Consider the following 288,358-nt stretch of genomic DNA (forward strand, 5'->3'; position numbering starts at 1 on the left):
AAATTATAAATAACAAGACAAATAAGGGAGAGTCCTAAAATTTGATTGAAATAAAATGTACAGTTACTAACAGAGAACATAATATAAATAACAGACGGACCTCTGAGGCCAGATGGTAGTTAAAGGGTTACTGTGATCTGTCCTACGTGACTAATTTTCGGTCCAGTGTGATTAGAATCCGACGAGGCAAAACACGTTAACCCGCCCGCCGCCAACATTTATCGGAAGCGGCTCGTGGCCGTGACCTCGCCCGCCTACGGCCGGGCCTCCATCTTCCCGGCGTTCGCAATATTCGTTAAGGGCCGGCTCCGGCGCGATAACTCAATATCGGCCCAAAACGACGCAGCGGGGGCAGCGAGAGAGAGAGGGAAAGAGATCGCGTTCGTCGGCTTATCTGCCGTCCGCAGGTGCCTCGTCTGCTCACGGCGCCGCTCCTCTAAATTCGTAATCCGCGGCTGCACCCGCAGCCAGATCGCGCCGGATACCGCCGGCTCCGCTCCGTTAAGCGCCAGCGACCTAGAGCTGCTGAGGTTACGGCGCTACTGGCCAAGAGGCGCACCAGCTCCACCAAGGCTAAGCGCGTCTCTTCTTGTCTGAGCGACCTCTGTCACTTTAGTGGTAGCCAATTCATTGTACCGGTAACAAATCAAGCAGCTCACCTCTGAATTGCTTCGATATCTTCCTTTAATCCGACCTGGTGCGGATCACAAACACTCGAGCAATACTCAAGAATAGGTCGCACTAGAGCCCTGCGTGCGGTCTCTTTTACACTTTTTCAAAATTCTCTTAATAAATCGAAGTCGTCTATTCGCCTTCCCCATCACAATCCTCACACGCTCATTGCATGCCATATCGCTTTGCGACGTTACACCCAGATATTTAAACGACGTGACTGCGTCAAGCAGGACACTAATAATGGTGCATTAGAACATTACGGGTTTAAGTTTTCTACTCATCCTGAATAACTTATATTTTTCCACAGTTGGAGCTACCTGCCGATCATCAACCAAGTAGAAATTTTATCTAAGTCATCTTGTATTCCTCTACAGTCACTCAAGAGGAACACCTCCCCGTACACAACAGCGTCATCACAAAGAGCCGCAGACTGCTGCTCACCCTGTCCGCCAGATCTTTTATGTATACTGAAAATAATAGAGGCCCTATCACACTTACCTTGAGTATTCCTGAGCATACCCTTGTCTCGAACACTTGCCGCCGAGGACAACGTACGAGACCTTCAGTCAGGCCGAGCGGTTCTAGGCGCTACACTCTGGAACCGCGCAACCGCTACGATCGCAGGTTCGAATCGTGCCTCGGGCATGGGCGTGTGTGATGTCCTTACCTTAGTTAGGCTTAAGTAGTTCTAACAAGGGAACCTCCCCATCGCAACCCCCTCAGATTTAGTTGGCAAAGGGATAGGGCTTGAAAAACTGAACACAGATCAATCGAGAAAACAGGAAGAAGTTGTGTGGCACTATGAAAAAAATAGCAAAATATACAAACTGAGTAGCCCATGCGCAAGGTAGGCAACATGAAGGAGAATATGAGCTTACGAGCGCCGTGGTCCCGTGGTTAGCGTGAACAACTCCGGAACTAGAGGTCCTTGGTTCAAGTCTTCTCTCGAGTGAAGAGTTTAATTTTTTGTTTTCAGACAATTAACAAAGTTCAGGCACGCACACATAATCAACTTCGCTCTCCAAAATTCCAGGACATGTTCAGATTTGCTTGTACATATGCAGGATTTGACGATCTACACGCGGAAACATTTGAAAACGTAAAAAACATATGTTTTGACAGAGCACAGAGAAAACTATGCGACTGTGGAACTGTTGCATTCATTTGTTGCAGTTTATGTGACAAACTCTTATGTTTTCATCACTTTTTTGGCGTGATTATCACATCCACAAGATAACCTAAATCTGGCAAGGTAGAAGAATCTTTTTACCAATTCGCCAGGTGTGCAAGTTAGGTGGGTCGACAACATATTCCTGTCATGTGACGCACATGCCGTCACCAGTGTCGTATAGAATATATCAGACGTGCTTTCCTGCGGAGGAACCAGTTGATCTATGACCTTGCGATCAAATGTTTTCGGTTCCCATTGGAGAGGCACGTCCTTTCGTGTACTAATCGCACGGTTTTGCGGTGCGGTCGCAAAACACAGACACTAAACTTATTACAGTGAACAGAGACGTCAATGAATGAACGGACAGATCGTAACTTTGCGAAAATAGAATTTTCACTCGAGGGAAGATTCGAACCATGGACCTCTCGTTCCGCAGCTGCTCACTCTAACCACGGGACCACGGCACTTCTCAGCTCACAGTGTCCTTGATGTTGCCTATCTTGCAGATGGACTACTCAGTTTGTATATTTTACTTATTTTTTCATAGTTCCTCACAACTTCTTCCTGTTTTCTCGATTGATCTGTGTTCAGTTTTTCAAGGCCTATCCACTGTGTCAATTTATAACTAAATCTGAGGAGGGTGCGATGGGGTGGTTCCCTTGTAAGTTCTAGGGGACTGATGACCTCAGAAGTTAAGTCCCATAGTGCTCAGAGCCATTTGAACCATTTGAACCTTCAGTCAGCTTTTTGGAGATGTTCCTTAATGCTGCAGACTCGTCTTGTTTTCATATGCTGCGATGTCCACTACTTTTTTTTTTTACCAACTCTCTTTTTACTTCTGCTGCCCCATGCATGTTATGAGCAGCACCTTCTGTGCATAGTCAACACCGGAACAGTGATCATGTACACGTTTGTAATATCAGGATGTAAGGTTCGTGTCTGATCAAAAACTGTGTAAGCTGTAAATAACTTCGGTTAAATGTTGCAATCTTACACAGAAATACATGCATTTACACAGTTTACAACGTGACAGTGTTAGGACAGTTGTCAAACGAACGCATGTCGTCCTCTAAAAGTGAAATAATCCTAAACACAACAATGGTAAACTGTAACTAGAAGTTTTCTTACAAAAATATTCTAACGACTATGTCATGATGTTGGCCAGTATTACGATAAATCATCCGATTCCAGATCAAAGTTCGGTACATTTAGGATGACAATCAAATCTTTGGAGGATGGTTAGGTTTGTGACAAGTTGAGCAAAAGATTATCCAAGCTCGCTCGAGTTTAAAGTGGACGCAAACTGGTGAACCGACAAGTTTGCGCCTCTGTACATGGTATTTACCTTAGCAGCGATGAGCTGTCATCTGCCTGGAACACTGAAATTCCTACCTTGCCCGATTTAGGTTTTCTTGTGGATGTGATAATCACTCCAAAAAAGTGATGAAAACGTAAGAGTTTGTCACATAAACTGCAACAAATGAGTGCAACAGTTTCACAGTCGCACAGTTTTCCCTGTGCTCTGTCAAAACATATGTTTTTAACGTTTACAAATTTTTCCGTGCGTAGACCGTCAAATCCTGCATATGTCCAAGCAAATCTGAAATTTTGGAGTGCGAAGTTGATTGTGTGTGAGTGCCTGAATTTTGATAATTGTCTGAAAACAAAAAATTAAACTTTTCATCCGAGAGAAGACTTGAACCAAGGACCTCTCGTTCCGCAGCTGCTCACGCTAACCACGGGACCACGGCGCTCCGTAGCATACATTGTCATTGATGTTGCCTATCATCCGCACGGACTACTCAGTTTATATATTTTGCTTATTTTTTTCATAGTTCCACACAACTTCTTCCTGTTTGCTCGATTGATCTGTGTTCAGTTCTTCAAGGCCTATCCCTGTGCCAATTTATAACTAAATCTGAGGGGGGGTGCGATGGAGAGGTTCCCTTGTCAAATGTTAAGTCCCATAGTGCTTAGAGCCATTTTTGAAAACGGTGCACGTTCACGCATGGCGATAATCACTTTGCTAGCCATGTTCACTGCATGCAGGTACCACGATGAAAGGTGTTCAGTGCGTCCGTCGTTCAGTTTCATCACATATCGGACTTTTCCGCAACATTTCTTTTCCACTTCCCCGTCTTTTTTTAATTTCTGCCAACGTCAGCGACCTAGCAATTGTCGTGACAAAATCGCTTGATAAACCTGAACGCTTCAGTTTCTGTTGGGAACGCATAGCGCCGACCGCGTCACCATTTCCACTCACACGTCTCCCCACCGCAAAAACCTATCTTGTCATTTAGATTTCTGTTCATTTTCAGCAAATTTTTTTTTTTTTTTGAAGAGTGACAATGTGAAGAAAAAGCACACTACCTGCGTTAAAAATTGTTTTTTTAATGCAACTTATGTGCTATACTGGAAGGTCTCAGATAGATTATATATTGGTAAGACAGAGATGCAGGAACCAGGTTTTAAGTTGTAAAACATTTCCAAGGGCAGATGTGGACTCTGACCATAATCTATTGGTTATGAACTGTAGATTAAAACTGAAGAAACTGCAAAAAGGTGGGTATTTGAGGAGATGGGACCTGGATAAACTGACTAAACCAGACGTTGTAGAGAGCTTCAGGGAGAGCATTAGGGAACGATTAACAAGAATGGGGGAAAGCGACACAGTAGAAGAAGAATGGGTAGCTTTGAGAGATGAAATAGTGAAGGCAGCAGAGGATCAAGAAGGTAAAAAGACGAGGGCTAGTCGAAATCCTTGGGTAAGAGAAGAGATATTGAATTGATGAAAGTAGAAAATACAAAAATGCAGTAGATGAAGCAGGCAAAGTGGAATACAAACGTCTCAAAAATGAGATCGACAGGAAGTGCAAAATGGCTAAACATGGATGGCTAGAGGACAATATAAGGAAGTCGAGGCGCATATGACTAGGGGTGGAATAGATACCGTCTACAGGAAAATTAAAGAGACCTTTGGAGAAAAGAGAGCCACTTGCACTTGCATGAATATCAGGAGGTCAGATGGAAACCCAGTTCTAAGCAAAGAAGGGAAAGCCGAAAGGAGGAAGGAGTATATAGAGGGTCTCTACACGGGCGATGTACTTGAAGACAATATTATAGAAATAGAAGAGAATGTAGATGAAGATGAAATAGGAGATATGATATTGCGTGAAGAGTTTGAGAGAGCACTGAAAGACCTAAGTCGAAACAAGACCCAGGAGTAGACAACACTCCATTAGAGCTGTTGACAGCCTTGGGAGAGCCAGGCCTAACAAAACTCTACCATCTGGTGACCAAGATGCATGAGACAGGCGAAATACCCTCAGACTTCAAGAAGAATATAGTAATTCCAATCCCAAAGAAAGCAGGTGGTGACAGATGTGAAAATTACCGAACTATCAGTTTAATAAGCCACGGATGCAAAATACTAACACGAATTCTTTACAGACGAATTGAAAAACTGGTAGAAGCCGACCTCGGGGAAGATCAGTTAGGGTTCCGTAGAAATGTTGGAACACGTGAGGCAATAATGACCCTGCGACTTATATTAGAAGATAGATTAAGGAAAGGCAAACCTACGTTTCTAGATTTTGTAGACTTAGCGAAAGCTTTTGACAATGTTGACTGGAATACTCTCTTTGAAAGGGGTAAAATACAGGGAGCGAAAGGATATTTACAATTTGTACAGAAACCAGGTGGTAGTTATAGGAGTCGAGGGGCATGAAAGGGAAGCAGTGGTTGGGAAGGGAGTGAGACAGGGTTTTAGCCTCTCACCGATGTTATTCAATCTATATATTGAACAAGCAGTAAAGGAAGCAAAAGAAAAATTCGAGTAAGTATTAAAATCCGTGGAAAAAAAATAAAAACTTTGTGGTTCGCCGATGACATTGTAGTTCTGCCAGAGATAGCAAAGGACTTGGAAGAGCAGTTGAACGGAATGGACAGTGTCTTGAAAGGAGGATATAAGACGAACGTCGACAAAAGAAAAACGAGGATAATGGAATGTAGTCGAATTAAATCGGGTGATGCTGCGGGAATTAGATTAGGAAATGAGACGCTTAAATTAGTAAATGAGTTTTGCTATCTGGGGAGCAAAATAGCTGATGATGGTCGAAGTAGAGAGGAAATATAATGTAGACTGGCAATGGCAAGGAATGCGTTGCTGAAGAAGAGAAATTTGTTAACATCGAGTATAGATTTAATAGTCAGGAAGTTGTTCTGAAAGTATTTGTATGGAGTGTAGCCATGTATGGAAGTGAAACATGGACGATAACTAGTTTGGACAAGAAGAGAATAGAAGCTTTCGAAATGTGCTGCTACAGAAGAATGCTGAAGATAAGGTGGGTAGATCACGTAACTAATGAGGAGGTATTGAATAGGATTGGGGAGAAGAGAAGTTTGTGGCACAACTTGACTAGAAGAAGGGATCGGTTGGTAGGACATGTTCTGAGGCATCAAGGGATCACAAATTTAGCATTGGAGGGCAGAGCGAAGGGTAAAAATAGTAGAGGGAGACCGAGAGATGAATACACTAAGCAGATTCAGAAGGATGCAGGTTGCAGTAGGTACTGGGAGATGAAGAACCTTGCATAGGATAGAGTAGCATGGAGAGCTGCATCAAACCATTCTCTGGACTGAAGACCATAACAACAAGATGAGCATTTCTTCACATCGGGAATCTTGTTATTCCATTCTGACCGCTACCCCCCCACCCCCCCCCACCCCCCCACCCCAACCCTCCAGTGCAATCGAACTTCTTCTTTTGTGCCATATTTACTTGTTTCACACAAAGAGAAAGATTGGACTTTATGAAAGCTCCTTCGCACAGTGAAAGTAAAATTATGTTCTACAGCAGTTTAAAAAGACTAACTTCAAATATTTACAGAAAATTGTAAAAAAAAGCGTAAAATAGCAATATCGGCAGTCGATATTGCCCTCTTGATGTATATGTATATTAATATATCGGAGGAAAAAAATATCGCCGATCTCTACCGGTATTTCTTAGTAAAATACTGAGATATATAGTGCCTAGTAAGAGTCATGAGGAGCATTTTCTCTGGTGTTTCGGTAGATTTTTATATTTATGTTTTTACGTAGCCGGAATCAGCGGAAACAATTGTAGCTGCTTATCACGTCTTTCAAGCTTTACCCAGTGTCGATGGAAGGTGTCGGTTTGTTTGCCATTACGAACGTAGTTATTTTAAAATTGGAATCTTAAGTGTCTTTTCGATAGAGTGGTCCCAAATTACTCTTAATGCATATTCGTTTTGGAGGTAAGCATTAACATGAATGAAGAATAACCAGTACGTCAGGAGCGACAAGACCGTACTGGTGACGGTCGCTGCTGGGGTCCTCCTTATTCGTTGTGTTTTAGTGTCTCTGTTAATACATACCGACAGAACGAATATACACTAGTCTAATTTGAGACCGCTCTATGGACACGTAAAAGTGTGCCTCCAAAATAGTTGTACTTTTAACAGAAAGCAAACCGATGGTTTTGCAGGCTGCTGTGGCCGAGCGGTTCTAGGCCCTTCAGTCCGGAACCACGCTGCTGCTACGGTCGCAGGTTCGAATCCTGCCTGGGGCATGGATGTGTGTGATGTCCTTAGGTTTAAGCAGTTCTAAGTCTAGGGGACTGATGACCTCAGATGTTAAGCCCCATAGTGCTTAGAGCCATTTGAACCACAAAAAAAAAAAAAAAAAAAAAAAAAAAGTGATGGTTTCAATCGACACTGGTCGTCGTATGCAAGACGTGATGAACTGTATTTGCTTTGGCTCACATATCTATTCATTGCAAAAACGAAACTGGAAATATCTGCCGAAATACTAGAGAAAAATATCTGCCAAACAACTAGAGAAAATGCGCGTGATGACTCTTAGGAGGGCCAACCTAAATACATACCTGCAGGGCCACGTCATGGAACTGGTATAAACTCATTAATGTCCATTTGCATTGCCGATGGAACTCCTTTTTATAACAGATAATAGTGCAATACATCAGTACATGGTTATTAAACCAAGACAAAGATAGAATATCTACAGTTGTCTGAAGGGTTAGACCTTACTGTAGGTACATTACTACAGCTGTAAATGCATTCGTTCTGGAATCTACCAGACCTGTAAAGTGTAATGTTGGAAATGTAGAGTAGTGTAGGCTAATAATGAATTGTATGAGTGGTTATATATGTAAGTGTTATCATCACAAGGAGTCTGACGACAAACATTGTTACACGAGAGCGTTCTTTATCTACTAGTTCAACACAAATCACCATTTCCTTCATAGCGTAACGATTACTTTTTATTTAATGTCGAAATAGTTGCAAATGTGTGCTTAAAAATAATCACACATTTAAATACATTGCGACATTCCGTCAACTGCAACCAGATAATCTTTCGGAATGAAGTCTTTTACAAAGAGTACTGGAAAGTAACATAATAGTCATAATAATAATAATAATAATTATTATTATTATTATTATCATTATTATCATTATTATCATTATTATTATTATTATTATTATTATTATTTATTGTATTAATATTAGATTGATGTAAAATGTCATAGTGTTTCTGAAGAAGCAGTTAGGGACGGAATATGGCTATACAGCTTAATCTGTATCAAATCGTATGACATAAACATGCCTTTTGTAGTATGCATTCGTTCCTTGATCCGCTTTGATTTTTCTGCGCTTTTAGTTTACAGCTTTTAACTTCCAGAGCTGGTCCATCCACGTAGTGTGCACCTTCCAGTTTTTCTTAATGTCCTAATTTCTGAAACTGTAACTACTTCTTCACCAGATGTAGTACATTTTTAGCTAGATTGGAAATAAACTTGGGAATTGATGTTCACAGCGGATATAAGGAGAATTCCCTGCAAAGTACTGAAAAGAAATAATGTTTTAATGTTAATCAAACTTCATTACATAATAACGTACAATATTATATAACATTATAATGTGCTAATTTTAAAAAGCTAAAATAATCTAACATCTGTATTATGTACATATAGATCTGCTGTATATATTACAATAAATCTATCACAATGTTACAAGTATCGCCCTCTGGAACAAGTGAATTCTTTCTCTCTTTTCAAAAAATTATACTACTAAGAAACTCACTGCGAAAGGCCGACAATAGTGAATACGAAAAAGAATTAAATACTTTTTTCTAAAAACTTCCACGAGGCCTTTCGTAACTCTCGACAAAACTATATGGAAGAATTAGTTACGGCATTCTTTTACCTTTGACTAATCGGCAATTTAGTTATAGCTAACAGGAGAGCTATATTTTAAAATTGGATTTCTTCAAGTTATTTAATTAGAGTGATATTAGTGCCTTATAGGCAAATAGTTTAGTGTCTCTCTCTCTATGAACTGAACTATGAGAGAGTATACCGTTTTAATCGCAGCCTGTTCAAGCTAATGTCCTATGAATACTTATTTGTCAATAATCTCCAGTGTCTCTCGGAGTGTAATCCGAGAGCAGTACAATGTTGAAAGGCAGAACTGTGTCGGTAACAAAGGATGAAAGTGGACTGGACTTCCCGGACTACAGTACGTTTCCGTCTAGCCAGCGGCGATATTCGCGACGCTGGCGAGGAGAGAAAGTAGGAAGAGTGGCTAGTTAGCTGAGGGGGGCGCGGAGCTGACAGGTTGCCCTGAGACTGTGGCGGCTGCGGTGGCTGACTGCTGACTGCTGAGGAGTCAGCAGCCGTTGTGAAGCAGCGCGTCGGCCAGCCTCCAGACGCGCCACCAGCTGCCGCTGACAGCGCCGCCACGCGCATGCGCCCCCGGATTCCGCGCATGCGTGGAACGCCGCCACCAGCTGCGCGCCGTTTGCGCGTGCGCCTTCAGTTGCGACTGCGCGTCCAACATGTTGCTGGAGTCTGCCTGCAAGAACAACAAACAGGTCGGTGAACTATTTAGGTCTGCTCTGCTGCTCACAAGGGGACCGTACGAACTTCCCATCACGGATTTGATTCATACGGACAAGGTGCGCAGGGCGCGACTAGGACTTCAACATATGCAAACAAGATGATGTAACTCTCAACTGTTTCCGAGAAAGTCGCGTTTGAGTATTTTAGGCGTGCTTATATACTCGGTATGATGGTAACTACTATTAAAGTTAATATGAAACTTCCTGGCAGATTAAAACTGTGTGCCGGACCGAGACTCGAACTCGGGACCTCTGCTTTTCGCGTGCAAAGGTCCCGAGTTGGAGTCTCGGTCCGGCACACAGTTTTCATCTGCCAGGAAGTTTCATATCAGCGCACACTCCGCTGTAGAGTGAAAATTCATTCTACTATTAAAGTTGTCCGCAGCCGAACGAGTAAGCAGTTAGTGTCATAATCGTCAGGTCTCTGGATCGAATCTAGTTCCCAGTATTCCTTTTCTTTTTTCAGTTCCACCTAAATCCAGCAATAGATAGGCATACTACACGACGATACTAAGAGATAATGGATAACCGTTCATGAATGTAATTCAAGTTTGTTTTGCAATGGACACAATGAAAAAAAAAACATTCACATGCAAAAATTCTGTTTGCATTACATGTGCTGTCGTAATAGTTATTGTTTTCCATGTTTCTATGATCATTATCATCCTGATTCGTGCAGTGTTCCACAAATACAGATACTAGAATATAAATAAAATGACTACACTGATTTGACAAAGTTCTTGTGTATCCGATTTATATCAAATCTCCTCACGACGCATTTCTAATAACAGATTTATTATGACTGTGTAAATCATCAGTATATAATGATTCATTTATTATTTTCGTAATATTTACCTTGAAAAAAAAGGATAATTTGTTTCCGTGAGGAGATTGCATATAAATCGGATACACAAGAACTTTTAGCCGAATCAGTGTAGTCATTTTATTTATATTCTAGTATCTGTATTTGTGAAGCACTGCACGAATCAGGATGATAGTGATCATAGAAACACGCAAAACAATAACTATTACGACAGCACATGTAATGCATGCAGAATTTTTGCATGTGAATTTTTTTTTCTTCATTGTGTCTATTGCAAAACAAACTTGGTTTACATTCATGCATGGTTCTCTATTATCACATAGTTTCGTCGTCTAGCATGACTCTCTATTGCTGGAATTAGGTGGAACTGAAAAAAGAATAAGAATACCGGGAACTATATTTGATCCAGAGACCTGACGATTATGACACTATCTGCTTACTCGGACGGCTGCGGAAAACTACCGTCACACCAAGTATATAAGCACGCCTAAAATATTCAAAAGCGATTTTCTCGGAAACAGTTGAGAGTTGAATTTTCGTGTTTAATATGATGAAATATGATCGAGTTTTAGTCGTGCCCTACACACTCTATTAATATGAATAAAATCGGTGAGGGAAAGTTTGTTCGGTCCCCTTGTCAGAGGTACAGCGGCCGCACATTCAGGAGCAACTATAAGAAAGGAAATTACGGATGCACCACGGAAGAAGGAAAACAAATGCCTGCTTAAATGAGCTCTCATTTGCTGACGATTAAATTAAACCCTTTATTGACTGCCAGTGAACAGATCATCATGAGGTATCAAAAAATTTCAAGCAGTCATCTTAACATAAATAATAAGGTGTCAATATCAAAATTCAACCTGCGAGGTTCTATTATAGTCATAACCACTGACAAAAGAAGGTAGGGCGTCACAGCTGTGTTGTCACATGGAGTCAGTCACAAACTGTGAACAGTGAGACTCAATATTAACCACGTCCATCAATAAAAGATCAAAGTGACACAACAACATTAATTATGACATAAAGATGTATTCCTTCCGTGATGACATACTCTCTAGAGGTAGGAAAATATTATCAGCAAATCAGAATTACGGTAATTATAGATTCACAAACCAAGTACAGCATCGATGATAATTTTAATTCCAATTCGATAAGCGAAGGCGAGCGAGAGACACGAAATAGTGAGGATGTCCAAGTAGAGTACTTTTTGCTATTCGTAATTGTGATTCATTAAGAAATTATTATTTCTTGGTGAATAGTTAAGAAATTTATTATTTCGAGGTAAGGGAGACTTTGTGCTGCTCCCCCTCTCCCCCTCCCCCCTCACTCCCCTCCCCCCCCCTCACTCCCCCTCCCCCCCCCTCACTCCCCTCCCCCCCTCACTCCCCCTCACTCCCCTCCCCCCTCACTCCTCCCTCCCCCCCCCTCACTCCCCACCCCCTCCCCCTCCCCCTCCCCCTACCCCTCCCCCTCCCCCTCCCCCTCCCCCTCCCCTGCCCCTCTCTCTCTCTCTCTCTCTCTCTCTCTCTCTCTCTCTCACACACACACACACTTCTTCAAAACAACGTGTTGTTTACTAGGACAGGACAGTTACGACCGAGTGCACCAACTTCGTTAAGTTTTACTGTGGCTCAAGCCCGCTTTTCGCGAGATATCCACGGTTCTAACTGCAAGATTGCAGTAGTGAGATGGGGGAGATTTTCGACGTACTGAGATAGACTCAAGGCATCGTATGCCGTACCCTACACCCAAAAGAAAACAAGAAAGTTTACTAACTTATGAATCAAACTTACTAGGTGTAGGATTAAATTTTGCCTCCACACGTAACACATTGTCTGTTTTTGTCTAACGAGTGTACTACACGACACTTGTATTTTTGTATTTTTTTATATTTATGGTACGTGAAGTTTAAAACTCAAATCTACCTCTTCCAAAGTACTGTAGTTCGATGCAACCCTTGAAAATGGTCGAGAAAATCTTCTAAGTTTTCCTACCATGTTTAACATGCTAAAGTTAGCGAGACTTCTTTTCGACAACCGATGTGGCTCTTTGGTGGCGTTCTTGCTCACTACGAGGGTGGCCTGGCTTCCATTCCAGGTGAATTCGAGTTTTCAAACAAAGGTGCATGTTCTTCGAGCATTTGTGTGAAGTGTGAATTACAAAAAGGTAAATAAAATTTGATTTGTAGTATTTTAACTTTACGATCTTGTTTAACAATCTTTTATAAAAGTTGGCTAGATAAGAATTTATGTTTTCAATGAAAACTGGATTTTTGTGCCGGCCAGAGTGGCCGAGCGGTTCTATGCGCTACAGTCTGGAAGCGCGCCACCGCTACGGTCGCAGGTTCGAATCCTGCCTCGGGCATGGATGTGTGTGATGTCCTTAGGTTAGTTAGGTTTAAGTAGTTCTAAGTTCTAGGGGAGTGATGACCTCAGACGTTAAGTCCCATAGTGCTCAGAGCCATTTAAAGCATTTTTTGGATTTTTGTGTGCAGTATAGTTAGAAATGAGAAGTGCATTTTCATAAAAATAACATGTGTTAATTAGCAGATATTTGATGATTTTCTATTTAAATGACGCAGGCATTCGAATTTACAGTGAATATATCAGATCATTGTCAGGTAGCATAAAATATCATGCCGACATCTTAACATAGATAATACGACGTCAGTAATAAAGTACAAAATATAACCTTTGAGGTTCTTTTGGGTCATAGCCACTGACAAAGGAATAGAAGGCATCATGGTTGTGGTAGTCATATAAAGTTGATTAAAGCTCGGCATTGTCATCCAGTTCGGCTGTGGTTGCACAAAGAGGGCACCATAGCGTACAGACTGTTCAGGCATAGGGATTGAGAGCAAGTTCCATCATGAAAAAAGGCAATCACCAAAACAAGGCACTGTAAATTTCTTCTTTTGTACTGCAGCAGTCAGTTTTTCAAGAACTGATGCATTCGTGAAGCATATACATCTCGTACTTCGAAAAACTTTGTTTTCTTCTTTTGTCTCCCACTTCGCGAGAAACAAACGACAGGCCTAGCAGTGCGGTATAAACACACTTCTGCTCGTTGAGGAAAGGGAAAGCATGTGACAATGACGTCACTCACCAGCGACTGTATAACAATGACGTAACTCACTAGCGACTGTCTAGAAGACTTACGTGTATAGGCAACCGTACACAAATTCCTGTCACTGTTAACATTTTTGCATCTTCAGTGCGTCTTCCATTGCAATACACGGAGTTAACAGCTGTGAAATGCAAAGTTGGTCGACGAATGTTTGCTGACCGGCGTATAATGCTGGTGCACCACATGTGAAAGCATCAGCAATGGTCAACGGCATGATGATACAGAAGGCAATACAAACCATTGCATTAAAGACACCTAGCGTGTACCCGCAAAACATTTCCTGTAATTGAAAAAGTGTCGTGGTGATCTCTCCACTCGCAAAAGGTTACTGATTAGTGGCCCATTCGGATCAGCGGGAGGGGACTGCCAAGCGGGAGGTGCCGTGAGAAAAAGAGTGAATAACCAACGGAAGCATACCGAGTCGGGAAGTAGAATGTCAGAAGTCTGAACGTGGTAGGGACGCAACAAAATTTGAAAAGGGAAATGCTAAGGATCAACCTAGATATAGTGGGAGTCAGTGGAGTGAAATAGAAAGGAGACAAGGATTTCTGGTCAGATGAGTATAGGATAATATCAACATCCGCAGAATAATGTTACCTCGAGTAGGATTTGGTAAGAGTAGGAAGGTAAAGCACAGGGTGAGCTACTGTGAACAGCTCAGTAATAAAGTTCTTCTCATCAGAATCGACAGCCAACCAACACCGACAACGGTACATTAGGTATACATAGCTACGTCGCAAGCAGAAGATTAAAGAAAAATATATGATGATACTGAACAGATAATTCAGTACGTAAAGGGAAATGTAAATCTATTACTCTTGGGGGACTTGAACGTGATTGTAGAGGAAGAAGTAGAAGAAAGCGTTAAGGGAATATGGGCTTACTACCAGGAGTGAGAGAGAAGAGAGACTGAGTTCTGCAATAAATTTCAGCTAGTAATAACTAATATTCTGTTCAAGAATCACAAAAGGAGGTGGTATACCTGGAAAATTCCTGGAGATACAGGAAGATTTCAGTTAAATTACCTCATGGTCGGGTAGAGATTCCGACATCGGATACTGGGTTGTAAGGCGTACCCAGGAACAGATACAGACTCAGATCACAAATTAGTAGGCCGAGGCTTAAGAGATTAGTCAGGAAGAATCAGTACGCAAAGAAGTGGACATGGAAGTACTAAGGAACAAAAGACACGCTTGAAGTCCTCGAAGGCTATAGATACTGCGTTAAGCTATAGCTCACCTGAAGAGGAACGAACATCCCTAAAAAGGGTAATCATAGTTGTTGGAAAGATTATCATAGGTACAAAGAAGATAACTGCCAAGAAACCATACTCAGGAAAATTCAGGAATAGAGAAATACAAGTTGATTAGGAATGAAAAAACAGGAAGTGCAGGGAAGCTAAGGAGAAATGGCTGCATGAAAAATGTGAAGAAATCGAGAAAGAAATGATTGTCGGATGGACTGACTCAGTACACGGAAAAGTCAAAAGAACCTTCGGTGAAGTTAAAAGCAAGGATGCTAACATTAAGGGCGCAATGGCCATTCCACTGTTACAGAGGAGACAGCGGATAGGTGGAAAGAGTATATTGAAGGCCTATGAGAGGGGGGGGGGGGGGGGGAAGACATGTCCGATGACGTGACAAAGGAGACAGGGGATTCAGTATTAGAATCACAATTCTAGAGAGCTTTGGAAGATTTAAGAGCTAATAAGGCAGTAGGTACAGATAAATTTCATCAGAATTTCTAATATCATTAGCGGAAGAGGCAATAAAACGACTATTCACGTTGATTTGTAGAATGTATGAGTCTGGCGATGTACCATCTTCCTTTTGGAAAAACATCATACATACAATCCCCGAGATTGCAAGAGCCGACAAGTGCGAGAATTATCGCACAATCTGCTTAACAGCTTATGCAACCAAGATGCTCATATGCATATTGGATGTAAAATAAAATTAAGGATGTAATAGATGAACATTAGTTTGGCCTTAGGAAAGGTAAAGCCACGAGAGAGGCAGTTCTGACGTTGCGTCTGAGGATGGAATCAAGACTGAAATCAGTACATGTTCATAGGATTGGTCGACCTGGAAAACGCGTTTGACAGTTTCAAATTTTGCAATATATTCAACATTCTAAAGAAAATAGGAGTAAGCTATAAGGAAAGACGGGTAATGTACAACATGTTCAAGAGCCAGGAGGGCACAATAAGAGTAGAAGACCAACAACGAAGTGCTCAGATTATAGGGGTGTAAGACAGGAATGTAGTCTTTCGCTCTTGCTGTTCAATGTATGTATCGAAGAAGTAATGACGAAAATAAAAAAGTTTCAAGAACGCAATTAAAATTGAAGGTGTAAGGATACCGATGATAAGATTCGCTGACGACAGTGCTACCCTCAGTGAAACTAAAGAAGAATTACATGATCTTCTCAACGGAATGAACAGTCTGATGAGTACAGAATATGGATTGAGAGTAAAGAGAAGACAGACGAAGTAATGAGAAGTAGCAGAAATGAGAACAGTGAGACACTTAACTTCAGAATTGATGATCACGACGTAGATGAAGTTAAGAAATTCTGTTACGTAGGATGTAAAACATCTAATGACGAACGGAGTAAGGATGACATCAAAAGCAGACTAGCACTGGCAAAAATGGCATTCCTTGCCAAGAGAAGTCAACTAGTATCAAACAAGGGCCTTAATTTGAGGAAAAAATTTCTGAGAATGTACGTTTGGAGTGAAACATGGACTGTGGGAAAACAGAAGAGAATCGAAATATCTGAGCTGTGGTGCTACAGACGAATGATGAAAATTAGGTGGACTCTTAAGGTAAGGAATGAGGAGGCCGTGCGCAGAATCGGAGAAGGAAAGGAATATGTGGAAAACACTGACAAGGAGGAGGGACAGGATGATAGGACATGTGTTAAGACATCAGGGAATAACTTCCGTGGTACTAGATGGAGCTGTACAGGGTAAAAACTGCAGGGGAAGACATACACTGGAATACATCCAGCAAATAATTGAGAAAGTAGGGTGCAAGTGCTACTCTGAGATGAAGAGATTGGCTCAGGGTGGAATTCGTGGTGGCCCGCATCAAACTAGTCAGGGGACGGATGACTGAAAAAAAAAAACAGTAGTATTATACTTCTACTGTGTATCACGTAAAGTAATGGTAGCGTGAAGCACTTACAATGCATTTACAAACATGGTTTGTAGACACGCCAAATTTATTAATCATAAATCGCCGGTTCACTATCTATTCGCGCATTTTGCGACGTCCGCACGCGATCTAACAGTAACGGTCGTACTTCTTCAGAGTGGGACCAATATGCGTCGCAACTGCTATTCTGTGTCGTTTAATTTAAGTCAGAAATTACAGAAGCTGTCGCTCGTGACTCACCACGAACGACATCAATTCTCCAGAGCCGTTTCGACACCAAAAACTGTAGGTTCCAGCACCGTGACAACAGCCACGAGGATTGTAAAACTTTGGCTGTTGGTACAAGTGAAGCAGGAGGGAGTGGCAGCAGCACTTGTGGACGGCGGCGTGCTCACGAATAGCCCTCGCCTGTAGGCAAAACTGAGCCAGCCGTGGCTCGTGTTTCTGGCGCCAGTGTTTTCGCAGCTGTGCGCCGCGCCGCGCATACAGAGACGCCTGTGGTAGCCGTCGGCACTTCTGGCGCCGAAGCGCCGAAAAGAGCGCCTTTCTGCGGTTACCGGTACCTACACCAGCCGCAGGCATTCCACTGAAGGCGCGCTTCCGCGTACCGTCACGACTGCTTACTGTTCTCTGTCGTCACGCGGATGTTACTCTAGAGCCCATTCTACTGCGGGAATTCTCCTGTGGTCCCAGAACTATGCCACACCTTTCTCCCTTCGAATTTGTTCTCGTTTTTAGGAGGACGCTATACATGTTGTTACCGTGTTTATAGCATGGCAGTTAAGTAGATATACACGACGGACGAAGTTCTGGAATTCGACGTCCTTGCAAGAAAAACTACGCACGATGGGCAAAACAAGGAGGATGTAAGAAGAAGCATAGCACAGGGGAAGAGGGCCTTCCTGACAAAGAGGAAGCGTACTTGTGTCAAACACAGGCCTTAATTTGGAGTACAGCAATCTATGGAAGGCCGGCTGGAGTGGCCGAGCGGTTCTATGCGCTTCAGTCTGGAACCGCGCGACCGCTGCGGTCGCAGGTTCGATTCCTGCCTCGGGCATGGACGTGTGTGATGTCCTTAGGTTAGTTAGGTTTAAGTAGTTCTAAGTTCTAGGGGACTGATGACCTCAGATGTTAACTCACATAGTGCTCAGAGCCATTTGGACCATTTTTTTATGAATCTATGGAAGTGATTCATTGCCTGTGGGAAAGCCGAAAAACAAAATAATCGAAAGGTTTGAGATGGGGTGCTATAGAAGGATGTTGAAAATTAGGTGGAGCAATGGGATAAAAAAATGTTCAAATGTGTGTGAGATCTTGCGGGACTTAACTGCTAAGGTCATCAGTCCCTAAGCTTACACACTACTTAACCTAAATTATCCTAAGGACAAACACACATATCCATGCCCGAGGGAGGACTCGAACCTCCACCAGGACCAGCCGCACAATGGGATACGAAAGGTGGAGGTTCTCTGTAGAATCGGCAAGGGAAGGAATACCGGACAGCACAGACAATAAGAAAGGACAGAATGATAGAGCATGTGTTAAGTATCAGGGTACTGGTCCATGGTACAAGGGATCTGTTGAGTTTAAAAACTGTAGAAAGTCACAAGTTGAAATACATCCAAGAAATAGTTGAGGAGGTTGAGTGCAAGTGCAGTTCGTGGTGGGCCGCATCAAACTGCTCAGAAAACTGAAGGCCCAAGGAAACCGATGCATTATGCACATCTCTTTGATTGTTGGTTCTCTGATTAAGTACAATTTAGAACTTTAGTACTTACAACCTTTATGAACAACTTGAAATCTACAACCACAGAAACAAATGTTGTCATAATTATCTAAATGATAACAGAGAAACTATCTCTTTCAAACCTTTTGGTTCTGTTACATGAACAAGTATACCATACACTGTTCTCAAATTCATTTCGCCCTTTCTCTCACCTTCAGTATTTCTTTTTTGGGATAATCTTCATATTCTTCGCTGTATCTGCCTCATTACAGGCATCATAAGAGCACTCTCTACCTTTCTTCGCCCTGTGCCTTACTTAATATCCTGGTAACTTCGTCTACTTTTAATGTCATTCAGCATTCCAAACCTTTCTCTACTCTTCCCTCCAATCTCTCCTTCGATGATTCTTCGTTACAGGCGGTTTATTCGCCATATATGTTTCAGTGAATATGTTTACACATTCTTATCGTTTCCACCAATTTCCTTCTCACTCGTAGTTTTCGAAAACTTCTTCATTCGTTATTCTGTCAATCCATTGCACTTTACGAGTTTTACTCCACAATAAATTTCAAAACTAATTGACAGTATTTGCTCTTTCTTTTTAACGGTCCATGATTTACTCTCATGTAATATTACAGTCCAGACAAAACATCTACGGAACTTCTCTCTTATTCAAAGGATCCTTTTTGCCGCTAAGACAGTCTTTCATGTTTTCTAATGTTCTTTTACGAGCTTATATTCTACTTCTCATTTCCTCGACCTAGATTCTTTTCTCTGTCATTAAACTTCCATAGTGCATGATAATACAGTTATAGGTTGACTGGATCAGGGAGGTCATCGGTCCCATCGGATAAGGGAGGGATGGGGAAGGAAGTGGGCCGTGCCCTTTCAGAGGAACCATCCCGGCATTTGCATGAAGCGATTTTAGGGAAATCACGAGAAATCTAAATAAGGATGGCCGGACATGGGTTTGAACCGTCGTCCTCCCGAATGCGAGTCCAGTGCATCAACCACTGAGCCGCCTAGTTCGGTAATACAGTTATACTTACCATCAGCATAGGTAGGTCGAGTGTCGTGTCTACTGCCTCCACGGATCGAATCCTGCGGTTGAGTGAGGTTGGGGCCATATTTTGTTCAAAAGAACCATCCTGTGATTCACGTTAAGTGATTTAAGTAATCCACACAATAACTAAACCAGAGCGGCTAGATCACTTCTCTTCAGTGGCCTAGTGACCTAGATCAGTCAAATATAAAGTCTAAGGATCTGTACCGTCTAGATCACTTGAAATGTATTAATGTATTCCCAGACGCATAACTGTCTTGATGAGGTGGTGTTCACTATAGTGGAGGTGTCAATATGGAGTGGGCAGAATCAAGGGACGCGAGGACTTTTATTTTTATTTTATTCATTAGACTCAGCTACTTTGATGCTATCCCCTACATTACCCAAACTTTAACTAATATATCTCCGTATAACTACTAAACAACATCTTCTAAACACTTTTCTGTATAATCTAGTTTGTCTCAGACCCTATTATTTTATGCCTGTACTGCTCCTTCCAACCTCAGTTTCATTACTTCTGTGTGCTGCGCCATGTCCTATTTACTTGTCCCTTTTCCTTGTAAGGGTCTTCACAAGTACCTTCATTTCGAACTTTATCTGCCCACTTAGTCTTTAACATTCTTACATAGCTTCTTCTCTCCTTGCGCTGTGTGCGCAGTCGATAGCTCCAGAGTGAAATCACCAGAGGACGCCACTAACACTAAGCCCACACACATAATGCTAGGCGCCACTCAGTTGCGATCTGTCGCCAACCAGATGACGCTCGTAAACTGGAACCTATTTATGTTTCTGGCACGAGACCTTCAGATAGTTGGCCCCATACGCCGCTAGTCATGTTAGTTGTTACAAAGGGCGCTAAATACCTGGAACTACTTTCCTCTTCCTCAAAATGGAGCGCACACGACTATCATTCCACCGGTCGCGGATAAATGGAGACACACCGCACACAGTCTATATCTACGTCTATATAGATACTCCACGATTGGAGAGCACCATTTACCATTACTAGTCAGTTCCTTTCCTATTTACTAGTCAGTTCCTTTCCTATTCCACTAGACTGTCTATATGCCTCCGTGTGAGCCCTGATTTCTCGTATATTATCTTCGTCGTCCTCAAGCGCAATGTATGTAATTCGGTAGACAGTTTCGAATGTCGGTACTCGAAATTTTCTCAGTAGTGTTCCTCGAAAAGCACGTCTCCTTCCCTCCAGGGTTTCCCAATTGAGCTCCCCATGCATCTCCGTAAGACCTGTGTTGTTCGAACCTATCGGTAACAAATCTAGCAGCCCGCCTCTGAACTGCTTCGATGTACTCCTTCAATCCGGCCTGGTACGGATCGCAAACACTCGAATGGATCGAGAACAGGTCGCACCAGCGTTCTATATGCGATTCCCTTTACAAGTGAAACACACTTTTCTACAATTCTCCCAATAAACCGACGACTACAATTCACCTTCCCTACCACAGTCCTCACATGCTCATTCCGTGTCATATCGCTTTGTAACTTTATGCCTAGATATCTAAACAACATTACTGTGTCAAGCAGTACACTACTAATGCTACATCCCAAATTTACAGGCTTGTTATTCTTACGCTTCCGCATTAACTTATATTTTACCACATTTAGAGCTAGCTGTCATTCATCACACCAACTATAAATTGTTCTAAGTCACCTTGTATCTTCTTACATTCGCTCAACTTCGTCAAATTATCGTACATAACGGCACCATCAGCAAACACAGCGGATAGCTGCCCAACTCGTCCGCCAATCCATTTATGTTTATAGACAAGAACAGCGATCCTATCACACTTCACTGGGGCACTCCTGACGATACCCTTGTTTCTGATGAACACTCACCGTCGAGGATAACGATGCTTCATCTGCAAATAACCTAAGACGTTTGCACAGATTGTCTCCTAAATCGTTTATATAGATGAAGGAACAGCAGACGGCCTATAAAACTATCTTGGGGAACGTCAGAAATCACTTCTGTTTTACCCGATAATTTTCCGTCAATTACCACGAAGTGTGACCTCTCTGACACGGAATCACGAATCCAGTCACATAACAGACGATATTCCGTAAGCACGCAATTTCACTACAAGCCACTTGTATGGTACAGCGTCAAAAACCTTCTGGAAATCTAGAAATACGGCATCGATTTGAAATCCCTTGTCAATCGCACTGAACACTTCGTGTGTGTAAAGAGCTTGTTGTGTTTCACAAGAACGATGTTTTCTAAATCCGTGTTGACTGTGTGTCAATAGACCGTTCTCTAATTCGTAATGCTGGAACACAATATATGCTCAAAAGTCCTGCTGCCTATCTACGGTAATGATATGTGCCTGTAATTTAGTGGATTACTTCAAGTACCTTTGCCGCGCGGGATTAGTCTAGCGGTCTGAGGCGCTGCAGTCATGGCGGCTGGTCCTGGCGGAGGTTCGAGTCCTCCCTCGAGCATTGGCGTGAGTGTTTGTCCTTAGGATAATTTAGGTTACGCAGTGTGTAAGCTTAGGGAGTAGTGACCTTAGCAGTTAAGTCCCATAAGATCTCACACACATTTGAACATTTTTTTTCAAGTACCTTTCTTGAATATTGGTGTGACTTATGCAACTTTCCAATCTTTGGGTAACGATCTTTCGTCGAGCTAGCGGTTGTGTACCGTCATGTAGAAGAAGGTGTAAATAGATGAATGGCGAACACTAACATCACTTAACGAAGGTTATTCAGCACTTGCACATACAAGAGCGCGGAGCGAACTGACCCTGGCCAGAACACATACAGTATATATACAGCTACAGAACATTCCAGTACAATGATTCTTAACATTTCTGGATACTTCTAGAATGTACTCGAACCGAATATAGAATTTAAAATTGTGCAGTACAGGTGAGTGTTTAACTCATGCAACAATTTAATGTCGTAACCACTACACCACGGTGCTACCCAACTTCCACTGCGACAATATGATTGTTAAGTATTGAAGACAACCGGTTTCAGCAGCCTATGCTGTCATCTTCGGGTCTTAAAATCTTTTGATGTAAAATATGTTCATTTTACCAACTGTGACATAATCGCGTGAACAAACAGTGATCCAATACTGTAAAATGCTTTTTTATTCCAGTCTCTGATCACAAATGAATTCTTTAGACCATGACTGGTTTCAGTCTGTAATGACCATCTACAGATCTTTTTTACGCCATGTCCTAAAGTGATACAGCCATAATGTCAATGTCAAAACATATAAATATAATCAGCATAGCATCGTCACATAGATTTAAAATATGGTGTAGAATAGGCCACATGGTCCACATAGAGATTATTGCCAAATGGCTGTGTCACTTTAGGACATGGTGTAAAAACGATCTGAAGATGGTCATCGTCTAAAGAATTCATTTGTGATCAGAGACTGGAATAAAAAAGCATGTTCATTTTACGCTGACCTCAAGCACAAGACGGCAAGGGGATGAAAATAGCACATTATAAAAGGTTTTTCATCGCCAGATTTTATCTCCACCGAGTCGTTAATATGTTATGTTACTTTACCTAGCTCGTCCGTAGATTTTTTGCACAGCAGTGTAATGTGAGATGAATGCGTGGGTGGAGGGGAGGAGGAGGGGGAGGGGAGTTCCTTCCGCCTTCTTCATCCAAAGGACGCCGCCACTCCGACTTTAATGCTGTCACTCTTCGAGACGGCAAAGCCTAAAGCGGAGCCTTGTCGTGTGCTGATGATGACGGAGACGGCGAGCAGAAAGGCGCAGGCGGGATGACGTGGGGCAGAGTGCGGAGGGCCTGCATAAAACAGAAGCCCTGGGCGCCGCCTGATGGGGCCATTCGTCACGGATGGCGCGGCCACGCCCTCCGCGTAAAGCGAACTCCATTACGGCGAGTGGCTGGCCTGTCGCGGACGCTAATGATAATTTCTGCGCAGCGCTGAGCGGCGACCGGCCCGGTGCGGAATATCGGGGCTAGGCGTGCCCCTCCAGCGTGCCGCTCACCACGTCGCCAGCCGAGCCATTCTGGGACTGGTTTCCCTATTTAAACCTGGGCTTACTCTCATACTTCTAGGCCCGGAGTAATGCACAAATTTTAAGTAAAAAAAGAAAAAAAAGACCTTATTGCCAATAGAAAATATACTGTTCAAAAGAATAAGCACGCAATTTCACTACAAGTCAATTCTATGGTACAGTGTCATACTCTCAAAAGTCTAGGCGATTATTGCACAAATTTTAAGTAAAAAAAAAAAAAAAAAGGACCTTATTGCCAACAGAAAATACACCGTTCAAAAGAATAAGCACGCAATTTAACTACAAGCTACTTCTATGGTACAGTGTCGAAAACCTTCTGGAAATCTAGAAATACGGCATCAATTCGAAATCCCTTGTCAATAGCACTCAACAAAATGGTTCAAATGGCCCTGAGCACTATGGGACTTAACATCTATGGTCATCAGTCGCTTATAACTTAGAACTACTTAAACCTAACTAACCTAAGGACATCACACAACACCCAGTCATCACGAGGCAGAGAAAACCCCTGACCCCGCCGGGAATCGAACCCGGGAACCCGGGCGTGGGAAGCGAGAACGCTACCGCACGACCACGAGCTGCGGACAGCACTCAACACTTCGCTGTTCCACGGGACTGGAAGAAGGCCCAGATCATAGCAATCTATAAAAAGGGTAAAAAATCCGATGCACATAATTACGGCCAATTTCACTGACATCGATTTGTTGTAGGACCATGGAAACATATTTTGTGTTCAGACATAACCAATTTTCTAGACTCTGAGAAGCTTATCTGCAGAAACCAGCACGGTTTTTGGAAACAGCGGCCATGCGAGACACAGTTGGCCCTCTTTGTGCATGATATACAACTGGCTCTAGATGCCGGCTCCCAGGTTGATGCCATATTTCTCGACTTTCGAAAGGCGTCCGACTCAGTTCCGTACTGTCGCTTGCTCCAAAAAGTGCCCGCTTACGGCCTATCCGATGACATATGTGGTTCAAAAATGGTTCAAATGGCTCTGAGCACTATGGGACTCAACTGCTGTGGTCATAAGTCCCCTAGAACTTAGAACTACTTAAACCTAACTAAGGACATCACACACATCCATGCCCGAGGCAGGATTCGAACCTGCGACCGTAGCGGTCGTGCGGTTCCAGACTGTAGCGCCTTTAACCGCTCGGCCACTCCGGCCGGCTGACATATGTGGTTGGATAGAAAGTTTTCTAACAGACAGGGAGAAATATGTCGTCCTAAACGGGGTGACTTCAACAGAAACAAGTGTAGCTTCAGCTGTGCCCCAGGGCAGTGTAATAGGTCCGCTGCTTTTTACGATTTACGTAAACGATCTGGTTGATGGTATTGACAGCGGCCTTAGACTGTTTGCTGATGATGCTGTACTCTACAGGAAAGTAGTGTCACACAAAAGTTGTGAACAAATCAATGAGGATTTGCAGAAAATAAATGCATGGTGTAATGACTGGCAGTTATCTCTCGGTATTAGTGTAACCTACTGCGTATAACAAGGCGAAAATCCCCATTAATGTATGAGTACAAAATAAATGATCAGTCTTTGGAAGCGGTAACACCCGTCAAGTATCTGTATGTCACTATTCGAAGTGATCTCATACGGAATGATCAGGTTACACAAGTAACGGGCAAGGCTAACTCTAGATTGCGGGTTATTGGTAGAATCCTCAAGCGCTGCAGTCCTTCAACAAAGGAAATAGCTTACAATACGTTAGTTCGTCCAGTCTGAGAGTACTGTTCGTCTGTATGGGACCTTTCCCAGTTGGGTCTGATTCAAGAGAAGGTCCAAAGAAGAGCGGCAAGATTCGTGACTGGTACATTTAGCCATCGCGAGAGCGTTACAAATCCCACAGAAAGTGGGATACACTTCCAGATAGACGGCGCGCCAAGCTGAAGGGGCTGCTCACTAAATACCGAAATCCGATCTTCGCCGAGGATTTGAGCATATATTATTACCACCAACTTTCAGCTCGTGCAATGATCTCCATTCTAAGTTAAGCTCGTACTGAGGCGTTCAGACAGTCGTTTTTCCCTCACGCGATCCGCGAGTGAAACAGACAGGGGGAAATATGACTTTGGCGCGAATTGTGCCCTCCGCCAGACACCGCTTGCTGGTTGGAGGAGTATATATGTAGATTTAGAAAATCCGGTATGTTTATTTTGATACAGACGGTACCTGATCTGACTGCATGGTTTGAGATCTTCGCTTTCAGTTTAGTCAACATTAAAATCATCGGCTATTTATTGACTGCGTTATGCGTTACAAAGTCAGATGGTCCCTCAGAATGAAGTAAGTGCCGACGGCCCAGTGTTTTGCCGAGCGAGGTGGTACAATGGTTAGCAAACTGGACTCGCATTCGAGAGGACGACGGTTCAATCCCGCGTCCGGCATCCTTATTTAGGTTTTCTGTGATTTCCGTAACTCCCTTCAGGCAAATGCCGGGATGGTTCCCTTGAAAGGGCACGACCGACTTCCTTCCCCATCCTACTCTAATCCGATAAGACCGATGACGTCGCTGTTCGGCCTCCACCTAACCCAACCCAGTGTTTTCCAGTGAGGTACACCGGTGGCAGTTGTCATTTGTGGACGTTGTATACAATCGAACGCTTGCAATGCGTTGCGGCGCCGTACGGTTACCGCCAGAGCATTGTAAGAAGATCTCAGAAGAGACGCTGGAGAAGCTGTGTCGGATCAGAGTGTAATTAAGAGGTTAGAGGTTATGAAAAAGGCACTTAGGACCGAGACGTCCTGTTCAAGTACCCTATTGAGAAACGACGTCTTGCAGCTCGCCCTCAGATCTGCAGTTCTCATAACAACTGCCAACTTCATTACTGGCGAAACGTGTTATTCACAGACGAGTCCAGATATTCTCTCGAATGTGACGGCCTTGTTCTTGAGGGAACCCAGGACTAGCAGTACATGTCAAATGTTGTCCAGGAAATCGACAGATTTGGCCAAGATGTGGGGAGGCTTCAGTGTTGACAGTCACGGCCATCTTGTCGTTGTCAGTGGTCGCCTTATGGCCGGGCAGTACGTCCAACACATCCTGTTGCTCCATGTGGTAGCTGCCGCATTCGGTGCTGGCCCTGAATTCCTTCCAATGCCAGGGCCCATGTGGCGGGCGTCAGCACGAGGGTCTTGCGAAGTCTGAATATTGAAGTGATGGAATGGCCGGCGGTAAATCCCGACCTAAACCCCAGGGATAAGCTTGACAGATGTGTTCGTGGTCGTCCTGTTCCACTACAGACTCTCCAAGAACTCTCATTGAGGAAACAGGTAGACTTCCGTGGAACAATACAGAGCATGCAACTAGGTGTAAACGCTCACGGAAGGCACATATATTATTGAAGCTTTTAAAGTCGAATGGAAAACACCCACGACGACATGAATGATTTTTTCCGTCTTGTTTTCAAGGACTGTCGGACATATCAGCTTCTTTATGTAAATGATCGAGCATGACATGATCTTCTGTTGTGAACAAATGCTTAATATAATTTGGTAACATAACCTGTCCTTAATTATTGCTCCATGGAGTATGACAGACGTCCGAATTCATGTTCCCTAATTCTTCTGAGCAGTGTACGTAACTGACCATCGTCTTTCGTCTGCCTACATCAGTGATCACCAAAGCATTTCAAAAATGCCGTAACCGGTTTCGAAAAGCCAGTGGTTATAATCAGGCTTAAGGTACATGCAGCAAACAGTGACGTAACGTTCTCGTTGCGCTATTCGATAACGCAACGGGAGACATTACGTCACTGTTACGTCACCGCTTGCAGCACGTGCTTTTTGGCCTGGTGATGACCAATGAATCATCCACTCTTCCAAACCGGTTACTACATACAATAACGGATGAAGTAAAAGATTTCACCTATATAGGAAGCGAGATTACACAGGCTTACTGAAGCAAGAGTAATACCATAAGTAGATTGGCTTTGCCTTGGAAATAATTCTTCCACAGAACATTGAAGAATTTCCTGGAAGTGCAGATCTGGAGCACAGTGTTTGTGGAACAGAGGAGTGGAACATCGAAAAGCCGGAGAAGAAGAAGCTTGAAACGATTGAAACATGAGGCTGCCGAAGTCATTGGAGGAAAGATTACAGTTAATACAGACGAAGGATGCGGAAAATGGCCAGCAAATGGCTTGGTTGTGTGTTACTGTTTGTACACAACCACATATTTTATAAAAATAAGCATACTGTCAACTGGAAGTGTGTGACCTAATAATTTAACACGTCAACGATCGCTTAGATGTGTAGAAAAAGAAATTACATTACCGATTTCGGCAAGTATTTTCCATTTTTATATGTGCTTAAACCACAAAAAACTTCATGTAAATAAACAAATATAGTTAGGTACTTCGAAACTCGTAGTGATTTACAAAAAGACTGGTATAGGCATGCGTATTCAAGTTAAGACACATTTAAACAGGCGGATAACGGCACTGCGGTCGGCACGCCTATATAAGACAAGTGTCCGGCGCACTTGTTAGATCGCATACTGCTGCTACAATGGCAGGCTATCAAGATTTAAATAAGTTTCAACTTAGTGTTGTAGTCGGCGCAATACCGATGGGACATAGCATCTCCTAGGTAGCGATGAAGTGGGGATTTTCCCGTTCGACCAATTCACGATTGTGCTGTGATCAGGAATCTAGTAAAACATCAAATCTCCGACATTACTCCGGCCGGAAAAAGATCCTGCACGAACAGAACCAAAGACGACTGAAGAGAATCGTTCGACGTGACATAAGTGTATCCCTTCCCCAAATTATTGCAGGTTTCAACGCTCGGCCATCAACAAGTGTTAGCGTGCGAACCATTCAACGAAACATCATCGATATGGGCTTTCGCAGCCGAAGGCTGCACGATACAGAGCATTACGCCTCGCCTGGGCCCGACAACACAGAGATTGGACTATTGATTACGGAAAACATGTTGCCTGTACGGACGAGCCTCGATTTAGATTGTATCAAGGGGATGGACGTGTACGGGTAGGGAGACAACCTCATGGATCCATGGAACCTACATGTCAGCAGGAGACTGTTCAAGCTGGTGGAGGCTCTGTAATGGTGTGGGGCGTGTGCAGTTGGAGTGATATGGGACCCCTGATTGCCTAGATACTATTCTAACAGACGACAAGTACGTAAGCATCCTGTCTTATCACCTGCACCCATTCTAGTCAATTGTGCATTCCGACTTGGGCAATTCCAGTAGGACAATGCTACACTCCACACGTTCAGAATTGCTACATAGTGGCTCCAGGAACACCCCTCTGAATTTAAAAACTTCCTCTGGAGGGAGAGGAGGGGACCAAACAGCGAGGTTCAAAATGGTTCAAATGGCTCTAAGCACAATGGGACTTAACATCTGAGATCATTAGTCCCCTAGACTTAGAACTACTTAAACCTAACTAACCTAAGGACATCACACACATCCATGCCCGAGGCAGGATTCGAATCTAGAACCGCTCGGTCACAGTGGCCGGCAAACAGCGAGGTCATCGGTCCCATCGGGTTAGAGAAGGAAGTCGGCCGTACTCTTTCAAAGTAACCATCCTGGCGTTTACCTTCAGTGATTTAGGGAAATCAAAGAAAACATAAAGCAGGATGCCCGGACGCGGGTTTGAAATTTCGTCGCCAGATATGTGAAAAGCACACGGTAAAAGAGTCGGGCTGTATTTCACAACCAAATCGCATGAACCGTAGCCTTCTTGTGATTGGCAATGGTGGGTGGTTGGCATTATCGTGCAGCAGGATGAATCCATACGACAGCGTTCCTGGGCATTTTGACTTTAGGGCACGTCGCAGTTTCTGCAAAGTGTCTTCACAGCTCTGCGCGCTGACTGTGGTTCCGCGCTCGAGGAGTGTGTGCTTTTCATATCACTGGCGACCTGAAGGAAGACGTGTGTCGATGTCGCTTTCAGTCGAATGAGGAAGTGTAAGCGTGGGTGAGGTTGCAGACCCGTCAGAGGCGTTATAAGAAACAGGGATTGATCGTCTCGTTTCCCAGTCGGATAAATATCTTACGGCGTGTGGCGATTGCTATTGAATGAAACTAATCAATGGTCTACTTGTGGACTGTGTTCGGTTTCTTTGATTGCCCATTTTACGAAGGTGGAAACTATGGACTTCCTTGATATGGTACTGCGTGTCTTGTTTAGCTTTACATTTGACCTAATAATGAATCAATAGTCTCGAAGTGGGCGGCTAAATTTAATTGTGACAGCTGATTTTTGTTTGCACCAAAAATCATTTTCTGTTTTTATGAGACAAGGTAATGCACCACATTAACGTTAAAACAAGCCTGCATATTGCTAATTAAAATTCTCACATGATTCAACGGATAGGTATGGAGACAATGAGTGGGGCCGTTCGAACATTTTCCGTCTGTTGGCTTGCGGGCCTAATAAATATTTGTGATATACTTGGCAACAATAATAAAAACAACTGAAACAGGGAATTCTCAATCTAGCGAAACTTTAAGAGCAATCTGCTCGTATTCAGCAAGGTGGCAGGAATGAAAATACGTCGACGGCCGAGGACTCCTGCCGTCGCGTTTTGCTATCCATTCCCCGCGGGGTCAGGCCAATCTAATATTGCTCTGCCGTGTTAACTGCGGCAGTGCGACTGTTCAATAACTGGATGCGGCCGCTTTTAATTTTTTACCGTCCAATTTACAGGTCGCGCTGACGAACTAACTGCAGCGACCCCATGCTTCTCATTAACAGTTGAGTTCGTTCTACCGCAATGCCGGGCTACGTGTAAACGTTCACTCCTATCGCAGTGTTCCGAGGGCCGACTCAAAATCCAAACGCTGCCCAGCTACGGAATTGTGAACAGAAATGAGTGACACACATTAGTCGTCCTGGCAAAGTTTTAATAAACCTTTCATTCCCTATGCACGTCAACTAGAGCTCGTACCGAGGTACGAATCCATCGCCACATTTTTCATTCATTTGGCACTGGAAACATGCAAGTATAGCTTACCACGGCACAAGCAGTGACCACCCCAGACAGTTCGTGCTAGCTTACAATTCTTGTGTACAATGTGCGTGTAACATTCGGCTATTTGATGGCATTAGTCCGTGCTGTGGTATCGCGGGAAATTCGCTCTAACAGAGGAAAAATAACTGTCCATACTGATGTTACACACTCGTGACAAAACACGATTGCTCTGCACCACTCCACTCTATAGCTGCACTGGCTTCATCCCGACACCTCATGGAAAATATATGTTTGTCTCTGATCTGCAGGGCAGTGTGCTCGTGACCTGCATTGGAATAAGACGTAGCTTCAAATTTTTTGTTACTTGTTGCGTCTGAATACTGCAAGGTCGTTTCGCTGTATTATGATGAAACAACACAGAGCAAAGTTTTATCCTAGAGGAATTCGACAGAAATCTCCCTAGTCAAAAAGATCTATAATCACACAAAACGAACGAGTGCAATGCTCGTTACCCTCACAGAATAATAAGTAACTGATCGTAACTGTGCATAACGATAACACCGTCACCGTGGCGTAGAACAGTTTATATTTATTATCAATGGGACGACTAACCATGGGAAAGACGTAGGACAGTTAAAGGATCTCAAAATTTAAATAAGGTCTGAGTGTAAAAGACATTAATTTCCTGTAATTGTTGGCTGTAGTTCACAAGAAGTCAACAGAGAGCGAAGTTTTCTAAAATCTCGATTGAATTTACACAAAATGACGCTAACGCTGTGGGCAGGTACCAAACTTTATGGAAGATTGCGCGGAGAAAACGCCACGAGATATCCTCGTTTCAACAGCTAACGAATTCAATGTTACTGAGAGAAAATCACAAATTGAAAGTCAAAAGGGCAACTCAGGCCAGAATCAGACAGCGGCGAGGGGCCGAAAAGCCGCCAATCTTAGTACTCTGTCTTCCGCTCCCTACTTTCAAAAAAAATAAAAAATAAGAAACATATGTTGAGGGGACGACTCTATGCTGTAGCCAATGTGACGGATCAGAATATTTCTTCAGAATATTGCTTACTTCATGGACAAATGAAGAACGCAGCAGAAACTTCACACTCTTGTAGCGCAAAACGCACAAAAATAGAATTAGTACCAACCAGGATCAGCGCCTCTTATTGGTTGGCTTCTTCGTGTGAAGTACAGTCGCTTGGGTGACATTTAATTGTTTGAAGCAAAAGCGAACGAATTTCTCATGCTGCCTGGGTGCTGCTGTAGTATCTCATCCTTTAGTGTTCGTACAGAAAGGGCAAACATTTATAAGGATGTCGGTGGCAGCACAGTGTCCTCTGCTCTCAGTGAGGACGGGCGCTGGCTCTACCCACAAGAACACAGAGCCGGGAGAAGCCCCTGCTGCCAGTCTTCCTGGGGCCTAATGATATTCACTGGCTGCCTTCTGCCAACAAACAGGAACCTGATATCACACCGTGAGCCCTCCTTCCTTATGAGTTAAACGCAGCGCTTTCCTTCCCGGTGTATCTGCCCAGTCCTCACATAAAATAACGACTATATAGTGGCAGAAAAATGAAAGAATATTGCTTAGCGTTACGTGACAGTAAATTCACAATCAACCAGATTAGAATATGTGCGCTACACTTAGGTCTATTTTTTTTAAAGTCACTCGATTGCTGGAGTCCTTACTTCTGAAATGACAGTGACTTTCTCACAGGAGATGTTCAACATGCCTTTCGTGGACAGTGATACATACATCAATCCGCCGGCGTAGTTAATCTCAGATCCCTGGAGTATTGGGTATGGTTCCGCATCCTTTCGTAATAAGAGCACATGTTGTACTTGAGTTCCATACGCAAGAGCTTTCAGATGCCCCTGCAAATGAAAGTCCAGCCTCTTAGGTCCAGAGAACGTGGAGACTAGCCAAGTGGTCCATCTTTACCTATTCCTCACCTTATCTGTTATTTAGAAACCGACGGACATTAACACTAAAATGAGGAGGTGCTCCATCTTGGGTGAGGTACATGTGTTGTCGCTAAACTCACATCTCCTAAAAGATCACGTATAACATTCTCTACAAAATTGTCCTTTGAGCCTGGGTGGGGGAAAGTGAGGCCTACCAAACAATCACCAACTATGCCGGCCCAAACATTGACAGTGTTTGTTGATGACTTGCTTCAACAGCTGCGTCAGGATTGAGGCTGCTCACATACGCCGATTGTGAACATTTACAATCTGATCTCGTCGAAACGACGCCTCATCTGTGAACAGCACCGTTGTACTAAAATTAGGGTTAACACTCTTTTGAGTAGACCATTCGCAGGAGAGTACCCGTGCAGGAGAATCAGCCGCTGATGGCGTCTACTCGCGCTGTAAATGTTACGGATGCAGCTGGTCCTAGTGTAACACTCGCCAGACACTCATGCGGTCAACGTTCAGTGTTGTAGCTAAATGTATTGTACTGACTATGGTCGACGTCAACTGCATGAAGAATTACCGTTTCCGGTGCTGTGTCTTCATCCTTCTAGGCCGCCCAAGGGCGCGAGTATCAGTCTCACATGCCCCATGTTCCCTAAGACGACGATCGATGGCTTCAGACATTTTCCTGTCGGTCACATTCGTCCTACAAATCTCTCCCGATACAAACGTTGAGCGCGAGCACCATTGCTGTGAGCTAATCCATATATCAAATGGGCATCTGCCGTCTCTTCATTTGTGTACACTGCCGTTGCACGAGCCAAGTCTGTGACTAACTATACGTAGTAAGGCGGTGCTTCCAACCGTCGTATCGATCGCTGGAACAGTTAAAGTTACTAGTAAACAAGCAATGACGTAAGTCGCATAGCAACAGACACATGTAAAACGAAACATTAGCGGTGCACAACGTAACCAGACGCCATAAAGCGTGCATGTTTCGCATGATTCTAACGTTCGATTCTTGTGTGTTTCCTATAATTAATGAGTTGGAGAAGATGAGTATTAACATGCAAAGAGAGCGTTTCCAAACCTATGTTCATACAATATAATTTATTCGTCTACGTGTGGGGGAAGTATCCTGCATTTTTTGCCGTATACTTTTGTGACACCTATATGATGGATACGTCTCAGTTGTACTGTCATAGATGCACGGAAGAAGTGCAAAGTATGTATGTAGTGGGTGGACTATATGAGAAATGGAATGATGTCGAGAATTATAAAACTTCCGTCCCCGGTAGCTGAGTGGTCGCCGGCACGGTAGCTCAGCGTGTTCGGTTAGAGGGTTAGCTGCCCTCTGTAATAAAAAAAAAACTGAGTTAATGGATCAACGACGAACTGAAAAGGGTGTCTTATGACGTCCGCTCCGAGCAGTTGCGACGAACAAAAGCGAACAAAATGAGATTTTTTTTTAAAAAAAAAGTGGTCAGCGTGACAGAATGTCACTCTTAAAGGCCTCGGTTCGATTCCCGGCTGGGTCGGAGATTTTCTCCCCTCAGGGACTGGGTGTTGTGTTATCCTAATCATCATCATCTCATCCGCGTCGATCCGCAAATCGCCGATGTGGCGAAAAATCGACAGACTTGCACCCAGCGAACGGTCTAACCCAGGGCCGGCCAGAAATTCTGCACGCGTGCGGTGCTCCTGCACATGTGCAACTTCCGGGTCACAGCGTGCACGCCGCAGCCGTCAGCGTTCATGTAGTGCATGTTTCTACGCACAGATGTCGCTTTATCCACTTGCTGAGATACTCTGTACCGGCGAATTCTAGTGCTCTTTCCACAGCTTGCAAGCCAACCATGGGAAGGTATTTCGCGTATTAAACATTACTGTCACTGCTGATTGAGACGTCTACTTTTATGTTAACAATTTAACCCAGTAAGACAAGCAATACAGTTAACAACCGTGGGTTTTTATTAAGGCAGCTTGACTGACGGCACGTAAATACGTGTAATGTTTTTGAGCTAGTATTTAAGAAAGAGCAGCACTTCTGCACGTCTGCACACCGTGCAGCGTTTGGCCATCCCTGGTCTAACCGAAGAAGCCCTAGTCACACGGCAATTATTTTAATAATAAAAATCTTTTTTATAACCTCAGAAAATTACATTTTATCCCCCAGGGGGTAATAACCCCAGATTGGGAATCACCTACTGACAGTGACTTAAGTAAGAATCGGATCATCAAAAAAATATCTAAGTAGAGTAATGAAATTTCGGGTATACATTTGTCTAGATAATATATTTAAGTGATCAACAGTGCAAGATCACAGGTTAGTTCAGCTTGAGATAAGCCAGCACATAATTTGAAATGCTGGTGCGTTAATAACATGTGTAGCCGCTAGAATCTTGAATGAAAGCATGCAAACAAGAATGAATTGTCTTGTACAGGAGCCGGATGTCAGTTTGTGGGATGCAGTTCACTGCCTGCTGCACTTGGTTGGTCAATACACGGGTGGGTAATGCTGATGATGTCTCATATGTGATCGACTGGAGACAGTAGGTGGTGACCTACCAGGTCAAGGCAATCTGTAGAACTCTGCAGAGCATGTCGGGTTACAACAGCAGTATGTGGGAGGGCTGTATTCTGCTGCTAGGCAACCCCTGGAATGCTGTTCATAAATGGGAGCACAACAGGTCCAATCACCATACTTACGTACAAATTTGCAGTTAGGGTTCGCGGGATAACCACGCGAGTGCTCCTGCTCCCATACAAAATCACGCCCCAGACCGTAACCACAGGTGTAGGTCCAGTGTGCTAAGCACACAGACAGGATGGTTGCAGGCCCTCAGCTGGCCTCGTTCTAACCAACACATGACTATCACTGGCACCGAAGCAGAACCAGCTTCATCCAGAAAACGTAACAGACCTCCAACCTGCACTAGAATGAGCTCTCGCTTACCACCACTGTATTCGCAGATGGCGGTGGTTTGGGGTCAGTTGCATGCGCGCTACAGTTCATCTGGCTCGGAGCTCTCCTTGAAGTAACCGATATGCGCCGGCCGCTGTGACCGAGCTGTTCTAGGCGCTTTAGTCTGTAACCGCGCGACTTCTACGGTCGCAGGTTCAAATCCGGCCTCGGGCATGGATGTGTGTGACGTCCTTAGGTTAGTTAGGTTTACGTAGTTCTAAGTTCTAGGGAACTAATAACCTCAGATGTTAAGTCGCATAGTGCTCAGAGCCATTTGAACCATAACCGATCTGCAGCAGTTCGTTGAGTCACTGTGGTGCAAACTGCTGCTCAAATTGCTCCCGCAGATGCATTACGATGCAACAGATACATACGCCGAACACAATAGTCTTCCCCCTCGGCTGTGCCACGTTGCCGTCCAGAGAACGGTCTTCTTGCGACCGTACATTCCCGTGAATGTACAGTGTGTACATTCCTTCCGAGCCTTCCTGCAATATCGCAGAAGGATCATCCGACTTTTCATAATCCTATCAAGAGACTTTGTTCAAACTCTGTGAGGTGTAGATAATGGCGTCTTTGTCACCTTAAAGCCATTCTTGACTAAAATCAACTCACAACGTCCAATTGCAAAGGCATTTAGCGCTCTCGACTGTTACAGCGTATATTTAAAGCAAATCTGATTTGCATCCTCAACGTTCCCCTACTACCCCCTCTGTTATGCGACTGGCTCGAAATCTAAATATAAGTCATCTTTCAGACGTAGAAACATGTCTACCAACTTTCGTTTATGTCGCACAACTCCTTCCTCTAGTAGTGAGTTCTTTCCTTTTATATACATACTAATACCATCTCAGTATATATATATATGTATATATATATATACTGAGATACATATACTGAGATATATATATATATATATATATATATATATATATATATATATATATATATATATATATATATATATATATATATATAAGGCTCACCGGCCACTTGACCATCTTCTTCTTCTGTGCGTAAGCCGGCCGGAGTGGCCGAGCGGTTCTAGGCGCATCAGTCTGGAACCGCGCGACCGCTACGGTCGGAGGTTCGAATCCTACCTCGGGCATGGATGTGTGTGATGTCCTTAGGTTAGTTAGGTTTAAGTAGTTCTAAGTTCTAGGGGACTGATGACCTCAGATGTTAAGTCCCATAGCGCTCAGAGGCATTTGAACCATTCTTCTGTGCGTAAACAAAGCCAGAACTCTTACGGGAATCGGCAACGCGCCGCGAGTAATGAGTGTAATGGGCGGGGGCACTACGAATGTAGTGCGGGACAATACGCTGAGAATGTGAGTTTCGCGGGAGGCGTGACACCGAGAAATCCCTGCAGTCGCGTTATCCCCTGTGCGGAAGCTCAGATGGATAGAGCGTCTGCCATGTAAGCAGGAGACCCCGGGTTCGAGTCCCGGTCGGGGCACACATTTTCATCTGTCCCCGTTGACGTATGTCAACGCCTGTAAGCAGCTAAGGGTGTTCATTTCATTGTAAATTCTTTCCTTTTCTTCTGTTTTGCGTCAGTGTAGAACATCAGACGACCTATAAAGCTTCGTTGGAGAACCTCAGATGGCTGAAGCTGTGCGTTTCACACCTAATTTGCCAACTCAGTATGACGAGGCAACAGCACTTCACGCAGAAGGCAGGTTTGTGGCACGAAGCCCCCTTTTTTCCCCCTCTCAGTGCAGGGACAAGCGAGCTGTCAGTCCGTCCTCGCCGCCGGTATTCAGCTCTGGCTGGAAGCCCGCGGGCGCCCGCCGGCGTCGCCCGGGCCCGCAGGTAATTGCAGCGGGCAGTGGACAAAGCGTGTATCGGACACGCTTAGCGCCCAGCGCGGCTGTGTGGGCCGGCCGATCGATCCCCCGCTACTCCGCCGCGCCGCTGGCCGCTTCCGGCGCCGGCGACAGAAATAGCACGCCGCCGGCCCGGCCGCGTCAGCTGACCACCAGCGCCTCGGCACTGCACAAGGCGACTTCCTCCACTTCTTCTCTCACTAATTAAGACAGTTAATAGTGAAATTTTAACTATCACCACCTCAAAAATTATGCAGCAGTCGTTATATTCTATGGTGATGTTGAAAGTTGTCTGCATAGGGTGTCTAGTGGCGACCGGTTTTCAAGTGCTAACGTGGTACAGCATCTGTAAATATCGCACTAAAATTATACTGTTTCTCGCCGAATGCGAGCCGGAAATAGCACTAAAATAACGCATTTCTCTTCGAAATTGCACTAAAATACGCCATTTCTCTTCGAATGCCTGCTGGCATCCAAACAAAAGAGACGAAAATATGTTTTGTAGCACACTCTCTGTGGTAACTAGAAACAAGTTTCAGATGCTGAAATGATGATCAGCCATACTGTGAGCAACTCAGAGAAGGGACGCAGCTGTGTGTTTTCGACGGTGCATGCCCTGATGTCATCCCTCCTGTCACTAGGAGTGCTACATTGCTCGCAGCACCAGGGCCGGCCACTGTGGCCGAGCGGTTGTAGGCGCTTCAATCAGGAACCGCGGTGCTGCTGCGGTCGCAGGTTCGAATCCTGCCTCGGGCGTGGATGTGTGTGATGTCAAATGGTTCAAATGGTTCTGAGCACTATGGGACTTAACTTCTGACGTCATCAGTCCGCTAGAACTTAGAACTAATTAAACCTAACTAACCTAAAGACATCACACACATCCATGCCCGAGGCAGGATTCGAACCTGCGACCGTAGTGGTCGCACGGTTCCAGACTGTGTGATGTCCTTAGGTTAGTTAGGTTCAAGTAGTTCTAAGTCTAGGGGACTGATGGCCTCAGATGTTAAGTCCCACAGTGAAAAAAAAAAGAAAAAGAAGAAGCAGCAACAGGCCAGTATTTTTCTTTGAAATTTCGTGTAGCGTAGTGTGATCAAGTTGTGAGAAAGGACCATTCGGTCTAAGGCGCTGCAGTCATGGACCGTGGGAGTGGTCGTGGCGGACGTTCGAGTCCTCCCTCGGGCATGGGTGAGTGTGTTTGTCCTTAGGATGATTTAGGTTAAGTAGTGTGTAAGCTTATGGATTTATAACCTTAGCAGTTAGGTCACATAAGATTTCACACATATCTGAAAATTTTTTGAAGTACCCTTGCTTCCTATACAAATAGGTCAGACGTGCAAAGATAAGCATTGGGCTCAAAAAGATCTGGCTAAACAGGATGCCAAAAAGAAAAACGCACTATTCGATTCAAAGCTGGATCCACAAAAAACTTTTCCCTCCGTTTCACATCAAACTTGCAATTTTGAAAGAATACATTAATGATGTAGCGAAAGATGTGAAAGACATGAAATGTATTCGCAGTTGGACAATGAATCACCTACTGTATAATGAAATGACGACAGTGAAAATTTGTACAGGAAAGGGACTCGAACCTAGATTTCCCATTTCACGTGAGCTGTCGCCCATGACTCATGGCCTCATGCAAATCTCCATGTGTGTCTTCCGTATGTCATACCTATGCTTCTACATGCCATTAATGTTATTCCCATACGGGGCAGACATTTTATTTGTAAGTCGCAGTACCGGCACCGGCTGACAAATAAGAAATGGTAGTGCCCGTGATGTGAAGAAGTACTTGTATAATGCAACGAAACTGCAGTGCCCGTGCCGGCCGCTGTGACCGAGCGGTTCTAGGCGCTTCAGTCCGGAACCACGCTGCTGCTACGGTCGCAGGTTCGAATCCTGTCTGGAGCATGGATGTGTATGATGCCCTTAGATTAGTTAGGTTTAGGTAGTTCTAAGTCTAGGGGACCGATGATCTCAGATGTTAAGTCCGATAGTGCTCATAGGCATCTGAACAATTTTTTGCAGTGCCCGTGTCCTGAAGAAGTACTGTGCAATGTTCCTTCAGACGTGCTTGCATGTCCAGCCGATACTGGGCCTGCGGCTTATAAATAAAATGTCTCCCCTGTATGGGAATAACATTAATGGAGCATTCGAGAACAGATATGACGCATGGACGACGTCGTGGCCGTGAGTCGTGGTCAGACAGCTGAAGTGGATAAGGTGACCATTCGCGTCCGGGTTCGAGTCCCAGCCCAGCATAAACTTTCATTATCAGAATTCCGTTAGACAGTTGGAGGTGGTTCATATTCATAGCTGCGAATACATTTCATGTCTTTCATAGCAGCTGTAGTCGCCACAGTGCCTTTTCCTTCAGACATGCATGCACTGTACTTCTTCATGACACAGACACTGTTATTTCGAGTTCGTACCGCAAGATGATGATACTTTCATGTATATGTCAAGCTACCGTGGCAATCAGAAGTTAACATGAAAGAAGGGGGTTTTCACCAACTCTGACGTTCTCAAACTAAAGAAAGACGAAACGTTTTGAGACACAATGAATGAAATTTAATTATTATTTTGGATATCCTTTAACCAAGTTGTCAGGGAGGAACTGGGCGATAGGTTGCATCAGACCATTAAACAAAGGAAACGGAGGAACCAGGACCGATGAGATACCGGGATGACAGCTGACTACTGCTGGAAACTGCAGAGGGACAGTCAGTGCAAAGAAAAAAACGCAACTGAGATAAGAAGGAAGAGACATTAACGTTTAAGCCTTTGTATTAGCCCTGAGAACATAATATTTCATTACAAAGTTAGGAGTGCATTATTTCACCTTCCTTTAATAATGTTTCTTTTAATGTATGTATTTTGTATGATATTTCCGAATTTTCATCATTACTTTCTAAACAAATCTTTACATGATAGAGGGAAACCTTTAGCGCTTCTGCACGTAGCGTATCAACGAACATTAGGCCGCGTGGAGTGGCTGCGCGGTTCGAGGCGCTATCTCACGGGGACGCTCCCGCCGAAGGTTCGAGTCCTCCCTCGGGCACGGGTGTGTGTGTGTTGCTCTCAGCATAAGTTTAAGCAGTATGTAAGTCTAGGGACCGATGACCTCAGCTGTTTGGTCCCTTAGAAATGAACACACATTTTAACATTGGACAAACATTATAGTCGACTAAAATGGTTAAGAACAAAATCGTAAGTATAAATTTGTTCACCTGTGTTGTGTAAAATATATTACGGGTGGACGAATCTGGAACCGATCTAAGTGAAAATTAACGCACAGCCTAGAATAAGACCCATCAAAAACACTCACTAGGGTACTTTGTCGAAGAATGTAAGGGATTATCGAAAGTTATTAAAGTAGTTTGGTTGTTCGAGGATCAGGGCACTCTAGAAGCAACTTTAAGACAGCCGTTACCAACAGAGGGCAGATTTAGGAAAAACAAGGAAACGTTAAAGGCTTTCGTAGGTTTTTAACGAATGTCGTCACTTTACTCGCAATTGGACCTTCAAACGACGCATTTTTGTGGACATTTAGAAAAACTATTTAATTTGTAGAACACCATCATATAGGCACCTTTATTGGCATGGTTATGCAATACTATGCAAATTTGATAGTCAGACAAGAGATTTAATTTCTCAAATTATATTTTGGTTCTCTAATTGATCATTAAAAACTGGAACCGGATGCTTTTAAGAAAATACATGTTAAATATACTGAAATCACACGATCCTTTTTAATCACATGAACATTGTCTTAACTGCATACAATATAACCCGTACAATTCCACATTTAACAATAATGAAGTATCGCTCTATGACACAAATCAGTGTGTGGAAGTCAATTCACTCGTCGCCTTGGCTGTTGTTCTTTACAGGCTACTCCAAAGCTTCACAAAATGGTAGGTTTCTGCAGCAGAAAACGGAGTCTTTCCAAGTCGCTGATTGCATTAAACTTAACTGGAACCTTTACTGATGGATAAGCTAGTTTTTGCAAAGCAATTAACTTATCACGTTGGAGGCCCTGACGAAAAATGTGACTAGTCAGTCCTTTGGTCATTCTAGAAGCTTTAATACAACCCTTTCTTGTGTTATCAGAAACAGAATGTGAAAAACGCTACTCAGATCAGTCAGAGTCCTGTGTAAGAGAAGCTGTCTATTTCGGTGGACGATGTCCGCGATAGTGAGACTGTTAGGAGAAGAAACAGCCCGATAAGAAAGTACAGCTCAAAGGGTACTCTAGGGAACAAAGGAGAATGAACTGCTCTGACTACCCACTGTGTAGCTGTCCAAAAAGCCGGGCAACAGTTCAACATCCACCATCGATAAGAGCACCGTACAAAAGACGCTTTAAAAGTTTATCGTCAGATAAGGTGCCTGAAAACACCCGACACAATTACAGTTCAGGCTCAATCGTGAGGTCACATCCTAATACAAGCCGAGATATTTTAGTAATGCCTTCTGAAGGCTAGTCTGAAGCAGTGAGTGCATGGCACTGTGAAAACTGAGACTGAAATATCAGAAATAAACTGGGTGTCAACGAACACGTCACTCGTCGATGCTGCAACAAACAGGAACAATTTCCCAAAAGAGACGGTTATACACTATTCAGTCAAAGGTGGCAATATTTTCGAAATAGGGTAATTAGTAAAATGATCCTTCTGCGATATGGTCTCATGTTAACGGAGAGTGAAGAAGAATTATCACTGTAATTAATCTACATAGAAACTACGCGCCATCACATCTCGATTTCGCAATTTATGAACAATAAAAATCATGCCGCACCAGAACTCTGAAAGAAGGGAAGACTGAAACCTCACGCATTACTGGCCCGACTACGGGCAGCAATAATCCAGGTGAACAAGAATAAGGAAGGAAACAGACCGTAACGGTATGAAGGCAATCGTCCTGGTATTGCTCTGCTACGATATTGGCATCGAACGTGTGGGAGTTAGCTTCGCTTCTCTGGACTAAGGGTCTGCTGTGTTACCCACATCGCCACATCGCACAACGAATATGTACGCATGCAGAGTGAAGCAAAGAACTAGGAAGGAAGGCAGTACACAGTTTAACATTCCCTTTGTGATCGATGCGATTAGAAAGAGATACTAGCTTGGCCAAATAATGAACCTCCAGTGTCCTCAAAGATACCATCCCAGATTTCATTTAAAATGATTTAGAGCGAATATTATTGACACAATCAGAAATGCTACGCTGTTATTGGCCACAGCCCTCGTTAACACAGAGTGTTTCAAAATGAATATACGGGTTTTAAGGGTTTGTAGCACATATTAAATTCACCTAACAATTATAAATAATACACCAAATGAAAGAGAAACACAAACAGTTTTTCTTGCAATTATTCAGTGTGAACACTATCATACATCGAGTCGATAGGCGAGTTCTTCCGAAACCTTGATCATTGTGTCAGAAGTAACTGTTACAATAACTCCGTTTCTTAAGTCGGACAGATCAGCTGGTATAGGAGGCACATACACACGATCGCGTCACGTCGTGTGTGAATGCGGAGGTAATGCATAAAATGCTGTGTCAACCGGCCCCTTGCGCCCAATCCACCGGTCGGATACAACGTCGCTTAACCAGTCACGTGCTGAGTTATGCTAGTGAGGCGGCGCACCATCTTGCTCCCAAATGAAGATGTGTGTTGTTCAGCTTCTTCCCATTGAGGCACGGGCCATAGCTGTAGCACATCAAAATAAGAAACATCAGTTACAGCTGATTCAACGAAAAAGAAAGGCTCATAACCCTTCCGCGGCGATATTTCTTGGGGCAAAGCATGAAAGACTCGCACTCGTTAAACACGTTTTTCGGTCTCTCTTTGTCATCCCATACTCGTCGCACATCGCAAAAGTATACAAACAAAACTGTTTGAGTTGCTCTTTCATATGGTGTATTATTTAGAGTTGTAAGTTGAACGTAATAAATGCTACAACGCCTTAAAACCTGTATGTTCATTTTGAAACACCCGGTACAATCCTAAAGAGAGTAAGGCAAATGATTTCTCCATAAAAGAATCGACTGATTTCCTTTCCCTTCCTGCCTGCATCCTACCACGTGATTCCTTTTTAATGACGTAGTCGTCGGGGTGATAAACTCCAGTTTCCCCTGAACATGTAGCCCTATTAATTTCTTTTTTTTTTACAACAGCTATTTTATTTTTCTTGGATCAAGATCGAAATTTCGAAATGTATGCAGAATTTTATTTTCGACTGCGCATCATCCTGTCTCTCCCGGAATCAAAAATGGATGTAGATTCATCAACCGTAAATCAGCTTGAGGGATACCTTTAGCAGTCAATTTTTTTTTGCCTGCGGTAGAGATACTATGACATGCACCTTGAATTATGTTTTCGAGAACCGGCGAGCTTTAACGAAATAGTAAATAAAGTTTCGTACGGAAAGTCGTTTCTATATGTCTGTTTGTAAACAAAAGCATTATTTTTGCAGTAATGATTGTATTTACATAAATAAAAAATATCAGACCAAATCGCTTTAATGTTTTGTGTGGTAATTCGTTTTGGTCATACAGCAACCATCAATATGCAAATTGGTGTTGGATGCGACTTCGTAGAAGCAACGACTCCACGTCTTTCAAATTGTTCTGATGATGGTTATTACAAAGCCGAAACCGGTCACTACTGAAGAAATTAAATCTACGCCAAAAAAATATTGTTATTTATTTTCCCCAAACGAATTGTGCCTTTTGTGCAAAACGCTTCTTCAGTCTCGGATAATAAACGCCACTGTTGCGGCACGAATAACGTATGTTGTTATTAAAGGAAGATTTTTTCAACTACTGCGGAAAATGGCCTTTTCAACAAACTTGTTAAATTTTTAAATATTCAACATTTTTCAGTTGCGGACCAGCACCCTCCAGACATCGAGATGGAGAAAATTAGCCAATCTTCCTTCCTTTAATTACCACTCTAATACTAAAAGCTGTTAACGGCAGTGTTACAACTGGAGAAATTTTGTTGGGCTTTCTATAGCAGTAATTATTTTTGTGTTCAAAGTAATTACTAATACTTCGATTACGAATCCGATTAAGGTGCAATATGCAGTGATAACAGCTTATTGGCTACAAGTACTGCCAAAAAGTGAGACACCACACACTCTACCAGCTTATCAATATGGTCTCCGTCATTCTCTGTACTCGAGTGATCTCCTCGGCGCAGCTTCATGAACAAAATGCACGAATCAAGAACAAGAGCAGTAAGGATGTATAACCAAGGACACCCCTTTGATTCCACATCTTCTACAACTACTTTAAGTTACTGATAAATACAAGCAGGTGATAATCTACCTACTATGTTCATGAGAACGCATACGGCTAGTACACTGTAGAAACTACGTAATCGACCTCAATTCCGTCACTTCGAAATGGAGGTTACGGTAAGCTATAAAAGTCAAGGCGCTGTCGTGAGCAATAAAAGCCGCTACGACCTTCCTACATGAGGTGCGCTGTTCAGATATAGCCCATGTTAAGTAGCGGGGTCGCCCCCAGCCCCCACGATACATCCCACGTGTCGCTATTTCTGCCGTTCTGCGAACGGGAAGGAAGTCGCGGTGCTCAGCACGTCCGCTCTATGTGGGTCAGGGAGGCGCGTGGCAGCGTTGATAAGGTGCGGAGGACGCCACGCGAGGATAAATATGCAGACCTCTGTTTGAATCGACGTCTCGCAAAAGGCCGGGACCCACACACGGTAGGATGCTTTCTCATGTTCGTGTTAAACGTTTCGGTGACGTCTTATTCATTAGAGACGGAGCATCACCACAGTTAGACAATGATGAGGAGAATAAGAAGGGACCTGCCCGGATTTCGTCTGTTTTAGGAAAAACTTTGTGTTCTGCCTTACGGCAGGTCTTGTCATGGGGGAAGCCTCGTCAGAGAGGTCTACCGCATGAGCGGCTAGGGAAGTGATTCTCTAGGGAAGTGATTCCAGTAGTGGTTTCCCGTCGCCTTTCACTGGTGATGATGAAGTGATAATGACGACAACACAACACCCAGCTCCTGGGCGGAGAAAATCTCCGACCCAGCTGGGAATCGAAACCGGGCCCCTTGGCGTGACAGACCTCTGCACTGATGTTTTAGGAAACCTGTAGAAATATATACTGGCATGGTTTGTACCCAGTCCCTCTAGAATACAATGTTCCATCGACGGCAATTAAATCAGAGATCTTACAAGGATAGTAGGGAAACTGACTGTGTCTTTTTCAAAATAAATGTCCTGGGGTACATCTTAATCTATACGAGGCGCTACAGAAAGCCTAAATCAGACTGGCTGCTGTTGATTCTTCAGGGTTGCATGATCGTGGTCCAGGAAGCTTTTGCGTTCCTAACGATTTGTCCAGAGCTGCGGTAGATATCTTCAGAAGCGGTCTTGGTTCCTCTGAGTCTTTCGACTGACGCGAAGGACATCGGAGACCGACGTGAATACTGTGAAAAGGGACGTAGTCGAAGTTTACGCGTGGTCAAAAAGATAATCCCTGTCTCGTGATAGAACTTATATCGTAGTCTGTCGAAGATAAAACTAGTCTATCGATCCTGTAGTGTTACTGCCCATGTATAACAAAGTTTTATGGTTCCTACGTTTTGTAAGTAGCCACTTTATATGTTTGTATGTTGGCAGCGGTTTAGACTGCATTAATATCACTGACAGCGCTGTGCTCCCTCTGTAAGAGACTCGCAGGCTGGTCGGACTCCCAGTTAGAAGTTAATAGTTAGCAGTGATGGAGGTTAGAAGCAGTGTGCCGGCCGCGGTGGTCTAGCGGTTCTAGGCGCTCAGTCCGGAGCCGCGCGACTGCTACGGTCGCAGGTTCGAATCCTGCCTCGGGCATGGATGTGTGTGATGTCCTTAGGTTAGTTAGGTTTAAGTAGTTCTAAGTTCTAGGGGACTGATGACCATAGATGTTAAGTCCCATAGTGCTCAGAGCCATTAGAAGCAGTGTTAGCGCGAGCTGACAGTCTGGATGTGTGTCCGTCATGGAGATTTAGTGCTGGTTGGAAATGGACTGTAAAATGATAATGTAATTATTGACAATTATATAATTTTGGAATTGAATGTCACATGATTAAAGTAAAAATCTGCTAAATACATTGTTTGCTCTGCAACAAAATCTTTCCTTTGCTAACCACATGCCTATTAGTAGTTAGAGCCTACAGTAGTTAGTATCTTTTTATTTAGCTGGCTGTATACTTGCTGTATTTGCTGTAGTTCGTGTCATGAAGATTTTCAGTGAGGTAAGTGACTTACGAAATGTATGGGTTATTGTTAATATTTCCTCTAATTCAGGGCCATTCCTTTGTGTTAATTAATAGTCAGATTGCGATATCCTTGTATGTTGTGGGTCATTAATGAATAGAATAAGTTTGAGCTGTATTTGTCAGGGAAAACTTTGTAGATCAGTGTTCAAACGATAAAGACAAGCAAAATGACAGTACGTTCAGTTTCACTCAGCAGTTTCAGGCATAAATAAAGAAGTTTGATTATCTTTCAAAGTCATCCCCGTGTTTATATATTTCGATGGATTCTATACAGCCGTGAATTGTACATAACATTTTAGTTCCGGAAAATTCATGATTTCCTGACTAGAATGCGCAGTCTGCTACTGCTAATTTTTCTGTTTTCCCCAGTCGGCAAAAAGGTTTATGTTCCTTCAGCAGTGTATTCGCTCTTCTGTTGGTAGTTCCAATGTAGACATTATTATACGAACATGGAATTTTATAGATCCCGCTTGCTGACAGAGGAGAGAGTTCATCGTTTACGGATCGGAGTGTTTGCTATATTTTCTCTGCTGGTCTAAAACGATCCTGAAGTTATGTTTCTGAAATATCATTCCGAGATGACTATTGTAATAAAGGGGAGAGAAATTGTATTCTTCTATAGTTGCTTTTTATATTTGTCCCTCAGCCATCGTGGAATTCCACTTCTATTCCTGAGTAGCTAGTTTTCTGGAAACCGTGCTCGCACGTGTTCAGCGTGCAAATTGTTTTGCTCTGGAGACAAGACTTTTGGTGGCATCGCTCATTTCTTGTCGACGATGGTTGAAGTTGTTATGCAGATATCTGTTCGTATTCGTGAATAAAACATCCAAGGAGTATATATCGTTGTACTTTACCATTTCCATGGTAAACTAGATTTTTGGATTTATGTTTCGTAGAAAAAAAAACAATAATTCTTCTAAAGCTTTTTTCCCGTATGACAAAACCACAAATGTATTACCCACAAACTAATACGATCGAGATGGTTTCTTATCTGTTTATGTTGAGCTGATCACTGTAATTCTTCTACGTAAAAAAAAAAATAAAAAATAAAATAAATACTATGGACGGTGGTCGATATGGGGGGAGAGAGGGGGGGGGGGGTGTTGAAGGACCCGAGTACAAAGGCCATCGGCCGAGGTAGATATGAATGCCTCTACTCTCTAATACTAGTCTTAAATACTGGGCCATCTCTCTCGTTTTCCTGTGGTGTAGCCACGCTGGAACCACGTAGTGCAAAGACCATCACATCCACTGAGAATTATTTTCTTTACTTTCAGTCTACGATTATGAAATTTGTGATAATGTATGTTTCAAACACTGCTTTGTATGGGAGTGAATCTTGGACTGTGCATAAACCAGAAAAAAAGAAAATCTAAAAGTCTGAGAAGTGATGCTGTACATACAAGGTGTCGAAAACTATGTGGACGTAGGGGAAACGAGGAGGTTCTCTGCAGAATCGACGGGAGAGGAAATACGGAAAGCATTTACATGGAGAAGGCGCAGAATGATAGGACATGTGTTAAGACATCAAAACAATTTCCTTGCTTCTAGAGGGTTGTTATAGAGCGAGAAAAGAGGAAGAAAGAGATTCGAATATACGCACCAAATAATTGAATGAGGAGCTGCCACAGGAGAGGAATTCGTAGCGGACCACAGAAGACCAGTCAGGAGGGTGAATACCCAAATAATTCAGGCTTTTTAAGTCAGTCATCCTCAGATATGAATAGTTCAAATGAAATGGATCTGAGCACTATGGGACTCAACAACTGAGGTTATCAGTCCCCTACAACTTAGAACTACTTAAACCTAACTAACCGAAGGACATCACACACATCCATGCCCGAAGCAGACTGAAGCGCCTAGAACCGCTCGGCCACCACGGACGGCTATGAATAGTGACTAATTGTTTTTGTTCTTTTTTTACCATTCTTGAGCCAAAATAGCATTGATGTAGGTCCTTATTGAAAATTCGGTACTCTGACAACAATATTTTGCCATCGTAGATAAGGTAAATACCTCAGCCCGAAGGTGTGTTTGAATCCTACAGAACTTTACTACGCACAGTCCTATCGTGATTTTGCTTAGTCGCGCGTACATTGTGGCACGGGGTCCACGTGATAGCTGTTATTTACCTGGTAAGTCTGTGTTCCCTCGTGGCCGGTGGAGACAGGGCCTACTATCACTATCTGCAACTTCTGTGTCGGTTTTAGATGATACCTGCAAATACAATGAATGGCCAGTATACCGGTTCGATCTATCCGGCAACATGAGTAGCGGATATTACACGGGCCTACCTCCTACAGTAGCTCTCGCTCGTCTATTCATTTTAAATACCGATAGTATCCTCAGAATGGTAAAACGACCTTTCTTTTTTTTCACCTGAAGTTGCGGCTGTATACCATGAAATCGGTAATGTAGACAATTAGAACCAAGTTTTACCAGCTGTCCGCGGTGTTTTCATTCATCACGTACCCAAAATGTGCTTCTTTCTGTAAGTGCTTTTTCGATGAGAAGCCACAGGGCCAGAATCCCCTCCCAAATCCAAACTAGCTTTACTTCAGCGTATACAACACGTTCATTTCACCTCAGAATTATATTTATGATAATTCTTGATGCATGTGATATTAGGCTTGAGGTTCGGTACTGTTCACATTTTCAGCTGTCGCCTTCTTCGGTGTGGGAATTATGATGCATTTCTGGGAGGTGGTTGGTATCTCTACTGTGCTGTAGTTGGGCCTAATTAGCCATTCAGTAACCAGCGACCTGCTGTTATACGATGTCAGTATGCTGAAAAGCACGAATGTCCGTAATTTCTGAAGAATTTGACTGCGTCACAAAGACAGACTGTTAGTCGTCTCGTAGAACACGCAAGTGAAATGAAGTTCCGCGGTGAGCGGTAATCGGAGCCGCGCGTCCCACGCCACTGGCGACCCGTAATTGTGGGTTGGTCTGTCCCTCCGTGCGCCCGGTGGATGTCGGGATTGGCGGAGCACTTGACCCGGCAGGGCTGCGTCTGCCGCCATGCCAACCTGTTGACCGGCGGTTGCGGGTTCCGTCTGGTGAGGCTGCCAGGCCCCCCACAGCGAGCCGCCCGTGAGAAACAAAGGAGAGGCGCCGGCAGACGAGTGCCGAGTGCAACTACAAGTGTGCGACAGATAAGAACGTACAGACCTCAGAGAAAAGTGGCAAGCGTTTTCTATCTCCCGTATCCTCTGACGTTGTCGGGAGGGATACGATTCCATTTGGTTTCAGCGACCTCCATTTTCCAAGGTTTGGACGCCGCCTCGATATAGCGAAGAAATGACCCAGGAAATTATATTAGAACCCTTACTGTTCAAATTGCACCTTAAACCTGGAAAACTATAGTGGGTACTGTACTCCCAAATCATTTATCTTTTAAATATTTTTTGGAGAAAGTCACACTATGTTACCAGAGATTCCAGCTAATATTTGAGCAACTCCAGGTGCAAACTTGTTTGAATAGGCTGATTTTTCACTAGCAGCATTGCACCACGTATCCCAGTATAGTGTTACTGGATGTGTTTCTTTAAAGGAGGTTTTTACTGCGATGTAAAACGGTTAGGACTCTAACAATAATAATAATAATTGTATGCGTATAAATTATAAATCATATAGGACCAAGAGGTAAGTAATAAATTCCCTTCCTTTTGACGGTCAGATTTGCTGAAAGTAGTGGAAAAAATTTTCGAAAGAGGAAGTTTCTAAGGGTACTTTACTGTGAAGATAGAAGTATTACTAAGGGAGAGGCGAAAATGGACGCAATGAAATAGACGAACGGTGATAATGATTATGAAGATGACGATGATGATGATGAGGAGGAGGAGGAGCAACTGATAGGGAATGATAAGTGATATTTAGGGGAAATAAAGATAACGGTTAAGTGTGAAAAGTCTAACACATTGATATATTTGCTCCTCATATAAAGTGCTTTTATTCGAAAATTTTTATATAAACTGTAATGAAAAAATTGATTTGGCTATTCAGTAATACAAGAATTTCCACCACTGGAATAATGATTTTAATTATTTTGATAATTTGCGGTATACAGTTCTACAGTATGGTGTACACATGTAGTACTTTTTAAGTATAGTATTGCAAGGGGAAGGAAACGGCAGAATAGATTAATATCAATTAGAGATTTTTTTAACATGGTGCAGTCATATATTTTGTGATGAAACCGCTATACAGTGTAAAAAGACTTGCAAAAATCTTCAAAAGATTTCATATTGGTGCGAATATTGGAAATATTCCTTGAATCTCCATAAATGTAAAACTGTGCTATTCACAACATGTAGAAACGTAATATAGTATCAATGAGTCACAACCGGAAACAGTCAAATAATATAAATGTCTGTGTGTAACAGTTTGAGGAACGAACACATAAACTCGATTAGAACTCAGGTCCATTCTTCCGTCCATTCTTTTGACACTGCAAAAATGCAGTCATTCTACAATAGAGGGCACTTAACGAGGTTGCTTGCTCGTGGTACCGATCGAAGAATATTGCTCAACTTTATGGAAAAAAATGGTTCAAATGGCTCTGAGCACTATGGGACTCAACTTCTGAGGTCATTAGTCCCCTAGAACTTAGAACTAGTTAAACCTAACTAACCTAAGGACATCACACACATCCATGCCCGAGGCAGGATTCGAACCTGCGACCGTAGCGGTCTCGCGGTTCCAGACTGCAGCGCCTAGAACCGCACGGCCACTTCGGCCGGCAACTGTATGGAAGCCATACCTAATGCGACTGGTAGTGCATATTTAAAATATATCAGGCAGCACGTATGTTTACATATTTGTTTGACCAGCTGGAAACGGGTAAACATTAATACAAAACAAACTATAGGATAACGCCGATAGGAAACGATACCTGGCAACAGTTGAGGGTGTAGGTATCTACACAGCAAATAGCAGAAACTAAAACAAGTTGGTGGAAGAACAGAATGTGCTTCTTATGAAACACAATTCAAAGAAAACCACAATCTACTGCTCCAGTAAGCAGCCCAATTCCCACGTTGACCAGAATGTCTTTAATCTTCAGCGTCAAGAGTTCTAAGCTATCAGGTTGGTGCATGAGATCGTAGCATTTTTGTTTTTCATGTTGGTATTTCGGTGCTATGGGGTTATTTATCGATTGTCATTTTTTATTTCTAGTTCACTGGTGCTATTGTTTGAGTTTATATATTGTCATTTGAGAACTGTGGACGCTAGAAAACGAAGTGGCAAGTGGAGAAATCGGAACATTTCCAACACATTCGTCTGAGTTCAGCAGGGAGGAAGACAGAATCATTTACACCGTGTATGACGATAATGTCATTGGACAGAGCACGGCCAGAACATGGTTTTCCCGTTCTAAGGAGGATAGCTTCGGAATTAGTGACTCTCCAGTTTGGAAGACCTTAGCTGTCTGATGAAGATCATTTAAACGCATTAATCCACAAAAATCCACGGCGGTATAGTCGAGAACTGGCCAATGTGATTAACTCTGATCATACCACCATCATGCGGCAATTGCATGCAACAGGCAAGGTTCAAAAACCTGTGTATAGGTACCGCACTCCATAAGCCAAAATCACAAAAATAAGCGGACCGCTCTATGTGCTTCTCTGCTTGCTCCTCATCAAGTGGGTCGCAAACAACACCGAACATTCCAATCGTGGCCGGCCGAAGTGGCCGTGCGGTTAAAGGCGCTGCAGTCTGGAACCGCAAGACCGCTACGGTCGCAGGTTCGAATCCTGCCTCGGGCATGGATGTTTGTGATGTCCTTAGGTTAGTTGGGTTTAACTAGTTCTAAGTTCTAGGGGACTAATGACCTCAGCAGTTGAGTCCCATAGTGCTCAGAGCCATTTGAACCATTTTTTGAACCATTCCAATCGTGTACGGTTACTGGTGACGAGAAATCGTGTCTTTATGTTAATATTAGGGAAAGGAAGGAAGGTTGAGCCCACACAACATTGGCCGGCCGTGGTGACCGAGCGGTTCTAGGTGCTACAGTCTGGAACCACGCTACCACTACGGTCGCAGGTTCGAATCCTGCCTCGGGCATGGATGTGTGTGATGTCCTTAGGTTAGTTAGGTTTAAGTAGTTCTACGTTTTAGGGGACTGATGACCTTAGAAGTTAAGTCCCATAGCCCTCAGAGCCATTTTTGACCCAAACAGCATTTGTTGTCAACGACTGAGACGTCTTGCAGACACAGTCCAAGAATAACGATCAAGAAGACTGCACGAAGTGATACTTCACAACGATAAAAGCCCCCCCCTCCTCCCCCCCCCCCCTCCATTTTGAACACTATACAAGAGTTGGGTTGGAAGGCATTCCGCACCCATCTTATTGACCTGATCTTGCGCTCTCAGATTTTCACCTTTCTCCCTCTCTAGTGAACAACTGTCAAGGAACTTCTTTTCCAGAAGAAAGTGCTCTCGGAACATGCTTTGTCGAGTTCGTAGCCTCAAAACCACTTGATCTCTACAATCGCGGAAAAGAAATGTTACCCAAGCGTTGAGAGACTGTCGTAAATAGTGAAGGAGAATATGTTATTGGTGACTAAGGTCTCTGTTACGCGAGTATTAAACTTATGGAACGCTGCGAACTAATGTGCCAACCTAATATTCTGGGAGCAGCCAATGGCTGGAAATGAATGTTTTAGACATTACTATGTCTTGTAAGAACAACGCGTGTTACATGTCTTGATTAACTGTTTTTTTATAATACGCAACGAGTCTGGTGGTGTAAGCTTGACTGATAATCGCCTTGGTTTTCAACGATTATACTGTCTCGAGTCCCCTCAGTTAACATTGCATAACAGCTGGTACTAAAATTTGAGTTTAGTCATTTATGTTTCCAAAATTAATGTTGCATGGAAAAAGTACTTGTTCCTCTGAGTAACCATACGATAAATGTAAATGTCGTGTGACTAGCGCCTCCCGTCCGGTAGACCGTTCACCGGGTGCAAGCCCTTCGACTTGACGCCACTTCAGTGACTTGTGCGCTGATGGGGATGAAACGACGATGATTAGGACAACACAACACCCAGTCCCTGAGCGGAGAAAATCTCCGACGCAGCCGGGAATCGAACAGGGGCCCTTAGGATTGACATTCTGTCGCGCTGACCACTTTTTCTTTTTTTTAAATCTCATTTTGTTCGCTTTCGTTCGTTGCATCTGCTCGGGCCGGACATCGTAAGATACCCATTTAAGTTCGTCGTTGATCGGTTAACTCAGTTTTTTTTTTCAGGGCAGCTAACCCGAACGCGCTGAGCTATCGTGCCGGCCACTCAGCTACCGGGGGCGGACGCAAGCTGTCAGTTTAGCAGCAGGAGAGACATCGTTTGCTGGAGAATGGAAGTTTTGGCGCGGACTGATGTTTGACGTAGAGCGGGGCGTGTGTCAGATGGAAACGGTAAATATGGTAGTCTCCTCGGTGCTATTCGAAATGAACAAAAGTTGTATGTGGCACCGGATATCACCCTCTGTCCCTCATAATATCGCCATACAACACAAATGACACAAATATTACTGAGACACTCATTACAGTACAACACAAATGACACAAATATTACACAGACGCTCATTACAATCGACCACAATCAGCGTGTCAATATAAGACACGACTCTCATACATCGCATGCTAAGGGACGGTTATGCTTGGAGGAAAAAAAAATCTTTCCTACTAGGCGGCTGTGTAAACCACTGGTGGTCTCCGAGCAAACAATGCTGTACGACTCTTTCTTTCAACGATGTGCCGTGAAATCATTACTGCTTCTACTCGCTGCAGTTTGAATAACTTCGTTTAGCGAAGGAAAGACTGAAATGCAGCAATTTGGCCTCTGCCATTCCGGACACTATAGAAAGAAATTAACTGAATGAACGAATAAATAAACACACAAAATAAATATAAAATGGGTCTGAGCACTATGGGACTTAACTTCTGAGGTCATCGGTCCTCTAGAACTTAGAACTACTTAAACCTAACTAACCTAAAGACATCACACACACCCTTGCCCGAGGCAGGATTCGAACCTGCGACCGTAGCGGTCGCGTGGTTCCAGACTGTAGCGCCTAGAACCGATCGGGCACTCCGGCCGGCAAGACAAATTTAAGGACGGCATTTTTATAACATATAAAAGTGCCAGTACACATAAAACATTAGAGATTGCTGATATCAGTGAGCGTTACAGTGTTGCTACAAAACACATTAACGAAAGGTGCGTGACTCAGAGAGGATCACAGCATTCTTGGCCATCAGGTAAAACACGTGAAGCAGCCTCACCAAGGAACTGGGGCGGATTACATCGCGCTCGACGACGGCAGCCCTCCAAGTGTGACGATACTCCAGCTTCGCTCTCTAATACGCAGAAATGACTTCGCTGGTAGAAAATCCCACATTCTTCACATATACCGGAATCTCCCGTCTTATTAAATCTGCACGTAGTGCAAGTACTATAAGAAACCAAGGACAATTACTAAACGTATGTCTATGCTCCACAAGCCACATTTTGGTGTGCGGCAGAGGGTACTTTGCATACCACCCTTTTCCTGTTGCAGTCCCGAATGGTTCGTGAGAAGACTGGTTAATGGTACGCCTCCGTTTCAGCACGAAACTCTTTAATTTTACCTTCAAGGTCTTTTCGTGAGATATACGTACGATGAAGCAATATATCGGTTGACTAGGAACGTACGCTCTCGGTAGTTTGACAATAGGCCGGCCGGAGTGGCCGTGCGGTTCTGGGCGCTATAGTCTGGAGCCGAGCGACCGCTACGGTCGCAGGTTCGAATCCTGCCTCGGCCATGGATGTGTGTGATGTCCTTAGGTTAGTTAGGTTTAATTAGTTCTAAGTTCCAGGCGACTGATGACCTCAGAAGTTAAGTCGCATAGTGCTCAGAGCCATTTGAACTTTGACAGTAACACACAGTGGCGCAGAATGCCTCTCTTGTGTCGTTTGCCACTGGAGAGGACTGAGTACTTCCGTGACTCTTTCGCACTTGCTAAATGAACTTGTAACGAAAGGCACTGATCTTCTTTGGATCTTCTGTACAGGGCGTCTCAGAAGTAATGGTCAACATTCCGGGATATGGTAGAAACGATCATTCTTAAATGCACTTGTTCAGTGGAAGAGATTTGCTTCATCGTAGCTACAATGAATAAGTGCTCATAGCTCTTAATGTATACATAGTACGGCCCATATTTTTGTTTCGAATGATCGTTCCTGCAATATCCCTGAATACTGACCATTCCTCCTGAGACACCCTGTATACACTATGAGTAATACGTGTTACAGATCCCTTATTGACAATCAGTATTTAGGCATTGGTAGAACGGCGGCTTTGTAAGCTACCTCCTCTTTTGGGTAGACTACAAATCCCAGGATTCTTCTAATGACTCTCAGTTTGACATCTGCCTTACCCGCTATTAGTTGTCTGTGCGCGTTCCACTTTTGGAAAAGGGGTTGAAGTTCAGGAAGAAGATATACGAAGTTTAAGGTTTGCCAAAGGCATAGTTGTGCTGTCAAAATCATCAATATATTAGGAAGATAAAAGGTAGATAGTTTCTTGCAAAGACTTTATAGGTCGCTAGTAAATGAAGTAAGAGTGGCAAATGGATGTATCAGATTAGGAAATGAGATGCTGGAAACAGGTAGATGAGTACGATGTTGGAGTTCCTGTGTTATTGAGAAGGACGATGCAATGTTCCTTCGAACATGCGTGTTCTCAACAACACAGACAGCGAAATATCGTATCTATCATCCTACACCAGGCAGATACGTTCAATTAAAATGTCCTCCCCTATACGGGAATTACATAATGTGTGTACTAGTACAGGTTGTGACGCAGGAGAGACGACGTATCAAAGTTTGGGTTTTATCACTAGTCTTGTGCCGTCTGCCAAAGCGGGTAAGGCGACCTCTTGAGTAAGGCGGGAAATCAGGGCTCGAATCCCGTTCTGACAAAAATTTTCATTGCCGTCATTCCCTCATACAACTTATGGTTGTTAGTATTCGAAACTGCGAATAGATTTCACAGTTTGATCCATCATATAGTATAAGACACGTGTTTACGTGCAAGTGCTAAAGCACTTACAATGTAAAATTGAATGAAAAGTCCAACTGTCCGCAATACCTGTATTTATTGAAGTCGATTAGAGGCTCACACAACCGGCTTCGCAACTTTTAAGTTGCGTCTTCTGGTGTATATAATGCTACGTCATGTGGTATAGCCGCGCGGGATTAGCCGAGCGGTCTAAGGCGTTGCAGTCATGGACTGTGTGGCTGGTCCCGGCGGAGGTTCGAGTCCTCCCTCTGGCATGGGTGTGTGTGTTTGTCCTTAGGATAAATTAAGTTAGGTAGTGTGTAAGCTTAGGGACTGATGACCTTAGCAGTTAAGTCCCATAAAACTGTGTGTGTGTGTGTGTGTGTGTGAGTGTGTGTGGTGTGTGCGTTAGTTCAAATAAATGATTCCGCACTGTGTGTGTGTGTGTGTGTGTGTGTGTGTGTGTGTGTGTGTGGTGTGGTGTGTGCGTTAGTTCAAATAAATGATTCCGCAGATTAATTGTGGTTCTACTGGTTTTGTGCACAAAAAAGTTATCTTCGTTGTATTCGACATTCAGTTTGGTCTGTACAAGAGTCTACTCTCGCATATCATCGTGTTAAATACCCAGCATGGTATCCAGTATTATAAAGGTCCTGTCCACCTGCCCGTAGATATGTCACCCTGGAGGGCCAGTTAGCAGCTGCTGGGTTGTGGGCAACTCGCATAGCACGCTGGGGAGGAGTGGAGCGAGTGCAGCTGGGTCGATGCGTGCTGCCGCTGTGTGTCCGCTGGCGTGACATTCGCGTCCGCCCCATGTGCCGGAGCGCCTATCTGGCCCGCAACCCACACTCCACGGCAGGCGTGCTCACATTTCCGCCCGCCACCGACGTACAGTGTGTCCGATTCCACCGTCCACAGGCTACGCACAATTATCACGCCACGCTTCTCCTCAGTCTCGTCGACTTCATTTGTTCATCTCGGCACCATTAGGGGTCTTCCTTCACGCCTCAATAGTTTTACGAAAGTCAGTTACTGCAGACACAGGAAGATTTGTGATGTGACAGTTTCCATCATTTCTTTCCTAGAGTGCAGATATCTATACCCCATATCTATGTCTACATCTGCAAACATACTCCACAAGCCACGCCTGCCGCTGTGGCCGAGCGGTTCTAGGTGCTTCAGTCCGGAGCCGTGCGGCTGCTACGGTCGTAGGTTCGAATCCTGCCACGGGCATGGATGTGTGTGTTGTCCTTCGGTTAGTTAGGTTTAAGTAGTTCTAAGTCTAGGGGACAGATGACCTCAGATGTTAAGTCCCACAGTGCTTAGAGCCATTTTTTCCTCAAGCCATCTTCGCGTAACTCTCGCAAACAGAGCGATGGAGAAACTGCTGTCTTTACCCCTCCGTTCGAGAACTGATTTCTCACGTCTCCATGGTCCTTATGCGTAATGTACATTGGCAGCAGTAGGATCGTTCTGCAGTCAGCTTCAAATACGGATTCTCTAAATTTTCGCAGCAGTGTTCCAAGAAAATCCCTCCAGGGATTCCCCTTTGAATTTCCGAATGATCCCCGTACTACTTGCGTATGATCAACCCAACAGGTAACAAATCTAGCAGACCGCCTTTGAACTGATGTCTTCTTTTAATCCGACTTGGTGGGGGCCCCAGGCATTCGAGCAGTACTCAATTTGGGTTGTCTGGGGGAAGTCGGCCGTGCCTTTTCAAAGGAACCATCCCGGCATTTGCCTGGAGCGGTTTAGGGAAATCACGGAAAACCTAAATCAGGATGGCCGGACGCGGGATTGAACCGTCGTCCTGCCGAATGCGAGTCCAGTGTGCTAACCACTGCGCCACCTCGCTCGGTCGAGCGAGCAGTACTCAAGAATGGGTCGTAGTACAGGTGAACCACACTTTCCTAAATCTCTCCCATAAACCGAAGTCGACCATTAGCCTTTCCCACTACAAACCTTACATACTCGTTCCATATATTTAATGGACCTGGCTATGTCAAGTAGCACAATAGTAACGCTGTATTCGAACATCACGAGATTATTTTCCTACTCCTACTTGTTAGCTTACATTGTTCTACATTTAGAGCTAGCTGCCATTCGTCACAGTAACTAGAAATTTTTCCCCCCCCCCATGAACCATGGACCTTGCCGTTGGTGGGGAGGCTCGCGTGCCTCAGCGATACAGATAGCCGTACCGTAGGTGCAACCACAACGGAGGGGTATCTGTTGAGAGGCCAGACAAACGTGTGGTTCCTGAAGAGGGGCAGCAGCCTTTTCAGTAGTTGCAAGGGCAACAGTCTGGATGATTGACTGATCTGGCCTTGTAACAATAACCAAAACGGCCTTGCTGTGCTGGTACTGCGAACGGCTGAAAGCAAGGGGAAACTACAGCCGTAATTTTTCCCGAGGGCATGCAGCTTTACTGTATGATTACATGATGATGGCGTCCTCTTGGGTAAAATATTCCGGAGGTAAAATAGTCCCCCATTCGGATCTCCGGGCGGGGACTACTCAAGAGGATGTCGTTATCAGGAGAAAGAAAACTGGCATTCTACGGATCGGAGCGTGGAATGTCAGATCCCTTAATCGGGCAGGTAGGTTAGAAAATTTAAAAAGGGAAATGGATAGGTTGAAGTTAGATATAGTGGGAATTAGTGAAGTTCGGTGGCAGGAGGAACAAGACTTCTGGTCAGGTGACTACAGGGTTATAAACACAAAATCAAATAGGGGTAATGCAGGAGTAGGTTTAATAATGAATAGGAAAATAGGAATGCGGGTAAGCTACTACAAACAGCATAGTGAACGCATTATTGTGGCCAAGATAGATACGAAGCCCACACCTACTACAGTAGTACAAGTTTATATGCCAACTAGCTCTGCAGATGACGAAGAAATTGAAGAAATGTATGATGAAATAAAAGAAATTATTCAGATTGTGAAGGGAGGCGAAAATTTAATAGTCATGGGTGACTGGAATTCGAGTGTAGGAAAAGGGAGAGAAGGAAACATAGTAGGTGAATATGGATTGGGGGACAGAAATGAAAGAGGAAGCCGCCTGGTCGAATTTTGCACAGAGCACAACCTAATCATAACTAACACTTGGTTTAAGAATCATGAAAGAAGGTTGTATACATGGAAGAACCCTGGAGATACTAAAAGGTATCAGATAGATTATATAATGGTAAGACAGAGATTTAGGAACCAGGTTTTAAATTGTAAGACATTTCCAGGGGCAGATGTGGACTCTGACCACAATCTATTGGTTATGACCTGTAGATTAAAACTGAAGAAACTGCAAAAAGGTGGGAATTTAAGGAGATGGGACCTGGATAAACTAAAAGAACCAGAGGTTGTACAGAGATTCAGGGAGAGCATAAGGGAGTAATTGACAGGAATGGGGGAAATAAATACAGTAGAAGAAGAATGGGTAGCTTTGAGGGATGAAGTACTGAAGGCAGCAGAGGATCAAGTAGGTAAAAAGACGAGGGCTAGTAGAAATCCTTGGGTAACAGAAGAAATATTGAGTTTAATTGATGAAAGGAGAAAATATAAAAATGCAGTAAGTGAAACAGGCAAAAAGGAATACAAACGTCTCAAAAATGAGATCGACAGGAAGTGCAAAATGGCTAAGCAGGGATGGCTAGAGGACAAATGTAAAGGTGTAGAGGCCTATCTCACTAGGGGTAAGATAGATACCGCCTACAGGAAAATTAAAGAGACCTTTGGAGATAAGAGAAAGACTTGTATGAATATCAAGAGCTCAGATGGAAACCCAGTTCTAAGCAAAGAAGGGAAAGCAGAAAGGTGGAAGGAGTATATAGAGGGTCTATACAAGGGCGATGTACTTGAGGACAATATTATGGAAATGGAAGAGGATGTAGATGAAGATGAAATGGGAGATATGATACTGCGTGAAGAGTTCGACAGAGCACTGAAAGACCTGAGTCGAAACAAGGCCCCCGGAGTAGACAATATTCCATTGGAAATACTGACGGCCATGGGAGAGCCAGTCCTGACAAAACTCTACCATCTGGTGAGCAAGATGTATGAAACAGGCGAAATACCCTCAGACTTCAAGAAGAATATAATAATTCCAATCCCAAAGAAAGCAGGTGTTGACAGATGTGAAAATTACCGAACTATCAGCTTAATAAGTCACAGCTGCAAAATACTAACACGAATTCTTTACAGACGAATGGAAAAACTAGTAGAAGCCAACCTCGGGGAAGATCAGTTTGGATTCCGTAGAAACACTGGAACACGTGAGGCAATCCTGACCTTACGACTTATCTTAGAAGAAAGATTAAGGAAAGGCAAACCTACGTTTCTAGCATTTGTAGACTTAGAGAAAGCTTTTGACAATGTTGACTGGAATACTCTCTTTCAAATTCTAAAGGTGGCAAGGGTAAAATACAGGGAGCGAAAGGCTATTTACAATTTGTACAGAAACCAGATGGCAGTTATAAGAGTCGAGGGACATGAAAGGGAAGCAGTGGTTGGGAAGGGAGTAAGACAGGGTTGTAGCCTCTCCCCGATGTTGTTCAATCTGTATATTGAGCAAGCAATAAAGGAAACAAAAGAAAAATTCGGAGTAGGTATTAAAATTCATGGAGAAGAAATAAAAACTTTGAGGTTCGCCGATGACATTGTAATTCTGTCAGAGACAGCGAAGGACTTGCAAGAGCAGTTGAATGGAATGGACAGTGTCTTGAAAGGAGGATATAAGATGAACATCAACAAAAGCAAAACAAGGATAATGGAATGTAGTCTAATTAAGTCGGGTGATGCTGAGAGAATTAGATTAGGAAATGAGGCACTTAAAGTAGTAAAGGAGTTTTGCTATTTGGGGAGCAAAATAACTGATGATGGTCGAAGTAGAGAGGATATAAAATGTAGGCTGGCAATGGCAAGGAAAGCGTTTCTGAAGAAGAGAAATTTGTTAACATCCAGTATTGATTTAAGTGTCAGAAAGTCATTTCTGAAAGTATTCGTATGGAGTGTAGCCATGTATGGAAGTGAAACATGGACGATAAATAGTTTGGACAAGAAGAGAATAGAAGCTTTCGAAATGTGGTGCTACAGAAGAATGCTGAAGATTAGATGGGTAGATCACATAACTAATGAGGAAGTATTGAATAGGATTGGGGAGAAGAGAAGTTTGTGGCACAACTTGACCAGAAGAAGGGATCGGTTGGTAGGACATGTTCTGAGGCATCAAGGGATCACCAATTTAGTATTGGAGGGCAGCGTGGAGGGTAAAAATCGTAGAGGGAGACCAAGAGATGAATACGCTAAGCAGATTCAGAAGGATGTAGGTTGCAGTAGGTACTGGGAGATGAAAAAGCTTGCACAGGATAGAGTAGCATGGAGAGTTGCATCAAACCTGTCTCAGGACTGAAGACCACAACAACAACAACTAGAAATTTAGTCTACGTCAACCTGTATCCTCCTAGAGTCACTCAACGGTGACACCTTCCCGAACAAGACAGCGTACTCAGCAAACAGCATCAGACTGCTGCTCACACTGTCCGTCAGATCAGTTACGTACACAGAGCGCTCCTGTCACACTTCCCTGGGCCACTCGTCTCTGATGAACACTCACTGTTCAGGACAATGTTATGAGCCTACATCTGCGTGCGCCGTGCATTTAATAGCCCTCGCTACTCTTTCCGCAGTTCCTGCAGGCTTTCTATTTCGCTGCTATTTCTATCAACGAATATAGAAAGCGTAGGTTTACAGAATGTCTAATTACACCATATCTGCTGCTGATTTTATGTTTCATCCTGGCCTTAACGTTAAATTCTTTACTTTTCGCCTTATCATTATCAGCAGGAGCTGCAACCTTTCGATATCAACTGACTGATACAAACTCCTTCTCTGCTTTACATTCTTCAGCTATATGTACCCAAGCTATTGTTGCATATTCCCTAACGTCATCTATCTACCAGCCGTGTGGTATTGTCTTGGTCTTTTCTGTCTCCTCGAATCCAGCAAGGTCGCTATACAGGGTGTAAATTTTAAGTTGATAAATCAGAATAACTCGAAAAATAAGCTTCACACGAAAAAAAAAAATTGTGTAAAATCCAAAGTTGATTATTTTCGAGTGGTACATCTGCTACTGCTAAAATTAGCCTGCCACCCTAGCCCCCTAGCGGCAGGGTGGAAGGCAACTTTAAAATTTCAAATGGGAACCCACATTTTTTATTGCAGATTCAGATTCTACATTAAAAAACTACGTACATTTTGTCTTAAACATTTGTTTTGATTCTTGGTAGTTCGCGCTGTAATTCAAGAAAATCCGTGTTCTCATTTTTGCGTGGAAAATGATTACGGATAAATAAAAAATACGTTTTTACTTCGTAAATTTTTATTCGCTAAAGCTAAACCTCTCCCTCTCTCCCCATAGAGTGGGGTTTGAGAGAGAAGAATCAGTTTTACAAATGTTGATCTATTTGACCAATGTTATTTGGGTCAACATTTGTAAAACTCTAATTCCTCTCTCTCAGACCCCACCCTATGGAGAGACAGAGTTTTAGTTGTAGGGAATAAAAATTTATGAAATAAATAAGTATTTCTTATTTATCCGTAATCATTTTCCACGCAAAAATGAGAACATGGATTTTCTTGAATTACAACGCGAACTACCAAGAATCAAAACAAATGTTTAAGACAAAATGTACGTAGTTTTTTATGTTGAATCTGATTCTGCAATAAAAAATGTGGGTTCCCATTTGAAATTTTAAAGCTGCCTCCTACCCCACACCCAGGGGGGCTGGGGTGGCGGGCTAATTTTAGAACAGCAGATATCCCCCTCGAAAATAATCAACTTAGGATTCTACACATTTTTTCGCATGAAGTTTATTTTTCGAGTTTTTCTGGTTTGTCAACTTAAAATTTACATCCTCTCTGTCCCACTTACTTCCATCTAGTTTTAATTCCTGTCGTAATTACGAATTCTGTTCCAGTTTGTTACCTGACGGATTTGTTAGTCTCCGTCTCTCTCCTAGCAGTTTCCAAGAGGCGTATCTCGAGTCCTCGCTGGGCATCCTTCAATATCTGAATGTTTTCCGCAAATATGGCAATACTGGTGATACACATTGACTATAAAACTTCCTTTTCAAATCCATAGAAAGCTCACTTTTGAAAACTTTTGTTTACCAAACGTATTCCAGTCTGTGTTTACTCTGTTTATTTCATTCGCAATCCATCAATTTGTGATCTTTAACTGCCAAAAATGAGGTTATTTCCTAGATTTATGACTTCATTATACGTCTGTGAACAGTTTTCTTTTTGATGTGTTCCGTGCCTATTACTTCACGCTCATTGTAACTAATTTTCTCCAATAAGTTGTTTCTGTAGTTGTTGTCAATGAAATATGGCAAGGGATAAAAGCTAGCGGTACCTGAAGGAACGTCCAATCATTATAGAAACATCTCCCAGGCTGTGGCTAAGCCATGTCTCCGCAATATCCTTTCTTCCAGAAGTGCTAGTTCTGCAAGGTTCGCAGGAGAGCTTCTGTGAAGTTTGGGAAGTCGGAGACGAAGTACTGGCGGAAGTTAAGCTGTGAGTCGTGCTTGGGTAGCTCAGATGGTAGAGCACTTGCCCGCGAAAGATAAAGGTCCCGAGTTCGAGTCTCGGTCCAGCACACAGTTTTAATCTGCCAGGACGTTTCAGATCAGCGCACACTGCACTGCAGAGTGAAAATCTCAGTCTGAAAATGAATAACTGTCTTCCCGCGCTGACGTCACTTAATAGCCCAGCGAGGCGAGTAGCACAAGCCGCATCCAGAGGCGAGTTTCTCATAAAGCGCGCCAAGCTTGTGTGCTGTTCTTGCGGCGGCGGCGGCGGCGGCGGCGTTCGCCCTTGACGACATGTTCAGGGTTCGCTATTTGAGACTGACGCGACATGGATGCGTCACGTCCGGTCCCGGCCAAACACACGCAGCCAGCTGCAGACCATATACCTTTGAGGCAGTTTCCTGCCTTGGGAGATACTCCCCTACTGAGTACAGCGGAGAGAAGGCACTAAACTTATGACTTCCCATTTTAGTCACCAAGGTCAGGACAGGGTAGAGGACGTCGAATAGAGAAAAATTTTCAGGTAACGAAAGGTCGCAAATGCATTGCCAAGGAGCAGTAGGTAAACTTCTCGGTTTGACGAACCTTCCAATTACTTCTAGAATTTGCTGCAGTAGCGGCTTTCTAGGTATTTTCAACTGATTCATTATTGTCCTTTCGAAATTAGTTGCACTGCACATCATATCACACGTGAAGAACATAAAATTGCTTACGAACCCGTAGAGGAATCATCGTGTTCAGGCCGCATTTATGGCATGTTACTTTACATGACTGTGACTGCTAATAATAAGAAAACGGTATTTTAAATTAATTTCTCGTGAGACATTTCTCATAAAAACAAGCAGCTGTGTATCATAGTCTAAAATAAAAATTATCAGTTTAGTTCATGTTTTAACGATAAGAACTTAAGGTTATATTATGCACATAATACTTTGAGTAACTGTCCTCAAAAAATAAAGTGCGTTATTAATCGTTATTTCAGCGTAGCTCCTCAATCAGCCGATTTCATTCACGTAACGGTCCCGAAATCAATTTTATACAACCTTTATATACCCGATATGTACATTTACTTAATAAATGATTCTCCTCTCAGTGTTCAACAATTAGCAGAACTGCAAGAACAAAAGAATTACACTACTGGCCATTAAAATTGCTACACCACGAAGATGACGTGCTACAGACGCGAAATTTAACTGACAGGAAGAAGAGACTCAGAGAGCCATAGACATGGGTTTCCAGGTGATGCCTTGTTTCTTGCCTTCCGCAAGTAAGAGCATATGGACTATCACACCAATTGTGTGGTTGGAACGAAGAGTTCCTAGATAACAGAACGAAGCATATCATTCTCAATGGAGAGAAGTCTTCCGAAGTAAGAGTGATTTCACGTGTGCCGCAGGGGAGTGTCGTAGGACCGTTGCTATTCTCAACATATATAAATGACCATGTGGATAACATCGGAAGTTCACTGAGGCTTTTTGCGGATGATGCTGTAGTATATCGAAAGGTTGTAACAATGGAAAATTGTACTAAAATGCAGGAGGATCTGCAACGACTTGACGCATGGTACAGGGAATGACAGTTGAATATCAATGTAGACAAGTGTAATGTGCTGCGAATACATAGAAAGAAAGATCCTTTATGATTTAGCTACAATATAGCATGTCAGCAACTGTGATATGCCAATGATTAGCTTTTCAGAGCATTCACACAAGGTTGGCGTCGGTGGCGACACCTACAACGTGCTGACATCAGGAAAGTTTCCAACCGATTTCTCATACACAAACAGCAGTTGACCGGCGTTGCCTGGTGAAACGTTGTTGTGATGCCTCGTGTAAGGAGGAGAAATGCGTACCATCACGTTTCTGACTTTTATAAAGTTCGGATTGTAGCCTGTCGCGATTGCGGCTTATCGTATCGCGACATTGCTGCTCGCGTTGGTCGATATCCTATGACTGTTAGCAGAATATGGAATCGGTGGGTTCAGGAGGGTAATACAGAACGCCGTACTGGATCCCAACGGCCTCGTATCACTAGCAGTCGAAATGACAGGTATCTTATCCGCATGGCTGTAACGGATCGTGCAGCCACGACTCGATCCCTGAGTCAACAGATGGCGACGTTTGCAAGACAACCATCTGCACTAACAGTTCGACGACGTTTGCAACAGCATGGACTATCAGCTCGGAGACCATGGCTGCGGTCACTCTTGACGCTGCATCACAGACAGGAGCGCCTGCGATGGTGTACTCAACGACGAATCTGTGTGCACGAGTGGCAAAACATCATTTTTTGGGATGAATCCAGGTTCTATTTACAGCATCATGATGGTCGCATCCGTGTTTGGCGACATCGCGGTGAACACACACTGGAAGCGTGTATTCGTCATCGCCATACTGGCGTATCACCCGTCGTGATGGTGTGGGGTGCCATTGGTTACACGTCTCGGTCACCTCTTGTTCGCATTGACGGTACTTTGAACAGTGGACGTTACATTTCAGATGTGTTACGACCCATGGCTCTACCCTTCATTCGATCCCTGCGAAAAAATGCCTCTGAGTACTGTGGGACTTAACTGCTGAGGTCATCAGTCCCCAAGAAATTAGAACTACTTAAACCTAACTAACCTAAGGACATCACATACATCCATGCCCGAGGCAGGATTCGAACCTGCGACCGTAGCGGTCGCGCGGTTCCAGACTGTAGCGCCTAGAACCGATCGACCATCCCGGCCGGGGATACCTGCGAAACCCTAAATTTCAGCAGGATAATGTACGACCGCATGTTGCAGGTCCAGTACGGGGCTTTCTGGATACAAGAAATGTTCGACTGCTGCCCTGGCTAGCACATTCTGCAGATCTCTCACCAATTGAAAACGTCTGGTCAATGGTGGCCGAGCAACTGGCTCGTCGCAATACGCCAGGCACTACTCTTGATGAACTGTGGTAGCAGTTTTAATGGCCAGTAGTGTATTTCTCCGCTTACAGAAGCAGCTCGTTCTTTGATACCTTTTTGGTAATTTTTGTGCATTAAAGAAGAGATTTCCTTACCCACTGAGCTGTAATCATGGAGACAGAGACAGCAAAATCAGGAATGTAGATGGCAGTGCTTTTAACAACGTTTTCAGCAGACCTGCAAGAACAGGAGAACAATTTCTCCTCTTAGAGGAGCGTCTGGTTTCCCTGATACCTTTGATGCGATACCCACACTATCTAGAACTTCCGTAATAGTAGTGACAATGGAACCAAGTAGAGTTTTATTAGGGTAAAAGTAACATCTTCGTTTACTTTCGAAGCTTCAGGAGCTGTTTCAAAGTTTAAAAATAAAAAATCAATAACGTAACGATTGTAAAGTCCTGGCTTTTGCTGTGGACCCAGTCGATGCCATTTATTTGCAGCTATCTGTATATCGGATGATTGTGCCACATGAACAAACTACAGGTTTTCCTGGTTCGGGAAAATTATTTAATTTACAAAAGTTGAAGAAATAGGCCTCCCTTACGTGATTTATATAATTTACGCCCGTCTACGTACGCTCGTATACTGAAGCTTGTCTCGGAGATAAGCCGGTTCGACTCCTGGTGGTGGATAAAACTGTGGCTGGCAACATTTGGCCAGTAAAAGGAGGAAAGGTAACGGCGATATGCTTTTGATCACCAGTCTTCGCGCCAGTGTCCTGGATCAAAATTCCATGCCTCTCCGCAGCACCTCATGAAGTGAGGCCATGTGAAATCGATGATGTTGATCCCGATGGGAGTGGCCCTCATGGTATTAGTCGAGAGGAGTAGCCCATGTGACGCTACCGGCTTCCATGCTCTCCATTCTTTTGCCACCAAACAACAAAGACATAACTCTACGCTAGACACACATCCATTACATTCACCTGCACTCTTACAAAAACGTATAAGATACATCTCTCATACATCCGCAAACAAGGGGCCAGTGTGTGTGTGTGTGTGTGTGTGTGTGTGTGTGTGTGTGTGTGTGTGTGTGGAGGAAGAATATCCTTTCCAAAGGGCGACATCTACTAGCCGACGATGTTACGCGACATTTAATTTTAATTTGTTCATAATGCAATGAGACGTTACGTTTTCTATAAAACATTTTGGAACGTTGGTAGACGAATTACAGCAACATATGGCTCAGTTTCCTTCTACAGCTGCCTAATAGAGAGAGGATGAGCTTTATAAGGAGCAACTTAAAGACATCCCCACAAGATCTAATATACTGCCTCACAACGAATACTGTCTGCTCTAATGTGCAATTAAATAAGGTTAATATACGAGGGCGTGCTGAAAAGTAATGAATCCGATTTTTTTATGTGAAATACAGCGTTATCAAAATTCTACGTCTTCATTCTTCGTGTCTACATATTTGCTGCTCTCTCCCTCTAGAGGGCTTCGAATTGAACCGTGTAAAGTGGCTATCTGTAACTTAAGTGTACCGGCGCATGAGAAACAGGGTACTGTGATCGAGTTTCGAATTCGAAGAGTTCGTCCACACATCGAGCACCCTCTCCTCCAGCAACACAGTGCCAGATCACAGACGTGTGTAGCGACGTCTCCAACAATCCGACGTCTTGAGTTCATTGTCATCGTTCATCATCCATACAGTCCCGATTTCGCACCGTCAGATTCTCATCTGTTTCCAGAACTTAAAGAATACCTTCGAGGACTTCACTTTGACAGTGATAAAGCGCTTCAAGGAGATATGAGATCGTGGCTCTGTCAACAATCCACTGTAACGACATCAACAAATTGGTCTCCCGTTGGGAGAAATGTATTCGACGCAGGGTGACAATGTTGAGAAATAAATATGTAGGCGTGAAGAATAAATATGTAGAATGTTAATAAAGTTTTTTTATATAAAATACTTTAAGAGTTTTTACGTAAAAACTTCGAAGACATTACTTTTCAGAAAGCTCTCGTAATATTCCGTCTTAATTACTGTTTTATTTTTCTTAAACCATAAATCTTCATACGTTCCGCCTTTAGCCATCATCAAATCACACTAAAAAGTCGTCGGTACAAGGTATCTCACTAACTACCCATTTCAAACGGTTTCATGGGTTAATGACAAAATGAAACAATGATCAGATAATTTTGAAAATGGGGCAGCCACAACTAAAATTTTTTGTATACATAATTCACTGAGAGTTCATACAGTACAACAGGTCAGGTGTTTCAAAATAGGGCTGAGAACGTTTCCTAGCCACGTCAACTGTTACTCTGCGGCATTCTGTAACGCCCTACACCATATGACATAACATTTATATACACCAGAAGATGCAACTTAAAAGTAGTGAAACCGGTTGTGTTGGTCACTAATCGACTTAAATAAATACGGCTACAGCGGACTACTGGACATTTCATTCTTTTTTATATTTTAATAGTTCTGACATCTGTATTTAAACAGCTGTTGTACTCCAGAACGAAATTTTCACTCTGAAGCGGAATGTGCGCTGATACGAAACTTCCTGGCAGATTAAAACTGTGTGCCGGACCGAGACTCGAATACGGGAGCTTTGCTTTTCGCAGTTAAGTACTCTACCGGTTGCGCTACATACGTTTGGAAGGTAGGAGACGAGGTACGGGCGGAATTAAAAGCTGTGAGAGTGGGTCGTAAATCGTGCTTGGATAGATGCCGGCACGGTAGCTCAGCGTGTTTGGCCAGAGGGCTGGTTGCCCTCTATAAGAAAACTGAGTTAAGGAATGAAGTTCTAAGTTCTAGGGGACTGATGACCTCAGATGTTAAGTTCCGTAGTGCTCAGAGCGATTTGAACCATTTTTTTGTAAATCAGTTATGTAAACAATGATCACAAATACAGTGAATAAGATTGCGTCATTTTTCAGTACGTTCTAGTGTAGTGGTAGTAATTTTTTAGTGAGTTCGAAGAGAGAGACAGAGAGAGAGAGAGAGAGAGAGAGAGAGAGAGAGAGTGAGTGAGTGAGTGACAGAGAGAGAAAGAAGCGACTGTGGAGTTAGGGCTAGAGGAGGGCACAAAGAGGGGGCATGGGAGTGTAGAGTGGGGTAGGTATGGAGGGGGAGAGAGAGAGAGAGAGAGAGAGAGAGAGAGAGAGAGAGGAGAGAGAGAGAGAGAGAGAGAGAGAGAGAGAGAGAGAGAGAGAGAGAGAGAGAGAGAGGGAGCGGGGTGGAGGCTGATACAGGAGAGGATGGGGGAGGCTGCTGGGAAAGACAAATGATGAGTGGAAATGAGGGACGAATGCCTTGGGGACGTCCTTCCCTTCTGGCTCCGTACAGTGCGCTCAAACACGGTGTGACTGCGGGCCAGAGCTAATAAGTGTGCCCATTTATTAACGATTCATTAGCGGGCGCTGTGCAAACTGGAGTGTCCGCCGGCGGTGAGGCAGTGGCGAGCGTGGTGTGCAGCAGGCGGCCTGCTGGCGCGAAGTGGCGCCAATTAGAGTCTGCAAACTGGCGGCGCTGCTGGCTGCTGGCGCGGATATTGTCGTGAGAGCAGCCACTGGCGGCCGCTGGTCTCACAGCCTACTGCCAAACGCCGGCTCTCGTGGGATTCGGCAACGCTGAGAGAGCCGTGCAACGCAGGCTCTAATTTTAGGCATATACGGGTTTTCAGACTTCAGTCCTCAGTTAGGAGGTTACTGATTTTATTAAGTTTTTAATTAATTGAAGAAAGCTACATTAGAGTATATAGTATAGAGGGAAGGAACAGGAGACGGAGCTCCTGGAGAGTACAGGCTTCGTAGCAGAAACGGGAGAGGAGAAAGATTAAATGAATTTTACAATAAATTTGAGGTGGTAACAGCAAATACACATTTAAACAACCACAAGAGGAGGAGATATGGCTGGAAAAGGCCTGGAGACACGTGAAAATGCCACCTGGATTATATCACAGTGAGACAGAAATTCCAAAATTAGGTAGGTGTTTTAGGGCACATCAAAGTACAGATATAGACTCATTTCGCATTCCAGTGATGATGACAGGTAGACTGAAGTTTAAGAAAACAGTCAGAAAGAATCACTGTGCACAGGAATGGAATACTGAAGTACTGAGAAATGATTTGTCGCGTTTAAAGGTCTCTGAGACTGTAAAACTATAGCAGCGAATACAATAGGCAGATCAATTGAAGAGTAATTGACGTCCCAAAAAGGGAAGTGAAAGAAGTTGGTCAGACAAATATATGTGCAATGAAGGGAACTGCCAAGAAACCGTGGGTACCATAACATCATTGATCGGCGAAGAGGGGAAAAAAATGTGAGTGAGAAACAGGGAATATAGCAACGTAAGTCCCTTGTCAATGAATTAAATATCAAATTCAACAAGCTAAAACGAAATGGGTCCAGGAAAAATGCGAAGAAATCGAAAAGGAAATGATTGGAGGTAGAACTGATTCAACCTAAACAAAATTCAGAATAACTTTCGGAAGAACTAAATGGTAAGTCGCCAAAAAGACTGTGTAATAGCAATCCCGCTATTAAATGCGAAGCAGACCGCGTAGAGGGCGTTTTGCAAAAAGGGAGGTAAATAGTGTCGATCTGGAAGAAATAGCTGACTCAAAACCAAATTTTAATGGAGCCTTGGAAGACTCGCAAAGAAGCAAGGCAGAAGAACGCATAATTTCTAAAATAGTTTCTGGTAGTGGCAATCTAACAGCTGTTCAAGTTATTGTGTAGAATCAGTGAGACCACGGACACACTATCCAATAATCCCGATGGTAGTAAGGAGAGATAAATGTGGAATTATCGCAAAATTTGCTTAACAGTTAACGCCGGAAATAAATAGAGATGAATGAAAAAGAAATTGAGTATCTGTTAGACGGCGATGAGTTTGACTTTACGAAAGGGAAAGACCAAAGAAGCAGTTCTGGCTTTGCGCTAGACAATGTGGGCAAGACTTAAGAAATACGAAGAGACCTCCATAGAATTTATTCATCTAGAAAAGCTATTCGACAACGTAATTTGTTACGAGATGTTTGATATTCTCAGAGAAATAGGTACAAGCTGCAAGGACAAACGGGTAACTTACAATAGTACGAAAGTCAAAACGGAACATTAAGACCGAAATACAGACAGATATGCGCTCAGATTAAAAACGTCAGCGACGCAGTCTTTCTCCTTTAGCATTCAACCCATTCTTCGAAGAAGCAATAACAATAAAAGAAAGTTTCAGGACTGGGGTTAAAATTCGGGCTGAAGGAATATAAACGATAAGATTTACCAACGACATTGCTATTCTCAGTGATTCGGGAGGACGACGGTTCAATCCCGCGTCCGGCCATCCTGATTTAGGTTTGCCGTGATTTCCCTAAATCACTCCAGGCAAATGCCGGGATGGTTCCTCTGAAAGGGCACGGCCGACTTCCTTCCCCATCCTTCCCTAATCCGATGAGACAGATGACCACGCTGTCTGGTCTCCTTCCCCAAACAAACCAACCAACCTATTCTCAGTGAAAGTGAGGAAAAATTACACGACCCACTGAATGAAATGAATAATTTAACGACCACAGAATATGGATTGAGAATAAAGCAAAGAAAGATGAAACTAATGAAGAGTAAAGGAAACTAGCGATAAATTTCACATCAAAACTAGGGACCGTGTTGTTGACAAAGTGAAGGAATTAGGCTATCTTGGAAGTAAAATAACATCGAACGAACAAAGCGAAGAGGATATCCGAGTAACAAAGAGGTCATTTCTCGTTAAAAGAAGACTACCAGTAATAAACTTAGGCCTTCATTTGAGGAATAATTTTTTTGAGAATTTACGTCTGGACATGGCAATGGATCCTGGACTGTGCAAAAATCTGAAAAGAAGGCAACTGAAACGTTTGAGATGTGATATTAGAGGAAGGTACAGCAAATTAAGGGCTAACGACGTTAGAAATGAGAAAATTGTTCGGAAATCGGCGAAGAGACGATGAAAGGACATGTGTTAAGGCGTCCAGGGTACTATAGGAAGCCATAAAAGGCGAAGCCTGTAAGGGAAGAGAGAGATTCTGATATGTCCAGCAAATAATTGACGACTTTGGGAGAGGAAGTCGAGAGTTAGAAAAAAAGAACTTGATGCGAATGTTGCACAAATAACACAGTCAATATTGTATTTGATGGTTGTCTGACTTCGTGTACGAACACCGTGTTGCCTTCAGATGGCTGTTTACGCAAGGAAATTTTCCTCGGCTCTTCACTAGTCGCCCACTTAGATTTAGACATCTGGGGTAGGGCATATACTAGGTAAGGCAGGTGCTAGAATGAGATTCATTCGCAGAATCCTCAGGGAGTGTAGTCCGTCCATGAAGGTGTATATTGCTCGACAGTCTGTAACCAGGACCAGCTATGAATGATATAGGAAGTAGTGGAGATCCAAAGAAGAGGAGCACATTTCTTCACTGGTTCGATTAATAAGCGCGGATGGTTCACCGAAATGCTCATACATTTTCAAAAGCAAACGCTACAACAGAGGCATTATGCACCAAGATGAGGTTTACTGTTAAAATTCATAAACCGATACGTTGCTTCCTAGTGCTTATAGATCCCGAAGGCAGAACTACACTCGAGCCCAGATAGAAGCTTAACAACAACAAAAAATGGCTCTGAGCACTATGGGACTTAACTTCTGAGGTCATCAGTCCCATAGAACTTAGAAGTACTTAACCCTAACTAACCTAAGGACACCACACACATCCATGCCCAAGGCAGGATTCGAAACTGCGACCGTAGCGGTCGCACGGTTCCAGACTGTAGCGCCTAGAACCGCTCGACCACTCCGGCCGGCGCTTAACAACAATCAGTCTCCTCGTCGACCATACGCTACAGAAAATGGGGGAAGTGAGTGGTACACAAACTAACCTCCGCCACATACGCTAAGCTGGCTTGCGAAGTACGAATGTACAGGGTGTTCGGGATAGAGATATAGAGAAATGTTTGTTTACCTTACAGTAGCTATCAAGGTTTACAACTTCATTTGTTCAACACTGTACACAAATACGTAGTACAGTTCAGTATGGGCAACGTCGGTAGCTCGACAGTGACTGGAAACTGTACTCCACTTCTCGTCGCACGTTCATAAGCATAGACAGGTGTTTTGGCCTCTACTGTAGGGTAGATCCGTTGTCTCAGACCTAACAGATCTCTAACCCTAAACAGGCACTGAAATCCAGGGGAGTCTGATCGGGAGACCGTGGAGGTCAGGCAATGGGAGCCCTCCTTCCGACCCAATGCTCAGGAATCGTGTCAAGGAGAAATGTAGTAACATCCCATGACAGTGTGTGTGGGGGTGGCGGGGGATCGTGATTCTGGGAAAAGACGTTGGAAGGCATCTGTCAAACTGCACAGGTCGCTAACACGTGGTGCGCCTTGTCTCTGGTGTGCAAGCGCCATGCGACTCAGGGCTGTTCATGAAGTGGTGAGGATCATATTTTGAGAAGTGTCTCTATCGGTTGTGTATTTACCCCGAAACACAAAATGTCGTGTTATTTAGTTCTAGGATTTGTTTGCGTGTACATCTAGCCCCGACACCCTGTATATGGATGGCCAAAACAAAAATGGCGCGGAAAATATACCAGGCTCAAAATAGGCAACCTATTTTACGTCATCTGCCCTGGTGCGGATGACACAAGTTTGGTTGCTTATATTAAGCAGCGTGAAATATTCTCCTGGTTGTTTTATTGTGCCCATCGTGTAGACGTAGATTCCACTTCTGACGCGTTCACAGTAGACGAGACTTCAGAGACGGAGGAAATAAAAAGATTGTCATGTTGCTGTGACTGGAAGAGGAACAAGCGTGCAGCAACGGATACGCTTCAGGGCACTCAATTGTATTGGTGTGGCCGGTGTGCGGGCGACCACGCCCAGACGACTGAGAGCCATGTGGTGGGGAGTGGGGGGGGGGGGGCGGAGGGGGTGGAACCAGCACGGTAAGAGGCGACCGCCAGTGACCGCTGACTCCACTTTACGTAACGGGAGGCACTTACGCAAGGTTCCGCCGCATTCATTAGCTAATTGCGTCGCGCCAACTTTGCCTTCCGGCTGCGGGTCATTGCTCTGTCCCACAATGGTGGTGGTCGCCCGCTGCCAATGACAAGCTTCCCCCAGGCGAATTCATGAGGTTTCCGCGTCGAGCGTGCGGCAAATGGGCGCTGTATCGATTACCACGTACTCAGGCTGCAAATAGCTCGCCAGTCGACTCATTAAAGCTACCAGCACCGGCATAAAGGCAGTGTGCAATGACGTACTAGCATCAAGATGGAAGAGCTCTCATTTAACGTGCACGGCGAATGCAAAACAACCGTGAAATTACTGTTTTTGGTGCTTCCGCATGCAGATGAGAAGAAACTAAGGCCCTTACAACTAAATATACAAAATACAGCAAACATTTATGAACCACCAAATTTTCATGATAATGTATTTCTAGAACTTAACTTCATTCAATTGTTGTATAGTTGACACCGATACCCACAGAATTTTCTCTGCCATTGTAGATGTAACCGCCTACTCTTTCACATGCATTATAGTCACCTCTTGGGCTAAGTGTAGTCTGCAGTAGTCTTTAAGCGTACCTTATTCTTCTTCCTTTAAAACAAGCAAAAGTCACTTGATGCGAGATTTGGATTGAGGGCGAATCTGGTTATAATCTGATCCTATATATAAAATTTGTCAAGCTATCCGAGCAGAGGTTCATCGAGAAGCAGACGGCTGTATTTCTAGCAGTACGTTATAATAAGGCGTAGATAATTTTGTAATGACTCGCAGTAGACGTAAATTTTTGGTATTGTACTCAAAAAATCGACGTGATTCCTCCCCCCTGAAAGATGATTACACTTTCTCTCACATTAAGAACAGGTTGGTGTTTCATATACAGGGTGTCCCACAAAGGTGTTTACACTCTTTTACAGCTCATAACTGCCGACCGCGGTGGTTGAGCGGTTCTAGGCACTTCAGTCCGGAACTGCGCGACTACTACGGTCGCAGGTTCGAATCCTGCCTCAGGCATGGATGTGTGTGGTGTGCTTAGGTTAGTTAGGTTTAAGTAGTTCTAAGTTCTACGGGACTGATGACCTCAGATGTTAAGTCCCATAGTGCTCAGAGCCATTTTGAAAAGATCACAACTACAATACTTTTTCTTCCTTTGTCAGGTGTCACGGCTTCAAAACTGGCTGAAGGCAAGCTAAACCTTCAGCAAAGAAAGTTCGTTCTGAAGTGCTATTACAAGACTCAGAACGTAAGTGAGGTGCAGAGATAGTTCAGAATGAAGTTTCAACAACATGCACCAAGAAAGCTTACAATTAGTCGTCTGTGTAGTAAGACTGATGGAGAAGGAACTGTCCAGAATGTCCACAAGAAGCATTCCAGAAGACCACGATCATCTACCGGCCCCACAAGTGAAAGAGAAATCGTCGAAAAGTTTCGCCAGTCTCCTGGAAAGTTTGTGCAGCAAGTGGTTCGTGAGAAAGGAGTACCAAGAGTGAGGGTCCGTTCCATTTTGGAACTTGTCCAATGGAAAAGTTTTATTCATAGATAACTTCACTCTCGGAGTGAGGAGGATAACAACCAGAGAACTGAATTTTGCGAGTGGTATCAAGCATGCTGCTCATAGACCGTTTGTAGTGATGACACCACTTTTAAGTTGAATGCTTCAATTAATCACCACAGTTGTACCTACTGGGCAGTGAGAATCCTCACGTGACAGTGGAACACCATGTGGGCCTACCAGGAGTAGCAGTCCAGTGTGGTTTATCAGCATTTGGTTTGACTGGAGCTTTCTTTTCTTAGCATACAGTGGATCGTGAAAATTACCATTGTACGCTGATTTGAAACTTCGTGTCAAATAAAAACTGATTTCCTGGTAGGAATTCTTACTACGTGTATTTAAAAAATACCAGTATTGCATCAATCTGTAGGCATCCAGGGATACTGTCGTCTCCTGACATAGGGGGAAAAGGGGTTACTGGTCAGTCTGCGCTTCCGTGAGGTACAGAGCAGAAGCCAGAAGGGCAATTGACAGTAAAGGCATTTGACTGTTTTCTTCTATCTGAGCTAGCACTGGTTCAAATGGTTCAAAAGGCTCTGAGCACTATGGGACTTAACTTCTGAGGTCATCAGTCCCCTAGAACTTAGAACTACTTAAACCTAACTAACCCAAGGACATCACACACATCCATGCCCGAGGGAGGATTCGAACCTGCGACCGTAGCGGTCTCGTGGTTCCAGAAGTAGCGACTAGAACCGCTCGGCCACCCTGGCCGGCCGCCACCACTGCTACAGGCATTTACTAGAAATGCAGGTGGTGAGACTTCGTAGGGAACTCGTTGTGGAGACTCTTGGACAAAGAGGGTTTTGAAATAGTTGTTTATTCCAGACAGGACTAACTAATATACTGGAGGCTAGTTCTAGGGTTAGAAAAAGCATGAATAACACTGTTACAACAGAAGCCAGTGCAGAAGTCCCAGGAGTGGATGCTAACCACAGTAGCTAATACTAGGAGCATCTTAGGGCAACAACTTAGTTGCAAAACAAAACATACTGAATGTGACACTGTTCACTGAGGCACTCCAAGTGAGAGAGCAGATTTACGCGGAGCTGGACCGAAGCTGGAGTCGACGGACGAGGATTCGGCGCCCAGATCGTCTGACTGAGAACTCCGCCAAAATGCTGAATCTGGGGGTTTTAAAGAGTCGCGTGGGCGCACTGTTTTTCCCACTTAAAGCCACCTAGCCAATCCCGCAGGTCTCTTGCAAGCTCCTGCCAATCACGGTTTAGTTAGGTTCCCTCTACTGTTCCTAAAGCGGGGATGTTAGTGCAGTTGCATTAACTAAGTCCGTATTTGGTATCAACATTGTTCAGCTGAAAGCTAAACGTAACTGCTCTGCCAAATAGGGCTTGCACCATTATTGTTATACGTCATTTAGCCCCGCCCCTCGGGCTCCCCGGAGTAGAGACTGATAGGTCAACAGTTTTTTGGCGTTTTCGCTCTCTTTCTAACCCTTGTGAGCCTACTGACGTTGCTTTTCTCAGGGCTGGTATCAAGCTGGCTTTATACGCTAGTACGTGCCTGTTGGTTACAAAGTTCTATAGTGGCAACCTACTACAGGATCTAGACGACATATGAAGTTGCATGTTGATTCCTTGAAGAGTAACTAACGCCCTGGCACTACGTCTGGGGGCGTCTACATTTTCGCAAGGCTCTCCCCTTACGGTTTACTTCATGTAACAATATCTCTTCTAGTTTCGTCTGCCCTCAGCTTCGTCTCTGCTTCCGCGCCTTGGAGCGCCTGTCCTCCTTTCTCACAGCTTCAAGATAACACTACAGTAGCATGGAATAATCAAAGTATTACAATACCAGCGGAATCCCAGTGGAGCGATCTAAACAATGAGCACTGAAGAAATTTGAAGAGGAATACAACTCAGAATATTTTGAACTCTGAGTTAGTGTTTTAGATCTAGGACCCTATGCAAACTCTGAAGATAAATAAAATTATTGCGAATGTGTGTATACTTGAATTTATACATGTTCCAGTCACATTAATGTGACCACGTGTCAGAAACCAGAATAACCACTTTCTGCCGTGTGGAAGTGCATGAAGAGAGTCAGTGAGGTTCTAAAAGGTACCGACAGGGACATGGAGCCATTGCGACTCCAATGCCGTGGCCAGTTGCGCTAGGTATCTTGGTTGAGGACCTATGGCGCGAATAGCCCCATGCAGGTGACCTCAAAGATTTTCGATTGGATTTAAATCCGGGGAATGTGGTGGCCAAGGGAGTATGGTAAACTCATTCTGGTGCTCTTCGAACCATGAGCGTACGAGGCGAGCATTGAGACACTTTGCAGTGTCTTATTTGACATCGTGCCGAGGAAAAAGCAAAACCGCACGTAGGGTTGGACATGGTCCCAAGGACAGATGAACAGTTGTGTTGATCCTTTGTGCCTTCCAGAAAGACTGGAACACCCGGGGAATACCACGGAAACGTTCCCCAAACCACATCACATCCAGGTTCTTTGATTTCAAACGTTTCATGCAGCACACCCAAATAACCATCTATCACATGAAGCACAAAACCTGATTTATCTGAAAAAGTCACCTGTTGCCACTCAGTGGGCGTCCAGTTGCAGTATTGACGTGCAAATTCCAGCCTTCGTGGCTGATGAACAGCAGTCAGCATGGTTGCTTGAACCAGGCGCCTACTGCGGAATCCCATACGCATCAACGTTCGTTGAACGGTTGTTGTAGACACACTGTTGGTAGCCCCTTGCTTTATCTGAGTGGCCAATTGCTCAACAGTTGCACGTCTATTCACTCGTGCACATTTTCGCAGCCGTCGTTCAATGCTGTCACCTATGGCTCGTGGTGCACCACAGTTACCCCTACGCCGGTATTAAATAGCAAAATCTTAGCACGGACCGTAAAACCACAGCGGTATGTGAACAGTTCAAAAACTTTGCTCGGTCTCAGGCGCTTTATCACGGTTCGTACGGCTCTCCCTGTCGGAGGTTCGAGTCCTCCCTTGGGCATCAGTGGGTGTGTTGTCCTTAGCGTAAGTTAGTTTTACTTAGATTAAGTAGCGTGTAAGCCTAGGGACCGATGACCTCAGCAGTTTGGTCCCATAAAACTTACCACAAATTTCCAGCCGGCCACTGTGGCCGAGCGGTTCTAGCCGCTTCAGCCCGGGACCACGCGGCTGCTACGGTCGCAGGTTCGATTCCTGCCTCGGGCATGGATGTGTGTGCTGCCCTTAGGTTAGTTAGGTTTAAGTAGTTTTAAGTTCTAGGGGACTGATGACCTCAGATGTTAAGTCCCATAGTGCTCAGAGCCATTTGAACCAAATATTTCCAATTTTTCGGAAATGCTTCCACCCTTTGCCCGAAAGCCAAGATAAATCTATCCGTTTCTACAAAAGGACAACGACTGCACTGTTTACCGTGTCACCCGTCCACTGCTAGGGCTACCAACTGCTCTCTGTAAGTGGTTATCGAAAGTTGACGTCAAACACCCCGGGGGTGGTCACTTCAGTGTGACTGGGTCGTGCACCATCGTCAGTAGAGCAACAGTTAATTTGAAATTTTCGCCCATATTTAGTATTACCCAGACCAGCATCCTCTATTTTAAACTTGTAGGTTTGTAAAATTCTTTCCATTCCATTGTTTCAACTGCTACAGCACACAGCGTAAGATTTGGAATCGCACTGTGTACTTTCAGGTAAACATCGTACGCTATTCCATAACCACAGTAACACAATTCTAAGAAACTCAGTAGAACGTAGTAGGTATTAATTTTCTTTAGAGCCTGTTACTTTCTACAGCGTGCATTCACGGCTAAGTGTTCGAAGACGTGTCATTTACGCAGTAAACATGTGGTATCTGTTCATTGGTGACACATATGGTAAGCCATTTGCCGCAGTAGAAACGATATGTGCTACACAACTTCGTGAGGTATTACTTCAGTGTACAAGTACAGGTGAGGTGCTGAAATGACGTGAAGGAAGGAAAGTCACAATCTAAGGTCCCATCAGCACTGGGGTCGTTATTGACACAGAACTCACTTGAAGAAGCTGAGGCAACAGATCCTTCTCTTCCATGATGGAATTTCCAAGACATATTCCTGAACTGACTTACGAAAGCCACGAAAAAAAAGACAGCCGAACAGGAATTTTAACTCAGCTGTTGCCACTGCGCAACCGAGGTTGTTCTGAAGTAACAAATTCCTAGCATAGAAATTCAATCACGTTTTTTCAGATTCGAATATTGTTTCCCGTTAACAGTTACTGCCGCGTCCCTTGAGGAATAACACCTCCTGCACACGCATTTGGTGTCGTTAACACGTCGGTAACGCCGGACGTGCTGGGCGGATGACGGCAGCTTCACACCTGGGCGAATGACGCACCGCAGCACCGCCTAAAAGCATTCCACAGTTGCTGAGCGACAATGGCCCAAGTACCACACAGCAATGGTATTTCCTGTCCGTCCCACAGAAAACTTCCCGTCTTATGTAATTCCCTCCTTGGTTGTTGGACGATAAACATCTTTGACACGTTTCGCAATTTATTGCCAAGAATTTACATTTCGTTCTAGTGCAGAGTTATCAGTGTGCTGTCCTCTGAAGTCTTGCAATTACAATGGCAACTATCCTCGTTTAACGTAATCACTCTTGGCCGATTTCATGCTGTCCACCTTTTCCCATTTTGCATATACGAGCCCTCCAGTTCCTAGTTAACTGTTCGTGACCGTAGATGTCCCAGTAACCCATACATTCCTCACGTAAAGCGAGTGAGATGACCCTATGATTAAGCTACACTGAACTCGCATCTTGGAATACGGCAGTTCAGATACCCGTCCAAGCAGCCGGACTTAAGTTCCATGTGACGTCACTAACCTGCTCAAGGTGAATACCGAGATGGGTCTTTGGATGCCCACCTTTCCCTAATGTGACCTTGTTGGCGGGACGTTAAACCCTAATTTTCCTTCATACCTTCCTTCAGTTTCTTCACGTATTTTGTACAGAGTACTTAATTTTTCATTTCGTACTTCTACTGGTCAACTAATTTGTAACATTTGTCGGGAGCATCGTATTTCAAATGTTTCAAGTTTCTACAATTGCTGAGGCAGAACTCCACGATAAACTTCCATACAGTGTGGTCTCCAGACGTATACTTTCAGGAGCATCTTTAGTTCTGGATTTATTTTAGGGTTTCGTACCACAGTCTGTAAAAACTGGAACCTTGTAGGATCACTTTATTGTCTGCCGCCTGTCTATCCGACAGTTAAAAACATTTTTTCTCAAGATGGGATAGATATATTAAGTTGAAATTTGTGTCACATATTAAGGTCAAAGGTCCCTTGGCGGTAAAAAAATAAAGCTTCTAATGCTTCAATGCAATCTAAAGATACTGCCATTTACGTTACAAATACTGATTCTCGCAATGTCACTCACCAAAACCCGTTGACCAAGAATCATAATATTGGAAAGAAGCAAGGTAACTCAATACAAGTGAAGAAAAGCAAATTAAAAATTCTTAATTTGTAATTTCATCACATAATATTTCCCATTTTTTCCGTCTGTCTGTCCATCTGCAAGTACCTTTTTAGCAGTAACGGTAGACGTATCAAATTGACATTTAAGTAGCATACTAAAGTCTGTGGTCCCTTGGCGGTATAAAAAATTTAAGCTTCTAATACAATGGAATCAAAAGATACAGCTATTTGTGTCACATATTTTGATACAGTAGGACGGGTTTCACTAGACATGGCCTGCACTTCAACAGGTATGGGAAGGGGAGGTTGGCAAAACTTATAGGTGACAGCATAGGTGGGGGTGGTTGAATCACTCATGGGAAAATTCCGGTAGTTGTGGGTGTTAGAGCTGTACCTTTTTTAGATTGAAGTCAGCTGATAGGTATTCCTGCTTAAGGGAAGTCTCTCTAACAAAGAAACCACTTTCTACAAAGCTTGGGTATCCGATTAATGAGGGAATTAGTATATTTCATCAATATATACAAGGTATTAGAGATAAAGTTAGTGAACTGGTTATAGATGTTGACTCTGAAATTATTGGTATATCTGAACACTTCTTAAATAAGGAGATAATTCAGAGGCTTCCTTTACCAGGATACAGGTTGGCTGGCAGCTTTTCTAGGAGCTCTTTGCGGTGTGGGGGAGTAGCCATGTATGTGAAAAACGGTATCCCATTTGAGTCAATTGATGTTTCAAAGTACTGCACTGAAAAGGTGTTTGAATGTTGTGCAGGTGTGGTTAAATTTAGTGGAGCTAAACTTCTTACTGTTGTTATTTATAGATCCCCAGACTCCGATTTCACAACATTTTTGCTAAAGCTAGAGGAGGTTCTTGGTTCACTTTATAGGAAATACAAAAAGTTAGTTATATGTGGTGACTTCAATATTAATTGTATAAGTGATTGTGCAAGGAAAAGGATGCTGGTAGACCTCCTTAATTCATATAATCTTATGCAAACCGTATTCTTTCCAACGAGAGTGCAAGGGAACAGTAGAACAACCATAGACAATATTTTTGTTCATTCGTCAGTATTAGAAGGGCATTCTGTTAGCAAAAAGGTGAATGGCCTTTCAGATCATGATGCACAAATTTTAAGTCTAAAAGATTTTTGTGCTGCAACACATGTTAAATATAGTTACCAACTTTTTAGGAAAGCTGATCCAGTTGCTGTACAGACTTTTGTAAACCTTATCAAGGAACAAGAGTGGCAAGATGTTTATAGTGCTGATACAGTAGACGATAAATATAATGCTTTCCTCAAGACTTTTCTCGTGCTCTTTGAAAGTTGCTTTCCGTTAGAACGTTCAAAACAGTGTACTAGCATAAACAGGCAGCCTGGGTGGCTGACTAAAGGGATAAGAATATCTTGTAGAACAAAGTGGCAATTATATCAAAACGTTAGAAACAGTCAAAATCTAAATGCAGCAGCCCATTACAAACAGTATTGTAAGGTGCTTAAAAAAGTTATTAGGAAGGCAAAAAGTATGTGGTATGCAGATAGAATAGCTAAGTCTCAGGATAAAATTAAAACCATATGGTCAGTCGTAAAGGAAGTGGCTGGTCTGCAGAGACAGGTCGAGAATATAGAATCAGTGCGTAGTGGGGATGTCCGTGTTACTGATAAGTCGCATATATGTACAGTACTTAATAACCACTTTCTCAATATAGCAGGTGAACTAAATAGAAACCTAGTCCCAACAGGGAATCATATAGCGCTCTTAGAAAAAAGTGTTCCGAGACTGTTACCTGAAATGCTCCTCCATGATACTGACAAGAGGGAGATTGAGTTAATAATTAAATCTCTAAAGACCAAGAACTCTCATGGATATGACGGGGTATCTAGCAGAATACTGAAGTATTGTTCCACGTATGTTAGCTCAGTACTTAGCCATATCTGTAACTTTTCCTTTAGGAGTGGTCAGTTTCCTGACCGATTAAAGTACTCGGTAGTGAAGCCACTTTATAAAAAGGGAGACAGGGATAATGTTGACAATTATAGACCTATTTCTATGCCATCGGTGTTTGCTAAAGTTATCGAGAGGGTTGTATATACAAGGTTACTGCAGCATTTAAATTCCCATAATTTGCTGTCAAATGTACAGTTTGGTTTTAGAAATGGCTTAACAACTGAAAATGCTATAGTCTCTTTTCTCTGTGAGGTTTTGGACGGATTAAATAAAAGGTTGCGAACGTTAGGTGTTTTCTTTGATTTAACGAAGGCTTTTGACTGTGTTGACCACAAAATATTACTGCAGAAGTTGGAACATTATGGAGTAAGGGGAGTAGCTTACAATTGGTTCGCCTCCTACTTTAAGAACAGAAAGCAGAAGGTAATCCTCCGCAATATTGAGAGTGGTAATGATGTTCAGTCCCAATGGGGCACTGTTAAATGGGGCGTTCCCCAAGGGTCGGTGCTGGGGCCACTGCTGTTTCTTATTTATGTAAATGATATGCCTTCTAGTATTACAGGTGATTCAAAAATATTTCTGTTTGCTGATGACACCACCTTGGTAGTGAAGGATCTTGTGTGTAATATTGAAACATTATCAAATAATGTAGTTCATGGTATAAGTTCGTGGCTTGTGGAAAATAATTTGATGCTAAATCACGGTAAGATTCAGTTTTTACAGTTTCTAACCCACAATTCAACAAGAACTGACATTTTAATCAGACAGAATGGGCATGTTATAAGCGAGACGGAACAGTTCAAGTTCCTAGGCGTACGGATAGATAGTAAGCTGTTGTGGAAAGCCCATGTTCAGGATCTTGTTCAGAAACTAAATGCCGCTTTATTTACCATTAGAACAGTATCTGAAATAAGTGACATTTCAACACGAAAAGTAGTGTACTTCGCATATTTTCATACGCTTATGTCATATGGTATAATTTTTTGGGGTAATTCTTCTGATTCAAAAAGGGTATTTTTGGCTCAAAAACGGGCTGTTCGAGCTATGTATGGTGTAAGTTCGAAAACCTCTTGTCGACCCCTATTCAATAGTCTGGGAATTTTGACATTGCCCTCACAGTATGTATTTTCTTTAATGTCGTTTGTTGTTAGCAATATTAGCTTATTCCCAAGAGTTAGCAGCTTTCACTCAGTTAATACTAGGCAGAAATCAAATCTGCATGTGGAATGCACTTCCTTGACTCTTGTGCAGAAAGGAGTGCAGTATTCTGCTGCATCCATTTTCAATAAGCTACCACAAGAACTCAAAAATCTTAGCAGTAGCCCAAACACTTTTAAGTCTAAACTGAAGAGTTTTCTCATGGCTCACTCCTTCTATTCTGTCGAGGAGCTCCTGGAAGAGCTAAAAAATTAAGCAAATTCCAGTGTTACATTCTTGATTTTCTTTATTTAAACTAACGACTTGTCGCCTGAATATGTTTCTTATATTTCATTTTATCTATTTCTACAATCGTGTTATAATTTCATGTATTGACTCGTTCCATGACCATGGAGACTTCTCCTAAATGTGGTCCCACGGAACAATAAATAAATAAATAAATAAAATAATAAATACAAACTCACTCATCGGAACCTATAGGGTACTTCCCGTTGCCGTCTCTTGCAATCTTCAGGATTTTGTGGATGACATTTTTCCGAAAGTCAGATGGTACATCGCCAGACTCTCACATTCTACACACCAACGTGAATAATCGTTTTGTTGCCATTTCCCCAAATGATTTCCGAAATTCTCATGAAATGTTATCTACCCCTTGTGCATTATTCGATCTTAAGTCTTCCAAAGCTCTTTTAAATTCTGATTCCAATACTGGATCCCTTTTCTTTTCTGTATCGACTCCCGGCAGTGTATTTAGCCTTTGTAACGAAGATGAACTGCGCTTACTCGGGGCCGTGAAGCCGTGAATGGATCTGAGCCGTAGCTGACCACACAAAGCCCCACGCAGCTGTCAGCCTCGATGCAGTGTAACGGACAGTGTCGCCAGCAGCAGAGCGCGCTGTTTACGGACCATAGGCGGGGCGGACGCAGCCGCCGCTAATCCCCAGCAACTGGCCCGCTGGTGCGGCATTTGCTGTCGCCGCTCACGCACCCAAAACGCAATTTCAGCCCCGCTGCGGAACCGGGGAGCGAGGCTCAGCGACCTCTCTGGCAATGGCAGTGCGACCGCAACGCTTAATACCGCTTGCATCCGGAGCGCAGGGCTGCCACAGTATAGGCAAGCGTCTCTCCAACCGTCCATTAGTTTAATAGCTAACGCATCCCATCAGTGGCCAAAAGCTGCATCCAGAAAACTACAGGCCAACCAGAAGACTTGGTTAACTCTAATATGAAACCTTAGTGAAATGCGGAGGTGGCAGCGTGGAAAGAAGTCTGTGAGAAACTGTAGATAAAAAGAGGGAGCAACAAACCTTTAATAGTGGCTAAGGCCAGAGACAAGGCAGCCGAGTATTCCACCTACATTATTCAAGTAAAGAATGAAACGGCATTCACACTCGAAAATGGTACGATTAAAGAACGATGGTAAAAGTAGAATGAAAGTTTCACTCTGCAGCGGAGTGTGCGCTGATATGAAATTTCCTGGCAGATTAAAACTGTGTGTCGGACCGAGACTCGAACTCGGGGCCTTTGCCTTTCGCGGGCAAGTGCTCTACCGACTGAGCTACCAAAGCGCAACTCACAGCCCGTCCTCACAGCCTTACTTCCTCCTGTACCTCGTCTCCTACGTTCCAAACTTTACTGAAGCTCTTCTGCAAGCCTTGCAAGACTAGCGGAGACATGGATTACCCAAGGACTGGGCGACGTTTCCAGAATACGATTCTGCAATGCCTGTGTTAAGTTCCCCAGACTGTGGCTAAGCCACGTCTCCGGAATTTCCTTTCTTCCAGGAGAGCTAGTCTTGGAGGTTTCGCAGGAGAGCTTCTGTGACATTTGGAAAGAACAAGCACTAAGGCGTCTACAGCCCTTGTGAAATACATGAAATGTAAAGATTGTAGACACTTGGTTGACGATATAGGGAACAAGGTATCTTTCCATGAGTCGTTCCCAGCTAGCCAAATAGTATGGCGACCGCTTGCGATAAGCGGGAAATACGGGTTCGAGTAAAAGTCTGGCAAAAAATTTCATTGTCATTCCATTATACAGCTGATGGATCCTTATTCGCAACTGCGACTACATTTCAAGTTTTTCCAGAATGTTTCAGAAGGTTTCTTATCAGCGCACACTCCCCAGCAGAGTGAAAATTTCATTGGGCTGGCTCTAAGCACAATGAGGCTTAACATCTGAGGTCACCAGTCCCCCGTGCAACGGCCTTCCGCAGTGGATACACCGGTTGCCGTGAGATCACCGAAGTTAAGCACTGTTGGGCGTGGCCGGCACTTGGATGGGTGACCATCCAGGCCGCCATGCGCTGTTGCCATTTTTCGGGGTGCACTCAGCCTCGTGATGCCAACTGAGGAGCTACTCGACCGAATAGTTGCGGCTTCGGTCAAGAATACCATCATAACGACAGGGAGAGCGGTGTGCTAACCCCACGCCCTTCCTATCCGCATCCTCCACTGAGGATGACACGGCGGTCGAATGGTCCCGCTAGCCCACTCGTGGCCTGAAGACGGAGTGCTTTCATCAGTCCCCTAGACTTAGAACTACTTAAACCTAACTAATCTAAGGACATCACACTCATCCATGGCCGAGGCAGGATTCGAACCTGCGACCGCAGCAGCAGCGCGGTTCCGGACTGAAGCGCCTAGAACTGCTCGGCCACAGTGGCCGGCTAAATTTCATTGGGGGAACATCCCCCAGACTCTAGGTAAGCCACGTCTCCTCAATATTCTTCCAGGAGTGCTAGTTTTGGAGGTTTCGCATGAGAGCTTCTCTGAAATTTGGAAAGGAGCAGACGGAGTACTGACGACAGTAAAACTGCGAGGACAGGTCGTTAGTCGTGCATGAGTAGCTCACTTGGTAGAGCTCTTGCTCGCTAAATGCAAAGGTCCCCAGTTCGAGTATCGATCGGTCACACAGTTTTAATCAATCAGGGAACTTCATGGGAAAAAATACTTTGAGAAACTTCTGAATAAAGAAAACCCAAGAATCAACTCAGAATACGGAGACTCCAGCTAGAACATGACATTGGCTACATCACTGGAGGTAGTATCGGGACTAAGGTAACGCAAAACATGGAAGAAACTTGGTCAGATTAAATTTCCATAACCTTGGAAGTGTCTCAGCCAAGTAGGAGTTGACTTGATGAGGCAGGTCTACAAAAAAAGGTTGAGAACTCCATAGGAATGGAGAGACAGAACAGTTGTGCTAAAACCAGAGAAATATGTAAACCTTGTACAAGGTATGTACGAAAGGGTAAGAGGCAGTGTAGGCGTGGCAGAATGGATACAAGTTTGCAACAGGGATCTGCATGCAGCCCATACATCTTTTTGTGCTCATCCTGTCTGAGGAATTCAAGATGAAGCCTCTTGGAGGGTGTCGCTTCAAGACGACATTGTTTTGTGCAGCACCAGCAGAGATGGTGTGGGGTGCAATCTGGAAGAATGGAAGTGTTCAATGCTGGGCAAAGGTATTAAAAGCAACAGAAGGAAACAGAGTATTCCTGGCTGAGAAACGAGGAAGGTGACACAGTCATTATGAATGGGAGAGCCAAAGAGCCAAGGAAAGGTTGAGCGGTAATTGAGTAATCGTGTGTGTGTGTGTGTGTGTGTGTGAATTCCTGAAGGACCAAACAGCTTGAGGTCATCGGTCCCTAGATTTACTAATTGAACTAGCTTAAACTAACGTATGCTAAGGACAACACACACACACACACACACACACACACACACACACACACACACACACACACACACATGCCCGAGAGAGGACTCTAACTTTCGGCGGGAGTGGCCGCGCAATCCGTGACATGGTGCCTCTAACCCTAACCGCGCGGCCACAGCGCGCGGCAGGGTAGAGCGATTCATGTACCTCGGGTCACCTGTGGCAAGTAATGGCTGCATGTATACTGAGATAAACCACAGAGTGCAGTCTGAATGAATTGGAAAGAAGGCAGACGTAAGGCCATCATTACTATAAGCAGCAGAGATATGGGCAATAACTTATAACCAGTGTAATAGGCTATATATAGGTAAAATGATATTGTGCTGGATACGTAGAATCAACAGTATGGACCGAATTCCAAGAGAATACATCCGAGCAACCATAAAGGTTATTTAAGTGCCCAAGGAAGTGCAGGAGAGAAGACCCAGCCCAGTGATATGATCACGAGAAGAGACCAATGCCATGCTGCAAGCACGGCGATGGAGATGGCAGGGGAAGGCTTCACAGAAAGGGGAAGGCCTAAAAAGAGGTGGCATTACTGCATTCGAGAGAACCAGAGGGAAAAACAGTTGACGGAGGACGATACGTAGGACAGGGAAGAAGAAGAAGAAACTTGCCAGTTCTGCGTAAGACAGGAAAAGAAGAAGTTGAAATGTGTTTGTCCTTATCGAGTTTCATTAGTCAATGTGAGACACGACAACATGCACTTAGTGCTCTTTTATATATCTTCATGCATTTTAACTTCGTGATGAACTTCATGCTAGGATTAATTTAATTGCAGGGCAAATATATACCGTTTTCTGAATGGGGCTTGCAAGGAAAGGTCAGGGCTTCCGATCCGATTGCGACGAGGTTTGGCATATTAGGAAGGGGACACTTCCGTGAAAGAATTTAGGGCACTACGCAAAACCAAGGACCCAGTCCGCACAAGAAGGAAATCGTAACAACACGCGAAGGTAAGGAAAACTTCAATTTATGCACATGAGACGCGCAAAAAAATTGCAAGAATTACTGCTTTCAATCCGATGTACATATACCTGAGAAGGGAAACCTTTGCTAACTGGCATGATGTCTACAGCAGATAAAAGACTACATAAATTTCTCTCCTTCAGAATTCCCTATCTCAGGAAAGATCAGTTTCGTACAGCTGCACATACCTTTTGCGTCTGCTTATTATTATTACTAATAGCATCAGTAGTAGTGGTAGCAGTATGGCTAGTATTAACGTCATTACTTCTCAGTCAGAAATGTTACTCCCACTGTCATTAGATACATTCAAATATTTTTTAAATTCCATTAATACCATTTTATTATTAATTATCATACTACAGTCATTGTCATTTCCTAAACAATAATGATGTAAAAAATATAGAACGTGGAAAACCCCTATCCGATATAAGATGTGGCCCTTATTTGTTCAGGTTAAATAAAGAAATAAAACAAACGCGCGTCGCAATTAAGCGCCAAAAGAAGTATCTTCATAAATGTAAATCATGTTTGCTTTCCATCGCATATTGGCTAGGAAACATATGCGAGCAGGAAGGTGGTTTTCATATAGTGTGCTTGGCGCGGAGGATTCCTCTGCGCCCTCTGCTTCTATGATAAATACCATCTGACGCGCTGTGAAAGGTTAACACGACGGGTATAAACACAGACTCTGCAAGACGCTTTTTCATATTCATATACTCTAAGGAAGGACATACTTTTCGGAAAAATTCGGGCTCCGCTGAGTGTTAGGCATACGTCGTCCAACTTCGTAGAGACGAACACTGATCAGTTGTTTTATGTATTCCTTATTCATATTAACATTATATTTAAAATAACAATATGCAACTTTCATGACAGCTTTCATTCTCTTATAAAAAGAACGCAAGAAGTGAGATTCAAACCTATAGCGTCGAAGGTTACATGTGATCCGAATAGAGTGCCTATGTCAATTCCGGCCACCGCCAATCTATCAACGCTTTCCCTCCTTAAGTATATTTTAAAGTATCAGCATCATCAATTCTTTGATTTCTCAGAGCTGTTTCCGGTTTATATAAAGTTACTTATCCTATAGTGTTATAACGTTTACACCCGTTCGACAGATTCTGAATAATGACCTTCGACCTCAGCTGTTTCAAAAATGGAAGCCTCTCCCAGTAGTAACTTCAGAGTATCTTCCGACCAGTACGTCGAAGCTTATCGAAATCCGTTTGTCGCGTTGTCTGCCCTGTCCTTGTTAGACGCAAAGCCAACCAACATCATCAATAAATTTTACATTCAACCATACTGTGGCTGCTTATGGTGCTTCTATCGTTAAACTAGATCCTAAAGGTGTTTAAAATTACTAAAAAGCAACGTACCAATGTAAACTGGGAGGCGAAAGAGTCCGAGAGGAAGACGATCTGAAGGGGGAAGGTACAGGTCAAGTGGCGTACAGATCCTGAAAGAAAAGAATGAGAAGCAGGTTATTTACAATACTTGATCAACAGGTAACGCTGGTGTAATTTTACAGCGTCCGCCGAGCACTCTGCAGAAACAGATCTCCGGGGTGCGCGGAAACATGTGGTAAATGCAAAGTTACACAACGGTACTAAAACGAACTTTTAATATGTAGGGAGCCCTTTATTTGAAAGACTTCCAGTGCTGATAGTATCGCATACGGATGAAATGCGTTTGCTTTGAAAATCTATTAAGCTGTTCCGCTATTCAGAGAACGGCTGGGCCAAAGTGATGGAATTCTAGTCGTGTGAGCGAGCTGACTGTATCGGATCCTCCAGTGCTTCCAGTTGACTGGAGCCTTTCTTCGCTGGAACATAACGGCGCAGCGGGGGGTGCGCTGCTCGCGCACAGTCGCCAGTAGCGGAGAGTGCGGCAGGCGGAAGAGCTGTCTGTGGACCCCAGCCGCTTCGAAACTCTGAAAGGAGGAGCCCTCCCCCCTGGCGAAGGCTGCAGCAGCGCTGAGTTATTCGATTCGCGTCCCACATTCCATCGGCGAAGCTCGCCTCACATCGGCACATAAAGCTGCACGTCTTGCGGGCCACAAAACATGGAAACTGGGCCACAGCTGACTGGAGGCTTACCCAGTGTGTTACGGCCTATCGCGATTTTTCGTTTTATCAAATGATGCAAGGCGTCTAGAGCACTGACGACCCTGTGGGGCGACTGAATCATACTATGCCGAGTCTGTATTTCAGGTCATAGGTGGTCGTGACATTACTGTCATATATCGCCTTGCGACACTGGTTCTTTTTTGCTACCATTCCACGGTAATTTTATTTAGAGCATACTGGCCACATTTGCTACAAGAAAAGTTAAGAGTCTTTGTCACTGAGAAGGTGCCTTCTAGTGTGGTCCCTCGGTTCTCTTTGGTGGCAGGAGGCGGTCAGTAAATTTCGTTAGGAAGAGTGAAGATCCGTGAAGGGTTGGGCAGTTTTCACGGAAGTAAGGCTGTGGATTGCTTCAAGCTTTTGTCAACAAAGGAGCACGTTGCCTAATCCTGGGCGGAAGGCGTTGTCCTGCCACTGCCATTCCCAAAGAATAATTGAGCTTGATAGTTTAGACTATTCTGTTCGGACATCAAAGGACGAGACAGCGTGACGGCACGGGGCCACTGTAGGAAGGTCCATTGCTTTCTCTTCAAAACGTGGTGTATCCATTCGAATTGAGTCTCTTCACCATCGTGCTTGGAATGAAGAAACCGAAGCCGGCCGCTGTGGCCGAGCGGTGCTAGGCGCTTCAGTCCGGAACCGCGCGGCTGCCGCGGTCGCAATTTCGAATCCTGCCTCGGGCATGGATGTGTGTGATGTCCTTAGGTTAGTTAGATTTAAGTAGTTCCAAGTCTAGGGGATGATGACCTCAGACGTTAAGTCCCGTAATGCTTAAAGCCATTTGAACCATTTCTGAAGAAACGGATGGACCGATGGGTCACTGCTCCGGCTCAGTACCAATCTCTTATTTGTAAAAGTGCGTTTGTACACCACCACTGTTAAGTTTCTGTAGCGTTCCCCCGTTTATTGACGAAATAAGCAATATTCTCATCCGTCCCAGTGGCAACAGCAATGATTTGTCCCCTACATAAAGAGTTTTTTTGAAAGTAGAGAGTTATGGAGAGATCTATGTTTGATCGTCATTTGGTCCCCGCCCACAGTGGAGTCTCTCATCTTCCGGTCACACATCTCCTGGACACCATTTGGTGCTGATGGAAGCATCATATACCGATTTTGGAGAAACCCAAGTGTCGCAATTGTGGTAGTCTGATTATTATTCGGAGCAGCCCGTTAGTTGCCTACTTTGTCACGCAACTTGATTGCTTAATTTGGTTATAATTTGAGGCACCTTCTTGTACCGTTAACTTTGATTTTAAAAGCTGCCCAAGAAGCAGATCTTGTTGCACTTTCTCCATAGATCGTTCCACACTTTTTGCAACCTCCCCACAACGTAGGCATCATTTTGTAGTTTGAGTTGAGTTTTAATTTTAATTGTGATTTATGGTACGTCATTAGAGCAAATAAATATCTTTCAGTCCAATTCCAAGATTCTTAACATTATCATCCAACTTTCCCGTGGTTAGGCTACCCACCAATATTAAATAAAATACACTCCTGGAAATTGAAATAAGAACACCGTGAATTCATTGTCCCAGGAAGGGGAAACTTTATTGACAGATACATCACATGATCACACTGACAGAACCACAGGCACATAGACACAGGCAACAGAGCATGCACAATGTCGGCACTAGTACAGTGTATATCCACCTTTCGCAGCAATGCAGGCTGCTATTCTCCCATGGAGGCGATCGTAGAGATGCTGGATGTAGTCCTGTGGAACGGCTTGCCATGCCATTTCCACCTGGCGCCTCAGTTGGACCAGCGTTCGTGCTGGACGTGCAGACCGCGTGAGACGACGCTTCATCCAGTCCCAAACATGCTCAATGGGGGACAGATCCGGAGATCTTGCTGGCCAGGGTAGTTGACTTACACCTTCTAGAGCACGTTGGGTGGCACGGGATACATGCGAACGTGCATTGTCCTGTTGGAACAGCAAGTTCCCTTGCCGGTCTAGGAATGGTAGAACGATGGGTTCGATGACGGTTTGGATGTACCGTGCACTATTCAGTGTCCCCTCGACGATCACCAGTGGTGTACGGCCAGTGTAGGAGATCGCTCCCCACGCCATGATGCCGGGTGTTGGCCCTGTGTGCCTCGGTCGTATGCAGTCCTGATTGTGGCGCTCACCTGCACGGCGCCAAACACGCATACGACCATCATTGGCACCAAGGCAGAAGCGACTCTCATCGCTGAAGACGACACGTCTCCATTCGTCGCTCCATTCACGCCTGTCGCGACACCACTGGAGGCGGGCTGCACGATGTTGGGGCGTGAGCGGAAGACGGCCTAACGGTGTGCGGGACCGTAGCCCAGCTTCATGGAGACGGTTGCGAATGGTCCTCGCCGATACCCCAGGAGCAACAGTGTCCCTAATTTGCTGGGAAGTGGCGGTGCGGTCCCCTACGGCACTGCGTAGGATCCTACGGTCTTGGCGTGCATCCGTGCGTCGCTGCGGTCCGGTCCCAAGTCGACGGGCACGTGCACCTTCCGCCGACCACTGTCGACAACATCGATGTACTGTGGAGACCTCACGCCCCACGTGTTGAGCAATTCGGCGGTACGTCCACCCGGCCTCCCGCATGCCCACTATACGCCCTCGCTCAAAGTCCGTCAACTGCACATACGGTTCACGTCCACGCTGTCGCTACATGCTACCAGTGTTAAAGACTGCGATGGAGCTCCGTATGCCACGGCAAACTGGCTGACACTGACGGCGGCGGTGCACAAATGCTGCGCAGCTAGCGCCATTCGACGGCCAACACCGTGGTTCCTGGTGTGTCCGCTGTGCCGTGCGTGTGATCATTGCTTGTACAGCCCTCTCGCAGTGTCCGGAGCAAGTATGGTGGGTCTGACACACCGGTGTCAATGTGTTTTTTTTCCATTTCCAGGAGTGTAGATGCACACCTAAGCTTGTTCTCATGATGCACAGTGGTCAAACTCAGCGATCAGCTATATTAAGAACTGAGAGAACAGAACGAGCAGCACACTCGCCCATCTTTTCTGATTAAAGATTTCTTTTATAATGACCACTGCACTATCAGGAACCCAGATTCATGGTTCTGCGATATTTTGGAGATGTTTCCCCTACCATTCATTCAGGTTACCGTAGAGATGAACCAAGAAGTTAATTGCATTCCCACTCAGGAAGTGTTGCCTTCTGCATCTTCGTGATGAGTCTCCTGTGGACACTCCCGACTTCCAAGATGCTTAGTTTACAGGGCTATATGCACCCGCTACTGCTTAGACGAACACTCAGGCACCTCATCACATATCGACTGATTTGCTGAACGACTCATTCTCCATTTCTGGGACTATTTCGAACATCAACTGAAACAATAATCCTCATCTACGGAATTTGGTAGTTCTACAGAATCTAATGACCGATGAGTCATTTCAGATCAGTGTGCCACACCCGAAGAAACTCATACACCCCTTCAACGCCGAACTTAAGTCATTATCATGGTCACATGTGGCCTTACATCGTACTACCATCTACTGAGGGTAACAAATTTTTTGTCCAATGTGCTGCCACTGACGGCTTGTAGTGAATGTAACTAACGTCTGGGGGTTAAGTACCTCTACGAACCGCTTGAGATTCGCCTTGCTTGTAAGGAGTTTACAACCTGTGTTATATTTTCTTTGGTTTCTAGAGGTATTACTCTTTTAATATCAGCTGTGTATTTTTAATTCGTACTGCTTGTCGAGGTATTCGCTACGTCTGTAGACCATTTCTTTACGGTACAAAATGCGTATTCTTTCCGATAAATAGTTGTTATGGTATAAAAACGTTTCCGATTTACTACCATTACACACATAGTAACCGCGTATGATTGACTGACCTGGCCTTGCAACACTAACCAAAACGGCCTTGCTGTGCTGATACTGCGAACGGCTGAAAGCAAGGGGAAATTACGGCCGTAATTTTTCCCGACGGCATGCAGCTTTACTGTATGGATAAATGATGATGGCGTCCTCTTGGGTAAAATATTCCGGAGGTAAAATAGCCCCCCATTCGGATCTCCGGGCGGGGACTACTCAACAAAAAATGGTTCAAATGGCTCTGAGCACTATGGGACTTAACTGCTGTGGTCATCAGCCCCTAGAACTTAGAACTACTTAAACCTAACTAACCTAAGGACATCACACAACACCCAGTCATCACGAGACAGAGAAAATCCCTGACCCCGCCGGAATCGAACCCGGGAACCCGGGCGCGGGAAGCGAGAACGCTACCGCACAACCACGTGCTGCGGACACTACTCAACAGGACGTCGTTATCAGGAGAAAGAAAATTGGCGTTCTACGGATCCGAGTGTGGAATGTGAGATCCCTTAACCGGGTAGGTAGATTAGAAAATTTATTTGTTAAGATCGAGTATAGATTTAAGTGTCAGGAAGTCATTTCTGAAAGTATTTGTATGGATTGTAGCCATGTAAGGAAGTGAAAAATGGACGATAAATAGTTTGGACAAGAAGAGAATAGAAGCTTTCGAAATGTGGTGCTACAGAAGAATGCTAAAAATTAGATGGGTAGATCACATAACTAATGATGAAGTATTGAATAGAATTGGGGAGAAGAGGAGTATGTGGCACAGCTTGACAAAAAGAAGGGACCGTTTAGTAGGACATGTTCCGAGGCATCAAGGGATCACAAATTTTGCATTGGAGGGCAACGTGGAGGGTAAAAATCATAGAGGGAGACCAAGAGATGAATACACTAAGCAGATTCAGAAGGATGTAGGTTGCAGTAAGTAATGGGAGATGAAGAAGCTTGCACAGGATAGGGTAGCGTGGAGAGCTGCATCAAACCAGTCTCAGGACGTTTTTGTGTTCTAGCTTGAAACAAACTAGGCAGGCAACTGCTACGAACGACGTAACGTGGGGAAACCAGCGTCGACGATACGCTGTCAGCCGAAAACGTGGTAAGGGACGAAGAGCAGGACTGGAGGTAACGTGAGCTCATATCAGAACCAACGCATCCAAAATATTCTTAAACAACAGCACACACAGAGTTCCAGTTCAAAGTGTCAATCTAGAAAGTCAGACATTTTGTATTTGAGAATCAGAGGCTATTACAGTATCAGCCGATGCAGTGCCAGGTCGGGTATTTGTTTCCAGTATCGGGTCAACGGCCATCGCCTTTTGAATTGTTTGCTGCGACGTCTATAGTCACGGCCACCGCTTGCGAAACTGTTTGCAGCACATATTCTACCGCTGTTCCCTCTATCTGACACAAGGCTCCTCATTGCTTGTTATTAGAGGTATCACTGTTCTCGCATCAGTTGTTTTAACTCACAGAACTATTATGGACTTTATAACAGACTGTAGCCTACAAGTACACAATGTAACTAAATTCCCGTTGCAGACTTTAAGGGCTGTTTCCTTACACCAAAACAAGAAGAAATATTTAGTTAACGTCAGTTGTAAAATGTGTTCCTTAAGAGTTAAGAGCACTTATTGATCTTCGATACTATGAAAAAAATATCTTCTACTGCAAGTTCTTTGCTTTCCATGTTTTTGGAGGAGATAGTATGGACAAAAACAAGAAAAAAAGACGAGTAAACATGGCCTCTAAAGTGCATACTTTAAAGACCTATGACCACTTTCTCATCTTCACTACTGTGATTCACGTCTCTTCTATTGAACGAGTGTTCATAGCTCTTAAGATGTGCAGGAAATGTATTCGCTGTTGCGAATATAAACCACCATCGGCTGCATATTGGAAAGACGAAAGTGAAAACCTGTGCCAGCCGCTCGCCTTAACCGCATCGGCTATCCATGCACGAACCACAGCCAGAGCCAAACTTCTATACATCGTCGTCCATGCACGTATACTTAAGATATCGTCTTAAGAGACCAGGTTTACTGGGCTTTTTTCTGTTTTGGAGTAAGGAATCTGTCTTCAAGATCCGTAAAGAGAATTTTTTTACACCCTGTATAACTGGGCGACGTTCAAAGCTTCAGTAACACCTCACGGGCTGTTCGTCGGGCAGTAATGCCGTATTTCTGGACTTTTTCAGTTTTCGTCATTGTATAACCAAAACATTAGGTAGACATTTTATCTGTGAACAAATAAATCTGTACTTGCACTTTTCTCGCCCCCCTAGAACCGAACTTTCAAGTGTAAAACACCTCGATAATTTGCGACCTGTTTTAAGAAAATCTATTTTTTCACGCATCTTAATGTTTATGACATCATATCTCCTGAAATATGTGTACTACACTGATAAAATGCCTCAGATACACTCAGTGGTATACGTGAACACTACAAAAACAGTGAAAGTGCAGTAAGCGATAAATATTTTCTTTTTTTCTTTGCGGTGCGGGGTGGTGATAATGTAATAGTGCTAGCGACAGTTTCGAACGGCTTTGAAATTATGTGTAAAGTTTCCTGGAAGTAGCTGAGTGCTCTGATCCTCAAACACTGGATTAAGATATTCTGGACAATTTGCCCGCCGTGAGTTGTGCTGCCTTTAGACATATACAAAGTTTCTAACTTTAATACATGACTTATTGCATCAATTAACATAAGATTCCACTTGCTAATGAGTAGGTTATGACAGCATTTTGAGTTTTTAAATTCGGTCAGTTATGACATGAAATACTGTCGTACTTATGAACACCGAGCGAGGTGGCGCAGTGGTTAGCACACTGGACTCGCATTAGAGAGAACGACGGTTCAAACCCGCGTCCGCCCATCCTGATTTATGTTTTCCGTGATTTCCGTAAAGTACTTCAGGCAAATGCCGAAATGGTTCCTTTGAAACGGCACGGCCGACTTCCTTCCTTGGTCCCCTCCCACAAATCAATCAACCAATCCTTAGAAGCTGTCAGACAGGCAACCTACAACTGTGATTGGATAATCAGTGTTCGTTTAGACATTTACTAATACTTATAATCTAAAGAAAAAAACGTACGTTGAGACTTACAGTGATGCTTTTCTTAAGATCTGTTACCAGCTGTTACATTCTCTGTATGTCCTCACACTGTTTTTTTTTCTTTTTTTTTTTAATTAACAGATGCACCACCTGCGAAATGAGGTACTGGCAAATGCTGTGTAGCCAAAGGCCAGTTAAAATATCTTTGGTCGTTGGAGCAGAATGGATCGATTAGTTAAAATATATTACAAAATGTGCACGTTGAGAATTTCTTGCAACCCAGTCATCTACACTGCCTCTTTTTTTTTCTCCAAGAACATTCATCGCAGGAAACAAATTTTTTCAGTTCTCTATGTAGAATATCATTACCTGGAATTTCAGCTTGTGCAAAACAGAAACTCTAATCAGAACGCTACCTTAAAAACATCTAGAACTATGGCACTACGCGAGGAGAGGAGAGATGCAGTGTCAAATTAATGGGATGAGTGTTTCAAAAGTTGCTGAAGCCTGTAAATCTCCGAAACACAATCAGTGCATTGCGAGTGCATTGTCATAAATAAAGACCTTTCTCTATCTCAGCAACCACATCAGAGGTGAAATACTGTAGAATCCAGTGAGCATACTTAAAAAGATTGATGTGTTTCAACATGCACATCTCGCTTGGCCACCCAAAAGCATTAAGTCACACGGAAATGTCTTGAAGTCACTTCACTGTATTCTGGTCGATTGTAAGAATATTTCCAGTAGATATCCAAAATTTTGTCAAACCCGAATATTTGAATAGGTGTACACAGCACATTGTAACGCGAGAAAACGACTTCCTTGTGTGGTACGGAGCTGTGTAATACGCATCACTTCCGCGGATGTGTTGCAGGGGTTTCATTTCTGCACGTTAGCATCCAGCGGCTCCATCACTTTCACGGCCTGCCGTTTCAAGATAGCTTACTGCTTGCCTCTCCTCGGCCCACCTGAGTCTGCGGATATCGATCTGAGGACATGAGTTCGCTTTCAGACTGGAGAGCGGCTCGCTCGAATGACCGTCAACATCGCTTTATGTGGTGAATCTATTACTGGCCAAGTGTATTGATATGCCATGCTTCTCCAGAGTATGTGGTGAATCTATTGGCGATCAACTAAACTGAATAGACTTAGTAATCTGCTGAAAGCGCTGAAAACGACCTTGTACACATTTTCAGCACCGGTTCGGAAAGGGTGGCGCTCTGCTTAAAACAAGGGACAAGCGTTCGAGAGGAACGGGCATCCACCTTCCTCATTTAGTGTTTCCGGCTAGTGGCGAAGTGCTTCCTCAAATAGTATAGGGCCAATTTTCCCCATCGCCATCCTTCCTAATGAACTCAAAATCTGAGAAATGACTACCTTCGTTTCCTCCGTTTCAACGCACTTGACAACCATCCCATAATGCGGGAAACAGTTGTTTCGTACACTTCCGCCCCGCCCGTCACATACCCCTTACACAAGCATCATCATTCCCATTTTAGCACTTGAATAGCATATTTGGTGGGATAAAGGTTCGTCTCCGTAGTTCAGTGGTTAGCGTGCTTGGCTGCTATGGTCCAACGCCCATTCGACTCCCGGTGCTGCCTTGCAGGGACGGCTGGGACGGAGAGCACTCAACATCCTGATGCCAACTGAAGAGCTACTTGAGTCAGAAGTAGCTGCCCAGGTTCAAGACAAACGGTGGGGAATGTGGTGCGCTCTCCCCACGCCCCTCCACACAGCATCCAATGACGGAATCGGTTGGAGATGACACGCCGGTCGATCAGTCCCGAATAGTCAGAATGTGGAGCTTTGGTTACTGGGATCAGAGAAAATTACGACGCAGTCGTTTTTGACCAGCGACGTAGTGAACATACTATAAACAACATCGTTGACGATATTTTGTAACATAAACAACAAGGACAGTTTTGATAACGGGAAAAAATGATTCGGATTACAGTTATTAATATCACATGCAAAGAGAGAAAGAAATGGATTTGTGTACAGTTAAACCAAGTTCTACCACTCTAATGGGCGTCACAGTACACAGTATAAGAAATTATTTACAGTAAATAAATCTTGGGTACTATTCGAAAATACGTTTTAGCTGTATATCTGCGACATGCAGTTTCGAATATACGTTCTTTTCACTAATATATCGTAAGAGGGATTGTCGGAGAGAAACCGAATCGAGTTTCGTAAACACAGCTTTGCAGATTTATTGAAGACCACGATGCACAGTACGAACTACAAAACACATTTATTGTAAAGAAATCGACGCTAGTGTTGAAAAAGTACCTTTAGCTATATAGCTCAAGCGAAGAATGCCATACGCGGTTGTTGTCGTTGTTGTGGTCTTCAGTCCTGAGACTGGTTTGAGGCAGCTCTCCACGCTACCCTATCCTGTGCAAGCTTCTTCATCTCCCATTACTTACTGCAACCTACATCCTTCTGAATCTGCTTAGTGTATTCATCTCTTGGTCTCCCTCTATGATTTTTACCCTCCACGCTGCCCTCCAATGCAAAATTTGTGATCCCTTGATGCCTCGGAACATGTCCTACTAAACGGTCCCTTCTTTTTGTCAAGCTGTGCCACATACTCCTCTTCTCCCCAATTCTATTCAATACTTCATCATTAGTTATGTGCCGGCCGGTGTGGCCGTGCGGTCTCGGCGCATCAGTCTGGAACCGCGTGACCGCTCCGGTCGCAGGTTCGAATCCTGCCTTGGGCATGGATGTGTGTGATGTCCTTAGGTTAGTTAGGTTTAAGTAGTTCTAAGTTCTAGGGGACTAATGACCACAGATGTTAAGTCCCATAGTGCTCAGAGCCATAACATAACATTAGTTATGTGATCTACCCATCTAATCTTCAGCATTCTTCTGTAGCACCACATTTCGAAAGCTTCTATTCTCTTCTTGTCCAAACTATTTATCGTCCATGTTTCACTTCCTTACATGGCTACAATCCATACAAATACTTTCAGAAATGACTTCCTGACACTTAAATCTATACTCGATCTTAACAAATAAATTTTCTAATCTACCTGCCCGGTTAAGGGATCTCACATTCCACACTCGGATCCGTAGAACGCCAATTTTCTTTCTCCTGATAACGACGTCCTGTTGAGTAGTGTCCGCAGCTCGTGGTTGTGCGGTAGCGTTCTCGCTTCCCGCGCCCGGGTTCCCGGGTTCGATTCCCGGCGGGGTCAGGGATTTTCTCTGCCTCGTGATGACTGGGTGTTGTGTGATGTCCTTAGGTTAGTTAGGTTTAAGTAGTTCTAAGTTCTAGGGGACTGATGACCACAGCAGTTAAGTCCCATAGTGCTCAGAGCCATTTGAACCATTTTTTGTTGAGTAGTCCCCGCCCGGAGATCCGAATGGGGGACTATTTTACCTCCGGAATATTTTACCCAAGGGGACGCCATTATCATTTATGCATACAGTAAAGCTGCATGCCGTCGGGAAAAATTACGGCCGTAATTTCCCCTTGCTTTCAGCCGTTCGCAGTACCAGCACAGCAAGGCCGTTTTGGTTAGTGTTGCAAGGCCAGGTCAGTCAATCATACGCGGTTACTATGTGTGTAATAGTAGTAAATCGGAAACGTTTTTATACCATAACAACTATTTATCGGAAAGAATACGCATTTTGTACCGTAAAGAAATGGTCTACAGACGTAGCGGATACCTCGACACGCAGTACGAATTAAAAATACATAGCTGATATTAAAAGAGTAATACCTCTAGAAACCAAAGAAAATATAACAACAAATATGACAGTAAAAAAGTACAATTAAAAACGTGGCGCAGCGATCACTACAGATAGATTAGTGGTCAAAGCCGACGGTTAACAACGCAAATTCCTATGTACTGCTGTCATCAGTTACAAGTCTATGTTCGTTTCCTGGACGTTCATATCATTTTCACTCTTCAGGAATGAACGAAATTTTTTTTCAGATGTGCTGTCAAAGATACATCTTGTATAAGGACATAAAATTAAGCATGTTAATCGTGTATGAATCGATATGTAAATGACTATTGAATAAAGTATGAAGCTTCAAGAGGTAGTTTGCGGATATCGCTCTTGTTTGTAGATAAGGTCGCAACGCTGGAAAACTAAAGCGAAATGCAGAAAGACGCTATGTTCCAAGGATTCGCAATTGATCCACATCATAAGCAAATGTGGATTCGCAATTGACCCACATCATAAACAAATGTTACGTTTTGCGTATAAATGATTACACTAATACTGAACAGTCACCGGGAAATAGTAACAATCATGAGTACAGAGAGACAAAGTGGAGCGACGACAACAAAAGCAATCGTAAGAAAGCCATATGCTAAACTGAGAGTAATTGGGAACCGCCAGTAATCAGAGGAAGGAGCTGGTTTATAGAATGCAAGTTCGACCTATATTTATGTCTCCTCTCGGTCGCCTTTATCAGCGGTGAATGATAATAGAAGTAGAGAAGATCCACAGAGGGGGGTCGCGTTTCGCCGCGGGTTCGTTTACTAAGCGCGAAAATGTCTCGGAGGCATCCGTTTCCGGTGGCAGGCGCTACAAGAGAGGCGTTCGTTGTTCGTCGCGATATAGTTTACTGTTAACCTTTCGAGAGTGTACGTCCTTACAAGAACCAACCAAAATACTGCATCCTCCTACTTTTATCTCGCGAAAAGACCGTGAAGGTAAAAATGTATTCGATCTCACACGGAGACTTCCCACCAGTCGTCCTTACCGCGCACCATACGTAACTGGAACAGCGAAAGCATGAAGTACGTGAAGCACCCGCTGCCACACGGCGTCACGTGGCTTGTGGAGCATAATTATAGATGCAGTAACTCATCTCTGGCCATCTTAGGCAATAGTTAAAAGTGTTAACGCCAGTATTTTTTTCACGTCTCTTTTCGGAAGCAAAATCTGTGTGTAGGCGATAACTGTCGATGGAGTGCGCACCGGTCACGGGTCACTTGCGAGATGAATTTTGAGCGCTCACCAACCACATCGGAAAGTCCGTCGAGATGCATATTTGAGATGGCGTTCACGTCTGGTGTGAGGACAGCTTAGGCTGCTTGGGAGCATCACATGAGCTCACTGTGGGCTTCTGGAGGATTCCAGCGTAACCGGGCTCCCACCACAGACTGTCCTCACCGCTCTGATCGATAGCCTCCGGCCGAGACCCCCAAGGGTCCTGCGGCACCGGCCGTACCCAAATAGCCACCTCTCTGCGCTCCACGGGCCAGCCTCATCACATTTACCTCACCCTCACCTTGCTTGAGATCACGAGGGCTATCCTATTACATGCACGTCTCCAGAGACCTTGGAGGAGGACAATGCCTACGACTATAGTCGAAGTAGATATAGTTCAATGTTAATAATGGATGACATGAGACATGCAACATATTATAACTATATATATCTATCTACATATGAAAGGAGTCTACTGCAGTACACTTCCGTGTGGCACCCGAATATTGTACTGATACTACTGTAAGCTAAATGAAACTATTATAGGCCTATTATAAACAATGTATGTCTCTGATGGGCTCTATAAAGCACGACCGCAGAGCCAAAGATACTCCTAGTCTGAGACTGCAGGTTGGAGTAAAAGAGCACTTGGTGCACAGCAGTGGGTAGCTGTCTGTGAGCTAAAGAGGATGAAGTAGGCAGTTTTTGTGGTGTGCTCTAAGAAGCCACCAAGTGTAAGATTCTATTGCAGGAATTACGAGTGCGTGCATTATTGGAAACATAAATATGAAAGTAGAAGTCTTCTCGTTAGCAAGGTAAAGATGTTAAATATTTATGACTTTCGTTTTGCCAGCGCGTTAGTGTAGATGAGATAATTAGCAATTGTTGAGTAACGCCACAACGTACATTAAAAGATGTTATCTAAAGACTATTTAGACACCTTTTGTAATGGTTTTAAGATTTGGTAACACAGCTATACGTAATTTGATGGTTGTCTTTATGCTTTTTTAGTGAGCTCAGATTATACTTATTGTATGAATCTCATTGTTTGTGACTCAATTATTAAAAAAGGATGTAATTTTTCTGTGTAATGTAATTTCAATTTTCAGGTCTTTTGGAAAGTCAAACTTTGAACACAATTTCACTATTGAGAAGGTAGTGTTCGTAATTCGCCCAAATCAATACCTCCTCCTTGCCCCGGTCATATGTTTTTCAAAAGACGCTGAATTTTTCTTAAGCACTTTCATCCATCAGTCAAAAGAATTTCATACACATTTCAAAGTAATACGACCAGCACTGCACACGGTTGGTTGGTTTGTGGGGGTTGAAGGGACCAGACTAAAAAGGCCATCGGTCCCGGCACTGCACACCGCTGAGCCTGTAGCTAGTATATTTTATTCTTCTTCATGAGAGACCAGAACATATCGCGATCCACCGTTGCTGCTTTAGAGGTAAGACAGTAAGACAATGTTATTGATTTGTTATGTGCACAGGAACCAAAGTTACCATTTTTGAACAGAGCCAGAGGATTCATTGCCTAGGAGGCTGAATGTATTTTGCAGTGACTATTTCTTTATTGGTGCTGGGAGTTAAATTACGCTACACGATAACTCCAGTTTTGTGTGCCTTCAAAAGAGATGGTCAATATGACACGAATGATCATTCGAAACGAAAAAAAGCAAGTAAACATGAGTTCTAAAACGCAAACCTTAAGAAATGTTAGCAAATTTTGATCTTCGATACTGTGTAACAAACCTCCTCTAGTGCAAAATCTTTGCTTTCCATATTTTGGAAAATGGTAGTATGGACCAAAACAAGAAAAAAATGTAGGTACACATATCCTCTAAAATGCATAACTTAACAGCTATGAGCACTTGTTCCTCTTAGCTACTTTGAAATACAATTCGAAAGAACAAGTGCTCATAACTTTTAAGATACACATTTTAGAGCACACGTTTACTGGACATTTTTTCTTGTTTTTGGCCACACTACCACTTCCCATAATGTGGAAAGCAAAGACTTTGCATCAGAAGAGATTTGTTTCACAGTATCGGAGATCAAAAATTGCTCATAGCTCTTAAGGTATGCGTTTCAGATCACAAGTTTACTTGACTTTTTGTTTCGAATGATCATTCCTGTCATATCCGAGAATATTTACCATCAGTAACATATAATAACACTCTCAGTTGCAATTACTCACACCTGATTACTTGTTAATCGTCAAAAGGGATGTCCAACGTTCCTCTTGCCTGCTAGGTTGTACTGTATCGCGGCTTTAGTTGTTATATCATCAGACATACTTTGGGCATGGTCTTTCCAGTTCAGTCGGTATTTTCAGTTATATTTGTAATACTTTCAACATTTTGTTCTTGTCTAATATCAATACTTATTTTATGGTCCAACAATGAGTGTTCCGCTATAACGCGGAGAAACTTCATCTCTGATGATTCGATTCGTCATAAATGATCGTATGTTAGGGTCCAACATTCGCTACCACACAGCACAAAATGGTACGCTGTTACTTTGTAGAGTTTAATTAATGTTCCTTTCGGTACGATGTACAGTTCCACAGAAATGTCTTGCCAATTCTTGCTCTGACTTGGCAAATTTCAAATTGCACCCTAAATATTTAAACTCTCTTGCTTGTTCGATTATTTGTTCACTAATAACAATTTTTGGTCTTATGGGTTCCAGTCCTAGAAATCCATCACTTTTGTTTTATCTGTTGATATTCTCATTCCGCAGTTAGCGGCAATTTGACTCAATATGTGTACCGAAATTTGAAACTTTTCTTCAGATGCTCCCATTATAATCTGGTAGTCAGCAAACAGCTTCGTCATACAATTAAAATTATCACTTTTTGCTGTATCATTTAATAAAATCAACCATTTACGAATTATATCGTCTACGCACACATTAAAAAGTGAGGGAGGGAGGGGGGGGGGGGAGACAGTGGGCAGCCTTGTCTGAGTCCTTGATTAATATCGACAGATTCTGTCCCATTCCTCACAGTACGGATCCATAATTTATTATTATTGTACAGTGACTGAATTGTCGTAATCAGATGTGCGTCAGACGCCTTTTGGCAGCCGATAAAAAAAGTAAGTGGCAATCTAAATTACCTTCTTTTCTTAGTTACTCGTCCCAAAGTGAAAAGATAATCAGAATATGATATACTTACTCTAAACCCATGTTGAACATCTAACATACGTGCTTCGGCAGTAGCCGTACTGGTACTAATCTCTTAGTTTCAATTTTAGCATACAGTTTGTAGCAGGGATTTAGCACACTTATTCCTCGGCAATTTGCGCATTGTGATTTATTGCCTTTCTTCTAAATATGGCATAGCAAAGATTCATTCCATTCGTCAGACACAAGCGGGTTAAGGCAGCAAATATTCATAAATTTAAAAGTCTGTGCTTTACTGGATCAGATGCATATTTCATCAGCTCCATGTTTGTATTATCAGCGTCAGGTGACTTGCTTTAATGGCATTTTGTAGCTATTCCGCTGTTACCAGGTCTACAGAGTCGCTCATATTGATAACTATTTTCGATTACTTAATGACGATCCTCTGATCTAAATATGAAATAAAGTAAAACATTAATAAATAATTGAGCCGTGCCGCAGCCCCCGTTGATGCTGTTTGTAGGTTTATGCCTTCTGTTGGAGGCCAGACCATATCCTTTAGTTGGCATGCTTGCGGTTGTTTGCCTTTTTCTCGTCTTGAATGGCGCCACTCATTTTGCAAGCGTTACCTGTCCGCTAGTGGCAGCAGCGGCGGTTATGGATATGTAGTAACTGTTGCCCTATCTTTGGGGCGACATCGTTGTTTTTCCGTGTCGAGTGAGTGTGGCAGTTCGGTTGGAGACTCAGGAGGAGCCAGGTCCGCGCATTGTGAGAACACGCCGGGACCGCTGGCGGCACGCATGGACTACCGGATGGAAGGGCTGTGGTCACAAGGGTGCACGACCTGTCGTAACCCAGATCCTGCAGGCTTTAAGATGAGTGCATCTCAGTTCAAGTAGAGAAACCTCCACCACTGTGACACCTGGCGATTCTCCAGTGACTTGGGTTCGTGTTGCTGCTCGTAGTGTCGCCTAGGCGAAGAGCAGCGAGTGGAGTGCTTGGGGAAAGCGGATCTGATTAGCTTTCCTTGACTTCTTATTACTATTTACTGCGTTCAGCTCGTTACAATTTGTTAAGTTCAACCAGCGGTAATTTTTCTTGCCTGGTGGCCGCTAACACCCCAGTTACCTGCCCTGGGGATTAGTGCATGTAACGGCTGTGTACATATTCTCGCCTTGCCGCTGCTGTTTGTATTCTGGACGTTGTGCAGACCGCCGGTTCCTTGGCGTATTGTTCCGTCGTTGCATTTGGTTTATCGGACGTCAGGTAGCTTCAGCAAGATTATCATTAGTCATTCGTTAGACTGCCAATAGTCTGAGTTACCATCTTGTGAACTGAATGCAACTCTTGGCTGCCTATCTCATCGCTCGCGAAAGTGCTTGCTGCCAGACCTTCTCAGAGGTCGATTCCTGGAGCACCGTCCGTGACTGGTCCTTGTGTTTTATTATTATTTATTACCTTACCTTAAATGCCTATATTAAAGGTCTAGTTAATATTTCCGGTTGCCTTCTGGAATAAATCTAGCTGTGTAAGGGTTGTGTTACGAAGCTACCAGCATCGTATTTCACCCATTTGGTGGTCAGTTGCTTGTTTCTTTTAATTAACCTTTGCTTGTATTTGCTGTTTAACAGCAGGTTTCTAAATTTTTTATATAATTGCCGTTCCTGGCGTGTAAGACCTTCAGCCTTGATCACAGTGGCTTGTTTTTTTTAAACATTATCTGTATCTGTATTTTATGGTGTTTTGCTAAATTGTAACGCACTGAAAACACTATTATTTACACAGTTGTTTATTCCTTTATTAATAACGTGTGGCATTTTTTAAAATTATTGTTGAGTCTGTTTTAAAAATAAATGTGTGTAACTGTAAAAGGCAACCAATAGTAACTGATTACGGCCCTGTCCACAATCATAACCGAATCCTGCCTTCCCTTGACTACCCTGTCTCAGTAACATAATAGTAAACAGTATAGATTGAAATTATTTGAAAATGAAATTCTTTAAAATAGTTATTGTAATAGCCTCAGTTGCAATTTTTAAAATTTTAATTTTAGATATTTATTTTTTTATTTGGTTTTACTTCTTCATCTGAAGATGACACTGAGTGATCGAAACTCGTTAACAAGTGCAACTAACAAGTGCAACTTTTACAATAAATATTAAATAAACACTGTTCAGCGGAATTTCAGGTGATAAACGTTACAATACAATAAGCTCGAATGTACTGGATGTCAGCTGTGACGTAGCTCACTATTATGGAGAAAACAGGCTATTCTCTCAATACTTTTCTTCTACTCTTGAAAAAACCTCATTATTCGCCACTAAAGCCTGCTGATAACAATTTTTTATTGTAGAACCAGTTTCAGTCAACATACCATCATCAGATATTATAAAATATTTACGACAGCGAGAAGGTTACATACAGTTCTGCTATTGACGATGTAACTTGCATTACTATTTGACGACAGGAAGAAATCAAGTATTTTGTATTATTTGACGTCATTGATTTTATATCACCTTGTACGCTGTTGTGAATATTGCATTGTCGGCCCCCGATAGCTGAGTGGTCAGCGCGACAGACTGTCAATCCTAAGGGCCCGGGATCGATTCCCGGCTGGGTCGGAGATTTTCTCCCCTCAGGGACTGGGTGTTGTGTTGTCCTAATCATCATCATTTCATCTCCATCGACGCGCAAGTCACCGAAGTGCCGTCAAATCGAAAGACTTGCACCAGGCGAGCGGTCTACCCTACGGGAGGCCCTCGTCACACGCCATCATCATCATCAATATTGTGTTGTAGCTGATGATTGTCTGTGGACTGAAACTAGCTGTATAATAAATAAATATTTTCTCAGCAGCTCTTGGCGGTGATTCATGACGTTTTCAAATATTTACGATCTGTGGAGCACACGCTTTTAAAATATATTTCTTCCACTAGGCTGTGGGTATTTTTTTCTCTAATTTGTTAACGATTTTTGAAGCAACTACGGCTTCAGCTTCAGACCTTTAGCGCTACGACTCCGTTCCTGAGCAGGGGATTGATACGGAGCACACTAAGAAAAAAAGAGAGCTCCTATAGTAAACTGGTAAATTACCCATTTCGCCGAAACCACAACAGAAAGAAAACGTTATGTGCAGGCGTTTTATCGCCTGTGAAATGCTTAACGGCAGTCGTAAAGCAAACCCTTTCCGCAAATTACGACCTCAGCACCGCGATACTGCGTCTCGAAGCACGTCGCCGTCCGTTTTCATTTTACTCACTCCTCCAGCTACAGCAGATTTGTCGGGCATGACCCTGGTGAAGACTTGGCAAATTGTGTAAACAACCGTGATATGACACTCATTCCTCCAGATGTACTACCTGACTAAGATATTATTGCATTTGGCCTCGAGTGGCAATTAGCAGAAACAAGTAGTGACGTTACAGTAAACAAATATAGTAGTGACTAAGGAAAACGCATCACATTATGATTTCAAGACAGTTGTCTTTATACTATCAAGTGTTTCATAGTGGCCTCGTGAAATATCACGATAAAAATTCGCTATAAGCCGAGCGAAGCACCCTTACTTCCCAGTGCAATAATATTGTGGTCGCCTAACACGCTATATTATCTGAGATGTGCTACTACGTATTACACACAGTGCCCTAAACCTTAGGCGAAAGTGCACAGTCGATCGAGGATGCTTAGTTGTTCACCTTGCCATAAGGAATTAATGTTGAGTCATCAGTATTGAAGTTTTTAGTTGCAACTAAGATACCCCATTCCGGCCAAGAACTGGCCAATCGGGACCGACCAACCGCCCTGTCATCCTCAGCCAGTGGGTTCATTTAGATGCGTATGGAGGGACGTATAGTCTGCAAACCGCTCTCCCGGTCACCGCGAGCTTTGCAGACATCGGAGCTGCTATACCTCAATCAAATAGCTCTTTAGTTAGCATCACAAGCCTGGGTGAATCCGGTCCAGTCCTCTATCAAGGGAAAAAATCCGGCAATACCAGGAATTGAACCCGGGTCATCCAGATCGCATTCATCCATGCTGACCGGTCAGCTACAGAGGCGAATATCACTAACTTATACCTGTAGCAACAAATTAAGCCGATACCAACTATTCAAAGTTTAATACAGAGATTACAAGTTGCACAAGGGCAGAAATGAATTCTGGTAACAGAATTATTTGTCCCCAAGTCTTGATCATGTCAATTATGATTGCGGGGTGACAACTGCTCCAACAGTATTCTGAACAACGTATCCTTCGAAGTGCGCTGCACTTGGGTGAATGGCGTGCACTTATTGATAAATATTTGCTCACCTTATCCAATACTACCTTATCAAATTTTAATGCGTGAAGAATTTTCTACTGGGAACCATGGCCACCTATCTGTAACGATCCAGCTTCTAGTAGTTTTCTATCCACAGCGATAAATTTCTTCCAGTGATATTCCATTTTTTGTAAAACTTTCCCATGTACAGTTGTTCGTCTTCCTAGTCACTAAATCCTGATGCACCATACATGAAATGTATGGCATATATGCAGTAAAGAGAAACGCTTTACTTTTGATAGTCAGCCATCTCCATCAACGCCTGTGTAGCTGGTCATGTTTCTGTTATGAAACATAAGCAGTTTACGAACACAAGCATCATACGCATTGCTCGTAGAGCCTTAAATATTCATTCCGAATATTAGTTTTTCGTCCGAATAGAATCGGATTGGAATCCTCTCTACAATTTCCACCCTCATGGTTGGAACATTCGTAGCTGGTTATACTGAAAGTTAGCTAACAACTCGATTTCAAAAATCATATACTGTAAGAATGTTTTCATTTCACATGTATAGTCGGCTGCAATAAACTTAAACTTGGACTGTTTCTTTCTGAATGGAGGCAACCTTGCAGTGTATATATTAATGACCCTAGAAGTTTTGAGCACTGCCCATCGCGAGACTGAATATCGACAGGTGACATTGTGGCCATGTGACGCGGTAGTGAAATACATGAGCTGAACACGTGAGGTAATACTGACCCCTACGACTTACCTTAGAAAATAGATTAAGGAAAGGCAAACCTACGTTTCTAACATTTGTAGACTTGGAGAAAGTTTTGACAATGTTGACTGGAATATTCTCTTTCAAATTCTGAAGGTGGCAGGCATAAAATACAGGGAGCGTAAGGCTATTTACAATTTGTACAGAAACCAGATGGCAGTTATAAAGGTTGAGGTGCATGAAAGGGAAGCAGTGGTTGGGAAGGGAGTGAGACAGGGTTGTAGCCTATACCCAATGTTATTCAATCTGTATATTGAGCAAGCAGTAAAGGAAACAAAAGAAAAATTCGGAGTAGGAATTAAAATCCATGGAGAAGAAATAAAAACTTTGAGGTTCGCCGTTGACATTCTAATTCTGTCAGAGACAGCAAAGGACCTGGAAGAGCAGCTGAACGGATTGGACAGTGGTTCAAAATGGTACAAATGGCTCTGAGCACTATGGGACAACATCTGAGGTCATCAGTCCCTTAGAACTTTGGAGTACTTAAACCTAACTAACCTAAGGAGGCGGGATTCGAACGTGCGACCGTAGCGGTCGCGCGGTTCCAGACTGAAGCGCCTAGAACCGCTCGGCCACACCGGCCGGCGGAATGGACAGTGTCTTGAAAGGAGGATGTAAGATGAACATCAACAAAAGCAAAACGAGGATAATGGAATATAGTCGAATTAAATTGGGTGACGCTGAGGGAATTAGATTAGGAAATGAGACGCTTAAAGTAGTAAAGGAGTTTTGCTGTTTGGGGAGCAAAATAACTGATGATAGCCGAAGTAGAGAGGATATAAAACGTAGACTGGTAATGGCAAGGAAAGCGTTTCTGAAGAAGAGAAATGTGTTAACATCGAGTATAGTTTTAAGCGTCAGGAAGTCGTTTCTGAAAGTATTTGTATGGATTGTAGCCATGTAGGGAAGTGAAACGTGGACGATAAGTAGTTTAGACAAGAAGAGAATAGAAGTTTTCGGAATGTGGTGCTACATAAGAATGCTGAAGATTAGATGGGTAGATCACTTAACTAATGAGGAGGTATTGAATAAAATTGGCGAGAAAAGAAATTTGTGGCACAACTTGCCTAGAAGAAGGGATCGGTTGGTAGGACTTATTCTGAGGCATCAAGGGATCACCAATGTAGTATTGGATGGCAGTGTGGAGGGTAAAAATCATAGAGGGAGACCAAGAGATGAATACACTAAGCAGATTCAGAAGGATGTAGGCTGCAGTAGATACTGGGAGATGAAGAAGCTTGCACAGGATAGAGTAGCATGGAGAGCTGCATCAAACCAGGCTCTGGACTGAAGACCACAACAACAAGAAGCTGAGCAATGACGAATGGTGAATAATTCCAAGGTAGACAGGAGCATCAAATGTAGAAATTCACTGACAAAAATTACTTTGACAAAAAGCAGGTTGTTATGGTCCGCCACCTGGAAGAGCCATCTGGGAATGCGCGAACCTGTTTGGCAGTTCGGGTACCACTATCGTGAGCATCTACGGAAAGTGGTTGAGGGATGGTGAAAGCACGAGTAGGCGACAAACTACATCACAGAACGTGGGTGCTGGAAGCTTGCCTGCTCCTAAAGCAGGATAGGCGGCGTTCAGATGAAGTACGCCTGTTGAGGGTACTTGAACACTATTGCAGACCACCTGCTTCCCTTCATGCCTGATGCCTTCGCCGACGGTGATGGCGTCATCCAGCAGGACACTTAACAATCATAAGCAACGGCTCGCTTGACGAAACATTCATACCCAAAGACTGTAAAGTTGCAGAAGTCACACCAATATTCAAGAAAGACAATAGCAGTAATTTACTAAATTACAGGCCCATATCACTAACGTCGATATGCAGAATGATTTTGGAACATATATTTTGTTCGAACATTATGCATTACCTCGAGGAGAACGATCTATTAACACACAGTCAACACAGATTTAGAAAACACCGTTCTTGTGAAACAACTAGCTATTTTCACACACAAAGTGCTGAGTGCTATTGACAAGGGATTTCAAATTGATTCCGCATTTCTTGATTTGCAGAAAGCTTTTGACACAGTACCTCGCAAGCGGCTTTAAACACATTGCTTTCAAATTGCGTCCTTACGGAATATCGTCTCAGTTATGCGACTGGATTCGTGCTGTCCTGTCAAAGAGGTCGCACTTTGTAGTAAACTGACGGAAAATCATCAAGTAAAACAAAACTGATATCTGGCGTTCTTCATGGCAGTGTTACAGGTTCTCTGCTGTTCCTTATCTACATAAACGATTTAGGAGATAATCTAAGCAGCCTTCTTAGGTCGTTTGCAGTTTTTTTATGCTGTCGTTTATCGCCTAGTAAAGTCATCAGAAGGTCGAAATAAATTGCATGACGATTTAGAAAAGATATCTGTATGGTGAAAAAATTGGCAATTGACCCCAAATAATGAAAAGTGGGATCATCCACATGAGTGCTAAAAGGGAGTGCATCGAGAAAGGTCAAAGAAGAGTAGAACGTGTTGTATAATTCCAAAATAGGGGGTGAGAGAGTGTCACTGACATGATACAAGATCTAGGGTGGACGTTATTAAAACAAAGGCGTTTCTCGTTGCAGCGGAATTTTCTCACGAAATTTCATTCGGCAACTTTCACCTCCGAAAGCGAAAATATATTTTTTTGACGCCGACCTACATAGGGAGAAACGATCACCATAATAAAAGAAGTGAAATCAGAGCTCTCATGGAAAGATATAGTGTTCGTTTCCTCCGCACTGTTCGACTTGGAATAATAGAGAATTATTGTGAAGATGGTTTTGCCAGGCACTTAAGGGCGATTTGCAGAGTATCCATGTAGATGTAGATCTGAACCCCATGGAACAAATTTGGGACGCTAGTAGCAGCCATATCCACATCCATAAACCACTATCCCGTAATTTACAGGATTTGCGTGACCTGTAAGTAGTCATCTTCTGCTGTATACCTCCGTAAACTTACCACAGACTTAATGAAGCAGTGACACACAGAACTACGCTGCGTCGCGTTCTAGGGATCAATCAAAACGCTATTAACCATCTTCAGTTTGTTGTCGCTCAGGAAGATCGCACAAAACAATGACGAGATTGAATACAGCAAGTGCAACATTCTGTTACATGAGTGGAATGGGATTATATGACCTACTTGGCAGCGATTCAAACGTTCATAACACTGCACAAAGTACAACTGCATTTTTGTACCTGGTTTTTATATAAGGAAAGGACTTACTCCGATACGCAACATACAATAAAATAGGTGTAACAACGCATTAATGTGAAGATAAGCCTGACTGGCGTTAACCCAGTCGATCACTTCTTGCAATCAAGATGTGTCATAAAATTCTTTTATGTAAATTGGAAGTGGAGGGGATTGGGGAGAAAGGAAAGGGAAGGGACTGTTGATAACAGCTGCATCGGAACTTATGTAGAATCAGCGGCGACAAGTGGCAATGTGTGCCGCGCTGCTATTAGGTCCTGTGATCTGCTGGTTGCTAGGCAGTTGCGTTAAGCACTGGACGCAGTGTTTATTTCAACTGAGCGACTACCTCGTCACGCATCTCAGCCGAACCATATTACACCTAGCGCCACATATCCACAACCCCTGTCCACGTCCTCCGCGCTTGGTACCTTGATATTCCCGCCGGAGGCCGGACGTAGTTGTGCATCCGCACTGAAGGCGGTTGATTCACTGCAGATCGAGGCGAACCAGCTATATGAATACGTGGTGTCTGTTCTTTCGGACATGCCTGAAATACGAGGATAATCCCAAAAGTAAGGCCCCCTATTTTTTATAAGTACATAGACCTGTTTATTTCTACAGTGGCTTACATCACTTTACAGCTTGAACATTTAGCTACTTTTCGACATAATCACCATTTCTGTCGATGCATTTTTGTAGACGCTGTGGCAGTTTTTGTATGCCCATGTCATACCAGCTCGCCGCCATGTGTTCAGAAAGTTATGAATCACTTCTTTCACCTCGTCGTCGGAGCTGAACCACTTTCTGGTTAAATGTTCTCTTAACCTAGGGATCAGGTGATAGTCACTGGGCGCCAAGTCAGGACTATAGGGTGGGTGGGTGGGTGATTATGTTCAACTGAGACTGTTGCAGGAGAGCAACGGTTTGCTGAGCGATATGTGGGCAAGTGTTGTCATGGAGAATGTGTACGCCCTTGCTCAACATCCCTCTTCTCTGGTTCTGAATTGCCCGTTTGAGTTTTTTCAGAGTCTCACAGTACCTGTCAGCGTTAATTGTGGTCCCAGGGATTCAGCTCCGACGACGAGGTGAAAGAAGAGGCTCATAACTTTCTGAACAGCATGGCGCCGAGCTGGTATGACATGGGCACACAGAAACTGCCACAGCGTCTACAAAAATGCATCGACATAAACGGTGATTATGTCGAAAAATAACTAAATGTACAAGTTGTACACTGATGTAAACCATTGTAGAAATAAACAGGTCTATGTACTTATAAAAAAATAAGAGACCTTTCTTTTGGGATTACCCTCATATAAAAAATTTATTTTCTCCGTGTCTGAGTTAGTACCTCTTTGTCAGTTAGCTATTTTTCAACACATATTACCAGACTTCAAAAACTTCTATTCTCTTCCTGTCTCAACAGGTTATCGTCCACGTTTAGCATCCGTATAACGCAATAAATATAAATATCTTTCAAATTGGCGAGAAGCTTAGAAATTGATGGTAACGGTATAGACGAAGTTAAGGAATTCTGCTCTCTTGGGAACAAAATAACCCATGACAGACGAAGCGAGGAGGACATAAAAAGCAGAGCAGCAAATTCAAAGAAGGCCTTCCTGGCCAATAGACGTTTACTGGTATCAAAAATACGCCTTAATATGAGAAACAAATTTCAAAGACTGTACGTGTGGAGTAAGGAACTATTAGGTACTGCATTTCCTTGAATAGTGAGAGATTCATTCCACTAAGAACACTTTTCCTTAATAAATTAATCTTTCATTCTGCAACTAACTTAACAATGCTTCGAAACTTCCTGGACTATGAAAATTGTGTTAACAGATCAGGACTCGAAGCCCGAACCTTAGCTTTTACTGATGTGGTCTCACAGATTGGCTTGGCACAGTGTAACATTTGTAGGATTATTATGGCACGAACAATTCAAGTGCCACTGTATTTTAAGTTAGTCCTGCATTGCCAACGATTTAGTTAATGGATTCCATAGAAGTATATCTCACAACCTATCCTCATAGCTTCAATTCTGGTAGTATCTCTTTCATACTTGGCAAAATTCAAAATTCTGCCTTCACACGTTGCTGGAATAGTAGTCCTGAAGCGAAAGACACAAACGAGTAATTGCTCATCCGCAGTCTAGAGGTTGTTATCAGGATGAAATTTACACTCCACACTGCTGTATGTGCTCTTTTGAAGCTTCTTGATTGATTAAACACTTGTGGCGAACCAGGACACGAATCAGCAATGGATACTGAGTTGCGTCTCGATAGTTCAATGATTGATAGTATCATTCGCAAATTCAGGGTTTCAAGCGATCTTATGTCCAAAGTGACATTTAAGCAGTATCGATATTGCCATAACCAATGCTAATTGTGATGAATGGTACACGTACGAAATCTGGTGTGGGTGAATGGATACTGCAAGCACTGGGTGTAGCTGAATGCTAGATTATCACGTAAATCACCACGAGATAGACTAGCTCACGCACTTTAAGCAACTTGACTTTTAATGATAGAACTCCCAGAGTGACTGTTGGATTAAGTGTCAGGCAATATCTAACTACTTCCAAAATAAAGCTAGCAAAAATGATGGTGACACGTCAGTTTTAGGTATTAGAGTTCATGTGGACTCTGACAGCTGTTCCTCTGGCATATAACTCTCTAAAGGGAGAGGAAAGAGAAGACACGACAGTGATAGTAAAAGTATATTCCATCATACGCCGTAGGGCGGCTTATATACATATAGCTGTAGGTGAAATAACTTCCCATTTTGGATGGCCAGCAATTTCATCATTACACTCAAATAAATGTTCGAATCACAGTAGAATATTGAACCTTACATGTATCTTGGACATAAATAAGAGGCGTGTACTTTGGAACGGTTGTTGTTGAACTCCTTACCGCTGTAAAAGATTGGAAACGAAATACACTCCTGGAAATTGAAATAAGAACACCGTGAATTCATTGTCGCAGGAAGGGGAAACTTTATTGACACATTCCTGGGGTCAGATACATCACATGATCACACTGACAGAACCACAGGCACATAGACACAGGCAACAGAGCATGCACAATGTCGGCACTAGTACAGTGTATATCCACCTTTCGCAGCAATGCAGGCTGCTATTCTCCCATGGAGACGATCTAGAGATGCTGGACGTAGTCCTGTGGAACGGCTTGCCATGCCATTTCCACCTGGCGCCTCAGTTGGACCAGCGTTCGTGCTGGACGTGCAGACCGCGTGAGACGACGCTTCATCCAGTCCCAAACATGCTCAATGGGGGGACAGATCCGGAGATCTTGCTGGCCAGGGTAGTTGACTTACACCTTCTAGAGCACGTTGGGTGGCACGGGATACATGCGGACGTGCATTGTCCTGTTGGAACAGCAAGTTCCCTTGCCGGTCTAGGAATGGTAGAACGATGGGTTCGATGACGGTTTGGATGTACCGTGCACTATTCAGTGTCCCCTCGACGATCACCAGTGGTGTACGGCCAGTGTAGGAGATCGCTCCCCACACCATGATACCGGGTGTTGGCCCTGTGTGCCTCGGTCGTATGCAGTCCTGATTGTGGCGCTCACCTGCACGGCGCCAAACACGCATACGACCATCATTGGCACCAAGGCAGAAGCGACTCTCATCGCTGAAGACGACACGTCTCCATTCGTCCCTCCATTCACGCCTGTCGCGACACCACTGGAGGCGGGCTGCACGATGTTGGGGCGTGAGCGGAAGACGGCCTAACGGTGTGCGGGACCGTAGCCCAGCTTCATGGAGACGGTTGCGAATGGTCCTCGCCGATACCCCAGGAGCAACAGTGTCCCTAATTTGCTGGGAAGTGGCGGTGCGGTCCCCTACGGCACTGCGTAGGATCCTACGGTCTTGGCGTGCATCCGTGCGTCGCTGCGGTCCGGTCCCAGGTCGACGGGCACGTGCACCTTCCGCCGACCACTGGCGACAACATCGATGTACTGTGGAGACCTCACGCCCCACGTGTTGAGCAATTCGGCGGTACGTCCACCCGGCCTCCCGCATGCCCACTATACGCCCTCGCTCAAAGTCCGTCAACTGCACATACGGTTCACGTCCACGCTGTCGCGGCATGCTACCAGTGTTAAAGACTGCGATGGAGCTCCGTATGCCACGGCAAACTGGCTGACACTGACGGCGGCGGTGCACAAATGCTGCGCAGCTAGCGCCATTCGACGGCCAACACCGCGGTTCCTGGTGTGTCCGCTGTGCCGTGCGTGTGATCATTGCTTGTACAGCCCTCTCGCAGTGTCCGGAGCAAGTATGGTGGGTCTGACACACCGGTGTCAATGTGTTCTTTTTTCCATTTCCAGGAGTGTAGATAAAGCAGAAGTTGAAGTGAGAGGATGTTACGTTACTGTCCCATGTCGCTAAACAATGTTGGTTAATATTTTTTCCATTATTTTGTGGTTACTTAATTGTGAGTACTAGACGTATTTGCCAGTGAGGAAAGCTTTGCGTTTTTCTCACTGGAAAGGTGCACCCCAATATGGTCTCAGTTTCCTGCTTGTTGGAAGAAGGCAGTCTGTCAACCTCGTTAGGAGAGGCAAACCGAACCTGGGAGACAGGCAATTTTCGTAGATGAGGTGCAGTGGCCAGCTCCAAGTTTCTGTGGAAAGAGCTGACACCTTTGCTTGCTGAGAGCATAGAATGCCGGACCACCGCTGACCCGCAGCATTGTCTGGCCAGTTTGAGAATGTTGGCTGCTTCTGCTACAAATATTTCCGCGTGTCCAGTCGAATGTGTTGCCCTCACCACCATGGCTGCTGCCAGCCTCATGCTTGTTAACAAGCCGTTTGCACACCAAGACTGGAAAGTTTCTGATATATTTCCCTGGTATTCCGTGAGATAAGCGACACTCTTGTCCATCGCATTGGCAACAACATTGAGTCAAACTATCCGTGTAGAGTTTTTATGGAAGCAGAGAATCGAGGACGAAGAGATAAGATTTTTGGTTATTCATCTCCTTGCCACCATTTGGTGCTGATCGCTGCACGCTTAGTTGATTTTGGGGAAAAGTAAACATTGCAATCTGGGCTAGTGTGATCCGTATTCTCAGCAGCTAGCTACTTTCTTGTTCTAATACGCTGAGTTGCCGATGTGAGTTTTAATTTGTAACTTTGTCTCATTAACTTTGAATTTTCGAGCAGCCCAGATAAGGACGTGTTGTTGTGTTGTCTCCAAGCAGTCTTCCATATAATCTGGTACCTTCGCACAGTGTTAGCGTCACTTTGTATAAATTCATTCGAGATTTTATAGAAGTTTACTTTCTGCTAACATCTTATGAATTCTGTGCATTAATTACAGCAAGATAAATATAAGCGTATTTAACTTAAATTTCAAGATTCTCCAGTTGCCTTACAACTTTACCATGGTTAGGCGACCCACTAATAACAAGCGTAACCTGTTGTACACCTAAGTTTGTTGTCCTCAGTGTGACAATGTCATTGTTTAACACTGAGGCCAAATTCAGTGATCAGTTACTTATTATTCAGTGACGATAACGAGCACTGCACTCGCTTGTCTCATACAGCTATAACTTTTTCTATTGTCTAGGCAGAGTTATGTCAATATCCCCTGGTTCAAATGGCTCTGAGCACTATGGGACTTAACTACTGAGGTCATCAGTCCCCTAGAACTTAGAACTACTTAAACCTGACTAACCTAAGGACATCACACACATCCATGCCCGAGGCAGGATTCGAACCTGCGACCGTAGCGGTCACGCTGTTCCAAACTGAAGCGCTTAGGACCGCACGGCCACACCGGCCGGCCAATATCCCCTGGGATTATAGTTTTGCCGTGTGTTTTTTTATGTTAATTTAGCTAAAGACTACGCAGTGTTATGACCTAATAAGCAACATTCTTGTAGCAATGTCGTATCATAATGCTAGACAAAGTCAGGCTGCCATTTTCAACTAGAATTTTAAGAAACAGACGAACGGAAAGTTTATTTAATTTAAAACTGGGTATAAAGACTATATACTAATATGTCGAAATATCTGTCGACAAAAAAGGCTGGTCCCATACAGAATTTTCCATTCGGCATTGTAGTGCCACGAAGTAAGACCCACACAGTTTTGGTGCTACGAAAGAAGAGGCTCCTTAGAGACTTAGATAAGCTGAATCCCTCCATCCCGCAAAAATTTGCCTCAATCAAAGGCGAAATGATACGGCTTATTAACTAGTGCACCACAATACAGACATAATTCGTTGCATACCATTTACTATACTGAGAACCTCACATGATATTTCTAAATACTCGTTCCAAATTGTACGACGTAAGTTATGATTTCAACATAATTTTTTATTTAGAGATGACTATTACAGTTTCACATTTACCGTTCTATTTCCAGTCTGACATAGATGATCTGCATCTCAGTCGTTTACTACATCTGTGGTTAGCATTGTACATTGTTACACACTGACTGGTTGATTAGTCTTGCAATAATGGAGATACTGCATTACTGAAGTTCTTTCACCCACGAAATGAAACGCGGAAGTTGTAGTATGACGGCGAGTATGAACTTCGCTGTTCAAGTCATAATCTCCCAACGCGTTCTACAAGTCGTGGATGGTTCAAATGTCTCTGAGCACTATGGGACTTAACATCTGTGGTCATCAGTCCCCTAGAACTTAGAACTACTTAAACCCAACTAACCTAAGGACATCACACACATCCATGCCCGAGGCAGGATTCGAACCTGCGACCGTAGCAGTCGCGCGGGTCCAGACTGAGCGCCTAGAACCGCTGGACCACCGCGGCCGGCAGTCGTGGATGTTCACAAGGGAATGTAGACCCCCTGCCCCCTTTCACGTTATATGAAATTGTATAAGAACACATATTTTACAAATGTTAAAATAAAACTGGTTCCTCTTTTCTTAAAAATGTGGCGGCCAACCGGTAAACACTTTAGTACCTCAAGAACGTGAAGCCCCACGAGAGAAACGCGGCTACGTAATACGGCCTCCCATCGGCAAAACCCCCACGTTCTGCTTTGATTGCGTGCCGGCCATTGCGGAACCTAACTACAGAGGCTTCCGCCGTTTCAGATGATTAACAATCGATCAGTATCGGGACTCGTTTAAAAGAAGCCTCTCATAATGCACGACCGTGGCCGCTCCATTCAGGCAATAGGACAAATTGTGCGCGGAGAGGTTCAGAATCGTGGTCGCTGCACACACAGCTTGAAGTTAAGGTGTCTATTTTAAATAGTCGTGGGAATACGAAGTTGTTTCGCTATTTTCTCGGTACAATTTATTCACTGTTTATGTATTGCTTTCTAAACGAGTTGACGATTCTACAGAATGTTTCAAATGATTCATTCTATTTCACAAGACCAGCCTGTATCTTCTACATCAATGAAGATAGGAACTTGGAGTGAGTTTTAACCTGGGTATTGAAACTACTAAGTTTAGGTGGATGCCAGTTATAAGTTGCCGGTTCGTGTTGTTATAGGTAAGGGCCTGCCTGCTGCAACTATACAGATTGTTCGTTCATTATCGAGACGGGGATACCACAGCTACAAAAAGAGTTTTGTGATCTCTCTTCCAACAGGTGAAATTTGACTACAACTGTGCGGTGTGATTTCTGTCGGCAGTTCTACACTGAACCTCCTACAGCGTAAGTGGCATATGGATTTCGCATTGTACCTTTGGCCTTCGGGATTGTCTGGTTCACGGTACGTGATTTTATTTTAGAGAGTTTATAAAAGACTCCGGCTATGTGCCTCTATTCCAAAACATATATGTGAACTACCTACATTGCATAGCAACAGAAGTAGCTCGAGATGTTCAAATGGCTCTAAGCACTATGAGACTTAACATCTGAGGTCATCAGTCCCCTAGAACTTAGAACTGCTTAAACCTAACTAATCTAAGGACATCACACACATCCATGCCCGAGGCAGGATTCGAACCTTTGACCGTAGCAGCAGGGTGTTTAATAACAGGATGGGTATACTAGGCTCAAGGAATGTGTTGGTGCAAAGTGTGACGACTAACTGCGTACTGTTTATGAAATAATGTTTTTTAAAAGTCATCGTCTGATAACGATGTTATAGCGTCTTGAAAGCAATCATTCCAGAATAAATATTTAAAGAAATTGTGATTGTTTGTTGTCCCAGCCACGAACACCCTCCATTTACGACATTGCGGCACTGTTCAACAACAACCTATATTGTCAAGGTCTCTGTAAATCACAGTAATTTCTTCTACGGTGTATACTGTAATGTTGGAAACATATTAAACGTAATTTAGAAAGAAACGCACAGTTCGTAGTAATGACTGGATCGAGTAAAAAATATCTGCGAGAGCGAGGCGTCGTAACGACAGACGCATTTCCATTCACGTGTATAGTGTATTTATCGGCATGAAATATAAAGTGAGCTTCTAGTTGAAATCCATAAAATTTTAAACAGCAATTACATGTCCAGGTAACTGTGTTCATTTTCACTCTATTAAGTAGCAAGGCGGCGACAGTCTGGCTCACAGCCGTTGTGACCATCATTGTAACTGTCTACTTGATCAGGTTACGGTGCAGCAATCTCGTTCATCAAAGCGCTGTCACCAGTGCGGTTCAAATGGTTCAAATGGCTCTGAGCACTATGGGACTCAGCTGCTGAGGTCATTAGTCCCCTAGAACTTAGAACTAGTTAAACCCTAACTAACCTAAGGACATCACAAACATCCATGCCCGAGGCAGGATTCGAACCTGCGACCGTAGCGGTCTTGCGGTTCCAGACTGCAGCGCCTTTAACCGCACGGCCACTTCGGCCGGCACCAGTGCGGTGTGCCAGAAAACAAACGAAATCACTACGAGTGTAGAATTGATTTATATTCCTGAAGACCGAAACAAACGTCGCTTGGCAAGAACAAACGCGTAAAGAAGGAAACATGTGTGGCCTGGCGATAAGAGATTAGTTTTTTAAAACGTGACAAATGCAGCTGACGGAGATGTTTTGTCTTTGCTAGGGAGGGCGGTCAATTGGTGCTACTCCTAACAACATCATTTTTGCGCTGCTGGTTTTCTTTAATTATTACGCTGCTTCAATCTGTTCGTCCTATCTGCAGGATGACCCAGGAAGCATCTTATGTCTTAGGGATATGACAGGAATGACCATTTAGAGTAGAAATGTCTAGTAAAAATGGGCTCTCAAATACACGCTTTAAGAGCTATGAGCACTACTTCATATTCCACATCTCCCTACTGCAAGCTCTTTGCTTTCCACATTTTGAGAGGTGTTCATTACAAGAGATGTGTTTCGTAGTTTTAAGATGAATAAGTGCTCATGGTAATTAAGGTATGCATTTTAAAGCCTTTTCGTTTCGAATGATCATTCCTGTCGTTGTCCTGAATACTGGCCATCCCTGCTGTGACACACTGTATACTTCTTTATCGAATTAACTTGAATATCAACACAGTTTGGAAAGAGTCATCAAAATTTGCTCTTCTGTAAGAAATAAAACGTCACTCAGATCAAGACACCTCAACATCGGCATTCACTTATCTATTAGTACTGAGATTATTTATACTTTGTATAGATTGTTTTGTAGCTCTGTTTACAAAGACGTCGTTAGTCAGGATCTAGTATTCGCCCCTCTGCCTAAAGCAACTGTTCCCACAACTGTATTCTACATCTCCATCCTGGACGCGCCTTCGGTAGGGCGACGGTTCAATCCCGGATCCGGCCATCCTGTTTTAGGTTTTCCGTGATTTCCCTAAATCGTTCCAGGCTAATGCTGGGATGATTCCTTTGAAAGGGCACGGCCGACTTCCTTCCCCGTCCTTCCCTAATCCGATGAGACCGATGGCTTCCCTGTTTGGTCTCCTACCCCAACAACAACAACAACAACCGCTTCTGTATTATGCAAACCATTGTACCATGTGTGCCAGAGGGAACAAGATGTACCAGAGTCATATCCTCCCCTTACGTTTGCCAATAGACGAAAAGCTCCCTACCCGTATACGTTCGAATCGTATTTCCAAATGCGTGAGCATTGATCTAGGTGGATGTGTAAGAAATGGTAGTTTCTCCGTAGAACCGGAGAGGCAAGACACATGAGGAAATTATTAAGAAGGGGCAGGAACATAGGACTTGTCAAAACATCAAGGAATAATTTCCGTGGTACTTGAAGGAGCTCTGAGATGAAGAGGTTGTCACAAGAAAGGAATTCGTGTCAGGCTACATCAAACCACGGTCAAGGCCGATAACCCCCTCCTCTTCAACCTGCCCCCCCCCCTTCCGCCTAAAAAAAACTGAAGGACGTAGTATGCTACCTGACATGTGCTGGAACTTGGGCTTTCAGATATTTGAGCTTGAAGATCTCAGGGGTTCGTAAAGTTTTCACTGCTGTGATTAAACACAACCATGACAATACGAGCAGTATTATGTCTGAAACTTCTCTAATTCTTCCGTTAATGAAACGTGATAAGTATCACAAACGGACGTACAATACTGAAGAATTAGTCGAACGAATTAGTCCTTCGTAGGGAGTCAGAATCCCTTAGGATGAATAACTGTGTGGTATCTACTATTTTTTGTGATCACTGCACCTTAAGTTTTTCCAGACAAGAGTGCAGTAAGTGATCGCCGACAGTTTAGTCACAGTCGCTGTACGCTGACCTTTGTCAAATGTGCATGTGGTTCCATTCATATATTTTTTAGTCATATTTGCACTTCGGTGAGACATAAAAGAACAACGCACAACACAGCAATTTCTATTTTCGGAAATATTACATAGTAAGTACTGTAAGTTTCAACGCATACTTTACAAGAAAATGTTTAGGTTTTTGCAAAGTAACATCTCATTTACAAGTGTTGTGAATCTGCTGATCATGTCTCCTACATGCTATTGTGTCTTCAGTGACTTGGGCTTCTTTATTCATTAAATTTGTTAAACTTCAGTCATCGATTGTACACAAACACCGAGTTTCACCGGTAAATGACTTGTAGAAAATACATCTCCATATTTCAAAACCCTTTTTCTTCAGTTTTTGCTGTTAGTGTGCATGCACTTTTTTTTACAAGTGAGTGTATACCCATGAAAATAGTAACTGTTCTTTTTTTCTTTCTTTTAAAAAGAGAGGGAGAGGAAGCAACTTTGGCGCTATGGCACTACACCCGGGTAATCTTTATGTCCAGTGCTCTCTTACTCCCTAAATAAATGTGTTGTTTAACGCCATACCTGGACTTCTGCATTTATTGAAAACTGATATCGACATTCTACTGACTTCTATTGCTGATCGAGTCGATGAAGGTGAATAGGGAGTGTAGTATCTCCCATGCAGCGTTTGAATCGGCTGGGAACATACATGTGAGAAGGACAACACGTGTTAGCAATTATGGCGATGTTAACACTGGGAACAAACAGTCTGCACCCATAAAGCCAGCGCTGCTGCTGTCTGAATAACAAACAGACGTGACCGCCACTGCCGGCATATGCCAATTGGTTTAGCGCTGGGGTCGCCAGACACAGGCGATTAATGTTCGTACAGCTTCGATCCAGCATGACCGTAGAGAAAGCTGCAGTAGGGCAACCACCTCGTCCATCCAAAAGTAAATGAAGGTAAAATATCTTAATAACTATAAAATAAACTCTACAAGAAACAGTGTATTTGTTAATATTTCCTCTTCCTTTCCTCGCCGGCCGCTGTCGCCGAGTGGTTCTAGGCACTTCAGTCACGAACCGCGCTGCTGCTACGGTCGCAGGTTCGAATCCTGCCTCGGGCATGGATGTGTGTGATGTCCTGATGTCGTTAGGTTAGTTAAGTTTAAGCAGTTCTAAGTCTAGGGGACTGATGACCTCCGATGTTGTCCCATAGTGCTTAAAGCCATTTGAACCATCTTCCTTTCCTCGTTCGAACAACACTTGAATATTGCTCGTCAGTCTGGGTTCCATAACAGACAGTACTGACAGAGAAAATAGAGAAGATTCAAAGAAAAGCACCGCGTTTCGCTACAGATTCATCGAGTAAGCACTAAACCGTCAGAGAGATGCTCAGACGCTACCAAAGCGGCGATCTGCACCACTGAATCGTTTACTGCCAAAGTTCTGAGAGCGTGCGTCCGCAGTAGAGTCAGCCAATGTATTACTTCCTCCTATGTACATATCACGAAAAGACCATGAAGGTAAAATAGAGATAATTCGAGCCCGCACGGGGTTTTACCAGCAGTCGTTCTTCCCACGAACCATTTCCGACTGGAACAGGAAAAACACATCGTATATATGTAACACAGGAAATTTATTTCGATTGACACAAGTAGCGATGGTTTTGATCAACAACAACGTTGTATTTCATAACGCGCTGTACTTGATCTACTACCATCACAAGAGTATTCAGTGCAAGCGCCAATTACCTCTGAATTCAATTGCATTCCATTGTTAAATGTAACTATTCACATTACCATATTGGCATAGTGGTCTGGTAAATAATTTCAGAGAAAGTCTGCTATCCCTGTGAAGATAGTTTGGGTCCATCTTCCGTCAGAGAGATGCCAACGGCTTTGCTGCAGAGGTAACACCGGTTCCCGTCAGTTCACCGAAGTTAGGCGCTGTCGGTCTTGTCTAGCACTTGGATGGGTCACCGTCCGGGCCTGCCGAGTGCTTTTTTGAGGCCAATTGAGGAGCTACCTGATGGGGAATAGCGACAACACTCACAAAAACTGACAACGGGCGGGAGAGTGGTGTGCTGACCACATGCTCCACTGTATCCGCATCCGATGACGCCTGAGGTCTGACGATGCCACGGCGGCCGGTCGGTGCCCGTTGGGCCCTCAAGGCCTGCCCGGACCGTACTTCTTTTCAGTCAGCGTGTTATGTTTGGAGATATGACGAGCGGATGTTATATCCAGATGCTTCTTATCCTTATTTAATACCCTTCAGCGGCAGTTGACGGATGAAGCTTGTCCTACATTTTACAAGGATGGAACTGTTTTCGTTCAAAAATATTTATAACCAGTTCCTGCATTAGAAAGTCGAAATGGAGTGGAATCAATACTGCAGAGAGTTATGTGTTATTAGGTCTTCCCCCTAAAGAAGGGGGCCGGCCGAAGTGGCCGTGCGGTTAAAGGCGCTGCAGTCTGGAACCGCAAGACCGCTACGGTCGCAGGTTCGAATCCTGCCTCGGGCATGGATGTTTGTGATGTCCTTAGGTTAGTTAGGTTTAACTAGTTCTAAGTTCTAGGGGACTAATGACCTCAGCAGTTGAGTCCCATAGTGCTCAGAGCCATTTGAACCATTTTAGAACCTAAAGAAGGGGAGTCAAATTGGGCTCTTAGCAACTGACGACAAGTTTCCGGAAAACTGACTCGGAAGATCATGATTTTTATATATTTTCCTTAATCCTTAGGTGAATGTCTTTCTGATTCCCCGTTTCTACCTCGTAAATATTCTATATGCCCATGATCACAAGCATATTCGTACCGCGGTGACAGTTCCTGATGCTCAATATCGTGGAGATTAAAAAGCCGCTTCAGTTGTATTTAATCTTTTATTATTAGATCACAAACAGTTTCGTGGCAGTGAAAACTATATCCTCACGTGATGTATAAGTAAGTCACACGGGCTGAGTAGCGAGTGTCATGGAACCCAAAATTCGTTGTCAGATCAACCTAATAAGCCGCTAAGCGGAGGTACATCTGTGAATCAAAATTAGGTGGGCGTCGGGTTCTTTACAGCATGTGCGATCTGTCAAGTACATTCGATTTTGTATAGCAACCGCGAAAAGATAGGGCTTCTCGTCTGGATGGATCGCTGATCTGATGGTAGGAAAAAACTTTCCACGATTTGCAAGTGTTCGACATATCTCGAATGATATTCGTGTACCGTAATGGATCCATGTTTTCATACATGGAAAGTATTTTTTTTTCTGATGCCGAGGTTATGCACCTCATAAGAACAGTTTTCAATCTATTCGTCGCTATATCTTTTTGTCCCAAAACGTTTGCCCTTATGCACAGGAAAACTCTATTGCCAATTGATAAATTTCCCCTTCGATAGATAGAAACCAACCTTAGAAACTCGCTGTTTTATCCAGGAGCTCTTAATATAACTGAAGAGTGCACTGCTCTTTTTTGGAAACCCTAGAAATCCGTCTCTCACATTTGAGTACTATTGTGACTATCCTTTCGGTACGCCACCAATTGCGCTGAAATTTCAGAAGACTATATTCTGAAACTTTTTAGCACTTTTCGTACACTCGCCTGCAGTGAATGATCTTGTACGACTGGTCCGTGTAAAAATAGATATGAGAAAAGTTTTAGCTGAGAATCAGATGACGAAGCTCGCAGCTTCCATCTACCTCCCATACTTTGCAAACTCGATAACGTTCTCCTCCATACCTTGCTGATCATCACACCTGGGGTAAACGATATCGCGGAGAATTTCAGCCACAATGTGGACGTTGTTTCCCGAATGAACCTTTCACTCGCCATCTTGTTACAACTTTACCCATATCTCAAATTAATAAAAACTCTTTCGTAGTGAAGGCACCAACCAATCTCCCTCTCTTCCAGATTATTCGCAGTATTTTCCGTCCCATTTCAGCACTCCCACATTCAGTTCCGTAGACCTATACAAAGGCTCTGTTGCGCAATTTTCCCAATGTAAAAAAAAAAATGTAAAAATGTATTTGTACGACACGGTGAGAGTAACAGCTAAAAAATTGACTCACATGTTATTTCTTTTCTCATTCTGGATGGATGTACCGCACACTAACAAGGAAACATCACCAACTTCACCTTACGTCTTAAGGAGAAAAAGGCACACTTGCAAGATATCAGTTCCTGCAATCGATCCCGCGAAAATTTGAAAAATGAATTTCACACTATGCAGTTATGACCTTCCGACTGCACAGCTTTTGAACCTCGTGTGCACCAGATGTTTGTTGCTCGCTCTGCCCGACTGCAGCCGCTTAATTCACTAGAGTGAGGAACTGCACAGGGGGTTGAGTAACAGTTTTGTGTTTGTAGTGTCGGGGAACCAACAAGAGATAGTGCGGCACCTGAAGGAGTGGTACGGATTGATTTGCAAATGTGATTCTTAACTTTTATACAACTTTCACACAAGGCAATCGAATGTGTATTGGGATTTCTTTGTGCTGTTATCTATAACTTTCATTTTCGTTGCAACAATCATACATAACTTCATGACTGAAGACATGCTAGATATAGATCAAAATAGTGGACTGACGTTTGATGCTTCTTTACGCGAGAATGACGATGGCTATAATAAGGCGGCTGTTCACTAGAGCCATATTCGTCAAACAGCTTCGTTGTTTCTGCGGAATAGGGTTGTGAAAAGGAGAAGTAAGTTATGATGAAGCCCGCTGCGAAGATGTAATATCGTCGGATACCACATTTCCTCTGTCATTAACAGAGGAGTATATAAAACGAGATGTCGCCTTTTGGAAAAGTGGTAAGATGGGAAATCTCCCTTTCAGGACCGTAAAGAAGAACTTTAAATTCTTAAAATACCGAGTAGAGGAAATCACAGTTTCTGTACTGGCGATACTACAAGGTGGAACAAGATACTGTCAGTCACTGGATGTATATCGCTTCCACGTATTCAAGGGTCTGTCGCATTTTTAACAACTCGACACCATTCTTCAAAAGCAGTCTCTTCATTACAGGCAGTTATGTGCATCAGGATTCGGCCGGTCTTCCTGTACACTGTGCATAGAAGCGGCTATACTAGTTACCAGCCAGATCACTTTGAATATCCAGTGAAGTATTTACACTGATAAAGTGCTTTGTTCATATTGTCACAAAGCGAGGTTTTTAATCTGTGGCTCGCGCCAGACATCTCTTTGCTTTTAACATTTTTATGTATCGATTCACAAATGCAGGATAAATAAATGATGTGAATTTGTAATTAAAGAAGTAGCGCAGCGCTACCTAACTAATAACATTGTCGTTGTACAATATTTTCTTGGGATTGTCAAGCTCACATTGTTTAAATGAAATACATCTGCAGACGATGCGTTGTTCTTTAACATGACTCGCATGATTAAATTGCAAATACAGAATTATTAACTTCAATTCACTATAATTCTTCAATTGCTTAGGTTTATTCATTTTGAAATGTATATAACTGCTGCCTAATACCAATACAAGTATATTTTTAAAATAATATTGAACATATATGGGGTGATCCAGCTGCCCCTGACTGTGGATTTTATCCAATCCGCACTGGCTTCAAATACCGTGCAACTGGCTTCCATATTCTCTCAATTGCTACAAGCAAACTATTAGTGCTACAGAAAAAAATGAACAGGAGCTTTTGTGATAAATTTAATGTAGTTTTCCCTAGAGACAATGGTTTTCGGGTTATTTTGAATACCACGAAAACCGTGGTCTCCAGTGAAAACGTATTCCAGTACAAAATTTAACTAAATTAAATTTCCTACAGAAATGTGCTGCTCATTTTCTGTAGGGTTAAGAGTTCACGCATCGCGAGTGAGAGAATATTAAAATCTCACGTGTCATTTTTGAAAGCATTGTGGGTTGCTTAAAACTCATAGGCAGAAGCAGATGACTCAACCTGCATATGCCTGAAGTTGACATATTGCGGATTCATATTAGTTACCTCTTTTTCACTTAAAATAACGTGTTATCGGACAATATTTCAAAACACATTGGGCAGACATTATCTCCGCCCTGCCCTTCTCTTTCCTCGCCTCCAACATCCCGCAAGCAGGAGCTCCCGGGCTGCCACTCCGGCGTGCTATATAGTTCGCACAAAACGCCGAGGCCGCTATGCGCGCAGTCGGCTGGGGAAACGTGGGGAGAGCGGTCGGCTGGGGAAACGTGGGGAGAGCGGCAGTGGTGGGAGGTCGCTCGTAGGGGAAATGTCGAGCCCTGGAGGGGAAGTGCCGTTCTAAACTGAAGCCTACAAAAAATGGCTCTGAGCACTATGGGACTTAACTTCTGAGGTCACCATTCCGTAGAACTTAGAACACTTAAACCTAACTAATCTAAGGACATCACACATATCCATGCCCGAGGCAGGATTCGAACCTGCGACCGTAGCAGTCGCGCGGTTCCAAACTGTAGCACCCAGAACCGCTCGGCCACCCCAGCCGGCCTGAAGTTTACACTCACATCTTTTGTAAATATTGCGTGTGGCCCCACCACACGAACATTCAAAAAGATCTGCTGTGACCTCTGCTATAGTTAGTAGCTAAAAAGCCGAAAATGCTGCGATTTATTTTCACCTGGCTTGCTACACTTGTAACTTTCAGCGAGGCGAATTTTGAGTAAAACATACAAATTTCTATCGTTGTCATGTCAAAATTTGTTTCTACCAAAACACTGCGGAATTTACACTGTCTCACCTCATTAACATGTTGTGCAGACACAGTTGAGAGAAAATTCTGAAACAGCGGTGAAGTAAGTTTATTAAGAGAGGACATGACGAAAAGTACAGTAGCTTATGAAAGAGCACATCCTCGGTACAAAAAAAAATCCTGTAGTGTCTTCACATATGTCATCCAAAATCCCATTTCCATATCTGAAATCGTTTATTAAATATGACCAATTTTCTGGATATTTCACTCTAGCTTTATCGGTGGCGTGGCGCGTTCGCAAACGAGTGTCTACATCAGATCATTTTTCTCGAGATTGATGACAGATAAATACCTCTACCCAAGTCTAAAAAAAAGTCAATTCGTCAGCTACATTTCATACGCAACAACATACTGTGTAGCATATACCAAACGCGAACTTATAACGACTTCTACTTTTAATTGCACACTTTTCCAAATTTCGCGCAGTGTCTTACTTTCGCGTAAATGTCACAATAACTCTGACCATTAACGAAATGACGGCCCACCTGACATTTAAAGCTATAATGAAAGCAAAAACGATTTTTTCTAGCTAATAGTTTCGCTAAAATCGTTTGAGAAAGACGGGAGTGTGTGTGCCTCGATTCTGTCATCGCTTACTGGCCGAGAGGTGGAAAACACTTCCGAACAAACGAGTGAATTCGCCCAGCGCTTTGGACGAAACCTGGTCACTGCGCATCCGTTACAGCTTCCTGTGCGAGCTCGGACATTAGGCGTGGGTAGTGTGGTGGAACGAGTGACAAATAGCCGGTGCGCGCGACGTTCAAAAACTGCTCTTTCAGGAGATAATAACTGCGTACTGTCAGAATTATTTGCCCAACTTCCGCGCGGGATCGATAGCTGGGGTTGATCTCTCGTATGTGTGTCTTTTTCTCCTTAAAATATGAGGTCCAATTGGTGATGTTTCCTAGTTGTAATTGCTGTTAGTGCGTTATTACCGCTTTTCGGGACACATTGTTCTACTGCTGGCCTTAGGTTTCGCTTCACTATTAACTATAGTGCTAGTCTACATTTTACAATTTTGATGCAACTTGTGAATAACCGTGATTTCAATACAAACGATCATTTTTGAATCCACTTTTCATCAACGACATTCTTAATGAAATGAGCATTTCAGTGACTTTACTGGTCTCATACGGAAATGATTTTATGTATATCGAATGAAGCACCGACTGAAACTTGTACCGAGGCCTGGGTCTCCTGTTTAACAGGCAGGCGCGCTCGCCACGAAGCTACTTAGCACTGCAGTTCGCACAACTGCACGGATTACCATGGCATGCCTCCCTCCTCGATTCAAATTCCCCATTACACGTGAAAAGAATTGCCGCCGCGCGGAGTGGGCGTGTAGATTGAGGAGCCATGTCACGGATTGCGCGGCCCCTCCCGCCGGGGATTCGATTCCTCCCTCGGGCATGGGTGTGTGTGTGTCGTTCTTAGAGTAAGTGAGTTTAAGTAGTGTGTAAGTCAAGGGACCGATGACCTTAGCAGTTTGGTCCCTTAGGAATTCACACACATTTGAACATTTTTCAACAGAATTCAAATTGAAATGGCTCCAAGCACTATGGGACTTAACATCTTAGGTCATCAGTCCCCTAGACTTAGAACTACTTAAACCTAACTAACCTAACGACATCACACACATCCATGCTCGAGGCAAGATTCGAAACTGCGACCGTAGCAGCAGCGCGGTTTCGGACTGAAGCGCCTAGAACCGCTCGGTCACAGCGGCCGGCTGAACAGAATTACCGAGGCTCTCCATGTTCTGGAACAGCACCTCACCATCGAACGTAAAGGAGAGATCCAGCTCGAAACCTAGGAGCAAGTACTTATACAAATGAAATGACACAATTTCAGATACTTTACTGGTCTCATACAGATATGATTTTATCTGTACATAGACTGAAGTGGTGGGTGAAAAAATATACCAAGGCCAGGAATCGAACACAGGTCCCCTGCTTACTAGGCATGTACATTAGCCACTAAGCCATGTTGGCACAGCGGTTCACACAACTGCACGGATTACCCTGGCACACTTACATCCGAGATCCCAATTCTCACTGCCGCCCCAGCCTCATACAGATATGATTCTTTTAGATAGACTGATCGAGAAGGGAGGCGTTCCAGGGTAATCAGTGCAGTTGTGTGAACCGCTGTGCTGTGGCTTAGTGCCTAGCGCACCTGCCTAGTAAGCAGGGCACCCGGGTTCGCTTCCTGGTTTTGGTACAAATTTTCACTTGCCGCTTCAGTCTATACACATAAAGACATTCTGAAGGCTAGAGAAAGGACTGCTGTTTGATCGAAAATGGTTATATTTAAATAGGCAATTGGCATACAAATGTTATGCCCAATAACGATCTTCGAAACGTTAGGCTGAATTTCAAACGGAAACATTGTCTGAAAATTTCCACCACCAACACAAGTTAGGCTATTTTCCTAGCTATTAACACGATGCCGTCCGGCGACACCACAGTGGTGTCGTGTGCATAGTATCGCTCAGTGGCCGGCGACACCACAGTGGTGTCGTGAGCATATATCGCGCAGTGGCCGGTGACTGCACTTTAGTATCTTTTGCATTCTGTTGGTGTTTTGTTTAGGTAACAATAAGTTACACATGTCGAAAAGTTTTGTTTTGTTTTTATAAGTACTTGTGCCCTTTCATCATGGCAGACGGCAGAGACAATAGGATTATTTACGATGAATACGCGGACGACGTCTGACGTTCCGGACGACTTCGCTGATTGGGAAGAAGACACTGGATATCAAAAACTGAAAGTGAAGCATAATCTCGGAAGAGAGTGAAATACGTCCAAGAAGAATTCGGCGAACACTACGGTTGCCTCCTGATTCGGCTGAATCAGACCAAGAAGACAGTGCATAGTTGTCAGACTTTGATTTACCGAGGACCAATAATAAACTTGAAGGATCCCCAAGTCCAAACATATATCCCAAAGTTACACAGAGCGTCGAGGATATCGTAGAATTATGTATTGGGAACGATCTATTTGAATATATTAGCAATGGAACCAACAAGTACCACAGTCAAAATTGCTACAGAAGGAAACTGGATTTAAAAACATGCCAAATTTTTCGACGTTACGGGACCCGAACTTAGAAAATCGTTTGGGCTTGCTATCTTTATGGGAATTGTAAAAAAAAAAAGGATCGATGATTATTGGTCAAATGTTATGATTTTTACATTTTTCCGACAGTAACAACAAACCGGATAATGCCGACCGGCTTCTCAAAGTGCAATTCGTAATTGCTCATTTTTCCAAAAAGTTTAAAGAAACGTTTAATCTAAGTCAAAACATCTCAATTCATGAAGGAATCGTACCGTGGAGTGGACGATTGAATTTTGAAGTTTACAATCCGTAGAAAATTACGAAATACGGCATACTCATTCGGATGGTGTGTGATTCGAGCACGGGATACATTTCCTCATTCAAGATACATTCCGGCGCTGGACAGCCCTTAGCAGAAACAGTGATGGAACTGTTGACACCTTCTTATGGAAAGTGGCTTCACCTCTACATGGATAATTATTATAACAGTGCAGAAAAGAAAATTCGAGTTTGTGGAACGATACAGCAAAATAGAGAATTTCCAGAAAATTAAGTCAATGTGTTTGAAGCTTGTCATCAACGGAAAGGTGACAAGCGGCTGGCGACAAGCCAAGTAACCCGAACTAGCGCTGCCGGCGCCAAGCGAATAAATTTGTACGAGACGTGCGGACGGCAAAGTGTTAATAATCGATCTTAAGACTGTTGCACTCATTTAAAGTCTCATATTATTTCAGACATAACGCTTCGTCCTTTTCCTGTAGGTGAAACGTTTTGCTTTAATAAAATGTAATGTCCATTAGTGGGGGATTGGCTGCATCTGGAGGTGATGGAATGCCTATTTGAAGGCTCACATAGCTGGAGTGCTGTCTTTCCTATCGAGTGTTTTTGCGTGGCTACCGGTGAATGGCACAATGTTTCTTTACTATCTCCGTGGCTGGCGGCTGACCGTTCCCACTAAGTGCTGCTTCTGCCGTCACTGACACGGCTGGCGGAGAATGCTGTAAGTCTCGGTGAGAGGTCATCCTAAGACAAACAAGTGGTGCGAGGAAACCAGTGATTCGCGAAGTGCCTTCTCCGGAGTGCCGTGTTCACACAGGAAGCAGAGCCGCGCCGGCTGACCGCGTGTTTCTCACGGCGTCCCGCTAGTCGCCGCCGGCGGTCGTGGCCGTGTGGTCGTGACTGGCGACTCCCAACAGTCACGACCACTCTGCGACCTGCACTGGACCAATCACGAGGCGCAACAGACCGGCCAACGGCTCTTGCGCATCTACTTCACACACACACACACACACACACACACACACACACACACACACACACACACAGTTTCCACCTTTTTTCATTGTACGTCACTTACATGGTCTTTCGACTATCTCCGGAAACATATGATGCCCCATAATCTGACCTTTTTTTTAACGAGAATACTTTTTCATCAATAGGGGAACTTGACATAATACGATACTGTACACGAATGCGACGGCGTAAAGGACCTATACATCAAAAGTTGGGAAAATCGAGTTACTGATGACACTACCGCACATTCCGCTAAGCCACAATAATCACAGTACGGGTAATTACGAGGTGTTTTTTTTTCTTCAAGTAAGTACCGTTTTGAAATTAAAAAAAAGACGTGCTAAGATATTCCAATAATTTTATCTCTACATGAAAGCCTGCACCTTAATCTACGCAGTGACGCTATTACAGTCTGATTCTTCCTTTTTTACGTTGTGTACTGAGTGTTTAAGATGCCTCCGATAATCGTGCCCGCATCTCGTGGTCGTGCGGTAGCGTTCTCGCTTCCCACGCCCGGGTTCCCGGGTTCGATTCCCGGCGGGGTCAGGGATTTTCTCTGCCTCGTGATGGCTGGGTGTTGTGTGATGTCCTTAGGTTAGTTAGGTTTAAGTAGTTCTAAGTTCTAGGGGACTGATGACCATAGATGTTAAGTCCCATAGTGCTCAGAGCCATTTGAACCATAATCGTGAGTCCCGCGAACTGTGAAGTACGGGCTGTTATAAGATTTCTTAATGCTAAAGGGCTAAAAGCTATTGATATTCATCGTGAGATCTGTGCAGTTTACGGAGAAAACATTATGAGTGATGCAATGGTAAGAAAGTGGGTGAGAGCATTTAAAGATGAGCGCACAAATGTGCATGATGAACAACGGAGTGGGCGTCCTACGGACGTTAATGAAAGTTTGCTGCAGGAAGTGGACAATAAGGTGAGATAAAACAGACGCTTTACGATTTCCTCCTTGCGAGATAACTTTCCTAATGTTTCTCGTAGTGTTTTGTATGGCATTGTGACCGAGCACTTCAAGTACCGAAAATTGTGCGCACGTTGTATACCGAAAATGTTGACGGACGTGCACAAAACCAAACGTTTAGACATTGCATTGACTTTACTTGAGCGGTACCACAACGACGGTGATGATTTCTTAAGCCAAATTATTACGGGCGAGCCGGCCGGTGAGACCGAGCGGTTCTAAGCGCTTCAGCCCGGAACCGCGCTGCTGCTACGGTCGTAGGTTCGATTCCTGCCTCGGGCATGGATGTGTGTATTGTCCTTAGGTTCATTAGGTTTACGTAGTTCTAAATCGAGGGGACTGATGACCTCAGATGTTAAGTCCCGTAGTGCTTAGAGCCATTTGAACCATCTTTGTTACGGGCGATGAAACATGGGTGGCCTACATCACACCACGATCAAAGCAACAGTCCATGGAAGTTGAGCAAGGGCATCTTTTTGCTGCAAGACGATGCCCGTCCGCATGTGGCGAATCATACAAGAGATCTCATCACATCTTTTCGATGGGAAACTAACTAGATCATCCTCCGTACAGCTCCGATCTTGCGACCAGTGACTACCATCTGTTCCTGCACTTGAAGAAACACCTGGGCGGTCAGCGTCTTCAAGACGACGGCGAAGTCAAAACAGTGGTGATACAGTGGTTACTAAGTCAGGCGGCAGACTTCTATGAGGAGGGAATTCAAAAACTGGTACAACGTTATGACAACTGCCTCAATATTGATATAAATTATGTAGAAGAGTAGATTAAGGTACAGGCTTTCATGTAAAAATAAAATTATTGAGATATCTTAGCACGTCTTTTATTAATTTCAAAACGGTACTTACTTAAAAAACACGCCTCGTACATCTTGTATAACTGTCTCTATACACAGCACCAGTGAATCGATGAGCAATAGCAGTATACATTAAGGTGACAAAAGTCACGGGATAGCGACTTCCACACGTACATATGGCGATAGTGTCGCATGCACAAGTTGATTTTTGTGCTCAGGTGATTCAAGATTTCCGACGTGATTAACGCCGGACGAACGGGAATCAACAGACATTGAATGCGAAATGGTAGATGGAGCTAGACGCTAGGGATATTCCATTTCGGAAATAGATAATTCAGTATTCCGAAATCCATGGTGTCAAAGAGTGTGCCGTGAATACCAAATTTTGGACATTACCTCTCACCAAGGAAAACGTACTGGCCAATGGCCTTCACTTGATGACCGAGAGGAGCAGCGTTTGTTGTTGTCATTTCTAACAGACAAGCAACACTGCGTAAAATAAACGCAGAAATCTGTGTGGGACGTATGGTGAACGTATCCGTTAGGATAGTGCGACGAAATTTGGTGTTAATGGGTTCTGGCAGCAGACGACCGACGCGAGTTAACAGAACTATATCGCCTACGGTACCTCTCCTGGGCCCGTGGCCATCGGTTGGGCTCTAGACGAGCAGAAAACCGTGGCGTGGTCAGATGAGTCTCGATTTCAGTTGATCGGATGGTAGGCTTCGAGCGTGGTGCAGACTCCACGAAGCTATTGACCCTTGTTGTTAACAAGGTACTGTGCAAGCTGCTGGTGGCTCCATAATGATGTGGATTGTGTTCATGTGCAATGGACTGGGTCCTCTCATCCAACAGAACAGATCACTGACTGGAAATGGTTACGTTCGACTACTTGGAGACCATCTGCAGCCATTCATGCAATTTTTATGAATGACAATGCACCTTGTCATCTGGCCAGAATTGTTCACCGTTGGTTTGAAGAACATTCTGGACAATCCGAGTGAATGATTTCGCCTCTAGCGAAAAGGTATTCCAGTACAAAATTTAACTACATTTAATTTCCTAAAAAAAAGGTCCTGTTATTTTTCTGTGTAATCAATAATTTTCCCTTAGCAAGAAAGAGAATATGATAATCTGTGTGTGTTGTTTGAGGGCGCTGCCGGATGCGTAAAACACAAAGTTAGCTGCAACTGAATCATCCTGGATATTAAGCCTGATCGGTGGCCGTGTGTCCCCACTCCTTACGCCGACACTTTTAACTCTCGATGTTTACACTCTTCCCCAGACTCTAGAAGTGTCAACTGTTGAACGCGGTCTTGGCGTGTAGTTGTTACAATGCAGGGTTCCATGATAGGCTAGCTGGTAGCCCTCGTCCTTGTCATGGAGCCTTATCTCAGTTGATTCTTTATTAATGTCCTCCAGAAAGCCACTAGATAGGCATAACTTATTTTTATTCTCAACTTCGGGTGTATGTCCGGCGCTGAGGATGTGCTCCGTCACTGGCGATTTATATTTCTGTCCCAGAGAGGATTATTAAAAAACTAATTAAGATAAGGCGTCATGCCAACCTCTTTTACAGGGACGAGGTCTTCGGCACTGAAGCAGTTAACGCTTCGAGAGTCTGGTCAAGATTGAATACACCGAGAGTCCCTCAAGTGTATATATGGGAAGTCTGCGTAATCTCAATACTTCGCCAGAAGATGGGAAGAGTGACACTCGTAGAAACGTCGTGGAATTTCAACGCAGCCACCTGCATGGAAACACGAGACTATTTCGACAGTAGCACACGCCGGGGAAATTTCCCTTGAGTATAATGCCGAATGTTCTCAGAGACGCACTCAATCAGACTGGACCAATTCCCAACTGAATAAACCGAGGAAGCAAACTCTCGACACCATTTCATTCAGAAATCACAGGCAGAACTGAACAAGTGCAAGGAGGTGAAGGATATGTAACTAGTCGACATAAAAGTTTTCTGGGTATGGTACTGCGTCATACTGTATAAAACTAATTCTGGAGAAAACCAACGGCCACGTTGCAGCAGCCTCCTTCTGGGTCTACTGGTGCGTTCTAGCTATGCGGTGTCCCTTATATTTTGTTATTACTGATCACTGCGCATCTCATTACGTCATTTCATTGGTCACTTAAGGAAAAAGGAGAGGGGACTTACTTTAATAGGTTATTGCGCTGGAGGGAGAGCGTAACCTCTGTTGTCTATTGGCTCTTGCATTATGTGCCATGATTGGTGGTCACCGGCATTTAGCGCTCCCGCCTCGTGTTGACAGTGCGGTCTGTTGGGCTCTGATTGCTGGCAGCCTAGATGCAGCAAGCCTGAGTTCATCCTCTTTACTCATGTTATTAGGGTGTTTAAGTAATTTGATGGCCTCTCTGATTTTGCGTTTCGTCATAACCGGTACTTGGCCAACAAACAGGTTTCGCTGAATTTTCCGCAGTCTCGTTGATGTTCTGCCATTGCAGATTTGTTGTGTTGCCCTAGACGAATATAGCGCTCGTGTTCTCGAAAGCGCGTTGCTATTAGCCTGCCAGTCTCGCTGATGTATGCCTCTCCACATTTGCATTCCAGCTTGTACACGCCTGCAGCGTGTAATGCATCCACCTTGTCCTTATTAGAGCCTAGCGCGTCTTGGATCCTGCGACCACTGTAGAACGTAGGCTGCACCCCAACACGACGAAGGTGTTTGCCTATTCGGCCAGTAACAGATAAGCAAGAAATAGGCTAACTGCAGCCAGCAGTGCGCTTACGTGATGTGAAAAATGTTACTACAGGGGCCAATGCCGTAGAGTATTCTGTCTAAAATCGAACTAGGATTCCATCCAGACCTGGTGATTTATTTGTTTTCAAATCTTTAAGTTGCTACTTTACGCCAGGTGTACTTATTTCTATGTATTCCATACGGGGGTCTGTCCGATTGTCAAATGATCCTTATACTGGTATTAGACACGGAGTTGCTTGGTGCTAATTTGCAGTCTCACAAGCTGGAATAAGTCTACGTGTGAGACCTCGCTGTAACGCTTTGTCCTACTGCGCAATGCGTCCTTCTCGTGTGGACAACTTTATTTCACCTTACGCCTCATTGCCCCATCAACCTCACAACAATGATCTTTTTGTAACGATGAAGTGATTGTACCACTCGTTCTGCTGTTGATATACCAAATGGTTGCTGGTGTTGCTGGATACATGGTTCTTTAAAAACATCAAGGCTGAATGCGTGTCTAACAAAATTATAATTGTACCTCGTCAGTGTTTTCAACTTATGTAAGTCCTTCTAGTGTAGTCTTTAAGTTCCGCTGTTAAATCCTGGAATCCCACAACTGAATACATGCGTAGACCTATTGCGATAGAACTGTTACGCCTTTATAGTTGTATATCAACAATGACACCTTGGGGAATGGCATCACAAACCAAAGGAAACAAATTTTGGCCTTAATGAAAGAAATAACCGGTCCTGGTATCGGAGGTACTACAGCAACACCGCGGGATGATTTATGTTAACTGAGTAATAATATTTTGCCACAATTCCTTGTACCGCACGGCATTTGGCTTTTATGACACCGGTGACAATTATCCTTTGTGTTTCGTTAAACTAAACGAGATAAAAGACACTGACCAAAAAACAGAACTAGCTCAGAGAGTGGACGCTGCGGTTGACGATATTTGGGTTGAATGCAAAGTATTGTGCGCAGCGAGCCGCTCTATGAGAACGAAACTGGTGATTGACGACTACACTTTGTTGGCGATATGTCAGGCCGATGCGGGCAGATAGGATGTCCAGAAGCGGCGCTAGGTTCTCGACTGGACATTTATTACACCGCAGAGTCATATTTCTTCGTCGCGGGTGATTAAAACGTCAGATGCCCCGGATCCTCCCTCGCTTTCATCATAGCCACGTAACATCGCTCATGATTTCCAGCCAGAACACGACACATAATTTATTCTGGAACTCGTAGCTCTCCACAACGAACCTTTTGTGAACTGCACGTTATTCCGCTTGCCTGCTTCTTAAAAAAATATTAAACATGTTGCATTTTACATACGGTGAACATAGCATTAATTCATGAAGGATGGACATTTATAGGTTAATGTCTACTAGACGTTGGAATTATTAGAGGTTGATCAAAAGATCGGAAAGCTTAGGATAGGCCTTAGTTATGGAACGATCCCGAGATTTGTCGCAAGAAAATGAAATGGAACGAAATAGTGTAATGATTAGTTGAGAAGACGAAGATAGATTTTGAAAGGCGTCTGATTTGGAGCTAACGCCTTTCATACACTGTATTCGGGTGCAGTATCTCCAGTCGCCTACCTCTCTGCTAGCACGGTGTATCTCTGGTTTGAAACTGCAAGGTATAGCTCAGCGGGTCGAACGACCTTTGACAGGCTCCAGCCAGTGAGAATGCTGGGCGGGATATTTCAGTTCGGAAAGCCTCTTGCACGTAGTACAAAGGAATCTTCTGATACTGTTGTCGTTACGACTGATCATGCAGTATAGACGCTTTGCCTCCTAATCTGAAGACGGGCGCATTCAGCCGACTTTGTTCTGGATTATGGTGATATTGTCGGTGGCTTCGCACATCTGCGCTGCATTTACGTGGTTGTAAATTACTTGGCCTTTCATATCACCGAAGATTAGGTTTCTTTCTCTTCAACTTCTTTAGAACTCGAGGAGATTGGTATGCATCTCAGATTTAGTCATCCAAGATTTCAAGTTACTTACGTCAATGCTCTTCCACTCATAAGATAATGCTTCAGAAATTAATAATAGTAAGTCGTAATTTTCTTTTGTCTATCGTATCCAGTAATACCGTAAAACACATGGTCTGTTGAATTGGGTTTATCCACGAAGTATGTTATTCTGTGTAGGAACTGTGGCCGTCAGACCGCACTTGAGTACGGCTGGAATTTTGTGAATCCTTGGACTTTGTTCAATGAATCTTTCAACGTTTTTCATACCTCCACAAATATTTACTCAATAACTACATCCTCGAAACGTATCCTGTTCGTTTTAATTGTATCTGAAGCTGAGTGAGGCAGCCTGAATAAAGTAATGCGCACAGTTATATGATGTAAGAATTTTCAGCTATAGAGGTAAGTTTTCGTCGCTGTGAAACTTCGAAACTACGTGCTAGTCTGCTATCAATTAAACGGGGTCAGGAGTTTTTCAGATTATCAGGTAGTGAAGGACACAGACGTAAAAACTTTTGACTCTCACAAATTGTTTTTACAAGCTACAATCTCTTTACGTACACAATCAGTAAAAATGTGAGCTCTACAGTGAAGATTCTAATTTCAGTTTTGTATTGCTGGTTAACCCTCCTTCCGAAGCGTTTTGCGAAAGTGCTTTCCACTCGAAACGACAGTCATCACCGTGAAACTGCCTCTACTTATATGTGGGTCACATGTAATAACAAGGGGTAGCATTTCAGGATATAAAAGTGGGGTCGTAATCTCATGTGAACTCCCAGGTCAAAGCTAAGTAAAAGATGGTAGGCTTTCAATCTGTTGAGAAGATTCTGAGAACTTATTTGCAATCGTTAAAAGAAAGCGTATTTTAGATTCCTACCCCAGCGTCGTTAATCTGCATCAACTGGATGTGACAGTAGACATCGCAACGTAATGTCGTGGCAGATACAAAGTACAGCTGCCATTGTCCCGCAGGCTCAATCCAACACCGTGTGTAGGCATGGTGTTGGTAGACGTGTTATGCTCTTGCCTTGCTCCGACTTTTTAATTCACTCACACAGCCAGTTATAGGGAGAGGTGCCATTTAACGTGGACTACGAATCACAATGCAACTGGACATTTTTCGTGTTAGCAAAGAATGCCAGAGGTGGATGAAATGATAAGTGACAAGTAGAAGTCCTAGGCCAGTCCAGTGATCGAACCTCAAATTATCAGATCTGTAGTATGGCACTGTATCACTGTACCACCGACCTAAACACCAGGTAGCCGATATGAAAGAGTAGCAGACATGTTTACAGAATTTAAAAGGCAACATTTGCAGTAAATACGAGATTGTTTCCGCAAAACCCTGCTGGGCAGACTTAAAAGAAAGTGCAAAATTTCAGTTGCTTCCAACGTAGATGGTGGGTAGAGACTATGAGAACAGGATTAGTCGTGTACTGAGGTGCAAAACATTTGAGCGACGCTCGGTTGGGTGCAGGGGACAATGTTTAGCGCGACCACTGCTGTTTATTTTGAGTCATAGGCTTGTCGGCGCTACCTATGAGCAGCGGAATATAATACACTAATTTCACTCAACAGATGTTAGGGCGATGCTTCATAGCAGACGCCAGTGGCTGCTTACCGCGGGAACACGATGGCAAGTGACAGGTAAAATGGCTAGCGCTAAAATGGACCTGTGTTCGTTTCCCGAGGTAACAGCCACACTTGACGAGTTACAAGAAAACAAAGATGTTCTTAGTGATCCTGACGTCTCTGATCAGGATACTGAACACATTCCCAATGACTCAGATGACTTAGTAATATCTAACTTGTAAATATGTTGTACTCAGTACGCTTCACGTACATAATGGAAAGTGCATGTACATTACATTACGTTCCTGAACTGCATGAAATATGAGGTCATTATTGAATGACTGCTGTCGAAGGCTTAATGGTGGGTACATGCATATCTGTTCATTTACACCCCGTGATCCACAGGCAGCAACGCTAGCCATTAGACCAGGAGCTGCGGACGAGAGGAGTTCCATGGTGAGTGTCTTCAACAAGTGGCGAAACCGAGGCGAAACCATGTCCAGACGTCGTGGGGCGGGAGGCTATCCGTCATTACAGATGTCGGACGTTGTAGGTTGGGCAGACTGATAAAAAAGGACGCTTGGTGAACTGTAACTAAACTAACATCAGACTTTAGTGCTGGGCGGAGTATAAGTGTGTCTGGACACCCACAGTGCACCGAACACCACCAATTATGGGCCTCCGCAGTCGACCACCCGTGCATGAGACAAAGTTAACGCAACGACATCGGCAACTACGACTAAAATGGGCACGTGACCATATGCACTGGACGTTGGCGCAGTGGCAGGGCGTTGCATTATCTGATGAATCCCGATACCATCTTCATCATGCCGATGGGAGAACGCGAATCCGTCGTCTTCCAGGGGAACAGCTCCTCGACACCTCTACTGCGGGACGAAGGTAAGTTGGTGAGGGCTCCATTATGCACTGGAGAATATTCACGTGGGCATCCATGGGTCCAGTGGAGCTCTTGCAAGTCACCATGACGGCCAAGGAGAATCGTACACTGCTTGCACACTAGGTACACCCCTTCATGGCCATCACGTCTCCCGAGAGCAGTGGCATTTTTCAGCAAGAAAAAAAATGGTTCAAATGGCTCTGAGCACTATGGGACTTAACATCTGTGGTCATCAGTTCCCTAGAACTTAGAACTACTTAAACGTAACTAACCTAAGGACATCACACACATCCATGCCCAAGGCAGGATTCGAACCTGCGAGCGTAGCAGTCGCGCGGTTCCGGACTGAGCGCCTAGAACCGCGAGACCACCGCGGCCGGCTTTCAGCAAGATAATACGCCATGTCATAGGGTCGGAAGTGTGATGGAGTGGTTCGAGGAACACAGTGACGAGTTCCAGTTGATGGGCTGCCTCCCCCCCCCCCCCCCCCATTCGCCAGATCTGAACCAGATCGAAAACATGTGGGATGTGATTGTACGTGGTGTCAAAGCTCATCGCTCCCTTTCTCGGAAATTATGGGAATTAGATGATTTGTGTGCGCGCAGATGTGGTGCCAACTCCCTCGAGCGACCTACCAAGGCTTCACTGCTTGAACGCCACTAGGCGTCGCCCCTGTTACCCGCACCAAAGGTGGATATACCAGATATTAGGTAGGTGGTCATAATATTGTGGCTGGTCAGTGTACGTATCTCGTTCTGGAAAAATTGCAGATAAAAATGATGTAAGACCTAACTGCCATTGTGCTCTTAAATGTTTTGAGAAAGTAAACATCCAAAATATTCTCGGAAATTTGTGACTTTGATGTTCAGAACGCATCTGGCTTTCAACCTAAGGAATGTATGCATGTAGAAGATGACTTTAGAATACCCTTGGTCTTTATTCATCAAGGAGACATTATGGCTGCCATATTGCTCCATGAAACGTAGTTCGCGAAACCCACGTCTTACACTCTGATTAAAATACGTTTACCAAACTCCGTGAAATGAAGAATATTTCTATCGCTCAGTCCCTCTTAGATTTCAACCCTCCTGTTCATCATAGATTTTTCTTGTTACTAAAGCCAACACGTCTGGACACTGGACACTTCTGTGATGAGGGTCATGATTCATTAAATACTTTCAAGCAACGAGCTATACAGTTAAGTCTTCTAGTAACTCTATGAAAATGTTCTCGTATGATTATCTGTCATTGTTTTTTGTTAGTGTATGTGATCTGGGTAACATAATGGTACCACCACTGCCGTAATGTATTTATTTTTGTACATTTCATGTGTTTGTAGTCTGTTTCTTCTTCTTTCTAACGTCTGTACGGAAGAATTTAGACGTTAAAACCATCTAGAACAAAGTGAGTGTTAGAATAAAATTATTAATATTTGTCGATCAAATGCAAACTTAATTTTCGGTATCTCGAAACTCACATTTGTACACTTATCTTTTGTTCCTCTAAGCAACTCGTCAAATGTCCTCACCCCATAAACGAATGATGAAGAACAAATATTCACTAATTTTGGTACGAGATACTGTCTGAAACGCTCGGGCAGGAGTTTCCGGAGTTATATCTAGACGTAAATGATGTAAATATACATGTACACAGATGAATAAACACCCAGGATTGACAAGTGCTCATTTCGCACTGATTCTGAAATAGCTAAACTATATCCCCAACCGCACTTCAAAGATTTGTGGTTGTCAGACTTTCGGACCGCTTTTCTTTTTTTTCCAACGAACTAGGACCCATTTCTTTCTCCTGCCCTTGTTCAATCGAGTTAATGCTTCATCTGCAATGACCATGTCACCGACACCGCTTAAACACTGCAAAAAAATGTTCAGGAAAACACAAAAAAATTGGCTGTGTTGACTACAACAGTCTCAAGTCATCAGCCGCAGGCAACGCTTGAAACCCCCCCCCCCCCAAAAAAAAAGAAAGAAAGAAAATAATTTTAGACGTAATGACTACAGCAGTCAACAATGATCTGCTGTTTACAAAGTAATTACTCTGCTACTTTTGTAGTCTAGTTTCCAGTGTCACGTCATACGCCTGAACTCGGCTGATTATTCTAATTCAGTATAACAACTACACAGAACTGCAATTACCTTGTACTAGACTAATACAAACTGCAAAACGATTTAGAAAAAATATCTGAATGGTGCGAAAGGTGGCAGTTGACCCTAAATAACGAAAAGTGTGAGATCATTCACATGAAAAGGAACTCATTAAACATCGGTTACCCGATAAAACAATCTAATCTAAAAGCCGTAAATTCAACTAAATACCTAGGTATTACAATTACGAACAACCTAAATCGGAAAGAACACATAGAAAATGTTGTGGGGAAGGCTAACCAAATGCTATGTTTTATTGACAGGACACTTAGAAAATGTAACAGACCTGCTAAGGAGACTGCCTACACTACGCTTGTCCGTCCTCTTTTAGAATACTGCTGCGCCGTATTAGATCCTTACCATGTAGGACTGACGGAGTACATCGAAAAAGTTCAGAGAAAGGCAGCACGTTTTGTATTATCGCCAAATATGGGAGAGGGTGTCACAGAAACGATACAGGATTTGGGCTGGAAATCATTAAAAGAAAGGCGTTTTTCGCCGCGACGGAATCTTCTCACGAAATTCCAATCACCATCTTTCTCCTCCGAATGCGAAAATATTTTGTTGACACCGCCCTACATAGGGCTGAACGATCACCACGATAAAATAAGGGAAATGAGAGCTCGTACGGAAATATATAGGTGTTCATTCTTTCCGCGCGCTATACGAGGTTGGAATAATAGAGAACTGTGAAGGTGGTTCGATGGACCCTCTGCCAGCCCCTTAAATGTGATATACAGAGTATCCATGTAGATGTAGATGTAGATGAAAATTAGTAGAATAGCAGAGAAGAATGAAGATGACTAGAACTTCTTTTTCTCTTGAGCTTCTCACTGCTCAGTGACCTCAGTTCCTCACCCACACCACCCTAAGGTAAAGCGGCGATCACAGAGAAGCTGTCCCCACAACTAGCGGCTGAAAGATACGTTCGCGCAGGAGAAAAAAGCCTGTGCAGACGCGGCAAGCGTCCGTCCGTCCATCCATCAGGCGAGTACCGGCAGAGACTATCTTGAAGCGTAGTTTTTCGCAGCGAGCCCTTTGAGGCGGTGTGCCCGCGCAGGCGACGGGCCTGATTGATGGTGCCGCTCGCAGCTCATTAGCGCGGCCCGGGCTGGACGGAGAAAGCGGCCGCTGGCGCCTAGGCACGCAGCGAGAGGCTGCCGCGCCCCTGCGGTTATGCAACCCCACACTCGCACTCCGGCCACTCCGCAGACCAGCTGTATCCCGGTCAGCAGTATCTCCACCTGCGTGTAGAGCCTTTCCGTTAGTTTATTTTTGACCGCTTCGTTTATTCTTAAATAATCTTCCCATGTTAGTTACGTCTCGAATGGCTCATTTCCCTAATGTCACTAATCGTCCAATTATTCCAACTCTTCACTCCAAATTTTAGTAAGCAATATGCCTGCTCCGATTCAAACTCTGAGACCATCTTTTTGTCGGTCTTCCAGCTGAAACATCCCCTTAGAAAAATTATGAATTACTGCGCTGGTAAACCTCTACGTTATTTGATTTTCAAACAGCTGAGCAAAACTGAACATACTCAGACATTTCTCTCTTTACTTATTATGATCAACACTAAACTGACACACAAATTTTTTTTAGCGCAACGCAATCTGACTTTCAATAATCCCTACAAAAGAATGGCCCTGACTAACAATAACCTATACCTTACATGAATCACTTACCTCACAAAAATCTTCGTTAGTCTAACTACTGCAATACAACGAGCGCCAATACTACCAGCTAAATAAAGGATTCTAACTACTGAAGGCATTAACTACTGACAGGCATAGTTAGCAAATGAAAGATTTTGATGGAGAACAAACAATGCATTTACCTTAATAGTGTTCAAAAGTCATTATACACTCCTGGAAATGGAAAAAAGAACACATTGACACCGGTGTGTCAGACCAACCATACTTGCTCCGGACACTGCGAGAGGGCTGTACAAGCAATGATCACACGCACGGCACAGCGGACACACCAGGAACCGCGGTGTTGGCCGTCGAATGGTGCTAGCTGCGCAGCATTTGTGCACCGCCGCCGTCAGTGTCAGCCAGTTTGCCGTGGCATACGGAGCTCCATCGCAGTCTTTAACACTGGTAGCACGCCGCGACAGCGTGGACGTGAACCGTATGTGCAGTTGACGGACTTTGAGCGAGGGCGTATAGTGGGCATGCGGGAGGCCGGGTGGACGTACCGCTGAATTGCTCAACACGTGGGGCGTGAGATCTCCACAGTACATCGATGTTGTCGCCAGTGGTCGGCGGAAGGTGCACGTGCCCGTCGACCTGGGACCGGACCGCAGCGACGCACGGATGCACGCCAAGACCGTAAGATCCTACGCAGTGCCGTAGGGGACCGCACCGCCACTTCCCAGCAAATTAGGGACACTGTTGCTCCTGGGGTATCGGCGAGGACCATTCGCAACCGTCTCCATGAAGCTGGGCTACGGTCCCGCACACCGTTAGGCCGTCTTCCGCTCACGCCCCAACATCGTGCAGCCCGCCTCCAGTGGTGTCGCGACAGGCGTGAATGGAGGGACGAATGGAGACGTGTCGTCTTCAGCGATGAGAGTCGCTTCTGCCTTGGTGCCAATGATGGTCGTATGCGTGTTTGGCGCCGTGCAGGTGAGCGCCACAATCAGGACTGCATACGACCGAGGCACACAGGTCCAACACCCGGCATCATGGTGTGGGGAGCGATCTCCTACACTGGCCGTACACCACTGGTGATCGTCGAGGGGACACTGAATAGTGTACGGTACATCCAAACCGCCATCGAACCCATCGTTCTACCATTCCTAGACCGGCAAGGGAACTTGCTGTTCCAACAGGACAATGCACGTCCGCATGTATCCCATGCCACCCAACGTGCTCTAGAAGGTGTAAGTCAACTACCCTGGCCAGCAAGATCTCCGGATCTGTCCCCCATTGAGCATGTTTGGGACTGGATGAAGCGTCGTCTCACTCGGTCTGCACGTCCAGCACGAACGCTGGTCCAACTGAGGCGCGAGGTGGAAATGGCATGGCAAGCCGTTCCACAGGACTACATCCAGCATCTCTACGATCGTCTCCATGGGAGAATAGCAGCCTGCATTGCTGCGAAAGGTGGATATACACTGTACTAGTGCCGACATTGTGCATGCTCTGTTGCCTGTGTCTATGTGCCTGTGGTTCTGTCAGTGTGATCATGTGATGTATCTGACCCCAGGAATGTGTCAATGAAGTTTCCCCTTCCTGGGACAATGAATTCACGGTGTTCTTATTTCAATTTCCAGGAGTGTATATATAAAGAGCACATTTGGACTAAACTACATGGCCAGTTCCTTTTGCTGCCTTCCTTGCTGCCCGAACTTCCCTCATTCGCTCGCTGTGTTTCTGTTTCCGGTCCTCTGCCCATGCTTCTTGTCAGCTTTGTGTCTTCGGCTTCATCTTGATTGTCTTTTTGGTTGCCCATATTTCTTTCATCTTCCGGCTGTGATCTTGCTTGCGTTCTTCGGTCCATTTTAAGCCTGTTCGTTTGTCACATTGTATCTCATGTAGTTTACTTTTCTTAATGATGTTTCTGGATATTATTCTGTCGTTTATTGTGTCTGCTATTATGTTGACTTGGTTCAGGTCGTTTTTTACCTCTGCCACCCGTTTGTTGTTTCTAGTGGTTACCCAGTCAAAGATCTGTTTGGTCAACCTGTGTGATGGCATTCTGTATAGATGTCCATAGAATTGTAGTCTGCGTTTTCTAATCTTTTCTGTGATTGTCTCCGTATGTTTGTATAGTTCCTCTGTAGGTTTCTTGATCCATATTGCATTGTTGTTAGTTGCGCCAAATAATTTCCTAAGTATTTTCCGTTCTACTTTTTCTAGTTGTCTGATACGTGTATGCCCTAGGATTAGTATGGTCTCTGCTGCATGTAGTGCCTCGGGGAGCACGACCGTGTCGTTGTGGCGTAATTTGGCTTTTTGTGAGATAGACTTCTTGTTGTAATGATTCCACACTACTTTTTATGCCTTGTCCAGTTTAGTTTTTCTTTCTTGATTTGAGTGGATGTGGGGATATATATATATATATATATATATATATATATATATATATCAGTTCATGACATCCAGTCTTACTAATTTCCGTCTTCTGACGGACACACGTCCAGATCGTCCGTTCTCAAAACTCTGCCATCTCTCTCCCCATATCCATCACTGCTGGCGGCTCACCTCAAACTGCGCACCGCTATGCGGTGTTCACATCCAACTGCCCAACACTACAATAGCGAATATTCCAACAATGCCAACCAGACACAGATTGCACACAGCACAGTTAGTGATTTTCATACAGAGCGCTACGTAGCGTTACCAACATAAAAACCTAAACAGCCTACTTACACAGCTTTTCTTTCTCTTGGTAGCTTTTACTGTACAGTGACTGGAGCTCTGTCTTCATCCAAACGTTTAAGATGTTGACTCCATTCCTCCCTGTATTCTCTACAGCGTCGTTTAAGTATTTCTCTAATTTGTTTCGTATATTCTCAGTTCTTGAACAACCTTGAACAACCTTTGAAAGATGTTAGAAATCTCATTTCATCCGATTGTATGCTGCCCCCCCCCTCCCCCCCCCCCTTATGTAATAGTTTAATTTTGTCTCTTTCGTCTTCTTGTTCTTTAAGATTTTCCTTACGCTTCTACACTTGTGCCGAAATTTATTGATTGTATTCTGTACATTATCGTTATTCATATTGATAACTCAGCCTGAACTGTGTACTTGTTCCAGTGGCCCGTCTTCAGTAACAACTTTATAATAATGGCCCTGAGCACTATGGGACTTAACTTCTAAGGTCATCAGTCCCCTAGAAGTTAGAACCACTTAAACCTAACTAACCTAAGGACATCACACACATCCATGCCCGTGGCAGGATTCGAACCTGCGACCGTAGCGGTCACGCGGTTCCAGACTGTAGCGCCTAGAACCGCTCGGCCACCTCGCCCGGCAACAATTTTATATCGGACTCTGAGTTTTCCCCTGTGAGGCATAGCTTTAGCTTTACTGGCAGATATTTTCAGCAATTAAGAAATGCATGTGACAATTGGAGAGTTTAATGTCTTTATAAAATTTACCCAAAAATATTCAATGATCGCTTGAGAGCAACAGCTTTCTCCTGGAAGAAGAACAAAGTAGATTTACAAAGGGATGCTCCCCGAACGATAATATTTTCATCGTTTAAAGAATTTTAGAAAAATGCGAAGTCAAACTATACACACATTGCTTTTATTGACTTCGACAAAGCGTTCCACCCAATGATTATAGACGCAGTATGGATAATAATGGAAGGGACATCCCACGCTTCTTACGCAGACAATCAAAAATTTGTATGAAGATTCCACAATAATCGAAAACACAGGGAGCTATACATATCTGGCGAACTTCGTGGCAGGCCACATCAAACCAGGCAGAAGAATGATGACAACCAAAAAACACAAAAAAATTCCCGTTGAAGATCGCTCAGCATTTCCGTGACACTTTCATACTGATTGAACAGATCGTTAGCAGCACACTAGGCCTCTGAACCGCTACACTGACTGCTCTGAATACGAGCTCGCGGGGACCACAAACAATCGAACAATGTTCACGAACGGGTCACATGAGCGTTCGGGACCTCTTTTATGAATGCACTGCCATTTCCTCGTACTCTGTAGTCTGTCACTAGTCGTCTCTACAACCAACATTGTATGCTCTTTACATTTAATGTCGTCCCCTAACCGCTTAAAAAAATTTTTTTTATGGTAACGAGTTTTCAATTATTACGTTTTTTTTTCGTAATAGGACAATAGCGCACAAATAGAGTACAAGACACTGCCAGTGACGTATTCTCGCAGTTATTAACGCACTGGGGTCACATGAGACGGATTTATGAATAATGAAGTAGTCTGAATACATGATCTTATTTACAGTTGTTATTTTTTCTCGGCAACTTCAAGTTTATTAAAACTTGAAGTCTGTGGTCAATGCCAATGTTTGCAATTGTGCAGATGACGATTGAAACATACTGGAAAAAAATTCAAATATCATACGAATTTAAAAATTCTTAGCTGCGCCAAGAAGTGAAGTGTCCTACCAGCCTGTCGTTTCCTCTGGTAAAAGTTCATTATTTTCTCCACTTCTGATATAGAGATTCTTTTCGTTGATGCATCACTTATAAGGTGGGCATGTCATTTTTATGAGTTATATATTTTTTATAAGTTAACGATATGCACGTCAAAGAGAGAGAAAGTTACGTTACTGTTAAACAATCCTTGGTCTTGTGGCAGAGTCTTTGACTCTGCGCAATCTTATACGTTCTCAGTTGGTATGTGGAAGGTAATGGTCGTATTCAGTGGTGCTGTGTTGTCTTATGGTTGTACCCATTAGATGAACAAAGATTTATTGTAAAGGACAGCAAGGAAGAATATGATGTAAGCATTGGAAAGCGGAAAGAATACAAATTTTCAACAATGTTATTATTTTCTGAAGAGAAGGAGTTTGAGGTAAGACTGCAGCACTGCGCAGCTAATTTTTTAGAATAATTTTCTGCCATTTAACTTGCTCAGAGCTGAGAGAAAGACCATGACCATCTCTCTTCCCTGAGTCATGCATTAAGATATCAACCAATTTTATGGAAATTCTCTGTTATCATTGTACCCTTTTCAAATCATTCTTCACTTTATTAAGCATAGTATTGTCCAGACTAATGTTATGTGTGAAGATCATTCGAAATCACACTCTGTCTTTTTGAATATATACTTTATGCTGAAATCGTTGTCTTGGAGTATCATTTCACACGCACAGTTACTCTCCCCATTCCACTGTTTAAGAAAGGTTTATCACTACGCATTACCACACTGCACCGTGTGGTATGCAACAATTTGAATATCCACTTATAAATAGAAATCTAGCTTACACGCTGCCCGCTTCCTGTTTGCTGTTGCGCTTTGGAGAAACCTGTATCGATATTGTCAAGATGCGAAGTAAGTGGAAATTTTGATTACGGGCCAGATAATTGTTTTACTTCAGTTGTGCATTTATTATAGAGACAAGTTGTATTCAGACCAGTTATAGTTCAAATTTAATTAGGTTCTGTTTAGTTAAAGCATACGAGTTTAATTTGGATAACAGTTTGTGGATACATAGTTTTGGTAGTACGTAGATTTTTAGAAAGTTGATGGTTAAGTTTGGCTTAAATTTTGTACAGAGAATATAGTGGGAGAGGGGGTGGCGGGCTTATACACTGAACTTTTAACATCCCCTTACACTACTACACTGCGAATGTTCCAGTCTTTTCTCTTGTGGTTTTCCGAATGTCCGACTTCATTCCCGTGATATCTTGCGCTTCATACGTACTGAACCAGCGGCTTCTAACACTACACAGGCTGACAAGACATCAATTAAACGACTCGCACTGCCATGGAACTATTTGTAATGACATACTATTACGGAACTGTTCTTAAGCAGTGCGCAATGTTTTTTGTGACAAGTTTCATCAAAATCGACGAGCAGTTTGCTGCAGGCTTGTTTTTGTGGCCCATCGGAAAATTTTTATACACAAAGTTTGACACATATTAAATTTCTGTGCTTCCCAAATATCTTCGGTTGGTTGTCTTAGAAGTAAGACCCATTGAAACGACTTCGCTCGTTTCTTCCACTGCTCAAAACTATTATGGATGTCGTTTCCGATGAGACAGCAGAGAAAAAAGATTGACGGCCATTGCTGAAACTTGTCATGGCGTAGGGACACAGTTCAAGGTTGAAGAAACAATTGCTCACTAATATGTACCAACAAATACGTAGGTTTCTTTGTAATATTAGCAGTCTCTTATCCTTTTCTGACAGATTACGTTTGTCAGTTTCTAATAGCAGAAGAGCACTATCGTTGAAGAAAGTTTTGTTCCCTGCACCAGTTCCTTTCTGACATCTTCCTTGTTTCTGCTATCTTCAAAGTTCCCTAAATAGTAAAATTCTTTCCTTTATTTACCATCTTCCCCAATTTCAGAATTTAGCAAGTCATGTTCGACTTTCCACAATTAATTCCTTACACCTTTCATCTGGCCATCGATTCTATTACACTGCTTATCTACATGTTACTCGAGCCACAAGGATTACACCGTCCAGGAATCATAGTTTCTGTATCTCATTATTTTATTCTGTGGTACATGACAAATATTGTTGGTAATGTACCCGAGAATTCACAATTAATTTCTGAGATTGTGAATCATCCCGTATACCCCATTATCTATGATTATTTTCCTTTAAAGACAAAGATGTCACGACATGCAAAAGAAATACCTTTGCTAGTAAAAGCCAACTTTGTGCAAGTACGTCATGAACGTGCGTGTAGGAGATGGGCAGTAATTCACTTACAAAACGTTAGTTCGCATTGTGATATGAGAGAGAGAGCACGCTGGTACTAATTACACTAACTCTAATTTCAAGTTTTCGAGAGGAAAAACACAAGAGTCGTGCCTGAGCTGCCACTATACAAAACTACATTCAGCTGGCTACGCTATAAGCCATAAGCGCACAGGGGCTTACTGAGCTTAACGGACTGTTCAATATGTGCCTCACGGTTGGTTCGCCCTAAATCACACTTGACAATCAGATACGGCAATTAATCGAGCTCAGCACTTGCGGACGATCGAAAGCAGTTACATCCCGCGAAATCACGCGTTCGAAATTTATTGTGCAATTTTCCAGTCATTGTCACAAACTTTCGTTTTTATTGTATAAAACAAATATGTGTGTGTGTCAACGAGATACTAGCAATGGTTTGGCGGTTATGTATCTCTGAGCTTACGAAATACAGGTTGATCAGAACCAGTCGGAAAAGCTTGTATGGGTGTTGCAGAGTAGGATGTGCTGAGAAATAATTAAGAGAAATCCTGACACGTTGCACCGTTTCCGAGTTCATTAGCATTAAATTTAGACGATCAGCTGTTGCACATGCAAATTCAAGCGATCCGCCAGATGCTCAACCTTTGGCTTCGGTTCCGTCCTTACTACCGTCAGATAGCCAATTTTTCTATCGCGATCTTGTTGATTTTTAGGAAACCAAACTAAGAACACGTTTGGCGACACGGTCTCTGCAGGGCCGCTTGAAATTGCGCGCGCAACGTTCAGATTGGCCAACTTCATTGCCAATTAACTCAGAAACGGCGCAACGTACCGATTTTTTTTCTTAACAACAATTTCTGAGCACAATCTACCCTGTAACACCATTACAAGCTTTTCAGTATGTTTCTGACAACTCTGTACATTAGTTGAAGTACAATAAACTGACGTAAAATTGTTTAAATCATCGTATCTTCTCATCGGTTAGGTGTACGGTGCTTACACTCTATTTCTATAAAGAGAACCATCGTAGAAAAAGCTAATCACATCGTTTAATTTTGGAGGATATGATTAAAATTCGTGGTTATGGAGTATCAATGAAAATATTTCCCGACGACGATGCTGTCTCTCATAAAAATGACGAACAACAACAGAATCTGTCGAGAGGTTTGAACATGGACGAGCACAGAATATGGATTGAGGATAAATCAAAGAAAGACAAAAATAATGAGGAATTGGAGAAATGAAGTTAGCTATAAACTTAACATCAAAATATGGGATCTCGCTGTACAAGTAAAGGAACTCTGTGGCCTTGCAAGCAAAAATAACAAACGACGATCGAAGGAGCCGGTGCAAGCAGAGAGGGTAGTCCTGACTAAAGGAAATCTACGAGGGCGTGCTGACAAGTAATGCCTCAGAATTTTTACGTCAAAACTCTTAAAGCTTTTTAAATAAAACAAACGTTATTGACAGTCTACATCTTTATTCTTATGTCTGCATATTTATTTCTCAACATGGTCACCCTGGCGCAGAACACGTTTCTCCCAATGAGAGACCAGGTTGTTGATACCGACACTGTAGAACGTTTGACCAGCTAGGTAGTTTGTCACCTGCTGCGGTGTTTTAACTTCCTCCCCCATCTCCCGCCCCCCACACCCCAAAAAACAGGCTTAACAACAGTGCCATCTATACAAAAAGATATGTATGGCATACTAAGATTGACATAAGTGTCTCAAGTACCGTAGGAGAATAACTTTTGGTTGCACTCTATTTTAGCGGTAAAGCGGGCGGGCGTATGCATGGAAAAGGATCAGGCTCGGTCCATAATCTGTCTAGAGGCCCGCCTACTCCCGTAAGTGTCGAGAATGAAACTACGAAAAATTAAAGAAAAATATTTTTACAACTCGTTGCACAGAACCAATCAAGTTTTGTAATTCTCACTGAAGTGGTGCCTTGCGCGGCTCACTCTCCCCGCATTCCGTTAGATGCACTACAGTGATGTGTAGACGGAGCCACAAACTCACCTCTGCTTGCACTGCTTCGTCGCTATCGAAGGTGTTTTTAAGTTTTGGAAAGAAATGAAATCGGATGGGGTAAAGTTAAGACTCTATGGAGGATGATCGACGACAATGAACCAAGGCGTCTGATTGTTACAAATATCGCAACGCTCGTGTGTGGTCTGGCATTGTCATGCTGAAAAAGAGGGTGCACCATGTGTGGACGAACTCTTCCAATTCGTGCTTTCAGTTTCTTGAGCTGTTTCTCACCCACCGACATAGTTACGTTACACGTCACCATGTTACACGCTACAATTCGGAGCCCTCTAGCGGCAGAGGGCTGCATCTGGCGTCAGCGAAGTGGGAAAGTCGACCGAGCAATATGCGTAACATGTAATACCTCAACGGGCCGGCCCGGTTGGCCGTGTGGTCTAACACACGTCTTTCAGGGCGGGAAGGAGCGCCTGGTTCCCGGCACGAATCCGCCCGGCGGATTTGTGTCTAGGTCCGGCCAGTCTGTGGATGATTTTTAGGCGGTTTTCCATCTGCCTTGGCGAATGCGGGCTGGTTCCCCTTATTCCGCCTCAGTTACACTATGTCGACGATTGCTGCGCAAACAAGTTCTCTACGTACGCGTACACCACCATTACTCTACCACGCAAATATAGGGGCTACACTCGGTCTGGTGTGAGACGTTCCCTGGGGGGTCCAGAGGGGGGCTGAACCGCACAATAACCCTCGGTTCGGTGTGGGATGGCGGAGGGGTGGACTGCGGTAGTCGTGGTGGGATTGTGGACCACTGCGGCTGCGGCGGGGACGGAGCCTCTACGTCGTTTCTAAGTCCCCGTTTAACATACAATACAATACCTCAACAGACATTAAGAACAGAATAAAAAATTCGGAGGCATCAGTTTTCAGTATATCCTCGTATTAAAATCGAACATTGGTTTCAATATGAGGAAGACATTTTAGTGAGTACCTCTGGGGCACGGAATTGTATGGAAGTGTGTAGTGGAATGTAAAGGACTGAGGAGAAAATCGGAAAAGAAGTGAACCGAAGCGTCTGAGATGTGGTGGTAAATGGATTGCTGAAAATTAAGTAGACGCAGAAGAAATGTGATGTTTCTCCGCAGAATAGATGAGGAAAGCAATATGTGGAAAACAATGCTAGAAGAAAGACACGATGACAGTACAATTATTGCGACGTCAAGGAAAAGCTTCTATTGTACTAAGCAGTGCCGTAGAGGGCAAAAACTGTACAGGAGGACATTACAATACATCTAAAAAATAACTGAGGACACAGGGTGTAAGTGCCACTCCTCGATGAAAAAGTTGGCCCAGGACAGGAAGTAGCGTCAGGCTACACACGGAGGTCAGAAGACTGATGACCCGAGTTAAACAAAAAAGTTGACTGTTGTATGACTCGCTAATCTGATGTTAAATAAAAAAAACACTAAGCAAATTCATGATTGCTCCATTTGAGCGATTTGTAAAAGTTCCGTATCACATAGAACTGAAGTTGTTTTTCTTTTCGTTTCTTTCCAGCAGCCTTACAAAGCGCCCGACAGAGTAATCCAAGGCCGTTCTTCCCCTTATCGCAATTACCACAGAGTACTTCGCTACACAATTTATGTGATTATACGAAAATATCGCCATCGATATTTCTTATTTAGTGCGATAAGGAACTGCAAATTTTCTACCACGTCTGCCACGATTGCTAACAGGAAGACTTACAAGAGTCTCGACTTTCTCCCGCGGCAGCAGTACCTAAACACTACGGCACAGAGGGCGGCCTTGGCGACATCTTGCGAACGCGAGGCGTCGCTTGCAGGGCTTCTTCCGCAGCAGCATTCATTACTTGCAGAACACAGTTCTGAGAAACTTCGCTTCGTCGTGCACCTACATTTTTCCCATATTTTACTGAAAAAATGAACGTTAATTTCTGCAACAGAGTTACGTATGTTCCGTGGTATTGACAGAGAGCTTTAGTAAGCACATTACTTTTAACGAAAAAGTCTATTTCAGCCAAACGCTCACACAATTTTTTGACGGCTAGTCGTTAGCAGTAGACCTCTAGTAGAAGTCTCATGGAAAAGTTGAACCCTAACATGCTTGGATGGACCACCGGCCAAGACGTATCCATGGGCTATTAATAGTGAGTACTCAACGAAACCGGTACATTTATATCTACATCTGTACTCCGCAAGCCTCCATGTGGTGTGTGGCGGAGGGTATTACGTGTACCACCCTTCCCTGTTTGATCGCAAATGGTGCGCTTATGAGTTAGAACCTGCCTAATTTTATCTTGCTGATCTTTTCGCGAGATGTACGTAGGAAGAAACGATATATTGGTTGACTCTTCTGTAAACGTACACGCGGAATTTTAATATTAAATCACACCGTGCTCACAGAGCCTCTCTTGCAGATCTGCTATCGGAAATGACTGAGCATCTCTGAAACGCTATCGCGCTTACCAATTGAACCAATAACGAAATGCACTGCTCTTCTTTGCATCTTCTTCACTTCCTCAAGCAATCGTATCTCGTACTTACCGCACACCTGCTAGCAATCTTCAGATATTGGTCGCATGGTGCTTGATAATCTATTTCCTTTATAAGAATTATTCCAGTGAATCTCAGTCTGGCGTCTGCTTGACTTGCAGTTAGTTTTATGTGACCGTTCCACTTAACTAGCTCCGTGTGAACGCTTCTAGACATTTTAGGGATATGACTGCTTCCATTGACTGCTATACAGGGTGTAAATTTAAGTTGACAATCCAGCATAACTCAAAAAATAAGCTTCACACGAAAAAATGCGTAGAATCAAAAGTAGATTATTTTCGAGGGGACATTTGCTGGTGCTAAAATTAGCCCGCCACCCCAGCCCGCTCGGGGTGGGGCGGGAGAAGACTAAATTTTCAAATGGGAACCCCCATTTTTAATTGCAGAATCAGATTCTACATAAAAAATTACGTACATTTTGTCTTAAACATTTGCTTTGATTCTCGGTAGTTGGCGCTGGAATCCATGTTCTCATTTTTGCGTGGAAAACTGTTGCGGATAAATAAACACTTATTTACTTCGTAAATTTTGATTCACTAAAACTAAAACACCCCCTCTCTTCGCATGGAGAGTTTTTTCGACTTATTCTGGTTTGTCAACTCAAAATTTAGACCCTTATAGACGTGCAATCATACAGTAATGGATTTTTCTGCACTTCTATGCCCGAAACGTTACATTTGTTATTGTTCACGGTCCGCTGTCAGTGCCTGCACCAAGCGTCGATTCTCTGCAGGTCTTCCTGCATTTCGCTTTAAATTTCTAGTGTTAAGTCTTCTCTGTACGCAACCGTATTACCGGCGAAAAGCTTTGTGGAGCTTCCGATGCTATCCACGAGGTCATTTAACACTCCCTTTTGGTACGCACGAAGTATGTGTGAAAAATAATGGTCATATAACATTCTCTTGGAATACGTCTGAAGTTACATTTACACTACTGCCCATTAAAATTGCTAAACCACGAAGATGACGTGCTACAGACGCGAAATTTAACCGACAGGAAGAAGATGCTATGATATGCAAATGATTAGCTTTTCAGAGCATTCACACAAGGTTGGCGCCGGTGGTGACACGTACAACGTGCTGACATGAGGAAAGTTTCCAACCGATTTCTCATACACAAACAGCAGTTGACCGGCGTTGCCTGGTGAAACATCGTTGTGATACCTCGTGTAAGGAGGAAAAATGCGTACCATCACGTTTCCGACTTTGATAAAGGTGGGATTGTATCCTATCGCGATTGCGGTTTATCGTATCGCCACATTGCTGCTCGCGTTGTTCGAGATCCAATGAGTGAAATCGGTGGGTTCAGGAGGGTAATACGGAACGCCGTGCTGGATCCCAACGGCCTCGTATCACTAGCAGTCGAGATGACAGGCATCTTATCCGCATGGCTGTATCGGATCGTGCAGCCACGTCTCGATCCCTGAGTCAACAGATGGGGACTTTTGCAAGACGACAATTATCTGCACGAACAGTTCAACGACGTTTGCAGCAGCATGGACTATCAGCTCGGAGACCATGGCTGCGGTTACCCTTGACGCTGTATCACAGACAGGGACGCCTGCGATGGTGTACGAACATGGGTGCACGAATGGCAAAACGTCATTTTTTTCGATGAATCCAGGTTCTGTTTACAGCATCATGATGGTCGCATCCGTGTTTGGCGACATCGCGGTGAACGCACACATTGGAAGCGTGTATTCGTCATCGCCATACTGGCGTATCACCCAGCGTGATGGTATGGGGTGCCATTGGTTACACGTCTCGGTCACCTCTCGTTCGCATAGACGGCACTTTGAACAGTGGACGTTACATTTCAGATGTGTTACGACCCGTGTCTCTACCCTTCATTCGATCCCTGCAAAGTCCTACATTTCAGCAGGATAATGCACGACCGCATGTTGCGGGTCCTGTACGGGCCTTTCTGGATATAGAAAATGTTGGACTGCTGCCCTGGCCAGCACATTCTTCAGATCTCTCACCAATTGAAAACGTCTCGTCAATGGTGACCGAGCAACTGGCTCGTCACAATACGCCAGTCACTACTCTTGATGAACTGTGGTATCCTGTTGAAGCTGGGTAGCTGTACCTGTACGCGCCATCCAAGCTCTGTTTGACTCAATACCCAGGCGTATAAAGACCGTTATTACGGCCAGAGGTAGTTGTTCTGGGTACTGATTTCTCAGTATCTATGCACCCAAATTGCGTGAAAATGTAATCACATGTCAGTTGTAGTATAATATATTTGTGCAATGAATACCCGTTTATCATCTGCATTTCTTCTTAGTGTAGCAATTTTAATGGCCAGTAGTGTACTTCACTTCCTAAAATCTGGATCTCATCGTCTTCACGTCCTTTTTCTTCCACTGTTCCTGTTTACAAATGTAACCCGATTTTATAATCACAGCCCTCTCAACCAGTGAAGTTTCATTTCGTTCCTCATTCCGTTCTGGGTGCTCCATTTTTTTTTTTTTCAGGCTGTGTAGTTTCAGGGGAAATCGCGGGAACACAGCAGTGGTCTCTGACCTTTGAGGTCGGCACCTGCCAGTGTGGGCGCGGACGCAGGCGAAGTGATGGACGTAGCGGGAGCAGCCCATAAATCAGCCGCTATCAGCGCCGGCTCGCGGCCTCCCCTCTACACAACACACACCCTACCTGGTGGCCATGCGGACCGACGCCCACGTTGCGCAGCGCCGCACTTGCGTAACCGTGCTAGGACTGTGTACCGGCGTCCCATTACGCCAACACTCCGGAGCCGTGCTGTCGCGTTACAGTGCCCGCTGCTTATCGTGTTACCAAGATTTATGGCCTAGCGTCAGGACGCTGCGCGGAAATCTAGCCTTGACCCACGGAAGAGTGAGTCTGTAATCATGGTCACTGGTCAGGCTAACATCACTTACACTCTTCAATTGAAACTTCCGGACTGAAAGGCCGTGGTCGGCAGTAGCCGGACGACCTCAGAAGATGTCTCCCGCAGATGGAGGCGAGCCGTCAGGTGGAAATTTTATACATCGACCACGGCCTCTCAGCCCGGACGTTTCAACTGAAGACAACGCCGGCCGTGAAAGCCTACATTGTATGATCACCTACACTGATGGAAAAAAATTGTAACATCAGGAAGGAGTTGTGCGACTTAAACGAAAGTCGGTAGGATCCTTTCCACATCTGAAAAATGATGGCCAGTGGTATAAGAGTGACGCTAGTACAGGCGCTATTAAAATGCAAATCAGGTTTGCTGTAAAAACACGCTATGAAGGACTTGAGCGTTAGTTACCTTTGACGTTGGACTTCTCGAGTTTGTGTTAGTCAAGAATGTCTTTAGGGCGACAAAGATGCCATTATCAACACTTCACTGACTGAACTAGGTCGTGGAATAGAGCTATTAGAAGTTGGATGTTCCTTCTGCGGTATTTCAGAAAGACTTAGTACGAATGTAACCACTGTACACGACTGCTGGCAGCGGTGCTCATGAAATTGTTTGGAAGCAAGAAGACCGAGGTTCGAACGGCCATGCTTCACAACGAAAGGGAAGACTAAAGTGTTCGGCGCATGGCTCTGGCACATCGTACTGCATCCGCAGCACTAGTTTGAGCTGTAGTTGGCACCGCGGTGGCCGTAACAAGTCTGTTCCCTTAAGGACAGCTCTGAGCCAAACGCCGTGTAGCGCGAATTCCACTGCCGCCGAAACCACCCCCCCCTGTTGCGACTTCGCCGGCCGCAGTGGCCGAGCGCTTCTAGGCGCTACAGTCTGGAACCGCGCGACCGCTACGGTCGCAGGTTCGAATCGTGCCTCGGGCATGGATGTGTGTGATGTCCTTAGGTTAGTTAGGTTTAAGTAGTTGTAACTTCTAGGGGACTGATGGTCTCAGATGTTAAGTCCCATAGTGCTTAGAGCCATTTCAACCATTTTTTTTTTGTTGCGACTTCAGTGGCATCAAGCAAGAGCTGATTGCAGAGCAGAGTGGAGGTCGTTTGAGTTTTGTGATGAAAACTGGTAGTGCCTCGGTGCCTGTGGCGCTTAGGACGCCAGATGAGGGCCTGTAACCAACCTGTCTGCGTGCTAGACACACTGGACTTACACCTGGAGTTACGGTCTGGCGTGCGATATCGTATGACAGCAGGGGCACTCTCGTCGTTATCTCTCGCACTCTGACTGCAAATTTGTACGTCAATCTGATCATTCGACCTGTTGTGCTGCCATTTATAAACAGCATCTCAAGGCTGCTTTCCAACAGGATAACGCTCGCATACATACCGCTTTTGTAACCGAGCTTGCTCTACCAGAGTGTCGACAGGTCATCTTAGCCTGCTCGATTACCCTTTCTGTCTCCACTCGAGGACATATCGGACGCCATCGGAACATAGCTCCAGCGTCATCCACAACAAACATTAGTCGTCTCTGTATTGACCAACCAAGTGTACTAGGTATGGAACTCCGTACCGAAAACTATCCGGCACCCGTAAAATACAATGGGTGTACGTTTGCATGGTTTCATTCAACGTTCTGTCCGTTAAAGCGGTTATTAATGTACCAGCATTTCACAATTGCAGTGACTCATCTCGCCCTTGCATTAACCTGTGATCTTGCAATGTTAGTCCCTTAAATATGTTACCTAGACAAATTTACTCCAGAAATTTCATTACTTTACATTAATTATTTCTTGGTGTTGCGATATTTATTGCCTTCAGTATATATCAACCGCGACTATTCCCCAACTCGTTTCGTAACTATTACGTTATAATCTCTCCGTCGTTGTTGAAAATAGCACCTCCGAGGCACTCAGCCGCATATTGTTTTACTAAGCGAAAGATAAATTAAATGATAATTAATCGAAATACTCAGCCGCCAACAGGTGTTGTTGATATACATCGATGAGGACAGCTGAAAATGTGTGCCCCGACCGGGACTCGAACCCGGGATCTCCTGCTTGCGTACCAGACGCTCTATCTATCCTTTTTTTTTGTTGATCTCATTTTTGTTCTATATTCCAATGTTCAAATTTGTGTGAAATCTTATGGGACTTAACTGCTAAGGTCATTAGTCCCTAAGCTTACACACTACTTAAGCTAAATTATCCTATGGACAAATACACACACCCATGCCCGAGGGAGGACTCGAACCTCCGCCGGGACCAGCCGCACAGTCCATGACTGCAGCGCCTTAGATGTTGTTCGTTGAATTTGTTCATGACGGACGTCCGATGACACTCGTTCAGGTTGCTTGTTGATCCGTTTACTCGGTTTTTTTGATTACAGAGCGTAGTTAAACCCTCTGACCGAACACGCTGAGCTACCGTGCCGGCTATCCATCTGAGCCACCGAGTGCACAGAGGATAGCGCGACTGCAGGGAGTTATCCCTTGCACGCTTCCCGTGAGACCCACATTCCCAACTCTCCACAACCTTGACTCATTGTCTCTTCACTCATTACTCGCGCCAACTAAGGTGACGATTCCCTTAAGAGTTCGGGAAAAGTGTGAGCATGCGCACAAAATGGCTCTGAGCACTACGGGACTTAACAACTGAGATCATCAGTCCCCTAGACTTAGAACTACCTAAAATCTAACTACCTAAGGACATCACACACATCCAAGCCCGAGGCAGGATTCGGACCTGCGACCGTAACGGTCGCGCGGTTCCAGACAGAAGCGCATTCGCACAGAAGAAGGTCAATGGACGGGTAGCTTTTAACTATATGAAAATAGTAACTGTTCCGAAAGAACAGATACCAATGATGATCATGCGGCTTCTCTAGAAAGAAATTATAATTAATCGAAACCCTCAGCTGTCAACACATTTTCAGCTGTCCCCATTGAGGTATATCAACACCTATTGGCAGCTGAGGGTTTCGATTAATTATCATTTCTTTCTAGACAAGCTGCATGGTCATCATTAGTATCTGTTCTTTCGGAACAGTTACTATCTTCATTTAGATAAATTTCTTCACTTAACTCAGTCATTTATAATTTCATCCTCGCCACGCTGTGCATATGACGTTGACTTGTCTACTACACAACATGCATCCGGTGCTGACACAAGAGTGGTATAAGTCAACTCGTCTACTGCGCAACGTCCATCCAACGTTGAGTTAGACGCGGCAAAAGTGCACCCGACACAACTTCGTCTCCTAGAGTCAACTGATGACACAGTCACGTCAAAATCTGTAGATTTAAGAGACCATCACAAGTGTAGTGGAAACAAGGAAATCGTGGTCCAAGTGTCGTTGCAGTCACAGCCAGCGAAACTGCCCGCGGCGTCACACTGTTGTTTTTTCTTTCAATTAACGTACCGCACTACAGGGCACTACAGCAGTGTCACATCAGATACCAAAACTCTACTTGAACAGATACCTTCGCTGCTTAGCAACAACGCAGACATGAGTTTACATGTGGTTACCCCCATCTTCTGTGGCCCTGTGCCGGCCGCGGTGGCCGTGCGGTTCTGTCGCTGCAGTCCGGAACCGCGGGACCGCTACGGTCGCAGGTTCGAATCCTGCCTCGGGCATGGGTGTGTGTGACGTCCTTAGGTTAGTTAGTTTTAAGTTGTTCTAAGTTCTAGGGGACTTATGACCTAAGATGTTGAGTCCCATAGTGCTCAGAGCCATTTGAACCATTTTTTTGTGGCCCTGTGTAACGTTGATACGAGTCGATAAAGACAGCAGGACTCTAATTGGTAATGTTTTCTTTGATGAAGCTCAAATCATTAAAATAGCCATATACCCAGCAACGATAGCTCACTCTACTCATGATACATGACTCGGAGAAATATGATAGTGTCTTACAGTATAGATTACTACCTCAGGATGCACTTTATTGGTGTTGGTTGTGTAATTGCAGTCTTTTATATGTCTAATACGTGGTCCAGAGAACACCTTTTATTTGCAGGATATTTACATTTCGGTTGAGTGTTGTGCGTGCCGCTCTCAAGCAGGTTTTCTTGTTTTTTTTTTTTTTTTGCTAATTATTGTGTGCGCTGCGAGACGCATCGATTATTTGTGTGAGTCTTTCCATTCACAGACCCATTTATTTATTTTTTTATTACGTAGTGCAATTTCTTTTCTGACCGACTGAAACCGCTACGGCGTGAAAACCGACGCACCCGTTTTGTTCCGTGTCCGTTCCCCCGTAATGCATTCGCCTGATTGCAGAAGGCGGCTACGTCAGTCACTGCTCACTAAATGGCGTCGCCGTTATTGTCCTCATTTCCTCCAGCCGCGAAGACAATTAACCGCCCAGTAATGGCTTTGTCCCAGGGAGGACGCCAGTAAATGAAACCACCAAACTGTCAGAAAAGCACCTGTCCTCATTCGGAGACAACATTTCTCGCAAATTTAGCTAGCTATTCCTGTCGGTGATTAAACGAGGAAAAGAGACATAGCCCCTACATCGAAAGCTAACATGGTGCATAACAACGGCAAAAACGTAAAGGAAAATGAACCTTCACACGAGTGACAGAATGCTTGCACAACAACAGAAAGATAATGAGTATGATAAGAATGAAACCATACGTCACACAAAGTAAGAATTTAAGGTTGAATAATTAGCCTAAACATTGGATTTTTTCAGCCTTCTTAATTGCAGTTGGTTTTCATAAATACACTTTCGCACGCTGTGATTAATCTTTCTGTCTGTATTACATTTCTTTCCCCTCAAATTACTTCCGCCCATCTTGTAATCTAGAATCACTACTCACGTTTTAAGTAGTATATACTCAAAAATCAGGGTAGCACTAATAAATCACCCTTATCTTAGGTCGCCAAGATATTTCTTTCATTTCTCAGTCCATATGACCATTTCGCTGTCATCTTCGTCCGTGGTACACAATACAACATAAGATGGGGAACAATCTTCTGTACAATGGTGCAATGAGCTTTTACCTATTAGTAAATAAAAATCCTTCAACGAAATAAAAGGAGTTATGGAGGTGAAACTAAGTGAGTCGGTTTTCAAATTTAATTTTGTTGTGTGTCAAACATTTTATATATAACTAGCTTAGCGCCCCCTGCTTCGCTCGTATAGACTGCATGGTCCGCAGACATATTTTTCCGTGTAATTTTATGTTGTTCACATATTTCAACCTTTCCCTAAACTTTTCACGCTAATGAAGGCCACAGAAGCATTGTCTTTTCCTTTATGTACTTCTGATCAAAAAGCTATTGTGGAAGCAGAAGTCTGAAGTCTTTGTAATCCTACCTTTTGAATTCATGTGGTAATATTTCCACAAAATATTTCATCGCCTACACATACTTTTTTAGAACTCAAATTACCAAGATTTAGTTTCAAAACTACTTTCGTAATGAAACATTCCACAAAATCTTTCAGCCCCTATTTTAACCGTTAGCGGCTAAATTTCCAAAAACATTTTTTTATTTCTAATCGAGAAGTAATATACCAATTTTCATAGATTTAATTTTAAAAAATGGTTCCATAGTACTTTAATAATGATTTGTTTTCAAAATAAACTTTCACCCAGTATTTTCTTTCTTAGTGGTTGAATTCCAAACGTTCTGAAATACGTATTTTTTTTTATTTCTGGCCGAGTTTTCGTAGTTCTAGCTTAAAAATGGCCCTAATATCGACATATTAAGAAAACTTCTCAGCCCTTTTTTTACTGCCGCAGGGGTTGACTTTCGAAAAATCTACATCTACATCCATACTCCGCAAACTACCTGACGGTATGTGGCGGAGAGTACCCTGAGTACCTCTATCGGTTCTCCCTTCTATTCCAGTCTCGTATCGTTCGTGGAAAGAAGGATTGTCGGTATGCTTCTGTGTGGGGTCTAATCTCTCTGATTTTATCCTCATGGTCCCTTCGCGAGATATACGTAGGAGGGAGCAATATACTGCTTGACTCTTCGGTGAAGGTATGTTGTCGAAACTTTAACAAATCCCCGTACCGAGCTACTGAGCATCTCTCCTCCAGTCTTCCACTGGAGTTTATCTATCATCTCCGTAACGCTTTCGCGATTACTAAATGATCCTGTAACGAAGCGCGCTGCTCTCCGTTGGATCTTCTCTATCTCTTCTATCAACCCTATCTGGTACGGATCCCACACTGCTGAGCAGTATTCAAGCAGTGGGCGAACAAGCGTACTGTAACCTACTTCCTTTGTTTTCGGATTGCATTTCCTTGGGATTCTTCCAATGAATCTCAGTCTGGCATCTGCTTTACCGACCATCAACTTTATATGATCATTCCATTTTAAATCACTCCTAATGTGTACTTCCAGATAATTTATGGAATTAACTGCTTCCAGTTGCTGACCTGCTATTTTGTAGCTAAATCTCTTCTTAAACGAAGCGTACAGTATAAGATTAACAACCTCTCCAATTTTCAAGTTTCATCCTTACCGGTTTAGGGTGCGCGACGATAGTCAGTCAGTCAGTCAGAACTTTTTTTTTATATAAGACATTGGATAAGTGGTAAAAATTCGGTACGATCATTGTCCACTGCTTTTTGGTGTACAGTCAAACATAATGTGGAGTAATTTCATCTTGTATTCTAATTACGCAAATCATTGTTCCTTCTGAGCTTTAGTGGGCTATTTACTTCATGACAGAATATTATTTTGAGACAGCTGTCGAAATACCTAAGTCCTTAATCAAATGTCTACAAGATGATAGATCATGAATTCCACGTATTACACTTACAGCATGTTTTTAAGCAATGAAAATCTTAAGCTGGATACGGCATGTTTGAAGGTGCTTGTGCACATTCGTCCGCAGCGAACTGTGGCCATTTGAAGGTTACAGGCTATGTCACACAACATTAGCGTGATTTTTTCCGGCGAGAGGAGGGGCAGGAGAGGGTATCTGCTCGATGTGCCTGCACACTGAGGTGACAAACGTCATGCGATACCTCATAATATCGTGTTGGACCTCCTTTTGCCCGGCATAGTGCAGAAACTCGATGTGGCATGGATTCAACAAGTCGTTGAAAGTCCCCTGCAGAAATATTGAGCCGTGCTGCCTCCGTAGTCATGCATAATTGCGAAAGCGTTATCGGTGCAGCATACTATGCACGACCTGACCTCTCGATTACGTCCCATAAATGTTCGATGTGATTCATGTCGGGCGATCTTGATAGCCAAGTCTTTCGCTCGAACGGTCCAGAATGTTCTTCAGACTATTCCCAAACAGTTGTGGTCCGCTGACATGGCCCATTGCCATCCATAAAAATTCCATCGTTGTTTGGGATTGTGAAATCAATGAATAGCTGCAGATGGTCTCCAAGTAACCGAACATAACTATTTCCATTCAATGATCGGTTCAGTTTGATCATATGACCCAGTCCGCCGCGCGGGATTAGCCGAGCGGTCAGGGGCGCTGCAGTCGTGGCCTGTGCGGCTGGTCCCGGCGGAGGTTCGAGTCCTCCCTCGGGCATGGGTGTGTGTATTTGTCCATAGGATAATTTAGCTTAAGTAGTGTGTAAGCTTAGGGACTAATGACCTTAGCAGTTAAGTCCCATAAGATTGAACATTTGGACCCAGTCCATTCCACGTAAACATAGCCGTCTCCAATACGGAGATAGCACCAGCTTGCACAATGCCTTGTTGACGACCTGGGTCCATGGCTTCGTGGGCTCTACGCCCTACGATCAGCACTTACCAATTGACATCGGGGCTCGTCTGACCGGGGTACGCTTTTCCGGTCGTCTAGGGGTCAACCAATATGGTAACGAGAACAGGAGAGGCTCTGCAGGCAAAATCGTGATGTTAACAAAGGCACCCACGTCGGTCGTCTGCTGCCATAGTTCATTAACGCCTAACTGCGCCACACTGTCCTAACGGATACGTTAGTCGTACGTCTCACATTGACTTCTGCGGTTGTTTGTCTGTCATCACTGACAGCTCTACGCAAACTCGCTGCTCTCGGTTATTAAGTGAAGGCCGTCGGCTGCTGCGTTCTCCGTGGTGAAAGGTATTGCCTGAAATTTGGTATTCTAGTCACACTTTTGACACTGTGGGTCTTAGCATATTGAATTCCCAGACGATTTCCGAAATGGAATGTCCCATTCCTCCAGCTCCAACTGCCATTCCGTGTTCAGAGCCTGTTAATTCCAGTCGTGCGGTCTCAATCACGTCGGAAACCTTTGCATATGAATCACCTGAGTGCAAATGACAGCTCCGGCAATGCACTGCCCTTTTATACATTGTCTACTTGATACTACCGCCATCTGTATGTGTGAATATCGCTTCCCTTGACTTTTGTCACCTGAGTGTACACGCTGACTAATTTCAGTTGTAAAAGTGATCGTAGCTGACCATTCCACGCTGTCAACAACCCGGAAGATTTTAATGAAACCTAGAAGACGTCAAAAATAGAACGGTCCCACGTTAGGGAAGAGAGACCGCTAGGACTGCGCTTGTGAAATGAAGATGCTAGATAGCAGCGGGCACTCTTCGCAGAGAAGATAGCGGGCGGTGGCTGTGTGTGTCCAGCGACAGTATCTGCCGTCATCTGAGACGGAGGACGCGCCCCGACCGCCTCGAGTCCGCCGCCGAGGCTGGAGAAGCAAAAAGCGCACCGGAGCAAGGCTAATGGACCCCCATCTTGCCTTGACCGCCACCGCCCGGCGGGCCACGCACGTGCGTCACGCGTGACGTGACGTGACTCGCTGTGACGCAACACGTGCGTGGCGCGGCCGCCGGTCTGTTTCGGACCGGCCGTGGGCGCACGGCGTCTGAGGCCGCTGGACCGTTGCCCCGGGAACGGCTTCGCACCGGTACACGACGGTGCTGCTAACAGCGGTGACTACCGTAACTGCGCTCTCAACGCGTGTGGAGCCGTAGCCTACAGTATTCTGAATCTACCACAACACTAGCTAGGCTTTACATATACATACATACTCGCCTGCCACAATATTGTGCGTGGCGGAATGTATCTTGTACTAGTACTACAGTTTGAGTAACATTACGTATTGGTTGAAAGTTCGCGCGTTGAAGTTGATATCCTTGAATTGGACCGCTCAACGCCATGACCGAAAACACACACACACCACACACACACACACACACACACCCACACACACACACAGAACTATGCTAACGAAATACTCATCTGTTACACACAGTGTGAGTAGGCTGTATAGCTTTTTTATTGATAACGCCACGTAGCGCCCTGTGCTTTGTGCAGTCTGTGGCTGGGTGGCATTGTTGTTGGCTATTGTAGTGTTGGGCAGTTGGCTGTTAACAGCGCGTAGCGTTACGCAGTGGGAGGTGAGCCGCCAGCAGTGGTGGATGTGGGGAAGTGAGATGGTGGATTTTTGAGAGCGGATGATCTGGACGTGTGTCCATCAGAAACAGTACATTTGTAAGAATGGATGTCATGAACTGCTATATATATTATGACTTTTGAACACTATTAAGGTAAATACATTGTTTGTTCCCTATCAAAATCTTTCATTTGCTAACTACGCCTATCAGTAGTTAGTGCCTTCAGTAGTTTGAATCTTTTATTTAGCTGGCAGTAGTGGCGCTCGCTGTATTGCAGTAGTTCGAGTAATGGAGACTTTTGTGAGGTAAGTGATTTGTGAAACGTATAGGTTCATTTAGTCAGGGCCATTTTCTTGTAGGGATTATTAGAAGTCAGATTGCGTTGCGCTAAATATATTGTGTGTCAGTTTAAGCACAGTCATGCATAATTTTTCTAAGGGGACGTTTCAACAGCACTAACCACCAAACGCTGCTGGATCCTCTCGCAGAGTTGGACTACATAGTCGTGGAAATTAGTATAAAGACAAGAGGTTATTTGTGGAAAAATGATGTTTATTTATGTATTTGGTTTTGCACGCATTTTCCCGTATAGTTTACAGTAAAGCAAACCAAAATACGTTCCCATTTTACCATTAGCATTGGTACTTGAGAAATTTAAAGAAACAAAGGCAATCTTAGGGCTAAAAACTGATATAAAGGCACTTGAGAATTGTTGTCAAAATAATCTACGTACTGACTGGGTGTTGTGTGTTGTCCTTAGGTTAGTTAGGTTTAAGTAGTTCTAAGTTCTAGGGGACTGATGACCATAGCTGTTAAGTCCCATAGTGCTCAGAGCCATTTGAACCATTTTTAACCTACGTACACAGAAAATAGATCACAACTGTGTCCCAGTATTTAGTCAAATATGGTTCAAATGGCTCTGAGCACTATGTGATTTAACTACTGAGGTCATCAGTCCCCTAGCACTTAGAACTACTTAAACCTAACTAAGGACATCACACACATCCATGCCCGAGGCAGGATTCGAACCTGCGAACGTAGCGGTCGCGCGGTTCCAGACTGAAGCGCGTAGAACCGCAAGGCAACTCCGGCCGGCAGTATTTAGTCCATCAAAAAAATTTTCAAATGTGTGTGAAATCTTATGGGACTTAACTGCTAAGGTGATTAGTCCCTAAGTTTACAGCCGGCCGAAGTGGCCGTGCGGTTAAAGGCGCTGCAGTCTGGAACCGCAAGACCGCTACGGTCGCAGGTTCGAATCCTGCCTCGGGCATGGGTGTTTGTGATGTCCTTAGGTTAGTTAAGTTTAACTAGTTCTAAGTTCTAGGGGACTAATGACCTCAGCAGTTGAGTCCCATAGTGCTCAGAGCCATTTGAACCATTTTTGAACCTAAGCTTACACACTACTTAACCTCAATTATCCTAAGGACAAACACACACACCCATGCCCGAGAGAGGACTCCAACCTCCGCCGGGACTTAGTCGAACATCTATTGTTCTTAATAACTGCGAAAATCCTCTTACACATTTGCTGTATAGGGGCAGCGATCTCTTCTTCCAAGAGTGAGGTCCAAAGCATTCGAACTGCTCTTTTCTGTTCGGTCACACTCGCAAACTCTCGTCCATTGCGATAACCACGTCGTGCTAGGAACCCCCGTAGATTGCCGACGGGATTTAAATCAGGGCTTCTAGATGGTCATCAAAGAATTGGAATTCCTTTATCTTGAAACTACGACTTTGTCTCGGTAGATCTGCGAATCCCAGAGTTATCATGATGGAATAGGGAATTATCATCGCCAAATTCCTCATACACACGAACTCAGAATGGTTCAAATGGCTCTAAGCGCTATGGGACTTAACATCTGAGGTCATCAGTCCCCTACACCTAGAACGAATTAAACCTAACTAACCTAAGGACATCACTCACGTCCGTGCCCGAGGCAGGATTCGAACCTGCGACCGTAGCAGCAGCGTGGTTCCGGACTGAAGAGCCTAGAGCCGCTCGGCCACAGCGGCCGGCTACACACGAGCTAATTCAGTTACTAGCATCGCTGTACAATCATTGCAGCCATGCTATGATGGATGTTCCTGCAGCACAAAATGACGCATGTTGTCCTTTGTTGTAAACAGTACGGGAGAAATGTGGGCAATACCAAAGACGAAAACAAAATGCTGCCCAGAGCTTAACGCTGACACCACGAAAGTTTCTACTCATCCGAACGGACATTACGCAGGTTACACTGAAGACCATCTGGTCCACCCAATTTAAACTTCTCCTCATCACTGAAAATTACTTTGTTCCATTCTACGGTCCATGACATATTTTCTTCCGCAAACTTCAGTCGAGACCCCTTAAGCGCATTGTTTAAAGATGGCTTATGGAGCCGTTTCTTGAATGCCAGGTTCACGTCTTGAACCAGGACTCGTTTCATTCGTCTGGAAGAGACTGATAGCTGCATCTCAGCCACGATTTGAATGAAACGTAAGCTGTTAACATTTACTTTATGCATAATCAAACGCGTTCTGATACTGACAATTTTAGTGTCCTGTCACATTCTGTGCACCCACTCTGACGAAATTATCAATTACACAACAGGAAAGCCCTGATTTCTTAGGAATCTGGCGATTAGACGGGCCCATTTTTCGTACGCCGTAATACCTGCTTGTTCTTCCCCCAATAGAAGCTTTCCAAACGTCATTACCACAATAACTGCGGTCCGACATTAGCAGACCAACCTCCAAACAGTAGCTGTAGCGAACTGTTGACATTCATCACTGTGCGCGTCATCTATCGGACATGCCTTTATATCAAATTCTGCCTCTTGCTACACAAAAGACCCCCTTTTCTCAATTTTTAAGTACTCGATCTAATTCTGACGGTGGAATAAGAATGTATTTTGAAACTTCTTGGCAGATTAAAACTGTGTGCCGGACCGAGACTCGAACTCGGGATCTTTGCCTTTCGCTGGCAAGCGTCCTACCATCTGAGTTACCCAAGCACGACTCCCAAACGGGCCTCACAGCTTCATTTCCGCCAGTACCTCGTCTGCTACCTTCCAAACTTCACAGAAGCTCTCCTGCGAAACTTGCACAACTAGCACTCCTGGAAGAAAGAATACTGCAGGACATGGCTTTGTCACAGCCTGGGGGATAATTCCAGACTACATTTTGGAGAATGTATTTTGTTTTCCTTTGTTTTAAACAGTACGGAAAAAATTTGTGCAATACCAAAGACGAAAACAAACATCTTTTTCCACGAATAAGGACGTGCCTTTATACTAATTTCGAACACTGTATTACGTAAGCTTCGAACGCGAGGCTGAACTTTTTCAAGGCAGCGAATCATCTTTGCAACTGATTCTGGAAAGTCGTCAGTATAAAAATGTAACACAGAACGATGACGGACGTAATGGTGAAGGTATATTTCTAGCGTGCAGAAAGTGGGAGGTTCGAATCTCGTCACAAGCTTTTAAATTTTTTCTATCAAATTGACTTTGTTACTTTTATTCAATAAATTGGTTCAAATGCAATTTTAGGGATCCGTACATCTATCGGTAAAATCGGAACGCTTATAGGAGCAATTTGTTGTCCGTTTGTCTGTGTTTATTTATGTCACATGGAAAAATAATTCTTTTGTCATTTGTTAGCCGACTTCAGACTAAAATTAAAACATTCTTGAAAGTCTTGGAATTACCAGGATCGATAACAAGCAGCAATCATCGATTTTCTCCATTCGCGGGATGGATGAACTGTCTTCGTAAATAATTTTGTATGGAACGCTCACAGCGCGAGTCGTGCTAGCTCCTGGCCATCATTTTATTTCTAATATTTTGCCACGTTACTTTCATCATCGTACTGACTTTTTTACTTGCTCTTATTTTTTCTATTTGCCATTCTCTTTTTGTTTGGTATCTGCATGTATCTCTTATAAACTGTAATCACAACCGCTCACCGGTTGACAACGCGGCAGCTCGTGTAGCCAGTGTGAGGTTAATTCAGAGAACCAATGAAAGCGATAAATTATAGTTTGCTTATTGCACTGAAACTTTTCCGCCTTCTGTATGCTCGTAGAGGTTGGCTTTAATCGCCATCAACAAAGCGAGAGTGAGTAATAGTTCTGCCACAGATTGCTGATCGCCGATTTCTCAAATAACTAAGGGAATAATTCTACTATTTAGGCAACTCGTGAGGCCTCTCGCAGCTACTGTAAAAATGGTCTCTCGATTAGCAAAATATTTCTTGGGAGCTATTCAATCTGTTCACTTTGATTAGACTGGCTGATCTGCGGGAAATGTTTTATGAAATCCGACGTGACCAGTACTTGCGATCGGGAATCATGCTCAGCACATTGCTGTTGGCTCTGGAAAAATATTTGTTACTCTAAATCGGGGAAAGTTAATACATTTCCGACGAGAATTATATCCGCCTAATATTTTCTCTCTGCCAGATATTTGGTAATCCGCAACATAAATACCAATCACCGAAGACCATCGCTACGGAAACAGAATTAATTATTTCGTAATCGGCTTTGGCATAAAACCGTTAATAATTTATACTCGTTTACTGGCGAAAGGCTTTGTAATTTATTCCCAAATATCGGTAAATGAAAAGTTATGAGAAAAGTAGAATCGAAGTTAGTTACTGAATTCCGCCATGTCCCTTTTAAATTCAAGCGTTACATAATTTCCCCCTTTCAGTACATTATTTCTTTTCATTATCATGGGCAAATCATAGAGACGTGTCTTGTCACGAACGTGTGAAATCATACCGTTTTTAGCGCAGCTTTTGTTTAGTGGATTTACATCAAACAATATACAGGGTGTCCCAGGAAGAACGGTCAGTATTCAGGGATGTGACAGGAACCATCATTCGAAGCAAAAAGGTCAAGTAAACATGGGCTGTAAAATGCATATCTTGAAAGTTATGAGCATTTCTTCAGCCTAGAGACCGTGAAACAAGTCTCTCCTACTGCAAGTTCTTCGCTTTCCACATTTTGAGAGGTGATAGTATAGACCATACCAAGAAATAAATGTCTAGGAATCATTGCTCTAATGAGCATACCTTAGTAGTTATGACAATTGTTCATCTGTGCTATTGTGAAATACTCCTCTTCTGCTGAGAGAGTGCTCATAGGTCTTAAGAAATGCGTTTTGGAGCACATGTTTACTAGGCAATTTTATCTTGTTTCGTTCCATGTAACATCCTCCCAGGATATGAAAACCAAAGAGCTTGAAATAGAAAGTTTTGCTTTACAGTATCGAATATGAAGTGTTCATACTTCTTAAGGTATGCATTTTACAGCCCATGATCATAGTAATCATGGTATCTAAAACGTGTATCTATATAGTATTGTTTTGCTTCGAATGATCGTTCCTGTCATGTCCCTGAATACCGACCATTCCTGTATACAGGCTGATTCACCTGTCCCTAGCTATGGTTTTTATGCAAACCACAACACCTTTAAATTCCATTAGCTGGAGTTTCATATTCTCTTCTTCAGTGTGCGCAAACTATTACTCCTACAGAAAAAAAATAAACTGAACTTTGTAATACTTCTGGCTTTCAGCCATAATACCCGGCTACAAGAAGCTCTCTTTAGAGCAGTTGAGAAGACAGCAGTTAGGAGATGACGTAATGTGGTGTGAGGTAGCGATGACACATGGTTTCTTCGATACGGGTATCATGAGAAAGACCGCCTAAATTGTGGTCCTTCTCCGCGATTGGCTGCTGCGTTCGGAAGTTGCGCGCCAAAATGGTAATATTGTATTATTAAGACTAGGTTAACTGAACTGCCAATTTGCCCGACTTTCAAATTAAAGTATCTCTCAATATCGCACTACCATTGTTCCACAAGTATTAATAACCAGCAGAATAATAAACAACTGAAAACGGAAAGGCAGACGAAGCACTTCAGTGATCTTATCGCGCTTAACTTGGATGGCGGCCGAAGTGCTTCGGCTGTAGGATCAGAGCTCGTTCGGCAGTCTCTGAGGACGGATATGTTGTCCGCCACGGTATCAGTTAAGACTTAACATGCAATGCCTACTTGAGAACAGTGTGATTGTAATTATAGAAATACGCAGTTAATTATTTTGTTGAAGAATGGAAAATTTATTTGTGAGTCTATAAAGGAACGTAATTGTGCAGTTTCTCGTGTTCAGTCAAAAAAAAAAAAAAAAAAAGCGAGTGGCATCCCGTATAAACAAACTGATTGGAAATTTAATTATTTATAAGACAACAGTGTCTCGCTAAGAGTTTCTTACCGCCTCAAGATACGTGCTGTTTTCTGCGCAGGGAACAACAACTGCAGAAGACTGCAGGTTGGTGAACGTTTATTAGAACTTATGCATTCCACTCAGGGTGGTGGAGGCAAATAGGCACTTCGCATGTACTGCAGTGTTCATACAAATGAGATCAGTGACACGCCATCAGTGGTGACACAAAGGAGGTATGAAGAAGAGAAACATTTTTGAGGAAAGTGATTTATCATACGCACCTACTTATCACTTCTCTCTCCCTCTGTTTCTTTTTCAACTTTCCTTAACCTTTTAGTAGTAAATTTAACGTACCTAAATTTTGTACTGGGATACGTTTTCGTTAGAGGCCCTAGTTTTCGAATTACCCAAGAAATACCTACAAAAATGATCTTTAAATGTCTTTGTCTTGAATAACTTGGAAACGGTGGCCTCGAGCGATAACTTATCCCAGTCATAAATTTAACTATATTAAATTTCCTGCAAAAAAAGGTCATGTGCATTTCTTTCTCTTGGACTAATAGTTTGCGTGTAGTGAGCGAGAGAATATAAAATTCGTGGTTTTTGAAGACGTTACGGGTTGCATTAAATCCATAGGTAAGGGCAGCTAAATCACGCTATATGTGATCTCCACTGGTTGCAGTTGGTGTGAAGTTGAGGTATTTACACCGCCAGATCTTGGTCTCTTTTCCTTACTAGTCCATGTCTTTAAACCCAAGTAGATCTGCGTCTGACAGGAGCCATAATGACGTTGGATTTACGAACTTTTGTATTTATAAACTGAAGAAAGGCCAAGTTTTATACGATGAGTCCCATGACCGAACGTATCGCACAGATATTCCTGTATTTCCACGTCTTGAAACATGTACATTAAAATCTTTATCCTTATGAGAGCTTATTTTCAGCAGAGAGTAATGCCATTTCTATAGGTCAAGAACTATAACAATTTAAGGTTTCTGCAGATGGAGATCATAAGGCAGCGTGCCCACAGGATCTGCACGTACAGCTTAACCGCGTTTTCGGACTGTGAGCAAGGTAGAATCGTTGGAATAAGGGACAGAGGACCAAATACCGACATATCGCCTAAACAACTGGCTGTAGAGCAATGACTGCAGAACCAATGGTGATTAGATGCACTCAGGACGACAAAAGATCAAGATGAGAAGGGACGAGTCCTTCCAGAATTACAGTATGAGAAGATCGGAGGATTACTAGACTGGCTCCTATTAACACAGATGACGAGAACAATCGATATTCAGAGAGAGCTTACGGGTGCCTCCGACATCAGAGACTTGCCCGGTAAAATGCCAGGTCATCTGCAGCATTGGGCGCTATTCTTTGGTGCTCAACGTGTAGTCTCTCTTCAGACCGACTCCACCGTGTACGTAGATTACCTGGCGAAAGATCACAGCCCGCATCTCGTGGTCGTGCGGTAGCGTTCTCGCTTCCCACGCCCGGGTTCCCGGGTTCGATTACCGGCGGGGTCAGGGATTTTCTCTGCCTCGTGATGGCTGGGTGTTGTGTGCTGTCCTTAGGTTAGTTAGGTTTAAGTAGTTCTAAGTTCTAGGGGACTGATGACCATAGATGTTAAGTCCCATAGTGCTCAGAGCCATTTGAAAGATCACAGTTTGCAGCGATTCTTGAGATTCATACTTTCTTACCCCTAGAATCGTGCTGCAAAGAGCTATTTCACATGGCAACATGACTTAATTAGTAATTATTGAACGGAGGTTGAATGATCGCCGGAAGAAATGGTAATGCTCCATTAAATTTCGGGAGCGCAGCCGCATAGTTTCCGCTTCTTCTTTTAATATTCCAGTCATATATCGTTCAGCCATCTTCAGGGATACTGCAGTCGCATAATTACCGCTTCTCCTTTTAAGATTCCGGCTGTATATTGTTCAGCCATCTTCAAGAATCTCTGAAGATGGCTGAGCGATATACAGCCGACATATTAGAAGGAGAAGTGGAATTTATGCGACTGAAAACTAGAAATATAATGGAATAAAAGTTGCACAAAAAATGATAATGCTTGTTGTCACATCCTTCACGGCCAGGCTACCAAGAGGTTAATACATGTGCATGCGACAAATGTAGTTCACACCATAAACGTATTCATTCTTGAGTAGCCTGTTAGGCACCCTGTTTTGTCAACCACAGATATGATGTATACTTCCACACCGGCCTCATGACAGTAAACGCCAACTGATACAGTATATCAGGCATCACAAGAAATTTCTCGAGATGACATTCGGAGACAGTGTTATTCCTTACCACAATGAATGAAGGGTGTGTTCGTGCTCCTTTTCGACAAAAATCATACTGGGATTGGAGATGTGTATCAGTTGTAAGTGGAATGAAGGTTTAATAATTTAGTACCCATTATGTGATAAATAAGTCCAGAGATGTGGAGTTTTACAGGGCACTGTGCCCTAGGCCCCTCTGACAGTAGACATCACGTTGAGCGCCCGTGGTACGTTCTTGATAACTTGGGTATGAAGTGTACACTATATGGGCAGAAGTACCCGAAGACACGCAAGTAACGCTAAACTCAGCACTGCATCTCATGATGTCCAGTCCCGCTAGTATAAAAGGAGCCGGGAAGTATTGTGTTGTCAGTAAAGAAGTGGTAACAGTAGAATGCGTGAGTAAGGAGAGCTCGGGGCCTTGGAACGTGGACTATCCATTGGATACCACCTCAGTAAGAGATCCGTCAGGGACATTTCAGCCCTTCTAAAGCTGCCCAAGTCGACTGTTGGTGGTGTGATTATGAAGTGGAAACAGAAGGAAAACCGCAACTAAACAAAGGTCAGGCAAACCTCATGTAGTAACTGACAGGAACCGCCGAGCATTGATGAACAGGTAGCTCACTGGAACCAACGAGAAATCACTGTGCGACTAGAGTTAAAAGCAATGGGAAGAAATGGTTAAGTTGCTCATCAAAAGCCACACATACGTGTAATCAGCACTAAGCAACGCCTGAAGTCGTGTAGAAAACGGACGCCATTGGACAGTGGATGACTGAAAACGAGTGCTTTGGAGTCATGATCACGCTATATCCTGTGGAAATTCGATGGAAGGGTTTGGGTTTGGGGAATTTCTGGAAAACGTTACGTGGAACCATAATAAGTGGAAACAGTGTATTACAGAGGAGATGGTGTTACGATATAGGGGTATTTTTCCTGGATAGGTTATGGTCTCATAAACGTTAAATATGAAGGATTTCACAACACTGTATAGAGCGTACAGTAGATGAACACTTCGGAGATAATGACTACGAGCATGATAATGCACCTTGTTATACAGCAGCATGCGTGAGACAATGCTTTGGGGAGAATAACATTCCTGAAGTTGAGGGTCTGCCTTGAGTCTCGACCTGGGATGAGCTGTAACATCGAGTTTGCTCCAGTCGGTAGCTTCGAACATCATGGCTCTTGAGAAAGGATGAGCTACCGTTTCTCCACAGATATTCAGAAACCTCACTTAAAATATCACTAGGAGAGTTCAAGCATCTTAAAGGCGAAACAAGAAAATACCTGATATTAATGTCCACTAGTAGGTGTCGGAATACTTTTGATCAAATGGTGTCATTGTAGGTTGTAAATACCTTATAAAGAACTCTCATTATCTCCAGAATGAGATTTTCACTCTGCAGCGGAGTGTGCGCTGATATGAAACTTCCTGGCAGATTAAAACTGTGTGCGAGGAGACGAGATACTGGCAGAAGTAAAGCTGTGAGGACCGGGCGTGAGTCGTGCTTCGGTAGCTCAGATGGTAGAGCACTTACCCGCGAAAGGCAAAGGTCCCGAGTTCAAGTCTCGGTCGGGCACACAGTTTTAATCTGCCAGGAAGTTTCAACTCTCATTATGTCAAAACCAAATGGCTTTAGTCATTATTAACTCCCTTTATTGAACACTGTATCAATAAACAAACACAGTGTGGATCACAATTTCTTTTAACTTCAGTCTGGTCGTAGATCAACTTCAGGTCTGCTGCCGTAAAGCGCACTCGGTCACCAGCTCACAAACCTCACTTCGCAGATTGAAAAAGGTAGTCAGTAAATGAAGCCTGTGATCCAGACGGTGTTTGTTTATTCATTACAACTGAAGGATCACGGTTCCTTCGACATGGCGCGAATTGTGATGAAGTCTGCATGTTCCTAGATAAGCTGACGCTCGGAGCCGGCAGAAACAATCTTTAGAAACGCCTCGCGGAAACACGGCGCTTTCCCCTGGTGAAAGCCGGCGACTGCGTATCAATGGGTGGCGGTTCACACCGCTTGTAGGCTATCTCCCACAGCGGGGCGACTCTTACGGAAGGCATAATACAGGCAGGATACAAAGGGCTCGTGTCGCAACACTCCCTCTTCCGCGGGCTCATTCATGCCGCTTGCTGAGTGTACGCCATTTGGCACGCGCAGCCCAGCGATACATCGCACTCTGCAGGCCTGCTGGCAGAACACGGCTTAACGTCTCAGTTGAGGTAGCCATTCTGTGCTGCGCTGCGGCTAATGTCCCCTCTTCCCGGAAACATTTATTAACTAGGAATAGTGATAAAGACGTGTTGTTTGTTTTGGTGTCACTGGATCTTAAAAGGGCGAGTTCCACGAAATTCTGACGCTGCAGTAGTTTTTTGAATAACAAACAGCGTACTCGAAAAGTCTAAGTTAGCAGTATCCACAAAGGTACTGATGAATAAGTTTACATTTTCATGAGACACATCAGAATGTACTTTACAACTGTGTTCCGTACATCGACTGGAACTCGGAACCTCTGTTTTCACGGACGCTGCTTGTACTGAATGAGCTATCGATGACGGAACGAATTCCCGCGTTCACACCTTTATTTCTGGAAGTATCGCTCTCTTCTCTCTCTCTCTCTCTCTCTCTCTCTCTCTCGCACACACACACACACACACACACACACACACATTATATATATATATATATATATATATATATATATATATATATATATATATATATATATATATATATTAAAGGCAAGTCTGGCGATCCACATAGCGTAACAACTAGGTTTCTTTCAGAGTATGCTGACACAATAGCCCCATACTTGGCAATCATATACAATCGCTTGCTCGACGAAAGATCCGCGACAAAACATTGGAAAGTTTCATATGTCACAGCAGTACTCAAGGAAGGAAACAGGCGTAATCCGGTTAATCACAGATTCATATCACTAATGTCGAATTGCAGTAGGATTTTAGAACAATTATTGTGTTCAAATATTACGAATTATCTCGAAGGTAACGGTCTACTGACACACAGTCAGCACGAATTCACAAAATATCACTGTTGTGAAACACAACTAGCTCTTTATTCGGACAAAGTAATAAGTACTGCCGACAGGGGATCTCATGTACTGCCTGCTGTACGCTTGTTTGTCCTCTGCTAGAGTATTGCTGTGCCATTTGGGATCCTTACTAGGATGGAGGGCACCGAAAAAGTCCAATCAGTGCAGCTCATTTTTTTCTCTCACGAAATAGAGGACAGAGTGTCACGAATATGATAAGCGACTTGGGGTGGCAATCATTAAAATAAAGGTGTTTGTCATCGAGGCGAGATCTTTTCACCAAGTGCCAGTCACAAACTTTCTCTCTTGAATGTGAAAACATTATACTGACTCCCACCTACAGAGGGAGGAACGGCTATCGCGATAAAATAACAGAAATCGGAGCCTTCACGAAAAGTTTTAGGTGTTCATTTTTCCCAAGGACTTTTAGATATGGGAACGATAGAGGAATAGCCTGAAGCTAGTTCGAAGAACCCTGTGCCAGGCACTTACTTTTGAATTGTAGAGTAGTTATGTAGATGTAAATGTTAATTAAATACACCGCACAGAAGCTCTCCTACACGCGATGGACATCGATCAAGTTTTAATTATCACCTCTAATAAAGAAAATTACCTAATTTTGTTTCTATTTGTAGGTACATATCTGCCATCTGGTACACACTAAATCCCCGCGCCACGGAACCGTCGCACGCAAGTAGATAAGAGGAAACAAAACCAACTTGGCGTGTTGCATTATCGAGCGACAGCTCGTTTCAACATCTGAACGGGAACAGCGGTGCAATAGTCCATGCTGAACTGGTGGAAGTGTACGGAAACAAAGCAGCGTCATATGAGACAGAGTACTGATAAATGTCGAATGGTATCGTCGATTGGGAAACTTCGCGGAGTTGGTTTAGTCGCCTGTCGGAAAGGATGCTATTCCCCTGCACACAGCGTCCCATTCCTTGCAGGTAGGTGAGAGTTGTGTATTTCTCGCATACAGACGAGTGTAATGGATGCGCGTATAGCGTAATGTTACGTTTGTATTGTATGTTGTTGGTGATGATGTCGTCGACGACGACAACAACGACGACGACGACGACGAACGAAAGTAGGTGGTGAAATCTAGTGCTGTAACACACTCTACTACTTACGAATACCATGAAGGAGGTGGCCGAGCTTAACCTCCCCATCCGACGGACGGATCACTATGAACAGCCTCTCTTGCCCTCACTTCATGTGACATTGGCGCTAAGACTGGTGATCAGAAACTTCACACGCCACCACCTCTCCTCCTCTCGCCGGCCAAATACTGTCAGTGAAAACATCACCAGGATGCGAACAAGCTTACCACTGAATCGAGTAGAACCGCACAGGCGTTCGTTAGAGACCTCGGTTAGGAAGCAGGATTAAAAATGTGTAACTATCATTTCAATTCTTTTCCTTCCCTTTAATAATTTGAATAATTAAATGACTGAAATTATATTTAATTAAGATGAAATTAGTCACGAAATCCCAAAACACGACACTGAAGTGCTAAGCTGTAACTCACAGTCAATTACGACCGATATAAGTTATGGACTCACACCGTGGGCATGAGTAATTGACTCTAGTAGTTTCAGTGAATATTATACATAGTGGTCATAATCAGTCTGAAAAGCTTATGAAGTTGTTGCAGGGCAAGTTGTACTGAGAAATAACGGTAAGGAAAAAAGTCGATACATTGTGCCGTTTTCCATTTCATTACCACTGCGACGTTGCGAGCGCAAATTAAAGCAAAAAAAAATGGTTCAAATGGCTCTGAGCACTATGGGACTTAACTTCTGAGGTCATCAGTCCCCTAGAACTTAGAACTACTTAAACCTAACTAACCTAAGGACATCACACACATCCATGCCCGAGACAGGATTCGAACCTGCGACCGCAGCGGTCGTGCGGTTCCAAGCTGTGGCGCCTAGAACCGCTCGGCCACTCCGGCCGGCACAAATTTAAGCAGTTGCAAGCAGTAAAATGAGAAAATGCACAGATAGCTGTGGGCCGGTGAGCTACTATTTGTTGAATGCTCATTCCAAATTAAAATGTGCCTTTTTCTGAAGTGAGAAATTTAAGCTATGTCAGCAGAAGCTACATTTGTTCCGATTGAGGAAATCAAACTAAGAACATGTTTGGCGACACCGCCTCTGGAAAGCTGCTTGTCTAATTTCAGTGGTAATTAAATCGGAAACGGCATAAGTATCGATTTTTTTCCTAACAACTACCTATCCTGCAACACCCTCACAAGCTTTTCATACTATTTCTGATCACCCTGGATATAACTACAATAAGTTATACAGGAAATCGAACACGAGAAATGAAATTGCAGAAAATAGGTTAGACAGAAAGAAATATTTAAAAATTAACGACATATTTCATAACGCCATCCACTTTCGAACTGTTTCCTCATTTGTATGCCAATGATTAGCGCAATAGTATAGATTCTCACTAGCGTTTAGTACACGCTGTAAAGTCTGAGGTGTGCAATGCTTTGCAGTTTCATGATTAAATGTGTGATAAATACAGATAGTTGTTTACATAAAGTTCAAAATTTCGTCACCGCCGCCGATACGTGCCAAACAAGTGTTACACATGCGAGAGCAGTAGAAAGGCCAGCTGCACAGCGCTGCTGTTATGCGGATTGCATAACCGGGCAGAGCGAATTGTGTTTAGCGTGGCGCGTACCTTGCGCTACACAGAGAAGTCCCACCAGCACTTTAATCTTCAGCGTTAAGCTGAAACAATATCTAGGAGCCTACTAGATACGTCTCGATGAGTCATTCAACTCTGTACACTCTCTGTCTAATTCATCTACATACCTTTGCGCATTATCATAATCTGTCGCAGAGACTCTGCACAAATGGACCATAAGAAAACTGTAAGTATAAGTTCATCGAAATTTCGCCCCTGACTACCTGTAAAAATCGATAACTAACTAAAAATTGCGCGTTTTTTTATATATTGCAGTCAACAAAACAAAGCAGAACCTCACACATCGAAAGTATTACGAAAAAATGGCATAGTACAAAGAAAAAACATGTATGAAAATGGGAATCATTTCCCGATACGCGTCGTGTAAAATACGAACAATGAAAACTCGTGACTGGTAGCAGTAATGTTATTTATAACCAAACCACTCGTTTCACAGTCGCAGGCTTTCAGAAAACCATTTACAATGGATAAAATTTTAGATGTTGGAATGTTGCGAACTACTTACTCGGGCGCAATGACAATTTTTCTACGTGTTTCCTTTCTTGTACAACTCATTCATAAGCAAAACTGTTTTATTTTGTCAAGGCGACGCCCCGCAGGTGTTGGTGAAACATTTAGCCTACTCGCTACCAAATTCAGTGGGAAGGATCATCGTAAAATTAATATAAAATCATTGAAGCAAGCTATATAATATTTAGTGACGCCATAGCAACAGTGATGTAATATTGGCAGCTGTATCAATCTCATGTGGCCTGATGACCGTTTCGATCGAAACTCGTAGAGAAAAATGTTCACCATTACCTCTTAGTGGAACGTAAATGTGACTTAGCAGCTGTTTCATTTGTATAAGAACTAAAACTTATGTCTACAGAACAACCACTGAAAATGCTTTGCCAATAAAATCAAAACACGTCTCGTGTAATACTGTTAAATTGCAATGCGTATAAGGAAGAAAAAATAAACTACTAACTATTGTATATCCACTTACACGGAATATGGCCATACAAACAAAAATAATAACTTTCGAAATTTCTGAGCATAATAGTAAGTAAAGATACTGCTGACAAATGTTCAAAAACTTGCGCTGAACGGACAGCGACTAGAGGAAGTGGGAACGGGAAAGCATGCAGGATGGTCTGATCTTTTCCTAGGACGGGAAACTAATGTTTTGTTTTCTCTGGTAGTTTAGCGTACAGGCTCTGTTTCGATGCGCGGTTTGTGCAACGACTCGCTGCAATGTGAAAGATACCGCCAAAGAGGATCGGCACTATTAGGATTAAGATGTATTCACACAGGGCGCCAACAGAACAGAAGAGAACAGGACGATATCGTCAAATTGAGACGCAAGCCAGTACCGAACCGTGAAATTGAGGTTATGAGATACCAACGGAGACACAGAAAGTCAGAATAAGGATTAAGGAACTAGGACTGATAGAGTTCATTAATGGTGAAAGAAAATTTGAGAATGAATGTTCATGACAAAATTGTATGGAAAACACTGCTGGAAAGGGTAATAATAGCAATAATGACATCAAAACATTTCAAAACAACATTAATTCACCCAAGAAAATATGTACATACACTATCTGATCAGTAGTAGACAGACACCCCTATGTACACTGAGGTGACAAAAGTCCTGGGAAATCTCTTAATAATCGTGTCGTACCTCCTTCTTCCCGACGTACTGCAGCAACTCGACATGCCATGGACTCATGTCGTTGGAAGTACCCTGAAGAAACTGTGAAACTAAACTCCGTCCCGTCCGACCGCCGTATCATCCTCAGTCCAAGGCGTCATTAGGTGCGGGTATGGAGGGACATGTGGTCGGCGCACCAGTCTCCCGGCTGTTGCTAGTTTTCGTGACTGAAGCCGATCTCCCCGCCAAATAGATTCTCAATTGGTTTCATAAGGGCTGAGTGCACCCCGCTTGCCAACAGCGCTCGCCATACCAGACGGTCACCCATCCACGTGTTAGCCAAGCGCGACAGCGCTTAACATCGGTGATCTGACGGGAACTGATGTCACCATTGCAGCAAGGCCGTTGGCTGCTGCCTCTATATCCGCCCATAACTGCGAAAGTATTGCCGGTGCAGAATATTGTTGACGAACTGACTCCTCGGTTATGTGCCGTAAGTGTTCGATGGGATTCATGTCGGGCAATCTGGATGGTCCAATCATTTGCTTGAATTGTCCAGAATGTTCTTCAAACCAATCGAGGACAATCTTGGCCCAGTGACATAGTAAACTGTCATTCATAAAAAAGCCATCCTTGTTTGGTCTCCAGGTAGCCGAAAATAACCATTTACAGTCAATGACTGGTCCAGTTGGACCAAAGAGCCCAAGTCATTCCATTATGGAGCCACTACAAGCTTACACAGCGCCTTATTGACGATGTGGATCCGTGGTTTCGTGCGGTCTGCTCCACACTCGAACCCAATAATCAGGTCTTGCCAACTGAAACCGGGACTCATCTGACCAGGCCAAAGTTTTCCGAGCGTCTAGGTTCCAACGGGTATCGTCACGAGGCCAGGAGAGACGGTGCAGGCGATGTCGTGGTGTTAGCAAAGGCACTCGCGTCGGTCATCTGCTGCCACAGCCCATTAACGCCAACTTTCGCCTCGCTGCCTTAATAATGCATTCGTCGTACGTCCCACATTCATTTCTGCAGTTATTTCACGCAGTGTTGCTTCTCTGTTAGCACTGACAACTCTAAGCAACCACCGCTGCTCTTGGTCATTAAGTGAAAGCCGTCGGCCACTGCGTTGTCCGTGGTGAGAGGTAATGCCTGAAATCTGGTATTCTCTGCACACTGTGGATTTCTGAGTACTGAATTCCCTAACGATGACCGAAAGTGAATGCCCCAACCACCATTCAGCGTTCAAAGAATGTTATTTGCCGTCGTGCGGCCATTATCACGTCGGAATCCCATTCACATGAACCACCGGAGAACAAATGACTGCTCCAGTAATTCACTGGCCATTAGTATATGTGCTTATTGCTATCCTATGACTCCTGTCACCCCATTGTAGTACAGAATTGATCACTACCTGATACGCGTGGAAGACCGGTCATTATAACAGGCGGTCAGCATTTTATTGTGAGTAGCGGAGCACTAACAACAGAATAGGTAGATCAGGAGAGCCCAGCAGCTTCGGACGAGGACTAGTCATTGGATGTCACCTGAGTAATATCAGGGACATTTAAATCCTTCTAACGCTGTTTAAGTCAATTGTTGCTGACGTTTTGGTGAAGCTGAAACGCGGAAGAACAACCACAGCTAAATCAAGACCAGATAGACCTCGTGTACTGACGAACAGGAAGCATCGAGCATTGAAGAGGATGGCTGTAAATAGTCGCACGAAATCAGAGGAAGAAATCACTCTTGAGATTCCAAGTGCTACCAGGAGTGCAGCTAACACAATGACTGTGCATAGTTAGTTAAAAAGAATGGCGTACAGCCATACATCAGCTCCTCATAAGCCACACATATCTATAACCACTGCAAAGTGACGCTCGAGGTGGTGTAAAGTGCGCCATCGCTGGACAGTGGGTAAATGAAGACGAGTAATTTGGCCATTCCATATCCTGTGGCAAACTGATGGAAGAGTTTGGGTTTGGCGAATACCTAGAGAATATTACCCCCCATCATGTGTAGTGCGAACAGTGAAGTATGTAGGAGGCCATGTTATGGTATGGTCGGTGTTTCGTCGTTGAGGTGCGGGCCCCTTACTGTGCTTAAGAAACGCTAAATACTGATGCATCTGAACACATTTTACAACATTGCCTGCTGTGTACAGTAGATGTACAGATCGGAGACATGATCGTTTCAGCTTGGCATTGCACCCTGACATAAATCAGCATCCGTGTGGACAATAACGTTCCTGAAATTGATTGGCCTCCACAGAGCCCCGACCTGAACGCAATGGGACACCTTTAGGATAAGTTAGAACGCCGTCTTCGCTGTGGACTCCATCGTCCAACATCAATATCTTCTCTGCTTTCGGCTTTTGAGTAATAATAGATTTACATACTTCCACTGATATTCAAACATCTCATTGAAAGTGTCCCTAGCAGAGTTCAAGCCGTAATAAGGTGAAGAGTGGATACAGCCCCTATTCCTGTCCACTAATAATTGTCCGGATACTTTTGATCAGGTAAAGTACCTACAAAAAATGTTTCAAATGACTCTATGCACTATGGAACTTAACATCTGAGGTCATCAGTCCCCTAGACGTAGAACTACATAAACCTAACCTAGGGACATCACACATCCATGCCCGAGGCAGGATTCGAACCTGCAACTGTAGCAGCAGCGCGGTTCCGGACTGAAGAGCCTAGAACAACTCGGCCACAGCGGCCGGCATAGTACCTACAAACTTTTGAATTAATACTTACAAAGGAATACGCAGTGCGTTTCTTTACCTTATGCACAGTGATTTGTAAGAATCAAATGACGCATAAAACTATTTTTTCTTCTTCCGTATAACTTACTTTTTCACTGTCAAAATTTTTTTGTTGAATATCGTTCCGTGAGCTTATGTTTTTATTTATGCAGGGTGAAAGCTATTTATTTATCGACGTGTTGCAACAGCTAAATCATTTAAACTTCCTGGCAAATAAAAACTGTGTGCCGGACCGAGACTCGAACTCGGGACCTTTACCTTTCGCGGGCAAGTGCTCTACCATCTGAGCTACCCAAGCACGACTCACACCCCGTCCTCTCAGCTTTATTTCCGCCAGTACCTTGTCTCCTACTTTCCAAACTTCACAGAAGCTCTCCTGCGAGCACTTGCCCGCGAAAGGCAAAGGTCCCGAGTTCGAGTCTCTGTCCGGCACACAGTTTTAATCTGCCAGGAAGTTTCATATCAGCGCACACTCCGCTGCAGCTAAATCATTTCTCACCTCCAGATATTTATTATTTGTTAATCGTTCTGTAGTTACGTTCCGTGAGGTCTGGCGTGAGTCGACGTTTACGAAGGAACTCTGCTGCATCGTATTAAAACACGACTCTTCTGCGCACTTTAACTGTATCGTTACGCGTGACAAGCATCACTGCAGCCGACCAGCTGCAAACAGTTTCCTACCGAAGAATCCGTTCGCTGCATCGAGAGGCAAAAACAGGCGGTCGGTGCTCCTGCGCAAACTCGCGGGGAAACTGCATGCGGAAATGTTCTGCGCAGCGGGAGGAACGAATCCGGGCGAGTGTCGACTCAAACTGGTTCGGCTTCACAAGTGACCTGCACTAATTCGAACGTATCTGGTACGCACTTGAATTTCCAACCTCGTTTCCTTTAACCCCGTTCACAAGACTGCTTCGGTCTTGCAGAAGGCCCACGCGAAATATCCTCAGAGAGAAAAGACGCCTGCGAAGATGAGCACTAAATTGCTGTGTTCTCCGAAAAAAATTTAATATCACAGAAGAACGGAAGGTATGCTTTCAGGAGACGGAAGCGCGTGCAGAGAGGTACGCAGTGGAATGCTGCCTCTTTGTGTCATGGTGCCTTCACGGAGCTAATTAAGCATGTCAATCCACTACAATATTTCGTATAGATACGGGAAAAAAATTTCACAGAGAAAAAAATCTAATTTATTTACTTCAAATAACAATGTAACTGCGTCTAGTTTTCGAAGTGATAATCTCTTCAAATGTTAAAGTCATCAGACCCGTTACAACATCACGAGTATCTAATGAGTAGTATAATACATCATTCCCATATCACAAACTGGAGAGAGGATACAGACAGATCTGTATCAATCACCGTACATTCAAATATCATTGCAAGTGTTACACATAATGTCCAAGTATGGAAGCATATATTTATCATAATCCGTCAACGTTCTACTCAGAAATAGTTGAATAACAACTTAAAAGAAGCAACATCTTAATGCCTTTGGTCTTGTAAATAACAATAACTTTCTGTCGTCTGTTGTAGCTGAATTTTCGTTTCGCAGTAGCCATAGTAGTCTTGGAAAAATTTAGATAGTGAAATAAATGGACAGCTCAATAAAAAAGTCCTTCAGTAACCACACCAGAAGATGTCGAAAACTTAAGCATCTTTAGCTTCGAAATTCACAAATGACAAGCTAGCCAAGAGTAAAATCCAGAGGAGAAGACTGGAACACGATGGTCTAAATAGGGAACGGAAGGCCACAGAATGAGAATGAAAGAAATATGTGCACAAAAGAAGGCACATGCGCACTACTAAGTACTTTGCGTAGTCCTAATGGACTTATCGGCAAATAATAACTAAAAATGCTTACAGAGTGTTTTTAATAGTGTTTTTACTTCTCCAGTGTACGAGCTGAAGTCACAGCTAAAGTTGTTACGCTAGGACCTTCTACATATATTTTTTCTGTAATTATTTGGCATTCCACCACAATTTCACAAGTTTCTATTAAGAACGCAATATAGCTCCAACAGATACGGCGTTCCTTGCGCCATGGCTTTGCAGTGAAAGTCCTCGAAGAGGGCTACCGAAAAGATAGCACATAGGGTTTACTATTAAGTTTTCCACAGTTTTCCATTATCTTCTTCACTTACATAGTTCACCTAGCATTCTTCAATGCTCTATAGACAAAAATTAGTTTTATTGGCAATAAATATTTACTTTTGAGATATGTAGTGTTTCAGCTTACCTCAACAAATACAATATTTACAAGTACAGAACTATGATTTATCATTTATTTCTCCTATGCTTTAAGTTGTTTCCCTTATAGCCACTACTGGAATCAAACTTATTTGATAAGTTTCCAGTCAACAGTGATAACCTTGTAATATTCTGTTATGAAAGAAGAGAAAAGTTATCCTTATCTACAAGATAAAGAACGTTGGAGTAGCTACCGAGGAAAAATATCTGCCAATGTTAACAGTGTAATATCCTAATACTCTGTTAACCTATTCATGTCCAATAGTCCAGCGATCATTGTCGCAATTAATACTTTTGCCCTAGCCGCGCAAGTGAGAGTGTTATTAGAAACGGATCAAAAACTTCGTTCCCATAACAATAATCTGTCAAAGTAAGACTACAATCACGGAAGCAATTGCATTTGTCGGAATAACATAGAAAACAAACTAAATCAAGGATGACAAATGTGTCACCGTAGTCTTTCAAAAATTTTGGCTACAAATAATATGCCAGCGTTCAAAACATTGTAAAACATTGTCCATCGTCATTAATACTTCATAGCTGAGAAAATCTGTCTCCAGTTAAGGATTTGACATAGTTTGAATCAAGAAGATTAACTGAAAAAAAAAGAAATAATCCGTTTCCTATCGTCAATAACAAGTCCATTCGCCGCACCCCAAAGGAGACGTTTTATTACAGTGTCAATGCGTATCCACTAAATTGTTAGTTAACAAAAATAAAATCATAGTATTACACACCACATCTTCCACATTGGCTGAGCAAAATGTGTCTCTCCTAGAGAAACTATTTACATTTTTAGGAGCAGTTACAGATGTATTAATGAAGTGTGGACAAACATGTGTACGAATTATACTACCTGATTAAAAAAAAAAATTGTTGTAACAAGACACTGTAATGCTTAAGCTACAAGAATAAATGTTCGGTAAAAATGTAACACTTTCTCATTAAACAATGCCAACTGTGGTATATCTATTATAACACAAATTTATTATGCACTATCAACCATCGCTCTGTCTGGCAGAAATACGTAGGATTATTTTGTAACTTGTCTGTCCCTAAGTTGAAGGCAGCAAATAAATAAAGGAACAAATAAATAAATGCGGTAAAAGAAGACAATGAGAAGCGATTTTTTCGAAACGGTAGCAGCTTGCATTCTTCACTAGACATGTCAGAGAAAAATGTTCATTCAATCTGTGATCTGAATCAACGTTGATGCTCAAATTATGTCCCTGATGCTATGTCTATGGTGTCAAACAGTGAAAAGCCATATATTACACTATTACAGGAAAATAAGAAAATAATGTTTCACAAGACAGAAGTATGGTCATGGGTAACGCAAAACAAAACCGTTACTTGGCTCCGGTTACTATGCATACTTCATTGTGTAATTTACTAATTGAAACGATAGGCACATTGTCAGAGGTACAACAATGTTGTTTGTTACTGCTGCAGATGTATAGTGCAAGAACTGGTAAGACATACATTGGAGAGTAAGAGCAAAAAGCAAAGAGAGAGGTATTAAGAGTTGTCAGCTACGTGAGGAGCTGTTGGCTTTCGCGTACTCACCTGCGCGTGCGGAGCGAGCGCTGAGCGGCCGGGGAGCGGAGCTGCTGTGCGCCGTCAGCTGTCGGCGGCCCGCTGACAACTGCCGCGCGCCTTGCCGCAGAGCCTCCGCGGCGACCGCGGTTGCAGCGGCTGCCGTGCGCTGCCGGCAGCGCTCGCGTCGCTGACCCAGTTCGCGGTCTCTGGCGCATCGATTGCGCGGCGCGGGGTGTTGTGGAGGCGAGGTCCGTGGCCAGCGCCAGAGCCAGCTCAGCTGGCCGGCGCTATTGATCCTGACCTTTCGTTCCACACAGCCGGCTCCGGCTCTCGGGCCGTTTCCTTGGTGCAGCGCCTGGAGACGGGAAGGGAGCTGCACTCGAGGCTGCGCGCACGCGTTGGATCGGCCCCCGCACCACGCAGAGTGGCATCGCAGACACGTGGGAAGCACGTGACACGTTCACTCTCTTTTCCTGTTCTCATCCTCTGGCCTTTCTACGACTCTTTAACCCGGAAGTGACAGCAGTCTTTCACGGCCAGAGACATTAAGCAAAATTTTTAAAAACTGTGCTAACATAAGACGCTCAAACATTTCTTTCCAAAACACGTCCAAAATCATTCACCTGCTTTCCTCTGTTTGGAACTACATCTTCTTCATCTTCTATTCCTTGTCATTTTTTCCCTTGTCATCGGCGCAGGGTCGACATGTTACTAGCGGTTGTGGCAGGTTAGTGTCTCACCCTGTTACCCCCTAGTAGGATACATGTCTACCTCAACTGCCTGCGTGTAGTGTGATTCATGAGAAAGTGAGTGAAAGTTTTTCGAACTGTTCGCGTATCGTATAAATGAGGCGGAACTTGGGTACCTTCCCAGTATTAACCTAGTCGGACGTGGAAAACCGCCTAAAACACAAGTCCAGGCTGGCCAGTATACCAACCTTCGTCGTTAATCTGCCGGACGGATTCGATCCAGACTGGCGCCGTTCCCCGTCGCGGAAACGGCGTTTTAATAAGCACGACTATCCAGGTGGGTTTCTCCTTGAAAATGTACAGGATGGTAGGAAAACGTCTGGGACCTTGTAAGGGCGTTGCAGGGCAGGTTGTGCTGAGAAATAGTTCTCAAGAAAAATATTCGATTCATTGTGCCGTTTCCATGTTATCAAGTTACTTAGTATGAAAGACAATTAGAAAATTTGCGCGTATGTAACTTAATGATTGAAGTAGGTGATGTATGTTGAATCCCCTTGTGTGAAGCATCTGAAATAAAGTTTGTTTGTGAAAATGTTTGTATATGAGTAAGAAATACGTGATGACCTTTGAACGATGCTCGGGATCATGAGACGCTCATGCGTTAATGAGGTAACGGGGACACTGAGTGAAATTCCATGAGACAAATATTCTCAAGTTTTCAACACTGAAATTGAAATTCTCAGTCGATACGCCATGTGGTGTACAGGATCTCGGGCATCGTTAAAAATCCGTCAAATTTTTCTCTAAAGTATTTTATTTCTTACTTTTAGACAAATCATTTCACAAAACTTTGTCTTTTTTAATTTTTTTCCAAGTTTTGTTCAGAAAGCATGAAACATAATGTATCAACTATCAATCGGTTTTCTATTGTTATTAAGGGTACATTGATTAAAAGGTTTCTATGTTGTGATATGATATTCTTCGATACCTCATTTACATAGCTACCAACAACTATAAGTGAAATACTTCAATTTTCTCTTAATCACCCTGGTTACCTTCAAGCAATTAAACGTCTTTTTTTGCAAAACTAGCCCTCACGCTGGTCAACTTAATACCTCGTCTGTCGCACTCTTCTTTTGGCTTGAAAATTCGGTAAAAATTCTCCTCAAATCATAATTAAGCAGCGTAATTACTTTCAAGTAGTTGAATCTTTCTCCACAAAACGAGCCTTCATGCTGGTCAATTTGATACTCACTTTAGCCACGAAAATTGGGACAAATGTCAATTCTGTAATTTCTATGGAGTCTTTTTCTTTCTCTGCTCGAATATTTGACCAAAAATGGCTCAAATTTTAATCGGTTAGTTAAACACTATTACTGTAAATTGACAAAACAAACCTTCTTCTAAAGCATAACGCGCAGTGCCGTATCTTGGATGGCAGGGAGGTGGGCCAGATCTGCATTTAGTGGTCACGGTGGAGTGACGTCCGTGACTGGTGCACCGGTCAGCCTGACTTTGGTCTTTAGACTGTGTCCAACGCTCTTTGAAGCAAATTCTGGACCGATGCTGCTCAGAGAATAGTGTAATGCAACAAGGTTTACACGATTCGCAGAGATATGGAGCATCCGAGTTCCTTTCCGTAGGTTACCATCATGACTCTGTCATCCAGATCGTCATCTGAACATAAAATTAAATATTGCCAAATCCTGACAAGGCGTACCTCTGCTAGAGCAGATAAACACGGAAAAGAAGAAAAAAGGTCTGTAAATTGACTGAACAACTAGTCACTTCACTACGTTGTTCCCTACTTCTGCTTACATCAAGCGTTGCACTGGTTGCATGTTTACTTAAGTTAACAGTTATTATGTGAGTAAAAACGGTGCGAGTACAAGGGCCTTTAAGCGAAGGGATATCGTTTGGTGACAATCTGTCGCCGTGCGCACAGCCTGTCCGCTGCTTTTGCACTGTGTGGCCGCGACTTGCCAGTTTTAATATGTGCTTGCCTTCGCCTCGTGTAAAGTAACAGTGGCGGTGGCTCCTTCGGGACACCTCCGCTTGAGCTGGTAACGACAGCTAGGTGTAGGAGAACGGCGCAAAGGACAAATTTGGGTGATGTAACAAGAAAGCTACCAGCGGCTCGTCAGAAAAGCAGCAGCTCATTCTCTCTGATCGTCGCTGAGCCCATTTCGTCACTGCTATCCTTCCAGCATTGTCCATTCCCTCATTTCCAATTAGGCTCTAGCTTGCTTACTCACTCTGTGGGTGACTGACTGTTCAAGAGCAATTTTTCTTTGTTAAATAAAGAAACAAACTCCATCTCTATCTCTCCTTTTATTACAAACTACCGGTTTCAATCTGCGCTGCAGATCATCTTCAGGTATAGTTGGAACAAGAAAAAGAGGCAACAGCAATAAAAAGTACAAAAGTGTGACATTACAAACGTTACCATCAGAAGCTGCACAATTAACAGCAAAATATCATGAGAATCCTGGCGCCGCAAAATGCAGTTAGTCAATTAATGTGGAATACAATGGTCTTGGTTGGGATAAACATGTTGTATAGTCGCATGACATATGCATATGTCATAGGCCAAAAAATTTTGTACTGTCACGTACTGTCACGTGGCGTGTACATCTGTCATAGCCTAGTATACCAAAACACCGTCCAAGTGATTCCTCCATCATAAAATAAACTAAAATAAATACTGAAACCAAGGATTAAAAGACATTATCATGAAACATTTCTGTATGTATGATATGCCGCACAATAAAAGGTAAAAACATCTACAAAACAGTCTGACAGTGTAGTGTGCATTTTACATTTTCGTTCCAATTTGTAGGCTTTAAAAGTACAAAATTAGCAAACATATCTTACCGTCTCTTCTTTATGTGTCTCTTTTACAGTTTCTCTCTCTCTCTCTCTCTCTCTCTCTCTCTCTGGGGATCAGTTAATAGTAATCGTATCAAAACTGATCCCAAAGAAGTATTTCAGCGGTTCAACTTCCCGAAAAAAAAGAAGAGACTAAACAATAGCTCAACCGTACCCAAACGGGCCACAGAAGATGTAAGATCGTACATTATAGATGAGGGCTTGTGAGCAGCCAAAGTTGTGACTGTGGAGCACCTGAGCAGACTCTAGAAAAATATCATAAACGTGTCCCCTACAGGAAAATACGGTGTATCAACTGAAGACATTACAGAAGCCACACCTCACGTTATGAAGTGGACGTTGATGTTTAGCCAACAACTACACTGTCCAATTAATGCGATAACCTGTCAAAAGCCTGAATAACTACGTCTGCAGCGCGAATCACTGCCTGACGTGCAGGAAGAGAGTCAATGAGATTCTGGAAGGTACCGACAGTGATGTGGGGCCATACTGATTCCAGGCCCGAGGCCAGCTGGGCTAAGTCTCTCGGTTCGGGATCCATGGCGCTAACAATCCGATCGCAGTGGTCTCACAGATTCTCAGTTGGGCTTAAATCCGGGAAGTCTGGTGGCCGGGGTAGTACGGTAAACTCATCCTGGTACTCATCTAACCCAGCACGTATACTGGTAGAAGCCACCGTGTCGAGGAAAAACAAACTGGATTTAGGATTGAGCATCGTCCCCAAGAATAGGTGCATACTTGTGTTGATCCACTGCACCTTCCAGATGCCGAGACCAGGAAATGCCACAAAAACGTTATCCACACTCAAATATTTCCTCCTCCCGTCTGGACCCTTGCAGAATATTTACTTTCAGACATTTCACTCCAGTCGAGCATAAAACGTGAGTTATGTGAAACGGCCACCTGTCCTACTCAGTTGGCATCCACTTGCGGTATTGGCGCGCTAGTTCCATCCCTTCGTCACCGACGAATAGTAGTCAGCATGGATGCAAGAACCAGGCGCCTGTTGCGGAGGCCCATACACACCAATGACCGCTGAACGGTCGTTTAGGTGACACTGTCGGTAGCCCCTCGGTTCATCTGGGTGGTTAGTTACGCAAAAGTTGCTCGTCTGTTCGCCCGTACACATATCTGCAGCCGTCGTTCATCATTGTCATTCCGCACAGCGTAGTTTCCACGCCGTCGGTTTTGGATAGCGCCGTTTTGCCATGAATGTATACTTTACTGATGGCGCCAAGCGAACACTTTACGACGTTAGCCGTTTCGGAAATTCTTCCCCCTTGGCCCGAAAGCCAACGCTCATGTTATGCTCCATTACAACGATTGTACTGTTTATCACATCCCCCAGATACAATTTATATATCCTCCACAACTACTTCTGGCACTTTCCGTCTATGAGTGGTTATTCCGCGTCTACATCGAACGTAGACAGTGGCCACGTTAAAGTGACTGGGCCCTGTAGCTCCACACGTTATTCATATGCTACATATCTTAATTCTGGAGGCATGTTAATGTGATCCTACGTCCTTCATGTCCCCTTAAATGTGTTTCACATGAGCCTTCTTGTTTATTATTGTCTTATATCTGTGTATGTCCTGCTACCAAGTCCCAAATAGTAAAATAAAATCAGAGGGAGAGTGTATTGAAATATCCTACATATTGATCAGTATCTGGCTGAGGAAGACCTCTCAATGACTGAAATGTTCATTTCATAATTTTCATGAAGTGAGCCACTATTTTGTATGGCGTGAGGCACCGCTAATCGATAAGCTAGATTATTCTGTTGACATAATTAGTGGCAACCCACAGCTGTGAAAGAGTGTCCCTGCGGCAGACCCTGTCAAAGCACTACAACTCAGTGCATCTCGCCTCTCTGAACTGGGTATCAAACTGCTCCGAGTAACAGCTACGTAGCCGTCTGTGGCCGGCAATGTTTGCCACAATATGGAGGCAGATACTGCGGCATTTGCGAACTCCAAAGGGGAGCGCAGCCGGCACCATCGGATAATACGCAAGGAAGTGGCGCGCCTTAGCTGGAAGGCCGACTCCAAGAATCGGTGCCGCTGGAGGCACAACTTGGGATTTTGGACACGTTCCTTCACTTGTGCATAGTCCAAAGAATGGAAAGAGATCACAGAGAACGATAAAGAAAAGAGGAACTTTGTAAGAGTTTGCATCGGTACTCAAACACAAAATTGTTTGAAATACCTGTAAGGATACTCGGGACATGTGGTTATTGTGGAACACAGAAATGAAAAATTACGAGAGGTGACCATAAAGTTTTAATTTTAGCCCCAAATAAATAAACTTAAGTCATTAATACACTCCTGGAAATTCAAATAAGAACACCGTGAATTCATTGTCCCAGGAAGGGGAAACTTTATTGACACATTCCTGGGGTCAGATACATCACATGATCACACTGACAGAACCACAGGCACATAGACACAGGCAACAGAGCATGCACAATGTCGGCACTAGTACAGTGTATATCCACCTTTCGCAGCAATGCAGGCTGCTATTCTCCCATGGAGACGATCGTAGAGATGCTGGATGTAGTCCTGTGGAACGGCTTGCCATGCCATTTCCACCTGGCGCCTCAGTTGGACCAGCGTTCGTGCTGGACGTGCAGACCGCGTGAGACGACGCTTCATCCAGTCCCAAACATGCTCAATGGGGGACAGATCCGGAGATCTTGCTGGCCAGGGTAGTTGACTTACACCTTCTAGAGCACGTTGGGTGGCACGGGATACATGCGGACGTGCATTGTCCTGTTGGAACAGCAAGTTCCCTTGCCGGTCTAGGAATGGTAGAACGATGGGTTCGATGACGGTTTGGATGTACCGTGCACTATTCAGTGTCCCCTCGACGATCACCAGTGGTGTACGGCCAGTGTAGGAGATCGCTCCCCACACCATGATGCCGGGTGTTGGCCCTGTGTGCCTCGGTCGTATGCAGTCCTGATTGTGGCGCTCACCTGCACGGCGCCAAACACGCATACGACCATCATTGGCACCAAGGCAGTAGCGACTCTCATCGCTGAAGACGACACGTCTCCATTCGTCCCTCCATTCACGCCTGTCGCGACACCACTGGAGGCGGGCTGCACGATGTTGGGGCGTGAGCGGAAGACGGCCTAACGGTGTGCGGGACCGTAGCCCAGCTTCATGGAGACGGTTGCGAATGGTCCTCGCCGATACCCCAGGAGCAACAGTGTGCCTAATTTGCTGGTAAGTGGCGGTGCGGTCCCCTACGGCACTGCGTAGGATCCTACGGTCTTGGCGTGCATCCGTGCGTCGCTGCGGTCCGGTCCCAGGTCGACGGGCACGTGCACCTTCCGCCGACCACTGGCGACAACATCGATGTACTGTGGAGACCTCACGCCCCACGTGTTGAGCAATTCGGCGGTACGTCCACCCGGCCTCCCGCATGCCCACTATACGCCCTCGCTCAAAGTCCGTCAACTGCACATACGGTTCACGTCCACGCTGTCGCGGCAAGCTACCAGTGTTAAAGACTGCGATGGAGCTCCGTATGCCACGGCAAACTGGCTGACACTGACGGCGGCGGTGCACAAATGCTGCGCAGCTAGCGCCATTCGACGGCCAACACCACGGTTCCTGGTGTGTCCGCTGTGCCGTGCGTGTGATCATTGCTTGTACAGCCCTCTCGCAGTGTCCGGAGCAAGTATGGTGGGTCTGACACACCGGTGTCAATGTGTTCTTTTTTCCATTTCCAGGAGTGTATTTTGTTTCCTTGAAGGTACATGTACAGGGTGAACATAAATGAAACCGGCAACTGCAGGAACGGATTCCTGGCTGGAAACGGAGGAAAAAAGGTCTTATGAACATGTGTCCGGAAATGCACGGTGTCCGTGCAACGACAACAAATTGTCCTGGAACACAGTACAGCGCTGCATCGAATCAACCTCACAACAGGTGTTCAGGGTGACCTCCATGGGACTGTAGGAGATAGGGATGATAGTGTTTGTCATGCAGGAAACACGTAGTCATACTTTGGCTTACACCATGTTGGCGGGCCACTTTCTGGTTCAAAAATGGTTCAAATGGCTCTGAGCACTATGGGAGTTAACTTCTGAGGTCATCAGTCCCCTAGAACTTAGAACTACTTAAACCTAACGAACCTAAGGACATCACACACATCCATGCCCGAGGCAGGATTCGAACCGTAGCGGTCGCGCGGTTCCAGACTGTAGCGCCTAGAACCGCTCTGCCACCCCGGCCGGCCCACTTTCTGGATCTTGTGTCAGGGCTCGTCCGAATATCATCTAGAACCCGGTTCCCCGTATTTGGTGTACACACAGCATGCCGCCTTCCTGCACGTTCGTCTGCCTGAAACGACCCATAATCACACAAACGCCAAAAAAGGGCTTCAAATGCTGTGTGATGGTGCTGGTGTCTGTGAGGGTACCTATTTTATTACAGCCGTGCTGCCTCTCGGCCGTTTCCATCTACTTGACAATACACAAACACCATTTTGGCTTGTTCCCGACATGAATACCGAACCACTTTAGTGTTTACGGTTTGCTGCGTCACATAGCTTGCAATATACAAGGAACAAGTGGCGCGTGGGCAGATGAACTGTCTTTCGTCAGCGCCATCTACCGTGGTAACGAAGCATTTCCGGACACATCTTCATAGGACATTTTTCCTTCCATTTCCAGTCAGAAATGCGTCCCGCAGTTTGTCGTTTTTTTTTTGTGTTCACCATGTATATCTAGTCATCGTAGACAATGAAATCCCCGCACAGCAGTACCGTAGCATACTTCTGGAGGAGGCAAAACAAAATGGCGCAGCTCATTGATGAACTCCAGCACAGTTGAGCAATTTATTTTCTGCATTTGAACGGAAACGAGTTGCAACAACGAATACTGAGTGGGTGGAGATGTGTGGCAACAACGTACCATTGTGTGGCACAGAGTTTAGCTGGAGCAGACGCTTCCTGTTCAAATAATTCTGAACGAGGAACAATGTGGTGGCAGACCATCACTCTGTGAAGAACCAGAAATAGCAAGGTACTCAAAAATCTTCCCATCAAAATCGAGGCGATGGTCGAGAAAATGAACTTCAGGCAAGGAACAATTTTTAACAACTCGCGTGACATTTTGAACATGACAAAATGTCACTTCCTGTTGTGTTCCGTGACTGCTCAGACGCATTCGCAAAGACCCCGAGCGCCGGGGCAATAGCAGCGTTGCAGATGTGTTAGACCAATCCAGGTGACGTCTTTGCCCGACCAATCATCTTGGACGAGTGTTGGATGTTTCGCTATGATCCTGAGAGAAAGGAGCAAAGTAAGCTGCCGGAAAGGGCAAACACCCAACCATTTTTTTGGGCTCCCGTGGTGTGATGCCAACAGATTACGCTCGTCTGAGGAACTGGACGATTAACAGAACGTCCCGACCGCTGTTTACATAGACTTGGTGACTGCGCTGAGCAACAGTGTCATGTACCTACGTCACTTTGAAATGTAGCACAGCATTCAATAAAAGTTACTTGGCCTGTCGTAATAATACGTAACTTACTTTACGAAGTCCGCTCACAGTAATCGTTTGATGCGGATGTTGTGTTACTTTTACTGCAGCGAGATTTGTCCCTAATTTTGCATCACGAATTCATTGTTCTGTAAGTTTTCCTGTAATTCACACCACTTCGTATAGCACTGACGCTACGACCCAGATCCGAAACTTTCGTCATGTGAGTGGTATAACTCTTAGCGGAATCCTTTGAGCTACAGCTGTTGCACTTTAGACAGCAGTTTTCGCAAGTTCTTTCCAGGCTTGCCAACATCGCCAGCCCTAGCAGGATCTCCAGCGAAACGCTTCCTCCGCGCATTGCCTAAGACAGTTTCTCCTTAGACCAGAGGCGCAGAGAGAGAGAGAGAGAGAGATGCGTGAGATATCTTGATAGCACATCTATGCGTTACGTAAGAACCTTCCTTTCGCGTTTCCAGCATATGGCCAACTAGTCTTAAGAGTGTGGTGCAGTTGATGGCCGTTATAAATGCTGAAAAAATACGAAACAATACAGTCGGAAACAACAGTCTGAAAGTACGTGTAAACATGAGACATTCTACTTCAGTGCATGCTTACAACGATCACCATAGCCAAGAACTAATGACGATTATCAGTTTTGGAATACAAAAACATTTATTAAGTACTTTTTAGAGAAATTGCCCATTTTCTTTCACGAGCTAGTAATTATCAGAAGTAAGAGAAAGGGGTCCTGTAAATATACACTGACGATAAAACATTGAACTATCTGATCAGTTGCGTGAAACGCTATACGGCAGTCATTGTGTGTGGCACTGACGTGACAATTCCTGGGTTGGTTTCCAGAGGTATGTGTCAACAGATATCTTCCATAGGCCATGTGATTCCCATAAATTTTGGGTTGCTGGTCTGTAGCACGGAGCTGACGATAGACAGCGTCCCAGCTGTGTTTCATTGGGTACAGGTCAAACTAATTTGGCGGCCAAGACGTCAGCATCAATTATCATTCTCCTCAGACCAATGCAGCACGATTCATGGTCAGTTACATTGCTGAAAGGTGCCACCGCTGTCGGGAAAGAAACCAAGCACGAATAGATGCATATTATTTACAATAATATTCACGTCAGTTTGCAGTAATGTTCACGTCGTCCACAGTTGTCATCGTGCCATAGATTACCACCACTGATCCAATGGAGACCCAGGAGAATGTCTTCCATATCATAATACGAGGGGCCTTTGAAAAGTCGGTGCAAAGTCCCAGAGCTGGCAACACCGGTGTGTATCGAGGTCATGTTTAGTTAGTAGCATCTTTGGAAAGCACACACACCAAGTTTCAGCCATATTAGTTTATTTCTTTGTGTTTGGCATTCGTGTGAATCAAGGAAGTAGAGTGATCGTCAAAAAATGGGCGAAGAAGAATTTCGTGTGGTGATCAAACATTACTTTATGAAAGGCAAAACGCCTCAGGAGCCTAAAGAGAAGCCTGATAAACATTACGGTGACTCTGAACCCTCGAACAGTTTATAAATGGTTTCAAAATTTTCGGAGTGGCCATATGGGCACAAGTGATGCTGAACTTTCTGGATGCAGTGTGGACGTTACGACACCAGAAATCATCGATAAAATCCATGATATGGTGATGCATGACAGAAGAGTTAAGGTGCGTGAGATTGCTAGTGCTGTGGGCATCTCGAATGAACGGGTACATAATATTTTGCATAAACATTTGGACCTGAGAAAGCTATCCACAAGATGGATTCCGCGATTGCGCACTTGACCAAAAACGGAATCGTGGGAAGTATTGCAAGGATGGTTTGCAGCTGTTCAGGAAGAATCCGCAGGACTTTAAGCATCGTTTCGTCACTGTGGATGAAACATGGATACATTACTATATTCCTGAGACCAAACAACAATCTAAACAATCGGTTACCAAGGGAGAATCTGCACCATAAAAGGCGAAGACCAGTCCTTCTGCCGGAAAGGTTATGGCGACTATCTTTTGGGATTCGCTAGGGATAATCCTCATGGACTATCTGGAAAAGGGTAAAACTATTACAGGTGCATATTATTCATCGTTATTGGACCGTTTGAAAACCGAGCTGCAAGAACAACGCCGACGACTGGACCGCAAACAGTCCTTTTCCATCACGACAATGCACCGTCACACACTTCAGCAGTTGTGGTGGCAAAATGAATGGAAATAGGATTCCAGCTCGTTTCACATCTCCCCTATTCTCCAGACTTGGCTCCCTTGGACCACTATTTGCTCCCCAATTTGAAGAAATGACTGGCGGGACGAAGGTTTAATTCAAACGAGCAGGTGATTGCAGTAACTAATAGCTATTTTGCAGACTTGGACAATTCTTATTATTCGGAAGGGATGAACAAATTAGAACAGCGTTGGAAGAAGTGTGTAAGTCTAAAAGGAGACTATGTCGAAAAATAAAAAAGGTTTACCCCAAACACGTGAGCAGTTTTTATTTTTGCACAGACTTTTCAAACGCCCCTCGTACTGTGCCCACAGGCTTGCGTCATCGGCACAGTGCATGTTTCAAACAGCCGTTCGTTTGGATGACAGTGCATCCGGCCATGACCATCCACCTTATTGCAACAAGAAAGATGATTCATCCGACCAGGCGACACGTTTCCACTCATCCACGGTCTAGTCTCGATGATCCCGTGTGATCCCGTGTCCACTGCAATCTTAATAGAGTATGTCGTTGATTCGGCATGGGAACACGTAGTGGTCGTCTGCTGCGCAGCCCCATGTTAAAAAATCTGTACTGAATGGTGTGCTCTGCAACACTTGTGCCTGCACTGACACCTTACTATGTCGTCAGGTCACCGACTGTTCTGCTTTACATTGTGGGCAAGTCTCAGGCCTCTACGTTCTGTGATCGACGTCCAGCACTTTGTCACCTGCGCCTGGTTCCACTCTCCTTCAATCAATTTTCATATATGCTCACGACAGTAGCATGTGAACAGCCGACCAGCTACACCGTCTCCGAAATGATCCTTCCCAGGAGCCATAACAACCTGCCCCCTGTGAAAGTCGCTTGTGCTGCTGTGGCTTGCAGTTCGAAGACTGGTCGGATGCTGCTCTCCACGCTACCCAAACCTGTGCAGGTTTCTTCGTCTCTGAATAACTGTCCGCAGCTCGTGGTCCAGTCGCTAGCGTGTGCTGCCTCTACATCACGGGGCCCGCGTTCGTTTCCCAACCGGATCGAGGATTTTCTCCGCCAGGGGACTGAGTGTTTGTGTTGTCCTAATCGTTTCATCATCATTCTGTTAAGTGGCGAGACTGGACTGTGTAAAGATTAGGAATTTGTTCGGGCGCTGATAACCGCTCTGTTAAGCGCCGCACAATCCAAATATCATCATCATCTGAATAACTACTGCGACTCACATCCATTTAACCCTAGTTACTGGAAGTCACTTACGTCAGAAGATTTCCCCATTTCCCGTCCTTGTCTTCGCCAGAGTGATTGCCCCATTAGTCCCTGCTCTGTTTACATGTTGTTCTCACCGCGTCAAGTGTGCGCAATGCCACCAAGCAGCATTCATCCTCGTGGCGAGCAGCGATCGTATTGTTGTGGCTTATCAGTAGACAGGTTGTTTCACAATTCTTATTTCAGATTCTTAGCGGTTGCAGAGAGGACTTAATAGATAAAGTTTTGACAAGAAGCCAATGCCGAGAAATGTTACGCTTGGAAGTAAGGCAAATTTGAAGATCGGATGAGTTTCAAATCTTCCGTTTCACGGCACGGTACCCAGTGGCAGAAGTACAAGGTGCATTCAAGTTCTAAGGCCTCCGATTTTTTTTCTCCGGACTGGAGAGAGATAGAAACATGCGCATTGTTTTAAAATGAGGCCGCGTTCATTGTCAATACGTCCCAGAGATGGCAGCACCGTACGGCAGATGGAATTTTACCGCCAGCGGCGAGAATGAGAACTGTTTTAAATACTTAAAATGGCGACGTTTTCCTTACTTGAACAGCGTGCAATCATTCGTTTTCTGAATTTGCGTGGTGTGAAACCAATTGAAATTCATCGACAGTTGAAGGAGACATGTGGTGATGGAGTTATGGATGTGTCGAAAGTGCGTTCGTGGGTGCGACAGTTTAATGAAGGCAGAACATAGTGTGACAACAAACCGAAACAACCTCGGGCTCGCACAAGCCGGTCTGACGACATGATCGAGAAAGTGGAGAGAACTGTTTTGGGGGATCGCCGAATGACTGTTGAACAGATTGCCTCCAGAGTTGGCATTTCTGTGGGTTCTGTGCACACAATCCTGCATGACGACTTGAAAATGCGAAAAGTGTCATCCAGGTGGGTGCCACAAATGCTGATGGACAACCACATGGCTGCCTGTGTGGCATGTTGCCAAGCAATGTTGACGCACAACGACAGCATGAATGGGACTTTCTTTTCGTCGGTTGTGACAATGGAGGAGACGTGGATGCCATTTTTCAATCCAGAAACAAAGCGCAAGTCAGCTCAATGGAAGCACACAGATTCACAGCCACCAAAAAATTTTCGTGTAACCGCCAGTGCTGAAAAAATGATGGTGTCCATGTTCTGGGACAGCGAGGGCGTAATCCTTACCCATTGCGTTCCAAAGGGCACTACAGTAACAGGTGCATCCTACGAAAATGTTTTGAAGAACAAATTCCTTCCTGCACTGCAACAAAAACGTCCGGGAAGCGCTGCACGTGTGCTGTTTCACCAAGACAACGCATCGAGCTAACGTTACGCAACAGTTTCTTCGTGATAACAACTTTGAAGTGATTCCTCATGCTCCCTTCTCACCTGACCTGGCTCCTAGTGACTTTTGGCTTTTTCCGACAATGAAAGACACTCTCCATGGCCGCACATTCACCAGTCGTGCTGCTACTGCCTCAGAGATTTTCCAGTGGTCAAAACAGACTCCTAAAGAAGCCTTCGCCGCTGCCATGGAATCATGGCGTCAGCGTTGTGAAAAATGTGTACGTCTGCAGGGCGATTACGTCGAGAAGTAACGCCAGTTTCATCGATTTCGGGTGAGTAGATAATTAGAAAAAAAATTGGAGGCCTTAGAACTTGAATGCACCTCGTACACAGAATATCTATCGAGATCGTTTTCGGCATCCTCAGTCCATGACATACCATTTTCATCCGGATACAACAACGACTGCGAGCAACGACTAGAGCTGACTTTGGTGCTTCACCGAGGCGCTGCACTCTCGACTTTGAAGAGGACGTCCTTAGTCACGTAGGAGAGAATCTCAAAACATTGTCCATGCCTCGGGCGTGCCCTTCGCCAGCGGTTGACGAGTATGATCACCAGCTGCACCCTTACCACCAACAGGTGTTACATACTCTACATACTCACGGGGTTTCTTCATCACTGTGTCGATACGTCGGGATTTCCGCGTCGCATTCTTCTCGTGAATCAAGCTAACTTCAGCAAATAGTTTGTTTTGAACTGTCTTAACTGCCACTCTTGGAATGACGATAATCTTCACTCTACAGATTCAACAATGCTTCGTTATCAGTGTATGGACTCATATCATTGATGGTCATCTTCTTGGGTGAAATGTAAGAACCCGGGTGTTAAGGCAGGGCTCAGAGCTGTAACAAGGGAGTAGCCACCGCCGTTGACGCAGTCAATGACCTGTTATCAACACCCTTCACATCCGCGCGTCCTCCTACTGCTGCGTGCCCCCACCCCCCCACTTCGAGACAGTCCGTGATCATTGGGGCTGGCTGGACCATACTATGACGCTCAGCGTGTGCTAGTCGTCGCTTTACTCACAATGAGCTGACATGGAGTAACTATTTGCACATAGACAAATGACAGCAATATCGTGTACACAAAGTGTAAAAGGGCAGTGCAATGGCGAAGCTGTCACTTGCACTCAGGTGATCCAGGTGAAAAAGGTTTCTGGCGTGATTATGACCGCAAGACGGGCACTAACAGACTTTGTACGCGAAATAGTAGTTGTAGCTAAACGCATGGGACATTCCATTCCCTAAATCCTTAGGGAATTCAGTATTCCGAGATCCACAGTGTCAAGAATGTGCTATGACTACCAAATTTCACGTATTGTCTATCACCACCGGTCTAAGGCGCTGCAGTCATGGACTGTGCGGCTGGTCCCGGCGGAGGTTCGAGTCCTCCCTCGGGCATGGATGTGTGTGTTTGTCCTTAGGATAATTTAGGTTAAGTTGTATGTAAGCTTAGGGACTGATGACCTTAGCAGTTCAGTCCCATAAGATTTCACACACATTTAAACATTTTTTTCTATCACCACAGACAACGCAGTGACCGTCGGCCTTCACTTAACGACTGAGAGCACCGGAATTTGCGTAGATTGTCAGCGCTGCCAGACAAGCAACACTACGTAAAATAACAGCAGAAATCAGTGGTGGACGTACGAAGAAAGTATCCGTTAGCACATTGCGGCGAAATTTGTTGTTGATGGGCTATGACAGCAGGCGAGTGACACGAGTGCCTCTGATATCAGCATGACATCGCCTTTATCGCCTCTCGTGAGCTCATGATCATATCGGTTGGATCCTAGATGACTAAAAAATTGTCGCCTGGTCAGATGAGCTACGATTTCAGTTTACAAGAGCTGATTGTAGGATTCAAGAGTGGCTCAAACCCCACGAAGCCATGGACCCAAGTTGTGACTTGTTGAGGCCGTGCTGCGTCGATTTGCTGCACTACGCCCGACAAAGGAGATCCAACACGTTATCTGGAGGTATTACTTTACTTTCGTCACCTCAGTGCATGAATCAGACACTACCGTCCTCACTGGGCCGCGAACTACTGACCACAGCGTGACCATCCATTCCCCTGGCAGACGGCACTGGCACTGCCTCAAGGTCCGCGACACGAAGAGAGATCCAGCCATGGGCGTCTGACGCCGCCTTCCGCCGCCCTGAGCGCAGAGTGGCGGCGCGGTTAGAGGCGCTATGTCACGAATTGCGCTGCCCCTCCCGCCGGAGGTTCGAGTCCACCCTCGGGCATGGGTGTGTGTGTTGTCCTTAGCGTAGGTTAGTTTGAGTTAGTTTCCATAGTGCGTAGGTCTAGGGACCGATGACCTCAGCAGTTTGGTCACACACATTTGAACATTCTTTTTCCACCGCCCTCCTGGCTGTAGTTCCGTGTTCATCATTCACGCTATTCTCTCGCAGGCCTGCCTGGTCCCAGTGACTGGTCACTGTATCTGCTCCACTGGCCAGGCAGCAGCTATTCGTCGCTGTGCAGAGTTACAAAGCAGTATGGCACTGTTCCCTCTCTCAGAGACCGGTTGGTTCGCCATGTCCGTGCCAGCATACTCGGGTCCGAGAGTCAACGCCGGCGCCAGCCGTATGCCGCTACGGACATATTGCGTTCCATTGACTTATATTTGGAAATAAAGAGTTTTAGCAACACATAAGCTGCCCACATCGTTTGCATTTCGACCCAACATCGAGAGAGAGCCAGTCACCCACAGCTTACTATCGATAACTGCTATAGTTCTTTTGTATCATCTGACTGGTCCTAGAAGCTTGACACTCTTGCAAGAAGTGCTGGCTTCGTTATTGGAAGATGTGTCATTGTCACTCCGTCATAAAATGCGACTTAAACTGAAGATGCACCCCTGCTTTATGCAACTGGCGCCCACGAACATCTCAACCAAACATACGATGAAAGGTGGATAGGACGAGGGAGACCAATTCCTTGTCTTCCGCGGCCGCCAGAATTAACTCCTCTTGACTTATTCTTATGGGGCGATATGGGCAGTCTTGTTCATGAGACTCGTGTACAGCCTGAAGAAGATCTCCTTGCACGTGTTCTGGCGGTAGCAGAAACGAAATTTGGGTATGGTATTTTTGGCTGGAAGCCCCTTTCGGAAATTTCGGCCGCCTGGTACAAGTCTTATTACCTGACCAAACTTCGACGACTTGCGCTTTCTTACCGATGAAATCATGATGAAGACAACACACACACACACACACACACACACACACACACACACACACACACACAGCTTGTTCAGAGCGGAGAAAATCCGCGACCAGGTCAGACATCCAACCCAGGACTCGGTGAACGAGAGACAGCAACACTAACTAGGAGACCAGTTGCTGCTGACGACGGTAGTTATTATTCAGCGAACACTAAGATTGGTGAACCGTGTTCATAGAAGTGTACGTGGCAGATACATCTCATGGAGCGAACAGCAGCGTCTCAAAGAGGAGAAGCTTTTGTTGAGACTCGGGTCAGAGCTCAATCTCTCCCCCATGTGTGTACCGTGAGGAGCGAAATTTGGGAGCGATTCGATATTCAAATTTATTTACATTCAAACGGTACATTTCCCTATCAAAAGTTTAATTACTAAGTCCACTCCTCGACTTCTACAACAATAGAAATGGTGTTCCACAACTTCTCGAAACAAATACTTCTTAAGGTCTGAGTCATTACACTTTTGTCGCTTTCGTGGTAGCGAAATTATTCTTTTGTCACAGGTTAAGTGAACACCAACTACCAATGCCAGTTGGGGAGAAAATAATTCTCCTGAAGAGCATCCGAGAAGAGAGGTCGAAACTTCGAGCATTGAAGGTATGTGGAGAGGAACATAAGCGGCCTGACGTTCAGACACCTCTTTGAAAGTGCCATCCGAGAGGAGAAAGGTAGACAAACACCGTATGTTAATGTCCACTAGTAGGCGTCCAACACAGACAAGAAGAAAGGACAGGATATCTATTAAGACATCAGGGAATAGCTTCTGCGGTATTAGAGGAAGCTGCAGACGGTAAAAACTGTAGAGGAATACAGAGATTGGAATACATCCAGCGGATAATTGAGGACGTACGTTGCAATTGCTACTCTGAGATGAAATGGTTCAAATGGCTCTGAGCACTACGGGACTTAACATCTGAGGTCATCAGTCCCCTAGAACTTAGAACTACTTAAACCTGACTAACCTAAGGACATCACGCACATCCATGCCCGAGGCAGGATTCGAACCTGCGACCGAAGCGGTCACGCGGTTCCAAACTGAAGCGCCTAGAACCGCACGGCCACACCGGCCGGCTGGTACGTGAGTACTGACAATCGAGGCATTGACATGGGAATTTTTGGAAGTCAAAACATATCCATTTTCAGATTTTTTTGCTGAAAAGGCAGTAATACACGTCGCCATTGGAGTAGAAGTAGCAAAACGTCAGAACTGAGAACGACTGCTTTCTTAGAAACGACGCAAAATTGCACTTGTAGTGACATCAGGCGAACTGGCATGGATATGGCAATAAGTCAACAAGCTATCGAGTTACCTGCTTTTACCCTGTGACCAAGCAGTCATTACCGTATTATTGATTCGGTAGCAACGTTACTAGTACAGTACAGGCCATTAAAATTGCTACACCAAGAAGAAATGCAGATGATAAACGGGTATTCATTCGACAAATATATTATATTAGAACTGACATGTGATTACATTTTCACCCAATTTGGGTGCATAGATACTGAGAAATCAGTACCCAGAACAACCACATCTGGCCGTAATAACGGCCTTGATACGCCTGGGCATTGAGTCAAACAGAGCTTGGATGGCGTGTACAGGTACAGCTACCCATGCAGCTTCAACATGGTACCACAGTTCATCAAGAGTAGTGACTGGCGTATTGTGACGAGCCAGTTGCTCGGCCACTACTGACCAGACGTTTTCAATTGGTGAGAGATCTGGAGAATGTGCTGGCCAGGGCAGCAGTCAAACATTTTCTGTATCCAGAAAGGCCCGTACAGGACCTGCAACATGCGTTCGTGCATTATACTGCTGAAATGTAGGGTTTCGCAGAGATCGAATGAAAGGTAGTGCCACGGGTCGTAACACATCCGAAATGAAACGTCTACTGTTCAAAGTGCCGTCAATGTGAACAAGAGGTGACCGGGACGTGTAAATGGCACCCCATACCATCATGCCGGGTGATACGCCAGTATGTCGATGACGAATACACGCTTCCAATGTGCGTTCACCGCGATGTCGCCAAACACGGATGCGACCATCATGATGCTGTAAACAGAACCTGGATTCATCCGAAAAAATGACGTTTTTACATTCGTGCAACTTTGTTCGTCGTTGAGTACACCGTCGCAGGCGCTCCTGTCTGTGATACTGCGTCAAGGGTAACCGCAGTCATGGTCTCCGAGCTGATAGTCCATGCTGCTGCAAACGTCGTCTAACTGTTCGTGCAGATCGTTGTTGTCTTGCAAACGTCCCCATCTGTTGACTCAGGGATCGAGACGTGGCTGCACGGTCCGTTACAGCCATGCGGATAACATGCCTGTCATCTCGACTGCTAGTGATGCGAGGACGTTGTGATTCCAGCACGACGTTCTGTATTACCCTCCTGGACCCACCGATTCCATGTTCTGCTAACAGTCGTTGCATCTCGACCGACGCGAGCAGCAATGTCGCGATACAATAAACCGCAATCGCGATAGGCTACAATGCGACCTTTATCAAAGTCGGAAACGTGATGGTACGCATTTCTCCTCCTTATACGAAGCATCACAATAGCGTTTCACGAGGCAACGCCGGCCAACTGCTGTTTGTGTATGAGAAATCGGTTGGAAACTTTCCTCATGTCAGCACGTTGTAGGTGTCGCCACCGGCGCCAACCTTGTGTGAATGCTCTGAGAAGCTAATCATTTGCATATCACAGCATCTTCTTCCTGTCGGTTAAATTTCGCGTCTGTAGCACGTCATCTTCGTGGTGTAGCAATTGTAATGGCCAGCAGTGTAGTTTCAACGGAGAAGTACCGTAGCCAACTGGTTGCAAATAATTGTTGATATGTTGACTAAGATTTCGACACCTCTAAGGAAGTTTTCATCAGAATGAAATTTTAACAACCGTAAAGTTACATTGTGAGTAGGCAGTACCCAAAATCATGAGCAGACATGCCCAAATCAAAAATTAAAGTAAAAAATGTTCCAGCGTATAGTACGTATGTCTTGTACTAAACCCTGCTAGTCCTGCCGCCGGCCGTCTGTGAGTGGTTGTTGACATTGACGTCGAACATAGACGGTGGTCACATTAATGTGACTGGACCGTGTAATCTGTCATTCTAGAAACATTTTGATTTCTCTGACGAGGATTTTCTTTGCTGATCACTTGTAATCTTCGACCACGCCTCCTACAGTATTTATGTCGCTCTCAGAGGTTAGAATATTGCTGTGCGGTGTGGGATCCGTACCAGGTGGGATTGACGGAGGACATCGAAAGTGTGCAAGAAAGGGCAGCTCGTTTTGTATTATAACATAATAGGGGAGAGAGTGTGGCAGATGTGATACGCGAGTTGGGATGTAAGTCATTAAAGCAAAGACGTTCTTCGTCGCGGCGAGATCTATTTACGAAATTTCAGTCACCAACTTTCTCTTGCGAATGCGAAAATATTTTGTTGAGCCCAACCTACATAGATAGCAATGGTCATCAAAATAAGAGAAATCAGAGCCCGAACAGAATGGTTTAGGTGTTCGTTTTTCCCGCGCGCTGTTCGGGAGTGGAATGGTAGGGAGATAGTATGATTGTGGTTCGATGAACCCTCTGCCAAGCACTTAAATGTGAATTGCAGAGTAATCATGTGGATGTAGATGTAGAGGTCTGACCCGTCAGTCTGCAAGCCTCAGCGGAACCAGGAGCATCTCTGAAAATGTGCAGCGCAGCTCTGGATGAAACGTTAGCAACGGAAAACTACAAGCGTGCGGCTCAGAAGATACAGCAGCAAATGTGACATCTGATCTTGCAAGCCTTCACTGTGTAATAAAAAGACGATTTTAGCACACAGCGGCACTTTTTTGCAAGTATACAGTGTGTATGTTTTAAGTTTACAGACCAGAATAAATCGAAAAATAAACTTCGCATGAAAAAATATGTATAATCCAAAGTTGATTATTTTCGAGGGGGACATCTGCTGGTGCTAAAATTATCCTGTGGGGGTCGGGTGGGAGGCAATTTTAAAATTTCAAATGGGAATCCCCATTTTTTATTGCTGAATCAGATTCAACATAAAAAACTACGTACATTTTGTCTTAAACATTTGTTTTGCTTCTTGGTATTTGGCGCTGTAATTCAAGAAAATCCATGTTCTCATTTTTGCGTGGAAAATGGTTACGGATAAATGAAAAATATTTACTTCGTAAATTTTGATTCGCTAAAATTAAAACTCTCCGTCTCTCCCCATTTTAGAAATGTTGATTCAAATATTAAGTTGTGTGGCCTCATGAGCACGAAACAAACAAAACTTATCCGAATTTGCGGAAAAATTAATATTTGGATTTACATTTGTAAAACTCTAATTCCTCTCTCTCAAACCCCACCCTATGGGGAGAGAGGGAGAGTTGTAGTTTTAGGGAATAAAGTAAGTATGTTTCATTTATCCATAACTATTTTCCACGCAAAAATGAGAACATGGATTTTCTCGAATTACAGCGCCAGAATCTGATTCAGCAATAAAACATGGGGGTTCCCATTTGAAATTTTAAAGCTGCCTCTCGCCCCACCCCCACTGCGCTGGGGTGGCGGGTTAATTTTAGCACCAGCAGATGTCTCCCTCGAAAATAATTAATTTTAGATTCTACACATTTTTTCATGTGGAGTTTATTTTTTGTGCTATTCTGGTTTGTCAACTTAAAATTTACGCCCTGTATATACTGAGGTTATAAAAAGCATAAAGTTGCTCACCTTTCAGAAGGTAGATAACACAGTGATATAGACTGATGTGGAAGTGGGTGTGCAGTGTGACAAGGACGATGGTGACGGTTTGAATGACCTGTTATAGTCACACCTTGGGCAGCTGTTGACCCAGTGTTGAGTTTGCGTCTGAAAGGCTGTTTCATAGTTTCTGATAATACAGCCTTTTCGCTGTTGCTGTCACATTCGTACCAATTACGAAAATTATTAAGAACCAGCGAGCGTTAATTTCATATTTCACATTTATTTCGTTTCATTTCAAATACTCACCACGGCAAGATAACGATTTATATCTATTTTCCTTCATTCTTCTCGAAAATTCTTTCAGTATCTTAGAATGGGCTCTTTTCACCTCGTCTGAACGTTTTCCTGCCTTTTTTAACTTCCTGAAAACCTTCAAATTTCAAGTCTTCTAGTCTGAATATGTGTCTTTTGAAGAGACTCTCTTCTTCCATTTTGATTTCTTGTAAGGCCATTTTAGTCTTGTCTTCCCAACCCATTTTCTTTGTCTGTTTTCCTGTTCTCGAAGATTGTGTAAATCTTATTCGTTAATCTGTCTTCATTCATTCTCTCTAGATATTCAAAGAATGTAACTCATCTTTTCCTGATCTCATTTCTTATTTTAGAGCAGAGTGAGTGTATTTGCTTATTTGGTCTCCAAATACAATTGCCGTTATTGTTCTGGGTTGGAGCTAATATTTTTTCGCAAAATTCTACATTCTCTTTTTCCAAGTCTTCTAACGCTATTTTGAAACTAGATAAAAGTTAAGTTTTCATCCCATAGAGGATTTTTGATTTTATGACTGTGATACAATGATTAATTTAACGTTCTTAGTAAAACATTTTTTATTTCACAGATATATTGTAAGCTAAAAGCTCTATTGTTTTCTGAAATTACTTTCCTGAACATTATTAAAAATAGCACGTGAGTTTCCAGGAACCCTTGAGTAGTATCCACGGAACCACAAGGTTTCGCGGAACACAATTTAAGAAACGCCTTCCTAGAATGAAAAGGTACGCAAAAGAAAAGGGTTTTCAGGATATAGATGAGACACGAAACACCGGACTCGTGAAACATTGCACACGAAAATACGGCATTCCAACTTACCTGATGCTTCCGAAAGCATAACAGTGTGTGGAAGAGACACCTCCCAAGTGATGTCACTCCAATCGCGAGAAGAGGAAACTCCTCTTGATATTGGCATCTATGCTTTGCAACAAGCAAATATGTGATCTAGGCTGTTGAATTTCCTTTAATATGACAAAATTGTAGAAGACGTTACGTTCTTGAATTTTTTCTGAAGAATTAATTTCAAAGATTATATACTCAAGGTGGAGATAAGGCTCTTTAAAACTGTGGTTTAGTGTAGGGCCTGTCACTATCTATTATCTGTTTGGCACGTGGAGTAGTGCACCATTGCTGCTAGAAAAAAAGAGTAGCTTGAGGAGTGTTTTCCACTACCTTTGATTCCGGATTCACAGTGTAGTGTTGGAGGGTCTTTGTACAGGCACATAGGCTGCAGAGCAGTGTCGGTGGCAGCACAACCTCACCTCAGTGCAGCCGGTTTAACGCCCACGCTCCCCACGCGATGGAGGAAGCGGCGCGGAGTAATCCGCTCAGCCAGGTTGCGGGCAAACTGAATAGCAGAGCCACGAACGCCCACGCGTTGCCGCTTCCGGTGACGCCAGAGCTGGTGGCCACGTGCTCTTCCTGCCGTCCACTTGCGTTACTATGGCAACAAAATCCGGATGCACGCTACCACGTATATGCGTACTGTGTATAATATTCACCTTATTTCTTTTCGATGAAGGCAGATGACGTCAAATATTGCGTATAAGCATTCGTGTAACTGTTTAATGTTAAAGGTCGACAGAGAATGGACGTCAGTGGAAAAGAACGGGACGGAAAGCGACGTCACCGTCAAATGGTGGTGTGTTCACATTAGAAAGAAAGTCAACATAGCGTCAGTAAAGATGAAATGGAATCTATGAGATACCATCGGTAATATAAAAACTCAGATTATAGTATCGGAATAAAGAAGCTAACAGTGAAACAGTTTACTAATCGCCAAAGCAAAACTGGTAAAGGATGATACTGACGAAGTTTGTATGGTACGCCGCGAAGAAGTGAAAGAGTAGGAAAAGTGTCGACAAAACATTTCAAAACATCGACTTTTCCTTCCTCAAGAAAATCTATGGACTGCATACAAACACGTTAAAAATGTTTAGAACGTAGTGTATTAAGCTTTTTTAACTTATCAATCGTGTGTTTCCTCCCTCAAAACATCAAAGCGAAAGCTGGAAGGTGGAAGGAGTACATAGAGAGTCTAGACAACGGAGGTGTACTTGAAGGCAATATTTTAGACATAGAAGAGGACGTAGATGAGAATGAGATGGGTGGTATGATACTGCGAGTAAAATTCCACAGAGCACAGGAAGACCAAAGTCGAAACACAGCCCTTGGTGCACACCACATTTCGTTAGAACTACTGATACCCTTGGGAGACCCAGTCAGGACAAAACGTCTCCACTTATTGAGGAGGATGTATGAGACAGGAGAAATGCCCTCAGATATCAAGAAGAATATAATAATTCCAATTCCAAAGAAAGCAGGTGCTGACACATGTAAAAATTACTGAACTATCATTTTAATAAGTCACGGTTTAAAGTACGAAAACGAATTATTTACAGAAGAATGGAAAAACAACTGGTACAGCCGACCTCGGGGCAGATTGGTTTGAACTCCGGAGAACTGTAGGAGCACGTGAGGTAATATTGACCGTACGACTTACCTTAGTGAATAAGTTAAGGAAAGGCAAACCTATGTCTATAGCATTTGTAGAAAGCTTTCGACAATGTTAACTGAGGTACTCTCTTTGAAATTCTGAAGCTATCAGGAGTGAAGTACAGTGAGCGGAAGGCTACTTACAAATTTTGGGGAAACTAGACGCAAGTTCTAAGAGCCTAGGGGTATGAGAAGGAAGCAGTGGTTAAGAAGGGAGTGAGATATGGTTGTAGCATATCCCCGATGTTATTCAATCTGTACAATGAGCAAGCAGTAAACGAAAAGAAAGAAAAATGTGAAGCAGGCATTATAGTGCAGGGAGAATGAATAAAAATTTTCAGGTTTTCCGATAGCAATGTAATTCTGTCAGAGGCAGCAAAGGACTTGGAACATCATTTTAACGGAACCCACAGTGTCTTGAAAGGAGGATATAAGATGAACACCAACAAAAGCAGAACAGAGATAATTGTATGCAATCGAATTAAATCAGTCGACGCTAAGGTAGTTAGATTAGGAAGCGACACACTTAAATCAGTAATTGAGTTTTGTTATTTAGGCAGCAAAATAACTAATGATAGTCGAAGTAGAAAGGATATAAAATGTACACTGGCGATCGCAAGCAAAGGGTTCCTGAAGAAGAGAAATTTGTCAACATCGAGTACATATTTAAGCGTCAGGAAGTCTTTTCTGAAAATACTTGTCTGAAGTGTGTCCATGTATGGAAGTGAAACAAAGATGATAAACACTTTGGACAAGAAGGGAATAGAAACTTTTGAAAAGTAATGCTACAGAATGCTGCTGTAGATTAGATGGGTAGATCACGTAACAGAAAAAAATTATGATCATAAGACTTTGATGGCCAGGAGTCCCCGCCAGAAGAAGTTCGGCTTAAGACTTTTAAGTCTTTTCAGTTGACACCAAACTGGTCGACTTACGTGTCAATGGTGGAAGGATGATGAGGATAACACAACGGCCAGTCCCCAAGTGGAGAAAATCGTCGATGCGGCCGGGAATTGAACCCGGATTTGCTGCCTGGTAGATAGACACATTGACCATTGAACTGAGGGAGAATAGAATAGAATTGGGGAGAAAATAAATTTGTGGCACAACGTCTCTAGAAGAAAGGATCTGTTTATAGGACACATTCTGAAACACCAAGGTCTCACCCATTTTCCCATTTTTTACTGGAGGAAAGTGTGTGTGTGTGTGGGGGGGGGGGGGGGGGGGAAATCATAGAAGAAGAGCAAGAGATAATACAATAACCAGATTCAGAATGATGATAGTTGCAGTAGTTATTCGGAGATGAAGAGGCCTGCATAGTTTACAGTAGCATGGAGTGCTTCATCAAACCAATATTTGGACTGAAGACAACAAGAAACAGCCGGCTGCTTCACTTTTAAGGAAGATTATTTAATGAATTTTTTCATCAATTTATGCTGATATTTACGCTGTGCCGCCTGAGTCAAGGCAGAAAGAAATGTGTTGAAAAGTAAGATACCAAGACAAGACACAAAAATACTAAATCCACAACCGTAACAGAAACGAGTATAGCAAGAGGGAAACTTACGATGTTAGCAGACAATGCTACTTCTCCTCCTATCAATATCGACGTCAGAACTTTCTTCGCCGAGAAATCTTGATGCTGATGTCTCGTTCCTTTCTGTTCCTTGACGACCCGTGTGATTATTGCCATTTGAAATGTGTCCTGGAATATTTCGACGCTTCGTTACATTCTATCAAGTGTGAATCGTCCTTAAAACGGGAAATGGCAATTGTGGAGATGTATCTGCTATAACCATTACCAGCGTTCAGTCCTATTTTCAGGAAGGCATTAAACTGAAGGTTAGCGCCAACCTTTACAGTGGGGAACAACAACCAAATTTCAATTCTACGTTGTCGCAGAATTTCGAGAGTAATGTCTAAGAGAGGAAGCAAACCGTTGTGAAATATAATGTATATTTATCACTTTCATTAGTTCTTCGATGCAGTTGTTTCTGTCTTGCCTCTTAAGTCATACATTAAACTTCCGAGATACTTTGGTTAAAATATTTTCATCTTCGTCCGCTCCACAATTTCTTCCCGTTTCCTCCTTCTCCCCAATAATAACCTAGCTCTAAACCTTACATCTCATTAACCTCTCACATGGTAAAAGTTTGCCATCTACCTTACCTCATCTATTCTTTGTAGCACCTCTTAATTTCATGCTTCATCTGCTTATTCGATTTTTATTATACTGAAACACAGCAGGCGATTTTGCATGCCTTTTTCGTTTAATTTGAGTGTAAGTCAGTATTTGGAGGGTGATACCAGAGAACAATGCAACAGCAATGCTTTTATTAACATATACCTGATCACAGTGACCGATTTCATTTCATTTAACATAGAACTCGACTGTCATATTTTCTGGATGAGATCCGCATGCTTGGAAAGGCACAGCGGGCTGGATTTCGGGCAGGTAGAGCAGGCAGTGAATGTAACGACAAAAGAGGCATTCTTGCTGTCATCCCAGGATGGACTGTCAGGTGTTCGTCTCTATGGAAACTGGGACGCGGGGCCAGCCAAGGGAAGTAGCAGACCATTGTGTGTTTGTGTGTTTTGTGACTAGGGCCTCGACAGTTGCTGAATTGAGGACGTAAGGCGACTCTAGCAGCAGGAGAACGGCGCTTTTCGCCGTGTTCTGCAGAGAGCCTTTTGAAGATGAGCCTCTTACAGTATTAGAAAAAAAGACACGATTTACCGAAAACAATGGGCTAGGCTCCTGAGTAGCTTTCTAATAATTTCAGAAGACGTATGATGCGAGGCTAATTGATGGGAACGCGAAATTGCGCCATTGGTATATTTGACAGTGACGTCACGGAAATGGAGCTCAAGCGGGAAGTTTGTTACATGTGGATGGCTGTTGTGTAATACGATTGGCATAATGTAACAACACAATGTCTTGGTGAGATTTTGTGTGCTTAAATCCCATTATTTGGTGGCCGTGTAAGTATGCTGCACTATTAGCGAGCGCACACAGTTTGGCGGAAAAAAATGGCAGGGCATAAGATTCTGTAAAAATGTTAAAGAAACGGTGCTTAAATGCGAAGCAGACTGCATTGTAGTTCATGGCCATACACGCTAGTGAACACATCTTTAGAGAGAGAGTCCGGTGACGTGGATCTGTGTGCATCTTTAGCATATCAGCCACATACATTAGATATGGACAGCTGTGCGTCTTAGGAGACGTGCGGGATCTAAAGTTGTCGCGATAAGGGCGCGGCGCTCAGCTTGTACCACATAACCATTCACTTGGTGGTGGAATTATGCGCAGCTGTCGGTGAATAATTACGGTGAGCATAGTTAGCAGCACTTGTGTGATAGGGCATTTTCTTGTCCCTCACTTGTGGAAATCAGTACGATCAACTTTCTCATATCCAGCATTTCTGTGGTGAATGTACGAGTTGTTCAGTTCCTGTCACTGTTTTTAATTTGGAGCTAGCTAGATTCAACCGTAAAATTCAGGGGGGGCGGGGGGGGAATTCTCTTGTTGGTTCACGTAATGCTGCAAATCAACATATTCATTAGTTAGAGCTTACACAAAGCATTTCACATTCCATTCATGAGCACTGTAAATAATTATGTTTTTATTGAATAACTTACTGTGTTAATTAGGAGATTGTTTCTATTAAACACCTACCATTCATATTAAAAAATTTATCTATGTGAACCTAGACTTTACGATCTACAACTAGGACCTTCAATAATTTGCATTATCCATTAGAGATGTGCACGATAATTACTAGCTTAGATCTTAAAGGTGTGTCCAGCTGTTAATTAGTTTTATGGGTCACGTCAACATTAAACGTGCAGCGAATTTCACACTATCACTGTAGCACCATATCCGAAATAGTGTTTCAAATTCAGTATCAAGTGAACAGGTATGTGTAGAATATTCATATCTCAATTAGAAACTACATAAATGGTACTTCTTTATATTACACAAAATATATATATTTCATGCCAATATTGTCGCTCGATAATGAACGTCGGTTCAGTGTCAATCATAACGTGAACGGAATGCAGTTTTAACCGGTTGAGTATTATATCTCATAGTGCTCTGGTAAAAATAAACAGTAATGCCTGTCAAAATGTGCTGTTATGCATCAGAACAATACATTGCTGAAGGCTGTTGTGGTTATTATGGACGCTAGTCACTCATATAGCAGTTTTAGCTGTTTTTCTTGATATTCTTCATTATTATCGAAGAATAATTTCCTGATTTGTAGCTGGTAAATCGTCTGATAGGAAATAGAAGTCTCACAATTACATTACTTCCACCTCATCCTTTGCGACTAGTTTCAGGCGTCAGGTCGTTCTCAAGCGTTCCTGTATTAAAGTAGTACATAAAGTGTGAGTCGTCATAGAAACACGATGTTAGATCAATCACAACAGCATTTTACTGCATTTAATTTACTTAATCCTCAAAAGAAGATTAAACGACAAAACTTAGTTTGTGTTACAATTAGCTACATAATCTTCAAGCAGACATGTAGACTTGTCATACGAATATACCAGGTGTATCGATTTCAGGGGTTATTAAACTGCCAAAAATACATAGCAATATTATAAATCTTACAGCCTAAATAAAACATAATCACTACTTGTTATTTACACAGAACTTATATCAACAACATTTATTTACTGCGACTGTAAAAATCGTAGACTTCATCTTATATCGACATACATTGAGTATAAGACGGAATGCTGTTTAAAGCGAATCGGTCCACAGATTCAAAGTTGTAACATTCTGACATATAATGCAGTATACCGTTTGATACATTATGTTAAACGTGGATATAAGATGCATTCTACTATTTTTACACTTAAGTAAAATAGATGTTCTTGAGGTAAGCTTCTTTTCTGAATAATAAATGCTGACTATATTTTTCTTTATGTTATATGGTTTATAATTAATATCACTTCTTGGCTGTTTCACTGCCTTCAAATACTTCTTACTGTTTTATTTCTGTGGTGAAGCATACTTGTCTTCCTGCAGGATATGCACATATTTATAATCTAAATTACATTTTAGACTTTGTAGGATTGATCCTCTATTGTGTACTACATAAAATAACGGCAGTTTAATGCAGTTACAGTGTACTTACCGAAATCTGTATTACTGTGCACACTTTTTAAGTATTATTTTTGAAGAAAAGCGGTGAGAATGGAGCTATGACCAAATTAGTCACGTAGATTGATATATAAACAAAATAAAATATAAATACAGAAGTGTGACTGTGAAACTACAATTCTCACTCCCAAACAAAAAGTGTTTGCTGTACCCTGTGATGTAATCGTTTTTCTGACGCAGAAAAGACCATGATTTCCTGCAGTAGTTCCTGTCAGTGCCTGCAGTGTGAATAATTCCGAGGACCATAGATTTCACAGGAATAAGTGAGCCCTTTAACGACAAATAACACGCCCAGGTTCCTTCAGTGGACTGCTGGCACTCCTGATTCTTGTCAGCGATGATCCAAACATCAGCAGCGGCCACCTAAATCATTAAACATCAATATGTGTACAGGTAGGGTGTGGGGGCGTGACAGGGGACGTGGGAGGTGGAATGCATACTGTCTGGGGCCCATAAGACACTACAATGAATGAGTCGCTGGTTCCGTATCCTGTTCGAAAATAATGAGTGCCAGTGCAGAGGGTACTAAGTACTAAAATCCCATTAGACCTAGTTGTGGGTTCAACCCATTGTTTTTTATAGTTATACTGGGGCAGAGTTACTTGAGAATCGAAATTCTCCACAAACCAAACCAAACAAACAAAACTCGAGCGCACTGACTACAGTTACCAGAAGTCTCCGTGCCACAGCTCTGTTCCCCTGGCACTGGGACCACCTCAAACTTTTTTCGGTCTCCTCGATGCCATTTTCTGTTACCTGTAAGAAAGAAATATTTGTTTTAGAACAAGTTTGAAAGTAGGGCGCAAAAATTTATCATTCCATGAAAGCAATATATATGTATAAAATAAAAGAAAGGTCGTGACAAAGACATTAGGATGCAGAACAAGAAATGAAATATTTAAATTAAGAACTAACGCAAAAGTATACCGACATATAGAGTACAGTGTGCATAGTGCACTCAGGCTGTACCTTTGCTTCATTGTGAACACTTGTAAATGGCTTAAATGCTGAAAATGGCAGTGAAGAAATTTTGGTGCAACTGATTCTGAGATCTAATGAAAATATTAAAACAGAAACGTAAGACTAAGTTTCTATGGACGTGACAAAGGAATGTCTTAGCGAAATGACCAGAAAAATTCGACAGTATCTGGAAAAATAAGATACTGGCGACAACAAGCAATAAATTTAAGATAACAAAATACATAAAAAATCAAGAAGTGGGAATATTTCCAAGCGAATCGCTTCTATGAAGGCAAGAGAAATGTGGAGAGCAAAAAAGAGGAAAGAAAAAAGAGGCAGTATTGGCAGAAGCCTCAAGCTAATTTAGCGGTCCCTAATTGGCCTGTAACGAAAGAAGAAGAGCAAGATAAAGGAAACTTAAATAATTTAAAGGAAAGAGCCTAACCTACTAAAATTATTGTTTCTACAGTTTTGTACAATCACTTGAAATATTTATAATGCCCATTATCAAAAGTGTTAATTACTTATGAAATTGACAAATCGCCTATTAGTTTCTGTCTCGGGTTCTTCGGCTGACATTACTCTGATGATTTTACTGACGTTTCGCCAGCACGAGTGGCTGGAATTGTCAAAGCTTCACCCTCCATTGCTGGTGGTGAACTGGAGCCGAGCTCGCGGCCGCAGACTGTATGTACCTTTGCGCCAATGTCCGACGGCTTCTCAGCGATCATTTCCGGTGCGGTTCTCTTCTTGGTACCTGCGACGGTCGTTCGCTGCAGCGCGGGAAGCCAGGATCTTTCTTGTTGAAGCTATTCTTGTGTTTTTGTATTTCTATAACTCTCTGAACAAGTGGGTGTGATAGTGCTTCTCTAAAGCCAGATCATCCGCGTCGGTGAAATTTACTACGTGATCGGCCTCACACAGTGCGTACTCTGCCACGGCCGATTTCTCCACCAGCCCCAACCTGCTATGTCGCTTACGTTCTTTGATTCTGGTGTTGATTGATCTTCCATCACTCCTACATACACTTTTCCGCATGTGCATTGTATGCGGTATATTGCCGACATTGCAAGTGGGCCCCATTTCTCCTTTGCTGATCTAAGACACTCTTTGATCTTTTTCGTTTTGAAAATCGTCTTTACGCCATGTTTGCGCAATATACGGCCGATTCTGCCCGTCACTCTGGGAATGTATGACAGAGATGCCGCGCTTCGCCGAGTGTTTGGCTCTGTTACACTTCTAATACTAGGTATTAAAATCCATGGAGAAGAAATGAAAACTTTGAGGTTCGCCGATGACATTGTAATTCTGTCAGAGACAGCAAAGGATTTAGAAGAGCAGCTGAACAGAATGGATAGTGTCTTGAAAGAAGGATGTAAGATGAACATCAACAAAAGCAAAACGAGGATAACGGAATGTAGTCGAATTAAATCAGGTGATGCTGAAGGAATTAGATTAGGAAATGAGACACTTAAAGTAGTAAAGGAGTTTTGCTATTTGGGGAGCAAGATAACTGATGATGGTCGAAGTAGAGAGGATATAATTGTAGACTTGCAATGGCAAGGAAAGCGTTTCTGAAGAAGAGAAATTTGTTAACATCGAGTATAGATTTAAGTGTCAGGAAGTCGTTTCTGAAAGTATTTGTATGGAGTGTAGCCATATATGGAAGTGAAACATGGACGATAAATAGTTTGGACAAGAAGAGAATAGAAGCTTTCGAAATGTGGTGCTACAGAAGAATGCTGAAGATTAGATGGGTAGATCACATAACTAATGAGGAAGTATTGAATAGGATTGGGGAGAAGAGAAGTTTGTGGCACAACCTGACTAGAAGAAGGGATCGGTTGGTAGGACATGTTCTGAGGCATCAAGGGATCACCAATTTAGTATTGGAGGGCAGCGTGGAGGGTAAAAATCGTAGAGGGAGACCAAGAGATGAATACACTAAGCAGATACAGAAGGATGTAGGTTGCAGTAGTTACTGGGAGATGAAGAAGCTTGCATAGGATAGAGTAGCATGGAGAGCTGCATCAAACCAGTCTCAGGACTTAAGACCACAACAACAACATAACTTGCGGAGTACCCATTGCTCTTGAGAACACTTTCCAGGTTTTGCTTTTCGCGTCTGAGGTGCTGCGGCACACATATTCGTTCTTCTCGCGCTACGAATATATTAATCATGCCTCGTTTCTGGCTCGGGTGGTGGTTTGATAAATTGTGCAGGTATCGGTCCGTGTGTGTCGGTTTTTGATACACGCTGTGTCCCAGGTTTTCGCTATCCCTTGTGACCAGCACATCTAGAAATGGTAGTTTCTTGCCCTTTTCTACTTCCTTGGTAAATTTTATGTTGGCATGGAGGCTGTTTAAGTGCGAACATAAAATATGAACGATTCATATTTTTTTCGTCTCGTGATGGTGAAGGCACACAGAAACAATTAACGTCCCGTCGATGACAAGGTCACAAGAGACGAAGCAAAAGTTCGCATTAAAGAAGAAAATCGCCTGCGTCCTATCTAAAAAAGCCTGGACATTTGGGTTCAGCGATTTAGGGAAAATCTGGATAGCCGAATGGGGGCTTGAACCGCCGTCAATAGATATGCGCAACCTACTGTGTGGTAAAGGCTGAGATGCGTTGGTAATGCACCAGTAAATTATAAGAGAAGGTTTAATTTTTTATTCTAACTGGTGATTTAAGACTGAAGGGCACACGCTATCTGACCGAAATATACCGACACCTATTAGTGGACATAAGTATGAATAACGTCTTTTCTCTGCTTTTATGTCGGCTTAAACTGTTGGGACGCTTTTAATGAAGTGTCTCAATGCCTGTGGAGGAGTGGCAACACATTCTCTCTCAAGGCCCGAAACCAGAGAAGGTAGTGATGATGGATGCTGGCGTCTGGAGCGAAGTCGGCGCTCTGACTCATTCCAGAGGTATTCCATTGGGTTTAGGTCGGGACTCTGTTCTGGCCAGTCCATTTCAGGATGGCTATTATCCACAAACCATTGCTTCATTGATCCTGCTTTTTGACGTGGTGAATTGTCATGCTGATACGATACTCATCGTCTCCGAATTGTTCCACTACTGGGTGCAATACACTGCTGAAAAGTGTGCACATATCCTTTCGCATTTAGCATTTTCTTAAGTGCAATAAGGGAATCACACCTTAACCACGAAAAGACCCCGGTACTACAAAACCACCTCCCTACTTCACTGTTGATACTACAAATCGATGGGAGGTGGCGATCTCCAGGCATTCGCGCATCTCAAACCAATGCGTCGATCACCACAAGATACAGCGTAAGTCATGATTACAGATCACTCGTTTCCAGTCTTCCACTGTCTAGTGGAGTCACTCTTCGCACTGACTACAGTAACATGTGTCTTAATTGGAGATATTGGATCATTTACCCCATTCATTTTCACCGCCTACGTACAGCCATGTTTGATTTTTTTTCTTTACAGAATCTCTATCTATCTCCCTCCCTCTCTCTCTCTCTCTCTCTCTCTCTCTCTCTCTCTCTCTCTCTCTCTATCTATCTATCATCTATCTATATCTGTGTGTCCGAAATGCTTGACGGTCCCTGTGAGTCAGTCATCACATGAGATCAACTTGGTCCACTTAGCTGTGCTGGTTGTCTCACGTTTCTATTGCCGGCCTAGGTGGCCGAGCGGTTCTAGGCACTACAGTCTGGAACCGCGCGACCGCTGATTACTTAGGTTTAAGTAGTTCTAAGTTCTAGGGGACTGATGACCCATAGTGCTCCCATAGTGCTCACAGCCATTTGAACCATTTTTTGAGTCACGTTTACATTTCACAATAAAATCACCAAAATTCAACTTGGGTAGCTTTAGAAGGTTGAAATATTTCTGATGGATTTGTTGGATGAATCGTCCATGTTCGAAGTCACTAAGTCCTCTTCACCGATCAATTCTCTTGTTACTGTTTCCCTACTGAGAACAGTCAGTCCCCACCTGCTTTCATTCTGGGGGGTCCGCCTCTGGTGACACCTAATGGTCAAGGTTGCATTACATAGGGGTGTTCGGATACTTTTCGTCAGATAGTAGAAAGACAAACAGGTCTCTCGGACTAGCAACTGCGTCAAAACTTAACACATTGGCTGTAATATTCATGCTAAGGGCGAGAATATGTGATATCTAAAAAAAAAAATCCTCATCTGTGAAGCGGGGTGTTACACGCCGCTGATGTTCATGGAAGGCGCCGTAACGGCTGTACGATACGTGAATGCCATCCTCCGACCAACAGTGCAACCATATCGTCTGCATATTGGCGAGGCATTAGTCTTCATGGAAGACACTTCGCGCCTCCATCGTACACATCTTGTGAATGACTTCCTTCAGGGTAACGACATCGCTCAACTAGAGCGGCCAGCATGTTCTCCAGACTTGAACACTATCGAACATGCCTGGAATAGATTGAAAATGGATGTCTATGGACGTCGTGACCCATCAGCCACTCTGAGGGAACTACGCCAAATCGCCGTTGAGGAGTGGGACAACCTGGACCAAGAGTGCCTTGATGGAAGTATGCCACGACGAATACAGGCATTTATCAATGCAAGAGGACGTGCTACAGGGTATTAGAGGTACCGGTGTACACAGCAATCTGGACCACCGCCTCTGAAGGTCTCGCTGTATGGTGGTACAACATGCAATGTGTGGATTTCATGAGCAATAGAAAGACCGGAAATGATGTTTATGTTGATCTCTATTACAATTTTCTGTAAAGGTTGCAGAACTCTCGGAACCGAGGTGATGCAAAACATTTTTTGATATGTGTATCTTTGATAACTGATGCATTTGTTAACTTCCGTGTAACACCTCGCTTCATAGATAAGGATCTCTATTTTAGATTCGGAGGAAGGCAATGGCAAACCACCTTGCCTAGTCGGCGGTGCGGGTTTCCAGCATTGTCCCCTACGCTCCTTGGAGTGTGGGACCTCATCATCACCACCACCATGGTTACACTGCCAGTCGGAGGATAGCATTCACGTATCGTATAGCCGTTACGGCGCCTTCCATGACTGTCAGCGGAGTACGTCGGCTCCACATAATGCCACCCCAAAGGAGCAGGGAACCGCCACCTTGCTGCACTCACTGGACAGTGTGTCTAAGGCGTTCAGCCCGACCGAGTTGCCTCCAAACACGTCTCCGACAATTGTCTGGTTGAAGGGACATGCGACTGTCATTGGTGAAGAGAACGTGATGCCAATTCTCAGCGGTCCATTCGGCATGTTGTTGGGCTCATCTGTACCGTGCTGCATGGTGTCGTGGTTGCAAACAGGGACCTCGCTATGGACGTCGGAAGTAAAGTTTCGCATCATGCAGCCTACTGCGCACAGTTTGAGCCGTAACCCGACGTCCTGTGGTTGCACGAAAAGCGTTATTCAACATGGTGGCGTTGCTGGCAGGGTTCCTCCGAGCCATAATCCGTAGGTAGCGGTCATCCACTGTAGTAGTAGCCCTTGAGCGGCCTGAGCGGGGCATGTCATCGACAGTTCCTGTGTCTCTCTATCTTCTCCATGTCCGAAAAATATCGCTTTGGTTCACTCCGAGATGCCTGTACCCTTCCCTTGTTGAGAGTCCTTCCTGGCACAAAGTAACAATACGAACGCTATCGAACCGCGGTACTGACCGTCTAGGCATGGTAGAATTGATCGGATGTCGGACCCCCTCCGTCTAATAGGCACTGCTCCAGCATGGTTGTTTACATCTTTGGGCGGGTTTAGAGAGATCTCTTAACAGACAAAGGGACTGTGTCTGTGATACAATATCTACAGTCAACGTCTGTCTTCAGAAGTTCTGGAAACCGGGGTGATACAAAACTTCTTTTGATGTGTGTATGATTGCGCCTTCCAACACGCGATCATGTCAGGATGCTAGAATCTAAGTTATACTCACACAGTAAGTATCAAATCAGTGCCCACAGAAGTTTAAATGGAAGATAGTACGTAATATCTGCGTTGTGTAATTAAATCTAAAACAATTGGGACAGGATAATGCACAGTCTCTTACCAATACGGAGACAGGTGGTCTACAATCCAGATTTGTTCGTAGTAAGTATACCGAATTTCAGAGTCATTGCAATACATTTAATACAGTGAATGGAACTGGAAAGTGATTAAGCTGAATGCACCACTTTTCTTATTGAAAGACTGATTTCGGATTCTGTACCACAGGTCGCAACTACAGACCTCGTAAAACAGTGAAATAATAACAGCACGCTAAACATTCCTTCGATCGTAGCAAACATGGCAGCTATGATACTTAAATCCGTTCATATCTAACCACGTAATACAAAGACCTCGAGTACGTAACCGCCTTGCTAATAAGCAATGGCTGCAGATAACCCCAATAATCTGAATCAACTTACCCAAGCCACCAGTCTGCAACGTCGGATTCAACACGCAGCCGAGGCCAAGGAACACATCCAATTCGCACAGAAACAAGACCAACATAGTGTGAAATGCTGTGATGCCGCGTGGTCGCTATAAAGTTCATTGACCAAACCGGTCGGAAACCTGTGACTGGGCTTCCACAAAACCTCGCAGGGAGGACACATCGATTGACTGTCTGTAGTCGATTCTGCTACAGAATTATGTTTTTAAAGTTTTCGGAATGGCTGGCTGGTATGCGAAATGAAGCGAAAACGGCTATTTAACAGGCAACTTTCAGAGTGTATTTTTAAATGCTCACTGTCGTCAAACTACATGGCCAGTTTCTGTTTTAATCTCAATAGCGCCAGCTAATGACCGTTTGTAAAAAACTTAAATGGCGGTCCTCCGAAATTGAGAGGAGTCACATCGAAGTTATAATAACCAAACTAAATAAATGAAAATAACCCTGACTATTACCATACAATCACCCTGTATTATTAGTTAGGGTTTCCGTGAAGACAAAATTAATTAATGAAGAGTTTTACTAGATGCAACAGTATGGTTCGTAGCAAGTAGTGGTGTAACTCAAAGTTTTTTATGGCTGCACCTCCACATATGCTCCGTTTGTTGTCCGTAGTACATGCAGGCTATACTCAATTGCTCTCCACGCATTCGCCACATCTCTTCTGTCACCACCTCTACAGTATCTCGTATTAGTGCCCTAAGAGTTTACAATCCAAGAGATGAGGAGCTGAACACTTTAACGTAACCTCACAGAGAAAGAGTCAGGAGGGTTTATGTATGGTGAACGTGGTGGCCACGGTGTTCGACCGTCTCCAAGAACTGGCCAACAGGTAAGCCTCTGTATGGAGGTGCAACATATTGTTGCAACTAGCCGTGACTGAAATTCCTGTAACTCGGGTGCAACGTAGAGATCCAGCATCGCCAAGTAAAATGTTGCCATTACGATAGGCTCGTTGAAAACGAACGGTCCAAAAATTTATGAGCTTGTCGAAATTCTAATCTTAATGCTATCACATAACTATTTCAGCTTAGATTTTACGAACAGGAAGATGACCTTGCAACGGACGTTTGCCTGTCTAGAACGTTAGCCAATATTTACGTATATGATTTAGAAACATCTCTTTTTAAAGTCAGTATGACAATAAAGGAAGAAGTTGTATATTACAAACGCTAAGTGGACGATACACTTATCCTGTTTAATGGAACAGTAGAGGAAATTTACTAATAAAGGCATAAATTTCTTGAATCTAAAAGTTAATGAATACATAAATTTAATTTGAGAAAACTCACTACAACTGATGCCACCATCAACAGCTCATCATGTCACCCCGAGCAACGTAAAACGGCATATTATAGAGTAATGCTCTACAGCATGAAAAAAAAACTGGGAACAATTTAAATAATAACCCTCTATGTCGGTTACAGCTCAATGTCCATAACAAAACATCAAAGAGTGCTTTAGAACAAATAGCTGCTCAAATTCAATTACTTATGTCAGCATACCATTCTTTGCCAAGGTCTCATATCAGATTCCAAACTTATTCCGTGATAAAAATGTCAAAACTTGTTGTTCCGCAAACAGTCAAATGAAAAACAAAATTGTTCATAACTTAAATTTACAAATATAGTGCACCGCAAGTCTGGGACTTATAAACTAAATTGTTCTGTGTGCCCCAAATTTTACATTGGCCAGACTGGTAGGAGTTTCAACGTTCAATACGGAGACTCCATGAATGCTCTCAAGTTAAACAACCGAAATAAATCAACTTTCTGTGTTCACTCGGGCCGACACGGAAACACAGAGATAAGTATCTAAGAAAACTTGGAAATATCGCATTAACCTGTGAATTTTTTATGAGAGTTAGAAATATACAACTACATTCGCAGTGAACATGACTGCATCCTGAATGACCAGCTAACTAGGAAATGAAACGTACCTCCAAAATTTCATAAAACTCCTGGAATTTGATTTTTTTTTTTGGTTTGATGTAACCCGCCACACATTCCTCTCCTGTGCCAATCTCTTCATTCAGAATAGCACATGCAACCTACGTCCTCAATTATTTGCTGGATGTATTCCAAACTCTGTCTTCCGCTACAGATTTTGCTCTCTCCAGTTTCCCTTTGTAGCTTGGAAGCTGTTCCCTGATGTCCTAACAGAAGTCCAACCATCCTGTCCGTTCTTCTTGTCAGCGTTTTTCACATATTCCTTTCCTCGTCGATTGCCCAATGAACCTCCTCATTGCTTAATTTATCAGTCGACCTAATTTTCAACATTCTTCTGTAGTACCACATCTCAAATGCATCTATTCTCTTCTGTTCCAGTTTTCCTAGAATCTATGTTTCACTACTGTACAATGCTGTGATAAAAACGCACATCTTAAGAAACTTTTTCCTTAAAGTAAGCCTATGTTTGATAGTAATAGGTTTCTGTTGGCCAGGAACGTTCGCCCTTTTTGTCGGTGCTAGTCTGCTTTTATGTCCTCCTTGCTCCGTCCGTCATTGTATATTTTGCTGCCTAGGTAGTAGAACTCTTTAACTTCATTTATTTCATAATCACCTATAAAATAAATGATAGAAATTATTGAATTAGTGGTTAATTGACAGGAGCTTTCAAAACTAAATTAATAAATGTACAGCTTTGAAATGATCTCCACTATGGAGAACTATCTTTGCAGTAGCTCCAGAAGTACGCAATATCTTTACAGATATCATGTTCTTTGGCACACCAAATCAGCAGCCGATGTAAACAAAAGTATCTGTCATCTTATATTTAGTTTAGCACACGGATCAGCATGGATCGAAAATAAAGAATCAAACCTCTCTATTACAACATGTACAGTAGACCTTTCCATACAGTAAGTATAATGTATAGAGTTTATATACAACGTAAAACCTGTTGTGACTTTATAATTACAAAACTTCTTTATAATTTATAAATCAAATGTCAAACCTTTTATAAACTATGTAATCACCAAAACTTTATTATATTTGAGGACACGAATGTAAAATTTACCAAGAAATCAGCGTTACCATCTGACGATGACCCCAGGTCCAAAATTAGTAACGGCACAATAAAATCATTTCTAAATTCACTGTGGTTGGTTGCAGTATTTCCTACATTGTAATTTGACGAAAAAATGTGGCGTTCTTCAGCCATAATAGATGCAATAACTCTGTTGTGTATTAAGCCACAAGACACAATCACTTTCGAGCTGTCCCTTATTTGCTACACCACACTATGCGGATTCTCCGACTGCTGCATCTAGACATTATGGTTGTTTCCTCTCCCCGAAATATAAAAAGTCGCTTAATCGGGAAAACAATCTTTATTAAGACAGTCATTATCTGCATCGGTTTTTGCCAGAAAGCTCAGCACTTCTGTGCCTATCGTCTGACTGCAGGCTTCGTAGGCGCTGCACTATCTACGCGTGGAAACGGAGCCGTGCGTGTGAAGTCTTCACCACAGTGCTCTGGCGTATGCCTGTTTCTCTTGGAAACACGACGCGTCGATTTCCTTGGGCTGCGCTGCAATGCTGTTCGCGCGGTATCAACAATGTATCAAAAGTGTATCAACAGCTGTATCTACCATACTTTCTTACAAATATTTTTTTTATAAAAGGGGAAAGAATTTATCCTCACTCTGTGTCTGAGACCTGGTACCAAGGAAAGCAGGATTGGGTTGAGATTGTGGACGGGGCCGTAATCAGTTACTGTTGGTTAGTTTATTGTTTCAATCACGTACTCTTTATTTGGAAACAACAACAAATAAAAGGTGACAATAAATCAATAGGTGTTCCACGGCTGAGGGACAAGAAATTCAAACTACTTCTCGGCTGAAGGTCCCAATAGTAATAATTTAAAAACTGTTTCACGGCTGAAGGCCTGAATAGCAATCTTAAGAACCAGTTAACTTCTTTATACTTGAAATTACAGTTATTAAAACACGTTTTTATAAAAACAATTATGAAATCTGACTAAACGAAGGGGGGCGGCAGGGGGGGGGGGGGCGGCACAGATGTTGCTACAAGGATCGACCTGGAAAATCCCTCAAAACTTCGCAAGCGATCAGACAGGCAACCGAGAGTTGCATTCACTTCACGAGATAGCAACTCTGGCTAGTGGCTCTTTAAACTCATGACCAATATCCATTTGCCGAATCTACCTAACATGCTATGACCAATGCAACGATGGAATTACACACCCAAGCCGGAACTGGCGGTCAGCACTACGTCTTTAGACTCTGGTGTTTAGAGCATCTGGAAAGGCAGAAAGCAACCACTACTACCAGAGTAGGAAAAAACAAAAAACACCACTCGGCTCACAAATGAAGGAATCTGTCGAACTACACGCCTTACGGGGCAGCAGCGGCCAGGCGAGGAAAGGTACACTGCTGTAACATACACAACGTTCCACGGCAGGTAACTGGGGCGTTAGCGGCCACTAGGCAGGAAAAATACCACTGGTTTAACTTCACAAATAATAACGTATAGAATGCAACAATTAATAATAAGAAGTGGAGGAATGCTAATTAGGTTCGCCTTCCCCAAACGCTCCACTCGCTGCTCTTCATCTCGGAGACACTGCGAGCAGCAACACGCAAGCAAATGGCGAGATCTCGCAATGGTGGAGGTTTCACTACTTGAATTAAGGTCATCTCAACTTAAACTTCCTGGGTCCGGTTGACAACGAGGTTGTACCCCTCGCGACTACAGCCCTTTCATCCGGCAGTGAATGCGTGCTGCCAGTGGTCCCAGTCAGCGTGTTCTCGCGCTGCGCGGACCTGGCAGCTCGACCGTCCCCAACCGAACTGCCGACTCACACGACACGGAAAAACCACAACGTCGCCCCAAAGATCGTATCACCGTTACTGGATATCGATAACGGCCGCTGCTGCCACTAGCGGACAACACTTGAGAACGGAGTGGCACCAATGAACACAAGAAGAAGACGACAACCGTAACTACGGCTACTAAACGATGCCAACATAGCACCGGCACCAACACGAGCCGCAGCACTTCAGTGTTATCTGATTTATGTGGTTTTCTTGTCTCAGGATCACAGAGAAACGATTATTTACGAGGGGCATTCAGCAAGTAATGCAACATTTTTTTGTGAAAGCAGGTTGGTTTTATTCAGGATTACAATACACTGTTATTCCCCTCTCTTTTGACTACAAAACCCTATTTTTCAACATTATCTCTGTTCAACGCGACGGTCTTACGCCACCTTTTCATGAGGACCTGTACGCCCGCGTGATACCAGTTTACTGGTCGACGTCGGAGCCGAAGTCTTGCTGTATCAGTAACGTCCCCATCATTCACGTCCTGCTTCCTGTGAAATCCATCCTTCGATGAGCCAAAGAGCTTGAAGTCGGGAAGTGCGAGATCCGGGAGAACAGTCCAGTGAAGTTTTTGAGCTCCCCTCGGGTGCACAGACTTGCGTGAAACCTTGCGGCGTCATACAGTAGGAGACGTTTGTTTGCATTTTTGTAGCGACGAACAGGCTGAAGTCGCTTCTTCAATTTTCTGAGAGAAGTACAATACACTCCCGTGTTGGTTGTTTTACCATGAGAGAGGACATCAAACTAATTCCTCCAGCTTCCCAGAACACCGTCGCCATGAATTTACCGCCTGAGGGTGCAGCTTTGTTAACTGTTTCTTCGTAGGTGAGATGGTGTGGCGCCACTCCATGGACTGCACTTTTGTTTCCGGTTAGAAACGATGAACCCACGTTCCACCGCCTGTGGCTACATTCGAGAGAAATTGTCACGATCAGCCTCGTAGCCCGTAATTCCGCACAGACGGCTCTTCGTTGCTCTTGATAGTCAGGCGGCGTGGTATACAGCGGGCACACACCTTTGAGTACCCAAACTGGTGGCCAAGTATGTCATCACTATCAACAGATACGTCCAGTTGTGCAGTGCGGTGTTTCACTGTGATCCGTCGATCACCTCGAATGAGTGTCCGCACATTCCGACGCTGCATGTTTGATGCAATGACAGAAGCTTCGGCCAACGGCTCACCGTGCTATTGTTCACTGCCAGGTCGCCGTATTTTTTTTTTTTTTTTTTTTTCCTTTATTGAATTTCAATTCCCCCCGAAGGGGGCGGGCTGGCAGCAGCTTAGGACGCCGCTCTGCAGCCTACAGGTTTTCTGACAAAGAGCAGGAGAATAAATAATAATAAAAAACAGGCGATACAATCGGGGACTCATTGAGTAACAAGGTGAAAAGAAAATGGGGAAATGAAAACAAACAACAGAGGGATGATGAAGCGAATAAAAATACATACGGAGCAGACAGGGGAAACAATAGACAATTAAAAAACACGGCGACAGTCTGGATTCTGTTCGCAAAGTATATAAAACGCACACCCAGCGACAGCATGGTTTCTGTTCGCAACACAACACTGAATAGTCACTAGAACACAGCACGAAAAAGTCGGCAAAGGTGACACCACAGTCGAGAGCAGGTGGGGGGAAACTGAACAGGAGATGGGAAAACAAAAAGGGGGGGAAAGGAGAGTAAAAGCGAAGGGGGGGGGGAACCGGGAAAGGAGCTGATGGAGGATGAGGACCCATAAGAGGGGTGGGGGGCAGACGCGACAGGGAGGGGGGTAGGCAGAGGAGGGGAAGACAAAAGGACTGGGGGGGAGAAGGGAGGTAGGGAGAGGTGTAGTGGGGAGGAAACAGCCAGGTCGCCGTAGACATTCTACAAGTGCCTATAAGCAACTTTGATGCTCTCATTTCCCGCCAAGAGAAACTCAGTGACAGCTCCCTGCTTGAAACGCACCTTCGTTACAGACGCCAGTTTGAAGCCTAAGATGGACATATACAGGGTGGTCCATTGATCGTGACCGGGCCAAATATCTCACGAAATAAGCGTCAACGAAAAATCTACAAAGAATGAAACTTGTCTAGCTTGAAGGGGAAAACCAGATGGCGCTATGGTTTGCCCGCTAGATGGCGCTGCCATAGGTCAAACGGATATCAACTGCGTTTTTTAAAAATAGGAACCCCCATTTTTAGTGCATATTCATGTAGTACGTAAAAAAAATAAATGTTTTAGTTGGACCAATTTTTTCGCTTTGTGATAGATGCCGCTGTAATAGTCACAAACGTGTAAGTACGTGGTATCACGTAACATTCTGCCAGTGTGGACGGTATTTGTTTCGTGATACATTACCCGTGTTAAAATGGACCGTCTACCAATTGCGAAACAGGTCGATATCGTGTTGGTGTATGACTATTGTGATCAAAATCCCCAACACGCGTGTGCTGTGTATGCTGCTCGGTATCCTGGACGACATCATCTAAGTGTCCGGACCGTTCGCCGTATAGTTACGTTATTTAAGGAAACAGGAAGTGTTCAGACCCTTCTGAAATGTCAACCACGACCTGCAACAAATGATGATGCCCAAGTACGTGTTTTAGCTGCTGTCACGGCTAATCCGCACATCAGTAGCAGACAAATTGCGTAAGAATCGGGAATCTCAAAAACGTCGGTGTTGAGAATGCTACATCAACATCGATTGCACCCGTACCATATTTCTATGCACCAGAAATTGCATGGCGACGACTTTGAACATCGTGTTCTGTTCTGCCACTGGGCACAAGAGAAATTACCGGACGATGACAGATTTTTTCCACGCGTTCTATTTAGCGACTAAGCGTCATTCACCAACAGCGGTAACGTAAACCGGCATAATATGCTCTACTGGGCTGCGATAAGAGGAACATCGGCGACCTTGGCGGGTTAATGGATGGTGCGGCATTATGGGAGGCAGGATAATTGGCTCCCATTTTATCGATGGCAATCTAAATGGTGCAATGTATGCTGATTTCCTACGTAATGTTCTACCGATGTTACTACAAGATGTGTGACTGCATGGCAGAATGGCGATATACTTCCAACATGATGGATGTCTGGCACAAAGCTCACGTGCGGTTGGAGCGGTATTGAATAGCACATTTCATGTCAGGTGGATTGGTCGTCAAACACCATACCATGGCTCACACATTGTAGTGGGACGCGAAATTGAAGCGCCACCCATCCACCTGTCAGCCCAATTTGCAGGTGAATATGAGTTTAATTTAGTGTTTTTGTTTATGTACACTCCTGGAAATTGAAATAAGAACACCGTGAATTCATTGTCCCAGGAAGGGGAAACTTTATTGACACATTCCTGGGGTCAGATACATCACATGATCACACTGACAGAACCACAGACACATAGACACAGGCAACAGAGCATGCACAATGTCGGCACTAGTACAGTGTATATCCACCTTTCGCAGCAATGCAGGCTGCTATTCTCCCATGGAGACGATCGTAGAGATGCTGGATGTAGTCCTGTGGAACGGCTTGCCATGCCATTTCCACCTGGCGCCTCAGTCGGACCAGCGTTCGTGCTCGACGTGCAGACCGCGTGAGACGACGCTTCATCCAGTCCCAAACATGCTCAATGGGGGACAGATCCGGAGATCTTGCTGGCCAGGGTAGTTGACTTACACCTTCTAGAGCACGTTGGGTGGCACGGGATACATGCGGACGTGCATTGTCCTGTTGGAACAGCAAGTTCCCTTGCCGGTCTAGGAATGGTAGAACGATGGGTTCGATGACGGTTTGGATGTACCGTGCACTATTCAGTGTCCCCTCGACGATCACCAGTGGTGTACGGCCAGTGTAGGAGATCGCTCCCCACACCATGATACCGGGTGTTGGCCCTGTGTACCTCGGTCGTATGCAGTCCTGATTGTGGCGCTCACCTGCACGGCGCCAAACATGCATACGACCATCATTGGCACCAAGGCAGAAGCGACTCTCATCGCTGAAGACGACACGTCTCCATTCGTCCCTCCATTCACGCCTGTCGCGACACCACTGGAGGCGGGCTGCACGATGTTGGGGCGTGAGCGGAAGACGGCCTAACGGTGTGCGGGACCGTAGCCCAGCTTCATGGCGACGGTTGCGAATGGTCCTCGCCGATACCCCAGGAGCAACAGTGTCCCTAATTTGCTGGGAAGTGGCGGTGCGGTTCCCTACGGCACTGCGTAGGATCCTACGGTCTTGGCGTGCATCCGTGCGTCGCTGCGGTCCGGTCCCAGGTCGACGGGCACGTGCACCTTCCGCCGACCACTGGCGACAACATCGATGTACTGTGGAGACCTCACGCCCCCGTGTTGAGCAATTCGGCGGTACGTCCACCCGGCCTCCCGCATGCCCACTATACGCCCTCGCTCAAAGTCCGTCAACTGCACATACGGTTCACGTCCACGCTGTCGCGGCATGCTACCAGTGTTAAAGACTGCGATGGAGCTCCGTATGCCACGGCAAACTGGGCGACACTGACGGCGGCGGTGCACAAACGCTGCGCAGCTAGCGCCATTCGACGGCCAACACCGCGGTTCCTGGTGTGTCCGCTGTGCCGTGCGTGTGATCATTGCTTGTACAGCCCTCTCGCAGTGTCCGGAGCAAGTATGGTGGGTCTGACACAACGATGTCAATGTGTTCTTTTTTCCATTTCCAGGAGTGTATTTTGTAATATTTGTAATGGTTGTTAATTGTCTAAAGTTTTGTATTTAATTTTATGTTTCATGCACGGAGAGGGCGACGCAACGAGCGGAGACAGCATCTTCACTGCCGGGACCAGAGAGAAAATTGCTGGCCACTATACGTCGCGAGTCGACACCTAAAGAGCAACAGAAGATCCTAAAACCGAGTTGTTGCGTCGTGCTTCTAAAAACTGAAAAAATAAGAATTTGTAATGTTTCTACAACAATGACGTCATAGAAAGTTTAATCATGTTGTAAATGTTCAGTCCTATCTTGTCAAGGCTCAGGTTCACGTCTATATGTAGAAAGATAATAATCTAGTGGATGCTACTAAAGTTTAAATACGTGTTCCGAGAATTTATTTATGAAGAATTATGTTAATGAATTAAATTTATTTGACAAGATTATTAATTTTGACAACGTTCATCGCGAGTTTGAGTCTTGAAAGTTTATTCAATGTGGTTCTAATATTTATTAAAGCAGATAACTTGCATTAATATAATTTCTGAGAAGAAACAAACATCTAAATTGAAAAAAGTTTGCGCAAACCAATTGGACTGAGTGATGTAATTCTGCGCGTACGACTCAAATGATGATGTTTTAATTACAGTTTCGTTCAAGAACCATTCAGAGACAATTTTAAAAACAATTTAAATAATTTTGAAGTGTGTTGTAACTGACGTAGGTGACGAAGTCTGCACATGGTCATATGTAAAAAGAAGATCGTTTATACAAAAACCTACGTCGTTACACTACACCGTGGTGACATAAACAGGACTTGTGTGCAACTAAGACACACAGGTATGAAACAAAACATCAAGTGTCCTTTGGAAGTCAACGCGAGTTTTCATGGAGCCTTCACCAGCCAGCGGCGACTTCGCGGGTGTAGGCATCTGACGGAGCGCTGCCAAGCAGTACGATCACGCAGTTATTCCACGAGAAGGCGCATCTGTTGGGCAGCAGCTGAACGCTGCAAACCCCGACAACCTTTTTCTCCCTAAACTAACAGGCCCAGTACGTCAGCTGGGGGGCGTTCCTCCGGCTGGTATTAGAGGTGTTGCTCAGGGCTTCGCCTGTCTACGATGGGGCCGGGCGTGGTTGCAGCCAGTGACGTTTCCGGTGTTCGACTCAGCGTCCTGCCGGTTGCGGAAGCGGGGCCGCAGCATCTCAGCGGCTGCATCGACGACTGTTACTTCAGCAGCCCATAGCAGCACACTGATCACCGAGAACTATAAACTACAATATTAGTGTCCGGTGAGTCTGTTTTAAGTTGGAAGTGGAGTGTTGTACACAGGGAGTGTGCTTTTAATAGGATTGTTGATTACAAGTCTGCGTGTGTAACTAGTTAATATCCTACAAAAATGTCGGGAAGTGAGATGTCAGACGAAGAGCAATCTGTGTCCGATAGGAGCATGAGATCCCTTTTTAGGGCGATCGCTAAATTAAAACAATCTAACGAAGAATCTACTGCTAGATTAAAGGAGGAATTAAAACAGTCTAACGAAGAATCTACTGCTAGATTAAAACAGGAATTAAAACAGTCTAACGAAGAATCTACTGCTAGGTTAAAAGAGGAGCTAACAAAATCTACAGACAGGTTACAGGAACATCTTAATGAAACCAGTCGAGAATTAAGTGATAAAGTAGAGGCTTCTAAAGTTGAAATGCAGGAAAACCTAGTAGGACTTAGTAATAAGATTGCTGATAATTGTAAAAGGTTAGAAGAACATATCCAGGAATCGCGTGAGGAAAAAGCTTGCATGCGAAATGATGTTACTGACTTAACCAAGAGACTAGATAATGTCAATGTCTTAGTTGTAAATGAAATAGAGAAAAATAACGATAAGTTACGAGATGAATTTTCTATGTAAACAGAAACTGTTCGTAGAGAATTATTAGAATCTATTAAAGAGGTTTCTACCAAACCTGTAGAGATTTCTTCAATAGATAATGTAGAATTAGAGACATTAACTCATCGAGTAGAAAAGGATCATACTGAAATAGAAAACATGAAATTTTTAATTACCGAAATATGCAGTAACCTTGAGACTTCCAAAGATAATAACATTGACGAAGGTACAGAGCGTTCACATCGTGAACACAGTGAAGAATCGATATTAGCTAACCGCGTATCCAATACAGAAATGCGAATACAGGAAATTACTAAACGGTTATCGGAATTAGATAATAATGAAAACATTTCAAGTAGTAGAAGTAATAACGTAATCAGAGACAACAGTCGCATCGTGTTTGCTAGCTCGGACGACAACAACACAAATAAAGAAATCGCGGCAAGCAAATCCGACGCAACTCCGTCTCTGCAATCTAAACAAAATCCAACTATGTCTCTCGCAGAATGTTGGGAGGATATAACGACAAATTCAAATGTAGCAAGTCGATTACCTGTATTCAAACCAGGAGGCGAACTCCACCCTATAATCTTTATAAAAGCTTTTGAAACTTCATTATCTCCTAAATGGAGTAATGAAAAACGGATTCTGTTTGTAATAGGACATTTAGAAGCACAAGCTGCGGAATGGGCAGTACTGCATAGAACTGAATTTAGGGACTGGGATGATTTTGTTAAGCAGTGTAAACAAAATTATTGGTCAAGTTGTTGGACCCTCCTCCATATTCTAAACGGTGGGGACGTTATAGGAATTATTTCGAATGGCATTTAAACCGTGCTAAATTAATTGAAGAACCAGTTATTGAAAGTCATCTAATACGAGTCCTAATTAGTAGGTTACCGTATTATGTAAAGGAAAGAATGATAGAAAGGGAATGGTCACAACCTTGTGAATTATTAGGATATTTAGAACAGTTAGATATACTTAATAGAGAACGGGAAGACGAGAAATATAGATTTGGTAGAAATGAAAATCCTCGAAATAATAATAATTCAGAACCACGAAAATTTAACAACAATTATAGCCGGTTTTGTTATATAAAACGTCAATCTAAAGACAAAGAGAGCCAACAAAATCGTGGTAATAACTCTAAAATGCGGAAATTACACAATAACGATGATGAGATAAACCATCCTCAAGTAATTAATGAAGGTCAAGTTGTAGGTGACGTTATCATAGAAAGTTCGAAAAACTAGTAAAGTCCTTTAGTATGGGTCAACTAAATGGAACTGTTAGTCAAAATTATACAAGACTCAATTGCAATTTATCATTAAGCTGCCAAATGGAAAGTGATTGGCAACAAGATTTACTTCAGGAAGACAATCAGATAAGGGAGAATATAACTTATAAACCCGTTATTAAAGGTTATATTAAAGATACCGAATTAAATATTATAATCGATTCGGGTAGCGAAGTAAGTATTTTATCTAAAGAATTATTTCAACTTAAAAGAAAGTATTGGAATTTCCCAACATTACCTGTAACTGGGGCGAAAATTATAGGAGTTACTGGTAAAAGAAGTCAAAATATTACTGAGGAAGTTTATTTAACTTTTGAAATTTCTAAACAATTAATTGCTCACTCTGTACTTGTCGTAGCCAACTTAAATGTGGCCATAATTTTAGGTATAGATTGGTTGTGTAAATATAAAGCTGTATTAGATTTTAAAGACTCTTCCTTAACCATCCATAAGGTGGCATGTGCTTTTAAAGTGAGGTTTTCCAATAATCAAGTACCTGAAAATTGCTACGAATCCTTACAGATTAAGTACACACAGACCATGAACCTATTAACAGATTCTAGTGATCTTGAATATGAAGTATATCAATGTGAGGCTAGTAACAGTATCGAAACCGAAGTAAAAGAAAAATGTTATTCTACGAATTGTCTATCCGAACAAGAAAAGGAAGAGTTGGAATCTTTATTGTTAGAATTTAGAGCCGTCTTCTCAGATGAACCGGGGAGAATCAAAGATTATGTTTGTAAACTTAAGATTAAAGATCAAAAACCATTCTTTAAGAAACCTTATCCTATTCCAGTACAATTCAAAGAACCGGCTAGTAGAGAAATAAGTAAGATGCTAGAACATAATATTATCGAACGATCATGTAGTGCTTTTAACAGTCCTTTGTGGGTAGTTAAGAAAGCTACTGGTGGGGTACGACTGGTTCTGGATGCTCGTGAATTAAACAAAATTATAGAGATGGAAAGAGACAGACCTATTCCTATGGAGGACGTACTTCTTAAGATTGCTGGTTCTCGTTATATGAGTACAATGGATTTAACTGCTGGCTACCATCAAGTACTATTACACCCGGATTCACGGCAATATACGGCTTTTCCTTTTGAAGGCAGATCATATCAGTTCCAAGTTTTACCTTTTGGACTTAATATATCAGTGTCAACTTTCATTAGGGCATTAGATTCTGCTTTGGGTCAGCAATTATTACAAAAGATTATTTTATATGTAGATGATATTTTGGTAGCCACTAAAACGTGGGAAGAACACGTAACGATATTACGGGAATTGTTTGACCGTTTAATTGACAGAGGAATTACTTAACAATTATCTAAGTCTTACTTCGGAAAGGAGGAAGTGAGATTTTTGGGGCATATAATGGACAGTAAAGGTATTAGGCCAGACCCAGCACGTATTGAAGCTATTGCTCGATGCCCGAGTCCTAGAAATCGGAAACAACTGAAATCATTCTTAGGAATGGTAGGATTTCTGAGATTTCTTCCAGGGCAGGATATTGTTAATCCTAAATTACTGGATTTATTAAAAGAGAAATCAGTATGGCTCTGGGGAAAAGAGGAAGAGGAAGTTTTTAATAAGATAAAAGGAGTGTTAACAGAAGCCAAAATGTTATACCATCCAGATTTCAATCAGGACTTTTGTATGTGTACGGATGCCTCTGATTATGGTGTGTCTTGCGTAATATTCCAAGGTGATCTGACCAATGAAAAGCGATTATATCAGCCTATTGGATTCGCTAGTAGAACTTTAAATAAACATGAAAGAAATTATTTTGTAACCGAGAAGGAAGCTCTCGCAGTGGTATGGGGTTTTCAAAGATTTAGAGGATTATTAATTGGAAGAAAAACAATTGTATACATCGATCATCAGGCTTTAACCTTTTCGAACAATTATCGGTTACTTCACCGTAGATTATTACGTTGGGTATTATGCGTGCAAGAATTTCAGTAGGAAATTAGGTATATAAAAGGATCTCAAAATGTAGTTTCGGATGCTTTGTCGAGACTTCCAGTAGGAATGGAGAATATTAACATGCAGAAGAACCAGTAACAAATTACCATGTTTATTTCCTTTTAACTCAGGAGAACGAACGTAAGGTTAAACGGATAGTAACTGCTATTAGATGCAATCAAAGAAATGACGATCAATATAGGGAACTTATACAAAACCTTAATAATGGGGACGAAACAGTTAACACCCGGGGTGTGTGGTTATATTTCAACGACTTGTTGTATTGGAAAGCACAGAGGGAACACCAGAGATGGAAAATCTGCATTCCGAAAATTGTTGTGTACGAATTAATTAGTTATATTCATGAAGGTTACGGGCATTTTGGAATTCATAAGTGTATTAAACATCTAATGAAGTATTATTATTTCAAAAATATGTGCCGTATTGTGAGAAGTTTTATTAGGACTTGTGAAACCTGTCAAAAGGTTAAAGTTAATAACAAATCTAGGCGTTATAAATTATATGCTGTAATTCCTCGAGGTCTGTGGGATCTACTGTCATTAGATTTTTTCGGCCCTCTGCCTCGTAGTTCAGGAGGATTTACTTATGTGTTTGTTGTAATGGAATGTTGGTCCAAACATGTGAAACTATATACTTTGAAACGAGCGAATACAGCAAGCGTTGTACGCTGTCTTACTCGAAATTACTTTGTTAGCTGGGGCATTCCTAAAGCACTTATGTCTGACAACGGTAGTGCCTTTATTAGTCAAAAGTTTCAAGATATGATAAAACAATATGGAATCAAACATATCTTAATTTCGAAATATCACCCTCAAAGTAATTTAGTAGAAAGAGTCATGAAAGAACTAGGATGATTATGTAGAACTTATTGTGCATATAAATATACTCGGTGGGCCAAACTAATGCCTGAATTCGAATAGATATTAAATGAATTGCCGCATCTAACGACGGGATTATCACCTATAGAAATTTTAGGCAAACGAATTATAGGTGAGCCTTTACTAGCTGCTCTACCTTGGCCACCAGCAAATGAGATCCAACAATGCATTCCAAACGAAAAAAGTCGCGAACAGATTGTTAAAAATCCCGAACGGAGAATTAAAAGTTATAATCAACATGCTTTGGTACCCTCATTTCAGGTAGGAGATCTTGTATTAGTACGATCTCATCCTAAAAGTTCGAAGATCAATAAGGAATGTAGAAAATTCTTCTTTATCTCTGAAGGTCCATATGTTGTTCATAAGATTGTACATCCCAAAGCGTTATTTCTTATGGAACCTTCATCAGGTGTAATTAAAGGATTATATAGTGTCGATCAAATTAAACCCTTCATTCCTAAATAAGTTAATATTTAGTATGTGTTACATATGGACGAGCGTTCATAGTTTATTGATGTGAAGTTTTTCGTGATAGTTACGTGTTATTTTAAAGAAATGACAGGAAGTTTAAACAAGTGTTCTACAATAGTATACCGGTAGTTCAAAAAGGGAAAGATAACTAAAAGGGGATTTATATGGAAGAAAGTTTGTTATTAGGTCAGAAGGAATTTTGTATATTTTATATTTACTCGGACAGTAGAAACCAAAGGGGATGGTTAATAATTTTAGGGACCATGGGCGTCCAGAGCTATATGGCTCACGAGAACATAGCAGAGTGCCTTTAATAGAGATTTGTAATAGTGTTAATATAGAACACACCAAACGGGGCTCTCTCGCTTGTTTCTCCTAAATAAATTGCCATTACCCAACAAAGTGTCCGAAGGTAAAGAAAGCCGTGCCGAGATTTTAAAGAAAGTTTTGCTTGATTTCTTCTTGACCTCAGGCATAAATAAAGCATTAGGGAAAAGAACGACGTAAAGTAAATAGTACTATTAGTTATTGTGAGAAACTTATTAGTAATATACATTTTGGAAAGAATAACTCTAGTAAATGAATAAAACTGAAACTAACCTATCACAATTTGAACGCTCTGTCCTAATCTAACAACGTTAAAGAACGTACTAAATTATTATTTACTAGCAACTATTAAAAGAAAAGGAGTAATCTCCATATATTCGGTTGTGAATTACCATAATAGCACAATTAAAAGTAAATGACAAATAGTCACAACAATATTGTCATAAAAGGATTGAATCTATCTAAGAGCAAGGACTTTAGATTACAGAAAATGTGAGGAAAATGTATAATATTAACAGTTAATTATTGTATATAGAAGAAGTTTTATTTTCGGTTAAAACCTGACAAACTGAGCTTGTGGGTGGGGTATGTAGTGGGACGCGAAATTGAAGCGCCACCCATCCACCTGTCAGCCCAGTTTGCAGGTGAATATGAGTTTAATTTAGTGTTTTTGTTTATGTATTTTGTAATATTTGTAATGGTTGTTAATTGTCTAAAGTTTTGTATTTAATTTTATGTTTCATGCACGGAGAGGGCGACGCAACGAACGGAGACAGCATCTTCACTGCCGGGACCAGAGAGAAAATTGCTGGCCACTATACGTCGCTAGTCGACAGCTAAAGAGCAACAGAAGATCCTGAAACCGAGTTGTTGCGTCGTGTTTCTAAAAGCTGAAAAAATAAGAATTTGTAATGTTTCTACAACAATGACGTCATAGAAAGTTTAATCATGTTGTAAATGTTCAGTCCTGTCTTGTCAAGGCTCAGGTTCACGTCAATATGTAGGAAGATAATAAACTAGTGGATGCTACTAAAGTTTAAATACGTGTTCCGAGAATTTATTTATGAAGAATTATGTTAATGAATTAAATTTATTTGACAAGATTATTAATTTTGACAACGTTCATCGCGAGTCTGAGTCTTGAAAGTTTATTCAATGTGGTTCTAATATTTATTAAAGCAGATAACTTGCATTAATATAATTTCTGAGAAGAAACAAACGACAACTAAATTGAAAAAAAGTTTGCGCAAACCAATTGGACTGAGTGATGTAATTCTGCGCATACGACTCAAATGATGATGTTTTAATTACAGTTTCGTTCAAGAACCATTCAGAGACAATTTGAAAAAGAATTTAAATAATTTTGAAGTGTGTTGTAACTGACGTAGGTGACGAAGTCTGCACATGGTCATATGTAAAAAGAAAATCATTTATACAAAAACTTACGTCGTTACACTACAACGTTCACCGGATCTAACGTCCCCGGATTTCTTTCTGTGGGGAAAGTTGAAGGATATTTGCTACCGTGATCCACAGACAACGCCTGACAACATGCGTCAGCGCATTGCCAATGCATGTGCGAACATTACGGAAGGCGAACTACTCGCTGTTGAGAGGAATGTCGTTACACGTATTGCCAAATGCATTGCGGTTGACGAACATCATTTTGAGCATTTATTGCATTAATGTGGTACTTACAGGTATGACGCTGTAACAGCATACGTTCTCAGAAATGATAAGTTCACAAAGGTACATGTATCACATTGGAACAACCGAAATAAAACGTTGAAACGTAGCTACGTTCTGTATTTTAATTTAAAAAACCTACCTGTTACCAACTGTTCGTCTACAATTGTGAGGCAAGCATTTTTCTTTAGAATTCAGATTTTTAATGGGCCATTGAACAGTGTGTGTTTCATAGAGTTGCTATGTAATTTCAGTTTTTTTTTCCTGGCAGTGCACAGTTTGGTTTAGGTACTAGTATCTGAGTTACAGTTTTGATTTAATTTCCTGTGCTGTGAACGCCAGTTAGTTTTGTCTTTAGGTAAATGTTTGCATTGAGACATACTGCTCGCAACAGTAATTTCAATTCAACCTTTTTACAGCAGAGGATAGTATATTCAGTTTTGAGTAAAAAGCGGGCATACATTTCAATGTTCATGAAAGAGCGAACGATTGAGTCAGAGCAAATAACTTTCAAGGCTACGTACTGCGCTGCCCGCAATCGGAACTTTATAAAACTACCATGTCCCACAACGAATTCCGCATTTTTTCAAGCGAAATTAGCGGAGAACAAATGTTTTACACTACTGCCATTAAAATTGCTACATCACGAAGATGACATGCTACAGACGCGACATTTAACCGACAGGAAGAACATGCTGTGATATGCAAATGATTATCTTTTCAGAGCATTCACACAACGTTGGCGCCGGTGCTGACACCTACAACGTGCTGACATGAGGAAAGTTTCTAACCGATTTCTCATACACAAATAGCAATTGACCGGCGTTGCCTGGTGAAACGCTGTTGTGATGCCTCGTGTAAGGAGGAGAAATGAGTACCATTACGTTTCCGACTTTGATAAAGGTGGGATTGTAGCCTATCGCGGGGTTCACGAGGGTAATACGGAACGCCGTGCTGGATCCCAACGGCCTCGTATCACTAGCAGTCGAGACGACAGACATCTTATCCGCATGGCTATAATGGATCGTGCAGCCACGTCTCGATCGATTAGTCAACAGATGGGGACGTTAGCAAGACAACAACTATCTGCACGAACAGTTCGAAGGTGTTTGCAGCAGCATGGACTATTAGCTCGGAGACGATGGCTGCCGTTAGCCTTGACGCTGCATCACAACCAACCTGGTTCCACGAATGGCAAAACATCGTTTTTTCGGATGAATCCAGGTTCTGTTTACAGCATCATGATGGTCGTATCCGTGTTTAGCAACATCGCGGTGAACGCACATTGGAAGCGTGTATTCGTCATCGCCATACTGGCGTATCACCCGACGTGATGGTATGGGGTGCCATTGGTTACACGTCTCTGTCACCTCTTGTTCGCAGAGACGGCACTTTGAACAGCAGACGTTACATTTCAGATTTGTTACGACCCGTGGCTCTACCCACCATTCGATCCCTGCGAAACCCTAGATTTCAGCAGGATGGCGGCAACCGCATGTTGCAGGTCCTGTACGGGCCTTTCTGGATACCGAAAATGTTTGACTGCTGCTTTGGCCAGCACATTCTCCAGATCTCTCACCAATTGAAAACGTCTGGTCAATGGTGGCCGAGCAACTGGCTCGTCACAATACGCCAGTCACTACTCTTGATGAACTGTGGTATCGTGTTGAAGCTGCATGGGCAGCTGTACCTGTACACGCCATCCAAGCTCTGTTTGACTCAATGCCCAGCCTTCAAATGGCTCTGAGCACTATGGGACTCAACATCTTAGGTCATAAGTCCCCTAGAACTTAGAACTACTTAAACCTAACTAACCTAAGGACATCACACACACCCATGCCCGAGGCAGGATTCGAACCTGCGACCGTAGCAGTCCCGCGGTTCCAGACTGCAGCGCCAGAACCGCACGGCCACCGCGGCCGGCCAATGCCTAAGCGTATCAAGGCCGTTATTACGGCCAGAGGTGGTTGTTCTGGGTACTGATTTCTCAGGATCTCTGAACCCAAATTGCGTGAAAATGTAATCACATGTCAGTTCTAGTATAATATATTTATCCAATGAATACCCGTTTACCATCTGCATTTGTTATTGGTGTAGCAATTTTAATGGTCAGTAGAGTACATTACTTATTCGTCGCCTCTCGCAAATTGTTGCAACTTCGGGTTGGATGTTATGGTTGGTGTAGAACTCAAGAAACTAGTGCGCCAAGAACTTTGTCGTGTTCATCAGCTGCAGGACGTGAGAAGAAGAGACGCGAGGTGGTGGGAAGAGGAAAGAGCGGTGATGCAATACGCCGCGGGAGAGAGAGAGAGAGAGAGAGAGAACTGCGGCCGTGTACGGCGCGGCTAGAGGCAACGGGCAGCGTGGCTGGAGCGCGCGCCTCTGGCCGGGCGCCAAGCTCGCCCATCGCGACAACAGCCTCCACTCTCGCCTCCTGACACGTCACAGCCCCGGGCTGTTGTGTTGTGGCTGTGCAGCGTCTACTAGACTCTTAAACGCGGCACCCTGGGGCACGCCGTAAGTGGTTGATGCTCCTCATACCTGTGTTCTTCTTGCATACGCCGTACTTACAAATCACTAAATACGTGCCTGTACGGTTAAGTCTTCGTCATACGGGATGAGACGGCTAACGTAGACATAGATGTGAACGATAAATCCAGCGTCACGAGAAACGGCGTGCGTGCATAATTCCTAATTTAGCTCTATTACAACGTACATTTCCACGCCTGTCCACATGCCAGTAATATATAAAAATTTCAATGGCTATGAAAATGTAATAAGACAAAACTGGGAGATACACTGAAGCGCCAAAGAAACTGGTATGGACATGTGTATTCAAACAAAGAGGTATGAAATCAGGCAGAATGCGGTGTGCGGTCGGCAACGCCTGTATGAGACGAAAAGTGTCTGGCGCAGTTGTTAGATCGGTTACTGCTGCTACAGTTGCAGCTTACCGAGATTTAAGTGAGTTCGAAAGTGGTGTTACAGTCGGAGCACTAGCGATGGGACACAGCATCTCAGAGGTAGCGATGGCGTGGGGATTTTCCCGTATGACCATTTCACGAGTGTACCGTAAATATCAGGAATCCGGTAAAACATCAAATCTCCGACATCACTGCCGCCGGGAAAAGATCCTACAAGAACGGGACCAACGACGGCTGAACAGAATCTTCCAACGTGACAGAAGTGCAACCCTTCCGCAGATTGCTGCAGATTTCAATGCTGGGCCGTCAACATGCGAACCATTCAACGAAACATCATCGATATGGGCTTTCGGAGCCGAAGGCCCTGTACCCTTGATGACTGCACGACACAGAGCTTTATACCTCGCCTGTTCCCGTCAACACCGACATTCGACTGTCGATGACTGACAACATGTTGCCTGGTCGGACGAGTCTCGTTCCAAATTGGATGGAGGGAATGGGCGTGTACGGGTACAGAAACAACTTCTTGAATTCATGGAACCGGCATGTAAGCAGGGGACTGTTAGAGTTGGTGGAGGCTCTGTGATGGTGTGGGGCGTGTACAGTTGGAGTGGTATGGGACCTCTGATACGTCTAGATACGACTGACAGGTGACACGTACGTAAGCATCCTGTCTGATCACCTGCATCCATTCACGTCCTTTGTACATTCCGACGGACTTGGGCAATTCCAGCAGGACACTGCGACATTCCACACATCCAGAATGCTACAGAGTGGCTCCAGGAACACCACTCTGCTGAGTTTAAACACTTCTGCTGGTCACCAAACTTCGCAGGCATGAACATTATTGAGCTTATCTGGAATGCCTTGCAACGTGCTGTTTAGTAGAGATCTTCACCCCCTCGTACTGTTACGGATTTATGGACAGCCCTGCATGATTCATGGTGTCAGTTCCTCACAGCACTACTTCAACCGTTAGTCAAGTCCATGCCACGTCGTGTTGCGGCACTTCTAAGTGCTCGCGGGGACCCTACACGATATTAGGCGTGTGTACCAATTTGTTTGGCTCTCCAATGTACATTTATATAATATCAAGTATTACATAAATTACTTCTATAAGTTCAATAAGGAACTTCCGCAACGTTTTAAAAACGTGAAGGTGAAAAAAAATCCGCCTACAGAGGGACGCGAAACGGCTATCGCTACCCACTGATTTGTAACTTTTTTCTTTTTTTCATTTTGTTCGGTATTGACCGTTGCGTTTGGTCTGGGTGGACGTCACAAGACATCCGTTCAAGTTGATCGTTGATTCCTTTACTCAGTTTTTTATTACAGAGGGCGAGCAGTTTGAAGTTACTAGATGAGTGACTGTGTTTTATGTTACTGTCTTCTGTAGTCGTTGATCGCTAATATATTATTATTTCACGTTTTATTATAACAAATTCTACCTCCAACGGTACATTTTTGCTGATTCGTCAATGTGCCGTAAGGTATAAAACCTACGAAGTATGGGCTGTAACTGAAGGCGACGAATACAGTATGACGTCTTGCAAGCTCTGCTCTTGATGTAGCTAGCGTTCTTGCTTCTTATCGGTTCTACTTTACATGGCACATTGCAGAGCTCATTTTGTGTTTCACGTGATGAATGGCTCCTCAACTTGAAATAGCAGGAACTGACGTCACAAAACTCGTAGAGTGCCACGTCAGCGTTAGCAAACTGTCACTTATGTCGACGGCCTTAGGTTACCCTGCTTGTTTGGGAACGTATGGGGCACGACTAATTAAAACTTAAATAGCCCTACGCCGAGTGCAAGCCATATGCGAAATTCTTTCTATAATATTATGAGTAGAGACCGGATTATATGCATTTGCATGTTGCACATGCATTTGCATATTTGGCTCGTTTTCACCTGTTATTGCTTATTTTAACTAAAAACTAGTGACTGTACATGTTTTCGCTCTGTGTGTACAGTATTTTAAAAATTTAGACGGGTTATCTCTAGCTCTATCTAGTTTTTATGTCTCACAGATTGGCCGCGACCTAGAATTGAGGGCAATCGTGAACTGAGAGGCCACTGCCTAGCAAAATCATTACAGAAGAGGAAGAGGAATAGCAACAGCCAAAGAGAGTCAATGCTCCTGCGCCCGGTTAATCCCCTCCGGTGTCATACCGTACGCGCCGGCAAAAATTAAATTAAACTACGCAAGCTTTGAGTCGCACGTCCGTTGTTTCAGTTTAGCTTTCTATTTACATGTACACAGTAGAATGTGTTTACGATCCGTAATGTGGTACACGTTGTGCGCCATGCCGCCCGAAAAAAGAAACGTCGTTTCGTGGATAGCTGACCATCCTGGAACATTTACATATGACGGAACTGCTTTATACTGTCGAATTTGCGAGAAAAACGTTTCGTGCAACAAAAAAGTTTCAAATAGACCAGCATGTCAAGACAAGTATTCATATCGCAGGAATGCGGAGAAAGGACAACGACAACAACTTCTAACAACAGCAAGTCGCAGTAGCAGGGATTTGTCCAAGCGTAACCCAAAAAGTCGGTTTAACATGGATCTAGTGAGGCTTCATTGAAAGCAATATTCCCCTTCACAAACTTGCAAACGCTATCCTCTAAGGCTTCTTGGGCAAATATTGCTTAAATCAAAATATAGCAGATGAATCAACATTGCGTAAAAATTACATACTGACAATTTACTTAAATGTTGCGGAAGAAATACGCAATGAATTCAAGCACAGCGTTATCTGGATTTCGGTTGACGAAACTATAGACACTTGTGGCCGTTACATTGCAAACTTAATTGTTCGTAATTTAAAGGAAGAGCCTTCTTCTTCCTGTTTAGCGGCCTGCAAAGAACTTGAGGATGTAAATCAGTCTACGATCGCCAGATTTCTGAATGAGGGTATTAGAAAAATATTTCTAGAATCTTCTGCAGATGAAAGGGTGTACGTGTTCATTTCAGATGCTTCTCTTTATATGATAAAAGCAGGAAAAGCCCTCCGAGTATTTTATCCCAATTTGATTCATATGACGTGCTTTGCTCATGGAGTACATCGTCTTGCTCAAGAAGTATGTTTTGACGTTTTTGAATGTAAATAAACTGATTTCATCCACAAACAAACAGTGCTCGCGTCAAGACTTACAAAGAAAAACTACGAAATGTGCCTTTACCTCCCGAACCAGTGGTAACTCGTTGGGGTACGTGGGACGAAGCTGTGTTGTTTTACAATGAACATTTCCAGGCCATTAGACGGTAGTAAACGACTTCGATAGTGAAGAGGCTTTGGCAGTTTGCCAGTGCATGGAAGCTTTTAATGAATCATGTATTAAAAAAGACATTTCTGTGATTAGCACTCATTTTTACCATACACCTGCAAGTATTAAAAAGCTTGAAACTCAAGGTTTGGTATTGAATGAATCTATTCAGTTAATGAATAAAATTAATTCTAGTGAACTCCTCATTGCCGGAGAGGATATGCCCAAGAAAACCTAAGAAAACTTTAAACAATAACCCAGGCTTTGAACACTTGTGCCAAATTGATAGTCTTATTAAGGAAATGGGTGAACTTTTACCATAAGCAATAAGTGCCAACATAGCACCCAAATTCAAATACTGCCCAGTTACCTCAGCTAACGCATTCCGATACCAACAGAGACTATGCAGTTCTGTTAATAACCTAGTAATTACCTATTTTTAGAATACCGTTTCTAACGTGTACATACGCCACTAATATTTAATGTAAAAGCTCTCCAGTTCCTCAGTTGCAAATCGTTTTAATGTTCAGAGATATAATTTACGGCTAAGCCAGCAATATATCCGTAGTCTCTGACTTTACTTTTATCTTTGTTTCTTGTCGGTTTCCGTAAATTCTCATTCTCATTCTTTTATAAGACAAGACAGTTACAAAGACTACTATCATCAGTCGCTGTAGTTATGCTGATAACATCGTAACTTATTTTTATAATTTGCGGATGCAAAAAATCTAATGAAATTATCTTCCATTAACTGAAGTTTCTCGACCATAGAATATCTATAAAATTTTTCTCCAAAGGGTAGCATTCATCTCACGCTAGGTGAGGAGAACCCTACATCATAGTGACGTAACGCTACGTCATCGTGACGTTAATAAACCTAAATCTACTACATGAGTCCCCCTCAGGAGACACCGCCATAACGAAACACTGTCCGTGTGGACGAGGGGGTTTGTGTGATCCAATGAAGTGGAGGGCTATGCCGGCGGTGGTGTAACTACCAGCAGGGCCTCCCAAGCCGGACAGGTCTCCATAGAGGATCCAGACAAAGTGTGTCTCACAGCGTCCCGTCTAGTGTCCTGTCCTGTCCTGTCCTATCCTATTCTGCTCTGTCCCATCCTATACACTCCCTTCCTTTCCTTTTCCTCCTTGTGATTGTGTGGCAGCAGACACAATCCCCTAATGTGGACAGCGGAAGATCCTTGGAAACCAGGACAACGTTGATGCACATAGGCCTTACTGCAAAGGGATGGATAGCGTTCTGTAGTCGTGGTAAAGACAAGCTATCTAAGGGGTAAGGCCCTGAAATAAAACCTTGGCACGTGTCCAGGCCATGAGATGGCAGCCCCACCAGGACACTCGGGGGCTGTGGGCTGATAACCCGCACCACCAAAAAACACATATCACAGAAACTAAAAGGAGAAGCAGCCGGATGGATCTTAAGGATATGACCTTTGGCCTGAAAAGGAAAACCCGTATCGGTTTTTGGAATGTAAGGACGTTGAGAGAGGCAGGGAGGCTAAGACAGGTTGAAAAAGAGATGGAGAACTATCGACTAGATATATTGGGACTAAGTGAAGTAAGGTGGCCAGAATCTGGGGAATTCCAAACACAAAATGGTGGAGTGTTGCTGTATGCGGGTCAGACAGTTGAGGACGCGATGCATAGGAATGGTGTAGGGCTCTTACTACCTAAAAGCAGCAAGAAGAGCTTACTGGAGTGGAAACCAGTCTCAGAACGGATAATAACCGCACGCTTTAAAACAAATGTGAGATATGTCACTGTAATTCAATGTTATGCACCTACTGAAATAGCTAAAGGAGAATTAAAAGATGCATTTTATACAGAGCTTAACGGAGTCCTTAGACAAACAAATTCTAGGGACATAAAAATTTTAGTGGGTGACTTGAACGCAAAAGTTGGTTCAGAAAATGAAGGGATTGAACATATCATGGGCGTGCATGGAATGAGGATCAGGAATGTAAATGGTGAAATTATGATAGATACATGCGCTGAACATGACCTAGTCATTGGAGGTACATTGTTTCCACATCGTAACTGCCATAAGATAACGTGGGTTTCTCCAGACCACGTTACCGAAAATCAAAAAGACCACATAGTCATAAGCCGCAAATTCCGACACACTCTGTTAGATGTGAGAAATAGAAGAGGGGCAGACGTTGGAAGTGACCACCACCTAGTTTTGGCGGAATTCAGACTGAAGATAGTGGTTAATAGAACCAAGCTCAATCACAGGTGCAAGAAAATAGATGTGGCAAGATTAAAAGACCAACAGATCAAAGAAACATTTGCCCTTGAACTACAAAGCAGATTCCAGGTCCTCTCTGAAGAAAACTTTATGGAAGAGGGAATTGAAACATGCTGGCAAAAAATCAGAGACAGTTATTTAGATGTGGGAGAAAAAAATCTTAGGATTCAAGGCACATCAAAGGAAGGAATGGATCTCCGATGCTACGTGGAATGAAATCAGCCACAGGAAAGAACTAAAACTTAAGTTAAATTTTTGTAAGGTAAGAGCGCAGAAGAGCGAAGCGCATAAAGAATACATGGAGGCGAACAAAAAAGTGAAAACATTGCTACGTCGAGATAAAAGGAAATGGATAGATGAGCAAGCAAAATTAGCAGAAGAGGCAGCAAGACAAGGAAATATGAAAGAGCTCTACAATATTACCAAACGGTTGTCAATGAAGAACGTCAGACATGAAGGACCAGTTAAGAACAAGGATGGGGTGATGCTTACAACTCAACAGGCACAGCTACAGAGATGGGAGGAGTACGTCAAGGAACTGTTAAACTGTGAAGACAACCAAGAGGAACAAGTAAGAGATGTTCTAGAGGAAGTCGAAGAAGATCAAGATATAAATTTGCAGTGCCCCACAATGGACGAAATTAGGATTGCCTTGAAAACATTAAAAAATACAAAGGCTCCAGGCCTAGACAACATAGCACCGGAGCTCTTAAAAGCTGATATTGAAAGTACTGTTAAAATGCTCATCCTTTGCTGAAGCATATTTGGCTTGAAGAGAAATCTCCAAAGGAGTGGAAAAATGGTTTGGTGGTAAAGCTCCCAAAAAAGGGAAATTTGTCAGACTGTAACAACTGGCGTGGCATTACATTGTTGTCAGTGCCCAGTAAGGTCCTCACCAGAATTATTTTAAACAGAATTAAAGAATCCCTTGAAAAGCGACTGCGTAAAGAACAGGCCGGTTTTAGGGCACAACGCAGTTGTGTTGATCTTATTAATACACTTAGGATCATTTTAGAGCAAAGCAAAGAATTCCAAGTAACCATGTACCAGGCATTCATTGATTTTCAAAAGACCTTCGATTCCGTGAAACATAAAGTGCTCTGGCAGGTATTGCGGAAGTATGGCATACCACAGAAGATCTTAAACATCATAAAAGATCTATATGATGGCTACAAATGCTGCGTACTCCACAAGGGAAATATGACAGAGCCCATAAAAGTAACAGCTGGAGTCCGTCAGGGTTGCATTTTGTCACCAACACTTTTTCTACTCGTTCTAGACTCTGTTACGAGAAGATTCACAGCAGGCAGGAGACGAGGAATCCAGTGGGGGATCCACGAACGTCTGGAGGATTTGGATTTTGGAGACGACATAGTTTTACTAGCTCCAAGGTTGACTGATATGCAAGCTAAATTGAACTTGCTGAAAGAAGAAGCAGAGACTGCTGGCCTGAAAATAAATATAGGCAAGACAAAGGAAATGAGAGTAAATTCAGGGAACATGGAGGTGCCATTGTTAATAGGTGAGCAGCGGGGGGGAGACTGTCAACTCATTCCTTTATCTGGGTAGTATAGTGGCGGAAGATGGTGGAGCTGGAGATGACGTGAAAAACCGCATTAAAAAGGCAAATGCTGCCTTCATACAGTTGTATCCAATATGGAAAAATAGAAATATCACGTACAAAACAAAAATCCGTATTTTTAATACAAATATGAAGGCTGTCCTTCTGTATGCCAGTGAAAGCTGGAAAATGGATAAAAAGATAACATCCCAGTTACAAAGCTTCATAAATAAATGTCTTCGACGCATCATGAATATCTGGTGGCCAGAAAAAATATGTAATGAGGAGCTCTGGCGAATAACGAATCATGTAATGAATGTCTGAACGAAGGAACCATAACAGTAACGAAAGTCAAAAATAGCGTCTAGTCGTTTAAAAAAATCCAATTAATTGTGCATAAATCATGTAGATAGAAACTTGAAATAGAGAAATTAAGGTGTTTCGTATTTTTGTAAAAGCCAATGGATTGTATGTAGTTCTTCTAGGCAGAAACGTCAAACTGAGAAATTAATGTGGTTCCAAAGATATTTCGGAATGTTGCTGGAATTTTAATTTTTTCTTCATGCTGCAGATCAGCACAGAAACTTTTGCTCTTCAGAAATAAATTATTGCTGATGATTATAATATACTGACCTGTTATAACACATGTCATTATTTTTCTTTATACGTTGTATACTGTGAAAGAACAATGTCATGCAGCTCATATTTACCAGATTTTAAGCAACTGAAAGCAGTGAGTGTTGCCGCCATTTTCAGCTACTTTTTGTATGACTCTTAGGCAATGTGGAAATAGCTATAGTAATCATGCCAAACACCCCCAAAATTTATAACATGTCTATTGAGAGAATAAACAAACACAGTATTACACCATCGCATATGAAACATCACTTAGTGCTGCTAAAAACTGTGGGCTGTTGAGGTTATTTTGTCAAGTAGCTCACCCATTGTGACAGTCAATGTCCAACATCATTTGGCAACTACTAGGAAACCTACTTTTTTATAGTTGATACTGCTTAAATATTAAAATATGAGTAACGATTATAGACGAAATATCATTGTTTTTTCACAGTACAGGGTATCAAGAAAAATAATGACGGGCTATAAACAGGTTACATTACACATTATAATCATCAGCAATAATTTATTTCTGAAGAGCAAAATTTTCTGAGTTCATCTGCAACATGACGACAAAATTAAATTCCAGCAACATTCGTAATTATCTTTGGAATCACATTAATTTCTCGGTTTGACGTTTCTGTCCCGAAGAATTATGTACAATCCTTTGGCTTTTATAAAAATACGAAACACTAATTTCTCCCTATTTCACGTTCTATCCACAGGATTCATGCACAATTAATAGGATTTTTTAAAGGAATGACTTCTCGCTTTTTTTTAGATTGGTTGTGGTTATGGTTCCATCGTTCAGATATTCGTTATGTTCATGAAACACACAATAACGGTCCACATTCTTGGGATTAGAGCTTAATAATTAATTATTCCCGTTTCTGTCGACAAAATCATGAACGATTCACGGGATTTTTTAAAAATGACTACAAGCTTTTTTTTACTTTCGTTATGTTCATGAAATACCCAATAACATCCCAAATTCTTCGGATCACAGCTTAATAATTAATTATTTCATGTTTCTGTCCACGTGATTTATGGACACGATTCATCGGATTTAAAAAAAATAACTGAAAGCGTTTCTTTTTTACTTTCGTTATGGTTCCTTCGATCAGACATTCATTATGTTCAAGAAACACAAAATAACATTCAAAATTGTTGAGGATACAGCTTCAACTGTGCTGAACATAGCACACAACTGTTTTAACTTTGTTTCTACACATGTATTTACATTTAGCTTCACGTTACCGTGCAACCTCTGTGGTACAACTTCAAAGATCGATATACGTAGTCATGAAGTCGATTTAGGTTTATTTACGTCACGATGACGTAGCGTTACGTCACTATGACGTAGGGTTCTCCTCACCTAGCGTGAGATGAATGCTACCCTTCTCCAAAATGTAACAATCGATAACTACTAGTATCTTTCCTTTAATAAAATATTACTTCTTTGGGTTTTGTTATTTTTCAGTTTGTTATTTTTTCTTTTTCTTTATTTCTGTTTCCTTCAAATTATAAGCTATTTCATTTCCTCTCTTGGGGATTTCAATAATTTCGAGGGCAATTAGATTTATTTCCAATCAGTAAGCGTGAACTTTATTTTGAGTTCCTAGGCTTTATTTAGGTCTTTATTTCAGCAGCACAATGACGATACGAGTGAGCAACAACCGTAAAAAGTTAATCCCACACGAAACGAGAGAGACTAAAAAAAGGTACATGTCACCACGACTCTAAGGCTTAACTTGCATAGTGCAAACAAATTTTAGCCTCATCAGCTCCACGACGACCCACTATCGTGCTCTAATTTAATTGGCAACTCGTCACTTAAAGTTGGAAGTAATAGTAGCTCTGTCAAGTCTTTACTCGAATTGTTCCAGCTGAGTACTGTTTATCGACGTATTACTGCGGAAATCTCAACAATTAACTAGCAACTTTCGCTGTACGACCTCAGCTTTAGGATTCAGCTGTCACAAATACGGTGCTTGTTTGTAAACTAATTCTATAAATTTCAGTCCTCTGCTCAATAATAATCCTATATCCATCTCTCCAAATTTACGACAATCACACTATTAGCTCAATGTGTGCGACTACAGCCAATAAAATCACATTCACTGGCCCTCGGAGATGCGGATCACGGAACTACACGTGTGTATATACGAGGGTTGGAACTTAAATAGTGGCAACTACAGTATTTATTCACAACCGATACGAAAGAGTCACACTTTTACACCTGTTACTGTCCCTCAAAGTAGTCACCAACGTTGTGTAGAATTCGTTGTCAGCGGTTTGGAAGCCTTAGTATACCGTTAGCAGAGCCTGTTCTGTTGATGATGCGAATGGAGCGGTCTACTGCCTGTCGAATCTCTGGAACAGTTCCGAAGCGAATGCCACTAAGTGGTTCCTTCATCTTCAGAATCAAATTAAAGTCACAAGGATTTAATTCCGGGGAGTATGGTGGATTTTACAGTACTTCCCAGTCCCATCGACCGAACACAGCAGCCACAGCTTGCGCTGTATGAGCCCGCGCATTGTCGTGCAAAATGATGGGTGGGTTGCGCAGAAGGTGACGCCGCTTCTTTCGCAAAGCTTGATGACCCTGTCGTTCTGTACGACATCTGGCACATCAGTCTTGATCCAACTACGTTGTTCCTGTTTCGAAAACATAGTGACACCGTTACGGTAGACCGCTCGCTCACAAGTGACTGGGTTTCCCTCGATTGTGCGCACACCGGTGACGTGGGACGGGAGAGTCCATTTGCTCGGAGGTAAAAAATGGTTCAAATGGCTCTTAGCACTATAGGACTTAACTTCTCAGGTCATCAGTCCCCTAGAACTTAGAACTACTGCAACCTAACTAACCTAAGGACATCACACACATCCATGCCCGAAGCAGGATTCGAACCTGCGACTGTAGCAGTAGCGCGGTTCCAGACTGTAGCGCCTAGAACCGCTCGGCCACTCCGGCCGGCTCGGAGGTAAGGTAGGTATGTCAACAAAGTGTGCTATCAGCGACATTGCATAGTGTCTCCACAGCAGTCTTGCCACTATTTAAGTTCCAACCTACGTATATCCTGGACACACTAATTACTTGGAGTGCACAAATAGGATCACTAGTTAATGCACATAAAACCAATCAGTATGAAGACTGGTTGCAAAGCAACCTAAATGCCAGCTTTCATTGTCCGCTCTATCCAAGATTGCACTTGCTGCCCACCGTAGTAAACTATCAATCAGTTCTTAAAGCCCGTGAAACATACAATCGCCTGCAGCTATTATCCGTTAATAGCAACTTGATAACAGCGTTCAGAAATCAATGAACCGTAGTACAACCGCTTGTAGTCAGTGTACCAATCCTCCAAGTACCCCCTTAAATATATTCGGAAACTGTTCTTCCGAATAGATCCAATCGAGAATTTGAACTATGACCATCGGTACGACAGCTCGCAGTTAGTCTTCTCTGCCGTAACTCCACTGCCCTGTACAAGCACTTTTATTCCACTGACTTGTACAAGGCCCGGTAGTCCACTGACCATTAGCCCCCCGTTAAAAACAGCTAAGAACAGTTCAGCGAACATACAACGCTACCATTACTTTTAATAATTACATACCACAGCTGTCTGCTATTGCTTCTGTGACCAGCTTGTGTTGGATGTAATCAGGCAGCTACGTCACAGGAGATTACTGACAACAAGCACTACTGATGTTGCCCAAGTGTGCCGATGACCAGTTGCGCGGCTAGCAGGTTACCGGAGTGCTCTAGTTGACAGCGTAGACGGCGCCCTGTAAAGGCACCCAAAGCTCTACACGAGGTGGCCGTATTCGTGAAACGTCACGGTCTCTCAGCGAGAGAAGGGCAGCAGACGTAGCTCGAAGGGAGGCAGTAACTGCCCTCCCTCAGGATAACGGTAGTTCAGCAGCTCACAAAGTACCGTCAGCTATGTCCCCATAGGGTCTGGTGGTAGGAGGTACTCAAATCTTCTCATCAGAGGAGGCGAAGACGAAGAGGCAGCCACGTCATTCACATCGGACTGACTGTTGCGTCTGTACATCACAGTCATCTAGGAGGCCTGCGGATGGAGTATCGCCGGCCTAATTGGCCGTGTGGTTAAAGGCGCTGCAGTCTGGAACCGCAAGACCGCTACGGTCGCAGGTTCGAATCCTGCCTCGGGCATGGATGTTTGTGATGTCCTTAGGTTAGTTAGGTTTAACTAGTTCTAAGTTCTAGGGGACTAATGACCTCAGCAGTTGAGTCCCATAGTGCTCAGAGCCATTTGAACCATTTTGATGGAGTATCACAGTCCTATGGTTAGCTGCAAACTGAGAGCTGGGTTTTGGAGTTCACGGTGGTGGTTCTGGTTGGTCTATGCCGCTGACATTGTTCGGCGAGAATGACAGAATGTGATGCTTTTTGACAGTGCGTTCTTTTAAGCAAGTATTCCTCCAAGATCGGAACATGTGGGGATCGAATCACCGCTACGGCGCGACTTGGTTACCCGTGAGGCCTCATGAACAGCGCGTTTTGATTAGCTGGTGCCACCTCTCCGTGGGGCTTCCACACCACAAGCCGACTTTTGGTTGTTGTTCTGTGTTTGCATAGAGTATCTGCTGCGCCATCTTCTGCCTCATGGCAGCCGAAGCTGTCAGGGAGACAGTTGTTCAGTTGTTGTTTGGTAGACTGGGTGTTAAGGAAGCAAATAGCTAGGACAATAGCTCCTGGTAAAGGGGTAATTCGTCTAGAGTTGGCGATGTCCACCAGAAATTTGATCTGTTTATGAATGTAGGAGTGGAAAAATCAAGGCACTGAAAGCAACATTGATGCCAGAACTGAGAAATAATTGAAGGACACGTAAAAATGTGGGGTAAACGAAGAGGCTCTGTGGGCACATCACTGACGAGAGAAGCACACCATGCAACCGACTCTCGGTCAATCCGATAAAATGGGAAGACAGTTAAAGAGTAAATAACGCCTTCTAACTGGGAGATCCGTAGTAGTAAAAGTGAGAGGATTAAAAGCTTAATGGACATCACTTGGACCACAAAAAAAAACAAAATAAGGCGAGACAAATAACCTGGTCAGTAGGTGGATGGGGCGAGACGAGAGTCCATCCCACAGCCGTCGAACACTCATTCCGTTACAGTCGAAGTTTTAAAGAGAGAGCAGCACCCACCATTCATCGGAGTGATACTCCCAACACGGAAAATAGGGTGCGGCGAAAAAAAAGGGGCTAATCGCATCTAAAAGCAGTTAAAACAGAGTAAAAGGCAGCTGGCAACGGCACCTGGCAAAGGCGCTTGATTCGAGGGTGCCGAAGACTCATCATGTGAAGGGAGATGTCCCAACCTCAGCTATCCTGCCCCCGTCACGAAAGTAGTTTAAAACTTTATATATGAGAATAAAAACCACTTTCAAGGAGAAACGGAGAACCAGTTGCTTCACGAAAGAGGAACTGCGGGTCTACGGTCAGGATAAGATAAGGGTCTGACTTCGGTGCTCGTTGTAGCTGCGTGCCGTGTTGGTTTTGGGTGAGTGCGTTGCCGCTGGAGGACGTTCATGAAGACGCCACACACTTTCTGCATGCTCCTAGTGCCAGTTGGCACATTCAGGTTTCCCTTCTCCTTGCTGCAATGTGCATCTGCGCAGTTTTCCACAGCACACCGGCATGGCGCAGTGTCACCCTTTTTGCAGGACGTCCTGGTACCTGCACCACTGTGTCAAAGTCTGTTTGACCCACGGCTTTCGAAGTGGGGCCCATTCGAGTCCAGCAGACAAGTCTGCAATCGTGCCTTCTACCGTCTTTTTTCGTAGGTTCTACGGGAACTCTGCGGTTTCAGCTGAGCACTGACAACAAATCTACAGTAAATCGCTTGTCCTCTGCCACTGAGCTGACTAGTTTTATGAAACAAGTCTCATCTTAACGAAGTCAAGGTACAGAAACAGTCGCAGACTTATACGCCACGACAAAGAGTACCTTAGTCACGCGAAAATTCTTGTCTATTTGGCGTCGCGAATATATGTTGCACATTTAGTCAAACATATCTTCATTACTTCTGGTGAAAAGCATTGGTATCTGTTCCTCACCCGACCCATTCCCATTCAGAAATTTTCTTTCATTTTCTTCATAGGCTCATTTTTTTAACATTTTCGTCAAATATCATTTTATCCATTGTAGCTGCCACAAAGGGATTTAATGAAAATTTACCGATTATCTTAAATGTGCAAGGAAAAACCTTTATTTTCTTATCCCTTCTTGTTTCTTATTTGGCACGAACCTGAGAAAGTTTCGAAACCTACTAAACGCTGCCGAGAGTGTGAATATCACAGCCAGACTTATAAACGACCAACAGTTCATGTAACAGAGGAGAGTGACTCCTTGACTTCAGGCTCTGCCGTTTAACGTATACGTTACTGTCACATTTCAAAACGACGTAGAACGTCGTCTACCTCTCACCTCCTTCCAGGCTCGATATGAACATCTGCCCGGTCTACAGAGCCTTCCGCAGATCGATCCAGGTCCGCAGCTCGTGGTCGTGCGGTAGCGTTCTCGCTTCCCACGCCCGGGTTCCCGGGTTCGATTCCCGGCGGGGTCAGGGATTTTCTCTGTCTCGTGATGACTGGGTGTTGTGTGATGTCCTTAGGTTAGTTAGGTTTAAGTCGTTCTAAGTTCTAGGGGACTGCTGACCATGGATGTTAAGTCCCATAGTGCTCAGAGCCAGCCAGATCGATCCAGTGACTGCCGTATACACCGCACTGGCGGCAGACTCTCAGTACACAGCCCATGCTCCTGAAAGGGCGCCTCTTGAACGAAGGGGTGGAGGAGGTCAAGGCACCTTTGAAAACGGTACCCAGTTTTCATTATGAGGACGTGACCTTACATCCGCCACAGCCGTGATCTTCCGACTCGCTCAAGTCTCTCTGATGTAACGAAAGCTCAGCAAGAAGTGCACGTCTCCATTTCTGACAGCTGATGTAAAATAATGTTCTACAAAAGTGTTGACTGGTTCAGTCGACTAATCGGAAAGCGGTTCTTAAAGTGACACGTTTCGCATCTCGAGTGTAACTGTTGAGTTTAGGGAAAAGGCGCATCCTTCCAGAAAGCTCGGTTGAACTGCTGAGATTTATTTTGTGGCCCGAATAGGATCATAGGGAAACAAACTCTTAACACCAACCTAAAACAACGAAACAAACACTAGGCTTAACATAGGCTCTACCCATCCGCAGGACGAATCTTCGCAACAAGTGTTATGTTCCGAATCAAGAGAGTATGGACTACGTAAGGACTTCAGAAAGCAAGTTATACATGTCGTCCCATGCTAACGCCATTGCGCAACAAGGTTGGTGCATTGTCAGAAGAGAGTAGGTGCTTCTGGTTACCCCCAGACGCACTTCCGCTGTGGTACACGTAACAGGTTCATCAGTGTGTGACTGAAATAGTGCGGCAGCTCCAAAGTTGAACTAAGTGGAGTAGTCAGATTCTTGTAGTCAAGACGTCTAAATTGCACACAGATTCTCCTTGATATTACGGTGGTAAATGGACCAAACGTAATGTCGCGTCCAACCTTAGTGAAATGACGCCGACAATTTGACTAAGGGCTGCAAGGGCGTCGGTGATGCTGATCTGGAAGGAAGGATATCAGCATCTACCGTAGGCGACACTATCTAGGCAATCGAGGGACTTATTCGCTGTTATAACAACAATGAGGAAGTTCATATAGCTGATCTCGAATGGTGCCGTAACCAGGTAGCGGATTTCTACCGTTCAGGAATCCAATCGTTGTTTATACAGACTTGCTGACTACGTTAAAAAATAGTGTCACGTGTTTGAGTCACACAGAGGTGTAATGCAGCAATTAATGAAAATTACTTGGCTTGTCATGATAATTTGTAGTTTACTTCTTTAAGCCCTCCCACCTAATCATGGACTCTCGTGTGACCCAGCTAATCTCATACATTTTCTTCCCTTGCTTTACATTTTTTAAAACGCTGCAGCTATCCTGAGGGAAATAGAAACTTCTTCAGCCGTACTGTTATTCGAATTACATATTAATGTCAACCTGTGGTTAAGGTGCTCCTGAATTCTTCATAATAAGTACATACTACGCACACTTTTCATCTGTTCATCTGGAGTTAATACATTACTGCCGTGATAGCATCATCATGGATAAAGTAGAATGTATTGAGCATGGACTGTGGAAGTAATCGATTTTTACCAACTGTAACAGGCCTTTTAAGAGGCCTTTCAGCGTTCATTTGCATATATTTACGATAATTGTTTCGCCATTTAACCAAGACAGACAGGCTTGAATCTGTCTCCACTTTCTTACAAGTATGTTTGATTATACGAGGGAGAACCCGAAAGCAACGATAATTTCTGTTATGCAAGCGGCTAGATGGCTGTGACGGATCCTCTCGCTTGGTGCTTCTATTGAACACAGTTCTGACTCACACAGAATACAGAGATGCTATAGGCAAAGATGGGACAATCTTTCGGAGGCTGCCGTATTTTTATCGGACTGTGTGTGGGATGTACGATCGGATAGCACCGTAAGGTGAAATGCGATAACCTACCAACAATAACATGACACGAATTGGCTAGGTGAGCCGAGCCAGTATTTACGAATAGACACTGACGGAATACACAGCAACACCAAAAAACAATTAATGCAGAGTATTGAAATTTCGGTAATACATCTGTCTAGGTAACATATTTAAGTGATTAAAAGTGCAAGATCGCAGTATAATGTAAGTGCGAGATAAGCTAATGCAAATGTGAAACGCTGTTACATTAATAGTCGTTGTAACTGTCAGAATCTTCTTGAATGCAAGCATGCAGACGTGCACCCATTGTGTTGTACCAATGCCGGATGTCAGTTTCTGAGATGGAATTCCTTTCCTGTTCCACTTGCTCGGTCAATACAGGGACGGTTAATGCAGTTTGTGGACGACGCTGGAGTTGTCGTCATGTGAGGTCCCATATGTGCTCGATTGGAGACAGATCTGGTGATCGAGCAGATCAAGGCAGCTTGTCGACACACCATTGAGCACGTTGAGTTACAACAGCAGTATGTGGACGAGTGCTATCATGTTGGTAAACAACCCCTGGGAAGCTGCTCATGAATGGTAGCACAACACATCGAATCACTAATTTTATGCACAAATTGAGCCCATGGTATAACCACGGGAGTACTCCTGCTGTCACATGAAATCGCACCCCAAACCATAATTCTACGTATACGTCCAGTGTGTTTAACACGCAGACAGATTGGCTGCCGGCCCTCAACTGGCTGCCTCCTAACCAGCACACAGCCATCACGTGCACTAGGTAGAACCAGCTTTCGTCAGAAAAAAAAACAACAGACCTCCATTATGCCGTCCAATGAGCTCTGACTTGATACCATCGAAGTCACAAACGGCTATGGTTTGGGTTCAGTAGAATGCACGCTACATGCGTCCGGCTCGGAGCTGTCCGTGAGGTAACAGATAACCAATTTGTAACATATTTACTAAGATGGTATCTGTTCTTTCGGACATGTCCGAAAGAACAGATACCATCGGTGACTAAGCAGCTCGTTAGAATAAAATTACAATGAAATGAACACCCTTAGCTGCTTACAGGCGTTGACATACGTGAACGGGGACGGATGAAAATGTGTGCCCCGACCGGGAATCGAAGCCGGGATCTCCTGCTTGCATGGCAGACACTCTATCCATCTGAGCCACCGAGGACTGCTGCAGATGCAGCACGATGCGCCAGGGTCACGCACCGAACGCGGTGATCTTCCTCTCGGCAACGCCATGTCGTCTGGAGTCCAATCATTTTGTGACTGTTCATCCTCGTGACCACCGCTGTCAACAATCCTGTACAGTGGTTACATTCCTGCCGAGGCTTTCTGCAATATCGCAGAAGAAACGTTGTGCTCCTTGTAGCGTACTTCCATCGTGGATACATTTTACAGGAACGGGACCGAGACGGTGTGCAGCAGAAGGCCTGTTATCGTTCTCTTAGCACCTCCTTGCTTATTTTTCGTTTTCACAATCAGTGAGCTATAAGAAGGTACTCGTAGCATCTTATTAACAAAGCCAAATGACTTTTGGTGTGTCCCCATGTTTTTGGTCACAGAAGTAACTACAAGTTATATGTTCTGTCTATGTCGATGAAAAGTGCTAAGGAGCATACATTTACACCTCGTAGTTGATGTGGATAATCAATTACACTTTCTTACCATTTGTTACGTAGCTTTTCCGAAAAGCAAAAGTTCGGAACCAGATCTTGATATTCATATCGTTACTCCAATTTATTAACAGTGATCACTTGTGCGATCTTGTACACTGAGAATTCAGTTTTTACATATTTTATTTCAAAAATGCGGAGGAAGTTCTGTCCTTTCATTTTTGGTGCCATTTCACGGGAAGTGTATGTTGTCTAGGCGTGTAGTTTTGATTTCAACCCGTAACAGTGTTCATTCAGCTCTTTGGCCTTAAAGAATTCTTTCAAAAATTTCCATGAACTTCACCGGTTATCCTTCGCGCAGAACTGCTAATCCCGGTGATCACTGTTTCAAATCACAATCCACAATTATTGTTTTCACGATGAGTAGTTCTGATGCCATCTTATGCCCAGTGTCCTTTTATCTTGAGCCATATGACGGACATCGTGGTATCCAGATGTAACGAATAGTACAAGTAGACATGACTTCCTGCTTCTCTGTTTGAATACACCTCTTGATTTTAGATACACGCACTCGATTTAGTGTAATCCGCTTGTGAGACGTGCCTTCTGCAATCTTCGTTCCGCCACTGCTGCTGTACACCCTTCTAAGGCGAGTGCCAGTCAATCAGCAGTTACACTTACAGTCTTATGACATGTGTATTCTGTTCTTTTTTATCTTTGAGATCATATCGGAATATTTTTACAACAGTATTTTAGTGCTCCAGATAACAGACCGGACTTCGGAGCGGCATTCCCCTAAATGTAAACCCAACAGCTGTGTCCTGACCTGGAACATGGGTATTTGCTTTCCGTGAACAACGCAGTACTTTACTAAGGTTCGGTTACATGAATATTGTTGTTCCATTATGTCTATCACCCATTTTCCTGTTAAGATTTTCCTTGTCAAACTCGCGATACACGATTTATGTCAGTCTTGTTCAGCGGTAGCTAGCCACGAAAGGCAGTGTAGGCTAATGAACACCTATCTGTTTACTCTGTAAGTAATTACAATGTGAATGGCAGAGGGTCTATTTCGTTGTGATTGGTGAATAATAGAAAATATGAAGTGTTGGATTTCTCTGGGTTTGTTATGCATTGTATTTTTATGTTGTGCCATTTCTAAAGGTTCCGTACGTGAGAGAGTACCGAAGTTTCTCTAATGGTTCAATAAGAAATCAGTAGCATTCTCTACGGGTTCAATAAAAAAGCAGGCACTTACTTCCCGAATGCATTCCTTGAATCTTATCTTGTTACTTTATCCAGGTTGAAAAATCTGTACCAGGAACGCAGACCGATACGTACGCACTCGAGGAAGTCTGGCGCCGCCATTATCACTCGCCGTTTCTGTTAATGGCATGCAATTCGCCACCGCGAACGGGCAAGTGCAGCCACTTACGCAATAGCATTCTGTTGGAAAAGTTGTTCCGATTTCTTTCGGGTCTCACCAGTCCGAGAAGCGAGTGACTATCAGCACGAAGAGCAGAAAAGAGAAAGAAAGAAACAACATTTCATGCCACAAAAATCAGTTGCAACAAATTTACAATAAAAAGTTATTAATGTTCATAAAGATCTATTAGCGGCTTGATGCAACGCTTGCTAATTCGCGTATAATACTCCTTTGTTGTGCAAAACAAGAATCTGTGCATGTATTATTAACAATATTCTGCACCAAATGAAGAGTTTTCGTTGTGAAACTAAAGTGTTTTTAGTTGTTGACTTGTTACGTAATAAACTGATAAAGTCATTCAAAGCGTATTTGAGCAACCTCACTATTCTACGTTTAACTTTGCAGAAGCGATAAGCATAAAACGTGCGGTCGGACAAAAAAAGCACTGCGAGTAGACGCTTTTCTCAACTTTATTTGTATTTAAACTGATGTCGGGCTTCCGCAGGTCGTCAGTTGGGTAGTAACATATTTATCGTCATTTTATTGACTGCATGAGAAGCTCGAATACTTCTGACTACAAATTCCACGTCCCACCTGCCTTGAGAGTTAATTTGCAAACGTACAATAAATCTGGAATTCGGCGTTTGTAATACATGCAGAAAAGAGTGTGGCTAAAGAAAAAATTATTCTACGCAGTAACAGGCTTCTGTATCACTTGCAGCTGATTTAATACACAATCATATCCCGAAACTGTCATTATGGTGTACAGCATACTACTACAATCTTCGACTATTGCTAATACATTGTTCACACGAATCAGTAACATAGATCACGACAAATCTTCTGAAAATTCTGTAGTAAGTAGGGAGTTTGAGTTTTCTGTTACATACTGTCCTACGATTGTGAGAAATATTCATATGAGGACCACGACTTTCGACAAATACAAGCGCCTGAAGAATCTAAAATTTCTCACGAACTCTTCTACTGTGCAAAAGAATTAAAGGATCACTTTTTGGAAACCACTTTGTGAAGCAGAAGTTTGAGATTTACTGAAATGTGCCTAAAACCATCCTCTGCAATGTTGCGAAAGCGTGGTGCACGGTAACGCCGTCCTCAGGCTCTGCGACAGTACAAACAAGAAGGTATCTAGACATGCGAAGAAAGACCAGAGCTCACAAGTTCATGCAAGGTGTAAGGTGGACTAATGAGATCACATTGGCACCAAATTTCATTACAGTTCTGCCCAGTGACACCAATGGATGTGTCATCCAATGGAAAGGTCGTCACCCTCCCCCCCCCCCCCTCCCTCACCCTTAACCACATCTCACACCTTCAGTTGTAATCTCTGCAGTAGACGTCAGAACCACGACGCCCAGCTTTTAAATCATGATTGTTTCTTCATGGTGGCTAAGGACAACATTTCTGCCGCACCGCCGCTCAGCAACGATACGGAAAGGCCTCACGAGGTGGCACAAATGGTAATTATTGAAACCAATCCTTATCTTGGAGTGTTCATTTACAAACTTTTCGTGGGCGAGTACGACAGTCTGTAGTGCGATGTGCAACACAAAGATTTTCTTGACAACCTTTGACACTGTCAGCAACCCCCCAGACGAGTCAACTTTTCTCTAAGAAAGTCGTGGGGCTCCATCCCCAAATAATATGTGACCCTTTTTTAATATAGGGTGTCCGCAATTTTTGATCTGGTATACAGGGTGAAGACACCAGAAACCGTTCAAAACCATTCGAAGAAATCTGAACGTGATCCAAAGCAGCAATGGGAGTTTATGCTTTTTCAGCCGCTTTGCGTCCTGCTGTGGGGTGACAATAGGGTGGGAGGGGGGATATGACAGTGGCATGTGCATGAACAGAATGTCAAAGGATCCTCTGAGACCACCCACTTCAGCAACATTCTCTGTTCACCTGCACACTTTTACTGAGCACTTTAAAAATGTATCTGTACAGAAACAACCTTGGAGAGATTACTAGAAACCTGCGCCTGCTCCTTCAACACCCTAAAGCAGAGTGGCGCTACACAGCTGCTCCAGTTCCATATTTTGGGCATGAGCAGTCTGCCCACAGTCTCATAGAAATCGGTCAAGGTTGCCTCTGTGAAGCTGCATTTTTAAGGGCTCAACAACAGGTGGCACCAAGTGTGTTTCCGAACTTATTGGTTCTATAAGGATCCGTTCGCCGTTGTATTCACGCAAAAGAAAGGATATGCCATCTCCCTGTGATCCTGTCACAGGAGGGAATGAAACAGGAGGGCAGGAAATGCATAAACACCCTTTGCTGCTTCGGATCACGTTCAGATTACGTTGAATGGTTTTGAACGGTCCCTAGTGGTTTCACATTGTACACTAGAGCAAAACCAACGGACACGCTACATTCCGAAAGGGTCACATCATACTCTGTGGGGTTGCAGACCCACGATGTCCGTAGAGAATGGGTGAGTTTCCTGGGGGTGTCAAAGATTATCAAGAACGTCCTTCCGTTGCACATCGCACTGCAAACTGTCGCTTTCCATGGCTAAATGTGAGTAAATGAGCGCACTGAGGGAAAGGGTGGTTCCATTGACATCCTTCGTTCTATTCTGAATGGCGCTGTGTCTTCAACCACCCATAAGAAAACTGGGTGCCATGCTTCTGACCTCCATCGCAGAGGCGTCAAAAGGAGATGTGAGATATAGTTACGAGATGGTGTGAAGACCTTCTCATCACGTGGCATTGAACAGAACTGTGGTGAAATTTGATATCAATGTGACCTCATTAACACGCCTCACACTTCACATGAATTTCTGAACTCTGATCTTTTTCGCACGTGTTGACACTTTGCTGTTTCAAACGACGCCGATACCCAAGGGGGCGTCGCAGTGCATCACGGTTTTGCACTCCCACAGAGGAAGGTTGTAGGCGTCTTAAATTTCACGCTCCTGCGTCACAACTGGGGACACTGATGGCTTTTCAAGTTAGTGAACCTTTAACATTTTGGGGCAGTGTAATTTACATCGGTTCTTTCTGGTGTTTTACTTGCTTACTCTCGTCAACTGGTTTCAAGTCACCCTACGTTACATCGTCAATCCATTCACCTCTGTTTCTCCATAGTCCTCATTCGTTACATTGTGGACATTTTGGCTCTCCCTTTAACGTTTCCCAGTTCAGCTGCGGAGGATACTGGGTTCGAGGGGGCAACTTTTTTTCTCTGATCAGTACGTGGAAGTGAAATCAGCACACAGCAAAGCGTAAAAGGAAATAAATTAACCAGTTACGGTATGAATAAATTTTCTTTAACAGTAATGTGAAACAATGCTTGTTATTCGCTAGCGTCACTAACAAGGTAAGCATACAGCCATTCCGCTCATCTTTCGCACTGTTGTGATATATTTTTATTTTTAACGAATTTTGCGCTAACACAAGGCAGCTCTGAAGCGTCTTCGACTAATCGAAGAACAAAATTTTATGAACTTATTGAAAACCTTACGAGAGCGCCAGTCGTAGAACAACGACCTTAGCGCAAGTGGCTAAAACGGCCATTTAGTAATCTGCCTGTCCTACCTTCGTCTCTCGCCACTTCTTTTTTTAAATCTTCCACGAAATATTTCTTTTAACACAACGAATCATGGTTCTTCGGGAAGATACACTAATTATTATTATTTTATTATTATTATTATAACATAACATTCAACAAGCAGAATTGCTACCTTTTCCATATTACAATAGTGTAATAATAATTCCCATTAAAGAGAAAGCAACAGAAGAGATTGTAAATCATATTTTCAAGAGAATTATTAAGTAGTTCTCAGAAAATTGGCTCCCCCTAAATTTTGAAAAAACGTGCTTTATTCTGTTCTGCACAACAAATAATCACACCAACAACCGATGTAGTACATGAGCAGAAGTCAGTAAATAGAGTAGAATGCTGTAAATGCTTTGGTGTACATATTGATGAAAACTTGAACGGAGGAAGCTTGTCATTGAGCTTCTCAAACAATTAAAGTAAGCTACTTTTGCTCTTCGTGTAACTGCTGACCTCGGAAACCAACGTATTAACCTCATATATTTTGCATATTTCCCCTCAATAATGTTTAATGGAATAGTCTTCTGGAATAACTCATTACTCAGAAAGTACGTATCGATTGCACAAAGTGAGCAATAAGAATAACTGTGCCTAAACTCATCATAAAGAATCCATCACAATTTGAGAAGAACAGTGAGGTCCATACCAACAATACCAGAGGTAACAATGACGTTTATTACTCATTATTAAAGCTCAGGAAGGGGTTCAGGAGGAGGAGGAGGAGGAGAAGAAGGAAGATGGTGCATTGAAGCGCCGAAACTGGTAGCTACACAATAAACGACATCATAAGAACAGCTGTAGGTCATTCATTTTCTTACAATAGTGAACGGTCGTAGTCCCCTAGACCTCCAGTCAAAAGGATGGACGTACAAAAAAATAGTGTTTATCGTCTTGTCGGCAACGAAATTATTAGAGACCGAGCACAACCTCTGATTAGAAAAGGGTGGAGAAGGAAATTGGCCGTGCGCTTTCGAAGGAACCATCCTGGCATTTGCCTGAAGCGATTTAAGGAAATCACAGAAAACCTAAGTCAGGATAGCCGGACGCGGGTTTGAACCGTCGTCCTCCTGAATGCGAGTTCAGTGTGCTGACCACTGCGCCACCTCACTCGTTGTAGGAAGTAGTCCAGTACGCAGCATTAACATAAAATTTCTGACAGTGGACGGGCACATGTTAAATGTAACCTAAAATCATTTCTTATGGACAAATACTTCAATTCCATGCGCGAATTTCTAGGTACAAATGGCTCTGAGCATTATGGAACTTAACATCTGAGATCATCAGTCCCCTAGAACTTAGAACTACTTAAACTTAACTAACCTAAGGACATCACACACATCCATGCCCGAGGCAGGATTCGAACCTGCTACGGTCGCAGTCGCGGGGTTTCGGACTGAAGCGCCTAGAACCGCTCGGCCACCACGGAATTTCTAGGACTAACAAAAATAATGCGTTCCTTAATATTAACACTAATCATGTCTACATGTCCTGTAAACTGACTCGATCCACGTCATTTCGATAAAAGAATCGTTCAGATGATCTATCGAACATGTAACGGACTAGTAAACTAACAAACAATGAGTAAAAATTAACGATTGCAGAAAAATGGAGGACACAAAAAATTCTACGGGAGTGGAAGGTAGTCTTGATACATCCATTCCACAATAAAGGCAATAAACTAGAGTGTAGCAACTACAGGTGAATTTATTTGCTACCAGTTGCATATAAAATATTTTCCAAGACAGTACTAAACGAAGTAGAAAAAACATAGGACAGACATTTAGGTGAATTTAAAGATGGTTCTAGGAAGGCCAGATCATGATCCAAATAAATACATACATACTTTTTACATAATTTATCATATTGCATTTCCTTAAAATACTTCTTCACTTTAAAACAAGTGTTTTTCTCCGTGACAAAATATTCTTGATAAGTGAAAATTAGAATTCGTTCGTTCGTTTAGATTATTAATTTCATATTCAAGTTTATATGGCTAATGTTAGGCTTCAACACTTTCCCACACGAATACAGTGATTTAATCAATTTTACTTTTTATAAAAGAGTCAGAGTTCATGTAACATTTATGAATTTACATCATGTAAACAATGAAGTACCCCATACTTCTGAATTTTTATCTGGCTATATTAACTTCTATATTACCTCTTATTAGTATAAGAAAAGTTAGGTATAAACTGAAAACCAAATGACAGCGCAAATAAATAAATAAAAACAAGAAAGTACAAATTGGGAAATACGGGTGTATCGGGAGCTACCATACTTCATGGTATCGATCTCTATATTAAAATATGGCAAAGCGACCCATTGGTGCGGTCCGCAGCGCGGAGCAAGCGTAGGGCTGGCGAGGCCCCGTCTGCCTGCGACAGAAACCGATAACAATTTATTTTCGCCCAATACCGCAGGACACCACAGAAAGAAAATACCCGCGTTTGCGACTGACAGGTTATTCATTACAGTTGCAGCCCTTTCTGTCACTAAAATAGCTAACAAAAATACGGGAACACAAAAAAATAATAGCAATGTATTGGTGCAATAGCCATATAACGGAGAGGACAATGGCTTTGAAATGCCGTAAACACGAGTGGAAGCAGGTGTGCAACAAAAAGCAAATTGGGGTGCGGAGTGCTGGTTACCGTGAAACCACGGGAGCGCACTGTGGGACGACCTTGATGCGGGCTGCGAGCGGCCAATCAGCTGCGCCTTGTCCGGGCGCCGTCAGCCGTTAATTACGGTCTGTCCTCGCAGTAACGCCCACGCCAGGCGTCCTCTGGGAAGGCATCCGTAGAATATAGAGCACTGTTCCAATTTTTCAATTCTATGTAAAATACGGCAAAAAAACGATGGCTTAAAATTTCCACAATGCATTTTTATTCACTATTTGTTGTTATTAACTCATTCATTACCAGATACATGCTCCTCCACTCTGTGTTCATTTCAGACCTTGCGACAAATACCGAAAGAGGTGGCGCAGTGGCTAGACACTGGACCTGCGTTCAGGAGGAGCAGGTTCCAAACCACCACCCAGCCTTGTAAATTGTATGTGTTTTCCTTAGTGACAGTTGAGCCAAATGCTTCACTTTGAGGGCACACGCGAATTGCTTCATCATTCTCCTCTATTTCGAACTTGGGCTCCAATGACCTAGTCGTCGACAGGGTGTCCTTCCTTAATTGTAAGGTGTCCAGACTTCATCTTTCTCAGTGCACCGAGGAGTTCGCGGTTGTGAAAAGGGTTCGCGGATCAAAAATTGTGCTGGACTGGGATGCGAACCCAGCATATTAGGTTGCTTGTAACATAATGCCTATGACAAAGCGTAAGACGCTGATAGTATCAGATCGCAAGATTAATGGTAGACATCTTGATCACATAGCATTGTTAAGTATTCTGATATAATAAGCTTACCGGACAAAGTATTAGTCATCCCAGTGCGCACAAACGTGGGTAAATGTAAGGACGTGGCTCAGTGACAAGAAAGAGGTAGTCCATGGCCATACCATGTGTGTGTTAGATTTGTTGAGATCTCGCGGCGGTCTATTCAACGCGTCTGCAAACGGTGGGGGTGGGGGGGGGGGGGGGGTAACACACGTGGCCACGAAATACGTCAAAATTGTGGTCCCTGACAGATTCACGGCTTGTGAATCAAAAATGAAGACATGCACGGAAAAACGGGATAACCCTCAAATGCAAAAACTTAGAGATTAGTGTTGCGACTGACAGGCAACACTTATCTCTAAGTTTTTGCATTTGACGGTTATCCCGTTTTCCGCACATGTCTTCGATTACTTCCAAACCCGACAGCAAGTGCTTACAGGCAATGACCGAAGGTCCATTCCCACTTGTCAGCGAGAGAACGTTGCGACGGGAATTGCCTGTAGTCAAACCTGGAGTCACTCACTTCGCAAGGGGCCATCGCCCGAACAGGCACTTAAAACAGCCTGTCTTCAGCTGGCTAGAAATCATCAAATGACGTACGTCGTCGAGTGTACCTAATGCCAATGGAAACAGTTCATCCTAAATATGCTCAAGCTCAGGCTGAAGCCCTAGTTGGATCGCTGTGTTTTTCTTAGCATGAACTGGGCTCGGTAACTGAAGTCACCACTAACACTAACCAGCATGTTTATTTAAAAAATCTGAATAATCAGGTGTTGAAGAGGCTGAAAAAAAACTCGAGCAACCAGTTGCAAACCAAAGGTTTATGTAGCCCTCGGCCTAGGTTTTGCTGTTTACAGAAGTATCTTCTTCAGAAGGAGTTGGCCTTGATACATCACATGGTGGTAAATTACATTAGCTGAAGCTGAGCGGCCGGTCGGTGTGGCCGTGCGGTTCTAGGCGCTTTAGTCTGGAACAGCGTAACCGCTACGTTCACAGGTTCGAATCCTACCTGGGGCATAGATGTGTGTGATGTCCTTAGGTTAGTTAGGTTTAAGTAGTTCTAAGTTCTAGGGGACTGATGACCACAGATGTTAAGTCCCATAGTGCTCAGAGTCTTTTTTTTTTTTTTTAAGCCGAGCGGCTCTTTTCATGTATAAAATTGAAATAAAAATCCATAAACATCACACGACATGACTTAAGACAAAATCCAAATTACACTTAGCGTACGTCAGAGTAAATGCACAAATATATTCGCCCACTGGTAGAGGCTCTTGCAACAAAAGTCCAAAGAATAAAATATTTGCATCACGTAATAATTCACCATGCCACAGACAAAGGCCACTGTGGGCCTTAGAAAATTTCGCTAAGCACGTGCAACGTTACTTGAATGACACCATTCCAGGACTTTGTATTGGAAGAGGAGGAGCAGAAGACGAACATCATCGCCGGGGGCCTCCCAGGTCTCCAGACCTCACATCTGACTTATCTGTGGGGTTACATAAAAGACTTCGTTTTTATCCCCTTTATGCCCGACACTCTTGAAATTCTGTGACATCGCACTGTTGAAGCTGTAAATTCACTAACGAGAGACCAGCTGCGTCATTTGTGGCAGGGAATGAGCCACCGTTTTGATATTTATTGTATAACACGTGGTGCGCACATCGAATGCATGAAAATTTTAATTTTTTTTTCCAGGAACGTTGGAATTGTGTTTCTATCTTTTGTTGTAGTTTGGAAGCAATAAATGTTTGAAATCTGTTCCTTCTTTTTGAATAGCCCTGTATTTCATAACGCTTATCGTGTCTTTGGCGTAACAAATGGTATCATTCGGGTATGCTAACGTTTTCTGACTTGCCGGAGTAGCCTGTTTGTAACTCATGTCTTTACGTAGGGTTTTAAGTACGAAAATATGACAAAAATATGCAATCTTTTAGCTGAAATCTAGTGAAATACTTCACTGAACACAATGATCTAGCCGCGCGGGATTAGCCGAGCGGTCTGAGGCTGCAGTCACGAACTGTGCGGCTGGTCTCGGCGGAGGTTCGAGTCCTCCCTCGGGCACGGGTGAGTGTGTTTGTCTTTAGGATAATTTAGGTTAAGTAGTGTGTAAGGTTAGGGACTGATGAACTCAGCAGTTATGTCCCATAAGATTTCACACACATTTGAACATTTTGAACACAACCAGAAAATTCTTGAAACAAATAAATATTTCGAAGGCTACTTTTTGTATTGAGACTGTATCTGTGGTCGCTCGACAAGTATTTGTAAATGAACGTTCTGTATCAATGGACATTACGTACTTCATTTTAAACGATAATGGTTATTTTTGTCCATTACCAGTTCCTGCTTTCCACACTAGCTTTTCTAGAGTTACTTTTTTCCAATACCTTCAAATGAATCATTCACGTCTGTCAAAGTAGTCCATTACTTCTCTGGTTTTCTCTTAGCTGTTATTACGAAGGAGTTTCCGTGTATGTCACATAAAATTTCACATCACAATTGTTCCCTATCCGTTGGTTCCCTAGCCTTTCTTACAATTAAAGGATCATCTGGTAAAAGCACCTCAAAATCTGTTCACAACACACAACTTTTACAGACGAATACTGGAATTTTCGACCAAATACTCCATGTAATAATGACCAGGAAAGATAGTAAAGAAAGTCCTATAATTTGCATGAGCCGTACTTTTGTATTCTGGCAGAAGCTTATTTCAATTTTTTTTCATTTTTTAAAATTAAGATACGAGGGGGTGCTGACAAGAAACGCCTCCGAATTTTTATATGAAATCACTTTAAACATTTTTAATAAAACAATATTTATTAACATTCTGCATCTTTATTGATGATGTCTACATATTTATTTTTCAACGTAGTTACTCAGGCGACGAACACATTACACCCAATGACAGACCAGTTTGTTGATACCGTCACTGTAGGATCTTCGACTATGTTGACGGAGCCACAACATCAGCACCCTTTGCACCGCTACGTCACTATCAAAGTGAAGTACTCGATGTCGTTTTTTAAGTTTCGGAAACAGATGAAAATCGAATGGGGCCAAACTGTATGATGGATGATCGATAACAGCGAACTCAGTGAGTCGGATTTTTGCAGGTGTCGCAGCGCTCGTGCCCTGGCGTTGTCCTGCTGAAGTAGAGGGTGCGCCATGTGTGGACAACTCTTCTGCAGTTGGAAACTCAATTACGGTACGCTACTTCCAACGCACAGACATGGTTGCGTTAAACACAGCCGCCTTACAATCTACAGTTCGGAGCCCTCTAGCGGCAAAGGGTTGCATCTTGCGTCAGCGAAGCAGAAAAGTCGACCAGTAATTTGCATGACATGTAATATTTCAAACGACTTTGAGAAGAGAATAAAAATTTCGGAGGCATTGCTTTTGAGCACGCCCGCGTACATCTACATCTACGTAATTACTCTGCTATTCTCAATAAAGTGCCTGGCAGAGGGTTCAATGGACCACCTTCAAGCTGTCTCTTTACCGTTCCACTCTCGAACAGCAAGCGGGAAAAACGAGCACTTAAATTTTTCTGTGCGAGCCCTGATGTAGGTGGGTGCCAACAGAATGTTTTCGCAACCGGAGGAGAAAACTGGTGATTGAAATTTAATGAGAAGATCACGTCGCAACGAAAAACACCTTTGTTTTAATGATTACCACTCCAATTCACGTATCATGTCTGTGGAACTATCTCCCCTAAAAACGATAATACAAAACGACCTGCCTTTCTTTGCACTTTTTCGATGACATCCGTCAGTCCCACCTGATACGGATACCACACCGTACAGCAATACTCCAGAATATGGCGGACAAGCGTGGTGTAAGCAGTTTCTTTAGTAGACCTGTTGCACCTTCTTCCAATGAATCGCGGTCTTTGGTTTGCTCTACCCACAATATTATCTATGTCATCGTTCCAATTTAGGTTATTTGTAATTGTAATCGCTAAGTATTTAGTTGAATTTATAGCCATCAGATTTGTGTGACTTATCGCGTAATCGAAATTTAGCTGATTTCTTTTAGTACTCATGTGAATGAATTCACACTTTTCCTTATTCAGGGTCAATTGCCACTTTTCGCACCATACAGATATCTTATCTAAATCATTTTGCAAGTCGTTTTGATCATCTGATGACTTTACAAGATGGTAAATGACAGCATCATCTGCAAAAAATCTAAAACGGCTACTCAGGTTGCCTCCTATGTTGTTAATATAGATCAGGAACAATAAAGGGTCTATAACACTTCCTTGGGGAACGCCGGATATTACTTCTGTTTTATTCGATGACTTTCCGTCTATTACTGCGAACTGTGACCTTTCAGACAGTAAAGGTCACAGTTACGTAAGATGATTCCCTTTTAAAGCTTCACAAACTCATTTAATAGCATATCCTATGCAGGTCACATTTTAAGGTTACTAAACGCAGAACTAAGGCAGAAAAATGCAAGTAGTGCCTAATAAACTTGTGATATTTCAGTTTTTCTAAGCGCGACTGATTGCTTCCAGATGTTATGCCAAAATGGTATTTTCATTTTATGCATAAAACGTAAAATGCAACTCGGCAGAACAACCGGAAGCGCACAGTTATAGGAAGCTTAACCTGTAATAAGAAATTATAAACATATTTTACTCCAAAGTCCACAATAAAACAAAACATGCACTGTTGAAACTTTGCATTGCGGCGACATTTCTATACTGGCAAGAAGACAGACGTCTCAGATTCCGTTTACCTTAAACGAAATCTGTGTGCGGAAAAGTTAAAGGTGTGTAAGGGTCAGTTCACAACTACATTCCTACTCTGTAGGTTACCACACACGGAGGACACCTTCTGTAGCTGCATCACGTCCCCCCTTCCCCTCCCCCTCCATCCAAGTTCATTAACCTTCATTTGTTTATATTCGCAAATTGTGGAATCTACTTTCTTTTTTGATTGTACCTTCGTGAGGTAACAATACATATGTATTTGAAGTGATTAACTATGCTACACAGACAGCACCTTACAATGTAAAGCTTCCTTTAACGCGAAGGATAAACAAAATGAAAATGAACGTGATGAAGAGCAGCAGGAGGATCAAAATATACAATAAGTAGTGAGGTATCTTTATCCGTTAATCTTTGCTATTCCTGATGGCTTGACGAAGGTGGACGTCGAAGACAAATTGATGTGCTGACAATTAACCGTTTCCGAAGCTGAAGTCATGAGCGGAGCAGTATTTGGAAGTGGAACATGGGCCGTTGGAAAACCTGAATACTAGAAACTGGAAGAAATTGAAATGCTTTGCTAGAGAAAAAATTAGTTTAGAGGAAAAATCAGCTATGGACGAATAAATTACGCCGTGAGATTTATAAGTAAAACTATCTGTGAATCACTCGTGTCACCCTTCAGAGCAGCTTGGCAGGGCCCTTAACTGAAAAGAGTGTTCTGTATTGACAAACAAAGGCTGTAGTATAAATAATAAATGAACGTCAACGTTTATTTTAGTAATTATAGGGAGATATGAGTGCAGGTGAAGTATAAATTGAAATTGACAACAAACTGGTCTAAAAAGACTAGCAATGTAATAAAAAGCAGACACAAAAAATTATTAACGCGCTTTTTCAACCTGAAGTATTATTTGCAGTACCTTAGACTGATAATGAAGGCATTTAGTAACCAAGACAGTTGCGTTTGTAGAACAAGGCAGTTGCGTCTCTAATTATGGTTCCATTCTTCCTTAGCAAATATAAAGCGTTGTTTGCTTTTAAATCTTCGCAGCTTAAACCTACATGGAACAAATGCAAGGTACGGGAAAGAAAAGTTTTCCATCATATAAACCTAAAGTTATGGCATAAATGTGGAAAAAATACAGCCAAGAACGTCTTCATATCAGAAGAAATTACTTTGTCACTGTAGATGGTGAGACATAAATTTCAAAAAATCATTACAACATGTTCAGAGATAATTCACTGAGCACCAAAAACGAAACTGCTTACAATTAATACTACATCGTGTTACAACCCGTGTTGCAAAGTGTTATACGTAATAAACATAAATTCTTGCTAACTTATCTTTGTCATTATCAATAAAGAGGACAACAGTGACAACGTAAATAAATCACGACATCTTAATTTAAAACTGAAACTCGTTAATGTTAGGAGACAGATGTAGAACTTACTTGCACCAAATAAATGCGGGTTTTCACGAACTGTTTTTTTTCTCGACGAATGGACAGTACACATACCTGAAATAGAAGTAAATTACTTAGTAATGTAATTCACTTATTTTAGTAATGTGTAAATAGGCAGACAATTTATAAAGTAAGAGTACTCTCGAATTTTGTTTTCTTTTTCTTGATAAGCAGTCTGCCAGTAGGTGCCATACAAATGGTTCAGCTTCCAAAGGCAAGGTTTACTAATATCATATTTAAAAATTTTATAGTAGTTCCCAGGGTTAAAACGTGAAGAGCAATTCTGTAAAACTGAGGTAACGTCTCTAAAAAGTACAAGACGTTATTTTATATAAAACATAAGATTATTTAGGTTTTATTTTCCATGAAGGAATCATATTAATTATCTAAAACTTACAAATCATTCATATCATGGAACGAAAGAAAATTATTAAACTTACAGAGCTGCAGTGTATGAGTGTGAGTAGAGAGACTTTTTGTACGCTCGTCTTTGACTATAAACATAATATTTTCAACAGGAAAAGCAGACTCATGGATTGAGAAGACAGTCTTTTTATAATTTAATTTTTTAGTTGTCATATGTGAGTCCGACCACTTGAGGAAAGACTCCGTACGGCTGTTTGGGCACAGGACATCTGCTTGACAGAAACCTGCATTGCGGACAACTCAGCTCTGAATATAATGAATTCTACTGCTAGGTGAATTCTCTTAATATTATCTGCGAAAACAATTTAACAGGCAACTATTTAAGTACCTTTACTTGGAGCCATCTGTGTAAGTCATGGAGTCGTTAAAGTAATACACTCAAATATATGGAATGTCTGTTGATAGAAGAAAAGTTGTAGTTTTTAATTTGTTGTAAGGGAAGTAATTTAAAATTTATTCTGCTGCTCTTACTCCAACTTTGTGGATAACCTTGACATCTTCATATTGCCTTCAACATTTCGTCCAGGTACCTAATGATATTGTAGTTCGTGGTCAGCTCTGAAATAGCTGCTTTGTTGGAGGGTGAACAACGATGACAAGTCTGACATAATCTGCCTCTCTGAACATCATGTGATCACTGGTATAAAACTTTTAGGTTAGCATCTCACTTATGTTGAGCAGAAATGGAGAAAGGAGCAATTGCCACATTCATCAGGAACTGTCATAAGTTTAAGAACATAGACATTCATAAATTTTGCCTAAAACAGGATGTAGAAGCATGTGCAACAGAAGCAGAATTTCATAAAAAGTCCTTCATAATATATCGAACACCAGCAGGTAACTTTAATCTGTTTATACACCACCTTGAAGTTGTAATGGCCCATATAAGAACCAAAAACAAAGAAATAGTGGTTTCTGGTGACTTCAATGTACATTCCTTAAAGACTCTCCCAATAAGAACTTACTTGAGTTACTATCATTCAACATAATTCCCTCTGTAAAGTTCCAAATTAGGGTATCCACTTGCTCATAAAGCCATTGATAATATCTTTATAGGAAAGTCCAATTAACAAAATTATATTATTGTTGTTGTTGTGGTCTTCAGTCCTCAGACTGGTTTGATGCAGCTCTCCATGCTACTCTATTCTGTGCAAGCTTCTTCATCTCCCAGTACTTACTGCAACCTACATCCTTCTGAATCTGCTTAGTGTATTCATCTCTTGGTCTCCCGCTACAATTTTTACCCTCCACGCTGCCCTCCAATGCTAAATTTGTGATCCCTCCTCATTAGTTACGTGATCTACCCATCTAACCTTCAGCATTCTTCTGTAGCACCACATTTCGAAAGCTTCTATTCTCTTCTTGTCCAAACTTTTTATCGTCCATGTTTCACTTCCATACATGGCTACACTCCATACATATACTTTCAGAAACGACTTCCTGACATTTAAATCTATACTCGATGTTAACAAATTTCTCTTCTTCAGAAACGCTTTCCTTGCCATTGCCAGTCT

The 288,358-nt window shown here is 43.4% G+C and overlaps 1 protein-coding gene across 1 annotated transcript; it reads right to left on the reverse strand.

Annotated features, from left to right (window-relative positions):
- Positions 1-8,813: 8,813 nt before the first annotated feature.
- On the reverse strand, positions 8,814-196,309 carry LOC124775859. The gene is made up of 4 exons (XM_047250693.1): positions 196,128-196,309; positions 195,854-196,032; positions 91,420-91,499; positions 8,814-9,738 (listed from the first exon to the last, which is right to left on the reverse strand). Exons 1-4 carry the CDS (start codon positions 196,307-196,309, stop codon positions 9,553-9,555), a joined length of 627 nt encoding a protein of 208 aa, XP_047106649.1. The 3' UTR covers positions 8,814-9,552.
- Between the last annotated feature and the right edge of the window lie 92,049 nt (positions 196,310-288,358).

Source organism: Schistocerca piceifrons, chromosome 2 (assembly GCF_021461385.2).
Source record: "Schistocerca piceifrons isolate TAMUIC-IGC-003096 chromosome 2, iqSchPice1.1, whole genome shotgun sequence".
Lineage (NCBI taxonomy): Eukaryota > Metazoa > Arthropoda > Insecta > Orthoptera > Acrididae > Schistocerca > Schistocerca piceifrons.

Excerpts from the sequence above, each read along its gene's own strand:
- LOC124775859 (XM_047250693.1), bottom strand. The coding sequence starts at position 196,309 with ATGAGAACAGGAAAAGAGAGTGAACGTGTCACGTGCTTCCCACGTGTC. Across the intron at positions 196,033-196,127 it reads CCGGCTGTGTGGAACGAAAG|AGACCGCGAACTGGGTCAGC; the intron begins GTCAGGATCAAT and ends TCGATGCGCCAG. Across the intron at positions 91,500-195,853 it reads CGCTCGCTCCGCACGCGCAG|GATCTGTACGCCACTTGACC; the intron begins GTGAGTACGCGA and ends CTTTTCTTTCAG.